The sequence below is a fragment of the Dasypus novemcinctus genome, chromosome 23 (assembly GCF_030445035.2).
Source record: "Dasypus novemcinctus isolate mDasNov1 chromosome 23, mDasNov1.1.hap2, whole genome shotgun sequence".
In the NCBI taxonomy this organism is placed as follows: Eukaryota; Metazoa; Chordata; class Mammalia; order Cingulata; family Dasypodidae; genus Dasypus; species Dasypus novemcinctus.
In genome coordinates, this window is record NC_080695.1 from 17,517,819 (window position 1) to 17,803,224 (window position 285,406).

A 285,406-nucleotide genomic window follows, 5' to 3' on the forward strand; every position below is an offset into this window, starting at 1 on the left:
GGGTTTAATTCATTCACATTCAATGATATTACTGTAAATGCACTATTTACTTCCTCCATTTTATTCTTTGGTTTTCATATGTCTTATATTTTTGTCTGTCCTTTTAATCTTTTGGTTATCCTTTCTGCTATTCTTTCTTCTATACTCCCTTCCAAGTCTGTCTCTCCTGTTTTTTTTCTTTCAGGTTCTAGGGCTTCCTTTAATATTTCCTGTAAATGTAGATTCTTTTTTGCAATTTCTCTTTTTTTTTAAAGATTTATTTATTTATTTTATTCCAAACCCCCCCCCCCATTGTCTGTTCTCTATGTCTATTTGCTGTGTCTTCTTCTTTGTCCGCTTCTGTTGTTGTCAGTGGCACGGGAATCTGTGTTTCTTTTTGTTGCATCATCTTGTTGTGTCAGCTCTCCGTGTGGGCGGCGCCATTCCTGGGCAGGCTGCACTTTCATGCTGGGCGGCTCTCCTTCCGGGGCGCACTTCTTGCACGTGGGGCTCCCCTACGCGGGGGACAACCCTGCGTGGCACGGCATTCCTTGTGCGCATCAGCACTGCACGTGGGCCAGCTACACACGGGTCAGGGAGGCCCGGGGTTTGAACCGCAGACCTCCCATGTGGTAGATGGACGCCTTAACCACTGGGCCAAGTCCGCTTCCCTGAAAACTCTCTTAATTTCTGTTTGTTTGTGAATATTTTATACTCATCTTCATATTTGAAGAGCAGGCAGGCAGTTTTTCTCTTTCAGTATCCTGAATTGTATCATAACACTGTCTTACCATCTCCATGGTTTCTGAAGAGAAACCTGTGCTAAATCTTATTGGATGTCCCTTGAACATGATGATTTACTTCTCATTTGCTACTCTGAGAATTTTCTCTTTATCTTTGACATTTGACATTCTGAGTAGTATGTGTTTTGGAGTAGGTTTATTCAGATTTATTCTGATTGGGTATGGTGCACTTCTTGGACATGTAAGCTCTTTTCTTTCATGAGAGTTGGGAAATTTTCAGCTATTATTTCCTCAAATACTCTTTCTGCCCCTTTTCCCTTCTCTTTTCCTTCTGGAACTCCCATGACACATATGTTGTTGCATTTTGTGTTGTCATTCAACTCTGAGCCCCTGCTCAATTTTTTTCCATTCTTTTCTGTTCAATTTTAACTCTTCTATCTTTGGTATCACTTATTCTTTCTTCTATCATTTCGAGTCTGCTGTAGTATGCCTCTAATGTGTTTTTTTTTTTTTTTAAGATTTATTTATTTTATTTCCCCCCCTCCCCTGGTTGTCTGTTCTCGGTGTCTATTTGCTGCGTCTTGTTTCTTTGTCCGCTTCTGTTGTCGTCAGCGGCACGGGAAGTGTGGGCGGCGCCATTCCTCGGCAGGCTGCACTTTCTTTCACGCTGGGCGGCTTTCCTCACGGGTGCACTCCTTGCGCGTGGGGCTCCCCCACGCGGGGGACACCCTGTGTGGCACGGCACTCCTTGTGTGCATCAGCACTGCGCATGGCCAGCTCCACACGGGTCAAGGAGGCCCGGGGTTTGAACCGCGGACCTCCCATATGGTAGACGGACGCCCTAACCACTGGGCCAAAGTCCGTTTCCCTCTATTGTGTTTTTTAAAACACATGTATTGAAGTATATCACTCATACATAAACATTAAGTGTACAGTAATAGTTGTGAACTTACGAAACAAAAATATATAACATCATACAGGACTCTCACACCTCACCCTATCACTATTACCTTGCATTATTGGTAAGCCTTTTTAACTATGATTAAAGAGCATTGTCAAAATATTACTATTAATCAAAATATTTTCCCCAACCCCCATTATTATTATTACTATTATTATTTTTATCCCCCCTTGAGGCTTTTTGCTTGGTGTCTGCTCTGTGTCCATTCACTGCACGTTCTTCTGCGTTTTTTGCTTGTCTCCCTTTTTTGTTGTGTCATCTTGCTGAGTTGGCTCTCCATGGCGCTTGTATGCCAGCGGCTCTCTGCAGCATGTGGGTGAGCCTGCCTTCACAAGGAGGCCCCAGGACGTGAACCCAGGGCTTCCCATGTGGTAGACGGGAGCCCAACTGATTGAGCCACAGCTACTCCCCCCCCTAATATTATTTTTATCTTTATATCATTTATATATGAACATACATAAACAATAAGTGTATAGTAAAAATTGAGAACTTACAAAGCAAACATCATAGAGGGGTCCCATACATCAACCCTCCATCAACACCTTGCATTGTCATGAGATGTTTGTTACAAATTATGAAAGAATATTGTCAAAATCTTGCTACTAATTATAGTCCTTATCTTATATTTGGTGTATTTTCCCCCCAACCTGCCCTATTATTATTTTAAAAATATATTTCTTATAACAGAAGTTGTAAACTTATGAAACAATCATGCACATGTGCAGAATTCCCAAACAACACCTCTCTATCAACACACCACACTGTAGTGGAACATTTGTTACAAGTAATATAATATCATCTGATTGTTACCACATCCACAGTGTACATTTGGCACACATTTTCATACTGCCCCATTATCAACACGGTATATCTTTGGCATAGATGCAAGAATATTATATTATTACTGCTAACTACAGTCCAAAGATACAACTCCACTTGTATCTTTCCCTTGCTTCTCCACATTTTCACCACCCTGCAATAGTGATGCACATTTGCTCTACCTAACAAAGGACACTCTTGCATCTGTACCATCAATCACAATTCTCATCCACCTTTTGGTTTACTGTGCTATTCTGTTTCTAGAATATTCTCTGGCATTCTGTTAATTGGCATTTACATACCTAGACTACCATTTTCAGCAACATCCCCATTTACAAACTAGCTGTTGCTATGTGTTACCATCCACTCTATACATTTCAACACTTTTACGTAAGACTAATTAAAACTAAAATTATTTAACATATATTAAACATCAGTAGTCTATCTCAGTCCTCCTCTTACCTCCTTTAAGAATCCACCACCTACCACCAGGTCTTGAAGCTATTTCCCTACCATTTCTTCTAGAAGCTTTATGGCTCTTGCTTTTATTTTTAGGTTTTTGGTCCATTTTGAGTTAATTTTTGGGTAAGGTGTGAAATAGAGGTACTTTTTCCTTCTTTTGGCTATGGGTATCTAGTTTTTTCAGCACCATTTTTTGAATGGACTGTTCTGCCCAAGCTGTGTGGGTTTGACAGGCTAGTCAAAAATCACTTGACCATACATGTGAGGGTCTGTTTCTGAACCATCAATTTGGTTCCACTGGTGTATGTGTCTTCTTTATGCCAATACCATGCTGTTTTAACTGCTATAGCAAGATAATATAATTTAAAGTCTAGAGAGGAGAGTTCACTTTTCCTTTTTAAGATATTTCTGGCTATTCAGGACCACTTACCCTTCCCAATAAATTTGATACTTGTGTTTTCAACAACAAAAAGTGCTGGTGGACTTTTTATTGGGATTGCATTGAATCTGTATATCAATTTGAGTAGAACTGACATCTTAATGATATTTAGTTTTCCAACCCATGAGCATGGAATGTTCTTCCAGTTATTTAGGCCTTTTAAAATTTCTTTTAACATCAAGTTGCAGTTCTGAATACAAGTGCTTTACATCAATGGTTAAGTTATTCCTGACTTTTTGAGTTTTATCTGTCATATTTTATTTTCACCACTCTTTTGACACTTTTAGTTACTTCAGTTGATATATTCTTCATTTCTGGACTCTCGTCTAGGCCTCTCCTTTATTTTCTTTTCAGGCTCTAGCACACCTTTTAGAATTTCCTAAAAATCTGGTCTCTTCGTTAGAAATTCTCTTAGTTTCTGTTTATCTGTGAATTATCTAAAACTCACCCTCATTTTTGAAAGACAATCTTGCTGGATATAAGATTCTTGGCTGGAAGTTTTTCTCTTGTAGTATCTTAAATATATCAGACCACTGTCTTCTTGCATTCATGGTTTCTGGTGAGAAATCAGCACTTTATCTTATTGGGTATCCCTTATATGTTATGCATTGCTTTTCTCCTGCTGTTCTCAGAATTCTCTGTCTTTGGCATTTGACATTCTGATTAGTATTTGTCTCAGAGTTGGTCTATTCAGATTTTTTCAGATGCGAGTACATTGTGCTTCTTGGACTTGGATACCTATGTCCTTCAATAGGGTTGGAAAATTTTCTACCATTATTTCTTCAAATATACCTTCTGCCCCTTTTCCCTTATCCTTCTGGGATAAGGGACATGTATGTTTGCATGACTTTTGCTGTCATTCAGTTCCCTGAAACCTTGTTCAATTTTTTTCCATTCTTTTCTTCATCTGTTCTTTTGTGTGTTCACTTTCAGAGGACATTTCTTCAAGCTCACCAATCCTTTCTTTCTGCCTCTTCAAATCTGCTATTAATTGATTCCAATGTTATTTTTAAAAAATTTCATTTATTGTGCTTTCATTCCCATAAGATCTGCTATTTTTCTATGTATTTCAAATTCTTCTTTGTGCTCATCCAATGTCTTCTCAATATCCTTAATCTCTCTAGCCATCTCATTGAATTTATTAAGGAGATTTGTTTGAACATCTGTGATTAGTTGTCTCAACTTCTTTATGTCATCTGGACGCTTATCTTGTTCCTTTAGCTGGGCCATAGCTTCCTGTTTCTTGGTGTGGATTTTTGTTGGTGTCTTGGCACCTGGCTTATTAGAGTATTTATTCTGGGTGCAGTTTTTCTCTTTAGTTTAGGACTTCCTGCAATTTCTCCCTTGCTGGTTTTACAGTAGGAACCAAGGATGTAGTTGGTGCTATAAACTGTGGAGGCTCAAGCTGGCTTCTTTGTCCCAGGGACCCATGAAGCTTCTCCCAGCTTTCTCCTTTGCTAGGGGTAGGGACAGAGTCACAGCTGTGTGGAATAATCCAAGCCTAGACTCTAGTTGCCCAGAGAGTCTGATGAAGCTTCACATCCCTTTCTCTCCTGCCTGGGGTGGGGATGGAGCTGCAGGTGTGGGCAGCAATCTATGCAGTGCAGGTCCAAGATGACCGCAGTTGTCCCAGTAGATTCCAATTACTCAGCCTGCGCCAGCCAAAGTTACATGCAGTTACCTGAGTAGGCTGGTGCAGGGCCCGCCAGCTTCTTCCCTGTGGGGCTGATGCCTAGGCTGGGGCTGCAGTCTGATCTGGGTGAAAGAAACCAGTTCCTACTGTCAGTGTGATTTTTGGTCAGCCTGGCTTCCCCTCCTGCTGGGAGTGGAGTGAAAACGGCGGCTACCAGCCTTTTTCTGACCTGGACAAATTCAAACTTTAGCTCTTCTTAGGGTTATAATCTAGCCAGCTGAATCCACTAATCAGTAGCTGACATTGGTGGCCAACCAACTCCTCCTCCCCTGTTTTTGGGAAATGGAGCTTCAAATTCCAGCCACAGAATAGCTCCTGGGGCAGCTTGTGCTGCCAAAGTAGGATGATCACCAGCCTCCATGGCTTGGCTGGTAATTTCCCAGAAAGGCTGGTGCAGGTCCCCCCAGCTTCCTACCTTTTGGAGGTGGGGTTGGGGCTTATGCTAGAGCTGCAATCTGATCTGGATGGAAAGAGGCCAGTCCCTACCAGCACTGTGATTTTCAGTCCACCTACCCTGCTTCCCCTCGTGCCAGATGTGGAGTTAAGATGGCAGCTACAAGTCTCTTTCTGGATTGGACAGGCTCAAACTTTAGCTGTTCTCAGGATTATACTTTAGCACACTGAATTTACTCATCAATGGCTGAAGTTGGTGCCCAATCATTCTTCCTCCCCCGTTTTTGAGAAGTGGAACTTTCAATTCCAGCCACAGAACAGCTCCCGAGGCAGCTAATGCCTCCAGCAGAGGATGCGCACTGGCCTCCGTGGTGTGGAGCGCTCTACTTACGAATCTTCTCAGCAGATGGGCAGTCTCCTCCTTCCATTCCTTCAAGGATGTTGCAGGATGCTCTTCTGGTCCCCTGGAGACCCCAAACAGGTGCTTCAGCTAGCCCCAGATAGCTCTGGGTGTTTACTAACTACCCTTTAGCAGGAGCTCTAGGAGTTCCTTATTCCACAGCCATCTTCTTCTAGTGTGTTTTTTATCTCACCTCTTGTGTCTTTCATTCCCATGAGCTCTGTTATTTTTCTGTTCACGATTTCAAATTCTTCTTTGTGCTTGCTCAATGTCTTTTTTTTTTTTTTTTAATTTATTTTTATTTATTTAATTCCCCTCCCCTCCCCCGGTTGTCTGTTTTCTGTCTTTTTGCTGCGTCTTGTTTCTCTGTCCGCTTCTGTTGTCATCAGCGGCACGGGAAGTGTGGGCGGCGCCATTCCTCGGCAGGCTGCTCCCTCCTTGGCGCTGGGCGGCTCTCCTAATGGGTGCACTCCTTGTGTGTGGGGCTCCCCTACGTGGGGGACACCCCTGTGTAGCACGGCACTCCTTGCACACATCAGCACTGCGCATGGGCCAGCTCCACACGGGTCAAGGAGGCCCGGGGCTTGAACCGCGGACCTCCCATGTGGTAGATGGACGCCCTAACCACTGGGCCAAAGTCTGTTTTCCCTCAATGTCTTCTTGATGTCATTTATCTCTTTAACCATATTGTCTTTCAACTCATTAATTTGATTTTGGAAATTTGTGCGCATCTCGCTTATTAGTTTTCTCAAAATCTGCTCCTGGGGCTTTGATATATTCCTTTTCTTGGGCCATGTCTGCCATTTTCTTAGTATGACTTGAAATTTTTTGCTGAATGTATAGGCATCTGATTAGGATGTAGTTTACTCAGATGCTCAATTTCTTTCTCTTTTTTTAAAGATTATTTATTTCTCTTCCCCCTGCCCCAGTTGTCTGTTTTCTGTGTCCATTCGCTGTGTGTTCTTCTGTGACCGCTTCCATCCTTATCAGTGGCACCGGGAATCTGTGTTTCTTTTTGTTGCATCATCTTGTTGTGTCAGCTCTCTGTGTGTGTGGGGCCATTCTTGGGCAGGCTGCACTTTCTTTCACGCTGGGCAGCTCTCCTTATGGGTGCACTCCTTGCACGTGGGGCTCCCCTACACAGGGGATACCCCTGCATGGCATGGCACTCCTTGCGTGCAACAGCACTGGTAATGGGCCAGTGCCACATGGGTCAAGGAGGCCTGGGGTTTGAACCACGGACCTTCCATGTGGTAGGCAGATTCCCTACCCATTGGGCCAAGTCCGTTTGCCTCAATTTCTTTCTTTTTTGTAGGATTTAGTGGGAGGAGGCTGTGTGTTACCACTGCTCTTTGATTCTTGGCTTGACCTGGATTGGTAGGATTGTCTTGCTGGTTGCTTAAAATTGGATACTGGACCCAGTAATTGGTTGTAGACTCATTTCCTAGGGCCTTGGGGAGGGAGGCTATAGAGGCTGGAAAAAGCCTCTCCTACTTCTCATGTTCTTGCATGCACTTCCTTGGTCTGCCAGCAGATGGTGCTCTTTGGCATCTCTTAGTTCAACGTCCAAGTCAGAGTGTATTTGTTACAACACAGACTGGATCAATGTGATAGTTTCCTGTCTGGAGGCTAGGATGAGAGGTAGACTCTTGGCCCCACCCCAGCGTCCTGAGTGGCAGCTGACATGTTAATAGGCCTCCCCCCCATTAACAGGAACTGCCCAGCACCCCATCCCCACCCCCACCCACAGTATGAGGTCCAAGCCCTTTAGCCTCGTGCTTGACTCTCCAAACTGGCCTTGTTCCCCTCACTGTGTGGCCACTGCAGCAAGTCCTCAAACCTCTTGCTCCTAGTGTCTTGAGGCCAGTCTGCCCCTGCTGCCACTGGATATGCCCACCCCGTCCCTGTCTCTGCTGGCTGAAATCCACCCTGGCCTGCAGGGCCAGCTCAATCTGCTCCTCCCTGGTCCTGTCTGTAGCTGATCTCTCTGTGAGCAGTGAAAGGCAGGAGCAGGCTTCTGCAGGGAAAAGAGCTCCGGGATGGCCGGTGTTCCCAGTGTGCTGTGGACCACTCCCACCTCCTCGGCCTAGCCTGTTCCCTTTGCAGATTGTGGGAAACTCCCTCAGGAGGTTCTTGGGTGGAACTGAGCACTGATCCGAGTGGCCTGCCAGGGTGGCCGCAAGGACCCCACAAAAGCAAATGTACCCCAAGCAGAGCTCGTATAGTGCTTTGCATAGAGTGCTATCATGAGGAAATGGCTCAGTAGTATATGATGATATGTCTGCAGCCACAGTTTTTATAGAAGTGAGAAACCAATTATCCAACAGTGGAATAAATTATAGGTAGTACACTCACTCCAAGGATTATTCAGCCATTCAAAGTGTGACATGACCATTAACTGATGAATGGATAAACAAAATGAGGTCCCATTCAGTTGTTCAGAATAAATGAATTTGGGATGAACCTTGAGGACATTTGCATTGAGTGAAATAAGCCAGACACAAAAGGACAGATATTGTATGGGCTCACCAATATGAACTAAATATGAATCAAAACTCATGAAGTTTACTATAGAGTATAGGTTACTAGGAGATAAAATGTGGGTTGAGAAGGGAGAGCTGATGCTGAAGGTACACAGAATGTTTAAGGGGGATTGTAAATAACAATGGGGAAATGGTTAGAATCACTCTAACACATTAAAGCAATGACGCTGATATAGAAACATGATTGTGGCTAAGAGGGGTAGCCTAGGAGATTAGTATCAATTGAAAGAAAGCTAGAGGATAATCTATGAATTGTTTAACAGTGATTTCAGTGGTGGATGATGATTATGCCTAATAATACAAATACAAGAATGTTCCTTTATTACAAGGTGTTAAGAATATGGAACCCTCCTACAAAGCTGTGTGTGTCTGTGGTTTCCTATCCTTGGACATGTACAAATTGGAGGCAAAGAGATGGGGACTTAGAGAGTCTAAGTCTAGAGTCAGCTTGCTCCCCGCAGGCTTATTATCATCCTATCCCACACAGAAAAAATAAAAATGGAGATACATAGGAAAATACAACTACTGTAAAATATGGACTATAGTTAAAAGTAATATCGTTGTGTTCTTTAAATTTCTCCCCCCCCCCCTTTTCTGCTCTCTGTCCATTTGCTGTGTGTTCTTCTGTGTCCACTTGTATTCTCATCAGGCGGCACTGGCGATCTGTGTCTCGTTTGTGTCATCTTGCTGTGTCAGCTCTCCATGTGTGGCACCACTCCTGGGCAGGCTGCCGTTTCGCGTGGGGTGGCTCTCCTTGTGCAGGGGCCACTCCTTGTATGGGGGGCGCCCTTACACGGGGGCATCTCTGCGTGGGCTGGCACTCCTTGCATGCAGCAGCACTGCGCATGGGCCAGCTCAGCACACGAGCCAGGAGGCCCTGGGTTTGAACCCTGGACCTCCTATATGGTAGGCAGATTCTCTATCTTTTGAGCCACATCTGCTTCCCCTATTGTTGTATTTTACAGCGATGGCAAAGAAGGTACTGTATCAATGCTAAGGGGCAATAATGGGGGGGGGAGTGTTAGGGGACATGGTTTCGGATAAATGAAAATATTCTGAAATGGACTGAGGTGATAAAGCACAACTCTATAAGCAAACTGTGAGAAACTAATTATATACTTTGGATGGACTGAACAAGGCAAGGGACTGTACAACACAGTGAACCCCAAAGTGAATGATGGTTAACAATACAATTATCAGAATGTTCTCTCATGAACTATAACAAATCTACAATACTAATACATGGTGTTAATAGGATGGTTTGTGGGAAAAACACACCAAATATAAGCTATGGGCTATAGAAAGCAGGAACATGATAATGATGATGATGATGTTCTTTCTCATTTGTAACAAATATGTCACAACAACATGGGGTAGTGGTGATGGAATCCTGCATGGGATGCATGGCTGTTTGCAAGTGTGGTAGCTTATCTCCAAAGCCAGCCCCCAGTGCAACCCTCCTGCTGTTCACACCCATGTGGTCTCCTCCCACAAAGCACCTGGCCTTGTGAGTGACCTGCTTTCATCCAGACAAGGTGGCAGAAGCGATGCGGCTTCTGCTTTGACACTTCTGGCCAAGTGGAGACAGAGGCCTGGAGCCTGTGTGGGGGAAGTCCAGCTGTCCCAACACCCCCAAACACGAGCCGCGGGAGCGAGCCATCTCATCCCGGCCCCGCCATGCCTCCAGATGACAGCAGCCCGGGCTGACGTCCCAGGGAGATGCAGAACCAGCCAGCCTAGCCCAGCCCACCCCCAGAATCGTGAGCTAGATCAGAACGGCTATTTTGTCTGAAGCAGCCATATCTGGGGGTAGCTTGTTATAGCGATGGACAACCAGAAGAGCAGGCTACAAACGGTACATGAAGCATAATCTCAATTTATGACATGAACGAAATTAAGAGGACAAATACTAAAATATCACCAGTGATTATTTTCCCTGCTTTATTTTTTAGCTACTTTTTAGGTTGTATACAATGAACATGTACCAACATGTCTTGATAAAATCCATTTCAGTTTTAGTGGATACACTTTAAAAAGTGTGTTAAAAAAAGGTATTGTGGACATGAGTTTCCATTTCCCGGGCACACCTTCACCCCCACCTGCCCTTTCACCCTACAATGGAAGACCACCACCTGTTGCCAGGAAATGCCTTCCCAGGTATAGAGCAATTTCTACTTCAGAGGAACCAAATCTCTTCTTTCTTCCCCACACCTCAATCCCACCAGTTAGGATAAAAACTAACAGGACAAAGCCCTCTCTTTAGGCCCCTGATAAAAATGCAAAACCACCTTTTTAGGATACACAGTGCTGTGTCCTCAGCCTCTACGGAAGCTGCCCTTTGGTTAACCCCCATGCCCGCCCCGTGCTCTCCTCAGTTCTTGTTATAGGTTGTCACCGTCACTGAGCATCAGATTTGGTTAGAAGAGGATGAAATTCAGAGGGGAACTGAAGTTGGGTCAAGGCAGCACCAGTGAAGACAGTGCTACTGGCTTAACCAGAAAATCCAACCCACAACGAGGGACAGAAAGCCGCATTAGCCACTGAGCAGTTCTCACCGCGAAGGTGAAAGGCTGCTGTAAGGACTCACGTCCCGGAGGCTGGGGCTGGCCCTTCTTTCAGTTTACACACCTGAGCGAAGCAAGGGTGCAGAAAAGAGGTGAATCTCTGATCCCATTTCAGAAATAAACATTTTAGACTTCTTTGAACCTTCTAAGGAAACCCTCATATTTCAGTCTAACAGAACTAACATCTCGTTCTGATTTGTAATGAAAACAGGTGACACTCCAAAGCCAGCTCTAATGGGGAAAAAGCTCATTTACAGAGGGGACCTTGAAAAGGAAAACCAAAGACTGCTTTTATTTGCACCAATAGACCAGCCCGTAATTTGGAAGGGATGATGATCCTAATTGAATAAACATCATTAAAGTAAATGAAAATACAAAGGTAGGTGAAACGGCTTTCCAGTGAAACGTAAATAAATAAACTGATTACTCTTTAACAGTACTCTCATTTCATGTTCTTGACAAACTCTTCTCCTTTCTTGATCGAGGCTTTCAGCTCAGGAATGGCAGCAGCTATCATCTTCTCTTCAAAAGGGGTGATTTTGCCGATGCCCAGATTCTTCTCTATGCCTTTTTTCTGAAGGAGAAGGAAGGTGGTGAAACATGACAGTGACGTTTTTGTGAGTTTGTTACAGAAAACCCACTGGTGGCTTCACCAGCTCTGCCTGCTCATCCACACGGGGGTTCTGGGAGCAGCGGCAGGAGCTCAGGCTTTACAGCCAGGCAGACCCGGGGGGAGCCCAGCTCTGTCTTGTTCTATATTTCAAGGGCACCTTGGACAACTTACTTCAATTTTGTTTTCTTTTTTTTTTGAGGTACCAGGGCCGGGGACTGAACCTGGCACCTTGTATGTGGGAAGCTAGTGCTCAACCACTGAGCTATGTTGGCTTCCCCAAATTGGTTTTTTCACTTGTTAGTTTGTTTTGTCTGTTTTTAGGGGGTACTGGGGATCGAACCTGGAACCTCACACATGGGAAGCAGGCGCTCAACCACTTGAGCTACATCTGCTCCCAGTTTATTTTCTTTAAAACAAATATGTTATTTACCTCACAGGAAGCTGTGAGAACACACAGAGGGCTCAGCAGCGGAGAGAACAGAGCAAGTACGCAATAATTAGCAGCACTTATTCTCCCTGACAAAGAGCATATTTCTGGGTCCTAGTCTTTTCTACAAGTTGGTAAAGGACTGAAAAGAGAAACATTTTAATATTCACTTGAATCACCTGGAATCAAAGTAGGTAAATGTCTGCTATCAACACAACAAAAAACAACAGATGTCTCATTGCCTCTGCCTTTACCTACCAAAACTGAGAACTGTTTCTGCTGCCACAGCAGCCTCCGATGCGGCTTGAATGCCACCTCCTCTGTACAGCCTGGGTCCCCCCTGCACACACCTACACGGACCTGGTTACTCAGATGGTTCCGTGCCTCTCTCAACTACACAGAGCCCCCCAGGCCTGGGGCCAGGTCTTATGGCTCACTGATCATCACTCCGTCTATGGGAAGGGCCTCTGGGTGACCCAGAGTCACAAAACTTTCTGGGAAAGAGTTAAACGCAAACACATGCTTGCTGGATTTCGACAGCTGCCCACACACAGAAAGGGCATTCTGGTCTGGCAGTCTGTGTGTGAGCATGACGGGTTTCTGTTCACTGAAGGCTTATGCTAAAACCTAGCCATATGACAGAGGCCCCAAGACAGGGGAAGCCCAGCAACACAATGAGATGGGCTCAGTTCTAGATGCTGCAGGTGAAAACCAGTGGGGAAGAAGGAATGTCTGAACTTTAAGGTATGACAGGCATCCAACATCTCAAGGCCTCCTCTGAAGAGGAATCTGACTTTGTAGTCCCTGATTCAGAACAAGAGAACTGGGTATCAGCTGGTGGAAAACGGCTTTCAGGCTTGGATAGGGAATGGACAGCTCTGAAGGAAGGAGCTTCCTCGGTACACACACTCGGGCAGACATTGGTGACCATGGTCAAATTCAGGTGCGCTGGAAGGATTGGACTTCACAGTTTGGCATCTCCCAGCTCTGACTTCTGTGAGGTGCATTCCTTCTTGAAAACCCAAGCACAAGCCCGGCAGTGACAAGCATTTAATAAACAAAGGAAACCTGAATTATGAGGAAATGGACAAAAAAGCTCCAGAATCTTAGATCCCTCCTCTTTCACGGTCAAGAGAACCAGCCTCCAGGATACATACCCCCAGCAGGATCGGCGTGGAGAAATAGGGACAGTCTGTTTCTTTTGACTCCACGAAGGAACATTCGATAACTCCTTCCTTTCCATTAATTGCGTCCACAAGGGAAAAGACGAACCGGGCGCCAGCATAGGCCATGGACAGGGTGGCAGAGCCTAGGAGGACACGGGCAGCTCAGCCAGGTTGGCAGCGCAACTGTAAAGCCTGGGTGAGGCCGAGCTGCTGCATGTGCAAGTTCTCCAACTTAAGTTAGGAATTTAGATCAGTATCCCTTAGTTTTAAGTTTTCACAAACAGCACTGAATCAGCTCTGCCAACCAAAAACCCACTCCCACTCCACAAAGCAAGCAGAGCTGCCTTCTTATCCAATGCTTGAGAGAGAAACACAGAAAATCATCCATTCCTTGCTGAGGCGGCGCCCAAGGACAAGCAGCCTCTCTACAACGCCGAACTCGGTTGTGGATTCAGCATCACTGCCCACACCCGGGACGGCCTCTAAGGACCTACCAGCTCCGGCTTTAGCCTTGACCACCTCCGTGCCGGCCTCCTGGATCCGCCCGATGAGGGTGGCCAGCTGGTCCTGGGGGAAGTCCACTTTGGGAGTGCACTGAAAGCAAAAGACACGGACAATCACCTGAGCAGATTCTGGCTTGGCTGTGAATTTACACTCTCCCCCACCACTTCCTCATCTGGGGCTTCTCCTCATTTGCTCCCAGGCGAATCCCTCCCAGCACCACTAACCTGGAAACCAAGACCATTTCTTTATAGAAAAACTAAAAAGACAGACTTTGTTCGGAGAGTTTCTGAATTCCCTACTCATTTTTAAAGAACTTCCTAAATTGTGAATTAATTTTAGACTTACAGGAAAGTTGTAGAAACAGTACAAAGACTGCCCTCCCCACTTTACCCTCATGTAAACGTCTTGCATAGCCACAGCGCAGTTACAGAGAAAAGGAAATGAACGTCAGGACAACGGCCTTAACTCAACTACAGGGCTCATTTTCCCACGACCGTCCTTTCCCCGCTCCAGGCTCCTGTCCAGACTCCTCCCGAAGCAGGCTGGAGCAAGTCCCGTCCTTCCTGACACTGCCGAGCCCCCGGCCCCCTGGGGAACACACGCACCTGAGAGATCAGGGGGATGATGGTCTTCCCAGCATGGCCACCAATGACGGGGACGCTCACACGCGCTGGATCCAAGCCCTGCTCACCAAGGCACGAGACTTGGTTAATTTTTAACAAGCTCTTTTGAGTATAATACAAGTTATATACACCTAAAGCATCAAATAGTGGAAAAACCCACAGAACTCGACACGGCTAAGTAAGAAGAGGCTCCGTCTAACCCCGCCCAGCACGGCCTGGCTGAGGGGTCGCACGGCAGACTGCACAGGGAGGTAATGAGGTCGGTGAGCAGCAAACTGCCTCCTTTTTGGGTCCCCCCATTGGCCCAAAGCCCTCCAGAACCAGAGGCTGAAGGCCTTCTCCCAGACCTCGTGCCAGCCCCTGTGCACAAACCCAGAGCCCTGTCTCCGAGGTGTTGGCAGCCCCTTCTCTGTTTCCTTGTCTTAGAGTGTGCAAATGGCCCTGGGACACCCAGAGGTGAGAAGACTGCCAACTCAAAACAGTGACAGGACAGAATGAACAAAAGCAGCAGCGCTTGCAGAAGAGGCAGATTCATTTGTTAAAGAACCAGAGGTACGATGCCTGCAGTTACATGTGAAACTGGTATTTCTTAAAACAGACACAAAAGGAAACCTGGGGAGTCATGAGAGAGAGGCGAGCAGCTCCCCAAATGCTGCTGCTTCCTTAAACCCCACAAGTGCTGAAGAGACCAGCCTGACATTAGGAGACCAAGCTTTACCCAGTAAGGGGAGAACCAGCCTCAAGTGGGGGCAACCACACAGGATCAAGTCAATGGAGCAGGGAGCCAAGGAGCTAAGAAATGTCAGTCCAGCCTACTTTACCAGGGCTTCCAGGCCAAGGCCCGAGCCGGCCACCAGGGACATGGGGCTGATCCGACGTAGCCCCTGCTTTTGAGAAGCCCGTCAAGTCCCAGCTTCTTTGGCAGGCAAAATCCCCTTTCCCCTCAGCTCAAACAGTGAAGCATCCAGACCAGGACAGTGCTAACAAAACTTTCTGGGACAATATAGTAGACACGTGTGGCTATCGAGAACTTGAAATGTGGCCAGTGCAACAGAGGACTTGGATTATGGATTTTGTTTTAATTAAATAGCCACGTGTGGCTTGTAGCTCCTGCACTGCAGCCCAGGAACAGGAGCTGGTGGGAATGGTGGGCCTTGGCTGCCGAGAGCACCTGAAGCTGCCCTCCAGCTTCAAGGTCATGTCCTCTGTAAAGCCTTTCCTCACGCCAAGACTCCACGTCTGCCACACTCTGTGCACACCTGTCCTGAACTGGCTGAATTAAACAGTTCCAGGTCTGTCTCCACTACACGGAGCCACCAAGGCCTGGGTTCAAGTGCTATGGATTTGAGTGATCCCAGCATCCGGAAGAGAGCCTGCAATTCCGGCCCTCAGATATATGTTCAGTCTGAATGAAAGCAGGGCTTTGTCTGAAATGTCAGAAGCCCAAGCAGTTCTATCTGGCTCACAGGGGAGGGAACTACTCACCCCCATCTCATGACTCCTCCCAGGTTTCCTTTTGAGTCCGTTTTAAGTGGGCCTTACCAGTAAGCCGAGTGTGTGACAGTCATCTACCCAGGTACACGGTCTGGCAGTCCAGAAAAAAACAGGCAACCCCAAAAGACCAGGCTACCTGAGGAAAGCTATGACATAACCCAAGAAACAACCAGAAACCAACGAGTGACAACGCTGGAAGCGCAGCACTGCAGGACTCCTGGAGCTCCTCTCCGCTCTCTGCTGGCTAATTTGGTCAGCCTTTGTCTAGTGACTAGCAGCTACTAGTCAGGGACAATGGAAAAGGAGACGGCCTGGGGGGAGCACAACCCAAGCCCAGGCACTCCACAACCAGGGAAGGCAAAGTGGGCGTGGCGGCGGCCTGAACCTGAGGCACCAGGGAGCGGCACAGGGCAGAGCCACGACAGAGGAGGCCTAGAGCGTCAACATGCAGGGCCCCGTAGGAGGGATTCCTTGAGAGAACCTGGAAGCTGCTGTCCACCAAGGGCAAGCTAGAACACTTTCAACTACCAAGTGACAAGTAGCCTGTAAGTGTCCTGGGGACTTCAATGCCTGTGAAAGCAAGGCTGGGGTGGGGGCGGGGGGACTGGAGAAGTTCAGAAAGGTAACCCAAGAGGTACCTGATGCAGCTCTTACCTTCAGCTCTGCAACAAAAGCATTGGCTCTGACAATGTCCAGGGTTGTCACACCAAAGATTTTATTGGGGTTGTATACTCCATGTTTCTTGTAAACTTCTGCTGTGATTGGGATGGTGGAGTTAACCTAGAAAATCCAAGAGACAGGCAGGATTTGCCCTGCATTCTGAGAACAGAGGCAGGCAACAAAAGGGAAAATATTTTTGCCAGTCTACTAACAAGTCCTAAGCGGCCAACTGTGAGCACTTTGTTTATAGGCAGGGCAGGCGCGGTCGTGGGGGTGGTCTCCCACCCCCCAAGTAAAGAGAGCCACACTGCATGGCAGCAAGCTTGCCCTCACGGCCCGGTGCCTCTAGAGTTCACAGGGCACCTCTGCTCTGCCGGTCTGCGGAGCTTGCGCCTGAGCGCAACCACAGCATGGAGGTTCAAAGCTCAGGTGGCCAGGGTCAAACCCCAGCTCTGTCACTCTGAGCCAGTTACCTCATCTCCTTAGCACTTGGCTTCTCTAGCAGGAAAAACAGGAGACACCTACCGCCCAAGGTTGAAGATTAAATGACTTAACATTTAGTAAGAATGTAATAAGAACAAAGCAAGGTTTATGGTAGGCACAAGTTAGCTCCCTTACAGAGAAGGAGCTGCTGTCAACTTTTACCTGGAAGAAGGGCACCTGGTTCAGGAAGGCAGGATCCTCTTCTCAGGGCACGAGCGAGATGCTAGGCATTTCCCAGTGACCCCGCTCCCCAGTCAACACTACTGTCCTGCACTTTCACCCAGGGCCATCCTTATCATGTCCGCACCAGGAAAAGACCAGAACCCAGATGTGACCAGGAGGCAGGAACAGAGAGGGCTGCCGTTAAAAGCAACCCAAGGCCCAGCTCAGGCAGGCTCAGGTCAGCGAGGAGCTAGCACTTGGGGTCTGAGCTGAGTGAGCAGAGCCTGGGGTGGCTGTGAATCTATGAGATTATGTGAGTAAATGTGGGCAGCAAGGGGACGACGGGGAATTGCAATCCCAAGAGGACCACAGAAGGAGTTGTTTCTGGCTTACCACGCCATGGCTGAAAGGAGCCTCAAGAATGGACTCACTTTCCAGGTGGGAAAACTAAGATACAGATGGGGGAAGCGATTTGCCTCATAAAGTTACAGCTAACTGGTGGAAGAACTAGATGAAACTTAGACATAAACAAAACACAAGTAAGGACCTTTTAGCTAGTCCAACGTGCCCCTTTTGGCCCATTCTCCCGACTGGCTCATTACCAGCACCTCAGCCTCGGCAGACCTGCCCGCAGAGGGGCCGCGTGAGGGCCAGGCCCTGTGGCACTCACTGGATTCGCAATGATGCAGACCATGGCTTCAGGGCAATGCTGGGCACAGGCCGCTGTCAGGGTGGCCACGATTGTGGCGTTGGTGTTGAACAGGTCATCCCGTGTCATGCCTGCAAACGATCCAGTTTGAGATGTTCACACACGACGAATTTCCAAATACGTGCCCAGTGCTGAGTGTTTGGTGTTACAGGACCAAGAGACATGAGCGGGACTGGGCCTGTTTTCAAGTAAATCTACCTTGCAAAGAAAACAATCCAGTACAACAAGTGCCAAATACAAGTTTGGGAGTAAGGTGGGGTGGGGCAAGAGATTCAGGGAAGGTGACACCTGAGAAGGACCACCAAGGCTTAGTAAGAATTCCCAAGGAGATGTCTGAAGAGTGGTGGGACTGGGCAAGGCAAAATGCAGCAGACACGTGAAGGGCTGTAAAATGCCAGGCCAATAAAGAGTTTTGATTTTTATCCCATGGGCAATGGGAAGCCTTTGAAATTTTTCTCCAGTACAGAGCTCTGACTAAATCTGTTTTAAAAGGAACACCACATCTCACCTGCCTCGCAGGGAGATGCTAGGACAGCTTTTAGGCACAAACCTGGTTTCCTCGGGACTCCTGCCGGGATAACCACCACGTCGCAGCCTTTCAAGCATTCTGGCAGCTGTTCTGGTCCGAGGTAGCCTATAAAAAAACAGCCCATTAGAGCAATTTCTCCTCTTGTCATCCAGAGGTGCTCCCACATCCGTGGGGACAAAGGCTGGGAGGGACTGCCCCTACCAGGGCTTGATGCCAGTCACAGGCCTCAAGGGGGCCAAAAGGCCCCACCTGCACCTGCAAAGGGCCTTCCTTTGGTTGATGACAACTGCCCCGCAAGGCTGACGGACTCTGGATGGCAGGACTGTTCTGTTCACTTTGCTTTCCTCCAACCTCCCCCTGCCCAGGCCCATCGAAGGATTAGTGCACCTCCAGGTCCGGAACCAGATTCTGTTTTCACAAAACCAAACCAAGTTATTTGTTTTCCTTTGTTCTACTCAATAGCACTCACAAGTCAATTACAACCTCCAACGAGGGCTATTAACTCTGCCTATTGATCACCCAGTATGAGCGTGTCTCCAGAAGACACACTGAAGGCCAAGAAAGAAAAAGCCCTATGCTGATAATTTTTGACTTTTTTTCCTATGGGAGCTTTCTGAAATGCAGATAAAACAGCTCAAAAGAAAATGAGCAAATTTAGAACTAAAGGAGGTGCATAGACACGACATGACAGCCAACCTCCAATTAGCAATAAGTCACGGAGTTTCACCTATCCAACAAGCATCCCCAAGCACTGCTGCTAGAGGAAGAAATCAGTGCCATCTTTCTGGATAGCAATTTGGTAACTATAGTAAAAGATTTAAAATATTCATACCTATTCATTCTACTTCTAGGACTTTTCTCAGAAAGAAGATGTAGAGGTGAAGACGTTTATCACAACTTATACAGCTTTAAAAGGATTTTAAAAGGATTTTTATATTTGCAAATAGGGAGAGTCTGACTTCTTCCTTTCCAATCTGGATGCCATTTATTTCCTTTTGTTTCATAATTGCTCTGGTAAGAACTTCGAGTACAATATTGAATAAAAGTAGTGAAAGTGGGCATCCTTGTCTTTTTCCCGATCTTAGAGGAAAAGCTTTCAGTTTTTCATCATCAAGCAGGTTATTAGCTGTCAGTTTTTCACATACGTCCTTTATCATATCGAGGAGGTTTCCCTCTATTCCTTGTGTTCTAGGGATGTGACATGGAGAAAGGTTCACATAAAATGAAGGCAAAATCAGCAGGGCTTCTAATTAGGAGCAGCTCCGGGATACCTCTATTTCCAAATAGCACAGATGCTGCCCTTTGGCGGAAGGGAAGGCTTCCCTAGCAAGGCCGTGCTCAGCAGAGGCTGGCGGAGGCGACCCTGGTGGTGGCGGTGGGGACTGGCACACGGTACTACGAAGGCGGCCGGCAGGATGCCAGTATTTATGACTGCCCCCAAATCCCTGCAGAAGGTCCCTGATAGTTCCCTCTTTCCCAGTCTCAAGACTTTTCAAATTAGAAAATAGAAAACAAAGAATGAAGGGTAGACCATGTTTTTGTGTGTGAAAAGACACTGCTGTTTAACTGAAACTTTACAGATGCTGCAAGTCTATGATGGTGAAATCATTTGTAAAATTTAATTCTAAAATTAACATGGGGGAAGCAGATGTGGCTCAGGTGACTGGTCTCCTGCCTACCACATGGGAGGTGACTGGTTTGGATCCCAGTGTCTCCTAAAGAAGACAGTGAGCTGGTGCGAGGGGCAGGCATGGCAAGCTGACACAAGAGACACAAAAAGAAGAAAAAAAACATAATGAGAGACACAACAAAAGCAGGGAGCAGAGGTTCCTGGTGCCTCCTAATGAAGACAGCGAGCTGACCCAACAAGAGATGTTGAGGAAAAGCAAAATGAGAAACAACAAGACAGGGAACAGAGGTCGCTCCAGCAATTAGGCCCCTCCCTCCCACCAGAGGTTCCAGGTTTGGCTCCTGGTGCCTCCTAAAGAAACAAGGAAGACAAACAGACAGAGCAAGTAAAAAACACAAGGGGGTGGGGAGAAATAAAATAAATCTTAAAAATAAAGCTAAATTAACACAGAAGCCCCAAGCCTCTCCACATCTGGTTTTATTTAAGCGGCTTACTCTAGAACGTGGATCCTGGTCTAGAGAAGAGGTGCGAAGCGCATAGGCCCCAAGTCCCAGTACCTTTCACAGTTGCTCTGGTCTCGATGTGGCTCAGGTCAGCGGCCACGCCGGGTGTGTGCGCGATGTCGTAGAGGGTCAGGCGGCTCACCAAGGGGCTGTTCTTCAGGAGGAGCGAGAGCGGCTGCCCGATTCCTCCCGAAGCCCCCAGCACGGCTACTTTAGCATTGTTCTAAAACGAGGCACAGAAAAGGGACTTGGCACCCAGGCCCACTGGGCTTCTTCTATGGCAGTAGTGCCAAAGGAAGAGGCCATCATTTTATTTCTGCCAGTCCAAAGGTCCAGTTTCATTCGAAAGTTTAGAGGCTTGCCTCAGGAAAGGCGGGGCAGTCATGCCTACAGATCTCCCCCAGGTGGACACCTTGTCACACCACTGACTGAAGCAAAACAACCGAGATGCTGCCGCTTCACCCACAAAGGCTGTCTTTACTCTGCCCTTTTCTGCCGGCTCAATGGGTCATCAGCAAGAGGCCTGCTGCGCCCTTTAAAAGGGGATGCCTATAGATTTTGTGATAGGGTCGCACTACAAGCCCTTCTGAAAGACAAAGAACCTGTGTGACTCAATCCAGCAAGTAGCCTGGTAACAGCTACCTTACCTCAAGATGCAGCTTTAAAAATGGTAAACGCCTACTAAGTGCCTGCTAATGGGCCAGTGGTTCTATCTGGGGTGGTGGGGGTAAGAGCCCTGCCAGCTCTGGAGGGGACAAGTAATCAGGTGCACTAGAAGGAGAGGGGATGCAATCAACTGCGGGCTTGGGGTGGGGAAGAGCCCACGAGGCAGGAAAAGGCTCTTTCATGACCACCATGGGAGTCAGATGCTAGTCTCAGGCTCCTTGGAGCAGGACAGGCAAGAGCTTTTGTGGGCTTGCCAGGTTCCCCAAGTGAACCTGACACCGACCAAAACTGGAGAGTCACCGCGCCCCACCAAGCCAGAAGGAGAAAGAACAGGCACCTTGGCCTAGCTAAAACGGGGCTGCAGCGTCGTGAGCTGAAGCCACGGGCCCCTGGCATGGGCACATAAAAAGACCACAGAGCCCCGGAACGTCTACAAGGCCAGAGCTGGAACTGATACCAGCTGGGCAGCCAAAAGTCTTGACTTAACCATTTCAGAGGAATGGCTACTAACTCGTCATCACCTAATCCTATTCGCTCCTTACTTTTCAACAGCTTTATTGAGACACATTTTATATGCTATACAGTTCACCCCTTTAAGGTGTACAATTCAATGTTTTTGTTTTTTTTTTAGCATAACTAGAGCTGTGCATCCATCACAATTTTAGAACATTTTCGTTACCCCAAAGAAACCCTGCAGCCCCCAGCATCGCCCTGTGTCGCCACCTGCAGGTGACCACTAACCTACTTTCTGTCTCTCCGAGCTGCCTACTGTGGACGTCCCACAGAAAGGGACTCCTGCACTGTGGCCTTTTGTGACCGGTTCCTTTCACTTAGCATAACGTTTGCAAGGCTCACCCACGCTGTGGCCTGCACTAGAACTCCATTCCTTTTTACAGCTGAATAATATCCCACTGTTTGGAAAGACCACTCAGTCGATGGCCATTTGGGTTGTTTCTGCTTTGGGGCTACGATAAGGAATGTTGCTGTGAACTTCGTGTCCCAGTGTCTGTGTGACACCTTTTCATTTCTCTGGGTCTATACCTGGGAGTGGAGTTGCTTGGTCATATGGTAATCTGTTTAACCTTTTACAGAGGAAGTGCCAGACTCTTTCTCAAAGTGGCTGCCTATTCATTCTTTCAGGCCCACTCACAATTGAACAGGGCTCACTTTCTACCTACTATGACCTAGACTGACTTGCTAGCACCAATGAAAAGATGTGCAAACTGAAAGACACTCAAACCAAATAATGGTATTTAGTATGATAAGTGCAAGAGAGACAGCTACTAGGAAGAGTAGCAGCAGAAAGGAAAAATAAACTTTTAGAATGGGTTTTGAAGGACAAATAGTTTATAGGTGGTTGGGGGTAGGGCAGGGCCTAATGAGAGAAAACAGTCCCAACAGTTCCCTATGACTCAGGCACTGTTGAATGCATAGGGAGGAAGGAAGAGAGCAGGGCCTGAGTTGAGGACCCAGCATTCTAGGGTTATTATTATTATTTTTAAAGTTGGTGCTTAAAGGTAGACCCTTGCTTTCCCAGAAAACTCAACTAGCCAGACCAACCCAGGATATGAGGGTTCTAGAAGTCTCACCTACATCGCTGTTAGGCAACTAACTCCCAAATTCCAGGGACTCCCAAGTTCCAATTCTGCTTTTCCAGTTCTGTCAGACACTCCCCTCGTCTCAGCACAATGGTCTCTACCCTCTCCACCCCTCCGTCCCTGCTCCCTAACAGCACCTGGGCTCTCCCAAATTCAAACCTTCAGAACCACCTTCTGCTTTTCCCTTCTCCCCTATCAGACATCCAAGCAAGACCCAAAGGAATAGGCCTCTCAAAGGCCTCTCCCGCCTCCCTGCTTCCCATTCCCGTCCCTAGGTTAGCTCATCAGCCCCACCTCCGAAACAGCCTTCCTAAAATTCAAAGCTTTACTCACTTCACTCCCTCTGCAGAGGCTCTGCAGGTCCACAACACACAGCCTGGCCCCTACACCCACAGGGCAGTGGTCCCCAAAGTGGAGAGCACGAGCCAATCACACTGGGGTGCAGGATGGAAATGGGAATGTTTTATTTTTATCCCACAAATAAAGAATTAAACTCTACCAATAAAACAGACCTAATGTGCACAGGTCCCGAATTTTAAGATGAACCCAACATGGCAGGGATATAGCTTCCCCACTTGTTGAGATAATATTATTGGTTGTGGATTACAAGCTGTCATCTATGTAGCTAATTTTTATAAAAACAATATTTAAGCAGTGGAATCTTACGATGCTTCGTAATGAGATGAAAATCTTCTGTACTACAGAGGTGAGTTCTCTCTCTCTCTCTAAGTGAGCTGTCTTCCAAATCTGCTCACCTTTTCTGCGTTGAGGAGTGGCTACGGTAGAGTAACTGCTTAGCAACTATTTTGGAAATGGATATATATATATACTTATACATATATATATATACTTCCCTCATTTACACTTTTGTTTTAAAGTGTAAATATGTTACATTTTGTTTTCAATTTCATTTCAATTTTTGTGTTTCACTTTTTATGTTAGCACTGTAGTACATACTGTAGAAATTAATATACTGGAAATGTGTACTCAAAACATTTTTATGATTAAGTATACAGGATCAAAAATCTTGAGACCGATGTTATTATTTGGCTCAAGGCATCTTTCTTTCTTTCTTTCTTTTTTAAATTTCTCTCCCCTTCCCCCCCCCCCAGTTGTCTGTTTTCTATTTTGCTGCGTGTTCTTCTCTGTCCGCTTCTGTTGTTGTCAATGGCACGAGAATCTGTGTTTCTTTTTTTGTTGTTGCGTCATCTTGTTGTGTCAGTTCTCCATGTGTGCGGCGCCATTCCTGGGCAGGCTGCACTTTCTTTCACTCTGGGCAACTTTCCTTATGGGGCGCAGTCCTTGTGCGTGGGGTTCCCCTACACGGGGGACACCCCTGGGTGGCAGGGCACTCCTTGCGCGCATCTGCCCTGCGCAAGGGCCAGCTCCACATGGGTAAAGGAGGCCCGGGATTTGTAACCGTAGACCTCACATGTGATAGATGGATGCCCTAACTACTGGGCCAAGTCCACTTCCCTCAAGGCATTTTTCTGACTTATATTCAACTCCCTTCTCAACGTCTCCTCTTGCATGTCTAAACAGGCACTTTAAACTCAGTATGTCCAAAACTGACTTCTTGATAGCCTCCTCTCTTCCAGCAGTCTTTCCCATCTAAGCAAATAGCTCCAACGCCCAAAACCTTGGGGTCCTCCGTGATTCCTTCATCTCTTACTCCTCACTCAACACCCATGAGCAAATCCTACATTCTGTTGGTTCTACTGTCAAAAATATCTAGAATTCAGCTGCTTCTTACCACTTCCACAGGTCCAACCCTTCCCCACCCCCAGCTAGTTGGTTAAAATGGGACTAAGATCAAGTCACTCCTCTACTCATAACTCTCCAATGGCCGCCCATCTCAGAGAAAAAGCCAGAGCCCTTTAAGCCTGCTCCTATCCTGACCCCTCTTCCCCTCTGCACTCCTTACTGCTTTCAAACATTCCAGGCAGGGGCCCCCTGCCCATAAGGTCTTCCCAGTTGCTGCCCTCCTGCCTGGAATAACTTGGTATGATTTGATCTCTGCTTCCTTTGGGGCTTTACTCAAATGTCACCTTCTGGGTGAGGCCTCCCCTGGTTGATGGAAAATGGCAGCCCTCCTCCCAACTCCTCTTCCCTGCTTTTTCACCTTTTGCATTTATCACTAAGACACTTAATAATGGGGGAGACAGACCGTAAGAGCTTAGTAAACTCCACAAGAGTTTTGTTGATTGTTGTATTTTCTGTTCCTGTTATGGTACAGTCTTTTCTGCCTTGCCTTGGACAATGCTCCTCCCCTGCTCCTCAGCATCAATCCTCACCACCTCCACCTGCCCCAAGTTTGCTCATTTCTGGCCCATCTCAAGTGTGACTTTTTTTTTTTTTTTTGGAAACAAATCAATTTTATTAATACATACTAATAAAGCATACAATTCATCCAAAGTGTACAATCAATGATGTTTGGTGGGAAAACGGACTTTGGCCCAGTGGTTAGGGCGTCCGTCTACCATATGGGAGGTCCGCGGTTCAAACCCCGGGCCTCCTTGACCCGTGTGGAGCTTGCCATGCGCAGTGCTGATGCGCGCAAGGAGTGCCGTGCCACGCAAGGGTGTCCCCCGCGTGGGGGAGCCCCACGCGCAAGGAGTGCGCCCATAAGGAGAGCCACCCAGCGTGAAAAAGAAAGAGCAGCCTGCCCAGGAATGGCGCCGCCCACACTTCCTGTGCCGCTGAGGACAACAGATGCGGACTAAGAAACAAGACGCAGCAAATAGACACCAAGAACAGAAAACCAGGGGAGGGGGGGGAAATTAAATAAATAAATCAATCTTAAAAAAAAAAATGATGTTTGGTATAATCACGTAGTTGTGCATTCATCACTTCAATCATTATTAGAGGATTTCATTATTTCAATAATAAACAAAAACAACCAAAAATTCCTCACCGCTCAGTCTCTGTTTCCCCTGCTGTACATAGATGCTATTGCTGGCTATTCTTGCACAATTATTTATTTATCAAGCAGTTTTATTGAGATATATTCACATACCATACAATCTACCTAAAGTGTATAATCAATGGCTTTTAGTACAATCGCAATGTTGTGGATTCATCACCACAAAAAATTTTATAATTATTTCATTATCAAGTGCTACCTCTCACTCGTCTTGGTATCCCCTGCAATACCTAGATATGTTCTCGGCAAGCAAGGATACCCAGTGTATTTATTTGCACATTTCCTTTTCAAACGAATAGAATAAACAGGAAACAGAACTGAAGGGCAAAAGCTAAATGCCAAGAACTTTGGAATCTCCTTCCATAATCACCTCCCTTTTGGGTGCAGGAATTCAGAGGCAAAACAGGAGTCTCCCGGGTTGTCAAAGGGCCTGGGCCTCTGTGCTTTTTTAGCTTTCAGGTGACTGATTCTGGACTCACCGCAGTCTGATACTCACTCTCCCAGAAGAAGATGGATAAAAATAGCTTTACTTTAAGTAGTTCCAGGCCAAGTCAGGAACTTTCACAACACCTGGGGCCAAGGCCCAGTCCTCCCACAGCAAGGAGCCTTTAAAAAGGCCCTTTGGCCCGTGAAGGGGAAGCAGAGTCTTCATAGAACGCAGGCTTGGTGATGCAAATGCCACTGACGGTTATCAGGAGAACTGAATTTTAATCCTCTGCTCAAATAATTTGTGCAACCTGAACGAGTCACCTACCCTCGAGGCCTCGATCTGTCCGTACTATGGAGTTGCTAACACACATTAATTGGCACAGAACCCACACGGATGTCACAAGGAGAATGGAATTAGTTATACCAAAGCACCGTGGAGAGCTGCAAGTCTCTTTCGGTTCCAGAACCCTAGCTGCTCAACCATGGAGTGCAGAAGAGCGGGCTCTCAGAACGAGCTCTACGAAGGGCCTGGAGCCAGGTCCTGGGGCTGGCCTGCCTCCCTCCCCCGCCCTTCCCGCCCCGTGACAGGCCAAGGACACCCCAACTTTGGGCCAGTGCCGGGCGGCCCCGCGATCCAAGCTGGCCCGGGCACCAGGGCTGCTCCCAAGCCAGGGGCACACGTGGCGCCCAGGCCGGGCCCTCCGCCCGCCCAGCACCGGGCCTTACCTGGGCCGAGGTGCTGAAGCCGCGGCGGAGAGCGGCGCCGACGGGCCGGGCGAGGGCGGAGAGCATGGCGGGGCGGGTGGGGCGCAGGCCTGCAACTAACCTACCAAGCGACGGGCAGTTGACTCCAACGACCTCCACCCAACCCTGGGTTTCAAGTCTCCGCAACCCGGAGCCTCGCGAGACTAGCCCGGCTTCCGGCCCCGCCCCGTCAACCAGATCTCGCGATATCACGGCCACTTCCTGGCAGACGCGGAGAAAGGCCGAGGGTTAGCGAGGTGGGCGCGGAACCTGTAGCAGGGGCCTATCGCCCCTTGGGTTTCGAGCGGCGGGTGGGGAGACGCGGTCGGAGTGGGAGGGCGAGTCCGCATCTGAGAGGTGGAAGAGGACGGGCTGTAGGCTTGAAGAGCCTTAGAGGAGCCGCTTTGCAGGTGGGGCCCAGGCGGATGACCCTGGAGACCCGAGCCCGAGCCCTTAGCCAAACCTATCCCTCCTGCCCCTGAGGCGGGCCTGGAGCTCTGAGCGCCGGAAAGGAAAGGCAGGGAGGGGAGAGGAGGTCTGGGCGTCCCGGGGGTGGCGGGGAGAATGTGGGCCCAGCCAACGAGCTCAGTCACGGACACCCACCCACCAGCCCACACGCACATGTCCCATCCCACCCGCCAGTGCCGTCATCCTTCACAGTGAAGGTGACACAGCTTCAGTGGTCAGAGATACTACTGCCGGGAGTGGCTAACCCTTAGCACCGGGCGCTGTTCTAGGAACTTTACAGGACAAGTCCTGTGTCACAGATGAGCAAACAGGTATAGAAGGTGAACCTGCCCAGTCTACTCCATTCCTCCTCGAGTCTGCCCAGTAATGCTGTGAACGTGCAGTGTTTCTGCTTTCCCAGTGAAGAAACTGTCTGAGGTTAAGTGGATTTGTTAAGCGTTTACCCAAACAAAATCAAGATATGGTTCCTGCTCACAAAGTTTTTCATTTAAGTGTATGAATTACATTATAAGCTTCATTTTATTCCTGTTTTCTGGACACACGGAGATGTCTCAGACATGGTTCTGGCCCTCAAGAGGTTCACAGTCAACTGGGGCACCTGGATGTACCCCAGGTTGTTGCTTTGATTAGATGAATATGCAAATCTATTGGGGTTGGGGGTGGCGTGGGGGGGATGTCTGAGTCTACCAGGGATAGTGGTTGGGGAAGCAGAAATGAAAATAACGTTTAGTCCAACTGCTAGAGAGCCTATCACTCACTGTAAGGGAGTTGATGTCAGGTGGCTGGCTCCCTCTTCCCTCCCTCTCTACTTCCCACTTGTTTATTGAGCCACTATGGGTGTGCCAGTCTAGTCTGGGTGCTGGGTATTCGAGTGTCAACAAGGTCCACACGTCTGCCTTCAGGAGCTCAGAGTCTAAAGGGGGAGACAAAATCAGTTTCAAGCAGCCTGATAAGGGACCTCATAGGGGAATTATGAAGTACTGTGGGTACACAGAGGACTCGCGTCCAACCCAGAATTATAGTGGGTCTGGGCCTTTGTGAGAGAGGATGCCCCCTGAGGGTGAATCATGCAGGAAAAACAGGAGTTAATCAGTGGAGCTCCAGAGGAGCTTGCAATTCCCTTGCCTGGGAATTGGAGAAAAGTGCACTAGTAGCTGGGCCTTTAACAATGTGTGGGAAGGTTTGAGAAAGGGGAAAGGAGGAGAAACAGACCAAAGAAAAACTTGGAGTTAGGAAAGCATAGGCCTGTGTTCAGGGGACAGTGAATAGGTCATTTTTGCTGGAGGAAAAGTAGTGTCCTTTACCTTATCACTATGTTTTTTGGTAATTATTTACCCCACTATTGCCATTGGAACTGAGAGCTCCTTGGAGCCATTTATTGTGTCTGATTCATCTCTGTCTCCTTGTCTAGTACGTGGCCCAGCTGAGAGTGGACCTCAGTGAATTTTGGGAGAGTCGAATGGTTTTAGTTGAAGTTGGAAAAAGCAGGTTGGAAAACCAGAGTGCAGGGCCTGTAAATGTTATAATTTGGGATGTGAGAGGCTATGGAAGGCTTTTATGACACCTCTAGAACTGTGTTTGAGGAAGATCAGACTTGTCTTGGCATGCTAAGAATTCCAGGGGGAAAAGGCGGAGGACAGGGAGATGAAAAGTCTATTATATCAGATGATAAAAGGCTGAATTATGGTGATGGTCAGAGAAATAGGGTGGTGCCAGTGAGGGAGCGGTTTCAAGGGAAGAATGGATGTTTGTGCCCATCTGGGTTTAAGGAGTGAATGAAAGGGGTGCAGAAAATCAGGCAAAAGTATGGGTATATAAAGAGGGAAGTCAGGGGTTAGGTGGAAGGAGGAAAAAAGTAAAACTTCTAAAGATTTATTTTATTTATTTCTCTCCCCCTCCCCCCTCCCCGCCCCGTTGTCTGCTCTCTGTGTCCATTTGCTGTTGTGTTCTTCTGCGTCTGCTTGCATTGTCAGGAGGCACTGGGAACCTGCATCTCTTTTTTGTTGCATCATGCTGTGTCAGCTCTTTGTGTGTATGGCGCCACTCCTGGGCAGGCTGTGCTTTTTTCATGTGGGGCAGCTCTCCTTAAGGGGCACACTTCTTGCGCATGGGGCTCCCCTATGTGGGGGACACTCCGGTGTGGCACGGCACTCCTCGCACGCGGCCCCACTGTGCATGGGCCAGCTTACCACACAGGTCAGGAGGCCCTGGGTATAGAACCCTGGACCTCCCATATGGTAGGCGGACGCTCTATCAGTTGAGCCACATCCGCTTCCTGTAAAACTGTTCTAGATGGTCTGAATTAGAAGTGCTGATGAGTTGTCCAGAAAGAAATATCAGTAGACGGTGATGAGTTATTCTGAGGGGGAAATTTGGTGTTAAAACTCAGGAGAGGGAGCAGATGTGTCGTAAACAGTTGAGTGCCTGCTTCCCACACGAGAGGTCCCAGGTTCTGTTCCCGGTGCCTCCTAAAAAAACAAACAAGCAACAACAAGCAAACAACAAGCAAGAAACCAACTCGGGAGCCCACATGGCAGTGGTTGAATGCCAGCTTCCCACTTATGAGGTCCCTGGTTCAATCCCTGGCCCCAAACAAATACACCCAAAACTCAGGAGAGAGGCCAGGGCTGAAGTTATTCCTATCGAGGGGCTAGTTGAGGCCACAAAGAGATGAACTAGAATCACAGACTGGGCCTTGATTCCCCCCCATCCTGTCCATTCATTCAGCCCTGGTCAGCATTTCCACTGACAGGGAACTCACTGCTGCCCAAGTCTTCTACTCAACCCAAAACAACTAGACTGTTAGAAAAGCCGTCCTCATAGTTGACACATGTTTGCTTCCCCTTAAATCCTGAGATTAGCAATAACAGTCTTAACAGCTCTGTGTATCAAGTACTAACTCCTACCAGGCACCCTGCTTGGGGTTTTGCAAGTGTCACTTAGGCTGTACAAGCAGGGTGCTATTATAGAGCAGCTCTATGTTTTCCTCCCTGCTGTTTCCTTATATCTTTGCCTGCCCTTGGATTATATCTTGTCACCACAGCAGCCTTGTTTCAGTAGCCTAAATGTCTGGTTCACAATAATAATCAAAACTCTGAACTTAGTTTTAAGTTAAAGCTTCTCCCCTTCCCCTCCTCAGGCCTGCTTTAGCTTCTTATTTGGGGAGGAAGTGTGGTTGTCATCTCTCTTTCTTCATCTTGCACCCCTCCACCCCACCCCCCACCCCAAGCTGACTGTGGCTTCAGAGCAATTGGGTGTTGGTAGAGGGGGTTGTAAGAGAGTAGAGGTAAGGGGCAGGAAAGGTCTGACCTGACCTTGCTTTGTCACCTAGCATCAGTGCTCTGAATTTGACGGGCTGTCTCTAGCAGTGTCTCTCCCATGCGGTGCTTTTGTGAGCTCTTTGCCTAGTCTCTTACCTCTCTTACCCTTGACCTAAGGGCTTGCTGCTGTCAGCTCCTTCTTCAGCTCCTGGTTTCTGGCAGTTCCCCCCTTACCCCAGGTGATCTCTTGGTCCATTGTCCCTCTAGGTGGCAAAGTTACTTTAAGATGGCTTCTATTTGGCCCTCTCGCCTGCCTGGACCACATCTGGTCTACAGGAAACACTTATGCATCCTTTGCCCCCCACCCCTCCAAATTCTGGGGTGCAGGCTATTTCAAATGCAGCTGCCTTTCCTTGCCCTGCTAGCTGGTAGCCAGCCACAGACTATTCCAGGCCTGGGCCCATCGCCGCCTCTGTGCCCACACAAGCTTCAGAGGGCACAGGCCAGCCTCTTCCAGGGGCTTGCTTTTAGTTCCATGAGTTGTTTCAAGAAAGCAGAAACCTGTGAAATTTTGAAATCAGAGAGAAAGATGCTAATGGAGGGGGAGAGCTTGGAGATGCTTTTAGGAAAGAGAGGTGTGCAGATTCGGCTGGAGAGGATGAGCTCAGTGGACGACTTATCCCTCTGAGATTGGGAGAATGCCCAGAAAGGCACCAACGGGGCAGCTATGGGGAGAGGGAAGAAGTCTTATACCTAGTGGCCTTGACCTTCCCAGGCAAGAAGTGGAAAGTGAATAGAGTTGCTCTTTCAGTCAGAAGAGGGTAAAGAAGGTTTGGATAACAGTCGTGGCCAATGGAAAAATGCTGGGCAAATGAGAAAGACAAGAAAGGGATTAGCTAGTGGCTGTGAGGGTCAAACTGAAGTTCTGCAAGGGCACACTTGCCCATGTGCCCAGTCCACATGGGGCTTTATCTTTATTGCCGTATAATTTACAATTTTATTGTCATATAAATTACAAGTAATTTGCAATAAAATACACAGATCTTAAATGCTAGTTAGATGGCTTTAACATTTTACAACCTTGTAACCACCATCTGAAACAAGATATAAAACATTCTCATCACTCCAGAAAGTTTGCTCATGCTCCTTTCCATCAGTCCCTTTCCAAAAGAGCTATTTTCTGATTTCTCTTGTCTTGGATTCTGTTTATATATTTATATTTTAGGTAATACTGAGGCTTCAACCCAGGACCTCATACATGGGAAGCAGACGCTGAACCACTTGAGCTACATCTGCTCCCCCATTGTGTGTGTGTGTGTATATATATATATATTTTTTAAAAATTAATTTATTGAAGTATATCACTCATACATAAACATACGTAAACAGTGCATAATAGTGTGAACTTAAAAACAAACACTTATAACATCATACAGGGCTCTCATAACTCACCCTACCACCAAAAATTTGCATTGTTGTTAAACCTTTTTAACTAATGATTAAAGAGCATTGTCAAAATATTACTACTAACCAAAGTATTTTCTGCAACCAACCCTATTATTATCTTTATATCATTTATGTATGACCATACATAAACAATTAAGTGTATAGTAAAAGTTGTGAACTTACAAAGCAAACATGCATAACATCATACGGGGGTCCCATACATCAACCCTCCACCAACACCTTGCATTGTCGTGAGATGTTTGTTACAAATTATGAAGGAATATTGTCAAAATCTTACTACTAATCATAGTCCTTATCTTGCATTTGGTGTGTCTTTCCCCTAACCCACCCTATTATTATCTTTAAAATATATTTTTTTATGATGGAAGTTGTAAACTTACAAAACAATCATACACACGTGGACAATTTCCAAACAACACCCCTCCATCAACACACCACACTGTGGTGGAAGATTTGCTACAGATAAGATAATATCATCTAATTGTTACCATGTCCAGTGTACATTTAGCTCACATTTTCCATACTACCTCATTATCAACATAGTACATCTTTCACATAGATGCAAGAATATTATATTATTACTGCTAACCACAGTCTATAGGTCACTCCAGCTATATTATTCCCATGCTTCTCCACATTCCCAACACCCTGCAGTAAGATGCGCATTTGGTCTAGCTCACAAAGGACACTCTTGCATCTATACCATCAACTACAATTCTCATCCACCTCTTGGTTTACTGTGCCATTCAGTTCCTAAATTATTCTTTAGCATTCTGTCAATTGGCATTTATATACCTAGACTACCATTTTCAGTCACATCCCATATATAAACTAGCTGGTACTCACTATGTGTTACCATTGACTCTATACATTTCCCTACTTTTATAGTAACTTCTACATACATTAAACATCAGTAGTCCATCTCAGTCCTCCTCTTATCTCCTTTAAGAATTCACTACCTACCACCAGGTCTAGAAGATATTTTCCAACAATTTCTTCTAGAAGTTTTATGGTTCTTTTATTTTCAGGTTTTTTATCCATTTTGAGTTAATTTTGGGTAAGGTGTGAGATAGGGGTCCTGTTTCCTTCTTTTGGCTATGGATATCCAATTCTTTCAGCGCCATTTGTTGAATGGATTGTTCTGCCCGAGCTGTGTGAGTTTGAGAAGCTAGTCAAAAATCACTTGACCATACATGTGAGCGTCTGTTTCTGAACCATCAATTTGGTTCCATTGGTCTATGTGTCTGTCTATGCCAGTACCATGCTGTTTTTACCACTATAGCTAGGTAATACGATTTAAAGTCTGGAGATGAGGGTTCACTTCTCTTTTTTATCATGTTTCTGGCTACTCAGGACCCCTTTTCCTTCCAAATATATTTGATGGTCAATTTTTCAATTTTTTAAAAAAGTTTTATTTTATTTATTTCTTTCCCCTTCCCCCCATTGTCTGCTCTGTGTCCATTCACTGTGTATTCGTCTGTGTCCGCTTGCATTGTCAGGTGGCACTGGGAAACTAACGTCTTTTTTTTTTGATGTTGTTGCGTCATCTTGCTGCATCAGCTTTCCGTGTGTGCAGCACCACTCACCACATCACAAGCTATGCACATCCACAGATACTGACCTACTCATCTATCTGACAGCGGGTTTACACCACAGTCATGGGCCTTAAGAGAGTTTTTGCTGTAAAAGGTGCACATATTATATACTAACCTACTTTCTTTTAACATGAAAATCACAGTTCAGTGATGTATTTCATTATTTATTTTTATTTATTCCCTCCCCCTGAGATGGCTCCCTCATCTCTCTGCTCATCTCCTTTAGGAGGTATCAGGAACCGAACCCAGGACCTCCCGTATGGAAGGTGATTGCCCAGCTGCTTCCACTCCCTGCTTGCACTTGAGCCATCCGCTGTGTTGCAGCATCTGCTTGTCTTCTTTAGGAGGCACTGGGAACTGAAACTGGGACCTCCCATGTGGGAAGCAGGTGCCCAATTGCTTGAGCCACGTCTGCTCCTCATTTTTTTTTTAAGATTTATTTTTTATTTATTTCTCTCTCCTTCCCTGCCCACCCCCTCCGAGTTGTCTGCTGTGTCCATTCACTGCGTGTTCTTCTGTGTCTGCCTGTATTCTTATCAGCAGCACCCGGAATCTATGCCTCTTCTTGTTGTGTCATCTTGGTGTGTCAGCTCTCCGTGTGTGTGGTGCCATTCCTGAGCAGGCTGCACTTTTTTTGTGCGGGGCAGCTCTCCTTACGGGGTGCCCTCCTTGCTCATGGGGCTCCCCTACATAGGGGACACCCCTGGGTGGCACGGCATTCCTTGTGCGCATCAGTACTGTGCATGGGCCAGCTCATCTCATGGGTCAGGAGGCCTTGGGTTTGAACCTTGGACTTCCCATGTGGTAGGCGGACGCCCTATCCATTGGGCCAAATCCACTTCCTTCCCCATGTATTTTAAATCTTTCAGGTTCCTGGAGCTAAAAGGAGGAATTAGAAAGGTGGTAATCATTCACCTTTGCTGGGAGTTGTATTTCTTTTCCTCTAGGTGCTCTTGGATATTGGAATACAAGGACTGAACATATATTTTGAAACTGAGTTGTATTTAGATAACTTTTGATTGTGGCCCATACCTGCTGGAAGTCAAAGGCTTGAAGTCTTTAAGATCTGTTCCAGCAGAACAGCTAGGAGGTGGTGGGCTGGCGACAGCAGAGCTCTAAAGAGCTGAGAGGCACTGATGGTGGCAGATCTGAATCTGCAGCAGTCTTCAGTCCTCTAGGCCAGCCAGTGGCCAGTGAAGTGAGAGCAAAATCAAGGTCAGAACTTGGTCAGAGCAAGGTTAGAGAAGCAGAAGGTGGAGCCCGAGTGCAATCAAGGAGCAGAGGAGGAAAAAGTGCTGGAGACAGAGTTGGAGGAGGTGAGACCAGACTGAGGGTGTTATAACCTTTTGGAGACAGTGTTAGTTCACCAGTTCACCAGCCCTTCCCTCCAAGAGCTGAGTTGCTCCATGGGTAGGTCTTGTCACTTTCCCAGGACCCCTTGGGTGTCCCTGAGGCCCTCGGTTACAGGCAACTGGGTCTAAGCCTCTGGCCCAGGCCTCAACTTCCTCCTTCCTCCTCCTTTCCTTAATTTATGTCAGTAGCACCTGATGCCTTCTGAGCTGAGAGATTTGTGGACCACTTCTGCAGCCTCCGTGGCTTTGGGGGTGCTGCGGCCTGGGACTCTGCCCACCAGCTTTGTTCAGGGCACAAAATGTCTCAGGCAGGCATCAAGGAATGATTATGGCCAAGTCCTATAACAACCTGACCCACAGCCTGACTGGAGGCTTCTGGGGCTTAGAGACTTCATTGATATCTGCTCTAGTCTTGGCTGGAGGCTCTCTGCATGGTACTTTCTGTCTACTTGACTTATAGCTCTCATAGGGTCCTGGACGAAGTTCAAAGGGGAAGATACGGTAGGATAAAGGAACTTGTCTTTCCTAAGCATCTGCTATTTGCCAGGCCCAGTGCTGGGCAGGTCACATCAGTCATCTCAACTGAACTTTCCTATAGCCTTTTCCAGTATGTACTATTGCCTTAGTTTACTGAGCCTACCCTACCTTCCCCTTTCAACAGACCGGAAAAAAAGAGACTTGGCAGAAATAATTAAGACAAATAAAACTCAGCAGAAACTATCTTCTGTAGAATTTGATATGATAAATATCTGATTAAGGAATCAAAACTTGATTATAAAATTCATTTGGATAAGACTTGATATTGGGAAAAATAACTGGCTAAACAAAACAGAAAATGAAAAAAAATGGGTGTCAGTTTACTGTGGAATAGAAAATCAATTAAGGAATTAAATTGGCTTAATGGAATTCGCTTTTGGCAAAAACTCATCAGTGTTAGTTTATATCTGATTTTAAGGTTTTTATGTTATAAGCACAATATCAGAATATTCTTAGGGACAAAATGGTGGAGCCAAGAAATCAGAAACTCCCCAGAGTTCAGAGTAGCACGATCAGGGGTGGTTACTGGTGCTCAGTCTTCAGCCCACTAAGGCCAGCAGCGCACCTGTCTCAGCTCACAGGGACGGGGTCCTTCCTCAGAACCAAGTTCTGGTTCAGGGACCGCTCCCACAGCTCCAACAGTTTACCTGCAGATGAGGTGCAGTTCTTGCTGGACCAGGGAGATTGTCACCTTTGGGAAGGAGGAGATCCCTGGGACTGAGCTCTTGACCCCAGGATGCCCTGAGGCAGCTTCACAAGAATTCCTTGGCTAGTCAAAGAGGAGATGGAGGTTGTAAAGGGGAAGGCAGATGGGAACTGAGGTTGGGCTGAGCCCTAGGCCAGATAGGTTAGGGGTCAGGTTTCAGGTTGGTTTGAAGAGGTTGTAGCACTAGGCACAAAAGCTATCCTCTCTCTCAGATACCTGTAAATACCCTGGGGAGAAGGCTTTCAGAGGCAAAGGGAGGTGTTTAGGAGTGATCTCTACATGAAAAAGGTGTGGCAGCGGATCAAAATGTCCCCATTAGTGAAGATCACATTGGTCACTAACATAATGTATTCATTCTCTAGGTGTCTATTAAGCACTCTTTGCTCCAGGTAAATCGTGGGCACTGAGTGAGGATACAGCAGTGAAGGAGGCTGGCCCAGCTGCCTGCCCCGATGGACCACACATTCCAGGGTGGAGGAGTTAGACAATAGGCAAGGGAATGAATGAGCAAGCTAATTTCTGGTAATGGTTAGTGCTGGAAAGATAAAGAAAAAGGTGATAAGATAGTGACAGGGTTGGGGAGGGGAGCTGACCCAGAATGATTCAAGGGAACATCCAGGCCCAGATCTGGGGTAACAGGGTGCCAGGCAAAGGCAAGGGCCCTAAAAGAGGAATGAGCTTGAAATGCTGGAAGAGCAGAAGGAGGATGCATGAGACTGTAGTGCAAGATGCAGGCAGTCCAGACCTCACAGGGGACCAGACCACCTAGAGGAGGTGGGACTTTGTTCTCAGGGCAATGGGAAGCCCTTGAGGCCCTCAGTCGGGATAGACATGCTCTTGCCCATATTTAAAAAGATCATGCTGGCTACCATTTCAAGTTTAGACTATAGGGAGAGAGCAGGAAGTCCACATCCCCAAGAGAGAGAGGATAGGATCTTGGACTCTGGATAGTAGCCCTGGAGATGGAGAGACCTAGATGGATTTGGAATATATGTAGGTGGTAGAGCTAATAGGTTGGATGTGGGGGTGAGGGAAGGAGGGAGCAAGGATTTGGGCTTGAGTGACTAGGTGGATAATGGTGCCATTTATTGAGATGGAAAAACTAAAAGATGAACAGATATTGGAGGTGTGGGCATGGGTAAATTAAAGGTTCTGTGTTGGACATGTTATTATAGAGATGCTCATCAGACATCTAAGTGGAATCTGGAGCTAGTAGAGAGGACAAGATGGAGGATAAAACTGGGTACTTGATATTTAAGTGACGTTTAGGAAAGCAGATGTTGCTCAAGCAATTGAGTTCCCATCTACCATATAGGAGGTCTGGGATTCGATAACCACGTCCTTCTGGTGAAGGCACGCTGGCCTGTGTGACAAGCTGACCCACATAGAATGCTGGCCTGCTCAGGGGTGCTGCCCCACACAGGAGTGCTGGACCACGCAGAGAGCTGGTGCAGCAAGATGACGCGACAAAAAGAGACACAAAGTAGAGACAATAAGAGACGCAGCAGACCAGGAAGCTGAGGTGACAGGAGAGAATGATCGCCTCTCTCCCACTCCAGAATGTCCCAGGATGGGTTCCCAGAGCCGCCTAATGAGAATACAAGGAGACACAGAAGAACACACAGCGAATGGACACAGAGCTCAGACAATGGAAGGAGGGGGGAGAAATAAGTAAATCTAAAAAAAAAAATAAGTGATATTTAAAGGATTAGATAAATCACATGGACTCTGGGTCCTAGAGTGGTGGCTCTCAACAGGGACGAGGTAGGGTGATTTTGCCCCCTACCCACCAGGAGTCACAGGACAATTTCTGGAGATGACATTGGTTGCTACAGTTGAGGAAGGGAGGAGTACCAGGGGACACTGCCAAATATCCTGCAATGCACAAGTCAGTCCCACAACAAAAAATTACCTGGCCTCCAAGTCAGTAGTGCTCTGGCTGGGAAATCCTGTCCCAGCTTGAGAGTGAAGATAGAGAAGAAATGAGAGGACTTAGCCCAGGAACATTCTTACATTAAGAGGTAGCGCCTCCAGCAAAGAAGGCTGGGCAGGAACAAATAGGAGGGAAATCTGGGGACTATGGTCTCATGGAAGTGAAGAGTGTCATGAAAGGAGGAATGATCAACTGGTGAAGACTGCTAAGAGGTGGAATCATTTGAGCACAGAGAGAAATGACTAATGGATTGGGCAGGATGAGTATTGTTGTGTCCCTCATAAAAAACAAATGTCTTGGTTTGGAAGGGGTTAGAGGGTCCAGGGGAGGTTTGTGCTGTAGCCAACCCTTACTGAGCATTTCCTTCCTGTGGATCCCACTTGAAGTTCTTTACGTTATAATTTCATTTATCCAAACACAACATGTAGGTATTAGTATCTTGTTTCACAGAAGTGGCAATACCATCATTGCTCCATTTTACAGATGTGGAAACTGAGCCACAGAGAAGGTAACTACTCCCCAGGGTCAGGTAGTGGATAGTAAGTGGCAGGGCTAGAGGTCTGACTCCAGATTCAGCATCCTCAACTGGATGGAGGCGAGGAAGTGGAAGTTGTAACTAAATACAACCCTTTTGAGAAATTTTGTTGTAAAGGACAACAGAGATGGGTATAAAAGGATGTTTGTGTGCTGATAGGAGTTATTCATGTAGCTGGAAGAATGGACGCTGTTGGAGGGGAAGCTGAGAGCTTAGAGAGTCCTGAGAAGGTGAGAGGGAGCCAGGGCCCAAGTCAAGGGGTCAGCCTTTCCTAGGAGCCATGCACTGGTAGCTCTGAACTGGAACCCAACTCTGATGAGCAGGATTGCCCCTAGACTCAACTTCTCCCCTCTTCTCCCACTGGAGACCCTGATCTGCTTCTTCTTGTAGTCCCCCTGCTAAAAGGTGGTCTTCCTACAGGAAGCTGCTGCACAAACCTAGCCCTTCCCCAGCAGCATCAGTGTCCATGGGGCAAAGGAGACAGATGTATCCAGGAACCAGGGTCCCAAGACCAAGGCCTGCAACCAGGAGCCAAAGAGCAGGCTGGATGGGGCGTCTGGTCAGTACCCTCAGGCTGGTTGGGGCATCTGGTCAATACCACAGGCTGAATGGGGCAATCCGGTTAATACCCTCAGGCAGGAAGGGGCAGTCTGGTTAATCCCACAGGCTGGATGGGTAGTTTGGTCAATACGCCCTTAAGTAATTCTTGACCCTTCACTGACTGTCATGACCCTTAAGGTCGCTCACAGGGAGACTTGAATCAGCCTCTCCAGAGTCTTCCCTCTTCACTCTCCCCTTAGCTTCTGGCTGTGAACATGCCATGCTCCTTTTGTGTGTGTATTTGTGTTTTTGCTCTTCTCCTCTCTCTTTTCACTTTTTATTGTAACATATATACAGCTATATGTACAGTTTCCCATTTTAACCACTTTCAAGTGTACAATTCAGTGGTTTTAATTACGCACAATATTGTGCTAGCATCACCAACATCCATTACACAAGCTTTTTCATCACCCAACCAGAAACTCTGTACCCATTAAGCAATGACTCCTCTTCCCCCTGGTAATCTCTAATTTACTATCTGTCTCTATGAATTTGCTTATTCTAGCTATTTTACATAGGCAAGATGATACATACATGTCTTTTTGCATGTCTGACTTAACAAAGTCTTCAGGGTTCATCCATATTGTCGTATGTTTCAGAACTACATTCCTTTTTACAGCTGAGTGACACTCCCTGTGTGTATGTACCACATGTTTAGTCATGCATCATTTGATGAACTTGAGTTGCTTCCACCTTTTGGCTATTGTGAATAATGCTACTATAAACGTTGTTGTTTGAGTCTGTGCTATCAATTCTTTTGGTTACATACCAGTAATTCTATGTTCAACTTTCTGAGGACCAGGTTCCTTTTAGCCCTCTTATGTGCTGAACTCTCTTATGCCATCCAGGGTCTCTTTGCTGGAAAGAAGGCTCTTACCTTCTTCTCCCTCTCTCCCTTCTCCACTGGGCTAAATCTTGCCTAACCTCCTGTCTCAGCATCCTGAGAGAGCCCTTATCTGATTTCCCCAACCAGATGAGGACTTCCTATAAACTGCACCCATAACAATGGGTGCTTGCTCTTTTAAAGTGCTCTTCCAGGGAGCCCATGAAGCTCAGTGCTTGAACACCAGCCTCCCATGCATGAGGTCTCCCAAGTTTAATCCCTGACCCCAGAACCACCAAAAATAAATAAATAAATAAATAAATAAATAAATAAATAAATAAATAAATAAATAAATGGAGTGCTCTTCCAACTTGTAATTTTTTGGTCCAATGTCTGTATTCCATGCTAGACTGGAAACTTCATGAGGGTAGCTCTTGTTTACCACTGTGATCTCCAATGCCTGGTATAGAGTAGGTGCTTCATTAATTATTTGACAAATGAACAAGTGGCTTGGTGACTATTTTATAGTCTCTGTGGTGTTTATATGACTCAAACATGCTGTGTTCAGTGTTTTATTCTCTTCTGCACACATTCATACAAATTTTTATCAGTCAAATAATTATCTTTCTTTGAAAGTCTGTAAAGAAAGCATTTAATTCAATATCCATCTTTGTGGCAGTTGATCTAAAACAGAAAGGAGTCCAGTAAGCTTGTGTATTCTTGATCCTTCCCAACAGGATGGCTGAATTGGTTTTGTGTGAACCAACAGAACTTTACAACATCTTGAATCAAGTCTCAAAACTATCCAGATTAGCTGAACCCAACTACCTCTGTTTATTGGGTAAGTGCTTTAAAAAAAATTTTAATGATGTTTGTTGTGGGCAGGGCCCTTCAAGCATTATTTTGGACTAATTAACAAACTTATTGAAGGAAACGAATGACTTTAGAAGACTGTTAGATTCACTAAGCACAGTTGAAAATGTCTGTAACATGACTTAGAAATCAGCCCAGATTAAGTCTAAAAGGGAAATTCCTGGAAGACTTGTGTTCTGAGTCCTCTTATTGTTTTTAGTGAAAGATTTTAAACATATGATAATAGAACAAACATAAAGTATTACTAGTAAACATCCATATACTCATCATTAAGATTTAACATAATAAAATGTAAAGTCCTCTTTTGTACCCAGTCCTGATCCCATTCTTTTCCCTCTCCAAAGATAGCTGCTTCAGGATTTTTAAACTTTACTACATTGCAAGTATCTCTAAGTACTATGTATGGCTTCAAAATTTACACAAAAAATACTATAATGTACAATCATTTATGCAAGTTGCTTTTTTTTTTTAATTTTTTTTGTGATTTTCCCCCAAGTCTACATGTGAAGATCTAGTAAATTTATTTTAACTGCCAGTAGGAATATGTATCCATTCTCAACTAGTTCTTCAGGATTATCTTGGCTATTCTTGGCCCTTGGCTTGTCCATATAAATTTTAGAATAAGTAGATGAATTTCCACACATTTTGAGATTTTGACTGGAATTGTATTGAAACCTGGGAGAATTGATATTGACATCTTTATAATATTGAGGCTTCTAATCCATGAACATAGTGTGTCTTCCATTTATTGTGATTTCTTTAATTTATCTATAAAATGACCTAGAGATCTTGCCACATATGTTTTCAGATTAATTCCTAGGTACTTGATAGTTTTTGATGCTATTATGTTACCTTTTTGTTTATCATTAGTATACAGAAAATATGGTTGATTTTATATATTGATTGTGTATGTAGTAACCTTTCTAAACTCTTTTTTTTAAAGATTAATTTATTTATTTCTCTCCCCTTCTCCCCTCACCCCAGTTGTCTGTTCTCTTTGTCTTTTTGCTGCGTGTTCTTTGTCCGCTTCTGTTGTTGTCAGCGGCATGGGAATCTGTATTCCTTTTTGTTGCATCATCTTGTATCAGCTCTCTGTGTGTGCGGCGCCATTCCTGGGCAGGCTGCACTTTCTTTTGCGCTGGGCGGCTCTCCTTGCGGGACACACTCCTTGTGCACGGGGCTCCCCTACGCGGGGACACCCCTGTGTGGCACGGCACTCCTTGCGCGCATCAGCACTGTGCATGGGCCAGCTCCACACAGGTCAAGGAGGCCCAGGGTTTGAACCATGGACCTCCCATGTGGTAGACGGACGCCCTAACCACTGGACCAAGTCTGCCACCTGTGTTTCTTTTTGTTGCATCATCTTGTTGTGTCAGCTCTCCATGGGTGCGATGCCGTTCCTGGGCAGGCTGCTCTTTCTTTTGCGCTGGGCGGCTCTCCTTACGGGGTGCACTCCTTGCGTGTAGGGCTCCCTTACGCGGGGGATACCCCTGTGTGGCACGGCACTTGTTGTGCGCATCAGCACTGCGTGTGGGCCAGCTCCACACGGGTCAAGGAGGCCTGGGGTTTGAACCGCAGACCTCCCATGTGGTAGATGGATGCCCTAAGCACGGGCCAAGTCCGCTTCCCTCTAAACTCTTTTTGTATATTACTTTGTATTTTCTATATTCAAATCATATAATCTGTAAATAATGGCAATATTATTACTTTCCAATTCTTATGCTTTTTCTTGCCTTATTGCAGTGGGGCGAAACTCTAGTATGTTATTGAACAGAAGTGGTGAGAGCGAGCCTCTTGTGTATTTTCAGATCTCAGAGGGAAGAATACCAACATTTTATCATTAAGCAGCATGGTAATTAAAAATATATAGTTTTATTTTATTATATTTTAAAAGATTTATTTATTTTTTATTTATTTCTCCCCGCCTCCCCCGCCGTGGTCTGCTCTCTGTGTCCGTTCACTGTGTGTTCTTCTGTGACTGCTTCTATCCTTATCAGTGGCACCAGGAATCTGTGTTTCTTTTTGTTGCATCATCTTGTTATGTCAGCTCTCCATGTGTGTGGCACCATTCTTGGGCAGGCTGCACTTTCTTTTGTGCTGGGTGGCTCTCCTTTCGGGGTGCACTCCTTGTGCATGGGGCTCCCCTACGCGGGAACACCCCTGGTGGCAGGGCACTCCTTGCGCGCATCAGCACTGCGCATGGGCCAGCTCCACACTGGTCAAGGAGGCCCGGGGTTTGAACCGCGGACCTCCCATTTGGTAGGCGGACGCCCTATCCATTGGGCCAAGTCCGCTTCCCAAAATATATAGTTTTTAAAAACTAGATATACTTTACCAATCAGATTAAGGAAATTCTCTTTCCTTCTATTCCTTGTTTGATATATATATTTATTTATTTATATTTACAAATGAATGTTGAATTTAATCTAATAAGGGGCAACCCCAGATGTCTCAAAAGTGGCTGCAGTCCATGCAGGTTTACTTCTGGTTTCCCCTTTGTCCCAAACCCTTGGTAGGTCCTGGACTTGGCTTTTTTTCCTCTAGCCCCTGAAGGCTGTGAATTGTGAAGCTCCCTTTCTCAGCCACCCTTTGGCATGAGCACTTACCCTCAGGACAAAAGAGTGACCTTGAGTGCCTTTTTTACGTTTCTATATTCTCCTCTCCTCCATTTTTGGCTTCATAATCCCTCACTATATCACTATATTGTAAGCCCCTTAATGCATTTAAGATTCTGGAAACATTTCATCCAACTTTCTGGTTGTCTATAGAGGGAGGATTGATCTGAGTCACTAGTTTCTGTATTTCTTAAGCTAATATCTTCTCCCATTCTTTGACTTGTCTTCTAACTTTGATTATGGTAATTTTTTGTTCCATTTCAAATTTGTTGACATAAAGTTCTTCATAGTTTTCTCCTATAATTTTAAATAATTTCCACCATATTTTAATAATGTCCCCCTTTTCATGCCTAATGTTTGTTTATGCCTTTTTCTTAATCAACTTTGCCAGAAGTTTTTTCCCATATAACTTTTTTCAAATTCAAAGCATTAGCTTTCAGTTTTGTTGATATCCTTTATTGATTTTTTTTCTATTTCATTAATTTTTATGCTTTATTAATTTTTTCTCTTTTCTGTGTTTATTTTTATAACTGTTTATGATGAACACGTTCATTCATTTTCATTGTATCTAATATTTCATTTTTCTAATGCATTTTGTTATAAATTTTCTGTAAAACATTTTTGCTGCATTCCCAAAGTAATTTTGATACATAGAGCTTTTTTTTTTTTTAAGGAGTATTCTAATTTTCTTTATTCCTTTCTGTTTCCTCTACTGATTTGGAAATCATACATTTTATGTTTATTGAATATTGTCTTCTTCCATTCTCTCTATTCCCTCCTTCTGGACCTTCTCATCTTACCTACCCATCATGCCTCTTGAGTTCTCATTTATGTTTTCCATCTCACCATCAACTGATGCTGCATTCTGAGTGACATCTCTTCCTTCCAGTTCTTGGTAATTGAATTCTTCGGTTTGTTTCATCTGTTAACTCTCTCATGGGAGTTATTTCCTCATAAGGTTTTTAATTTTTGTTTGTGAATTCAGTAGTGAGGAGTAGTGAAGGTATCCCCACAGAAGGATTTTGTGATTTTTCCTGACAAAGCCCCCAAATTTCAGTGGTCTGGAACCAGTTTCTGCAACAGAACAGGCCTCATTTCAGTTTCTTGTGGGTGATTTTTAAAATTTTTAAACTCTACTCGACTGTTGGATAGAAAATTTTTTAGGCCCTCTTTTCATAGGCTTAGGTTTTAGGATTTATTCACAAGGCTCAGTTCCTGTCCCATGTTTCTCCCAGTCTGAGGAGGTTCAAAAGCACTCCTTCTGTCTTAGTGTGGGCATTAGAACCTCAGCTTCCAAGTTCTGGAGTCTAAGTTCAAGTGTCTATTCCACAGGTCATTTAGTGTGAGCTCACACTAGCTTTGATTTCTATCTTTTTTTTGGAACTCAGAGAAAATTCCTGCTACATCAAGACACAAAATCTCAGTACCCCTTACGGGGATGTGTGGGTAAGGTAATGGCAGGGTAGGGGGACTTGTGCTGTGGGCAGCTAACTGCTAAGCAAATATATGTTGATGATGATACACGTATTCTCAGTAGTTTGGTCTATGTACTCTGTTGTAAATGCAATTATTAAATACTTTTCCTTTTCAGATGTTCGTAACAAACGGGAGTATGATGAAAGCCACGTGATCACAGCCCGTCGAGTGAAGCAGGTTTACTGGCAGAGTCAGGATGTGGGGCGGGCTGGCAATCTTCAGGAGGGTGGGAAAGAATGGGAGACTTTATCCGAGATCCAGGAGGCAGCACTGGCTATTGGGCACTGTGGGCAGCAGAGGCAGGACAGCTCCCTGTACAGCCACCACAGAGGCCTTCCACCCTTCTCACAGGTTCCTTCGTTGCCCCTGCCCCCAATCACAGTCAATGGCTTCATCCAACAAATATCAATTTAAGTCCTCCATGTGCCAGGCACCGTTCCAGGCTCTGGGGATACAACAGAATACAGGATGCCTTAGTTCACTGCCCCTGCCCTCATGGAGTTTCTATTTTAGACAGAGAACAGACAATAAACAATAGTGATATTTACTATTATTACAACCCAAAGATGGAAGCCCTTCCCTTCCTTTTTCTTCCCTTCCCTTCCCTTCCTTTCCCTGCGCACCTTCCTTTCCCCATCCCAAAAACTTTTTAAAAAGAAAGAACCATGAACGCAGTCATCACCCGCCCCCACTGCAGTGGGGCCCCAACTCCAGCCCTGCAGGGTATCTACTTGCTCCAGTCATTGCCAGGCCTGGCAGTCTTGGCTCAGGCTCCATCCCAAACCTCTACGTCCTTACCACATTCTCTGCCCTTGGCTCTGAGGTTCTCTTTTACTTCCCTGGTTTCTTCCCCATCTCTTTGGTCCAGCTTCATTTCTTCTTTCTACTGCCTAAGGGAAGCCCCTGGACTGTCCATAGTCTCCTTTAGGTCTATTAATAGACTTTCTTGCTCAGAGATTTCACCCAAGCAAACAGCTTCAACTATCCACATTCAATGAGCTGTTCAATTTTACTTCTAAAATTTCGTCTTGCAAAATTTCCCCTTCCCTATCCCCATTACCCACTGTGCTGATATGCACCCCATCTCTGACCTTTTTTTCACATATAACTTGGCAGGGAGCATGGGCCCCGGCTCAGGAATTTTTCCAGGATAAGCTTGCCATCCCTCTCCTCCCCCAGTCCGTCATTATCTCTTATTTTCTCCCTGGATTTTCACTTCTCTGGTTCTGTACTCTATTACTCATTTCAGGCCTTTGTCTTCACCAATGTATAGACCTCAGCCCCCAACTCAACTCTGAAATCTGTGTATACCTTTGATTCTGGTGGCACCCTGAGCTCTGAAGAAGGAACATTCTACCTGTGCCCCAGCCCATCAGAACCCCTCAGCCACACTGACTTTCTGCCATTTAATTGCAGGTCTCTGGGGACTCCAGCCCCAGCAGGATACAAAGCTTCTTGATGTTCAAGGCCTTCTCAGACCTCTTCCACTTCTCTCTCCAGCCTCATCTCTTGGCACGTTTCCACTCTCACTTGACACTAAACCCCACTGAACTACCATGTTTCCTTGCTAAGATGCACAAAGTTCCCCCATGTTTTAACCTCTCTGAAATAGGAATACATCCTACAATTGATTTGCACTTTTAATGTGATAGCATCTTTTTCCCCAAAATCTGATGTGGTAGACATCTGTTGTTTTTCTGTCCAGCATCCCCCTTTATGGAGGGGAGCTCTTCTTCCTGCTCAAATCATGGGATTCTAGTAGAGCCCCCTAAAATAGCTGAAAAGAGTCAATCAGAAATGGAATTAGGGAATGGCATCTCTTTCCAATCTGGTGGTGGAGTTTGGCAGCTGGGAGGCTGAGCATTGTCGGTGTCCAGGGGTCCAGCTTCATGAGGACCTGGTTCAGGTTGTCCTGGGGGCCATTTGCACCCCTGCCCTGCTTGAAGTATTGTTATAGAACAATAAATCCCTCCTTTTTTATGCTCTCCTGATTATCATATTGGTGATGCATCTTACAATCGATGGTGTCTTACAATCTAGGAAGTACTGTACCTCTGGTCCCCTGAACATACTGCCTTTGCTTCATGAACACAGGGATGCATCTCCCAGATGCTTCATGAACACAGGGATGCACCTCCCAGATGCTTATTATCATTGATTTAGTATAGCTGACAAAAATAAATGGATGGCAGCTGTACCTTTGCCTGAAACACTCTCCTGACCCTTGTCCATCTGGCAAATTTCCATTCAGTCTTCGAGTCTCATCTTAAATTCCTCTTGCTCCTTGCAGCCTTTTTGAGGCCTCCAGGCTGTCTCGGGCATCTCTGGTTTCTTTTTTTGTGATCTTTGTTTTCCAGAGCCCTGCACAGGGTAGGGGCAAAGCAGATACTCAGAGAATAGTTACTGAGTAAATAAATGAATGTCCAGCCCCATCTCCCTGCCCTCCCACCTGCCTCTGCCCCTCTGGGCTTCCCACACTTTACACTTTGCCCGTGCTCTTCCCCAAACCCAGAATTGCCCTTTTCCTTGCTATCACCCATTTAAATCTGCTCATCTCCCAAGTGCCCTCTAATTGGCATCTTCTTTTTTTTATTTAAGAAACTTACAAGATTTATTTATATCATATCCGTAAGAAAAAACAAACAAAAAGCTATACAGGGATATAAGGAATACAAAAAGACACACCTGAAATCTCAGGCCAGGGATCTCTATATATATATATTTAATAAATTATAAATATATTTTTCCTTTATCAAGATATTTGTTCATCAAAGAATTCCCCAAATATTTTATTCCTCTTCATTTTTCAGCAATTGTTCATTCACAGAGCAGACCACCATGTCATATCTTAAGTCCCAGGGCTCTCATACACTCCTTGTGGGCCTCAATTAGACGTCCACAGTGCTCTTCTCCTTTCTCGATGATACACGCATCGCACGCCTTCTTGGTTTCCGGGCAGGTGCCGCAGGGCTTCAGCGGCTTCTTCTCCTGCATCTTGGACGCGGCAGGGCTTGTGGCTACCAAACCTGGCATTTTATGGCCGAAAGCACCTACTAGCAGAAACGGCCTAAATTCCCCCTACCACGACGATGCAACGCCGATTTGCCCGCAATCACTTCCGGGAGTCAAACTCGGCATTTTCTTGAAGTCCCTCCTAATTCCTTGAGACAAATATGGTTTCTCACCTTTGAATCCCAGAGGACTTCCTTGGTCTCCACAGTCCTTGTCTTCCTCTTCCTGGTAGTAGGGGGTCTGCACTTGTCCTGTCGTCCTGGTGGATCCTCTAATGGGACCACTACATCTGCTAGACAAACTTGCAGGGACACAGGATTATCTGGTAGGGAGTGGTAGGTCCTAGGAGTCTGTGGGAGTGCTGTGCGGAGTCTCAGCTCTCAGAACTCTGGAATACTCTTCAGGGTCCCATACATGACTGGTGCCCTGACATCTCATCACCTCCTCAGCAGGAGGTACCTGGTAGCCCTGCCCTTGCCACCCACCATTTCAGCGACTCCACCTCTCCTTGCTTCTCCTACTCACTGACTCCTTTCTACCTCATAGCTTCTCTTTGCTCATTCACTCACTTAGCCATCTGTGTTGAATGCCTGCTAAAATGCCAGGCACAATTCTAGAAGCTTGGAATACATTTGTGAACCAAAAGGCTAAAAAGCCCTGCTCTCACAGATCTTACATATGAGCTGGCAGTCTACCTTGATAACATCTGTTTGCTCATGTCTTCTACTCGTCCCAGCCTTCTGCCTACACCCTCTTTATGGGGGCTTTTGGATTTGGCCCACACTGCCAATGACTCTCTCCTAGAGGGAGGATGTCAGTAGTTCGGGTGGCCACTGATGGTCTGACAATGCTCCCATCCCAGAGCCCCTGACCCACAGGTAGGCCGTGGGTCAGTGAAGAGATCAGCTAGTCTTTGGCCAGGCATTTACCTCTGGTCCAGTTAGCTCCTCAGAAGGGGATGTTGTTGTGGAAGATCTTTAGAGTTTAACAGACTCTCCAGTTTACTCTCTAAGTGCCTCCATGCCTCGTGAGAGCCCAGCCCTGACTCCAAGCTCTTCCAGGTGTTGGTGGGCAGGGACCATCTACTGAACTGAATCCACCCACCAACAGGCCTCTCTTGTGGTTTCCTTAGAAGGGGAGTGAATATCTTATCCCAGAATCTGTGGATCTGGAGTGTGTGAAATACTGTGTGGTGTATGATAGCAACACCAGCTCCCTGGAGGTGTTTTTTGAAGAAAAGGATGATGAGAAGTCTGACAAGGATAGGCAAGGTGAGTTTTAAAGATTTATTTATTTATTTATTTATTTCTCCACCCTTCCAACCCCCCCCCCCCCCGCCCCGGTTGTCTGTTCTCTGTGTCTGTTTGCTGTGTCTTCTTCTTTGTCCACTTCTGTTGTTGTCAGCGGCATAGGAATCTGTGTCTCTTTTTTTTTGCGTCATCTTATTGTGTCAGCTCTCCGTGTGAGTGGCACCATTCTTAGGCAGGCTGCACTTTCTTTCGCACTGGGCGGCTCTCCTTACGGGGTGCACTCCTTGCGCGTGGGGCTCCCCTACGTGGGGGACACCCCTGTGTGGCATGGCACTCTATGTGCGCATCAGCACTGCGCATGGGCCAGCTCCACACGGGTCAAGGAGGCCCGGGGTTTGAACTGCGGACCTCCCATGTGGTAGACAGATGCCCTAACCATGGGCCAAGTCCACTTCCCAAGGTGGGTTTTATAATAGCAAGAATAATAACTACCAGTTATTGACCCCTTACCAGGTGCCAGGTGGCATGCCAATTATGCTACCTGGGTCAATCCCTGTGATCTGCCAAACAACCCTATGAGGATGGTGATGTCAAGGACTATGAAGGGTCTGAGATTTTAGCGTCCTTCCTAACAAGTTAGGCTGCTCAGCTCTGTGGATGCTGGCAGAGACACGAGACCCCTGGGTCAGCGACAAAGGACTTTATTACTCAGAGCAGTCGAAGTTGCCAGAATGTCAGTGGTTTCCTGTACTGGGCCCCTAAGCCCCACTTCTCACTGGGTGGTGTGATGAGGGCCAGGTGACACCTGTACATGTGGTGGGGTTGCATTCTTGGAGAAGAACCCTGAGCCGAGGGAACCTGAGATTTTATAATGGGCAGAGAATCTGCCTGCCCTTGGCTCTGGAGGGAGAGACTCTTCTAAGGCTGTTAATTATACAAATATCCTTCAAAAGACAATCTGCAACCAAGGCAGCCAGCACCTCTGTTCACAGGACGTGTAGAAATGTGAGAGACTCATGGAGAACTGTCTCCTAACAGTTACCGGTACTCCGTTTTATAGGTGGGGAGAACTGGGGGCCGGCAGGTAACTCACCCAAGGCCCCACCCTTAGTCAATGAGTTGTCTATTGCTGTGTCACAGAATTGCCCCAGAACAGCTTAAAACAACACTTGTTATCTCACAGCTCCGGTGGGTCCAGGATTCAGGAGTGGCTTAGCTGGAGGCTGTGGCTCAGGGCCTCTCATGAGCCACAGTCAAGATGTCAGCAGAGGCCACTGCCATCCGGAGGCTCGATGGGGGCTGGATGACCTGCTTCCAGGGGTCTTGCTCACATGGCCGGTGTCAGGAGGCCTCAGGAGGTCTCAGTTCCTTGGCACATGGGCCTCTCCAGGGGGCTGCTTGAATGACCTCACAGCATGGCAGCTGGCTTCTCCCAGAACGCATGTCCAAGCGAGAGAGGGATGCCTTTTACAATCTAGTCCCAGAACATGCTGGGCCTTCTGCCACATTTGCCTTGGAAGCCTCTGGACACACTGGTGAGCATGGCCATGCCGTACCATCCCAGGCATCAGAAGGGAGGAGTTGCTGAGTGGAGCAGAGCTCTAGGGAGTGAGCTGCTTCAGGTTTTTTTTGTTTTGTTTTGTTTTTGTTTTAGGAGATACCGGGGATTGAACCTTCATATGAGTGAGGCAGGCACTCAACCACTGAGCTACATCTGCTCCTCCTCCACTTTTTTTTTTTAAAACAAACTGGCATCCCTAAATTATTATTATTTTTAGATTTATTTTATTCCCCTCCCCCCCATTTTTTCATGCTTACTGTCTGATGTCTGTGTCCATTCACTGTTTGTTCTTCTGTGTCTGCGTGTCTTCTCTTTAGGCAGCTCCAGGACCCAATCCTGAACCTTCTGAAGTGGGAATGAGGTGCTCAATCTCTTGTGCCACCTCAGCTCCCTGGTCTGCTGCATCTCTTATTGTCTCTCCTCCGTGTCTCTCTTTGTTGTGTCATCTTGCTGCGCCAGCACTCCTGCGTGGGCCAGCACTCCGCATGGGCCAGCTCACCCATGGGGGCCATCTTGCCTTCACCAGGAGGCCCTGGGAATCGAACCTAGGACCTTACATTTGGTAGACAGGAACCCAGTTGCTTGAGCCACATCTGTTTACCCTGTTCCACTTTTTGCAAGGAGGAGTTTCAAAGAATTTTTGACCCATTTTAAAATCCCCAGTAAGTTATGGGCCAGGATTCAAACCTAGGGGTTTGGGTCACCCGAGGCCTGGGTAGTGAGACCAGAGAGCAGAGCAGTGCAGTCACCAGCCCCAAGGCAGAAGCCTCAAATCAAAGTCACTTCTGGTTCTAGGCTCTTGCTCGTGTGATTGAGTCCCTGAGGCTCTGCTGAATGTGCCATTCAGGGCCAAGTTTGGGCTGATCTCGCCTTTACTTCTCAAGGCAGGGCTCTGTAGTTAATATGTATATAACTAATAAGAGTTTCACCACGGGTTGCCAGGGCGTTCACATCTATTGCCACCTGGTGGCGCCAAGTTGCCACCTCAAATGAAACCAGTCTTCCCAGTGGCTAGGAAATTGTCCCCTTCCCTAGGCCCATTCCTTCTGGCTCAGGTCTGCAATCCTATAATAGAAACCTGAGAAATGGTGGTCAACAAAGATACCTTTGTAAACCTTAATTTTTAAAACTGTCCCCACTGTGTTATGGAGCCCCCATTCTCACTCAATTGGAAACCACAACCACAAAGCAACTACAAACACAACAACAACAGTGACAACTAAAGCCACACATGCACGCAACTTTCCCACTAGAAGCAACTTGTTCTTCTTGTTTAAAATGTTAGTACCTTTCAAGGAAATGCAAGGTCTTTTGGATAAAAGACCATTTCAAGGTTCATCTCACCAACACCTTCTCCTTTCCACTAGCACCTGCCTCCCTCTCCCCTAAGGAAATCCGGGCAAAAGGCAGCACCTTTGGCGAGGTGTAGGTCTATGTGCAGCCCTGTCCTGCTGGCCTCTGGGTGAGGTGCAGCTCAGCTGGTGCTGACTTTGGCCATCGGTCTCTGACCTTGCCGTGCTTGCAGCTGACACGCCCGTGATGAGTGTTGTTCATGAGCACCTCTCCCCAACTTGGCAGAGCATGCAGACTGCTCATGGGGAACTCAGCCACGTGACCCCATGTGGGCTCTGGCAGGTGCTGCTGCTGCGCGGGACCCTGCCTCATCTTCCTTTACCCCCCCCCCCCCCACCTCTGCCATGGGCTCTCAGAACTCCTAGTGGGAATGGGGCACAAACTCTTTTCAGCCTCCCTCTTAGTGGATGTTTCCACTCCCTCTGCACCCACTAAAGCTGAGATTCAAAGTGTTGCAAAGGCTGGGTCTCTTCTTAGGAACTCAGGACATAGCTTCCCTTGTCTTTACCTCTGAGACTCTCTCCAAGCTGCTTTTAGCACCCAGAGGGCATTCTCTTTCTTGCATGAAAGAAATCCCCTGGTCTTAACTCCTTCCTGGCAGCAAGATGTACGACTGACTTCCAAACTGGGCTCTTGGTATGTGAAGAGAAGTTTCGGGAATTTGGGAATTCATTTTCCCTCTCTCAGCAAAGCCTGACTTTCAAGACTGTTGTCTGGCAAAGGATCCAAAGTAACTCATGCTCCCCTCTGAGCAGGAACTTCTTGCTCTGGGTGGTATCACATCTCCCCCTAAAAGAGTGGGTGCCCCAGTTCAAAGTGGGAGCACTTTGACTCATATCAATGGAGAATTTAGGATTCATGGGAATAAAAATGAATGAGTTGATGGGAAGCAGATGTGACTCAAGTGATTGGGCTTCTGTCTACTGTATGGGAGGTTCCAGGCGCCTGCACCCCCCCCCCCCCGGCGAAGGCAAGCTGGCCTGTGCTGTGGAGAGCTGACAGCCTGCACCTCTGCTGCAAATAGCTGCAGCCCACGCTGTGGAGAAGTGGTGCAGCATGATGATGCAACAAAGGGAGATGCAGAGGAGAGACAGAGCTGCAGCAGACCAGGGAGATGAGGTGGCTCAAGCAGTTGAGTGTGTCTCTCCCACTCTGGAGGTCCTGGGATTGGTTCCTACTGCTGGTGCCTCCTAAAGAGAGAGAGAAAAAAAGACAAGCAAACACAGAAAGAACACACAGCAAATGGACACAGAGAGCAGAGAGCGAGTGCAAACAATAATAGGGGGAGTTTTAAAAAATGAATGAGTTGGATGAGAATTGTGTGGTGTTGGATTAGGCAGGCAGGGCTCAACTCTCTCACACAAACAATGGAGAAAGAGCCAAAAGCTGTCTGAGGGACCTGCTTTGGGGGTCAGCAGACCAGGACAGTGCTTTACAACTCCCAGGAGGGTGAGGGACTGAGAGACAACCCAAAACACAAGTGTGAGTTACCAAACTCTGTGGCAGTCAGGAAGGGCTCCCTTCCCCGCCTCCCCACCCCCAAGGTATTAAGCTGGGGTAAAACCCCTGGCTCACTGCAGCTGACTGAAAGGGGAACAAAGATCTTCCTTCCTGCCGGCTGTTACAAGAGAAAAGGGAGGGGAAGTTGGGAGGCTTTTTTTCTGTGAATTTGGCCAGCAAAGTCTGCTTTGAATCTCGGCTCTGGCCAGACCAAAACACAGGAAAGGTACACTGGTGAGTGCCATCTGCTGGGCCATTTGGAAATTGCAGGGACAAAAACTACTTTTGGTTCTGTCTGTACCCTAACTCCTGGGAGAAAATCTTTGCCCCATTAGTGAGTCCCTGGCCCAGTTTTGATAACTTAAGCTGGACAATTTTAAAGACTTAGAATAAGTTGAACCAAATATCAAAGAAGACCTGTGAGGGAAAAAAAACCCAAAACAATAGGCAAGAGATAAATTGACCATAAGAGTAAATTCACCAACATATCAAGATGCCTAGACATCAGCAAAAAATTACAAGCCATCCTAGGAAACAGGAAGAGACAGCCCAGTCAAAGGAACAAACCAAATATTCTGAAGAGATACAGGATTTAAGACAATCAATGATAATCACACAACTCTCGTAAATCAATTTAAAGAATTAAAAGAAAATATGACTAAAGAGATTAAGGATATTAAGAAGACACTGGGTGAGCATAAAGAACAATTTGAAAGCCTGCAAAAAAAAGTAACAGACCTTATGGGGATGAAAGATATGATGGATGAGATTAAAAATATATTAGAGGCAAATAAAAGCAGATATGAATTGCTCAGAGACAGAATTAGTGACTTCAAAGACGGAACATCTGAACTGGAAAAGACAGGAGAACAGAAAGAGAAGAGAATGGAAAACGGGCAGAGAAAATATTTGGGGAAATAATGACCAAAAACTTCCCAACCCTTATAAAAGACATAAATAAAAATATCCAAGAAGGACAATGCATACCAAACAAATCTGAATAGACCAATCCCAAGACACCTACTATTCAGAATAACAAATATCAGAGATAAAGAGAGGATTCTGAAGGCAGTAAGAGGAAAGCAAAGCATCACATACAAGGGAACCTTGATAAGATTAAGTGCTGACCTCTCATCAGAAACCATGGAGGACAGAAGAAAGTGGTATAATGTATTTAAGGTACTGAAAGAGAAAAACTGCCAGTCAAAAATTCTGTGTCTGGCAAAGCTGTCCTTCAAAAATGAGGGTGAATTCAAAGTCTTCACAGACAAATGAAAAGTGATAGAATATGTTACCAAAAGACCAGAATTACAAGAGATACTAAAGGGAGTGCTGTAGTCTGAAAGGAAAAAACAAGGGTGAGAGACTTGGAGAAGAGTGTGGAAATGAAGAATATTAGAAAGGGTAAATTAAAGGGTAAAGAGACAGACAATAGTATGCTATGACAACATAAAGCCAAAAGACAAAATGGATGAAGTAAGTAATACTTTTACAGTAATAACATTGAATGTTAATGGTTTGAACTCTCCTATCAAAAGACATGGATTGATAGAATGGCTAAAAAATATGAGCCATCTATACGTTGTCTACAAGAGAATCATCTCAGATGTAAGGATACAACCAGCTTAAAAGTGCAAGGTTGGAAAATGTTATTCCATGTAAGCAGTAACCAAAAAGAACTGGAACAATGATACTACTAATAATGATATAGACAAAAATAGATTTTAAATGCAAAACTGTTAAAAGGGATGAAAAAGGTCATTGTATATTAATTAAAGGGGCAATTCACCAAGAAGAAATAACTATACTAAATATTTATGCGCCTAACCTGAGTGCCCCAAGATTTTTGAGGCAAAGTTGAAGGGAGAAATATATGTCTCTACAATAATAGTTGGAGACTTCACTACACCACTCTCAGTATTAGACAGAGGATGAGTAAAGAAACAGAGCTTGAATAATATGATAAATGAACTAGACCTAACAGACATCAATGAAGCATTGTACCCCAAAACATCAGGATATACATTCTTTTTAAGTGCTCATGGATCCTCCTCCAAGATAGACCATATGCTGGGTCATAAGACAAGTCTCAGTAAATTTAAAAAGGTTGAAATTATAGAGCATAATTTCCCTGATCATAACAGAATGAAGCTGGAATCAGTAATAGGTGGAAAGGGAAGCGGGCTTGGCCCAGTGGTTAGGGCTTCTGTCTACCACATAGGAGGTCCGCGGTTCAAACCCCGGGCCTCCTTGACCCGTGTGGAACTGGCCCATGTGCAGTGCTGATGCACGCAAGGAGTGCCATGCCATGCAGGGGTGTCCCCCACATAGGGGAGCCCCATGTGCAAGGAGTGCGCCCTGTAAGGAGAACTGCCCAGTGCGAAAGAAAGTGCAGTCTGCCTAAGAATGGCGCTGCACACACACAGAGCTGACACAACAAGATAACGCAACAAAAAGAAACACAGATTCCCATGCCGCTGACAACAACAGAAGCGGACAAAGAAGACGATGCAGCAAATAGACACAGAGAACAGGCAACCGGGGTGGGCGGGGGGCGGGAGGGAAGGAGAGAGAAATAAATAAATCTTTTAAAAAAAGGGTGGGAAAAGTCATAAGTATACGGAGATTAAACAACACACTCTTAAGTAATCAGAGGGTCAAAGAAGAAATTGCCACAGAATTTAACAAATAGCTTGAGATGAATGAAAATGAGAATACAACATACTGAAACCTATAGGACTGGGAAGTGGATGTGGCTCAAGCATTTGGGCTCCTGTCTACCATATAGGAGTTCTAGGGTTTGATACCCAGGGCTTCCTGGTGAATGCAAGCTGGCCTGTGTGATGAGCTGGCCCATACAGAGTGCTGGCCCATGCAGGAGTGCTGCACCATGCAGGAGAGCTGGCCCACGGAGAGCTGGCACAGCAAGATAATGCAACAAAAAGAGACACAGAGGAGAGATAATAAGAGACACAGCAGACCAGGGAGCTGAGGTGGTACAAGAGAACAATCACCTCTCTCCCACTCTGGAAGGCCCCAGGATCAATTCCTGGAGCCACCAAATGAGAATACAAGCACACACAGAAGAACACACAGCGAATGGACACAGAGAGCAGACAATGGAAGGAGGGGGGAGAAATAAATACAAATACAAAACAAAACAAAACAAACCCTATAGGACACTGCAAAGGTAGTGCTGACAGGAAAATTTATAGCCCTCAGTGCTTATATTAAAAAGAAAAAAGAGGAACAGATATGGCTCAAGCAGTTCAGTGCCCACCTCCCACATGGGAGGACCTGGGTTCAGTTCCCAGTGCCTCCTGAAAAAACAAAAAGCAAAACAAATGAAAAAACCAACTCAGGGAAGTTGATGTGGCTCAGTGGTTGAGTGCCAGCTTCCCACATATGAGGTCCCAGGTTCAATCCCCAGTCCCTGGTACCTAAAAAAAAAAAGGAAGAAAGAGCTAAATTTGAAGATCTAACTGCACATCTGGAGGAATTAGAAAAAGAACAGGTAACTAATCCCAAATCAAGCCAAAGGAAAGGAATAATAGAGATCAGAGCAGAAATAAATGAAATTGAGAACAAAAAAAAAAACAATAGAATCAACAGAATCTTTGAGAAGAGCAACAAAATCGACAAGCCCTTAGCTAGAAAAAGAAAGGAAGAAGACACAAATACATAAAATCAGAAATGAGAGGGGTTTCATTATCACTGAATCGGTAAAAATAAGAGAATAGTGTGAACAACTGTATGCCAAAAAATTAGACAATGCAGATGAGATGGACAAATTCCTAGAAACACACGAACCACCTACACTGACCCTAGAAGATATAGAAGACCTCAACAAACGAATCACGAGTGAAGAGATTGAAACAGTCATCAAAAACCTCCCAAAGATGAAAAGCCTAGGATCAGATGGCTTCACAGGTGAATTCTACCAGTCATTCAAAAACAATCTAATATCAATCTTGCCCAAGCGCTTCCAAAAAATTGAACAGGAAAGGATACTACCAGACACATTCTATGAAGCACCATTACCTTAACACTAAAACCAGATAAAAATACTGTGAAAAAAGAAAATTACAGGCCATTATCTCTTATGAATACAGATGCAAAAATCCTCAACAAAATACTTACAAACCAAATCCAAAAGCACATTAAAAGAATTAACAACACGATGAAGTGGGTTTTATCCCAGGTATGCAAAGGTGGTTCAACACAAGAAAATCAATCAGTGTCGTAAACTGCATTGATAAATTGAAGAAGAGAAATCACATGATCCTCTCGATTGATGGAGAAAAGGCTATTGACAAAATACAGCACACTTTCTTGATAAAAACACTCCAAAAGATAGGAATAGAAGGAAGCGTTCCCCATATGATAAAACCCTACAGCTAGCACTGTACTCAATGGTGAAAGCCTGAAAGCTTTCCCGCTGAGATGAGGAATAAGACAAGGATGCCAATTGTCACCATTGTTATTCAATATTGTGTTAGAAGTTCTAGCTAGAGCAGTTAGGCTAGATAAAGAAATAAAAGACATCTAAATAGGAAAGGAAGAAGTAAAACTTGCACTATTTGCTCATGATATGATCTTATATCTAGAAAACCATGAAAAATCCAGAGCAAAGCTACTAGAAGTAATAGATGAGTTCAGCAAAGTGGTGGTATACAAGATTAATATGTAAAACTCCATAGTGTTTCTATACACTACTGATGTGCAATCTGAGAAGGAAATCGGAAAAAAATTCCATTTATAATAGCAGCTAAAACAATCAAATATTTAGGAATAAACTTAATCAAGGACATGAAGGACCTGTATTCAGAAAATTACAAAATTCTGCTAAAAGAAACTGAAGAAGACTTAAATAAATGGAAGGACATTCCGTGTTCAAAGATTGGAAGACTAAATAAGTTGTCAATTCTACCCAAAATGATTTACAGATTCAATGCAATCCCAATAAAAATCCCAACAGCCTTTTTCGCAGAAATTGAAAAGCCCATAGTCAAATTTATTTGGAAGGGTAAAGGACCCTGAATAGCCAAAATTGTCTTAACAAAGAAGAATGAAGTTTGAGGGCTCTCACTTCCTGACTATAAACCATATTACTTAGCTAAAGTGGTAAAAACAGCATGGTACAGGCATAATGACAGATTGACTAATGAATTAAATTGAGAACTCAGAAATAGACCCTCATATTTACAGTCACGTGATTTTTGACAAGACTGTTAAGCCCACCCAGCTGGGCCAGAAGAGTTTTTTCAACAATGGTGCTGGGAGAACTGGATGTTGATATCCAAAAGAAAGAAAGACGATGCCTAGCTCACACCTTATACAAAAATTAACTCAAAATGGATCAAGGACCTAAATATAAAAGCAACAACCATGAAATTCCTAGAAGAAAATGTAGGAAAACATCTTCAACATCTTTTTGTTTTTACTTATTTTTATTTTTATTTTATTTTTAAAATTTATTTCTCCTTCCCTTCCCCTCCGCCTCCCCCCCGCCGTTGTCTGCTCTCTATATCCATTCACTGTGTGTTCTTCTGTGTCCACTTGCATTCTTGTCAGCGCCCCTGGGAATCTGTGTCTCTTTTTGTTGCATCATCTTGCTGCGTCAGCTTTTCGTGTATGCAGCACCACTCCTGGGCAGGCTGCGCTTTGCTTGCATGTGGTAGTTCTTCTTGTGGGGCGCACTCCTTGTGTGTGGGGCTCCCCTACGTGGGGGACACCCCTGTGTGGCAGGGCACTCCTTGCACATGTCAGCATTGCACGTGGGCCAGCTCACCACACGGGTCAGGAGAACCCTGGGTTTGAACCCTGGACCTCCCATGTGGTAGGTGGATGCTCTATCAGTTGAGCCAAATCTGCTTCCCCATCTTCAAGATCTTATGGTAGGTGGTAGTTTCTTAAACCTTAAACCCAAAGCCTGAGTAACAGAAGAAAAAATAGATAAATGGGACCTCCTCAAAATTCAACACTTTCGCACCTCAAAGGACTTTGTCAAAAGGGTGAAAAGGCACCAGATTCAATGGGAGAAAATATTTGGCAATCACATATCTGATAAGGGTTTAATATCCATGATATATAAATAAATCATACAACTCAACAATGAAAAGACAAACTATCTAATTAAAAAATGGGCAAAAGACTTGAAAAGACTATTGTCCAAAGAAACACAAATGGCAAAGAAACACATGAAAAAAATGTTCAACATCTTTAGGTATTAGGGAAATGCAAATCAAAAGTACAAAGAGATATCATTTCACACCTATTAGATTGGCCACTATTAAAAAATTGGAAAACTGACTGTAAATGTTGGAGAGGATGTGGAGAGATAGGAACACTTATATACTGCTGGTGGAGGACTATTTCACAGTTTCTAAAGAAGTTGAATATAGACTTGCCATGTGACTTGTCAAAACCATTGCTAAGTATATACCCAGAAGAACTGAGAGCAGTGACATGAATAGACATCTGCACACTCATGTTCATAGCAGCCTTATTCACATAGCCCAAAGTTGGAAACAACCCAGGTACACATCAACACATGAATGGATAAGCAAATTGTGGTGTATACACATGGAATATTATACAGCTGTAAGAAGAAATGAAGTTGTGAAGCTATGACAACATGGATGACATTTATGTTGAGTGAAGCAAGCCAGAAACAAAAGGAAAAGTACTATATGATTGCGCTACTATGAACTAAATATATTGTGTAAAATCATGGAATTAATAACTAGAATATAGGTCACCAGAAAATAGAACGAAGGTAGAGAACAGAAAGCTGAGGGTTAATCTGTGCAGAATTGGTTAAAAGGTAGTTAAATCTTTGGACATGAATGGAAATGGTGAGAGCACATCATTCTTTTTGTGACAAGCGGAGTTTTTATATAGGTATGACAGTGGTTGAAAGGGAATGTGTAAGGACATAAATGTTACTAGAGGGAAAGCTAAAAAAAAATGGGATTGTGTAGCATACTGAAACCTCATGGAAAATATGAATATGGTAGGTAAATATTGCATATATAAGACTTTACAAAAGATAAATGCAAAAATAGAAGGAAAGAGAATAGCAGCTATTTGTATGGTGGAGGAAGCATACAGAGATTGAGAGGTGATCAGTTTTATTTATTTGGTTGGTTTTTGTGTTATTTTTATTACTGGAATAATGGAAATGCTCTAAAAATGGTGGAGTGATGCACAACTATGTGATTATACTGAATGCCATTGATTGCACACTTTGAATGGGTTTATGCTTTATTATGTATATATTTATAATATAAAATATAAGTTATAATTTATGTATGTTTATTATTATGTATCAATAAAATTGATTTGTTAAAAAATGAGTTTTATTTTTCAAAAATATTAGCCCCATTACAGCCTGCCATTGGAAAACCTCTACTTTCTGGCAATAGATGGCCATTGTTATTGAGATACCTCTCTTCCTAGGAAAGTGGGAGTCTGGCCTCGCTGGAATCTGGTTGTCACTGGTGAGGTTTTCATCTCTTTTTGTTAGAGTCTCTAATGTCCCCTAGGGACACGGCCCGGCTTCCAGTACTGACTGCATCACCCCTGGGTGTGACAAAGCCTCTACTGGGTCTTGCGACATTGGTGGGGAGCAGCTGTGGGGCCTACTGGCAGTCGGAAGTATAGACTGGGCCTGGCTCCCAGTTCCCCTGGGCTCTCTGACCTGCCCGTTGTTACGCAGCCTCTTGCCTCTTGCTCAAGAGGGAAAAGGGCACTGTAAGACCCAGTGGCTGTACTCCCTGGCTCCTGAGCCATGTCCTGGGAGGGGTGCTTTGGCTCTTGTCCTGCTAGCTTCAGGTTCTGTCCCAGCCTGACCACAGACTCTGGGCTCTTCCTCCAAAAGCAGCCTTTCCAGACATGTTCTAGGCCACTGATGTCCTCAACAGGCCTAGCTAGAATTTGCCTTCTCTCCCTGAACAAAGGTTCAATATAAAAGTCAGAATCCAGGCCCTTTTCTTTATCCCTTTAGGTGGCTTATGGGCATCTACTATACAAATTTCTCTTTCTGAGTCAGATTCTGGCCTTGGAATATCTTGGCTTAGCTTTAATTATGCAAACTTCCTGTCATATATATCAAATTTGCTTGAGTCAGATAGTGATTCTACAGGTCAATTAAGGCATTTAAGATTAAATTGACATGTAAAAGATATAGGGTTAAAAAAAAAAAGATTAGGGAAGCGGATTTGGCTCAACTGATAGAGCGTCTGCCTACCACATGGGAGGTTCAGGGTTCAAATCCAGGGCCTCCTGACCCATGTGGTGAGCTAGCCCACGTGCAGTGCTGATGCGTGCAAGGAGTACTGTGCCACACAGGGGTATCCCCTGCATAGGGGAGCCCCACGTGCAAGGAGTGCGCCCCTCAAGGAGAGCCGCCCAGTGCAAAAAATGCGCAGGCTGCCCAGGAGTGGCACCGCACACATGGAGAGTTGATGCAGTAGGACGATGCAACAAAAAGAGACAGATTCCTGGTTTCACTGACAAGAATACAAGCAGACACAGAAGAACACACAGCGAATGGACACAGAGAGCAGACAATGGGGTGGGGGAAGGAGAGAAATTGAAAAAAAAAATGTGTGCACATTATTGAAAAAAAAAGATTAAATTGCCGTCAAAACCACAATGAAATCGGGATGGCCATAAAAAAAAGACATAATAACAAGTGTTGGCGAGGATGTGGAGAAATTGGAATGCTTATGCATGGCTGGCAGGAATGTAAAATGGTGCAGCCACTTTGGAAGACCTCTTAAAGGTTTTCAAAAGGTTACTTAAGACTCAGCAGTTCGACCCTAGGTATATACCCAAGAGAAATGAAAACATTTGACCACACAAAAACTTACTCATGCATGTTCATAGTATTTTTCATTATAGCCCCAAAGTTGAAACAACTCAGATGTTCAGCCATTGATGAATGGACAAGCAAAATGTGGTCTGTGCATATGATGGAATGTTATTCAGCCATAAAAAGGAATGAAGTACTGATACATGCTATGACATGAACCTCAAAAATGTTAGGCTAAGCTGAGGAAGCCAGTCACAAAAGGCCTCATAGTCTATCATGCCATTTATACGAAGCATCCAGAATAGACAAATCCATAGAGACAGATGGTAGACGAGTGGTTGTCTAGGACTGTGGGGTGGAGGTGGTGGTGGGTTGAGGGAAAATGACGAGTGACTGCTAATGTGTACAGGGTTTCTTTTTGGGGTGATGAAAATGTTCTAAAATTGACTGTGGTGATGGTTGCCCAACCTTGTGAATATCCTGAAAATCACTGAATTTGACACTTTAAATGGGTGAGTTGAATGACACATGAAGTAGATCTCAATAAAACTGTTATATATTCATTTAACACTCATCCCTATTGATATTTGCTTTGGCTTCCTAAATAATCATTTTTGAGAATAAGGTGGTCATCCACTCCCTGCTTTAGACAAAATGGCAGGCACAAGGGGACTTTCATCTCTTTGATCTCCACTCTTAGTGCCGGTACTTGGAACTGCCATTGAGTATGCCAGAGTCCTGTCCCGCTTCACACGCCACCCCGTCTATATCCTGCGAGGGGGCTACGAGTGCTTCTCGGCCCTGTACCACTTCTTCAGGACCCAGAAGATCATCTGGATGCCCCAGGTGAGGCGGAGCACTGGGGGGCTTGGTGGGTGGCCTGGGCCTGGGGGCCGAGAGGTGGGGAGAAGGAATAGGGGAAGGACACAGAGGATAAGGGAAAGACGGAGGAGGCTGAGGGGCCTGGGCTGGGGAAGTGAACTTGGGACAGCCAGGAGGCTCTGCTCAACATGATGACTTCATCGCTGTCCCACCTTCAGGCAAAAGCTGGTGTGGTTTAAGAGGTGGGGATCCATCAGGGGCCATCGGGGGCCTTCTGGATGGCGGGCCGTCCTGAAAGTCAAGGACATCATGACCCGAGGCTACCTCTCCACTCTTAGATTTCTCATCCCACAAACCCTGGCTTTACCCACGGGTTACACAGGAAGGTGAGATAAGAGTCCCTGCCCACGAAGAGTTCTTTGCCTAGGAGGGGAAGGGACTTAGCTTCTTGGAGCTGAATGAGAACCAGACGAGGACAAAGTGTGAGGAAAGACCTCAGCACAGGGTGCAGGAGGCAGGGGCTGGCCCCAGAGGGCCCTGTGTGTGCATCTGGTTTATCCGGGTGTTTCAACACAAGGGGGTCAGGCCCTGACTTGGTTGCAGTTTTTCCTAACAACTGCCTTCAGCTGTGCTCCCTCCCTCTTTTGACCTTGGTAAAGATTCCATACTTTTCTGGTTACTTTTGGTTCTGAAAAATTCAATCCAGTCATATTGGGACCCCATGTTAAACAAACAAATAGCAAAATAAGCAAATCTTTATAAGAAGATTGGGAAAATGTAAACATTAACTGGATATTTGATGATCTGAAGGAATTCTTGTTCTTTTTTTAGGTTGTGATGACATTATTATGGTTATGGTTTTTTTTTTATAAAATGAGTCCCTGTCTTTTAGAGATACATAATGAAATATTTATGGGTGAAATGGTATGATGCTTGGAGTATTCTTCAAAATAGTTTGGGGTGGGCCAGGGAGTCAGTGAGGGAAAGATGAAACAAATTTGGCCATGAGCTGATCATGTTTGAAGCTGGGTGATGGGTGCAGGGGTTTGCTATACTATTCTCTCTACTTTTGTATGTTTTTGAAATTTTCTATAATTTGAAAAACAGCAGGTGAAAACCATCAGTCCAGTATACGCCAGGCCAGTTTAAAATTCCAACCTCAGATTCAGTAAGCTTCCATTTAAATAGGTGTCCTGCTCTCCCTGTCCCTCTCTGTGTTCATCTGTTCAAACCCTTCCTCAGAATTCATTTTTTAGTAGCAAACAAGGACTGTGTAAGTAGTGTTTTTTTCTTTTTGTTTTTTGAGGTACTGGGGACTGGGGATTGAAACTAGGATCTCATATGTGGGAAGCCCGTGCTTGACCACTGAATCAATCACATCAGCTCCCCTGAGTTGGTTTTTTCATTTGTTTCCTTGCTGTTTTTTTTTTTTTTTTTTTAAGTAGGCACCAGGAACTGAACCTGGGGCCTCCAATGTGGGAAGCAGGTGCTCAACTGCTTGAGCCACATCCGCTCCCCAGTAGTTTTGTTTTGTTTTGTAAACACCTTAGTTTACATTCCGGTGGCCTCCAAGTGTGATGGAAGGGCTGACCCTCCGCACCCTGCCCTACCCCCAGCTGGACATTCCCTGGGTTTAGCTGTTCTGGACCACGGGGTGCTCACCTGCAGTCTCTGGGCGCCTTACCAGGGTTCAGTTGCGTCACTACCAGCCCTCCCTCTCCTCCTGCCAAGTGTTATTTGCCAGTGTCTGACAGCTTAAATCTCCATCGCCTTCACTGTCCTGGGACAGTCCTTCCAAGCTTGTTTGCTGAGTCACATTTCAGGAGACAAAGAAAAGCTCTTTCCTGGGGAATATTCTCATAGCAGCCTTTCTCCTTCCCCACCTCAGGAACTGGATGCCTTTCAGCCATACCCTGTTGAGATAACACCGGGCAAAATCTACTTGGGCAATTTCAGTCAAGCCTGCAACCCTAAGATTCAGAAAGATTTGAAAATCAAAGCACATGTCAATGTGTCCATGGAGGCAGGACCATTGTAAGTAAAGGAGATACCATTGGTTTGCTTTTTTGGATTAAGTATCATTTATTTATACAAGATTCCCAGTCATGCATGTGTGTCCTTATGGGAGCTTCAAGTTGAAAGGGCACTTTGATCAGTGAGGGTCAGCACTGGCCTGGCCTTGGCCTCCTCTGCCCGACTGAGACCTTATACTTGCCCTATAAATCAAGCTGGTAGTAATGCTTTCCTGGTATTTAACATCATGGTACAAAATATCCTGTTCCACCCTGCTTCGCCAGTCTCAGGCCCTCTGAGAAACTCCCCCCATACCTCCACTTTGCCCTGCGAGAGGCAGACACACACACACACACAGGCACACACTCACATCCATGATTGTTCAGTGACTGGGAAGCCCTGCACAGCCTTGCCCATCTACCTCTGTCTTCCCAACTGTGTTCAGTCATCACCAAGGCTCAGCACTGTAGACCCCTCCCCTTCTAGCTTCTGGGCAAAGCCGGGAAAGACTGAGCTCAGGGAGAATCTACGGAAATAATTCAAGAATTTGAATTTGGTAAGAGATCTAGGAACAAAAAATACCATATAAAAAATGGAAAATTTAGGTTTATTTATATAAAGCAACAATCAGCTGTTGGTCCAATGGGTATTTGTATGTACTACTTTTCTGTGAAAAGTATAAGACTGACACCTTTTATATTTAAGGGAAAAAAAGACCACATTGTATTAGCCCTTTTTCTAATACCTAGAATAAAATCAGGCAGATCTCAAATCTTCCAGCCTATAGTATTACAGAAACCAAGTTCACCAGTTGTCTAGTTCATGTCTTAAAGATGTCAGTTTTGCTGACTATGGCACTCTTAATCTTTAATTTCTAGTATCAGGGTGTTCTTAGTCAACACCACTACTAAAAATGGAAAGGAAGCAGCTTTAAATAAATTTGAAAACCTAGTCAAGCTAACAGCTAAAGGTTAATTATCCTTTGCCCATATTAGATGAATGCTGATCTGTCCACTGAAAGTGTAGAAGCTGACTCCCAAGTAGCAGCTAGCACACGGTAGACCCAGAGCTATAAGGAACCTGGGCTCTGTGGAGAAATGGTTGATTCCCAGGGCAGGTGGTTAGAACAGGGAAGTTATAAGATGAACTTATCTTGGGAAGTGGACTTGGCCCAGTGGTTAGGGTGTCCATCTACCACATGGGAGGTCTGTGGTTCAAACCCCGGGCCTCCTTGACCCATGTGGAGCTGGCCCATGTGCATGCGTGCAAGGAGTGCCATGCCACGCAGGGGTGTCCCTGTGTAGGGGAGCCCCACGCGCAAGGAGTGTGCCCCGTAAGGAGAGCTGCCCAGCACGAAATAAAGTTCAGCCTGCCCAGGAATGGCACCGCAACACACGGAGAGGTGACACAGCAAGATGATGCAACAGAAAGAAACACAGATTCCCGTGCCGCTGACAACAACAGAAGCGGACAAAGAAGACACACAGTGAATAGACACAGAGAACAGACAACTGGGGCGGGTTCGGGGGAGAGAAATAAATAAATAAATCTTAAAAAAAAAAAAGATGAACTTATCTTGTGCCTGACAAGTCAGGCAGCATTGGGAAAAAAGGAATCTTTGAGCTCTTACTGTGTAATAAATAGCAGAGGGGGCCTCTTCCTTACAACAGCATGAATGCTTTTCAATGTGGAGGGAGGGGTAGATTTAGAAAATTACCCTTTTGGAATCATTATAATAGATTCCATGATTCCTGCCTGACCATGGTGCTCCTGATAAGGAGCAGGGATTTGCATCACTACACAGTACAGAAGCAGGGCAACGCCGTGGCCAGGCAATCAAAATTAACATGACCAAAGAGCAGACTGACTGTATGCTGCTGAGAAGGCCTACCATCATCTCCATCAGATGCTGGCCACAAATACATAATCCAAATCTAACCATGAAGAAACATCAAACACAATTGGCCTGTACTTTTAAACAATGTCAAGGTCATGAAATACAGAAAAGGCTGAGGAACTGCTCCAAGTTAAAAGAAACTAGAGACATGACAAATAAATGCAAAGGGCCTGTACTCTGGAGGGATTAAAACGCTATCATTTTTCTTTTTGGAGTAATGTAATTGTTCTAAAATTTTTTGTGGTGATGAATGCACAAGGCTGATTATACTAAAGCCACTGATTGTACACTTTGGACAGATGGTATGGTATGTGACTCTATCTCAATAAAACAGCTTTTAGAAAAAAAAAGACTCCTAGGAACAAACCAAACAAGAAGGATACAGGGCCCATGTAATGAAAACTTCAAAATTTCAATGATGGAGATGTAAGAAACTATGAATAATGGGAAAAGCTTTTTTGGATAGGAAGCCTAATATTGTGACATGTCAGTTCTTCAGAATGAAAAAATTTCCCAATCAAAATGTGAATGGAATTTTTCATGTGTGTGGAATTACACAATTTGATATTATAGGTCATCTAACAGAAAGCAGAATGGTGGTTACCCTGGATATGGGGGGATGGAATGGGGAGTTATTGCCTAATGGGTATGAGTTTCTATATGGGATGATGAAAATGTTCTGGAAGTAGAGAGTGGTCAGTTACACAATATTGTTAATAATCTTAATGTCACAGAATTGTTCACTTAAAGTGGCTAAAATGATTTTTATGTTGTGCATATTATACCAAAATTTTTTAAAGTTTTGAAAAAATTTCACCTAGAAAACTAGTTTGTGATGAATGAGGACCAAGTGATTCAGGCCAAACTTCTAACAAGAACAATTAGAAAAGCAGGATCAAATATAAAATTTCTTCTTCTTTATGACTCAGAGAGCAGACAAAACAGTAAATACTTAGTAGGCCAGTATCTGGAAGAAGCAGGAGACTTAGAGTGGCGACATCAGAACTCGGGGCTATTTTTCCACTCAAGGTGTCTACTGATATGGAAGTGGCAACTAAAGGCTGATCAATTGAGCACAATTTTTTTTAAACAAATCAATTTTATTGGTACATATTAATAAAGCATACAATTCATTCAAAGTTGTACACTCATCATTTCAATCATTATTTAAGCATTTTCATTATTTAAATAATAAAAATAAACAAAAAACAGACTAACAAAATTCTTCACTTCTCAATCTCTCTGTGTTTCCCCTGGTGTATATAACTGCTATTTCTGGCTATTCTTGCACAGTTATTTATTCAGCAGTTTTACTGAGATATATTCACATACCATATGATCTATCCAAAGTGTATTATCAACGGCTTGAGTAAAATCACAATGTTGTGCATTCATAACCACAAAAAAATTTTAGAACCATTTCATTACTCCAAAAAGAAAAACTCTACACCCCTTAGCATGCCTTCCCCACCCCTACATAAGCACTAATCTAATTTCATCTTAATAAGTTGATTTACATTTACATTTTATATAAATGGAATCATATATGTTACACAATATATTTAATTCATAGTAGCACAATCATATCGTATTTGTCCTTTAATGGCTGGCTTTCTTCACTCAACATAATGTCTTCCAGGTTCATCCATGTTGTCATATGCTTTATAACTTTCATTTCTTTATTTTTTATTTAACAAACACCTCCTCCATCACCGTGAGATATCATTGCATTTGGTGAATACATCTCTGAGCACTGCTGCACCTCATGGTCAATGGTCCACACCATAGGCCACACTCTCCCACAGTCCACCCTGTGGGCCATGGGAGAACATACAATGTCTGGTAACTGTCCCTGCAGCACTACCCAGGACAATTCCAACCCTCGAAAATGCCCCCACATCACCTCTCTTCCTCCCACTCCCTACCCATAGCAGACACCATGGCCACTTTCTCCACACCAATGCCACATTGTCTTTGATTACTAATCACAGTAGTTCATGTATAGAATGTCAGTAAGTCCACTCTAATCCATACTCTATTCCTCCATCCTGTGTTCCTTAGAATAGTTGTGTCTACTCCACATCTATGTCAAGAGGGGGCTTAGATTCCATAGAGATGCTGGATGCAATTCTCCTGCTTTCAGTTGTAGGCACTCTTGGCTCCCTAGTGTGATGGTTCACCTTCTTCAACTCCATGTTAGTTGAGTGGGGTAAGTCCAATAAACCAGAGTGTAGGAGTTGCAAGTCTGTTGAGGCTCAGGCCTGGCTATCACATGGTCAGTCCAGAGCTTCAGGTCCCCTGGGTATACACTAAACCCCAGCACCAACTATAGATCCATTAAAAGAAACAGGAGAGGCTTGTGGACAAAGATCACATCTGAGTCCAGCTCCATCACACAGAAACACAAATTCCAAAGTAGGGCCAACTGACATGGCACTGACCTCCATCTGCCATGACCATAGAACCTGTGGGTCTCTGTAGCCCTCAGAAGAACCAATACCTGGGGTTGTATCTACTTTAGCTGTCTCTGGGACTCTGCTGAGGTATGCATAAAGGCAACCCCTCCAATAACCTCCCGACTCTTTTTGGAGACTCATAGCCATATAAACTCATTTGTCCTTTCCATTTCCCCCTTTTATTCAGGTCAAAAAAGCATTTTTAACTCCTGGTATTATATGTAGACTGAGATATTCTGCTGGTCTGAGTTGACCCTTTTATTCAAGGTCATTCTCCAGCCACATCATCAGCTGGTACTTGGTAGTAATCCCTCAGCGCCAGGGAGGCTCATCCCCGGGAGTCATGTCCCATGCTGGGGGGAAGGCAATGCATTTACATGCTGAGTTTAGCTTCGAGACTGGCCACATGTGAGCAACACGGAGGCTTTCAGGAGGTAACTCTTAGGCACCCTGCAGCTCTAGGCCTTGTTCTTATTTCAGGTGCACAGGCTTACAAGCATAGTCATTATTATCAAGGGCTCATTGTTGGACCTTCCTTCTTTTTTGGTCTTTACCATTGCACTTGGGGGTTGTTGCTGATCCTTTAGGGACTGTGATAGAGCTCCCCTTGCTAGGAACTCAGCACTCCCTTAGTTGTTGTTTTTAATTGTAACCATTATGAAAATATCCAAACATTTTTATGTACCCTGGATATATGCCCTGGAGAACTCCTTGCCAACCATGTGTGCCCTGTCAGTAACATCCCACACCAGTATTCCTCCCCTGCCATTGTTGAACCTTTCTGTGATCCAAAACTTCTTCAAATATGAAGCCCAATGTATTGCCAGGTTCCATTAATAGTAAAATGGAATATAGTGATGAGTTTAAAGGTTAGATATAGAATACTTACTAATTTAGAAAAATTAAGGTAAAAATAAATTGGGGTATCAAAAAATTTTTAAATGCAAAAGCTTTATTTTTGATGTTTTGCCTTCCATCACTGCAATAAGTGTTGCCCTGTGTGCAAATTGCCAAGGCAACTTCTTCCGTCTTTCCTCAGTGTCTACATCCTTTCTTTTTCTTTTCTTTTCTTTTTTCCCCTAATTATTAAGCTTACCTTCACAGAAGTTTTAGATCACAGTAATTCATATATACAATGTACAGTACTCCCACATATCCACCATAAAACCCTTTTCCCTTCCACAGCAATAATCTTTTTACATGTTCATACTATATTTACTGAAACTGATGTACAGATATTGAGACAATAGCTTTCAAACAAGGTAACATTTGGGTTTACATTGTGGTTTATATTTTAGACTATACAACTTCATTTCTTCTTACAGCACACTTTTTGATAGCCATACAAAACTATAGGTACAAAAACTAGAGGCCTAGGATCCTGGCAAATTGCCTATATTTTGGATTAGAACACTAAAGGGCTACATCTGAGAAGTAAGAGTAAATCAGAATATCACCAACCTTCATGGGGAGTGAAGCCCAGACACAAGTAATGTCAGCCTCATTTGTGGTGATCCTAGATTGCTAATGACCCTGTCTGCTAGACACAATCATAAATTATTTCTGAGGAAAAATAACATCCTAGGCCTCAAATTATTCCTACAATTTTATGTTTACAATATCTGGAACTCAATAATAAAAAATAATCAGTAATACAAAAAGATAAGCCAAAATGACCAAATAAACAAGAGAAACAACAGGGAATAGAAACAGATTCACAGGGGAATCTAGATAATGGAGTTATCAGACACAGGCTTTAACTTAACTATGATGGCTAGGTTCAAAGGCATAAAAGTGATGATTGAGAACCTTAGGATAGAACTGGAAACTACAAAGAAGTAGAATCAAGTGCAAATTGTAGAGCTGAATAATACAATAACCAAAATTAAGAAAACAATTAATGGATTTAATGTAGATGATACAGTTAAATAAAGAATTAGTGAACTGGAAGTTAGATCAGAAGAAACTATTCAAAATGAAGCAGAGGGGGGCAAATGATTATGTAATAAAGAATGCAAGAAATTTAGGAGCTACAGGGAGATGTCTATCATACACATAATTAGAGTCCTAGAAGGATAGGAGAGAAAGAATGGAGCAGCTATAATATGTGAAAAGGAAATGATAAAGTAGAGCAAGCCATAGAATGAAGAAGTGTTATGAACCCCAAGCAGAATAAATCTAAAGGAAATCACATCTGGACACACAGGAAGAGAGAACATCTTAAAATCAGCAAAGAAGAAAGACTACTTTTCAGAGGGCAACAATTTGACTGACAGCTGACTACTCAACAGAAATCATTGAAACTAGAAGAAAATGGAATGCATCTTTGTGGCTGGTAGCCTTTTCGTTGATCCCCACCTCTTGGTATTCATGCTGTGTAGTCCCCTCCCGTTTACTGTGGGCTGGGTTTATTGATGTCCTTCTGAATAATAGAATAAAAAGAAAGTGATGGGCTGTCACTTCTGAAATTAGTTTACAAAAGACTTGACTTCTGTCTTTTTTTTTTTGTATTTTTTAAAAAAATTATTTATTTCTCTCCCCTTCTCCCCTCCCCCCCAGTTGTCTGTTCTGTGTCTATTTGCTGTGTCTTCTTTGTCTGCTTCTGTTGTTGTCAGCGGCACGGGAATCTGTGTTTCTTTTTTTGTTGCGTTATCTTGTTGTGTCAGCTCTCCGTGTGGGCAGCGCCATTCTTAGGCGGGCTGCACTTTCTTTTGCACTGGGTGGCTCTCCTTACGGGGCACACTCCTTGCGTGTGGGGCTCCCCTTCGCAGGGACACCCGTGTGGCACGGCACTGCGCATGGGCCAGCTCCGCATGGGTCAAGGAGGCCCGGGGTTTGAACCACGGACCTCCCATGTGGTAGACGGACGCCCTAATCACTAGGCCAAGTCCACTTCCCAGTGTGACTTATGTCTTGCTTACTCTCTCTCACTCCCTTGCTCACCCTCTCTGAGGAAGCCACACAGCACTGAGAGGTCCACAGGGCAAGCAAATGGGAGAGGGCAAGCTAGTGAGGAATGGAGGACCTCAGTCTAACAGATTACAAGGAACTGAATCCTGCCAACAACCATGTGTCTGGAAGCATCTCCTCCATCAGTGAAGCCTTCAGATGAGACCAGGATGAGACCTGGCCAACAGCTGGACTATATCCTCATGAAAGATTCTGAGCCAGAGATTCTCAGCCACCTAGATTTCTGACCCATAGAAACTGAGAGATTATAAATGTTTGTTGTTTTAATTCATTAAATTTTTAGGATATTGTGGTATGTAGCAATAAATAACTAATACAGTCTTTTCTTTTCTTCTTCTCCCCTCCCACGCTCTGCTGTTTTTGCTGTCTGTGTCCATTCACTGTGTGATCTTCTATATCTATTTCTTTTTTTGTCTTCTTGTCGTTCTCCTCTAGGATTCACTGGGATTCAATCCTGGGGACCTCTGATGTGGAGAGACATTCCCTGTCAATTGTACCACCTCAGTTCCTGGTCTCTGCTGTGCTTCATTTTGACTCTCCCCTTCATCTCTCTTTCATTGTGTCATCATCTTGCTGCATGACTCACTTGCGCAGGCACTAGCTCACTGTGCAGGCTCCCGGCTCACTGCGTAGGCACTCACGTGGACACTTGGCTCACTGTGTGGGCACTCAGCTTGCCACATAGGCCCTTGGCTCGCCATGCTTTCTCTTCTTCTTTTTCACCAGGAGGTCCCAGGGATTAAACCCGGGTCCTCCCATATGGGAGGTGGAGGCCCTATCCCTTGAGCCACATCCACTTTCCCTAATGCAGTCTTAAAGTAATGAAAGATAATAACTGTCAACTCACACTTTTGTACCCAGAGAATATAACCTTAAAAATTATGTAAGAAGAACTTCCATTTCTAAAGTAACAGGGATCAGATTTACAATCCCACTTTAAATAACTAAAACACTAGACAAAACATCAAAAACAAGGGGTTTCAGAGAATGCCCAACAGACAGCACAGGACAGTAATTCCTGAGAGAAGGAAAAAAACAAAACAAAAAAAATCAAGGAGAACCTCATAATAGATCTAGCTTATTGCCTGGAGAGAGTTCACAGGTCGCAGCACAGGAAGGGGAACCCAAACAGATCCTGTCATTCAGTTAAGGAGGCAGAGTTGAGAATTCAGATGGGTCAAATTGGATAGACTTTGCAGGAGAAATCTGGTTGGAGAAGAAAGGCTTCACAAAAAGAAAGAATTCTGGACATCTGCGGAGAGCTTTCCTGTGTCTTTAGCTGAGTACTTATAAATGCATGCATGTACGGAAATTACTCAAGGTCAAAGAAAGAAGCAATAAAAAGGAATAGGCATTACAATCCCCAAAGCTTACACAGGAATGTGATTAGTTTATGTTTCAAGTCAGGGTGGAAAACCTTACAATGAAAGGACATCAAATAGAATACTAAGAAGGGTATTTTGGGAAGCAGATTTGGCCCAATGAACAGGGCGTCCACCTACCACATGGGAGGTCCAAGGTTCAAACCCAGGGCCTCCTGATCCATGTGATGAGTTGGCCCACGCACAGTGTGGATGCGCGCAAGGAGTGCCATGCCACGCAGAGGTGTCCCCCGCGTAGGGGAGCCCCATGTGCAAGGAGTGCACCCCGTAAGGAGAGCTGCCCCGTGCGAAAAAAGTGCAGCCTGCCCAGGAATGGCGCCGCACACACGGCGAGCTGATGCAGCAAGATGATGCAACAAAACGAGACACAGATTCCGGGTGCCACTGACACAAGTGGACACAGAAGAACATACAGTGAATGGATACAGAGAGCAGACAACTGGGGTGGGGGCGGGGAAGGGGAGAGAAATAAATAAAAAATCTTAAAAAAAAAGAGAAGGGTATTGCCTCATTAGTGAGGAAAAATTAACCCTAGAGGCTAAAAGTCTGCTATCTTCTAATAAAGCTTAAATGAAAGTCTCAAAAAGATCAACCTATTTCTATCTAACTTGAGTGCATCTCAGAACAAAGATCAAGAATATATTTAAAAATACAAAAATATACAAAACAAACAAAAATACTAAGCAGGTAACAGGGCAAACTTCTCAGTTTGACAATAAAAAATTACCAGGTATGCTACACATAGGGTTACCATATGACTTAGCAATTCCAGTCCCAAATATATACTCAAGAGACTTGATAACATACGTTCATTCAAAAAATGGTATATGAATATTCAAAGCAACATTATTCTTAATAGCCAAAAAGTGGTAATAACCCAAATGTCCATCAACTGATGACTGAATAAACAAAATGTGGTATATATATATATAATGGAATAGTATTAAGCATTAAAAAGTGCTGATATGTGCTACAACATGGATGAACCTCAAAAACATTATGCAGTCAGTATCCTGGTTGTGATATCATACTATAGCTTTGCGAATTGTTACCTCTGGGGAAAACCGGACAAAGTGTGCAAGGGATCTCTCTGTATTATTTCTTACAACTGCATATGGATCTACAATTACCTCAATACAAATTTTAATTAAAAATAAATAAAAGAAACTAGGAAATTCCATGAGCAATTTCATATCAATGAATTTGAAAGTTTTGACAATAAACAAAATTCCTTGAAAGAGTCAAACTAAAGTTCCTTTAATAAGAAATAAGATAATTTGAATACCCCGTATCTATGAGAAAAATTGATGGTTTTCCTGGTGGATTATGCCAAATGTTTAAGGAAGAAATGATACTAATTCTACGCAAACTCTTCCAGGAAATAAAAGAGGAATGAATCCTTCGCAATTCATTCCTTGAGGCCAGCACTACTCTGATATCCAAAACTGGCAAAGACTTTTCAAGAAAGGCAAACTACAGATCAGTTTCCTCATGAACATAGGTGCAAAAATTCTTAAAAAAATTTTAGAAAATTGAAGCCAAAAGTATGGAAAAAGTATAATACCACATGACTAAATATGTCTACTTAAGGAATGCAAGTTTGGTTTAACATTAGAGTATCAATTAATCATTGCAATTGACTATGCTAACCAGCTAAAAGTAAAATTATCCTCACAGTAGAAGCAGGAAAAAAGCATTTGGCAAAATCTAACCTCACATCCATTCATGATAAAAACTCTTAGCAAACTAGATGTAGAAGGGAACTTCCTCAACCTCATAAAAGGCATCTGTGAAGAAACATAAGCTAACAGCATTTTTAATGGTGAAATGCTGAATGCTTTTGTTGTAAAATGAGAATAAGGCAAATAAGTATGTTCTTACCCCTTCTCATCAACACTGGAGTGGGCATTCTGCCAGCATGAAGTAAAGCACGAAAAAGAAACAAAAGGCATGTGGACTGGAAAGGAAGAGGAGGAAATGACTTTGCTTTTTTTCAATTTGTTTTGTTTTTATGTTGCAAGGGGTTCAGTGTGGTGGTTAAAACCTGAAGTCTAGGGAAGCAGATGTGGCTCAAGCAGATTCTGAGTACCTGCCTACCTACCACATGGGAGGTCAGTTCCCAGTTCCTCCTAAAAAGAAGACAAGCAGACAGTGAATGCAAACAACAAGGGGGGTGGCGGAGAGAGAAATAAATGAATAAAATAAATCTTAAAAAAAACAACAAACCTGAGGTTTGCCACTTACCTGCTGTCCCATTGCTTTTTTTTTTTAATTTAAAAATTTTTAAAGATATTTAGATTACATAAATGTCACATAAAAAATAGAGGATTCTCACATGCCCTACTCCCCGCATCTCCCACGCTTCCCCACATTAACACATCCCTAATTAGTGTGGTGCATTCATTGCAATTGATGAACACACTTTGGAGCATTGCCATTAAGCATGGATTACAGTTTATATTGTAGTTTACACTCTCTCCTGCACAATTTTGTAAGTTATGACAAGATATGTAATGGCCTCTACCATTAGCTTGTTTTTCTTGTGGTTTATTGGAAAGTATGACACACCTTCAGAAAAGTACACAATACATGAAAGTACAGTTTGACAAATTAGTATAAGGAATCCCCTATATAACTACCACCTGATCAGAAGTAAAACTATCACAGATGACTTTATAGGCTATATATAAAATCCAAAGGAATTTCTAGAAACTACAAGAACTATTAAGTGGGTTTAGCAAGTTTGTAGGTTACAAGGTCAATATACAAAATTCAGTTGTATTTCTATGTACTAGCAATGAGCATTTGGAAACTGAAATTTAAAAATGGCTCATAGACCTAAATTTAAGAGCTAAAACTGTAAAATATTTAGAAGAAAATAAAGGAAAAATGTCTTAGTGACTTTGGGTTTGGCAAAGATTTATTTAACAGTGCACAAAAAACCTGAACTCTAAAAGAAAAAAAATTAATAAATTGTACTTTTGTTCTTCAAAAGACAGTTAGGAAAATGAAAAGGCAAGCCACAGGCTGGGAGAAAGTATTTTCAAGACATATGTGCAACAAAATACTTGTATCTAGAATATTTAATGAACTCATAACTCAATAATAAGGTCAACAATCCTTTTTTTTAAATGGGCAAAAGATGGACAGACGTCATCCAAGAAGATACATAGATGGCAAATAAGTATATGAAAAGATATACAACATCATTTGTTGTTAGGGAAATGCAAATTAAATCCATAATGAGAAACTGTTACATACCCATGAGGAAGACTGAACTTAAAAAGACTTGGAAGAATTGGAGCAACTGGAACTTACATACACTGATACAGTTATTTTGGAAAATAGTTTGGCAAGTTCTTAAAATATTAAACATATACTTAACCTACAAGTCAGCAATCCCACTCTAGGTATTTACCAAAAGGGAAATAAAAGCACATGTATACACAGAGACTTGTACATGTCTTTACAGCAGCTTTATTTATAACAGCTCCAAACTGGAAACGACCCAAATGCCCTTCTACAAGTGAATGGATAAACAAATTGTGGTATATCCACATAATGAAATAGGGCTGAACAATGCAATGATACATATAACACTTGGAAAAAATCTCAAATTCTGCTGAGCAAAGGAAGCCAGAAAAAATTATTCCATTTATATAAAATGATAGAAAATGCAGGGAAGTGGATTTGGCTCAACTGATAGTGTGTCCGCCTACCACATGGGAGGTCCAGGGTTCAAAACCAGGGCCTCCTGACCTGTGTGGAGCTGACCCACGCGCAGTGCTGATGTGCGCAAGGAGTCCCGTGCCACGCAGGGGTGTCTCCTGCATAGGGGAGCCCCACGTGCAAGGAGTGTGCCCAGTAAGGAGAGCTACCCAGGGCAAAAAAAGCGCAGCCCACCCAGGAGTGGTCCCACATACGCAGAGGGCTGACGCAGAAAGATGATGCAACAAACAGAGACACAGATTCCCGGTGCTGCTGACGAGAATGCAAGTAGACACAGAAGAACACAGCGAATGGACACAGAGCAGACAACTGGGGGGGGGGGGGGAGGGGGAGGGGAGGAAGGGAAGGGTGGAGAAGGGAAGAGAAATAAAAAATCTTAAAAAAAAAAAAGAAAATGCAAACTCATCTATATAGACAGAAAGCAGATCAGTGGCTTGTTTCAGGATGTGGTTTGGAGAGAGCAATGGGTTACAAAGGAAACTTTTATGGATGGACGTGTTATCTTGATTGTGACGATGCTTCCCCAGAAAATGCATCGAATTGTACACTTAATATGTGCCTGTTATTGAACATCAATGAAGGTGAAATATATATACACACACACTAAAAAAACTGAAAGGATTCAATACCAGCAGATCCACATTGAAGGAAATATTAAAGCATGTCCTCCAAGGCAAAGGAATGTGATCCCAGATGAAAGTGTGAGAAGAAAGGAAGAGCAATTAGAACGGTAAATATGAGAGCAAATATAAATCAATACTGACAGTTTAAATGGTATTGTCTGGCTTCCTATACTCAGCATAATTACTTTGAGATTTAACCATGGTATAGCATGTATCAATAGTTTGTTCCCTTTTATCCATTCACCCGTGGATGCACATTTGGGTTGTTTCTAGTTTTTGCTATTACAAATAAAGCTGCTGTGAACGTTTGTATACAAGTCTTTGTGTGAACATGTATTTCATTTCTTTTGGGTAAATACTTAGGAATGGATTGACTGGGTCCTCAATAAATGCAGTAAATGGCTTCTCTGGGTGGGATGCGGGGAAGCCCTGATTTGTATAATTTGCTGATTTCCCTGTGTAAATTCACCCCCCATGGCTGATAGCCAGCTACCAATGGTTTAGTGGGCATGCCGTTTTTCTGAAAACTTAACAATCAGCTCTCAAGAGGCAGGACACCCTGGCTCCAGCATACGTCTGGTTGCCAGGTAGGTGTATATTTAAATTGTAAAGAAACTGCCATCCCAAAGGTGTTGTACAATTCCACATTCTCACCAGCATTGTATGTGAGTTCCAGTTGCTCCACATTCTCACCAACATTTGGTGCGGCTGATCTTTTTAAATTTGAGCCATGCTAGTGGATATTATAGTACTAACTCATTGTGACTATAGTATAAATGATGCTCTCTTTTCATGTGCTGGTTTACCATTGGGATGCCTTCATTTGTTTTAAACAACTGTATCTGTATGGAGATACATTTCATATACCATACCCCTCACCTATTTAAAGTGTGCAGTTCAGTGACTGCTGGTATATTTACATCATTTTGCCAACTACCTCCACGATTAATTTTATTTTATTTTATTTTTTTTTTTAGTTCTAATTCTTTTTTTTTTTTTTAATTTTTTAATTTTTTATTGACTTTGTAATAATATTACATTAAAAATATATATGTGAGGTCCCATTCAACCCCACCCCCCCACCCCCCCTCTCCCCCCCCCCAACAACACTCGTTCCCATCATCATGACACATCCATTGGATTTGGTAAGTACATCTTTGGGCACCTCTGCACCTCATATACATTGGTTCACATCATGGCCCATACTCTCCTCTATTCCATCATGTAGGCCCTGTGAGGATTTACAATGTCCGGTGATTACCTCTGAAGCACCATCCAGGGCAGCTCCATGTCCCGAAGACGCCTCCACCTCTCATCTCTTCCTGCCTTTCCCCATACCCTTTGTCCATTATGTCCACTTTTCCCAATCCAATGCCACCTCTTCTATGTGGACACTGGATTGGTTTCCACGATTAATTTTAGAACATTTCATCACCCCCAAAAGAAAACCTGTACCCATCAGTAGTCACTCCCCATTTTCCCCCAACCTCCCCAGCCCCTAGCAACCACTAATCTCCTTTTGTCTCTATGGATTTGCCTCTTCTAGACATTTCATAGAAATGGAATCACAGTTGTTGTCCTTTGTGCCCGGCCCTTCCTCTCCTCAAAATGTTCTCTAGGCTCATCATGTTGTAGCATGGATCAGAACTTCTTGCCTTTTTTTAATGGCCAAATCATAGCCTACTGTGTGACTACATAACGAATTGTTTATCCATTCATCCGTTGAGGGACATTCGGGTGGTTTCTACCTTTTGACTATTCTGAATAATGCTGCTCTGAACATTCACATGTGAGTTTCTGTGTGGACACACGTTTTCATTGCTTTAGGAGAGGAATTGTCAGGTGATATGAGAACTCTTTTGTTTAACCTTCTGAGGAACTGCCAAACTGTTTTCCTGATGATGGATGAGGTAGTCATGGCTTGTTTCCTCACTTCCTTTAGGCTCAGTGTCATTTCCCTGATAATCTTATCTGAAATATCAACTCCAACACTCTCTCCCTCTTTTTTTTTTTTTTTTTGTTTCTCTCCCCTTCCTCCACCCCCCACTTGTCTGCTCTCTGTCCATTCACTGTGTGTTTTTCTGTGTCTGCTTGTATTCTTGTCAGCAGCACTGGGAAACTGTCTCTTTTTTTGTTGTTGTGTCATCTTGCTGCGTCAGCTCTCCGTGTGTGGTGCCACTCCTGGGCGGGCTGTGCTTTTTTTCACACGGGGTGGCTCTCCTTGCGTGGCATACTCTTTGCATGTAGGGCTCCCCTATGTAGGGGACACCCTTGCGTGGCACAGCACTCCTTGTGCGCATCAGCACTGTACGTGGGCCAGCTCACCACACGGGCCAGGAGGCCCTGGGTTTGAACCCTGGACCTCCTATGTGGTAGGCAGATGCTCTATCAGTTGAGCCAAATCTGCTTCCCTCTCTCTCTCTTAATGGCTGACTCCACATAGTATAGCATGCTCGTTCTCCAATGTCATTAGATAGTCTTTTCCATCCTTGTTTTGTTATCTGTACTGTATTCTGGGAAAGTACCAGATTTTGGTTAAATATAATGACATATTTATTGCGTGCTTACAATGGCCAAGCAGATTGTTAGATGCTGAATTTGCTACTTTGCTTAATCTACACAGCACGCCCATGGGGTAGGTGCTTTTTTCTGAGAGAGGTTCAGTTACTTGCCCATATTGCCCTGATGCTAGTCCAGAGTTCTTCTCTGGTCCTGTGGTTTTGGACAAGGGGCACCAAGATGGGGTTGTGCGTGCATGTGCCCAATTATTAATACCTGTGCTTTTCTTCTGTTTAGTTTCATTGGTGACTCCGACAAGCTCCTTCACATCCAGGTGGAAGATACCCTAGACGCCAATATTACTCCCTTTTTCCGCCATCTCTGCCACTTCATCGGTAAGGAGCAGCCTCTGACAAGGTAGCACCTGACCTGTGCTGGGGGGCAAAGGGACTGCTGCACCTGCCTATTTCTGATTGCATCTCCCAGGGCTCTGGAGCAAAATGGCAGGTCCCAGCCCATGCCCGGCCAAGTGCAGCCTCCCAAGAGCCCCTGGCAACATGGGCAGCCCAGGCGTTTACCATGGGGGCGTCAGGTGAGAGCCAGGTACTGGTCCTGGCTGGACTGCTGTGCCTTTCCGGGCTTCGTCAAGCCCCAAGCTCCCTGTGCCTGTTGGTCAGTCGTGAAACCAGTGTGTTCGCCATACTGAGTGTGCCAGCGTCCATGGTGGCCTGTTTTGGGCTGGGCTCCGGGACCCTGCAGCGAGTCACACCGCCCCTGCCCTCGTGCCTGGTGGGGGGTTGGGGCTGGAAGGAAGACTCCAAGGCCCTTCCAGTTCGGCCTTTCATGGTCCTAAACGTATGCACCTGCTTCCCCTCCAGCCACTCGCCATGGGCACTGGTGGTGCCCAGTGGTTCCTTAGCTTATCGAGGGTGAAGTTTTCCACATTCTCAGGCCTCAGTGCTGCCAACAGACAGCAAGATCCCAGGAGAGGGGGCCGAGTCACATGGAAACCCTACTCCATCACGGCCTGTCTGGTCCCAACACATGCCCCAGGCCAAGTACTGCAGGGGGGCTGGAGAACCACATTTGGGTCCAAATGTCCAGGGTCTGATGTGCGTCTGCCCAGGAGGTCACAGTATCACTTGACTGATGGAACCTTTGTAGGCGCTGAATCTGGGACTTGCCACGGGTGCCACCATGGGGTGACAGAGCCCCATGACACAAGAGACCACGCTCCCTGGCTCCACATCACCGTGCAGGCCTGGGCCAGTCCTTAATGACTCTGTGCCTCAGTTTCCTTTCCATGCAATGAGACAGATGGCCTTAATCAGCTGAGTCCTCCATCCTGACAGTCTGATTTGGCACTGGGTGTGTTTCAGTTCTCGGGGTTGCCAGAGCAGCCTGAGGAAGCCGGCTTGGGTCTCCTTCCCACACCTCCCTGTGTGGGCCTCAGCCTCAGGGCATCACTAAGTGTCACCGTCGCTGGCGTTTATGTGCCTGACACTGGGTGGTAGGAGGGTGTACTGTCGTCTTGTTTCACAGATGAGGGAACTGGGGCTGAGAGTAACTTGCATAAGTCCCACGAGCAACCTGCATCCAGTGGCAGGGCCTGTGCCCTCAACCACCTGCTGCACAGCCTCTGGACGCCCCAGGTACCCTTGGGGGACAGTACTCTCATCCTCTCATCCCAGGGACACATCTGGGAGGCTAGCTGGTGGCAGAGCTTTCTGGACTAGAAGCCTGGAAAAGGCAAAGAAAAGCCTTTGCACAGTGATGCTGACCACCCACGTGATTCCCTCCCACTGCCAGCGAGGTGTGAGGTCCCCTGTCCACCAGATGGAGACCGAGTCCTGGCGCTGCCCCGCGACGCGCCCGGGACACGGCGTGCTGGTTCTGAACCCGCTCTCGGCCCACACCCCAGAGGCCTGCCACCATGGGGGTGAGCACCACGCACCCCACCCACCCGCCCTCCCTTCCTTCCGCAGACGTTCACCTCGAGCTTGACTCCGTCATCCTGGTCTTTTCCAAACTGGGCATCAGTCGCAGCTGTGCTGCCCTCTTGGCCTACCTCATGCACCAGAATGGGCAGACCTTGAAGGTACATCGTCTGGGGCCAGGCTCGACCCACTGTCACCCCCAGGGACCGGGAGAAACAGGGCAGTGGCACTGCCTGGGGGTCCTTGGTGGGGAATGGCAAGGGAGGGGTCACTGAGGGCACCTCCAGATCTAGGGCTTTACCTGCCCACCACACCCAGGGCCGGTCCCAACGTTCCAGGTAAGGCCTGAGGCTGGGCCGCAGCCCGGCCCGCTGGGTCAGAAGCTGGGCAGAGCTGGGCACACAGAGCAGGCCCTCAGGCTGGCAGGGCTGCAGCCAGCAGCACTGCCTGTGTCCCCACGGCTGTCAGTCTGTGCATCAGCGTTTGGTCGAGGTCCTCAAGGGAGCTTGCCCCTGGGAGCTGCTTGGGTTCACAGAAGTGCAGCGCTGGCAGGCTCTCCGTGGGCATCCACTCCAAAGACCTTTTTTTTTAAAGGAAAATATCAACAAAGTAATTTACTTAAGATATTCCAAAACCTTTTTCACATTCAGAATCTAATGACTCATTTTTTGACTCAGAGTTACTTACACAATTCCCACACAATGTTTTTCTTATCAAGAAGTAGTGGGATTTGCTTTCCCTGCTCCCACGCAGTACCTGGGTCACTGGCACAGCCTGGCCTGGGGAGGCACTGTCTGTGCACGTGGGGGTCAGGCTACACCTGCCTGTTTCAGCTCAGCTTGGACCAACGGAGCCCAAGTGTCTGTGGCCCCAGCCTGGCTGAGTTGTACCCCACCCCTGCCCCATCCAAGGAAGGTGAGGGGTCAAGAAGTGAGTTGGGGAAAAGCTGCGAAGCTCTGGGGTCTGCCGGCACCCAGAGCTACCGATTAACTCTGCCCTGGGCTTCCAAAGCTTTGGTGCAAAAAGCTAAAAATCTGGCTCTCAAAGTTGTGGGATCCCAGAGGCAGCCAGACTTTAAGAAATCTATATCAGTGCCTTGAAACTGCTGGGAGCCACTTTGACCAAGATCTGCAGAGAAAAGAGACCTGTAATAGCTCTCGCTATCGTAGCTACTATCTGACGCTGAAGTGCTTTATTTTTTTTAAAAAGCCCCGCTCAACGCCCTTGCAGCCCTGGTATGTAATAGATACGCTACGCGATAGCCGTATAATAACGGGGCCCCATGGATGCAGAAGCCATGCTGGGACTCAAGGCCCGGGCCCCAGCCAGGCATTAACAAGGCAGTGACGTGGCAGAGAGCGCGCCGACCTTGCCATCTGCAGCCCTTTCTCAAGTGTGACCTGGAGCATGTCCCTTCACCGTTTTTTTTTTTTTAACTTTTAATTTGTTTTTCATAACTTTATTTCAAGTTCAAAAAAATAATATAACAAAAGAAGGCAACTCAACAAGTTCTGGAAACATTACTCCTAAAATCTTCCCAGGCACTTTTATCTTATCTATTAATAATTCCAGGGAAGTGGATGTGGCTCAACGGGTAGAGCATCCGCCTACCATATAGGAGGTCCAGGGTTCAAACCAGGACCTCCTGGCTCGTGTGGTGAGCTGGCCCATGTGCAGTGCTGCTGCACAAGCAGTGCTGGCCCATGTAGGGATGTCCCACGTAAGGGTGCCCCTGCGCGAGGGCTGCCCCACAGGAAAGCACAGCCTGCCCAGGAGTGGTGCCACATACATGGAGAGCTGATGCAGCAAGATGACAACAAAAAGAGACACAGATCCCCAGTGCTGCCTGATGAGAATACAAGCAGACAACGGGGAGTGGGGGAGAGATAAAAATAAATTTTAAAAATAAACAATCAATCAATCATATTACAGGGGAGTGGATGTACTTAAGCGATTGGGCTCCTGTTTACTGTATAGGAGGTCCAGGGTTTGATTCCTGGGACCTCCTGGTTAAGAAGGTGAGCTGACCCATGCGGAAGAGCTGGCACAATAAGATGATGCAACAAAAAAGAGACACAGAGGAGAGACAATGAGAGACACAACAAACCAGGGAGCTGAGGAGGCTCAAGAGATTGAGTGCCTGTCTGCCACTTTGGAAGCTCCCAGGATTGGTTCCTGGTGCCTCCTAAAGAGAAGATGAGAAGAGAGGAGAAGCAGACACAGAAGAGCACGCAGTGAAAGGACACAGTGAGCGCAAGAGGCCAAGGGGTGTGTGGGAGGATATAAATAAATAAATAAATCCTAAAAAAATCATATTACAAGCTACAGTTGTAAAAACAGCATGGTATTAGTATAAAGATAGACATATATACCAACAAAACTGAACTTTTTCAGAAACAGACCCTCACACCTAAGGTAAAGTGATTTAAAAAAAAAAAAGATTCCCCTTCCCCTCCCCTCCCCCGCCCTGCTGCTTTTGCTGCCTGTGTCCATTCGCTGGGTAATCTTCTGTACCTATTTCTTTTTATCTTCTCTTTTTCAGTTTTTCTTCTTTAGAATTCACCAGGATTTGATCCTGGGGACCTCTGGTGTGGAAAGAGGTTCCCTGTCAGCTGTGCCACCTCAGTTCCTGGTTTCTACTGCCCTTCATCTTGACTCTCCCCTCTGTCTCTCTTTTGTTGCATCATCATCTTGCTTTGTGACTCACTTGCATGGGCACTGGCTCACCACACGGGCACTGGCTTCCGTGCAGGCACACTTTCTCTTCTTTTTCACCAGAAGGCCCCAGGAATCAAACCCAGGTCCCCCCATATGGTAGGCAGAAGCCCGATCACTTGAACCACATCCGCTTCCCTGATTTTTTTTAGTCTTTATTTTTTAAAGAAGTTTTAGATTACAGAAAAGTTACATTGAAAATATAGAGATTCCCATATACCCCATCCCCTCTCCCTCTCACATTTTCTCCTATTAACATCTTACATTAGTGTGGGACATTTGCTACTATTGATGAACACATATTAAAGTATTGTTACTAACCATGGTCTATAGTTTACATTATGGTTTACACTTTGCACCATTTTATACAATTTTATAGGTTTTGACAAAATGTACAATGGCCTGTATCCATTATTGCAATATCATGCAGAACAATTCCAATACCTAAAAATGCCCCATGTTCTACCTATTCTATCCTCCCCCTTCTCTCAGAACCTCTGGTAACCACTATCTTTATATCAATGTTACAAGGAATCTTGATATTTTAAAGCAAATGAAGAATTTTCTATTAACAGAAAGTAACAGTTCTGTCAAATTTCACTTTTCTCCGTATAATATATATTCTTGCTTCCAAGCATTATTACTTTGCCTTTTATATTATACCAATTATTATTACTATTATTAATTTTTAAAAAATTTTATTAAAAAAAGATATTTAGATTACATAAATGTTACATAGAAAATATAGGGGGAAAAAAAAAGAAAATATAGGAGATTCAAAGATGTCTTCTAACTTTTTTTTTTTTTTTTGAGGTACTGGGGCCAGGGATTGAACCTGGGACCTTGTATGTGGGAAGTCGGCACTCAGCCACGGAGCCACATCCACTCCCCTGAGTTTTTTTAATGTTTTGCTTGTTTTTTCTTTTTAAGGAGGTACTGGGAAGCAGGCACTGAATCGCTTGAGCTACATCTGTTCTCCTAACATTAACTTTAAAAAAAAAATTTATTGAAGTGTATCACTCATACATAATCATATGTAAACAATAAATATATAGTAATAGTTGTGAACTTATAAAACAAACATATAATATCATACAGGACTCTCATACGTCATCTTACCACCAATACCTTGCATTGTTATGAAACATTTTTAACTAATGACTTAAGAGCATACTCAAAATATTACTACTAACCAAAGTATCTTACATTTGGTGTATTTTCCCACAATCCATCCTATTATTATTATTTTTATATCATTTATACATGAACATACATAAACAATAAGCGTATAGTAAAAGTTGTGAACTTACAAAACAAACACGCATAACATCATATGGGGGTCCTAGACATCAACCCACCACCAACAGCTTGCATTATTGTGAGACATTTGCTATAAATTATGAAAGATTGTCAAAATCTTACTACAAACTACAGTCCATATCTTACTTTTGTTGTATTTTTTCCCCAACCCACCCTATTATTTTTTAAAATATATTTTTATTACAGAAATTGTGAACTTACAGAACAGTTGTGCACATATGCAGAATTCCCATACAACACTCCTCTATCAACACATAACACCGTGGTGGACCATTTGTTACAGATTATGAGATAATATCAGAATATGACCACTAACCCATGGTCCATAGCATATATCTGGCACACTTTCTCCATACTCCAGTCCCTCATTATCGACACAGTACATCTTTGGCATAGATGCATGAATATTACAGTATTGCTGTTAACCACAGTCCATAGGTCACTCCAGTTGTAGTTTTTCCATGCTTCTCCACGTTCCCACTACCCTGCAATAGTGACCTACATCTGCTCTAGCTCACGAAGGACACTTTTTTTTTTAAAGGAGGTACTAGCACTTAATCTTATTGGGCGTCCCTTATATGTTATGCATTGCTTTTCTCTTGCTGCTCTCAAAATTCTGTCTTTGCTGTTTAACATGCTGATTAGTATGTCTCAGAGTTGGTCTATTTGGATTTATTTGGATGGGAGTACATTGTGTTTTTTGGACACAGAAATCTATGTCCTTCAAGAGGGTTCGGAATTTTCTACCATTATTTCTTCAAATATCCTTTCTGCCCCTGTTCCCTTCTCTTCTCCTTCTGGGACACCCATGACACATATGTTTGCATATCTCTTGCTTGTTGTGTAGTTCCCTGAGAACTTGTTCAACTTTTTCCATTCATTTCTTCATCTGTTCTTTTGTATGTTCATTTTCAGGGGCCACTTCTTCAAGCTTACAAATCCTTTCTTCTGCCTCCTCAAATCTGCTTTTATATGATTCCAGTGTATTTTTAAATTTCATTTATTGCACCTTTCATTCCCATAAGATCTGTTATTTTTCAATGTATGCTTTCAAATTCTTCTTTGTGCTCCCCCAGTGTCTTCTTAATATCCTTAATCTGTTTAGCCATCTCATTGAATTTATTAAGGAGATTTGTTTGAACATCTATGATTAGTTGTCTCAACTCCTTATGTTATCTCCAAGTTTATCTTGTTCCTTTAACTGGGCCATAGCTCCCTGTTTCTTGGTGTGGGTTATAATTTTTTGTTGGTGTTTTCACATCTGGCTTACTAGATGTATTTATTCTGGGTGCAGTTTCTCCCTTTAGTTTAGGACTTTCTTGCTCTTTCTCCCTCGCTGATTGTGTAGTAGGAACTCAGGATGTAGTTGGTGCTGTAAGCTGTGCAGGCTCAAGCTGCCCACGTTGCCCCAGAGACCGATAAGCTTCTCCCACCTTTCTCCTTTCCCAGGAGTAGGGACAGAGCCACAGCCATGTGTAATAATTCAACTTGTGCAGGCCTCAAATATAGTTGCCCACAGAGACAGATGAAGCTTCACTTTCTTTCTTCTCCTGCCCGGGGTGAGGATGGAGCTGCAGGTGTGGGCAGCAATTGTGCTGTGTGGGTCCAGAATGACCGCTGTTGCCCTGGTAGACTTCTGACTATTCAGCCTGTGCCAGCCAAATGTACCTGCAGAGAGGCTGGTGCAGGTTCCGCCAGCTTTCTTCTTGCCAGAGGTGAGGCTGAAGCCTAGCCTAGGATTGCAGTACAATCTGGATGGAAAGAAGCCGGTCCCTATTGTCACTGTGATTTTCAATCAGCCTGGCTTCCCCTCATGCCAGGGGCAGAGTCAAAAAGGCAGTTACTGGCCTCTTTCTGTCTTGGACAGGTTCAAACTTCAGCTCTTCTTAGGGTTATATTTTACCAGCCAAATTTACTAATCAGTAGCTCAAGTCAGTGGCCAACCATCTCTTCCTCCCATTTTTGGGAACTGGAATCTCCAACTCCAGCCACAAGTCTGCCTGCAGTGCCAGAGTAGGATGAGCTCCAGCCTCTGTGGTGTGGCCTGTATTTTCCCAAAAAGGCTGGCACAGATTCCCCCAGCTTCCTCCCTGCCAGAGATGGGCTTGGGGCTTAGGCTAGAGGTGGAGTCCAGTCTGGATGGGTAGAAGCTGGTCCCTACCAGCACTGTGATTTTCAGTCCATCTAGCTTCCCCTTACGCAGGGGGAAGAGTTAAAATGGCAGCTACCGGCCTCTTTCTGTCTTGGACAGGATCAAACTTAAGCTGTTTTTAGGATTATACTTTAGCCCACTGAATTTACTAATCAGTAGCTGACGTTGATGCCCAACTGTCTCTTCCTCCCATTTTTGGGAAATGGAGCTCCCAATTCCAGCCATGGAATTGCTGAGGCAGCTTGTGCCATCAGTGGAGGATGGGCACCAGCCTCCATGGCATAGAGTGCTCTACTCCCGAATCTTCTCTGCAGATGGACAGTCTCCTCCTTCCATTCTTTCAAGGATGTTGCAGGATGGTCTTCTGGTGTCCTGGAGCCCCCAAACTGGTGCTTTTGGTAGCTCTGGGTGACTACTAAGTGCCCTGTAGCATGAGCTCCTTACTCTGCTGCCATCTTACTGGTTGTCTAACATTAACTTTTAATTTTGAAATAATTTCAAACTTACAGGACAGTTGCAAAAATAATACAAACCACTATCAGAGAAATACCATGTACCCCTACTCTGCAGATCTACCTTTGTCCCTCCCTCCCTGCCTCCCTCCCCGCTTTCATCTAATTTATTTTTTGAACATTTGAGAGCAGGTTACACACATCATTCTCCTTAGACACATAAAACTATCATGTACATTTCCTACAAATAAGGATATTCATTTAATCACCTTAAGTGCAATTATTAAGTTCCAGAAATTTAATGTTGATATAAAGCTGACATTCTATATTCCAGTTTTTTTTCTTATGTCCCAGTAATGTCCTTTTGAGCCTCTTCTCCATTCTTAAATCCCATTCAGTATCATGTATTGCATTAATTGTCATTATCTCTTCAGTTTCTTTCTTTCTAATTGTGGAAACATATATGCAACATAAATCTTCCCATCCCAACCCCTCCGAGCATTCCAGTGAGTGGGATGAATCACGTTCATAATGTTGCAGTGCCCTCACTGCCATCCATTACTAGAAATTTCCCTTCACCCCAAACAGAAACCCTACACTTGTTCCGCATTAACTTCACCTGCCCCCCACCCCAGTAACCTGTATTCTTTCTGTCTCCACGAGTTTGCGTATTCTGTGATATTTTCTTTGTGGTTACCATGAGACTTAAAGTTAATATCCTAAATAACAATCTTGTTTGCTTTGATACCAATTTATCAATAGCATATAAAAACTATGTTCCTATACCTCTCCATCCCCCCACCTTTCTGTAGGTCTTTAATAAATTACATATTTATACATTGAGTCCAAAACCACTGATTTATCATTTCATTTTTTTTTTTAGGTACTGGGGCAGGGGATTGAACCCAGAACCTCATATGCAGGAAACCGTTGCTCACCCACTGAACCACATTGGCGCCCCTGAGTTGCTTTTTTCATTTGTTCGCTTGTTGTTTGTTTTTGTTTTTAGGAAGCACAGGGGACCAAACCCAGGACCTCCCATGTGGGAGGCAGGCACTCAACTGCTTGAGCCACATCTGCTCCCCATCATTACATTTTATATATTTGCCTTCTAGACCCTGTAGGAAGTAAAAAGAGGAATCACAAATTAAAAATGCAATATAGTCTCTTCACTGGGGATCTTTACTTTTCCATGTGGCTTCAGGCAATTTTCTTGCGTCGTTTTCTTTCCGCCTGCGGCTTTTCTTCCTATAGCATTTCTTGTAGGACTGGTCTAGTGGTGACAAAGTCCCTCAGCTTTTGTTTACCTGGGAATGTCTTAATTTGTCCTTCATTTTTTTTTTTTTAAAGATTTATTTATTTAATTCCCCCCTTCCCCAGTTGTCTGTTTTCTGTGTCTATTTGCTGCGTCTTGTTTCTTTGTCCGCTTCTGTTGTCCTCAGCGGCATGGGAAGTGTGGGCGGCACCATTCCTCAGCAGGCTGCACTTTCTTTTGCGCTGGGCCGTTCTCCTTACGGGTGCACTCCTTGCGCGTGGCGCTCCCCTACGCGGGGGACACCCCTGCGTGGCGCCGCACTCCTTGCGTGCATCAGCACTGTGCACGGGCCAGCTCCACACGGGTCAAGGAGGCCCGGGGTTTGAACCGCGGACCTCCCATGTGGTAGACGGACACCCTAACCACTGGGCCAAGTCCGTTTCCCCCTGTCCTTCATTTTTGAATGATAGTTTTACCAGATATAGAATTCTTGGTTGGCAACTTTTTAATTTCAGCACTTTAAATATATCTTAGCATTGTCTTCTTGCCTCCATTGTTTACAATAAGAAATCAGCACTTTATCTTTTTGAGGCTTCTTAAGTATGGGACATGGTGCTTCTCTCTTGCGGCTTTCAGAATTCTCTTTATCTTTGTCATGGGACAGTTGGATTATAACATGGCATGGTGTGGATCTATTTGGGTTTTTCCTGTTCAGAGTCCTTTGAGCATTTTGGATGTGTATATTCATGTCTTCCATCAAATTTGGGAAGTTTTCAGTCATTATTTCTTTGGATATTTCCTCTGCCTCTTTCTTCCCCTGGGACTCGCACAATGCATATATTGGTATGCTTGATGGTGTCCCACAGGTTCCTCAGGCCCTATGCACTTTTCTTCATTCTGTTCTTCTCAGACTGGATGATTTCTGTTGTCTTTTCTTCAATTTCACTGATTCTTCTGCCAGCTCAAACTTCTGCCAGCTGTTAAACATCTTAGTGGAATTTTAGTTTCTGTCAGTTTGCTCTTCAATGTGTTTGGTTTTTTCAGTTTCTGTCACTTTGCTCTTCAAAGTGTTGGATTCCCTTTTCATAATTTTCATCTTATTGATATTGTGTTCATCTATCATTTTCCTGATTACCTTTATTCTTTGTATATGTTTTCTTTTAGCTCTTTGAGCATATTTATTTTTTCAACTTTTTAAAATTAAAATTAATGATCACAAAAAACGTTACATTAAAAAACATAAGAGGCTCCCATATAACCCACTCCCAACCCCCATTTTTGTAAATTGTATTTTTTTGAAGATATATATATCTCAAAAAATGTTACATTAAAAAACAGAAGAGGTTCCTGTCTACTCGCCACCTCCCCACCCTACTCCTCCCACATCAACAACCTCCCCCATCATTGTGGCACACTCATGGCACTCGGTGAACATATTTTGGAGCACTGCTGCTCCACATGGATAATGGTTTACCCTGTAGTTCACACTCTCTCCCAGCACATTCAGTAGGTTATGGCGGGATATATAAAGTGCAGCATTTGACCCTGCAATATCATTTAGGACAACTCAAAGTCCCAAAAATGCCCTCACATCACATCTCTTCTTCCCTCTCCCTGCCCTCAGCAACTACTGTGGCCACTTTCTCCACACTTTGAGCATATTTAGTACCTTTTTTAAAAAAAGTCTTTTCTGGAATGTCCAGGTTTGATCCTCCTCATTGATGGTTTCTACTGCTTTAATCTCCTTTGCCTGGGACATGGCTTTCTGTTTCTTATGTTTTGTAATCTTTTGTTGAATCTGGACATTTTGATGTTTTAGAGTATTATCACTGGCATTTAGATTCTGAGCATCTGATCCTTAAGCTAGTGTGATGACAGAGCTTTCCTTGAATTTCAAGGGTTAACAACAATTAACAAACCAGAAGGAAAAAAAGAAAAACACTTTTCTCAGTCTTTGGATTGACCTGGAAGCCTTTCCTTTGGGGTTTATCCATATAATGAGTTTGTAGAATAGCTCCAGGCCAAAGTGTAGGGACTTCTTACCTTTTACCTTACTGCCATCAACCCTCTGACCCAGAAAAGCATGTCTTGACTACTCACCTGCAGCATTCTGTAGGAGAGTTCCATGAGCCACCTTCTACAGGCAGGGCATGTTCTGGGACAGCCAGTCCTTCAGGCCACCACCAGATAGACTGAGTCAGACATACATGCTCCCACTATGTGCATGAGGGTTACTCTGCTTCCTCTGGAATTGGGACCACAGATCCACACTAGTAGCACAGGGGTGAAGGGGTGGGTGAGGCGCCAGCCCTAGTGCCTCAAGACCCTTCTGCTTTTAAGTGGCCTTTTTCTTGATTCAGATGCTCACCCTTTACTGCAATCCTTTAGTTGTTTTCTGGAGCTTTGGAGAAAGTTGTTTCTGCCAGTTCTTGCTAGTTGTTCAAAGCTTCTGTGGGGGAACAGAGCCCTGACGTGCCTTCCTCTGCCCTCTGATTCGAGGTGGGCTCCTCTTTTTCTGTCTGCTCAGTAGGTGACCTGAGGCTGGCAGTGCCTGTCCTTCCTGCCTCATGGGTTTGCTGTGACAATCACAGCAGACACTTTGTGAGCTGGAAAGGGTGTGTATGGCGGGGGGGGGGGGGTGTCATTCTGACCTGGTCAGGACTTTGTATACCTTACTACTGTACAGCTCTGCCCCCAGAGCTGGTCCAGATGGTGACCACCTGGTCACCTTCTTTTATCTAATAATCCTTCCTGCACTTTGGGATGGACACCTGAAAAGAAGTAATCTCTGATTTTTTCTTCTTTGGAGAATTTGCCCACAGTTCTCTTCCCCCTTCCATGAACTCATCCGCAACAACGTGCTCCAAGCCAGGACATAATGCTTTCCTGCCCACAGGGGAGTGCATTTGTCCCAATCCTCAATGATTTCTGTCCCTATATTCAGGAGAGGTGCAGAGTGGCTTGCGCAAGGCAGAGCCAACTCCCAGGACTTCTAGCCCGATCAGATTAATGCCAGGCTGCTGTGGTTTCTGTGTCCAGCCCTTAAGCCATGTTGCTGGTCCCTAGGCAAGGGCTTCCTGTCCCTCCTGAACTGGGTAGAAAGGTCCTTGGACTCACCTTGACGGCTGCTTTCTCTCCCTGTGTTCACAGAAGTCCTGGATCTACCTCAAGAGGTGCAAAAACAACATGCGTCCGAATCGGGGCTTTGTGAAGCAGCTGCAGCTTTGGGAGAAGACTGTCATTGGAGACATTGTCACAGACATCTTGGATCCACTCTTCTGACCTTCTCCAAGGCCAGCGATGGATCCCAAAGACCTTCACCTGGGGGGCTTTTAGGTAGTGGGTGTGTAACCAGGTTGGCCTTGAAGGAGAAGGCTTTTGCCGCTTGACGCCTATGTCAGCCTCCTGCAGTGGTTCTTCCGGGTTCCTTGCTCACCCCACAAAATGCTGCATTCTGCTCAGGCTCACAGAGAACCCTCCCTGCTGGGCCTCAGGGGCCACATCCCGTCCTCCTGGGGCTGCCTCTGAAAGAGCATCTGGCTGCTGGAGCAGCTGCCCCCGCCCCTGCATGACATGAACCCTTCAGAGGCCTGGCTGAGGGGCGCTCCGGGGGGCCCCCTTACCTTGTGTTGGTTCACAGGGGCCCTCACCAGGAGGGTGTCACAATGCCCAGTCATGGGTGGAGACCCCCAGACCCAGAGATGCCGGGCCCAGCCTTGGCCCAGGCCCCAGCTCTATAGCTCTCCAGAGGCTTCTGGCTCAAGGCACATCGCTTCCCCGGCAGGCTGCACCCCCCCACACCCCAGTGATCTCCACTGCACACGTTGCTCATGTGATACAGACTTCACTTCCTTACTTCCTTGCTCCCCTTCACTTCTGCCTGGCTGTGTCTGCCAGAATCCCATTTCTCCCCTCCCCACACTCAGATTCCTAGAAATTCTCGCAGGGAACAGCCTGGGGGCCGGGCAAGGGCCCAAGAAGGTGGGGATTTAGGACGTCCTTCCCTCAAGTTCACCGAGCAAACCTAGAGAGGCAGTGGCCTGGGGGTGGGGAGGGGCCACCCGCGGAAGGAAGGGCAGCCTCTGAGGAGGGGTGGGGTTTTGCCAACCTGGGAAGGGGCCCAGCTGGAAATGAGCCTGAATGGCTACAGGGCAAAGGGCTCTGTGTGGTGAGGATCCTCCTGGCAGGCAGAGGGGAACACTGGAAAGTTCTAAGCAGGGACATGATGGGGACGGCCACGTGCTTGGGGAAGGACAGTCTGGTGGCTGCGTGAAGGGACAGGAGGAGGTGGGCCTGGGGACATGAAGATCCAAGGGAGGCAAAAGGCCCGGAGACCCTCCCGCAGAGGAAGTGTCCGCAGCAGCTCTCACCTCCCTGGGCCTTGCGGGCCTGCCAGGTGACGCGCCCGGCCCTGCTGGCGGCCGCGCTGGCACGGCGACCCGCGAGCACAGGTGACCCGCAGCCGCGCGCACAGGTGACCCGCAGCCGCGCGCCAGCCCGGGAAGCCCGCGGAGCCGCCCCGGGCGCACGTGGCCCCGCCCCGGCCCCGCCCCCGGCCCCGATTGGCGCCGGCGAGGGGCGGGGCCAGCGCCGCGGGGCCCCAGGCCCCCTTCCCATTGGTGGGCGCGGCGGGGCGAGCCCGGAAGCGGCCGGGGGCGGTGGCTGAGGTGGCGGAGGCGGAGGCGCCTCGGGCCCGCCGGGGTTGCGGCTCCGTCCTCGCGTCCGCTCCTCGGGCCCGCGGCCCCTCAGCCATGCACCCCCCGCCCCCGGGCCCGCTGGGCGACTGCCTGCGCGACTGGGAGGATCTGCAGCAGGACTTCCAGGGCACCCAGGTGAGCGCTGCGGCGGGCGCCCACCGACCTCCAGCCGCTTATCTCTGGCTCGGGGTCAAGGGTCGGGCAGCCCCGGCTCAGGAATCGGGGAGCTCGGGGTCAGGGGCCGGGCGCCCTGGCGTCGCTCCCGAGGGCGGGGAGGCCCCGGGTCCCCGTGTCGGCCGCTGGGCCCTCCTGGTGGCTTCAGGTGAGTGTCCGGCGGCGGCATCTTTCGTCCGCGTGGCCGCCGCGATCCCGGGGGGTGGGCGACCTCGGCCCTCCCCGGGGCGGCCCCCGGCCCCGGCCCTCCGCACGGCTGGTCCCCTCCTAAGACAGCGGCCGCCTGCCTTGGGCCAGCCGCTCAGCAGACGCGCGGCCATCGGCGGCGACCCCGCCTCGGGCAGCCGGGGCGAGTGCTGCGGAGCGGCTGCCTGGCAGCGCCCGGGCGGCGTGCGGTGGAGTGCCCGCAGTGAGTGGGAGGCGGGGCGCGCCAGGCCGAGGGACCAGCGCCCCTTTACAAGGGAGAGGGGGCTTGACAGGCCCATGTGGCCGCAGCAAAAGAGAGAGGGGAGAAGTGGGCGGGGCCAGAGCAGGCAGGGACCTCCTGGGCCAGGGTGGGCCTGCATCTCAGACCTGGGGGAGCCGTGGGAGGAATCGCCCGGCTTGGCTCCTCTGGGCCTCTGCGGCTGTTCTGAGGAGAGGCCAGGGAAGAGGAGGTGGCTGGCCTTGCCCAGGCAGGAGCTGGGTGGGGGGTGGGATGGTGGTGCATGCTAGGGTACAAGGGGGAGGCGACAATTAAGGCCTGAGTGGGTGGGGGTGGCCCCTCCTGGGCAGGAAGAAACAAGGCCGAGATGGGCCAGCTGGTGCCTTGGGTCAGCCTCTGCCCCCCTGGAATGGCCGCAGCCCCTGCCTGTATGCACGGAAACCCCTGGCCCTGCCCAGCCCGCTGCCATTCGTGCTGCCCTCCAGCCCCGAGGGACCTGGGCGCCCCGCCTGGCCCTCAGCCCCAGCCTGGCTTCCCTCACGCTGCCCCTTGCCCAGTCTCCAGGCTGCTCCTTCCCAGGGCTCACCCCCCAGGGCAAAGTGCTCTATGAAGACTTGGGCCAAAGGTGATGGGGATGTGGGGAGGGACTGGCCCTCTAGCAAGGAGGAGGTCTGGAGGCCTGCTGACCTTTAGCCCGGAGGAGGACATGGGGCGTGCTTGAGCAGAAGGCGTCTTGGATAAGCCCTGCTCCCTCTGAGCTTGCAGGCTGGGTGGGAGGACCTGAGGGGCCAATGGGTGGCTTCAGGCAGCCTGCTTGGTCCAGGAGGTGGACCTGTGGGTCTAGAATCCAGACCCATGATGGGACAGAGCGCCCCTGCCCAGGGATGGGGACAACTAAGAGGTGGGCTGAGAGGAAGAAAACCCTCAAGGCTCTTGCCTGTTGCGTGGGAGGGGTGCTGTGGGCGCCTTTGGGCTCGCAGAAAGAAACGCCTGCTCCCGCGTGCCTTGGGGAGAGGTCCAAGGGAGAGGTCCACTCCTTGGGGAGTGGGCCAGCACGGCAAGTTCTGCTTCCTTTCCTGCCGACACCCTCCCGAGCTGCTCTGGGAAGCTTGTGTCCCTCCCCTGCCCGGCAGGCACTGGCTCAGTGGCCCCCAACCAGCTTGAGCCTTCCCCCGTCCTGGTCCCCAGGAGACCCACCGGCTGTACCGCCTGAAGCTGGAGGAGCTGACCAAGCTGCAGAACAATTGTTCCAGCTCCATCACTCGGCAGAAGAAGCGGCTGCAGGAGCTGGCCCTCGTCTTGAAGAAGTTAGGACCGCCCTCTCCCCAACCTTGGGTGGGTGGGAGAGCCAGTGCTGACTCCTGGAGGGCCCCGGGCCTGGCTCTTTGTCTCTCCGGGCCTTGTTTGCCCTTCTGCCCAGTAGACGTGGGCCCTGAGAGCAGCAGGCCCAGCGCCCGGCTCTGACCCCGTGGCCCTGCCTGCAGATGCAGACACTCCCTCCCGGCAGGGAGCGAGGAGGCGGCACGGGAGCTCGAGAACCAGATCAAAGAGCGCCAGGGCCTCTTCTTCGACATGGAGGCCTATTTGCCCAAGAAGAACGGGTGAGCACCCCCTCACCCCCTGCCCCCCCCAGCTTAGTTCACTCCTGGGAGAAAGGCCTGAACCAGGTGCTTCCTCTTTCTGGCCAGTCAACAAATGTTCTCTTGACCCACTCTGGGCTGACAGGCACAGGCCTGACCTTGGGGGACAGCCTGAGTGACAGCGACAGTTGACTATGATGGGTGCCATGTGGAAAGTGCCGGCTGTGGCGGGAGCACAGCGAGGGGCACCTCATCCAGCCCGGGAGGTTGGAGGAAGCTTCCTGGGGCAGGTGATGCCTAAGCTGAGTCCTAGCGGACGAAGAGGACTTAGCCAGGCACATACTGGAAGGAAGGGAACAATGGGTTCCCTGCAAAGGCAGGAGCAGAGAGTTCCAAGTGCCAGAGCCCAGGGTGGCAGGTGGGAAGGTGGCACTGAGATGGAGGGGAGCCCGGCTGCAGAGCCCCTGCTTGGCCCAGTAGGTGGGGCAGTGCGAGGTCACATGTGCACGCAGAAAGCTCAGCTGCCCTTCCCATGGAGGGTGGACAGGGTGAGCACACAGCCCTCAGCTGAGCAAACGCATCAGCAGAGAGGCTCAGACGCTGCCCTGTGCAGGCAGCAAGGCAGCTGGGAGAGATGTGTCCCCAAAGGCAAGGGGTGGGAGTGGTCGCAGCCTCTGATCAGATGGGAGTTAAATGCTCCCAGGAAGGGGAAATGTATCCTGGGAATTGGGTGACCTGGAGAGAAGCATGCCATGGAATGGTGCTGGTAGAAGTTGATATTGGGGAGGAACAACGAGCTGAAGAGGTGGAGGTGGCAGCTCCCTTGGGAAGCTTGGCTGTGAACTGAAGGAGAGGAATCCAGAACTGGGGGCGCAAGGAGGGTTGAGGGGCGGCCTTGGCCGGGAGTGTGTGGTACTGTGTGTTGAGATAGGACAGACTCGGGCACAGCTCCCTGCTGCGGGAAGGGCCAAGAGGGGCAAGACCCACCCTCGGGGGCAGTGGGTGAGGGTGGGAACCCCCAGAGGGAAGGGGGGTGTTCTGAGTACAGGGCAGGGCTGGGCATGGCCACTTCTCTGGGCGGTGGGAGGCATTGCCAAGGGGAGGAGGCAGGGGGAGGTGGCAGTGGTCAGGCTGTGTGGGGAGCGGATGGGACAGATCTGGAGGACTGGGGAGCCCGGGGCAGCCTGCAGGCAGTGGAGGCTGGAGGCCGGAGGCCGACCCTGTGCGGGCTGGGGCCGGGGAGCTCAGGCTCTGGCCCCTCAAGGGTCCGGGTGTGCACCCAGCCCGGCTCCATAACCTCTTTTTTTTTTTTTAAATATATATTTATTTATTTCTCTCTCCTCCCGGCCCACCCCCCTGGTTGTCTGTTCTCTGTGTCTATTTGCTGCATCTTCTTCTTTGTCCGCTTCTGTTGTCGTCAGTGGCACAGGAATCTGTGTTTCTTTTTTTATTGTTGTTGCATCATCTTGTTGTGTCAGCTCTCCGTGTGTGCGGCGCCATTCCTGGGCAGGCTGCACTTCCTTTCGCGCTGGGCGGCTCTCCTTACAGGGCGCACTCCTTGTGCTTGGGGCTCCCCTACGGGGGGGACACCCCTGCATGGCAGGGCACTCCCTGCACGCATCAGTACTGCGCATGCGCCAGCTCCACACGGGTCAAGGAGGCCCGGGGTTTGAACCGCGGACCTCCCATGTGGTAGGCGGACGCCCTAACCACTGGGCCAAGTCCGCTGCCCTCCATAACCTCTGCAGCTGTGGGCGAGTCCCCTCGCCACTCAGCCTCAGCATCGGGCAGGCGGCCGTGTGCTGGGCAGTGAGTGCCCTGCTTACGAGGCCACTGTGGCTTTCCTCTTCTCTTGGGGTTTCTCTGGCAAAGGACAAGGCGAGCCTGGCTGGTGGGTGTGATGCAAGGGGCCTGGAAGTGAAGGGAGTTGGCAGCTCAGGGGCTGGAGGGGAAGAGGGCCTGGGGGCTACACTGGCCCAGGAACGGAGACCAGGGTCCCGAGGGGCGGGTTCTGCTGGTGGCAGAAGTGGGCTGCGAGGCGGGGTCTTCCAGGGGTCAGAGCTTCGGGGGGCAGCTGTTCTGGGTCGGGACGAGATCCGGGGTGTGGCTGTGGCTCGCCAGAGTGGTCTCAGGGCTGAAGGGGCTTCCACAAAGGCGCCGAGGTGGGGGAAGCTTGGGGAGGACGCAGAGAGGAAGGGGGAGATGGTTTACCGTGGCTGGGAGATGGCAGCGGGCAGGGAGAGAGGCTGGGCATCAGCAAGGTCATGGAGGAACCCTACGCCGAGGTCAGGGGGGAGGCGGAGGAGGACGGGAGTGGTGACCCAGAGCCTGGCTAGCACACGGGGGGCTCTGTGCCCACCCGGCTTGTCCCGCCCGGGCCTCCCCTCACCTGTCTCCCTGTCCCCCAGGTTGTACCTGAGCCTGGTGCTGGGCAACGTCAACGTGACCCTCCTGAGCAAACAGGCTAAGTAATTTGTCGTGGGCCGGCCCTCATCCCTGCTGACCCCAGCCCCAGCCACCACCCCCTCCTCGGGCCCTCAGCCCCCCCAGCCACCCCGTGCCTGTGTGCCTTCCAGGTTTGCCTACAAAGATGAGTATGAGAAGTTCAAGCTCTACCTCACCATCATCCTCATCCTCATCTCCTTCACCTGCCGTTTCCTCCTCAACTCCAGGTGGGTGGCCTGCCGCTGGGTGCCCCGGGGGCCCTCTGCAGGCCCTCTTGGCACCAACCCACTGTGCCCGCCCCCCAGGGTGACAGACGCTGCCTTCAACTTCCTGCTGGTCTGGTATTACTGCACCCTGACCATCAGGGAGAGCATCCTCATCAACAACGGCTCTCGGTGAGCGCGGGCGGTGGGGCCTGGGCCTCCCCTGGCTCCTTGGGGGGTGCCGAGCTCCCCCAGGAAATGGGAGCCCTCTGTGAGGTGGGAGCTGGGCTGGTGCCGCTGTCTTCCCCCGCGGCCCCCTTCCCCATCCTGGGGCTGAGGGCACGGCAGTGACACGGCCTCCCGCCCCAGGATCAAAGGCTGGTGGGTCTTCCATCACTACGTGTCCACGTTCCTGTCGGGCGTGATGCTGACCTGGTGAGTGGCCTGCGCCCTGGCTGCCGGGGGCCGGGACGGGGAGGGAGGCGGCTGCCCCCAGCTCCCCACACCTTCCTCTGCTTTCTCCTGTAGGCCCGATGGCCTCATGTACCAGAAGTTCCGGAACCAGTTCCTGTCCTTCTCCATGTACCAGAGTGAGTGTCTCCGATTCCCTTCTTGGCTGTGGACATGTGGGTAGGGGCAGGCGAGGCCGCCAGGCGCGCGCGCCCCTGACGCCCCCTGCCCCCCAGGCTTCGTGCAGTTCCTCCAGTACTACTACCAGAGCGGCTGCCTGTACCGCCTGCGGGCCTTGGGGGAGCGGCACACCATGGACCTCACTGTGGGTGAGTGGGGCTGAGCGCCCCCACCCTGGAGCGCCCCTTCCCTGCCCGGGTCTGGGCGCCTGTGTCCATCTCGGACCCGCTTGGTCCGTGCCCTGACCCTCTCTCCCCCGCAGAGGGCTTCCAGTCCTGGATGTGGCGCGGCCTCACCTTCCTGCTGCCCTTCCTTTTCTTTGGACAAGTAAGTTGTCCCCACGCGTCCCCATCCGTCCGTCCTTCTCCTGCTCTGGCTCCGGGTAAAGCCGGTGCCTCCTCCCCAGTTCTGGCAGCTCTTCAATGCGCTGACGCTGTTTAGCCTGGCCCAGGACCCTCAGTGTAAGGAGTGGCAGGTGAGCGGGGGTCCGAGAGGAGCCGGAGGCCCCAGCCCAGCCCAGCTCTGGCTAACCGGAGTCCTCCCGCAGGTGCTGATGTGCGGCCTGCCCTTCCTCCTCCTCTTCCTCGGCAACTTCTTTACTACCTTGCGGGTCGTGCACCAGAAGTTCCACAGCCAGTGGCACAGGAGCAAGAAAGACTGAAGCTGGGCGGCGCCGCCAGCAGCTCCCAGCCCCGAGGGGCGCCCGTGGTGGGCGGAGGGGTGGCGGTGCCTCCAGTCGAGGCCTTCTGCACTGCCCTGGGTGTTGTGGGCCCTGTGGGCCTGAGGGCTACCTGCAGAAGGACCTGGCCTGCAGGAGGCTGCGCCAGGGCCCCAATAAAGGAGAGAGGCTCCCGGTGGCGCGCACTGTGTGTTCTCCTGAGGCCCGCAGGCCTGGGCTGGCTCGACGCCAGCAGGGGCAGCGCAGGTGCCCTGGGCTCCCCCGGGGGCCCACAGAACCCACACTGCTGGCCTCCCTGGTCTGAGCTAAGTTGATCCAGGAAGAGGCCCCAGAGCTGCTCAAACAGTCTCAGGCAAATACAGAAAACAGAACTTTATTCCAAGGGCTAGAGATTATTTAAAATTATTTACACTCATTGAAAATCACACGGAGGGGCCAGGCCCCAGCTCACCGAGAACCCCTTGGTCCCAGCCATGGGGCCTGAGAAGTCCAAGTGCAGGCGGGGTCCCCCCTGGCCACGCGCCCTGGGCTGGGCTGCCTGGGGAAGGCCCTGCTGGGGCTGAGGGGGACGTGTCTGGGCCTGGAGGCGTGACCTGGGCCTGCCTCCTGTGGCCAGGCCAGGCCCCAGGCCCCCAAGAGCTGGTGGAGGGAAGTGAAGAAAGTGATTATGGGGGAAGCGAGTCTGTAGGGGGAAGGGCAGGGCAGGGGCCGGCAGCTCCTAGCTCCACACGTCCAGGGAGTAGCGTCCCTTGGTCATCAGCTTCTTGACGTAGTCCACGGCCTGGTCGTGCTCCATGGCCCCCAGCTCAGCCACGATGTCGTAGAAGGTGTTCTGCACGTCCCGTGCCATGTTCCGGGCATCCCTGGGGGCAGGAAGGAGGTGGGGCTGGGGCTGGGGCAGGGGCTACCCCCCAGGAGGCCGGGCGGGACCCTCCAGCGCTCTTTCACTCACCCACACACGTAGATGTGGGCGCCGCCCTCATGGATCAGCTCCCACAGGTGCTGCTTATCTCGCTTCAGTAAATGCTGCACGTAAACCTGAGGGGCGGGAGGGCAGCCCTTGGTGGAGTGCAGGGGGGCAGCCCGCGGGGAGGGGGGCAGGGGGCAGTCTGTGGGGGGGCCGGGCAGGGGGGCAGCCTGTGGAGGGGCCGGGCAGGGGGCAGCCCGCGGGGCGGGGGCGGTCACCGCGGCCACACCTTGTGGGCCTGCTCCCGCGAGAAGGCCACGTTGAGCTGGGTGAGGGCGCCGTCCTGGTGGAAGCGGGCCAGCTCCTCGCGGTACAGGTAGTCCTCGTCGGCGCGGCGGCAGCCGTAGTACAGCAGCGTCTCCCCCACCTCCTTGCCTGGGGCGGCAGCGCCGTGAGTGCGGGCCTGAGCGGGGCCCCCGCGCCGCCCGCCCGCCTGCCCCCTGCTCACCTTGCTGCCGCAGCCAGGCCCGCTCCTGGATGAAGCCTATGAAGGGGGCCACCCCGGTGCCGGGGCCCACCATGATGACGGGCGTGGCGGCCTTGAAGGGCAGGCGGAACTGGGACTTGCGCACGAACATGGGCACCAGGGCCCGGCGCCCGTTCTCCCCGGCGGGGTCCTTGGCCCGCAGCCAGCTGGTGGCCACGCCCTTGTTGACGCGACCAGACTTGGTCTCATACTCCACCGTCACGGCACAGATGTGCACGGAGTTGGGGTGCACCTGGTGGGGGGCAGCAGTGAGCCCGCAGCTGCGCCCCTTCCTGACCACCTCCCCCTCCTGGGGGGCCCAGCCCGCCACCCCTTCCTGGTGCCTAACCCTCCCCAGGGACCCTCGCGCAGCTTCCCGTTGGCCTCTGCTCCCGGCGGGGACGACTTAGCATCTATGACAGCCGGGCCAGCCTGAGGCCTCAGGTCTGGAAACGGAAGCCCCGTTAGGCTGAGGGGGCGCCCTCCCACCTTGGAGGACGAGGCGATGGAGTAGTAGCGGGCCTGGAGCCGAGGCAGCAGCTCGCACAGGTGGTCGATGGGGGGCCGCAGGGAGGGGTAGTCCTGCAGGATGGCCAGGATGTGCCTGCGGGCGTCCACCACCCAGCTCAGGTACAGCTCCTGCGCAGAGGCAGAGAACAGGGTGAGCACAGGCGGCGGCCCCGCCAGGCGGAGCCCAGGGCAGAGGCGCGCAGCCCGCGGCTCACCTTGCCCTCGCCCGAGGACGAGGCCATCTTGCGCAGGTGCTCCTGCTCGGTGGGCTCCGAGGCGTACTGGGCCAGCTCGTAGAGCACATTGGTGCGGGGCGGGTTGGTGATGTCCAGGTAGTAGGTGAGTGCCGTGCGGTAGGAGGTGGGGCAGGGGAACGGGTGCTTCTTGTTGGACTCCTCTGCGGGGTGGGGGGGGAAGGACTTGGGGTGAGGGGCCACCGCGGTGGGACGGGTGGGGGACGGAGCCTCAGGCCTGCTCGCCAGCTGCCAAGGGAGGCAGGGCCAGCTCTTTCTGGAGCTACCCTGGCCCTGGGCAAAGCCTCAGGCCAGACCTCCTCCAAGTCCCGCCTGCCCGAGGGCTGGGCCTGCTGGCACGGGGGCACCGGGCTCAGGACCCGGCTCAGGACCTGCAAGGCCCACGCTGGGGCGTCTGCCCAGCCCGGGAGGACCCAGTGCCAGCCCACCACTTAGGTGGTGAGTGTGGACAAGCCCCCGCTGGGCCTTTTCATTGCTGTGCTCACGGAAGCACTGAAGACTGCTGAGGGCCTGGGCCAGGCGAGGGCCTCTGTGTTCTGGGCTTTGGGTCTAGAGGTTGAGGAGTTTGACTTTTTATGAAAGTATCATGCCCTAAATGTACCAATCACATGTGTGTAGCTTGATGAATTCCTGCAAACAGCATCCTTGTGTTTGCAGCATTCTGGCCTTGCACGTCCTTGCACGGTGGGTGTGTGGGTGTGGGACATGGGCTCACCCGCGCCTCTGACCCATCCAATTCTCCTGGGGGGGGGGCGTGAGTGCCACGGCTCCCTGCAAGGGCCTCTGACGGCACAAAGGACATGCCCCTACACAGCGAGCTAGACGCACATGCGCACGCCCGCACACTTGCACACCCACATGCACTGGGCTTCTGCTGCTGGCCCGGCAGCATTTGATAAGAATCGGCCCTTTTGTGCCGTTCCTTCCTCTCTGGATTGTTGAGAAGGCACAGCTAAGGGTCACTGAAGACAAAGGCCAACAGGAGCAGGTGAGGGTGAGCTGGGCTGGAACTAGGTGCTCAGGGGGTGCTGGTGTCAGTGGACAAGGAGGGGGTGTGACGGCTCAGGCTGGGCAGCCCCGAAGGCCTGGGGAGGAGCCGGCATGTGTGTCAGTGCTTCCTGGCACTTGGAGCATCCGGGAGTGGCCTGGGAAGGGCCGGGAGGGGGTGGATCCAGCCCTGCACTCCACAGGGGAGGCCCTCAGAGCAGAGGGGCCAGCCGGGACGCACAGCAGTCAGGGCTCGTGCAGCCCGGCGGGAAACCCGGCTCTGGCCTCACAGTCTCCTCTTCCCAGGGGACGGAGGCTGGGGGCTAGCTCTGTCTCCCGGCATCGGGTGAGTCTTCGATGAGCACCCCTCCCTCCCTGGGGACTGGGACACGGGGTTGGGGGGCTCCATGGGAAATGGCCGGGCGCTCCCACTTCTTTCCCTTCCACCTGAGTTTGCTCCAGAACCCAAGACTGCAGTCTCGGGTGTAGGGGCCTCCCAGGGACCAGGGCTTCAGACCAAAGTAGCAGCTCTGTGTTCAGGCCTCACCAAGGGGTGCCCATCCCTCCTGGGCACCTGGGGCCCAGGCAGGGCAGGGAGGGTGGCCTTGATTCCAGGACTCACCATCGAGATTTTTCAGGGACATGACAACGTCCAAGTCAGCACCCAGGATCTCCCCAAGCTGGTTGACGAGGGCAGAGTCGTTGGCTGGGTAAACGGCCACGTGGTCGCCAGATTCGTACCTGGCAGGAGAAGTGACGCAGCGAGGCTCAGGACGGCTGCCTCTGCACCTGCATCAGGAGGCCAGGGTGCAGGGCAGGAGGTGGCGGCAGCCGGTACCTGATTTTGGAATCTGAGATGTCTAATTCCAGGTGCATGAGGTGCCGCTCGGTCCCCTGGTTGAGCTTCCGGTTGGTGGTCACTCCAGCCAAGAATGGATTCTTGGAGTCGAAGGGGCTGGGGGTGGGGGAGAGGAGCCCAGTGACTGGCTGGGTCTTGACGCAAACCTCCCCAGCCGCCATGGACCCTTTCAAGGTCAAAACATGGGAAATCCAAGAGTCGGCCTCGGGCCCTCGGGGCTTCTGCCACCCGAGTTACATAAGGGCTCCCCTGGGGCTCTCAACAGCCCTACTGCGTGGGCAGTCCCCACTGACAGATGTGGAAACTGAGGCTAGCCCCTAAAAACCTGCAACCCTCTACACTCCCCTCAGAGGTGGGCTGTGTGCACAGCGAGAGCAGGCCCTAGAAGACGGACCAATGGGGTGGGAGGTGCCTGGGACCCCCAAGGGGCTGTGGGGAACATGGCTCCCCGCCCCCACCCTCACAGGCATCGGGCTGTCCCATGAACAAGAAAGGCTTTTAAAACTCGGCAGAGCCCCTGACATGCCGGCTTCTTGTTCCAGCAGGGATTTAGCAGGACTGGCGGAAGCAGGGCTGCTGGTCTTGGGTCTGGCTGCCTCCAGCAGCCACCTGGCGGCACCCAGGGGTGGCAAGTCGGGGCCCAAGAGAGGAATAAACGCCAAGATAGATTTCAGAGGAATGTACTGTGACCAAAGATCACCCTGGACACAGAGCCGACTACGCTGTGTCCTCGTCCCGGGGCTGGTCAGTGTGCACCCCCTGCCCCAGGAGATTTACAAAGCAGGTGAGGTACACGCTGAGCAAACGCTGTCTCTCAAAGGCTGGCCCTGGACTGGAGAGCAGCCCCTGGGTGAAGGGTGGGGTCCCGAGGACCCTGTGCACAGGCTGTCCTGTCTTCTTGGGTAATGCCCTCCCGCTCTGGGTTTCAGGCCGGGGTTCTTTCTGGGCAGTGGAGACGAAAACGAGGTGTGTCCTGCGCCCGCCCACTCCTGGACAAGGAGAGGAGAGGGAGGCCCCCACGATGGGGTCCAGAGGGAAGGCCCTGTGGGGCTCGAGGGGAAGTGAGTGCCCCAGGCCCAGCCTGCTCACTGCCCGCCATTTGCCGGCCCCCTACTCACGGCTTCTGGTTCTCATAGCTCTTCAGACGGCCCATCTCGCCCGTGTACACCTTGGCCGTGTCGACGTCTGTGTGGAGCACGAGCTCATACTGGCGAATGCTGGAAGGGAGAGCAAGGGTGAGGCTGGGAGGCTGCGGGGTCAGAGCCAGAGAGAGGGAGAGAGGCGGCCTGCAGGGCGTCAGGTCAAAGGGGACTGCAGGCCGGGCCGAGGAACGCAGAAGGGTGGGGGTGCTGGAGAGAGCAAGGAGAGGGAGCTGCCTGCAGCCAGGGGCGGGAGAGAGCCAGCCGAGGCTGGGCAGGCCTGGGGCTCGGGCCGTGAAGGGAACTTAGAGGTGATTCTGTGAGAAGCTAAGGAAAGCCCCTCCCTGAGTCCTCACACTCAGGCAAAGCCCAGGCTCCTGAGGGCGCTTCCTAAGGCCACCCGCAGTCCGAGACTGAACGCTGGAGACCTCTCTCCCCGCCGGTCCCCTCTGCCCCCCCAACCAGGCCAGGTCTCCCCTTAGGATTGCCTCCCCAAGCTCCCTCCAATCCGCGGGGACACACTCACCTGGACTCCTCTCCAGTGGCTTCCACTCCAAAGTGCTCACACACTGCAGGCCAGAACTGCTCCCGCCATGTGATGAAATCCTCCTCCAAGCTGGGGAGAGGAGAGCGGGCCAGGCCCAGCTGAGCCAGGGCACGGCAGCCGGCCGCGCGAGGGGCTGGACCCAGACACCACAGCCCAGGCGCCAGGAGGGGGTGCAAGGCAGCTTGCCCCCACCCCCTCGCCACCCAAAGCTCCAGGGCTCCATTCATTGGGGTCCGCCCGCCGATCTCAAGGCAGGGCTGTGCTGACCATGGGAGGGACGTGCTCTCTGAGCTGGGCCCTGGGAGAGGAGGTGGGAGAGCCAAAACAGTCCTCTCGGCAGGGCTGTGGGAAGGAGGGATGTCCCCTTGCTTGCTGCTGGCGCATGTCCCCAAGTGCCAGCAAGGGGCTGGCAATGGCTTGTTCCACAGCCAGCTCCCTCAACCATGGCACCTAGGACACGTGCCAGGGTGGGGGCCTTCTGGGGAGGGGGAGCAGCGTACAGGCTGGGCCTGGGGCACTCACTTCCCGTCGTCGTCTCCCATTCCCAGCTCGAAGATCCGCTGGGCGCCCAGCTGCTCCAGCCGCTTGTCCACGTACTTGCCCATGGCGTTGAAGTGCTCGTAGGTCTTGTTCCCCAGGCCAAACACCTGTGTGGATGGAGGGCGGTCTGAGGCCTGGGACAGGGTGGGCTCCTCCCCGGCCTCAGCCCCACCCGGCCTGGACAGCCTGCACACCCCCGGCCTTTCGTGGCCAACAACTAATGCCCCTGAAGCAGACCAGGGCTGGGGGAGCGGGAGGAAACGCGCTCTTAGTCGCTGGGGTCCCAGGGCGGAGGGGGGCCCACCCGAGTGCCCTGCCAGGCCGGCAGCCGGGAGCCTCCCTGTCCCCACACCTCCGCCTGCCCTGGCTGACCGCGCAGGATAAGGAGCTGCAGGAGCAGGCTGCCAGGAGCCTGCTGGAGGTGACGGGTGACTCACCGCAAACTTGACCCCAGAGAGGTCCACGTCGGTCTCCTGGAGCCAGTCGTAGAAGTCCTGCGCGTTGTCGGTGGGGTCGCCCTCGCCGTAGGTGGCCATGCAGAAGACGGCCAGGGCGTTGTCGATCTCGGCCAGGCTGCTCAGGTCGGCCTGGTGGGACAAGGGCGGGAGCGTGTGGGGCGCGTGAGGGCGCCGTCAGCCCAGGCCTGCCCTGGCCCAGGGCTCGCAGCCAGGTCTGCTCCTGGAGCTGTGGGCGAGGGTGAGGGAGCCACCCGTGTCTGGAGGGTGCCGCGAGGGCGAGGAGGGCTTCTCAGGGGAAGCTGGCACGGGGACTGGGTTGGAGGGACAACGGAGGTTTGTTAGGTTTGAGCGGCGGGGGCTGCATTTCAAGGGGCAAGGGAGTGGCAGGCATGGGAGGGCAGTGGGCGAGGGCCTGGGCGCCGGCCCCCCGGAAACCTCATTTCACAGGATCCCCGAGGCCCAGCATGGCCTGGGCTCCCGCATATGGTAACTTTGGAAGCCCATGTCTGGAGATGGATGGTGGGTGCCTGTCACCAGGACCCTGACGGGCTTGTTTTGGGGTATGGAGTGGCAAGTGCAGGAGGCAGCTGCGCTCAGGTGAGAGCTGGTTCGGAGGGATGGTACGGCTTCCCTGCGGTTCCTTCACTGGGGGGAGGCGGGAAGGCAAGTCCCAGGGAACGTTCCCCCAGACCTTGCGCCCTGCTTCCCTCCCCACCCTCTGTACCACTGCCCCACCTGCAGCACGTGGCCAGGCTGCCCCGCCCCTGGCCTTCCTGACCCAGAAGCAGGCAAGTGGACTGTCGGAGGTTTCCTGCACTTTGGAGGGCCACTGCCAGGCGAGGGCAGGGGGTGCCCAGGCCCGGAGAAGGAGCAAGGCCAGCCTGCCCCCCACAGCCCTCAGAGCCGAGGTTGGGGGGCTGGCTGAGGCCAGGGCACAGCAGGGGCCAGGAAGTCAGGACTCAGTCTTGCCGAGCAGACAGGAGAGGAGGAGGGGCAGGCCTCCTGCAGCCCCAAACTGAGGTCTTTCCCCTAATTCCCGGGTTCTCTGGGCCCTCTCCATGCTGCACGCTTCCTGTGGCCTCTGCCCCCCTCCCTGCTCCTGTCAGGAAGGGCCTCCTTCCAAAGTGGGGGGCTCTCAGAGCCCATCCAGTCCATCGCCCTACAGGCTGACAGCAAAGGCTCAGACTCCAGGCATCTGCCTCTTCCATCTGGTGTGCACTGCATCCAGGGAGGAGGGCACAATGGCCCAGGGCTCCTTGCCTGAACTTCTGAGACCCTGAGCTCTTTCAGGTCCCACCCGATCCACTCATGCCCGTAAAGCCCTGCAGCCTGGAGAGTGCTGAGGGCTGAGCTCTGGGAGCAGAACCCAGGTGTGCACCTCCAGCCTCGCTGGGCCAGGGCCCAGGGGTTCTCACTGTCCCCAACTTGGGTACCGCCCGTCTGCAAGAAAGAATGAGAAGGGACGCCCCTCGCTGGGCGGCCCTGTGGCTAACTCGGGCCTTTAGGCTTCTCCCGTGATCCCGAGATGAAGGCCTGGATGAGCGGGTGGGGGGCGCAGAGCAGGCGTGGTGCTTACCAGGTCGTACTCCTCAGGGTCTGCTGCCATGCCCCGCATCCCGTAGCGGTGGGCGTCCTTGGACAGGCGGTTGGCAAATTCCTCAGCAGTCCCCGTCTGGGAGCCGTAGAAGACAATGATGTTCCTCCCCTAGGGAAAGCCAGACGGGGGTTCAGGCTGGAGCCCAGGAGCCCCGGCCACCACCTCCCGGGGCCGGGCAGGCCAGGTCGGCAGGGCCTCTCGGCACCCTCTTCTCGGCACCCTCCTCTCCCCTCTCCTGCTGCCTTCACCTCCTCCCTGCCTCCCTGCTGGGAGCAGCAGCTCCCGCCACCACCAGCCAGGGCCTGTGCGCGCTCGCTCACACGCAGCTGGGTCAGGATCGTGCTTCTGACACATTTTTACTCAAGTGGGAAATCCCAACAGAAAAATGGGCTGAAGATTTGAATAAAGAATTTACCAAAAAGAAACATACAAAATTCTGCTTAACTTCATTCATAAGAAAAATGCAAATTAAGACAGAGATACTTTTTTTTAAACCTAGAAAACTGGGAAAAATCCAGATGTCTGATAAGCCACTGCTGGAAAGCTTGTGGGAAGCAGGTTTCTGCCTCCATTGCTGATGAGAGTGTGCCCCAAAATAACCCCGAGGAGGGCAATTTGGCAGCCTCCCTCACAGTTACAGACGCATATACCTTGTGACCCGACAACTCCACTTCCGGGATTTTTTTGAACAGGCATGCCTGCACATGTGCCAAGGGGTCTACCCATCCGCAGCAGCACTGTGTCTAAGAGCAAACCATTACAAGTTCCCCAGGTGCTTGTCAACAGGGCAGTTAGACAAGTTAGGGGTTGGAGTTCTCTGTCTGGGTTTTGTATTATTTTCCCAACTGCCTTGTATGTTCGAAATAATTTAAAAACAAAACCACCAAAACCAAATTACACTACATCCAGATAGCCATATAATGGAATAACTATGCAGCTATAATAATGAGGATGGTGAATCCATATTGATGTGAAAAGATCTCCAAGACAAAGTAAGTTAAAAAAACATTGTAAAAAAGTAAAATAAAAAATAAAAAGATTAAACAAAAAAATAAAAAAACAAAAAAAATTAAATAAAAGGAAAACAGACAAAACAAAACAAAACAAAAACCATTGTCTTTAATGGTGTACTTAATACGCCACAGCCTGTGTTTTGAAAAGGGTGTAAAATAAGAATGTGTAATCTGTTTGTATTTGCACGTGCCTAAGGAAGCTCTAGCCGGGCGCGGATAGGATTACCGACGGCGGCTGTTCCTGGGAACTGGGCGATGGGCAGCAGGGACAGGGGGAGGCTTTTTACTGAATAGTCTGTTTGGGTTTTTAACCCTGGGAATGTAGTACCTATTCATAAAATTAAACACTTAATGAAGCAAAAACCAACCGAGAGAAAAATAGGAGCTGTGCCGTGATCACAGCTCCGTGAGGTTCGCAGCTGCCCGTGGGCAGCCTGGAACGGGAGGGAGGAGAGTGGATGGCCTTAGGAGTTCGAGGGAGTTTTTAGTCTTATAATTTGGTTTGCTCAAGAAGTAGGCATTCAAAAAGCCGAGGAAAATGTCAGCTGGGGGGCTCTGGCTAGACAAGAATGCCACCCAAGCTGGCCTCCACCCAGCTCCTGAGCCAGGGGACTCCTCGTGTCCAGCGAAGCTGGCCTTCCGTGGGACGTCCCCGCAGGGCCGCCAGGGCCAGGACTTGCTGAGAAGAGCAGAGCCAGGAAACTCACCGTCTTCTTCATCTTTTCCACGAAGCTGCTCTCTTTGATGGAGGAGGTCCTGGAAGACAAAAGTGCCCCATGGGTGTGGGAGCAGGTGCTCTGGCAGGACATCCAGGGCCCTTCTGCCTTGAACCTCCTCCTGCAGTCCCGGCCTCACACAGCCAACAGGACTCCCCTAAGTAGAGTTCTGACCATACCGCGCCTGGCTCCACTCAATCCACCGCTCGCCTCCACAAACCACTCAGATGCTGGTGTACACCGTACTCCCTACATGGTGACCCATGGAATTGTGATGGTGCTGGTGCCTCTAGCCAGAGCATTCTCACTCCACGCTCCACCCTGGACAGCCTGGGGCTCAGGTATCAGCTCTGCTGGAATATACGGCCACCTCCCGTTCCCCTGCACAGGGGCCAAGTCGAACTGTCCCCTCCTCCACATTGCCTGGCACTTGGTCCCGCCCTGAGCTGGTGTGGCCCCTCCAGGGCCCAGCCTGGCGCTGACCCGGTCGTCCGTCCACTCTCCAGTCCCAGTTGCCCGCTGTTCCCTTTTCTTCTCTCTTGCCCTTGCCCCAGGCCTGCAGTGCCATCTAAAAAAACCCCTGGGCCTCCCCTGGGATTCTCAGGGTGGACGAGGTTAAAAACCTGGTCTAAGACAGCCAGGTAGGAAAACAGTCAATTCTAGGATGTTCAAAATAGTCTGAATTCAGTGCTAAGTCTGAATATATGAACATTTAAATACCTTTGTTCCAATTAAAACTCCATCATTAAAGGAGTAAAAGACAAATCATCACATGGGAGAAATCTGCAACATACTTATATCTGACAAAGGATCTATATAGAGAACATAAGAAATTCCTACAAATCATTCAGAAAAAGACAGATAACTCAACAGAATAAAAATGTCAAAGACTTGAATAGGTACTTTCTTAAAGAAAATATCTAAATGGCAAAAAAAAAAAAAAAAAAAATTGAAAAGGTAGCAAATTAAAACCATGAGGTATATGCTATGTCTTTCCTCAGGCTGGAAAGTTTATTTGCAGGCTACATAGCTGAGCCTAAGTATATACGTAGCCATTCAAATGGTCATAACTAACAAGACAACATCATGTACAGGCGAAGAGGAACAGCGACCAGAATTCCTACCGCTGCTGGGGGGAGCGTAACAGCACGAGTATGTTCCAAGGCTGTTTGGCAGCCTGGAGGTGTGTGCCTAACAGAATGCATACAGACCTGGGCCCAGGACACAGAGTGGAGAACGGGCGCGGTCAGCTGGCAGGAACCAGCCCTGACGCCTTCAGCGGCAGAGTGGAGAAGCACACTGTGGCAAGTTCCTGCTGTGGGACAGCTCCATTGCAGAAACGAGGGAGAATGGCCTGTTACTGCACACGCTAACACAAACGAGCCTCACAAATGTGAAGCTGGGCGAAGGAGGCCAGATATGAGAGAGAACTGTAAGTACTGTATTCTGTAGGACTCTGTTACATCAAGTTCAAAGAGTAGCAACCTAATCTATGGGGACAAAGTCAGGACAGTGGTTACCCTTGGAGGGGGTGGGGTGGTGGGGAAGAGGAGGGAGACTTCTGGGGTGCTGGTAATAAGCTGGTGTTTTGATCAGGCGGAAAACACACGTCTGCTCACGTGGTGAGAGGATTGACTTACTCACCTATCTGCACACTTAGGGTGGACAGAGCCACTTTTCTGTAGATACTGTTCTTCAAGGAAAGGTTTATACTTACACTCTATCTATGGATACACGGTGTGGGCTTCCAAAGCCCCCTTTCTCCCACTACCACACCTCGCAGGTGGGCACAGGGGACAACAAGGCAGAGGGGTGAGAGGAGCCCTTGGGCAGGCAGCCGCAGAGCCATTCCTTGCCTGCCAACGCGCAGCGGAGTGGACTTAGGCCAGGAGTTCATCCTTCCCCAACTGGAAAGTGGAATAACAAGCGCCACTTCAGAGGATTTGCAAGGATCAGATAACGTGAAAGGATGTCAAGGACCCAAAGCACAGTGTGCGGCCCTGGCGGGCTCTCGGCCTCCTGCCCGCCACGTCGCCTGCCAGACAACAAGATGCCCATAGAGGCCCACACGTCCAAGTTCTAGGCACTGACCTCAGGTGCACGCACTGATATTGGGAACACAGGCCAGGGAAGAGGCTTGCAGAGGCTGTGGGAGGGGGCACATGGCTGCTGGGGCAGGGAAGCTGGGGCCTGTTACCTGGACCACTGTCTAGAAAAGGGGGAGGGCGTGCTCCTGAGTCTGTGCCCCTTGGGCATCTGGATTCCTCACTCAGTGGGGCGAGCATGGGCAGAGGAGGGCCAGGACAGGACCCTCCAAAATGCAGGGCCCGTGTCCCCAGATGCTGGGTCTAAGGGTGCTACCGCCCCAGGATCGCAGGCCTGAAACCTCACTGTCCCTGGATTCTTGCTCCCGGGTCTCCCCTGTACCTCTACATTTGCTGCACCACCACGTTCTTGCACCAGCTTAATTGATCTCAACTGATTCCCTCCTCCACAATGCCCTGCATCCTGCCACCAACCAACATTCCCCAATCCCATCCCTTCCCTATTCAAAACCTCCTATGGCAAGGAAGACACCAAAATGTTCACTGTTTATGTTGGGTAATGGGATTATGGATTTCTCCATTTTTTTAGAGTGAGCATTTGTCGCTTCTGTAGTCAGGGGAAAAATACCTATGTACGTGTATCTATATCTGTGTGTGCATATACACACACGCCTTCTCTGACTCCTCTGTTCTTAGCACCCAAAACCTAGCATCCTTTCTCATTCCACCTCCAGCGTCAGCCCTAATAAGGCCTCTGCTCCTCCTCACTGCAGTGCTGCCCAGAGCCCGGTCCAGCGGGACCAGTTAAAATGCCTGGCCCACTCGTCCTCACCCCAGGAAGTCCTTCTTCCTCCAAAGCCCAGACCAGTTACTACCCTGTCGCTGAGGTGCTCTTCTCCTGAACATCCCCAGAACCCTTCCGGGAACACCCCTCCCCTCCACGCTGTGTCAGAGGTGCCAAGCGGGGACCCCATCCCCGGGCCCACCTGCAGGCCGCGGCGGCGTCCGGGCAGCGCTGTTGGAGCTGCTGAGCCGAACCCCACAGAGCAGCCTGGGGCCCTCCACGCCTCTCCTGGGACCTGGTGTCTTCACCTTCTAGGTTAGCGCAGATGGGCCAGGTACAGGGGGAGGACTGAATCCACTTCGAGGACTACACTGCTGCCCTCGGAGAGATGGCTCCAGACACGCGGTGACCGGCGGCACTGACTGCCCGCTCTGCGCCGACACGGCAGGCCCTCCCACTTGGAAGAGCAGGTGCACAGCGATGCTCGGCACTGCGTGCCTTGGAACTGAGTCACGAGAACATACTACCTTCCAATCATAAATCAGATCTAAATTTAAAGTGACGGCATAAAAACAATCAACAACCTAGACAAATGTTTCTGATGGAGTGTTACGAGAAAAAAACAGGCACAAAACTAAATGCAATTTCTACTTATAAGAAATGTCCAGAATAGACAAATCCATAGAGACAGAAAGGAGGTTAGTAGGTACCAGGGGCTGGGAGGAGTGACTGCTACTGGGTTCAGGGTTACTTTTTAGGATGAGGAAACGATTCCAGAATTAGAGTGTGGCAATGGCTGCACAGCATTATGGAATGTACTAAATGCCAATTAATTGTACACTTTGTTTTATTTTATTTTTAGGAGGTACTGGGGATTGAACGCAGGACCTGGTACATGGGAAGCAGGCACTCAACCATTGAGCTACATACATTCCCCCAAGAGAGTTGTTTTTGTTTGTTCTTAGGAGATACCAGGGATCAAACCCAGGACCTTGTACATGGGAGGCAGGTGCTCAGCCATTTGAGCTACATCCTCTCCCCAAACTGTACACTTTAAATGATTAAAATGAATTTATGTTATGTGAATTTAACCTAACTTAAAAAAAAACAACAACAAAGTGCATTTAGTTGACACTTAAAGGGCTAGGTTTTAGCTTTGGGAAAATTCACATACATAGAACTCTTCCTTCTCAATTTCTCAACCACTGCCAATTCACTGTGTACAGACGTACCCCAGCAGAAACGAAAGTAGAAATGTAAAATGACAACGCAAGGCCAGGCAAAAAAAAAGCCCCCATTGTGCCATGAAGGTGATAAACACTTTTTTCCTCACACTCAAACACTTTTCGTGTGTAATGTATGACTGTGTCTCTAAATAACTGATCGCACTCTCTCATCATTCATCAAAAAGGGGCCTAAAGAGAAGTTCACCAGGGAAGCCGATGTGGCTCCAGCAACTGGGCTCCCACCTACCACACAGGAGGTCCAGGGTTCAATGCCCAGGGCTTCCTGGCGAGGGCGAGCTGGCCTGCGTGGTGAGTTGGCCCACGTGGAGTGCTGCCCTGCGCAGGAGTGCTGGCCCAGGCAGAGAGCTGGCACAGCAAGAGAGCAACAAAAAGAGACACAGAGGAGAGATAGTAAGAGATGCAGCAGACCAAGGGAGCTGAGGTGGCGCAAGAGAATGATCGCCTCTCTCCCACTCTAGAAGGTCCCAGGATCAGTTCCCAGAGATGCCTAATGAGAATACAAGCAAACAGAGGAACACACAGCGAATGGACACAGAGAGCAGACAATGGAGGGAGCGGGGAGAAATAAATCTTTTTAAAAAAAGAGAAGTACTCCAGTATTCTGAGGGAACACTAAAGGATTAAGATAATATGTGAGATGGTTTCCCTTTATTTCCCAAATCTGTGTGTTTTCACATTATTTTTATAATTAAAAATACATCTTATAGTTTACAAAAAGGAAGCTGATGTAGCTCAGTGGCTGGGCGCCATTTTCCTACATACAAGGTCCTGGGTTCAACCCCTGGCCCCAGTACCTCAAAAAAATAAAAATAAAATAATATAGTTTACAAAAAGGGGAGGGGACAACTCAAACATCCAAAAACTGGGGACAGGCTTAAACAGGTTAACAGCCGCACAATGCACACTGTTCACCTATAAAACAGGAGAATGTAGAAAATTATCTACTGACATGGAAAGATGTTCTTAATATGTTGTTAAGGGGACAAAGCAGGTTACAACCTAGTACGGTGACGTGATCCCACGTTGTTTAAAAGTTTCTTTTATCGGGAGGCTATCCATGAAGATGCTAAGAGTCGTACCTTCCTGGAGTGGAGGAATTGAGTCTTTCTGTTTTCTTCTTTTTTTGGGGGCTAATTTTGATTCCCAATTCCCCCCATCCCTTTTTTCCTATAATGATCATGTAACATGTTTGTAATAAGAAGATAAAAAAATTACTTTTAAGAAATAGTTGAGTGTGCATAGAGAGATTGCTTTTGATATTGATTCTAAAGGCCCCAGCAAGGACACTCAGAACAGCTAAGCCTGGTTACGAGACCCCCGAGAGGAGCCCTTCTAAAGAGGGGCAGGGGCCCGCTCCCGAGCCCCTCTCACACGAAGGCCCGGCCGCCTCCCAGCGCCCGCTTCCCAGCTCTCTCGGCTGCATTCCCCTGCTCGCCGTTTCCCTCTGCTCCCTCTGTGCCTGCGGACACCTTTTCTTCTGACCCTTGCCCAGGAATGTAAAATGTCCCCTGCAGGGCAACCTGCCGTGGCCCAAACGGAACAAACGGAAAGGTGACCTGTCACTGTCTTCAGGACGGCAGGCCCATCTCTTGAGGCTCTTTCCTCTGCATATTCTAATTGCTTAATTTGCGGCTTGACTTTAATCACTGGCGGGGAGGGGGCACCTGTGGACTCCTCTGTAATTAAGGCCACGCCTGGCACTCAATACATGGCGTTTTATCTGCTTTTGGGCAGTCGGTCCCAAGTCCTCTGACCCGCACGGCCTTTGGGGCTCCTCTACCCTCCGCTGAGAGGGCCCGACCTCAGCTGGAAGACCAACTCCTGGCTTTTCTCAAAGGACAGATGTTTCCATAGAAGCTACAGTGCAAAGAAGGCGCATCTGAAGCCTTGTGAAGGGACAAGAGGCAGGCCCCACTGCCCAGCGAGTGCCGGGCTGCTCTGCCCCCACGCCCAGGCGGCCTCCGCCTCCAAGGGGCCTCTCATCAGCCGGCTGTGAGGAGAACCACAGCAGAAAGGGGCGGCCACACGTCAGGAGAGGCTTGGCTTCACAGCCCGTTCTGCCACCAAACAGGCCTGGGACTGGACAAGCCACACCCTCGGTAGGCCGCTGGTTCCTCTGACCTAAGACCCCCGCCTGACCCCTGCAGCCTCTCTCGGTGCCTTGCGCAGCTCCCGGAACTTGGTGAACACTCAAGGAGAAAAGTGTGTCTCTGTGATTTCCAAGACACCGAGCCGCACAAGGTGGCATGTGGTCAGACCAAATGGCAGACGCAGCACAGGCCACCAGGCTCCCAGGAGCAAGCGCCAGTGGCTGAAGAAACCAGGAAAGGCTTCTTGGAAGAGCTGGGCTCTATTCTCAGAGAACAGGGCTCCCAGGAGACAAAGCCACGGAAACCAGGAAGCCAGGCTGCCAGGAGCCTAGGGATAAAGAGCATGCAGCCAGCAGGAAGCGCAGCGCGGGCAGACCAGGGCAGTGGGGAGAGGGTCTGGCTGGGTCCAGCCTCCTGCCACATTTGCACGAAGCGGCAACTCCAGGCCTGCTGGCTCTGGGCGAGGGGAGAGGAACCCTCCAGGCAGGTCTGGCTGGAACATGGGCAGATGGTCAAGGTGTGCTAGGCCCTCCCTCCACCAGGGGAGGGTTCTCCCAGGAAGGGTGAGCATGTCTCAAGTCCTAGCACCCAGCCCTTGTTAGCTTCAGTCCCAGAAGGAGAGGAAGATCCCTCCGCCCTCTCCCCCAGGCGCCAGGGATGACTTTCAGAGTCCAGCAGCAGTCCAGGAGGGGAGAGGGGAACCCAAGGAGACTGAGGAAGACCCTGTGCCTCTAGGTCACTGGCCACTAGGGAGGTGGACTTGCACTCAGAACCAGAGCCTCATGGGTGAAAGTCAGTGGATGGGCCCCCCCGTTTCCAGTCCAAGCCCCTTCCTTCAGAAGCAGGGAAAGCCACCTTGAGCATCTACTGCACGCCGTGACCGAAGGGGACTCCAGTGCTCACAGCCAGCCATGCCCCTGCTGGAGACGCTTTGGGGAAATCCCAAGGAAGGCCCCCCATTCCACTGGTCACCTCTACCCAGCACCCTCTTCCATGTCTCCAGGGTGTGTCCCTGCCCGGGAAGACATTCCCGCCCCACTCGAGTCTGGATGCCGGGCATCCCTGGCCCAAGGGGCATCAACAGTCTGGGCCAGGGACACGGGCTGGGACTGACCTTCTCAGGGAGGGCTCTTCCCGCAGAGATGAGTACGTGCACCCCATAGTTCTCACTCCCAACTCCAAGACTGGAGGAAAAAGGAAGGTCACAGCTCCCTCTCGGAAACCGGCAGGGGGCCAAGCTCTGCCCACCCCCCACTCAGTGCAGGCGGGGCCATGGCAGCCAGGGCCTCTGAGCTCAGAAAGGGCTGCTGGACGACCCACAGGCCTCTCGGAATCTCCGCGGAGCCCCGGCCTGCATCTGCCCCCACGAGCCTGCGAGCACTGCAACATCTGGCACTTCCAGCGGGAGGAATCGGGGCTGGAGACTGGAACCTCCCGTGATGCCCTGCGGTTTGGACACACACCCCTCCTCCTCCTGCATGGTCGAGGGAAGGAGAAAACCTTTCCAACCCCACTCGGGTCTCCTTGGTAACTGTTTATATCAGAGCCCTTTGCCCGTACCCTCCCCCCCGCCCATGTTTTAGAAAAAGGAGGAAGGCGTGTGGGCTGAGCGCAGCTCTTCTAGACACCAGCGAGCAGTTGTGCAGGTTGCTATGGTGGGGCTGTTTCTCCACGAAGAAAGCCTGCCCTGACCCCACGGCCAGTGCACCTCGGGGTCACACAAAATTAGATCGGGTCCCCGTTCTCCTCCACACAAAAGAATCATGGGCAGACGGAGCCTAAGACACAGCGGGGCAAGCGACAGCTCTTTCTAGCCCGTGGCACCTGGGAGCACACTTCTTGCCACAAAACAAACGCCTCTTAAGCTCCCAGTACGTGTCTGGAGGGACGCTTCCAGCTGTTGAGATGCTCTGCTTTAAGGAGCAGCCCTTCAAAGGCACCCAAGGGCAAAACGCCCACCAGCAAGCCTGGGTCTCCGGCCCAGCAGAGGCAGCAGCTGGCCCAGGCTGGAGCCCAGAGACTACGCGGCTCCAGCATGGAGTGCAAATGGTTCCAATTAGGGCTCTGTGCTCCTAAATTGGGAGCAGGAGTCTCTCTGGTTTGGGCTTCAGAAGTCAACTGCAGTCCACCATGCGGGGAAAACCAAAGGGAGGGTATATGAAAGTACTGAGTCACTTGGACAGAGATGAACCAGAATGTCCCGGGGGTGATTCATTTTTGTTTCCAGTCCCATGCAACACTGAGAAGGATTTCTGAAAACTGCAACCCAAATTAAATTTTCTGCACAGCGGAACTGATTTCTTCTGGGACTTTCCCTCACCCTCGGCCACGTATGGGGAAGTTGCTTGGAATGGCTGGAGGCTAGCGCCTGGCAACCACGTTCTCCAGGTCGGAGGATAACAGGCACCAGGGGTCAGCAAGAAAGGAGAAGAGCTGACATGGTCCCATGGTGGCGGGCAAAGCCGGGGGAAGGCTGGGTGGAACGGGAGGGCAGCCGGAGTCAGAGGCACTCTCTCAAAGGCGGAGGCCCTCCCGCACAGCTGGGTACTCTCTGCAGGCTGCCCCAGATTTCTCTCCCCTGGGCAGAGCAGTCTCACAGCCACCAGACAGAGGCGAGTAGAGTGAAAGACCTGCCTTTGATGAAAAAAGAAAGAGGTTTGCTGGAGTTTAAATAAACAAACAGCAGCTCTCTTTTGGATTGAATTGAGCGCCCCACAAAGACGTGTTCAGGCCCTAACTCCCAGCTGGCTGTGAACCATTTAGAAATAGGATCCCTGAAGGTCCTAGGAAGGTGAGGCCAAAGGGAAGCTGGGTGGGCTGTACTCCAGCGCGACTGGAGTCCTTCAAGCAGGGGAGACTGGACACGGTCACGAGGAGACGGCGGGGAGCCAGATCGCCATGGGACGGACGTGAAAACTGAGTGGTGGATGGCCAGCAAGCCACCACCAGCACGCCAGATGTCACAGGAAGTGAGATGCTGCTGACACCTTGACTTTGGACTTCAAAACTGTGAAACAATAAATTCCTGCTAAGTCAATTAGTCTGTGGTACTCTGTTACAGCAACACTGGCAGACCCAGGCAGCTCTCTGCCCGACAGGGCCCCTCTGCGGCCAAGACCAGGACTCCTGAAAACGCGGTGAGGGCAGCTGCATCCCGAGATGCTGGCCTTTGGCTAGTGACAGATCAGGGCCTGGTGAGAGGCCGCAGGTCAAAGACAAAAAAAGGGGGCGGGAACTATTTATTGTGGGCCTGTTGGATGCCAGCATATGCCAGCAGACTAGCCAAGGAGCTTGATTTTTTCTTTCATGTCATCCTCACCACCCTGTGAAGCAGGCAGGCATTTCTGCCCCCACTTTCCAGATAAGGAAAGCGAGGCTTAGGGGGTGGGGAGACTTGCTCAGCAAGGGCCTGAGGGGTAATCCAACTCCAGGCCTGGAGAGCCCAGAGCCAGCACCGGGGGCCTCGTGTCTGCTCCCACGCTGCATCTGCGTCTCCTCAGCCCAGGCCGGTCAAGGCCCAGCCCTGGGCGCACAGAAGGCCCGGGCCCCTCTGGAGTGGCCCTGGGCAGGGTGGAGGGTGCCTGCTCAGAGAGCACATCTCACAGCCCTTCCCCAGCAGCCTAGAGCCCTGTCACTTCAGGTGCTCTAAGGCCCCCACCCACATATCCTCCCACATGTACCGACGATTAATACACACGCAGATCAGGTTAGAGTAAGCAAGTCCACGCAGCCCGGATGAGCCGCCCCCTGCCCTGGGGTCTGTCATTCCAGCCCAGCCCGGGCAGCTTCCTGGCCTCCTTTCTGAGACCTCAGGACCACTTAGCGGGGACTCAGCAAGTCAGCAGGAGGCTAACGCCACCAGTTTTTCAGGTGAGAGAAAAGAGACTGAGGTCAGCAACATCCTCTGACAATAAGATGACCTGACTCTGCCATAGACAAAATGGCCCTGACCCTGAGGAGAAAGGATAAGACGCGTGGAGAGGCCAGCGACAGCAAGGGGAAGGGCGAAGGGGTGGGCCAAAGGGCAGATGCTGCAGGATTCCACTTACCTGAAAGAAGGAGAATACGCAAGAGACAGAAAGCAGAGGACCGCTGACGGGGCAGGGGCGAGGGGGCGTGGGAGAGTTACTGCATATCGGGTGCTGGGTGGAAAAGTTTCAGTGACAGATGGTGGTGATGGTAGCACAAGATTGTGAATATGATCAGCACCCCTGAGCCGTAAGCCGGGGGATGGCTGAGATGGGGAAGTTGATGTCACATACAGGTTACCATAATTAAAAACAAAAAGAGAGGCCACAGAGACAATGACGATTAAAGGCAACACAAGAGCCTAGGCTGGATCTAATAACGGAGGAGGAAAGGCCCAAAAGGATATTATATTGGGACATATGAAAAAAAATGGAATACAGACTGTATGCTTTATCGATGTTAAATCTGAACTTGACAATTGTACTTAACGTGGTTACATAGTGAATACTCTTGTTCTAAAGGAAATGGAAGTCACGGTAATGGAGCATTAGGCACGCAACCTACTCTCAAATGTTTAGAAAACAAACGATGGAGAGTTAGCGAGACAGAATGATTTTTAAAAATGTGGCAAAATGTTAAAAGTTGGTAACCCTGGGTATCTGGTAGGAGGTATATTGGAGTTCTCGGCATTATTTTTGTATTATATTTACAAGTTTCCTATAGGTTTTAAATTATTTCAAAATAATTAAAAAAAAAAAAGAGTAAAGGATTGGGAAAGTGAACTCCTGAACTGAAATCTCAGCTCTAACATATATTAACTATGCAACCCTGGGCAAGTTAACCTTTAAGTTAGCTTTGCCATTTATAAAATGGGTAAGAACAACCCTTTACTAGGCTGTGAGGATGGGAGAACTAGGTAAGCCACGTGCTGGCACCAAGTTCACCGTGTGGCCATTTGAAACCTCTGTGATTTGCCCTGCTCACCCTCCTCCCGCCCTCCCACTGCCACTCAGGCCCGTCACCCCACCCCGTCAGCCTCCTAGTGGACCTCCCTGCTTCCAGACCAGCTCCCTCCAATCCAACCTCCACACTGCTCTTCAAGGACACACTCTCAGGACCCTGCCCTCGTCCAGTCCTTCCCTCGTTCCCTGCTAGTTTTGGATAAAATCCACGCCGGAGGAGGACCCCCCAAGGCTGTCTGAATTCCGTTCCCTGACCTCCTCTCTCCTGCCACCCACTAACCCTGGTGACCTACACTTATGCTTGTAGAAGTCTATAAATATCCTCAGTTGATTTTCCAGCCATTTTTCACTGTCCCTTCTTCACGTCCACAGTGGCTTTCTTTCATGTGTTTTCCTCTTTGCAAAACTCATTTGTGTTTCTATTTTCACATTCAGTGGCGCCAAGGACCTCTCTGTAGAAAAAGCGACCCTGACCTGGAAGCGGCAAGGGCCATAACTCACTTTGCATCTGTCAGCACTCAAAAGATAAAAAAGGGCATCAGTGATGACCTGGAGCCTTGATGCCTGGTTTTCCTTGGCTTGCTGTCAAAAGCAAGCCCCAAAATAGAGGCCATTTAGGGAAATGAGCTCTTTTGTGGCTTTTCAAAAGCAATCCTCTGTGGAATGTAAGGAGCAAAATCCAGGACTGTGGGAACCTCTACGGGACAAATGATCTGGAATCTTCAACAAAAATACTGCAAGGGAAAAAAAAAGATGGAAGGGAAATGTATGAATTAAAAGAGACACACATTATGTTAGGTAGAAGAAACCAGCTTCATTTACACATTTTGAAAACACAAAACTACAAGGGACACAATAAGATCAGTGATTGCCAGAAGCTGAGGGTATGGGGAGAAGACGAACTGCAAAGGGGGACGGCGGAACTTTCTGGGGTGATGAAAATGTTCTGTATGTTGATTCTGATTCTGATTCCATAGCTGTAGACACCTGTCCAGACTCATCAGCCTGCTCACTGAGAAAAGGTGACTTTTCCTGCATGTAAATTATTCCTCAATATACCCAACCCCCCAGAAGAGCGAGACAGAGACTTCTGACATACGTGAACAGACTGCAGTGTATGGGTCTCGCTTGGATTCTGAATCACAAACAAAACGACTGATATCAAAACCAACTCATTTAGATCATTCAGGGAACGATGAACAAATGATGACCGGAAATCAGATGATATTGAAAAATTACTGCTGACGTGCAGGAGTGTGAGGATGGTACTGTGGTCATGATTTAAAAGGGGAGTCCTTGAATTTTAAAATTTCAGCTGAAATGATACGATTTCTGGGATTTGCTTTAAAGTAACGGCAGGGTGGGGGAAGACGACGAGGCTAGCCAGGAGTGGATGACGGAACCCAGGGGATGGACACACATGGCTCCACTCTTCTATGCTCTATGCTCTGGGGCTTGTTTTAAATAGTCTCCAAGAAAAAGCTTTGTTTTGTTTTTAAAGCACCCTCGGAAGCCAGGAGAGAAGCAGAGGTGCAGTGTGTGTGTGTGTTTGTGAGGATATCATAGAAACATGAGGACAGGGGAGCAGAAAAGCAGCAGCGGTTTGGGCTGGCTCAGGGGCCAACAGCAAGCTCTGTGGCCTCAGTGGGGGTGTAGGGCGTGGCACGTGGACAGCATGCCCCATCTGGACTGGAGGCTGCTGCTCGGACAGTCACTGTTGGCAGGCATCGCTGCTCTGGTTTTTTTTTGTTTTTGTTGTTTAGGAGGTACTGGGGATTGAACCCAGGACCTCATACATGGGAAGCAGGTGCTCAACCCCTCGCGCTACATCTGCGCCTCCAGATGCTCTGATTTTTTTTTTTTTCACAAGAAGCTATACCTCTGGGGCATTATGTGAAATCGCCAGACTTCTTAATGCTCTAATTAAAAACAGCAGGCCACAGTTTGCCCTAGAGGCAGCAAGCCAGACAGAGTTAGCACGCATTCATCCATCAGCCCCTCTCAGAGTACCATCACTCTCACAGGCTGTGAGCCAAGCCAGGGATCCAGACAGGACTGCGCCACCATCTCTGTACCACGGGAAACGGAAGCAAATGCCAGTCCACGCACAGCGCTGGACTACACGCATGAGCAGAGCGTCGCGGGGCAGGCGGGACTTCAAAGCTGCCCTGGCGCGGAAGGCTCTGTCCAGAGGCACAAGCTGAGCGATGTGGCTGGGTGGGTAGGAGAGGATATGAACGAGCCACTCCTGTTTTTTTGAAGAGAACTTGCTTGTGTCTGCTCCTTTTTAACAAGTCTTTAACTGCTATTATTACAGTTTAAAAGACTTCACCCGAGGGTGAAATCACACTCATGCACTGGAAGGCTCCTTATTATAAAGACATTAACTTTCTCCCAAATTAGTTTGTAGGGTCAGTGCAATTCCAATTAAAATCCCAGTTAAGTTTTTTTTTGGCCGGGGGGAGGGGTGGTGGTGGTGGTGGCGGTGCTTTTTTAGTGGAAACTGACAAGCTGACTCTAAAATTCAAATGGAAATGTCAAGGGCCAAAAAATGCCAAGGAAATCTTAAAAGAGAACAAAGCTGAAGGACTTAGACTTAGATATCAAGACGTGAGCTACTACAGAATCAGAGAAAACTGGAAAATGAGGTATTGATGAAAGGAGAGGAAATGCATCAACAGACCAGAAGAGAGACTAGAAACCTGCCCCTTCCCGACAGAGCCACCCGATTTACATCAACAGTGACCCTGAAATGCAGGGGGAGAAGAATCATCTTTTTTCAATAAATGGTACTGGCTCAATTGGATATTCACAAGGAAAAAAATGAATCTTGAACCCTACCCTCACACAATACACCAAAATCAACGGCAGGTAATCTGCAGCTCTAAGTATGAAAGCTAACACAATGAAGTTTTTAGAATTAAAAAAATGAACTTTGTCATGATCTTGGGATAAATAAATATTTCTCAAATGAGACACAAAAGTTTGATGGAGACAAAGGTTGACAAACAGGACTAAATTTAAATTCAGAACTTTTGATCATCAAAAGACACCATTAAGAGACTGAAAAGGCAAGCCACAGAAGAGAGAAGATAAAGGACTCATCTTTAAAGGACTCATAAGATAAAAAACTTGACAAATTAATAAGAAGGCAGAGAACCCGAAGGAAAAATGGGCAAGACTTGAACAGGAACTTCACCTCTTCCCCCTCCACCTTCCCCAACTCAGGCCTCATCATGTCCCACTGGACCCCTTCCTGGAATGGCCCCTTGACCTGTATCCCTGCCCCGCCTTCCTTCCAGCCCACCCTCCCCACCTGGCCCGCACAGCGCCATTTTGAAACGGGGATCTGATCCCATCGCTGCTCTACAGAACACAGGCCACACCCACCAGGGCCAGCTTGAACTGGGCTCCAACCTGCCTTTCCAGCTGCACTTCCCACACCCCCCACGTCACCCACCCTAAACACACGCCTCACGCATTCCAGGCTGGGGCTGGCCGTCTCACCTCTGCCTGGCTACGCCACCTCAGCCCATCAGAATCCTACTCTACTTTCAAGGCTCAGCTCAAACGTCACCTCCCCTCTAAAGCTGACCCCAACCCCAAGTCGGTTTCCATGACTTTCTCCTGCATTTCCTCAGTCCTTTTACATGGCACAGCACACTCCAGATGAATCCAGTCATGTGACTGCCCTTCCCATGGGACTTGAAGGTGGGGGCTCCATTTTATTGATCTTTCTGTCACAAGGGTCCGATATAACAAACTACATAAACTTTTAAGTTCAGTGGCTTTGGGCAAACTCCCCAATCACCGAAGCCTCAGTTTCCTTATCTGCACAATGGAATAATAACGTAAGAGTGGAGATAATGTTAATAATAAAGAGAAAATAGGGAAGCGGATATGGCTCAACGGATAGAGTGTCCACCTACCACATGGGAGGTCCAGGGTTCAAACCCAGGGCCTCCTGACCTGTGTGGGGAGCTGGCCCATGACTGGTGCTGATGCGCTCAAGGAGTATCATGCCATGCAGGGGTATCCCCCGCATAGGGGAGTCCCACGCACAAGGAGTGTGCCCCATAAGGAAAGCCGCCCAGCATGAAAAAAGTGCAGCCTGCCCAGGAATGGTGCCACATACACAGACAGCTGATGCAGCAAGATGATGCAACAAAAAGAGACACAGATTCCTGGTGCCGCCACAAGAATACAAGCAGACACAGAAGAACACACAGTGAATGGACAGAGAGAGCAGACAACTGGGGGGTGGGGGAAGGGGAGAGAAATAAATAAAAAATAGATCTTAAATAATAATAATAATAATAAAGAGACAATAGGGAGCTGATATAGCTCAAATGGATGAGTACCTGCTTCCCATGTATGAGATCCCAAGTTCAATCCCTGGTACCTCCTAAAAAAATAATAATAATAAAGAGAAAATAATAATACATAATATCTGAGGGCTTCTCATGAACCAGGAACCGGGCAGAATGCTTTACAATGGGTTATCTCACTTAATCTACAATTTACATTTGAGGACACTGACTCAGAAAAATTAAGTACCTTGGCCAATGTCACATGGCTAATATGTGACAAAGTCAGGATTCCAACCTCAGTCCCTCAATTTTAGGCCCAGGACTTAACCACTGCACTATGTTTCCCCTAACTAGATAGAGCAGGTGTTCATGAGATATCATGAGGGATGAGAAAAGGGTTATTCAATTAGAATATGACGATTTTGAGGCGGGAAATATAGTTTCAACATCCTGGCAAAAAACAAAATCGAAAACAAAAACCACTTGAATCAACAAAATAAAAGTGCTTAAGGATAGAACAGCTTCCCCAGTCTAGGAGTTTTACATCAAGTTCAGCTGGCAAAGCCAGCGAGGTGACTGTGAGAACAAAGGAGTCATGATCAAAGTGCCACCTCCCCGGGAGCACATCCCATCCTCACTCAGGGCCCCCGACGGGATCAAGGCCTGGACTCTGGGACCTGTACACTGGTCTCACCTCGAGTCCCACACTTTGTCAGCAAAACCCCGACCTGCCTCAGGAGCGCACCCAGCCAGAACAGGCTGGATTCCAGAGTCCTCGGGGCTGGAGGGTGAGGCTCTACCTTCAAGGACCTGCTCGGCACCACCTCCCACAGGAAGCCTGCCCGACCCCTCCACCAGAGGGAATTCCTTCTTTCGTAGAGCTCCGGGCACCTGCGTCCCTGTGTCCTGACCTGGCCCCCCTGCCGAACACGCTCTGCTACTGCAAAGAGGCCCTGACCAGATGACGCGAGTTAGCGCGTTTTCATAAACCATTTTTCAAAGTACCTTGCAACACCCTCTCTTCTCAGCTTCTCTAATGTAAATGCCACCTCTGTGGCCTTGAGACTGCCCAGCCCAGGGCTGGGCACAAATTAAATTCTACTCAAGCCCTCAATCCAGCTCCGAGTCCCAGGAGTTCATGAACATCATGTCGCTGGATTTGCAGGGGGAGCCCTGGAGAACGGGTTATGACCTCCATTTAGCAGATGAAGAAACTGAGGGGGAGGAAGGGTAGCGTCTCGCCCGGGGTTGGCGCAGCACTAGAGCGTAAGGCTGATGACGGTAGGGACCTCACCTATTTTCTTCACCGCTGTAGCTGCAAATCTTAGTAAAGAGCCTGGGATAGAACAGGGCCTCAGCGAATCTTTGCTGAATGAATAATGAAGAGAATAATGTTGAACCCGGGCTTTTAAAAATGTAAACTTACTGTCTGGTCAATGGTACCAGAATAGTATTGAGACTATCTGCCTCCATGTTTGAAGACTGTAACTTTTTTTAGGAGAAGAAATCATTATTCAAATTGGAGCAGGGAATGAAATGATTGGACGTGAAACTGAGAGCGTCTCCCGCCTGGCCAGGGAGTTCTAGCAGGAACAGGGCCCCCCCGTCCACCTCTGAGCCTGGCCACTCGCTGGCTCCAGGGAGGTGCCCGAGCAGGGCTCTACCCCTGCAACTCCCCCCTCCAACCTGACCAAAAGCTTTGGGAGTCTGATTCTGGAGTAAAACACAGCCAGCAGTAAACGTGAGAAGATGATTTTGGTTTCAGGACTCTAGTCTTGAGAATGGTTTAATTCCATGTGGTTTATGCAAATCAGCCTTGGGGAGACTTGGTGCAGTCACTCAGATGTACAATTCACCATCAATTCTTCACTCCACCTACCATCTGTACTATTCTTCTCATAATGTTCTTTAATTTACCTTTCTATTTACCTATTCTTAAAAGGAAGCTTTATGGGAGCTTAAAGAAATTCAATAAAATTAAAACAAAATAATATGAGTAAAATCAAGCTTGATACTGCCACTCCCACAGGCTCTGAGCGTAAGGTTACTTCTTCATTGAAAAAAGAAATTAGCAAGTGTGAATATAATAAAGGCATCCCACCACCACGCAAGATTCTGCTTGTCAGTAACCTGAGATAACTTTGTCAGTAAGCAAAGGAACATTGAAAAATGTATAACTGTCTTGCTATGTGGTTCTATGCAAAAGCACTGCTATGGGGGAGCGGATGTGGCTCAGGCCGTTTGCATTCGCCTCCCACGTGGGAGGTCCTGGGTTAGGTGTCCGGTGCCTCTGGAGCAAGGCAAGCAAACAATGAACAGCAGACAAGAGAACCATCTGGGAGAGGGGTGGGGAAAATTAAAATAAAGCAAAAATAAATAAATAAATCTTTAAAAAAACAAAAAAAGCATTGCTAAGACCCCATCTGTTTATGAAATGGAAAGGTCACTGGGCTTGGAGTAAAATAAAAATGGGGTCCCAGATCTCGCTTGCTCTGACATTTGGGGGCTGATGACCTGGTGCAGCTCCTCTAATGCCTCTGACCCAAAGGTTCTTTGTAAAATGGTGTCTTCTACTTTGAATGGTTGCTGTCAAGTTCACACAAGAAAACAGGTATAAAAGGCCTTTGGGAACTCTAAAGTGTTGGGTAAACGTAAGGGATTATGAAAGTAGATGTGAGGCATAATCCACCAAGAAGGCAAAACCCAGGACTCAATGCAAAATGCTGCAAAGAACCTGGCTCCTCTCCCCGCTGGCCCTCCCTTGCCTGTGGCCCGAGCCCAGGAACACAGCTTGGACCGATGAGGGAGGTGACGCCGAGGAGATGAGCAACCAAGGGGTACCGAGCAGCGGTACTTACGTTGGCTGAATTTTGGTGAACTCGGGGACTTCGTCTTTTTTCTTTCTAAAGAGGAACCAGTAGGTTAGGAGCCCCACAATGAGTGAGAATAGAACAACGTCCATCATGCTGAAAAGAGACACTTCTTCAGCCACCGCCTCAGACGCAGTGGCGCTGGTATCTGCGTTGGAGTCCGCCATGATAATCCCAAAACTGTGGAGAGAGAGAAACAACAGGCGTCAGCAGGGAGCGGCAGGCAGCATCTCAACGGCCACCAACTGCACCTGATAGCTTCAGCCTGGTCTTCAAGTCCAAGGGCTGCAGAAAACAGGAAGGTGCTGGTTCAGCAAGAATCAGCTGCAGCCTTGGTCCAGAGCTAACACAGCAAACAGCCCCCGTAGTATCAGGAGCAGCCCAGGGCATGGCTTGGGTTGTAAGTTATATACACAGCTTGGATGAGCCAGCACTGGGTCCACTGCAGACGGTACAGGCTCCCCGTACCATCGAGCATCCTCCAACCCCACAAGCACACAGCAGAGGGGCTGGTGCCACACGAGACTGGGGGCCGCTTCACAGCAAGCTCTTTTCCCAGCTGTGCAGGAAAGGGTTAGCTCAGCAGGCCTGCGTTGTCCTAAACTCTGCACATTCCCAAAGTCTTCAGGGCTGGCCCTCTACTTGCTCCTGGAGATAAGCTCTGAGCCAATGGAATATCCTCCTGCTAAGAGTGCCCCGTTGACCGAGCACTTGGGCCGTGTCAGTCAGTGTATGCTAATAAAGTGACTTACGGAGAAGGCTTAGTTTTTGTATCTCAGGGGCTCTGGACCACCTCTGGGAGCAGTGGAGACTGAGGAGCTAAGGTTAGTCACACAGGTACTCCACGCCTGTGTGAGTGACCTCCCAAAGAACTGGACACCACAGCCGATGTGAGCGTCCCTGCTTGGCAATGCTTTGTGGATGCTGTCACACCTCACTGTGGGAGAACTAAGCACTGTCCTGTAATTCCACTGGGAGGTGACAAATGGATGCTCACACCTGGTTTCTCTGGGACTCCACCCTATGTGCTTTCGTCCTGTGCTGATTTTAATCTGTATCCTTCTGCTGTAACAAACTGTAACCGCAAGTTTAACAGCTTTTCTGAGATCTGTGGGTCTTTTCAGTGAATCACTAGACCTGAGGATGATGCTGGGGATTCCCAACACACCAACTTAGTTTCCTTGAAAGACATTCAACTGGTCGGTCCTTCCACCACTGAACCCGGCAGGTCGGAAGACGTGCTGTGAGTCAGCGAAGGCCAGAGTGAAAGTTCCTGAAACCTTGGAAATGCACTTCCGTCACCTGCCCACAGACCAGGCTCGGCTCAGGAATCTGAATCATTCCTCTTTGCAATCAGGGCTGTTGCTAAGTGGGCTGCTTTCACCACAATCATGACTCTGAGACTCGTCAAGAAGGCTTGACAGAGCTCAGCAAACTTGAGCAACGTGAGATTGCTTCAGCTCTGCCTGCCATAGCTGCCACTGCCTCCAGAAACACGCACCTGGCCTGAGCACCCAGCGCCCTACAGCATGAGGACTTTTGGGCATCAGTCCTGAGACCGGACCTCAAGCCTGGTTCTGGAACTTGCCTGCTTATTAATCTGAGGTGCTTTGCTAATGGCTGAGCTCCTGAGTGTGGCAGAACGAATTATGTACCCGGCGGGGGGACGGACGGATGGGGGCAGGGACATGTTCTTTTTTTTTTTTTTTTAAAGATTTATTTATTTCTCTCCCCTTCCCCCCCCACCCTGGTTGTCTGTTCTGTGTCTATTTGCTGCGTCTTCTTTGTCCGCTTCTGTTGTTGTCAGCGGCATGGGAATCTGTGTTTCTTTTTGTTGCGTCATCTTGCTGTGTCAGCTCTTCGTGTGTGCGGTGCCATTCCCGGGCAGGCTGAACTTTCTTTCACACTGGGCTGTTCTCCTTAGGGGGCGCACTGCTTTCGCATGGGACTCCCCTACGCGGGGGGCACCCCTGCGTGGCAGGGCACTTCTTGCACGCATCAGCACTGTGCATGGGCCAGCTCCACACGGGTCAAGGAGGCCCGGGGTTTGAACCATGGACCTCCCATGTGGTAGACGGATGCCCTAACCACTGGGCCAAGTCCACCACGGACATGTTCTTAAAGTAAATCCCATTCCTGTGGGTGTGAACCCATTGTAAATAGGACCTTTGAAGATGCTATTTCTAGTTAAGGTGTGGCCACCTGAAGCAGGATGGGTCTTAATCCTATTTCTGGAAGACTTACTAAAGAAAAAAGTCATGGGGAGGACCGTGAAGCTGGAATTCAATGGAACCAGTAGAGAAAGGAAAGCCAAGGAACCCAAGGATTGCCGGCTGGCCAGAACGCTCCTGATCCCAGGAGGAAGCCAGCCCTCCCGCCTCTGAGGCCGTGATCCAGTAAATTCCTATTGTTCAAGCCAACCCAAGGGTGGTATTTGTCACAGCAGCCAGGAAACTAAGACTCTGAGATGATATCAATATACCCTCTTTAATATCCAGCATTAAAGGCAAATTTAATTCCTGAGCCCACAGAGGACGCTGTTTATATTTAAGCACTAGCATGTAAACGCATTTAATATTTATACAGTGTTGGTCAAGTTTTTCTATCCAACTGCCAGTGCCGACTGCCAAGCCGACAAGCCTTCTGCTGAGCTCTCACAAAACCCCACAGAGGGAGACCTGCTCTGATGGGTTCTGGAAGGACCTGTCCGACAGATCATGATGTAACAGATGGGGAGAGGACAAGTGGAGCCACCTGGGTGCTCCTGTCAGGATTAAAGGGCCGGCACAGGAAGGCCCCCAGCCCAGCCTCCATCCCACAGCAAGTGCCCAGGGAAGGCCAGGCCCTGTCCTGCCCCCTCCCATCTACCTCACCTCCCTTCTATCTCTGCTCCTCACAGCCAAGTGACTACTTCTTAACATACATGTAAGCTGACTGCACGACTCAGAAGAGAAAGCTCATTCCCTGCAGGTGTTTTCTAGAATGAGTGTTGTGGAGACAAAGGAAAATAGGCGCACTTGGCCACATTCACGCACATGCCTTCTTGCTAATAACATCCAGTTCAAGCCACCCAGACCACCGTGACAGACCCCATCCTGGCCACTGTCCACACAGTAGCAGAGGGATCCTCTTAAAAACAAGATTTGAGTATGTCACTCCCTTACCCCAAACCTTCAAATGGCTTCACACCACACTTAGTACAAAGTCTGAAATCCTTAGGTGGTCCATAAAGCCCTACATGGTCTGGGCCCTAGATCTGGTTCCCACCATGCTTCTAACTACTCTGCCCCTTCCTCACACCTCACCAGTCCTATCAGCCTTCTGCTGCTCCCCAAGTCTCCAGGTCTGCTCCTGCCTCAGGGCCTTTGCACATGCCGTTCCTCTGCCTAAACCCTCTTCCTCTAGTTGTTAATACAGTTTATTCCCTCACTTCATTCAGGTCTCTGCTCAGATGTCACTGTCTCAGAGATGTTAGTGACAATCACATCTAAAATGGCACAGGGCATAGAGATTATGGAATGGTTTTATAATCCGAAAAGAGCAATACAGCTATGTCACCACCACCCAGCTGGTGGTGATGGCTATGTCCATTGTTTTTCACTCTTGTGCTCTGTCTCTAATATTAGGACTTACTGCTTCTTTTCAGCATCTTAGGCCTCTCACCCTGAGTTTAGAGTCAGAAACCCACAAATTCTTGTACCACTGCAGAAACCAATAAGCAACACTGAGGAAATCGACAGATGATCCCACTGTGAATATGACTGACTCCCCGCAGCAGGGCAGGGGTGGGGCTCAGGCCTCCAGGGCCCCACCAGCGTGTGGGATCCTGCCCAGCTCAGACCTGGTGTCGACAACAGAACTGAGAAGATTCTCAGCAGCACTGACTCTGAAATGTACAGTAACTTCTAACAGACAGGAGCTACAGAGAACAGTGAAAAAGATCCTGGTGATGATTTTATCCCAGCCCTTGGTCTACAGGTATGTAGTGGCTTCCAGCAGCTCACTCAAGGAAACAGTAGCAAAACTAGAAAAGGGCCTGAGGTCTCCTGAGTGCCCGACTTCCCAGGGGAGGGCTGGATTCACCACCAATCTAAGTAGGAAGAATTAGTTGTACGTGTGTCTTTCTCCACTGTGTGCTGTGAGCTCCTTGAGCAAAAGAGCTGTATCTCATACACCCCTGTATCTGGCACATGGTGGGAAAGGAAGGACTGGCAGACTGGCAAGGAAGTCAACCTTGGAGGAAAATCCTGAAGCTTGTGCTCCTCACCCTATGATACACAGCAGCACCCCTGGGGCTGAAGCTCTGAACAAACTGTGAAGTTGCTGAAACGATGATTTGCAGGGTGAAGGAAACATAAATCCCCACTATCTTTCCAGGTTCCTTCTTAACTATTCTCCAGCTTGCATCTCAAGATTCCTACCAAAGTCCCATTTAGGAAATAGTTAAGTCTAAACAACCACTGAAAACCCAGCTTTGTAAAGATATAAGAATGCAGCATGATCTAATGTTGGAACTGTGATCCACTTCAAGCCAGCACTTCACATGGAATTTGAAAGATGTCCACTTTCCTTTGAAAATGAGGTACCTCTGTTAGTTTGTGGTGGTGCCATGAGGCACCTTGGCACCGTTTGGGAACCAAGATCCTATGGTATAAAATCACTGTCCTCTGCTGTGTGAAGCACTTTGATGGAGAAAGTTTTTGATATGCTGCCTGATGACTGGAAGCTGCTCTCCTCCGCTGTGGGTGACGGCGAAGGCAACTGGCGTCTGTCTGTCTGAGGTCCCTCAAGGCACTCCAATGAAACTTTGGGAGCCCCGAAAATCCTGGAAGGGTCTTGACCTGTGAGTCATTTATTCTTTCCGCTTTCAGCGGAGAGGAGGAACACATGACAATGCTGAGCTCACAGGACCAAGTGCAACATTTGCCAGCAATAGGAAGAAAGAAAGGAAATGACAAAACAGAAGAGAGCAGGCTCTTGCCACAGCCCTGCCACCAGATGCCTTACCATTAGCAGGCTCTGATTTCATCTATAAAATTAGGCACCAAAAAAGGGAGTATGCCACCCTTTCCCCCACCTCAAATTGAGAAGATATGATTTGAATTTTTATTACCAATTAGGTCTCTAAATAAGAGTTCTCATTTTTATTATAAAATTACAACATACACATAAAAAAAGGGCAAAACTATTTTAGTTTGGTGACAATTCTTCCTAAATTTTAACAGCTGGCCAGTTCCCACTGATGTTGTGGGATGTAGGGAAGCAGCTCTAGCCCAGGTGTCTGAGTCAGGAGGGGGCCCAGCACACTTGTAGAGCAGTGCAGACAAATCACTGGCCATTCAAAGCCAGGGAGCACTGATGACAGCTTGGAAACGAGGGTAGAACAAAATGGCCTTTCTCCATCTGACTGTTTACCACAAGGGAACATAAAGTCCTCCTCCAGGAAGTATTTGCAACTGCAAGACTGATCAACCAGTCCCAGCACTGACATCATAGTGAGCTAGTCACTTGCAACAGCAACAAGGAAGGAAGGATGGAGAAAGCAAGAATTTAGTGGCCCCTTCTGCACACAAATCACCCAGCAATAGTCATTGTCAACTCACAGCAGCTGAGACAAGGATCTAGTGTCTATCTCCCAGCTGCATGGGAACAGGGTCAGCGCAGGTTCACAAACCTCTGCTGAGGCTCAGTGGCTTTAAGATGGGGGAAAACCTTCCAGGAAACAAACCCTACTCTCGCCTGACAGCTTCACCTCCAGAGACTGAGAAGTGCCCAGAAGAGCAACTTGAACAGATTCTCCTACAGCTAGAGTGTCCATAAAATTTATCATCCAAGCCATGACATTTTTGGTGTGAATTTCCTTGGGTTACTACTGTTTGGGGTTCACTCAGCTTCTTGTATCTGCAAGTTTATGGCTTTTGCCAAATTTGGGAAATTTTCAGCCACTAGTTCTTTGAATAGTTTTTCAACTCCATCCTCTTTCTCCTCTCCTCCTGGGACTCTGATGGCATGAATGTTAGATCTTTTGTTAACAGTCCCACAAGTCCCTGGGTCTCTGTTCATTTTTTCGAATCTATTTCTTCTCTGTTATTCATATTGGGTAATTTCTACTGTTCAATCTTCAAGCTCACTGATTCTTTCCCCTGTCCTTTCCATTCTGTTATAAGCCCATCCACTGAGTTTTTTTATTTTGGCTATTGTATTTTTCAGTCCTAAAATTTGGTTCTTCTTTATGTCTTGTACATCTTGCATAATCCCAACATCTTTTTTTTTTTTAAGATTTATTTTTCTCCCCTTTCTCCCCCTCATCCCCCCCAACCCCCGTTGTCTGCTCTCTCTGTCCATTCACTGTATGTTCTTCTGTGACTGCTTCTATCCTTATCAGTGGCACCCGGAATCTGTATTTCTTTTTGTTGCACCATCTTGTTGTGTCAGCTATCCGTGTGCGTGGCGCTGTTCCTGGGCAGGCTGCACTTTCTTTCACGCTGGGTGGCTCTCCTTATGGGGCGCACTCCTTCTGCGCGGGGTTCCCCTACACGGGGGACCCCCCTGCGTTGCACGGCACTCCTTGTGTGCATCAGCACTGCACATGGGCCAGCTCCACACGGGTCAAGGAGGCTTGGAGTTTGAACCACAGACCTTCCATGTGGTAGGCGGATGCCCTATCCATTGGGCCAAGTCCACTTCCCCATCTTTTTTTTTTAAGGTTTATTTTTATTTTATTTTATCTCTCTCCCTCTCTCCCCTCTCCCAGTTGTCTGCTTTCTGTGTCCATCCACTGCGTGTTCTTCTGTGTCCACCTGCATTCTTGTCAGCAGCACTGGGAATCTGTGTCTCTTTTTGTTGAATCACCTTGCTGCATCAGCTCTCCGTGTGTGCGGCACCGCTCTTGGGCAGGCTGCACTTTTTTCATGCAGGGCAGCTCTCCTTAAGAGGCGCATTCCTTGTGCGTGGGGCCCCCCTATAGGGGACACCCCTACGTGCCACAGCACTCCTTGCACGCATCAGCACTGTGCGTGGGCGAGCTCACCACACGGGTCTGGAGGCCCTGGGTTTGAACCCTGGACCTCCCATATGGTAGATGGGCACTCTATCAGTTGAGCCAAATCTGCTTCCCCCAACATCATCTTGATGCTGGCATCTGTCAAACGTCTTTTCTCACTCAAGTTGAACTTTTCCTGGTTCTTGGTATGATAAGTTATTTTTATGTATCCTGGACATTTTGGGCACTATATTACAAGACTCTGAATCTTATTTAAGTCTTCTGTTTTAGCAGGTCTCCTTTGCCACCATGCTTGTGGGGGAAGGCAGGTGCCAACTCCTTAATGCAAAGTGGGAGTAGAGGTCCAGGTTCCTCATTTGCCTCTGTTGACACCCCAATGGGGGGTGGTGGTGCCTCATTACTGCTGGGCAGAGGCCCCAAAAGGCCTCTGTTAACACACTCTAGTTGGAAGGGGTAAGAGCACCTCTTTACTGCTTCCGATGTGGCTCCCTCCAACACCTGGTTTGTTATTGCCAGGTGGTAGCAAAAGTCCAGGATCTCTCAGTGGTCTCCAGTGATATGGTGAGGAGGAGAGAGATGAAAGACCTAGCTCCCCACTCAGCCTTTTCTGAAACGACCAAGGGGTGTGTGTGTGTATAGTTATTCCATGATGTTTGGCTGCAATGGCAATGTGGCGTTATTGTCTGAAAATTTTCTGTCTTTCTAAGTTACCCTTTTCCTGGTCCTGTTGTTAGAGTAGGAATTTTGTTTGTTTGTTTTTGTCTGCATATTGGCATTTTTAGGATGTTGATTCTCTAGCACTTGGTCCAGAATGCATGAGACACAAAATATATGTGTAAAAGGTCAAGAGCCTTTATGCCAATCTAAGGTCTTTGGGTCTAGGCAGCCAGTGATGACCAAGTGAGGGTGTGATGTGATTAGAACTATGCCAGGCAGGCAGATAGGAGACCCAAGTACAATGGTACCTGCCCCCACAAAGTCAACAGTCATGGAGCCTTGACCAAGGTATCCTGGAGAATATATTCAGAGCCAACATTCCACAAAAGATACCCAAATATTCCCAGGTCAGCTGCCTATACCCACATAACAGGACTAATATGTATGATTTGGAGACATGAGTTGCATTGTGTCTGATGTGAAAGAGGAAAGGGAGCCACTAAAGCAGGAAGCTGGACCAGTGAAAGCATGACTTGGCAAAAAGCAGGCAGAAGATGAGCTAGAATCACTCAGCACAAATGTAACTAACAAACCCCAAAGGGGCTGACCACTAGAACTGCAGCCGGTCTTACCCTGATTCTAATAGCATCTCTAGGCCTTGGCTGCCCTGTCCAAACTCCAAGTAGGGCAAACCTATGGCTACCCTAAATCCTTTGCAACATGCCCCAGGGCAGTCTGTGACTGTAATTTAGTAACACTAATTAAAGTTAACCCAGGGCAATTTATGGGCACAAAATACTTCACAGGAGTTCATACTAGCTCATCCTCCTGTCCACCCCTTTTGCCTTAATTTTGAATAAAAAAATGCAGAAAAGAGAAGCACAGAAAGGCCAAAGGATTGTCTTAGTTTATGGAAATTCTGGGCAGACCAGAATTTCAAGCACAGTTTTGAAGTCTGCTTCTTCCTCTAGTGCATCAGCAGGAATAAGGGGTGACAGTCTGGTAAGGACACCCAGAGACAATCATGTAACAATTCATATGGCACTTTTACAGCATTTACCTGTCACCACATGCCTGCAGCACAGAGGATGTACTCTCCTTTTACAGAAATGAAAATATAGGATAGGCTGAAGTCAACATGACCTCTCAAATGCTGATGTCCAGAGTTCATTAATAGAATTACAATTGGGCTCTACACTTAGCATCAAAGACAAGCTAGAACACAATCAGAAAGACTACCTTGGATGGAGCAATTCCCAAACATGTCACATGAGAAACAGTAAAGGAAATGGAGAGGTTTGCCCTCAAGACGAGATGATTCAGGGGCACCTGATCCCTTCTTTGGGTAGTCAGAAAACGGAAAGGAGAGAGAGGACCCAGAATTCAGAAGTAGGGCATGGTAATGGAGGACAGAGATTTATGCATTTTCAGAGATGTCTGAAAATAGAAAGAGCTATTGTGAGCTGTGGCTCCCCGTCAGAGCAGACGTGCCAATGACCACTTGACCACTGGCAGCAAAGGAGAGGGGGTTTGTGCCTTGGCTGGGTAATCTGGGCTTGAAGACAGAGAAAGTGCCGGCCACACCATGGGCCTGGGACACGGACACACCAAATCAATGCTCATTAAACCAAGCTGGCTAATTGGTAACAATGCCAGGGGGAAAACTCAAGGTTCTGGCTTGAGTTGATACTTAAATACTGATTCCTGGATCCTCTCCCACCCTGTGAAACACAAACACACACGTGCAGACACACACATACATATACAGAGTTCTAGTTCATGTTAAACAAGAGCTACAGAAAGAGAAGAAAGACAATGGATACAGGGAAACATAATCCATGATACATTCCAAGAACTCAAGAAAGACGTGGAGAAACTGGTACCTCTGAGAAAGGCAGGAAGGGAGAAGTACTAACTCTTTCAGTTCAAAAACTGCTCCCAAGAACAGTGTGTGAAACTAGAACCATAAAACAGCTAGAATAGGAAAATATCTTCAAGATATTCATATTGGCATTATTCACATTGCTAAAAGATGGAAACAACCTAAGTTTCTGTCAACCAATTAATGGATAAACAAGATGTGGTATATTCACATGATGGCATACTATTCAGCTGTAAGAAGAAATCAATTGGGGAAGCACAGGACAACATGGAGGAACCTTGAGGATATTATGTTGAGTGGGATAAGCCAGACACCAGGGGATGAATATTGTATGGTCTCACTGATATGAACTAACTACAGTGAGTAGACGTAGGGAGCTGGACTATGAAGTGTAGGTTGGTGAGAGATGGTAGGTGAGTTGAGAAGGGGAAAATGATGCTGGATGTACGCAGAAATTTTAATAAGGTCAAATGTAAATATGTGGTAATGGATGGACTTGATGGTGACACATTATAATGCATGTAACAAATACAGTTGACTTAGAGATGTGATCGTGGCTGAAACGAGTAGTCTAGGGAAGTTAATGTTAGTTGGAGGACAGCTGGAGGATAATATAGGGAATGTATAACAATGATTTTGGTGGTAGATGAGGATTGTGGTTAATAATATAAACACGAGAATGTTCTTCTAATATAGGGTATGAAAAATGTGATACGTGGGAAAAATGTAACTATTGTAATTTATAGACATACTTAACAACATTGTAATATTTCTGTAGCAAAAGCAAAGAAGGTCCTATATTAATGCTAAAGGCAAAATAAAAAGAATATGGGGGGAAGAGATGTGGCTCAAGTGCCTGGGCTCCTGCCTACCACATGGGAGGTCCCTGGTTTGGTTTCTGGTGCCTCCTAAAGAAGACCGCTGGCACAACGGACAGACAAGGCAAGCTGACACAACAAGATGATGCAACAAGAGACACAAGAAGAAAAACATAATGAGAGACACAACAAAGCAAGAAGTGGAGGAGGCTCAAGCAATTAGATGTCTCTTTCCCACATTGAAGGTCCTGGGTTTGGTTCCAGTGCCTCCTAAAGAAACAAGGAAGATGAACAGACACAGCAAGTGTAAACAATGTGGGGGTGGGGAGAAATAAATAAAAATAAAATAAATTTTGAAAAAAAGAATGTTTAAAAAAAAAGAATATGGGGTTTAGTTTTATGAGATATGAATATGTTTAAGCATTTCTTTTCTTCATTTTTTTTTCATTAATAAAGAGAGCTTGACCATGTCATTTAACTAATCTGTGTTCATATGGGTTTCTTTCTGAACTACAGGAACAACTGAGTTAGTTGGTTGTTGAAATTAGATGAGATAAAAGTACCCGGACAGAACTTTTCAGGAGTAATGCTACCATAACTTTTTGAGCTGCCTTTCTCTGTTTTGTTGTTTTTGTTTTTTTTAATTTTAAATATAGTTTGAAAAAAAAAAGTACAGTCTGTGCTGCACACCTAACTGGGCTTTAGTTTTAACAAGGAGATTCTTCTTTTTTAAAAAAAAATTAGAGCAGTTGTAGGTTTATAGAAAACTATGCTCAAGTACAGAGCTCCCATATACCCCCCTCACACACAGTCTTCCCTCTTATTAACATTTCGCATTAGTGTAGTATCTTTGTTACAACTCATGCTATTAACTTGAGCACACTGCTTACACTCTTGTACAGTTCTATGGGGGAGGGGGGGAGGTATGTGGTAACTTATATACAACCTAAAATACCCCTTTGTCCCTTTTTGAATATACAGTTCAGTGATGTTAACTACATACACAAAGTTGTTCCTCTATCTCCATCATCCATTGCCAAAACTTGTCCAATCACTCCCATCAGAAACTCCAGACCAATTAAACATTAACTCTCCCTTCCTCTCCCTGACTTGGCCCCTGGTAAGGTGACTTCATGTAAATGCTTATTCTGCTTATTTCATTTAAGTAAGATTATACAGTATTTGTTCCTTTGTGTCAGGCTTATTGCACTCAACATGATGTCTTCAATCCATTCGTTTTAGCATGCATCAGAACTTCATTCCTTTTTACGGCTGAGTAATTTTTTCACTGTATATCTATACCATATTTTGTTTACCTATTCATCTGCTGATGGACACTGAGATTGCGTCTACCCTTTGGCTATTGTAAACAATACCACTATGAACATCAGTGTGCAAATGTGTTAGAATCCCTATTTCAATTCTTTTGGGTATTTACTTAGGAGTAGGATTGTTGTGTCCCAAGGTAATTCTATACTTTCTGAGGAATCGCCATACTGCTTTCCATAACATTTTATTGGTACATGCTGCACCATTTTACATTCCCACCAGTGATGTACAAGAGTTTCTATTTCGACACATCCTCTCCAGCACTTGCTATTTTCCATTCTAGTGAGTGTGAGATGATATTTAAATGGCCTTTTTAAAATAAGTCAAGATCATGGAAGACAAAGATTAAGCAACTGTTTCATATCAAAGGAAAGTTAAGAGTGATTATAATGAAATGTGACCTGTTATCTTGCATGACATCAATGTTAATTTCCTGATGTTGATCATTATATTAAGGTGATATGAGAAAATGCCCTAGAGTTTTAGAAAACACATACTGAAGTACTTAGGGGTAAAGGAGCATACCTGCAAATTATTCTCAAGCAGTTTAGGAAAAATAATATGTAAACACACAGATATATGGGTGAAGGGGATTCAAGAATTCTTTGTACTGTTATTCCAGTGTAAGAATATCCAGCCATTTACTGGATATTTTCACTATTATAAATAATGCCATACTAAGCATGATTAATATCTTTGTAATATAAATCTTTGTGTATCTCTGATTATTTCTTCAAGATAGTGTTTCTGAATCTTAGAAAAGAAGGCTTTTTATTTTTTATTGGAGAAGGTGTCGGTTTACATAAAAATCATGCAAAAAATACAGAGTTCCCATATACCCCTTTCCTAATATTAACACCTTACATTTGTTACAATTGATGAAAATACCTTTTCAATTGCATTATTAACCATATTCCATGGCTTATGTTAGGGTTCACTGGGTTGTAAGGCCTATTAAAAAAATTTTTTTTAATTCTAGCAACATATATACAACCTAAAATTTCCTTTTACCCACATTAAAGTATATAATCCAGTGCTGTCAATTATGTTCACAACGATGTGCTCTGAAGCAAAGGGATTGGCTAGTTTTAACTGACGTGCAGTCAAATGATTTCCCACATTTCTCTGCAGTTTTCCCTCGGCAAAGCACGCTGCCGTCCTGGAGCGAGGGGAGTGACTCCACGGAGCACGAAGCTCACAAAGGCCTGGGAGGGGAAACAAGTAGTAGAACTCAAGGCAGGAATCAACAAGCTCCTGACACCTGTGCCCAGAAGGAAGGGCCGAGAGAGGAAACCAGAGCCAGAGGTGCGGACCAGGCGGGCCCTCTCAGGGATGGAGACTCCTCCCCGTAAATGACACTCTTTCTGACAAGTGGGACAGGTGTGCGGTAGGAGGTGCTGGCCTGGGGCCATAAACACACGCCAGCATGAGGACACTCAAAATCCACGTCTTAGATGTTCCATCTCCACCTGCCATGAGTTACTCATCACCTGCTCCTCAGTGCCCTGAGCCCTCCTCAGTGTGAGGGCTGGAGGGAAAGGCTGAAGGCAGGTGACATGGAAAAGTCCTGGAAAAGCGCATTTCAGTAATCATTACACATGACTTGTGCTTGAAAGCAACAGATCACATGTTAAAAGCTGCTTAAATAACAATAACATTTACTTACACACACACACCCCTGAATCTCAAAATCACTGAGCCTCTGTTTCTTCATCTATAAATTAGGATAATACTACCTACCTCATAGGCTTGTTGCCTGGATTACATACAGGAGATGTACCTGTATGTGATATTGCATAAAGGTGTGTTAACTGCCATTTTGGTTGGTGACTGGTATATGAGGTGTGCTCAAGCTAGGAGAATGTAGATAAATGGCAGAATATTTCAGCACAGCGAATGGACACAGAAAGCAGATAGCACGCAAAAAGCCACAAAGGGTGGGGGGGGGGGGGGTCAAGGATTAAAAAAAATCTTACTACTAATCATAGTTCTTATCTTATATTTGGTTTGTTTTCCCCCCAATCCACCCTATTATTATTTTTTAAATATATTTTTTATGACAAAAGTTGTAAACTTATAAAACAATCTTGCACATATGCAGAATTCCCAAACACCATCCCTTCATCAACACACCACACTGTGGTGAACATTTGATACAGATAAGAGTATCTGATTGTTACCATGTCCATAGTGTGCATTTGGCTCACATTTTCCATACTGTCTCATTATCAACACAGTACATCCTTCACATAGATGCAAGAATATTATATTATTACTGCTAATCACAGTCCATAGGTCACTCCAGCTGTATTTTCCCCATGCTCCTCCACATTCCCAACACCCTGCAGGAGTGATATACATTTGCTCTAGCTAACAAAAGACACTCTTGCATCTGTACCATCAACCACAATTCTCATCCACCTCTTAGTTTACTGTGCTATTCAGTTCCTAGAGTATTCTCTAGCATTCTGTCAACTGGCATTTACATACCTAGACTACCATTTTCAGCCACATCCCCATTTAAAAACTAGCTGTTACTCACTATGTGTTACCATCCACTCTATGTATTTCCACACTTTTACAGTAAAGCTAACTAAACTTCTACATACATTAAACATCAGTAGTCCATCTCAGTCCTCCACTAATTTCCTTTAAGAATCTACCACCTTCCACCAGGTCTTGAAGATATTTTCCTACAATTTCTTCTAGAAGTTTTATGGTCCTTGCTTTTATATTTAGGTTTTTGATCCATTTTGAGTTAATTTTTGGATAAGGTGTGAGACAGGGGTCCTCTTTCCTTCTTTCAGCTATGGATATCCAATTCTTTCAGCACCATTTGTTGAATGGAATGTTCTGCCCAAGCTGTGTGGGTTTGACAGGCTAATCAAAAATCACTTGACCATATTGTGAGGGTTTGTTTATAAACCACAAATTTGGTTCCATTGATATATGTGTCTGTCTTTATGCTAGTACTATGCTGTTTTACCACTATAGCTAGGTAATATGATTTAAAAGTCTGGAGATGAGGGTTCACTTTTCCTTTTTGTGATGTTTCTGGCTATTAAGGACCCCTTACCCTTCCAAATATATTTGATTGTGTTTTCAATTTTTAAAAAAATACTGGTGGAATTTTTATCAGGACTGCATTGAATCTGTATATCAATTAGAGTAGAAGTGACATCTTAATGATATTTAGTCTTCCAATCCATGAGCATGGAATGTTCTTCCAGTTATTTAGGTCTTTTTTTATTCCTTTTAACATTGAGTTGCAGTTTTCTGAATATAAGTGCTTTACATTTTATCTGTCATGTTTTTTTCTACCACTCTTTTGACACTTTTACTTTTATTGATAAAATCTTCATTTCTAGACTCTCTTTTAGGCCTCTCTCTCCTGTCTTTTCTTTTCAGGCTCTAACACACCCTTTAATATTTCCTGAAAATATGGTCTCTTGCTTAAATATTCTCTCAGTTTTTGTTTATCTGTGAATATTCTAATTTCACTCTCATTTTTGAAAGACAGTCTTGCTGGATATAAGTTTCTTGGCTGGAAGTTTTAAATGTATCAGACCACTGTCTTCTTGCCTCCATGGTTTCTGGTGAGAAATCAGCACTTAATTTTATTGGATATCCCTTATATGTTATGCATTGCTTTTCTCTTGCTATTCTCAGAATTCTCTTTGTCTTTGGCATTTGACTTTCTGATGAGTATGTGTCTTGGAGTTGGTCTATTTGGATATTTTTTGATGGGAGTACGTTGTGTTTCTTGGACATGGATACCTATGTCCTTCAATAGGGTTGGGAAATTTTCTACCATTGTTTCCTTTCAAATATTCCTTCTGCCCCTTTTCCCTTCTCTTCTCCTTCTGGGACATGACACATATGTTTGCACGCCTTTTGCTGTCATTTAGTTCCCTGAGACCTTGTTCAATTTTTTCCATTCTTTTCTTCATCTGCTCTTTTGTATGTTCACTTTCAGAGGACATTTCTTCAAGCTCACCAATCCTTTCTTCTGCCTCCTCAAATCTGCTATATGATTCCATTTTTTAAAAATTTCATTTATTGCACTTTTCATTCCCATAAAGTTTGTTGTTTTTCTATGTATGCTTTCAAATTCTTCTTTGTGCTCATCCAATGTCTTCTTAATATCCTTAATCTCTTTAGCCATCTCATTGAATTTATTAAAGGGATTTGTTTGAACATCTACGATTAGTTGTCTCAACTCCTTTACGTCATCTGGAGGCTTAGCTTGTTCCTTTAACTGGGCCATATCTTCCTGTTTCTTGGTGTGGATTGTAATTTTTTGTTGGTGTCTTGGGATCTGGATTACTAGAGTATTTATTCTGGGTGCAGTTTTTCTCTTTAGTGTAGGGCTTTCTTGCCTTTTCTCCTTTGCTGGTTGTAATATTAGAAGCCAAGGTTGTAATTGGTGCTATAAGCTGTGGAGGCTCAAGCTGCCCTCATTGTGCCAGGGACCCATGAAGGTTCTCCCAACTTTCTTCTTTGCCAGGGATAGGAACAGAGTCATAGCTGTGTGGAATAATCCAAGTTGTACAGGCCTAGACTGTAGTTGCCTAGAGACTGATGGAAGCTTCACACTCCTTTCTCCCCTGTCTGGGGCAGGGATGGAGCTGCAGGTGTGGGCAGCAATCTACGCAGTGTGAGTCCAAGATGACTGCAGTTGCCGTGGTAGACATCCAATTTTCAATGTGTGGCAGTCAAAGGTACCTGCAGTTACCTGGATAGGATGGTGCAGGGCCCATCAGCTTCCTCACTGCCAGAGGTGGGGTTGAAGCCTAGTCTAGGGCTATAGGCCAATCTGGGTGAAAGAAACCTGTTCCTACCATCACTGTGATTTTCAGTCAGCCGGACTTCCCCTCAGGCTGGGGGCGGAGTCAAAATGGCGGTCACCGGCCTCTTTCCGACCTGGACAGAGTCAACCCCAGCTGTTCCCAGGGTTATATCTTAGGCAGTTGAGTCTACCAATCAGTAGCTGAAACTGGCAGCCAACCATCTCCTCCTCTCCCTTTTTGGGAAATGGAGCTTCTAATTCCAGCCACAGAATAGCTCATTGGCCTCTGCGGCTTACCTGGTAATTTCCTGGAAAGGCTGGCACAGGTCCCCGCAGCTTCCTCCCTGCTGGAGGTGGGGCTGGGGCTTATGTTAGACCTGCAATTTGATCTGGATGGAAAGAAGCCTGTTCCTACCAGCACTGTGATTCTCAGTCTGCCCCACTTCCCCTCATGCTAGGCACAGAGTTAAGATGGTGGCTCCTGGCCTCTTTCTGACTTGGACAGGCTCAAACTTTAGCTGTTTTCAGGATTATATTTAGCACACTGAATTTACTCATTAGTAGCTGAAGTTGGTCCTCAATCATTTCTTCCTCCCCTGTTTTTGGGAAGTGGAGCTTTCAATTCCAGCCGCGGAACAGCTCCCAAGGCATCTTGTGCCTCCAGTGGAGGATGGGCACCGGCCTCCGGGGTGTGGAAAGCTCTACCTACGAGTCTTATCTGTGGATGGGCAGTCTCCTCCTTCCACTCCTTCAAGGATGTGGCAGGATGCTCTTCTGGCCTCCTGGAGCCCCCAAACAGGTGCTTCAGCTAGCTCCAGATAGCTCTGGGTATTTACTTAAACTGCCCTGTAGCAGGAGCTGACTCCAGGAGCACGTTACTCCACTGCCATCTTGCTGGTTGTCCCTGCTGGTTTTTAAGAACACATGGGCTGGGACTCAACTCCCAGCAAATCCCATGAGCCCCTCTGCCCCAATTTTCTACCATCAATAGACAATGTTTAGCTCAGTCTTTGCAAACTTTCGCTAGCTAGAACAGAAAAACCATGGTGCCTTTATCCAAACTCAGCTGTTTGGTGGATAAAAAGTACCCTGCACTTTTTCCAAACCATTTTAGTAGGAAAATGAGACAAAGTAAACAAACAAAAACCCACCTATCCTTTATTTATTCCTACACAAGAATGGTAGTATGCCAAATTTTCAAATGTCCCCATTTTAATGTCCCCTGATATAGGATGTGTTCTTCTGTGTCAGGCTCTTTACACTCACATTATGTTCTTAAAATTTATTTATTTTTACCTATAGCAGCTTATTTTTCTTGCTTTATTATTATAAAACTTTTAATATGGAGAGGTATATAAGAAGTATACAGAAAGTGCTATATATTTCTAATGTACAAACATATGACAAGTTATTTATCCATTCTACTCTTTTTTTTTCTTCAGTTAGGCCAGTAATTTATTAAGGAAGGGAGGGAAGAGAAAGGGGAGAAATAACAGACCATGGGTCTCAGGTAGAGAGGAAAAGGCTGAAAAGTGACAGAGGGCCGATTTACAGACTACCATTCCCCATTACAGATACAAATGCTCAGGTTTTATTTGCGTGTTGTTCCAGGTGGGGGGGGGGGGGGGCGGGGAGGGGAGAAGCAAAAGCAGGGGGCAAAAGGCAAGAGAGTATTCATTCTACCCTTGATGAACATTTGGGTTGTTTCCATGTTGGGGCTATTATGTAGTAATGCTGCCATAAACACTTTGTTCATGTCTTTGATCACACATGGATGAACTTCTGCAGGGTATTTATCTAGGAGTGTACTTGCTGAGTCAGAGATGTGTTGTGCTCAATTTCAGGAGATACTGCCAGTTTTACAAAATTTTACAAATTTAGTCTCCTACCAGGTCCGGTTGTTCTATATCCTCACCAACACTTAGTATTAAGTGATGTTTTAAAATTATATGTTTTTAAACTATATTTTAATAGAATTAATCATATTAAAATATAATTATATTAATTATAATTAATAAATTGTACAAACAATTTATGTTTTAAAAATTATATTTTAGCCCCTCTTGGTGGGTGCATAGCAATATCTTATTGTGGGTCGGTTTTTTTTTAGGTGAAATTCACACAACCATTTTAAAGTATACAATTCAGTGGTATTTAGTGCATTTACAACGTTGTGTAACCACCTCCTCTCAAGTTTCAAAACTGTTTGTATACCCCAGAATACCCTGTACTATTAAGTAATCACTCCCCATTCTCTTTTCCCCATTCCTTGGAAAACACTAATCTGCTTTCTGTCTCTATGATTTACCTATTCTAGACATTTCATATAAAAAGAATTATACAATATGTAACTTTTTGTGCCAGGCTGTTTTCACTTAATATAACATTTTCAAGGGTCATTCACTTTGTAGCCTGTATCAGAACTTCATTCCTTTCTACAGCTGAAAAATATTTCATTTTATATTACATAAAAGTTGTCAGGGAGCAGGTATAGCTCAATGCTTGTTTGCCTACTTCCCATGTAAGAGGTCCAGGGTTCAATCCTGGTACCTCAAAAAAAAGAAGTTGTTTTCCCTTCTGGGCTATTATGAATAATACTGCTATGAGCATTCATATACAACCTTTTGCTTGAATGCCTCTTTTCTCTAAACAAATAATTTTATTGATACATATTAATAAAGCATACAATTTACCCAAAGTACATAATCAACGGTACTTGGATAATCACATAGTTGTGCATTCATCGCTACAATCATTCATCGCTACAATACAAAATGAAAGAGCATTTTTATTATTTCAATAATAATACTATAAAACAAAAACAGACAAACAAAGATTCAACACCTCTCAATGTCTCTAGGCTTCCCCTGCTGTACATAGCTGCTATTTCTGGCTATTCTTGATTATTGATTGATTGATTGAAAAATAGATAATTTATTTTAAAGCAGTTTGAGATATATTCACATATCATATAATCTATCCAAAGTGTATAATCAATGGCTTTTAGTATAATCACAATGTTGTACATTCATGACCTCAAAAATTTTTAGATCAATTCCATTACTCCAAAAAACAAAAACTCCATACCCCTTCGGCATCACTTCTCAATCCATCTTTCCCCAGCCTTACATAGACACTAACCTAATTTCATCTTTGTAAATTGATTTATATTTACATTTTATATAAATTCTTTGTGATGGGTTTCCTTCACTTGTCATAATGTGTTCTTTATGTCTGATATTAACATTAGCACGCATTTGTTCAATTTCAAAGAAAAATAGTCTTAAATATGCAATATTACTCATAATCATATTTCACGTAAGTTTTACTATGCTATACAGTCCCATGTTACATTTTTTACCTTTCTTTTTAGCAATATCCATGACCTTGGACTTTCTCTTTTAACCCACACCCATAAAATAGCACAACTAGTCACAAACACTGTGTTGTGCATCCTCCTTTTCTATTTATTTTCAAAGATTAACACACACCCTTTTTACCAATTACACACAAGGTAACCCTCAGCTTTCCATTCTTTTTTTTTTTTAAAGATTTATTTTTTATTTATTTCTCTCCCCTTCCCCGCCCCCCCCGCAAGTTGTCTGCTCTCTGTGAATCTGTCTTTCTTTTTGTTGCATCATCTTGTTGTGTCAGCTCTCTGTGTGTTGGGCACCATTCTTGGGCAGGCTGCACTTTCTTTCATGCTGGGTGGCTCTCCTTATGGGGCGCACTCCGCGCATGGGGCTCCCCTACGCTGGAACACCCTGCATGGCAGGGCACTCCTTGTGCGTATCAGCACTGCGCATGGGCCAGCTCCACATGGGTCAAGGAGGCCCGGGGTTTGAACCGCGGACCTCCCATGTGGTAGGCGTACGCCCTATCCATTGGGCCAAGTCTGCGTCCTAGCTTTCCATTCTTAACCTCATTCCATTTTCTGGTGACCCATATCAATTTATTAACTCCATGAGATTACACAATATATTTAATTCATAATAGCTCAATGATACTGTATTTGTTCTTTTGTGTCTGGCTTGTTTCACTCAACATAATGTCCTTCAGGATCACCCATGTTGTCATATGCTTCACAACTTAACTTCTTCTTAGAGCTGCATAATATGCCATAGTGTGTATACACACAGTTTATCTATTCATCAGTTGATGGACACTTGGGTAGTTTCCATCTTCTGGCAATTATAAATAAGGCCACAATGAACATCAGTGTGCAGATGTCTATTTGTGTCACTGCTCTCAGTTCTTCTGGGTATATACTAAGTAGTGGTACTGCCGGGTCACGCAGCAAATTAATATTCAACTTCTTTAGCAACTGCCAAACGTCCTCCACAGTGGCTGTACCACTCTACATTCCCACCAACAGCTTGGAAAAGTGCTTTTATCTCTCCACCTCCTCTCCAACACCTGAAGTTTTCTTTTTAAATAGTGGCCATTCTAATAGGTGTGAAATGATATCTAGTAGTTTGGATTCCATTTCCCTAATTGCTAGGATGTTAAACAGTTTTTCAAGTATTTTCTTGCCATTTGTATCTCTTCTTTGGACAAATGTCTATTCAAGCATTTTGCCCATTTTTTAACCAGGTCATTTGTTTTTTTATTGAGTTGTAGCATTTCTTTATATATTACAGATATTAAACCCTTATCAGATATGTGATTGCCAAATATTTTCTCCCATTGAGTCGGCTGCCTTTTCACCCTTTATAAAGTCGTTTGAGGTACAAAACTGTTTTGTTTTGTTTTGTTTGAGGTGCCTGGGAATGAACTCAGGACTTTGTACGTGGGAAGCTGGCACTTGATCAATGAGCCATATAGGCTTCCCTGAGCTGTTGTTTTTTTCTCATTTGTTTTGCTTGTTGTTTGCTTTTGTTTTTTTCAGGAGGCATCAGGAACCAAGCCTGGGACCTCCCATGTGGAAGGCGGATGCTCAGTCACTTGAGCCACATCCATTCCTCTGAAAAAGTGTTTAATTTTGAGGAGGTCCCATTTATCTATTTAATTTTTTGTTGCTCGTGCTTTGGGTATAATATTCAAGAAACCACCACCTGCCACAAGATCTTTAAGATGTTTCCCTACATTTTCTTCTAGTAACTTTTTGTTTTTGTTTTTTTGAGGTACCAGGGCTGGGGATTGAACCCAGGACCTCATATGTGGGAAACCGGCGCTCAACCACTGAGCCACATCAACTTCCTTCCAGTAGTTTTATGGTTCTGGCTTTTTTTTTTTTTTTTTTTTTAAGATTTATTTATTTATTTATTTATTTAATTCCCCTCCCCCGGTTGTCTGTTTTCTGTGTCTTTTTGCTGCGTCTTGTTTCTTTGTCTGCTTCTGTTGTCGTCAGCGGCATGGGAAGTGTGGGCGGCGCCATTCCTCGGCAGGCTGCTCCCTCCTGCGCGCTGGGTGGCTCTCCTTACGGGTGCACTCCTTGCGCGTGGGGCTCCCCTACGCGGGGGACACCCTTGCGTGGCACAGCACTCCTTGCGCGCATCAGCACTGCGCATGGCCAGCTCCACACGGGTCAAGGAGGCCCGGGGCTTGAACCGCGGGCCTCCCATGTGGTAGACGGACGCCCTAACCACTGGGCCAAAGTCCGTTTCCAGTTCTGGCTTTTATATTTAGGTCTTTGATCCATTTTGAGTTGATTCTTGTATAGGGAGTGAGATACGGGTCCTCTTTCATTCTTTTAGTTATGGATATCCAGTTCTCTCCAGCACCATTTGTTGAAGACACTGTTTGGTCCTGTCAATACGGACTTGGTAGGTTTGTCAAAAACCAGTTGGCCGTAGAGGTTAGGATTTACATCTGGACTCTCTATTCCACTGATTGACGTGTCTATCTTTACGCCAGTACCATGCCGTTTTAACCACTATAGCTTTGTACTATGTTTCAAGGTCAGGCAGTGAAATTCCTCACACTTTGCTCTTCTTTTTTTAGAATACTTTTGGCTATTTGCAGTTTCCCTTTCAAATAAATTTGGTAATTGCCTTTTCTAATTCTGTAAAGTAAGCTGTTGAAATTTTGATTAGTACTGCATTGAATCTACAAATTAGTGTGGGTGAGATTGATATCTTCACAATATTTAGTCTTCCAATCAATGAACATGGAATATCTTTCCATTTGTTTAGGCCTTCATTGATTTCCTTTTTTTTTTAAGATTTATTCCCCCCACCCCCACCCCCATTGTTTGTGCTTACTGTGTGCTCTCTGTATCTGTTCATTGCCTTTTTCCGCCCCCATCTTCTCTTTAGGAGGCACCAGGAAACAAACCTGGGACCTCCCATGTGGGAAAGTAGCGCTCAATCACGTGAGTCACCTCAGCTTCCTGCTTTGTTGTGTCTCTCATTGTCTTTCCTCTTTGTGTCTCCTTGTTGTGTCATCTTGTTGCATGAGCTCACTACACCTGCCTGTCGTGCTAGCTCACTGTCTTTCTTATCTTCTCCAGGAGGCACTGGGAATTGAAGCCGGGACTCCCATGTGGTAGGTGGAAGCTCAATCGCTTGAACCATATCTGCTTCCCCACTGGTTTCTTTTAGCATTGTTTTGTAGTTTTCTGTATATAGGTCCTGTATTTCTCTGGTTAAATTGGTTCTTAGGTATCTGAGTCTTTTTATTGCTATTGCAAATGGAATTTTCCCCTGATTTCCTTCTCTGACTGTTCCATACAAGTGTAAAAAAACCTTATTAATTTTTGTGTTGATATCCTTTATCTCTTTAAATCATTAATTTGATTTTGAAAATTTGTAGAATCTTGTTGATTAGTTGTCTCAAATCCTGTGTCTCAACTACCAGGTCTTTGATATACTCTTTGCTTGGGCCAATTTTCCATTTTCTTAGTATGGCTTAAAATTTTTGCCTAGACATCTGATAATGATGGTGAGTTTACTCTGATGCTCAATTTCTCTCTCTTTTGTAGGGCTTTAGTGGCAGGAGCCTGTGTTATTGATGTTCTTTGATTCTTGTTCAACCTCTTCTAGGTCTTTAGGATTGTCCCTGTTCGTTGCTCAAATCTGGGCCCTGGACCCAGTAATAGGTTGCAGACCTACTTCGAAGGGCCTTGGGGAAGGAGGCTGTAAAGGCCAGGAAAAGCTCTTACTTTTAATTTCCTCACATGCACTCCCTCAGTCAGCCAGCGGAGGCGCTCTTTGAAAGGCCTCTCCTGTCAAAGCCTGGTGGGAATGTGTTCCCTGCAACACAGACCGGATCAGTATAATGGAGGATCCTGTCTGGAGGCTAACAGCCTGGCAAATCAAACTTTTTCAGAGACAGTTCTCCAACCTTTGCTGGCTAGCCTTCTTTTTTCTTGGGTAGGAAATAATTCCACTCCCCTCCGCGTCCTCAATGACCAGCCCTGGTTGGTAGGGAGGGTGTTTGAGCAGGTCAGATCTCTTTAGCCCCTTCAGCTGCCAGGGCACAAAATGGCACGGCCCCACCCAGCCTGGAAGGGCTGTGGGACACAACAGACCAAATTGGGGATCAAAGCTGAATTAGCCTTAGACTGTGTCTTTCTCTCTCTCGCCCTTTTCCTGGGGAGGTGGATCCCTGAGGCCCCCTTTGTCTGCAGCTTCAGGCCCCTCCCCCACCCTTTCAGCAGAATTCAAAGCAATTTGCTGGAACTGGGGGGGGGGGCACTGACAGCTGCAGTACAGTTTCTATTTAACTCTTCTTTTTTTTTAAGATTTATTTATTCCACCCCCCACACCCCACGCCCCGCTGTCTGCTCTCTGTGTCCATTTGCTGTGTGTTCTTCTTTGCTTGTATTCTCATTAGGTAGCTCCAGGAACCGATCTTGGGACCTTCCAGAGTGGGAGAGAGGCAATCATTCTCTTGTGCCACCTCAGTTCCTGTTTTGCTATGTCTCTTATTGTCTCTCCTCTGTGTCTCTTGTTGCGTCATCTTGCCGTGCCAGCTCTCCACATCGGCCGGCACTCCTGCATGGGGGATCACTCCTGCATGGGGCAGCATTTCTGCGCAGGGTGGCACCCCCACGTGGGCCGGCACTCTGTGTGGGCCAGCTCACCATGTGGGCCAACTTGCCTTCACCAGGAGGCCCTGGGCATTGAACCCTGGACTTCCTACATAGTAAATGGGAGGCCAACTGCTTGAGCCACATCCACTTCCCATCTACTTACCTTTTAAGGTCGAGTTTCTTTTCCTGTGCCCCTCTCACTTCTGGACGACGTACAGCCTTCCCCTAGCGTCCTATACCCTAGAGCTTTTTTTCCCCAGGCTGTTTGTGCCTGTCCTCTAGCTATTTTTTCAGGAGGAGAGAGTCCTGTGTCTTTCTAATCTGCCATCTTCCCAGAAGTCCTCAATAGCCTGAATGCCTCTTTTTAACTCTTTTGGGTATACACCTAAGAGTGGAATTGCCAGGTCTTATGGTAGTTGTATGTTTAACTTTTTGAGGAAGCACCAACTTATTTTCTACAGTGGCTGTATCATTTTACAGTCCCACCAGCAATGCACAAGGGTTCCAATTTCTCCACATTCTCACAGACACTTGTTATTTCCCTTTTTAAAAATAAAATAAAGGCCATCCTACTGTAGGTGAAGAGTCATCTCATTTTGCTTTTGATATGCCTTACCCTAATGTGTAATGATAGTGATGTTGAATATCTTTTTATGCGCCTGTTGGCCATTTGTATATTTCCTTTGGAGAAATGTCCATTCAAGTCCTTCGTCAATTTTTTTTTTTTAAAGATTTATTTATTTATTTAATTTCCCCCCCTCCCCTGGTTGTCTGTTCTTGGTGTCTATTTGCTGCGTCTTGTTTCTTTGTCCGCTTCTGTTGTCGTCAGCGGCACTGGAAGTGTGGGCGGCACCATTCCTAGGCAGGCTGCTCTTTCTTTTCACGCTGGGCGGCTTTCCTCACGGGTGCACTCCTTGCACGTGGGGCTCCCCCACGCGGGGGACACCCTTGCGTGGCACGGCACTCCTTGCACGCATCAGCACTGCGCATGGCCAGCTCCACACGGGTCAAGGAGGCCCGGGGTTTGAACCGCGGACCTCCCATATGGTAGACGGACGCCCTAACCACTGGGCCAAAGTCCGTTTCCCCCTTCGTCAATTTTTAAACCTTTTTGTTGTGTAAGAGTTCTTTATATATTCTGGATAGTAGACTCTTATCAGACATATGATTTGCAAATATTTTCCCCAACTCTGTGGGTTGTCTTTTCTCTTTCTTGATAATGTGCCTTGATGTGCAAGGGTTTTTAATTTTGATGAAGTCCAATTGAGCTATTTTTTTTCTTTGATTGCTTGTTTTTGGTATCATATTGAAGAACCCATTGTCAGATGAAGATTTAATCCTATGTTTTCTTCTAAAATTCCATACTTTTAGCTCTTACATTTAGGTCTTTGAGTTCATTTTTGTATATAGTGTGAGGTAAGGAGTCAGATTCATTCTTTGGCATGTGGCTAACCAGTTGTCCAGCACCATTTGTTGAAAAGACTATTTGGGAAGCGGATTTGGCCCAACAGATAGGTAGTCCGCCTACCACATGGGAGGTTCAAGGTTCATATCCAGGGCCTCCTGACCCGTGTGATGAGCTGGCCCATGCACAGTGCTGATGCGTGTAATGAGTGCCATGCCACGCAGGGGTGTCCCCCACGTAGGGGAGCCCCAGGCACAAGGAATGTGCCCCATAAGGAGAGTCCCCAGTGCGAAAAAAGCACAGCCTGCCCAGGGGTGACGTCACACACACTGAGAACTGATGCAACAAGATGAAATAACAAAAAGAAACACAGATTCTGGGTGCTGCTGAGAAGAATACAAGCAAGTGGACACAGAAGAACACACAGCAAATGAACACAGAGCAGACAACTGAGGGGGCAGGGAAGGGGAAAGAAATAAAAAAAAATAAAAATAAAAATAAAAGAAAGACTATTTTTTCCCCACTGAATGGCCTTGGTACCCTTGGCAAAAATCAATTAACTGTAGACATATGGGTTGATTTCTGGACTGTCAATTCTGTTCCATTGATCTATACTTCTACCCTTATGCCAAGACCACACTATTTTGATTACTATTTTATAATAGGTTTTGAAATTTGAAAGTATAAATCCTCCACCTTTGTCCTCTTGTTCAAGATTGTTTTTGCTATTCAGGATTCCCTTTAATTTGATATGAATTTTCCATTTCCATAAAAAAAGGCTGTTGGGATTTTGATAGAGATGGCAATGAATGTGCAGCTTGCTTTGGAGAGTATTGCCGCCTTAACAATATTAAGTCTTCCAACCCATGAATATGAAATGTCTTTCCATTTATTCAGGTCTTTCATTTCTTTCAACAGTGTTTTGTAGTGTTCTGTGTACAAGTCTTTCATTTCCCTGATTAGATTTAGTCCTAGTATTTTTTGTTGTTGCTGATGCTATTGTAAATGGAATTGTTTTCTTAATTTCCTTTTAGGACTGCCTATTACTAGTAGAGTAATATACACAAGTCCACACAGGTTTAAATAAATAATTGAATAAAGAAATGGGAGAGAGGACCACCTCTTTCTCATGGTAGAATTTCAATTAATAAAAGTAGAATAGAAAGGGAAATAGAGAACTGCTGTTAGGCAAATACCACAGTAGTTAACTGCTGCAGACGAGACCCACCAATGGACCTGCTAAAATTAGTAGGCAAAAGTCCTAGGAGAAACAGGATTTGCAAAGTCTCAGGGTCTCTGCCCCAAGATGCTTATTAACCACAAAGGGAAAAAATAGCAACTTTTCTGTGGAGAAACTTGGCAGACACCAATCTAATCAAGAGATCAGGGTAAACATCACTAGTAATAAGACATACTGATATCAGGAACCCCTGGCTATGATGCGCTGAGAACACAGCATTATTTTTGTGGTGTTCTTGCCACAAACGCATAAGCTCATGCCAATCATGATGAAACATGAGACAAATCCAAATTGAGGAACTTTCTACAAAATCACTGGCCAGTAGTCTTCAAAAGTATCAAGCTTACGAAAGACCAGGAAAAACTAAGGAGGTGTTAGAGATTCTGGAGGAGACTGAGGAGCCATGGCAGCTAAATGCAAGGTGGGATCTTGGATAGGGTCCTAGAACAGAAGCAGCACGCAGTGGAAAAGCTGGGAATCCAAATGAATTCATGGTATAGTATGGTAGGGTGAATTCTATACCCCAATAAAACACATGTTCTTAATTTTAGTCTGCTTTCCTGTGGGTCTAAACCCATTGTACACAGGACCTCCTATTTTAGCAATGTGTGGCCCAACTGAGTGAGCGTGGGTCTTACTTTGGATCCTGGAGGCCTCATAAGGAGAAGTCCGCAGGGAGAAGTCAGCAGGAAAATAGAAGAAAAAGGAGCAGATGTGGCCATGTAATGGGAGGCAGAAATAATGAATCTCAAAGAACCCCAAAGACAGCCAGCACTAGAACGCCATAGATCTTTGGGGAGAAAACAAGCCTTAATACCTTGATTTTGATTTTGGACTTCTAGCCTCAAAACTGTGAGCCAAGACACTCTCTAAGCCAAACTCAGCATGTAAATGCATTACCTTTCCCCCCAGCGTGGGACATGACTCCCGGGGATGAGCCTCTCTGGTGCCAAGGGATCACTACCAATCACCAGCTGGTGATGCAACTAGAAAAAGATCCTGAATAAAAGGGGGAAATGGTAAAGACGAATGAGTTTATATGGCTAAGACACTTCAAAAAGAGTCAGGAGGTCATTAGAGGAGTTGAGCTTACACACATCTCAGCAGGATCCCAGAGACAGCCAAGGTAGATACAACCCAGGTCCTGGTGCTCCTGAGGGCTATGGAGACACACAGGTTCTACGGTTATGGGAGATGGCTCTGGAATTCAGTGCCTTGTCAGTGGGCCCTACTTTGGAATTTGTGCTCCTGAATGTGATAGAGTTGGACTCAGATGTGACCTTTCTACACATGCCTCTTCTGTCACTTTTACTGAAACTGTGGTTGATGCTGGGGTTGGTGTATACTCAGGAGACTTGAATCTCTAGACTGGCCATGTGCCAGCTGGACTCTCAGCCTCAGCAGAGTTGCAACTCCTACTCTCCGGTTCGTTGGACTTACCCAGGTCAGCTAACAGGGAGGTGAAGATGGTCAACCACCACACCAGGGAACTGAGAGTGCCCACAACTACAAGCGGGAGAATCACATCTATAAGCAATATGGGATCTAAGGCCCCTCTCAATTTAGAGGTGGAGTGGACATCACCATCCCAGGGTCCACAGGATGGAGGAATAAAATATGGATTAGAGTGGACTTACTGGTATTTTACTATAGAACTATTGTGACTAGTAGTGGAAAAAACTGAAGCATTGATGTGGAGAAAGTGGCCACGGTAGTTGCTGAGGGCAGGGAGAGGGAAGAAGAGATGGGATATGGGGGCATTTTCGGGACTTGGTGTTGTCCTAAATGATATTGTAGGGACAGATGCTGAACATTATATATCCTGCCATAACCAACTGAATGGACTGGGGAGAATGTAAACTACAATGTAAACTATAATCCATGTGGTGCAGCAGTGCTCCAAAATGTATTCACCAAATGCAATGAATGTGCCACAATGATGAAAGAGATTGTTGATGTGGGAGGAGAGGGATCGGGTGGGGTGTGGGGTATATGGGAACCTCTTATACTTTTTAATGTAACATATTTTTGTGATCTATGTATCTTAAAAAAAAAAGACAATTTAAAAAAAGGGGGGGGGAGCGGACTTGGCCCAGTGGTTAGGGCATCCATCTACCACATGGGGGAAGGGGAGAGGGAGAGGGAGGGGGGAGAGGGAGAGGGAGGGGGAGAGGGAGGGGGAGGGGGAGGGGAGAGGGAGGGGGAGAGGGAGAAAGAATTGTGAGCCAATAAATTTCTGTTGTTCAAGCCAACCCACTGTGAGGTATATGTCATAGCGGCCTGGCAAAGTAAGACATACAGTTAATAGTAATGTACCAAGGTTAATTTCTTGGTTTTGATCTTTTCTGGTTGTTGTTGTTATATAAGATGTTGGTTAAAATAAGGCAAAGGGAGTACAGGACCTCTGTACTATTTTTTGCAACTCTTTTGTAAGTCTAAAATTATTTCAAAATGAAAAATTTAAAAAGAGAATGTGTGATTCTGAACAGGATCCTGGAACAGAAGAAAAAAAGGGGGGGACATAATGGGAAAAAACTAGTGAGATCCTCACAAGGGACACAGTTTAGTTCAGGCCTGCCGGCCAAGCTTGCAACTACTTTGTAAATGAAGTTTTACTGGCAGACAGCCAGGCTCATTCATTTACATCTTGTCTCTGGCTGTCTTCCTGCTAAAACAAGAATTGAGCAGTTGAGGCAGAGATCAGATGGCCACAAAACCTAAAATATATATTCTCTGGCCCTTTACAGAAAAAGCTTGCCAGCCCCTGGTTTATATAATAATATTATACCAGCATTAATTTCCTGTTCTTAAAAATTATCTGACGATTTTATAAGATGTTAACATTAGGGGAGGCGGGATAAGAGATATAAAGAAACTGTACCATTTTGCAACTTTTCTGTAAGTCTAAAATTGGTTAAAAATTAAAAATTTAGGAAAAAAACACAGAAACTCAGCAGCATCCTTACTGCAAGGCCATCCTATTGGCTCCCCTGGACATACCTTACATAATCCTGCCCGTTTCTGCTTCACTGTGCTCCCTCCCCCAAATGTTCTTTCCCTTCTGTCGCAGCCATCAGAGCTCTATCTGCAAAGCTCCAGGAAAGCTCCCCCCCACCCCCCACCCCCCAGTGACTTCAGCTCACACCAATTACAGCTTTTAACAGTCCCTGCCTCTGGTTACAGTCTGTTGCTTCCATATCTACTTCTCTTGCCCAAGTACAGGCTCCTTGCTCCTCTGGGGCAAGAGTTATGTCTTATTCATCTTGGTACCTCAAGCAAGTGCTACATAAGTGTCTGATGGCCTAGATGGCTCAAAAACCCCAAGGAACAAGGGTTAATGCCTCTGACTTTGGAAAAACAAGCCTCTAGGATTGCAGAACCAAGAAAGCCTGCGAGGTCATCCACAGCACTGTTTCCTGCCTGCTTACCAAGCAGGGGCCAAGCACGCCAAGCGGAATGAACGCACATTCACTCCACACCGCTACGCGACAGTATCGGGTCAGGCATGCCACACCAGTTCTTTCTTCTGACTCCTGTCATAAACCTGCTTCGATAAATACTATTTCACCCATTTTACAGGCTCGGATTCCAAGATGTAAGCCAACTCTCTAAGGTCCCACTATCAGTAACTCATGGAGGGAGACAGGACTTTGCGAGACCGGCTCTGGCCACTTCCTGTTGCAATCCTATTGCTTGCTACCCACAGACAAGGAAGGGGGTGCCATAGGCCTGGCTCATGAGGTCCCAGGAGGCTCTCATGTTGGCTATGGTCACCCCAGGTTCAGCCGGCAGTAGGGCAGCAAGGCCCAGGGAGCCCCATCAGGCACCCTGGCGGCAGCTCCAGCCACGCAGCGGGTCTCAGGCAGTGCTTTGCTCGGCCCGACAAGCAGCTTCGCGCCAGCTCTTGCCACAAGCCGACTGGACGCAGTAACGCTGATGACAGACGGGGCTGCCCTCTTCCCTAGATAGGCCAGATTTTTTCACAGGGTCAGGCCTGACTGCCTCGAGCTGAGGCCTTGAGGACATAGTTTTGAGCCCCAGCTTTGCTTGTAATTCACGCTGCCATCAGGCCACTGCCACATGTTAGAGAATGGTCATGTAGGTGTTCTGTGCCTGTGTATTCAGACCATGCTTTTACAGTCTAGAATCCGCGGGACTGTTAAAAACTCACAACATGAACAAATGAGTAATAATTAGACTACCTTTGCTCTGTCACAAAGGAGTGCCTGTGGTGTCTATAAAAGCATCCACGGTTATTACACCCAACACAAGATTGCCCATCGGCACTAAACCATTATTGGAGTCGAGCTTTTTATGGCCCCGACCATGTTCTCTTCTTTGGTGCTGGCCTGGCACTCTAATCCTGTTACTCGGGGCACATCAGTTCCTCAGATGATGCTCCATCTGGTAGGCACTGCCCAGAGTTGCAGTGTGGTTGCAGTGAACCAAGGGGACAGGCTTGTGTGGTGGGAACCCCTGCTCCATGGCATCTGCTGGGACTCCCTGTTAGGAAGGCACCTGCCACAGCACCCAGTACACCCTGCAGGCCAGGAGGACACTTCTCCAGGCCGCAGCGTCTGGAAAGCCATCCTTCCTAGAGCACCTGCCCCCCTCCCTGAGACAAAGTCCATGGTAGGGAGGGTGACTCTCCTGGACACCTGAGCTTCCGCAGGTGACTCAGTAGTTCAGGTAGTTTTCTTATGACTCCACTCTCTCAAGGTACAACTTCTAGGCTGGAGCAACAGGGAAGAGATGGCTGGAAGACCCAGCCCAGTTCTTCAACACTTCAGTCCAGTAGTGACATACATCACTTCCCTGCACAGTCCCTTAGCTGAAACGATCTTCAAGAGGGCTAGGAAATGTGGGGGAGCACGCAGGTATTAAGTGAGCAGGAAATGTTCCTGCCACAGCTGTACATGCCTCACTGAAGATGAAGGGGAGTCAGTGGCAGAACTTGTGAGAGCTGTTACTCCGGAACTCATGACCTAGAAACCTGTTATTGTTGTTTTTTAGGATGTATGGGGATTGAACCTGGGATCACATAAATGAAAATGGTGCACTCAACCACTGAGCTCATGTGCTTCTTTCTTTTTCAATTCTGTAGTTTTTAGTAAACTCATACAGTGTGTAACCATCACCACTAACTAATTCCGGAACATGTTCATCACCCAGAAAGAAACCCCGTACCTAATTCCTGATTTGTTAACTAAGGAACAAAGTAAATTGTTTTAGAATGTCTTCCCCTCTTTGCTTGGACATAAGGAAACGCTGAACCCAATCTGTAGAGCCTCTGGCAGCTCAATACTATCCTGATCCATAGGTTCTCTCCCTCTATCATTTTCTTTTTAGCTTAACTCCTCATATAGTTACTTTTTCTAAGTAAATACTAATTATAATAATAGTGGATACATGGACTCATAATATGATATCCTACTATTTCATTTAATCTTTTTTTCTTTAAGTTTTATTATTTTTTATTTATTTCTCTTCCCTCCCCACCCCCCGTTGTCTGCTCTCTGTGTCCATTCGCTGTGTGTTCTTCTGTGACCGCTTCTATCCTTATTAGCGGCATCCGGAATCTGTGTTTCTTTTTGTTGCATCATCATGTGTCAGTTCTCCATGTGTGCAGCACCATTCTCGGGCAGGCTGCACTTTCTTTCGTGCCAGGTAGCTCTCCTTACGGGGCGCACTCCTTGCACATGGGGCTCCCCTATGCAGGGGACACCCCTGTGTGGCAGGGCATTCCTTGCATGCATCAGCACTGCACATGGGCCAGCTCCACACGGGTCAAGGAGGCCCGGGGTTTGAACCATGGACCTCCCATGTGATAGGCAGACGCCCTATTCATTGGGCCAAGTCCACTTCCCCATCGTTTAATCTTTACAACAACCTTCTGAGGTAATGGAGTTGTCATCACCATAGAAGTTAAAGCACCTCGTCCACAGTACTAGACCAATATCCTTCAGAATTATAGATGAAAAATCCTCCACAAAATACTAGCAAACCACACCCAACAGCACATTAAAAGAATTATGCACCATGAACAAGTGGGATTTATCCCAGGTATGCAAAGGTGGGTCAACATAAGAAAATCAGTTCATGCACTGCATGGACAGAACAGAGTAAAGTCAGGGAACCGATTAAGTGGGAGAACCAGGATTTGAACCCAGTCTAACCGGCACCATCCATTTGCAGGCCCTTCAAAGCTTTTCTAGAACAAGGCAGTTATTATAGAGGCTGCTTCATTTAACGACCTGAGTTCATTTTGCAGTTAACATGGTGGCCACTGACAATGTTGCTCAACACTCAAAGATCCCTGGGGACAGCCAAGGGCACAGCAGAGGCTGGGTCTTGGCCCTGTGCCCCTCGTGTGCAGCAGGACCAGCACAACATGGGTGCTTGCTGTATGTCCGCTGAGTGCCTGAATGACCAGATCTCCCAGACCAGAGCCATCTCCCACACTTGTGGTCCTATACTGGCCCTGCAGCCAAACACTTGCAGGAGGATGTACAGAACCAGTGTTGCTTTCTGAGAACTCTTGGCTCTGCCTAAAGGTCACCTGTTATCCATTAAGAGGCTGGAAGTCAAGCTAGACTTTCCAAATTTCACGGCAAAATGGAGGAACCCACACTGGGGATCTAAGAACCCCAGGACTTAGATCCTGGACTGCCTCCTCCTGTCACAAGCAAAGGGTCTCTCCCTACTCCCTACCCCAGATTCCCAAGCTTTACCTCGGCCTGTATAAAATACAGCCCTCTGATTCTATTTCCTAGCTCCCTCCCCCAAAGATCTGGCCTTACAGTATTGCAACTGAGCCTGAAGCTCTCTGCTCTCACCCAAACGGGTGACAGAAAAGGCTACCATGGACAACACTTCTCCATTTTTTAGAGAATTCCCTCCACCCTGGCCTCGGCCATCACTGTCTTGTCGGTCATGCCCCACACAGGTGTAGTCCAAGTACCTCAAACAGGGCCTGGTACATGCGACGTGCTCTACACACACTTGCTGAATGAATTAATGCAGAGGTTTACTCAACATATTTGACAAAAGCCTGGGAAAACTGCTATTCGTGATAAACTGAACTGTTTCCTTCTTTTAATAAATAATGGTTGCTATGCAATCCCATCCTTCTTTGCCCTGACCTACAAAACATGGAGCAGAGTTTTGTCTCAACCACAAGAGCATCTCTGGATTGTTTTTTGGGCATGATTACTTGCCTCCCAAGGTCCTTCTCTCTATCAACTGGCTCTCGACTTTTAATTTTTCCTGTTGTTTTTGGTTTTGCTGGAGAGAGCGTAGACCTTGAAACTCAACAAACTTAGAAACCAGTGAGGCTTGAAAGAACACGGGCTTTGGAGGCAGACAAGCTTTGTTTCAAATCCCAGATATGCCACTACCCGCCACAGGACCTAGGGGACCACCAGGTGACCCCAGGAGCATTAGTCATGGCTCAGCCTCAGTCCACCAACCATCCTCACAGCATTATGCCTATTACATGAGATACAAAACACCTATCACAGGATCAGACGTATGATAGGCAAGCAAATGTTAGACCTCTTATTTCCTTTTAGAATTTAAAAAAATTTATTCATGCTTTTTTTTGGCATTGCATCCAGGTAGAAGATCTAGAAAAACTTATAATACTATGTAGGGCAGGGAGGGGGGTACCCAAGTTCTTTCTCTTCCTCAATTATAAAAAGATTACTTGAATTAATTTGTGAATAAACAGTCAATTGCAGAAGGAGCTTGAAACATTCAAAATTTCAGAGCTAAATGGAAAACCAAAATCCAACTAAAAGTTCATATTGTACCTGTATTAGTCAGAGTTCTCTAGGGAAACAGAATCGACAGGAGATATCTGAGATTTTATAAAATTTTCTCACATGACTGTGGGGATGCACAAGTCCAAATTCCACAGGCAGGCTGCAAACCAGGAGCTCCAAGGAAGGTCCTTGATGAGTTCCCAGGAGATGTAGGTTGTCTGAAGTCAAGCTGGAAAATTCTCTCTGAATTCTGAAATCCCTTCCCCTTTTAAGGCATTCAACTGATTGGATAAAACGTCACTTAGTGCTGACGGCAGTCTTCTTGATTGATTGTAGATGTAATCGGTCATCTATGCAACAAACTCACTGATGACTAAAGCCCATAAATGCCCTTGTATTACAATTAGCCCAGTGCTTGCTTCACCAAACAACTGGGCACAATTACCTGGCCAAGTCGACACATTAGCCTAATCTTTGAATAATCTTCAAAAATACAGATCAGATCCAATTTTGACATCTCGGTTCAGTCAACAGGCAGAATAAACAGCAGTAAACTTGGAAGAAAAAGCCATTTTCACTCATTCATTTATTCATCCATTCAACCATTTAATATTTTTTTCAACCATTTGTTATTTACTGAGTGCTTTCCTTACACCTTGCACCATTCTGTGCAATGAACTTACATTCATGTAAATGACCAAGAAGTAACCTGTTCTCACAGAATTCACATTCTAGTCCAAATATACTGCCATCAAGGATAAGTAGAATTAGACTCCTTTCATTTAAGCCAAGTCGATGGAGAAGAAATAAAACTCAAAACAAGATGGTGAGAGCCACTGTAAATTCTTAAGCAAAGGAAGGGTGATACAAGTAGGGCTTGAAGATGGATCTTGCAATGGTACCATGGATAGATCTTGGGGAGCGATGGGGAGGAGGAAGGAGGAAGAAATATGGACTCAGAGAGGCCAACCTGGGGACCAGCGCAACCGGAAATGACAAGGGGCTGCAATAAAACCACCAGAGTGGGAAGAAATTGAAAGACTGAAATCTGACAGGACTTGGTGGTGGTAGAAGACCTGGGATGAAGAAGAGGAAAAAGGGAAAGGAGTCTCGTGCCGGGGAGCTTAAGGGGCCAGCAAGATGGCAAGGCCACTGATAAGGACAGAGACCTTGTCAGTGGGGGGCATCAGATAGGTGGTGATAAATGGCCTTTTGGAGTTTGCAAATCACTTTACATAACTGTCTCCAAGTCCATGTATTACCGTGTAGTTTCATAAGCAATCACAAGGGTTCGGAAACCCTTAGCCAAACCCATAAACGCTCTACTCCACAAGACCACAAATCCCTGACAGCAAACTTTCCAGCAAGTGGACTGTGTAGCAACCTACCCCACCCCTGAAAGAATCCAGGCACAATTGGCTAACAGTCTCCTGTGTATTCAAGAACCACTATCCCTGTTTGCAGAGTTGAAAGCAGACCTCGGATGACCTACAGATACGGAGTCACCGCATCTACATTCAGGGAAGGTGACCAGGAGTTCACGTGTTCCTAAACAGCTCTAAAAACCTTTGTACAGACCCAACGCAATGATGAGATACAGTTGCAAGGATCGAAGCATCACAAGATCACGGCACTCTACAGGCACTTGCATAAGCACCAGAGCGAGGGGTGATGTGGAAGGCTGAGGTCCGCAAGCAGGGTGGATAATGGGCAGGGCCACAGGAAAAAGTACCGAAGATAAAACCAGGGGAGATAAAAAAAGGACTGAACACATTTCATAAATTTCAGCTAGAAGTAAGTTACGTAAGCCCCATATTAGAGGACACACCCCACAGTATCTACCCCCTTCTTTGGTATCATAACTAGCTGGACAGAAGCCAACCTCTTCTAGTCCACTGTCCTATTACCAGACAGCTCCTGAAGAATTCCCTTCTCTGGGAACATTCTACAGCTGACAGCACCACATTTTGACCCCTCCTTATATTCTAGTTTAGCCTCAAAACAGATGATTCTCTGGGAAGTATGTGTGCGATCATCTCGGCTATGTACAGACAGCTGTACAAAGGAGATCAGAATGACTCACCCTTCCAGCATTCCAATTAAAGGGCAATTCTTAGTGCAAACCATGCTCTCCTCCCCACTCCAGTAACCTCTGTAGAAGTGAAATTAAATCTACCACATCAGCAGTTTCCTCACAAGCCACTCAGAGCAAGGAGCAGGTCCTCCAGGTGCTCGGTTCACAACATATCCAAGCATGAGTCAAGCTGCCACGCCAACCAGCATCAGGCATAACAGCGGCTGGTGAGTCTGGCTCCATTGGATCCAATCAACAGGAACTACTGACCTGCAAAGACCCATGTTTTGCCCCATGGGACACCTCTGCCACCCTCCCCCCACCTCCCATACTAATCCCAACAGGTACACAACTTATATAAATGCCTCACCTGGGGAAAGGCTGGATAAGAAAAACACTTTTAAGATGTAGAGCTCTACAACAATATGATTACAAATTGAGAATAATAAAACTCCCAAGGGATTGTTAATTCACCCATGCAGAAGGACATGTGGCAGTTAGAAAGGCTGAATACCCAAAACAAGAAAACACTGCTCTGTGCTAGTCATATTTAAAAGACTTTCTGTACTTAGCAAGGCTCACCGGACCATTTCCCAAAAAGCCCCCCTTTGCTGCTCAGCCTCATGCACCCTCTATCCTCCACATCCCAGAGGTAGTATGTCTTTGCGGACTCCACAAACTCCTATCCATCCTCCACGACCCAACCCAAATGTCACCTCTTCTGTGGAGCCTGGCCTGACTCCTCCCCATATAGGTATCCCCTCTAGAATGTTCCCCAGCACTCTCTCAGAGCAGCACATGCCAGGCTGGGCAAAAATGTGACTTGTGTGCATTATCTCAAGAATGAACTCAGCACACTCTTCCCATCACTGCTTATTTTTATGCTTGCTTCCCTCACCATCAGAGTTCTCAAGTGCCTGAATCAGACCTTAAACATAGAAGCATATACCCTGAGGGCCAAATATGTGTTTTTTAAGTGTCATTCCACAGGGATCCAAATGCTGCCAAGATGAAGTGGAGGGATGATAACTGCAGAAAGATAAAACACCTCCTGAGCTGTTCCAGGAGGCAGGTGGAGCAAGGATTCTTTCCCCACTTTACAGATGAAAACACTAAGGCTCGGCATGGGCCAGTGGCCTGTATAAACTGGTAAGCTCCCCTGTCCAGGTGCTTTTCCCCACCTGCCTAGTGTATCTCAACTTCTATTAAATGCCAGATAACAGAACCGCACAGGAAAGCAGCCTGTTTTAAAAGAGTAATAATAAAGAACTGGCATCCTCTGTCTCTCTGTAAGCTACTCTTTTCATACATGTTTCTTACACTGTAAGAAAACCTACAGTGAGACATACAAGCCAGCTGTGGCTTTACATGTACCTTGTGGTACGGGGGGTGAGAAACAATTGTATTATGAGGCAATTATTTGTCTTAGGAGAATTCCCCTACCCCAAAAATACAATCCTCTACAGTCAGAAAATGAGCTAACGCAGCACAAAAGGGCGAGCGTGGGCTTTGGGAGTAGTACGATCTGGGCGAGGGTCCTCGCTGCACCCTCCGCCACGGGGCCCTGGGCAAGTGACTCCTTCTCTGAACAGTTCCCCCAGCTGGGAAATGGTCATGGATGGAACACCAACTTGTGGGGTCATTAGAAGGGTGTGTGTGTACACAGACACATACAGGTAGATAGGTAGGTAGATAGCTATAGGTAAACTTAGCAGAGAGTCGACCATAAAAGCATCTCTACCATTAGCGGCCAGTCTTCCTAACGGGCCTTGGAACTCTGAAATTAAAAGTGATGAGGCTCTGTCAGTGAGAAAATAGCACACCACCCCTTTGGAGGGGAGTTAGGCAATATCTGTGGATATTTAAAATCACATCATTTACATACACACACACTCCTCTGTATTAGTTATCTTCATAGCAGGTACTACCAACTGACAAGCCATCTGTGTTGCTAACCTCCCTGATTAGAAGATCAGGTCCACGAGGGCAGAAAGACATCTGCTTTAGTCACTGCCATACCTGACACCTGAACTAGTGCCTGGTCCATAGCAGGTAATCACTATCTGTTCAATGAATACATTTTGAATACTCATATGCATTTTGAATACTCATATGAATACTCATTTGAATACTCTACTACTTCTAAGAATTCATTATGTAAAAACATTTGTCCAAGCATACAAAGTAAAGTAGAAAACCTCATTGCAGCTAAGTTCATAATAGCAAAAAGCTGGGAATGACCCAAAATTTCCTCAATGATACTGGTTGCTGTACCACTCTGCAATTTTTAAAAAGAATGAGGTTTAAAAAAAGAAAGAGGTAGATCTTTACATAGTGAAGCAGAAAGACATAATGGCTATGTTAAGTAATAAAAAAAGCAAGCCTCAGTATGAATATCATCTTAGATGTGTTCAAGTTTAAAAATTGAAACAATAAATATAAATAATCAATATTTAAATAATAAATGTTGCTATAAGAAAGAAAAACCTTTGGAGGATATACACTACATACCACTAATGGCGATTTTGTCTCAGGTTAAGATTACAAAGGACTTAGTCTATAGTGCACATTTCTGTAATCGTTTGTTTTTTTTTTTTAAAGATTTATTTATTTATTTCTCTCCCCTCCCCTACACCCCAGATGTCTGTTCTCTATTTGCTGTGTGTTCTTCTTTGTCCGCTTCTGTTGTTGTCAGCGACATGGGAATCTGTGTTTCTTTTTGTTGCATCATCTTGTTGTGTCAGCTCTCCGTGTGTGCGGTGCCATTCCTGGGCAGGCTGAACTTTCTTTAACGCTGGGCAGCTCTCTTTATGGGGCACACTCCTTGCGCGTGGGGCTCCCCTACGTGGGGGCACCCCTGCATGGCATGGCACTCCTTGCGCGCATCAGCACTGCACATGGGCCAGCTCCACACGGGTCAAGGAGGCCCAGGGTTTGAACCGCGGACCCCCCTATGTGGTAGACGGACGCCCTAACCTCTGGGCCAAGTCCGCTTCCCTGTAATCATTTATTAATAGTTTTTCTTAATACATTGGTAAACAGAAAAAAATACTTCCTCAAAAAGAAAATAGTTATTTCTCCATTTCACTTTCTTCTCATTTTAAAATTTAAATGAATCTGACATATAATAAAATGTCAAATCCCCAAGCACTAAGCTGATGCCCACAGCACAGGTCTGGGGTAGCTGGCCAAAAAAACAGTGCTAGAGGCAGAGTCTGAATTCAGGGTTCACTGCCTCCCAGCCCAGTGCTCTGCTCTTTCCTGAAGCAGGAGAAAGCTGCTGCTGATCTCTTTGGAACCACCTCTTTGGAGCCTTAATTCCATAACGCTTGCATCAGAAAAAAGCTAAATTCTTATGAACTGTTTCATAAGTTTAACAAGTAAATGTGCTAGATTTCCCAAGTAGTTCTGATTTCAAATATTCTATCTCTGAAGTATACATGCATTTAGCGAAATTGGATCCTCATTTTCAATGGCTTAAGAGAAGCTCAACCCAGGGTCAATGGCAAGACCTAACATCTCAGGTTTGTCAGACAACAGACCCACCACCCCGCCTTGACTGTGTACAAACTCAAACTACCCAAGAGTGTTCCCTATCTCTCACACATTGGCTGCAGTAGATGCTGCTGTTTACAGATGCCGAAGTACAGCTCTTGGTTAGTTTCATTTCAAACCCATCTACAATTTTTTCAAGGGCTAAAGGTGAAGAATTTTGGAGAGCTGTTATGACCACTCCGAAGTTTTCAACAACACAACACAACTGAAAGCTGAGAGTCCAGGGTCTGAAATGCAGGCCCATTTGGGACACTTTAGACAACAATTAAGCTGCCTGCCCAAGGAAACAATTTTCCACATCAGATGGTCTGAAAGTCATGAGAAGCTCAAGTTGGCCAGTCTTTCGACAGGAAAATAAGAGGGACACAGAAAAAGAAAGCGGATGCCTTCTGAGTTCATTGTTTGACTAAGTGGGCCTCTTTGGACTGTTTTCCTAACCAAGTCAACCCCACAACCTCTCAAAGGGGATTTGTGTAGGTAGAACTTGGGAGTGGTTAATGAACCAATGCCTTTTCCAAGAACAAGAGAGAATGAGGAATTACAGGAGTGTACAGTGAGGACACTGAATCCCAGGGAGGCTAGATAAGCTCTTAGCTTACAAGGGGGCAGCCAACACCTGTTCTCAGTGTCACTCTCAAAGACCCTCTCTTTAGATCCTCAGAATCTCAACCTTTTTGGGGCAGCAGGGTGGGCTGTATTACTACCTGGGCTACAGAGGAGGAAACAGAGGGTCAAGGAGCCAAGATTGAAATCTAGGAACCCCCACTCCAGTCCAGTCTTCCTTTGTGCAAGCACAGTTCCCTAGGTGGGAGGGTAGACGGCAGCTTTATGGGGCTATGAGAAGAGGCAGCCATTCTCACAGAAATGGCTCCAAACTCCTCAGCATTGGTCATCAACTTACACGAGGGTGACTTACCTGGAGAACGGAAAAACAAAAAGCCCCGCCACCCAGGAGATCTCGACCTCTTACCCAAATATTCCCACTAGCTAAGGGAGCCACGGCGACTGCCCTGGGAAGCCGGGTCAGAGTGCGTCACCGCAGCCGCCCAGGCACCTGCCTGCGAGGGTCACTGCCCCTCCTCCAGGACAGGCCGGACTGGCTGGGTGTCCCTGCGCCCTCGACCTGAGCCCACCTGATGCTGCAGGGTCAGATTCGGGCTCCACTGGCATTCATCGAGCGCCTCCTACATGACAGTTACCCCCCAATAATTTGCTGCCTCACGAGGCCCATCGTTCAGACGGGAAAACCGAGGTTCGGAACGGAAAAGTGGCTAAGCCCGAGGGTGGTGGCGCAGGGTCTGGAGCCCGACCCCTTTGCCGCCGAGACCCGATCCTTGGCCGGACGGCCTACCGGATGCCCTCGGCCTCGGCGGTGGAAACGAGGACCCTCCAGCCGCCCCAAGGAGCCAGAGTGAGCGGAAGGGCCACCGAGGAAGGGTCGGGGTGGGAGACTCGCCTTTCGCGCGAACCCCCAAGGCGGCGACCCGGCCCGAGAGCCCATCCTCAGTGCTGAGGGCCCGAGTGACCGAGGCGGACGGAATGAAGCGCCCGGCTCGGGAGCCCCGGCGTCCCCCCGGCGCCTCGACCTCGCCAACCCCACGCCCGCCGTCGCGCACACTCACCTCGAGCGGTCAGCACGGCTCTCCCCGGCACCTGAGCAGGACGCAGGCCCGCACTACTGAGGCGCTACCACCGCCCGCGGGGGTGGGGGCGTGGCCGCCAGGGGCCGCCTCTCCGCCCAATGCGACCTCACGCGCTCCCGAAGCCCGGCCTCTTCTTCCCCCCCCCTGCGAATCGGTGTTCTTGGTCCGGCCCGGTCCGGCCACGCCCCTTTCGCGTCGGAGTCAAGCACGTCCTCCCCCGGCTGGTGGAAGTCGGCGCGGCGGCGGCCCCGCCCGCCCCAGGACGCGCTGCTGCCCCGGCGGGAGCTCACCCGCTGGCCGTGCGCGCGGCCGCTTCCCCTCGGCGATTTTCAGTTCCCTCGCCTGAAAACGACGAGGCCGGGTGCCCGGAGGGTGCCGGACCCCTCCAGCCTGACCGCTTGCAATGCTGGTCTGATGCAATGGATGTGTCATGATGATGGGAGAGAGTGTTGCTGTGGGGGAAGTGGGGGGTGGGGGCGGTGGGGTTGAATGGGACTTCATATTTTTTGAATGTAATATTCTTAAAAAAATGAATTAAAAAAACACAACAGATAGTGGGTGATGATGGCACAACATTGTGAATGTAATTAATATCACTTAATTGTTTGCTTAAAAATATTAAAATGGCAAGTTTTGTTATATATATATCTTACCAAAATAAATTTTTTTAATGGAAAAAAAAAATGCTGGTCTGATTGAAGGAGCTGGGGGCGAGGCTGGAGGCCGGGGGGCCGGGGCGAGGGGGAGAGGACACCTGAGTTTCCAGAACCTGGCTGCTTTGGTGGGGATGGGAATGCCGCCCCGGCTCTGGTTTCTACGTTAGAGGGTTGTGAGGATTCCGTGACAGAAGCCATGTGCGATAGCAGACGCTCTAGAAATGTAAAGCAGTGCCATTCTTGTCATTATTCCAGGCTCCCGCGGCGATTTCTCTGTGGAACAGAGAGGGCAGCTCACTTTTCTGAGGCCACTCTGCATCTGTAAAATCGGCACCAGCCAACTGACGGCCAAATACTTCGAAAACCAGCCAACTGACGGCCAAATACTTTGAAAATAGAGCCCTACATAAAGAGGGGCTCGTTGCCGTGGCCTCAGCGTTAGGCTTCTTGGGGCCAGGGACCAGCCTCTATAACAGGTTTGATGAATGCAGGAGCCCCAGGGCAGGCTCGCGGTGCCCATTAAGGGACTGAACATATAACTTCTCTACTAGGAGAACCCTGCAATTCAGTCGCCCAGATTTCTGGTACCTGGTCCCACCTTTTCCGTGCCCTGTTGGACTACTTTCCTGAATGGCCGACTGCTGCTTCAAACTTCGGCTCTGAGTCCTTGCAACCCCTGTGCCTACTCCCTCTTCTGTGAGCCAGAACTCTGGGTCCTTTTGCTCTGCTAATAATAATATCAGTGAGTCAGGAAAAAAGGCCTCTTCTTCTGCCTTCTCCTGTCAAGCCAGTAATTGAGTCATGTGATTGGAGTCTATCTCCAGGATGTGCCCTTCTCATCTATCAAGCTACCTCTGCCCTAGTTTGGCCCACCTAGTTTCACTTTTCACTTGGATGTCTCAGAAGCTTCCTGTCTGTGCACGCCACCCTCAGTACCTCCTACACCCAGGAATCTTCTCTAACTCATAGACTGCCCTGACACTGTCCTACCTTCCTGCCCCATTACCACCCCAAACATCCCCTCACTAACTAGCTGGGGCAAAATTGTACAATGGAAGCACACCTTACGTCTTACACTAACTTAAATTTAAATTAACATCTAAGAGGACTTTCTGAATATGGCACCTACCCCAGCAGCCATAGATGAAAAGATTTGAGAATTCAGCCCTACACAAAAACTAAAACTGGCTGTCTGACTAAAACTTACAGGTAAAGTCAAAGGATAAATGACAACAAGGAGCAAAGATTTGCAACTCATCATAGCCAAAGGACCAATTTCCCTAATAAAGAGCCCCTACTCATTAATAAGGAAAAAGAGCACAAATAACAAATAGCAAAAGATATGAATCATCAGTACACACAAAAAGAAATACAAGTGGCTCTTAACCACAGGAAAACGTTCACATATAAATGCAAATGAAAACTTCATTGAGATATCATTTTTCACCTATAGCAAAATCAAGACACTTGATGACACACTGTTGGTAGAACTGTGGGGAAATAGGCACCATCGTTCACTGTTGCTATATCTATATATGGATACCACCCAGCTATAAAAAGGAGACAAACAAGGAAGCTCTGATTAGCTGGTGAGCTAATCAGAATGATGTCTGAGATAAATTGGTAAAGAGCAGAATGCAAGGTGCAAAGTAGCAGGTGAGGCAGGCTAGTTTAGGGAATGGGAAGACGAATCTAAAATCTGGCAGAAAAACCTGGCAGTGAAACGAGTGGCCATGGAACCCCACCTGGAAACTGCCTGAGGGAAAGACCCCACCAGAAGGCTGCTGGAAGAACCCTGCGAGAATCCTCCATTTGGAATGAGATTTCATCCAGGGTCAAGAAAAAGCCACTTGACCTTATCACTGGCCCCCCTGGGCAACCAATGAGTGGCGTAACCAATCAAAACAGCAAACATCTGGGACTGCACCCGTAAACATTAGCAACCCACTAAATCTCTCTCTCTCTGCCTGGAGCAACCCACAGCTACACCTGGGGACCCATAATCTGTTATTTTCTCCAGTTTCTATTCTCTTCTCCCATTTCCTTAATAAATTACTGGCCTAACTAAACCGGCATGTTCTTAAATTCTTTTATGTAACATAGTTGAGAACCTAGAGGAATCTGGCTGCAATAGGTAGAGGGTGCAACAAATGGTGTTTTCAAAACGTATCTGGGTTGGAGGAAGTGAGGAGAGAATATGCGTACTGTTAATACTTACTTGTTTGTATATGTGTGAAATATCCGTGTAAGTTAAAAAAAAAAAAAAATGGGAACATTAGTTGTCTCTGGAGAGAACTGGGGAGTATCAAGACCAAAGATGAGGGAGGTGGATTTGGCTCAACTGACAGAGGGTCCGCCTACCACATGGGAGGTCCAGGGTTCAAACTCACGGCCTCCTGACCCTTGTGGTGAGTGGCCCACGCGCAGTGCTGATGCGCTCAAGGAGTGCCCTGCCATGCACGTGTGTCCCCCGCATGGGGGAGCCCCACGCACAAGGAGCGTGCCCGGTAAGGAGAGCCGCCCAGCGTGAAAAAAGTGCAGCCTGCCCAGGAATGGTGCTGCACACACACAGAGCTGATGCAGCAAGATGACACAACAAAAGGAGACACGGATTCCGGGTGCCACTGAGAAGAATGCAAGTGGACACAGAAGAACACACAGGGAATGGACACAGAGATCAGACAACGGGGGGGGGGGGGGGGAACGGATAAATAAATTTTAAAATCTTAGAAAAAGACCAAAGGTGAAAGAAAACTTCACTGCACACCCTCTATCTTCCAAATTTCGTAATTTATGTTTTACCCATTCTTAGTTGAGTACCTAAATACTTTTTTAACACCCAAACAGTCTTGTCACTGGCCAAAGAACCAACTCCTTTATTGGATCCCAATACTTAAAGAATAGTGACTCTTAATTGTGTTTTTTAAAAAATCAGAATCATGGGAAGTGGACTTGGCCCAGTGGTTAGGGCGTCCATCTACCACATGGGAGGTCCGTGGTTCAAATCCCTGGGCTTCCTTGACCCGTGTGGAGCTGACCCATGAGCACTGCTAATGCGCGCAAGGAGTGCCCTGCCACGCCAGGTGTCCCCCGCATAGGGGAGCCCCACGCACAACAACAGAAACGGACAAAGAACACGCAGCGAATAGACACAGAGAACAGACAACTGGGGGAGGGGGGAAAGAAATAAATCTTTTTTAAAAAAAAATCAGAATCATGCCTGTGCAGGATTATAAACAGTTTCCTGCCAACTGTCCTCCTTTTTTCCTCACTTTCACTGCCCAGAAAGAATAACTCCTTTTCCTGTTTAGCACTTTTTTTCTTGAGGTGCTGGCGGCTAGAGATTGAACCCAGAACCTCGTATATGGGAAGCCGCTGCTCAACCACTGAGCCACATTGGCTCCCCTGATTGGTTTTCTCATTTGTTTTGCTTGTTGTTTCTGTTTTAGGAGGCAGCAAACACAAACCCAGGACCTCCCATGTGGGAAGCGGGCGCTCAACTGCTTGAGCCACATCTCGCTCCCTAGCATTTCATTCTGATCCTTATCTCCAGGCTGATGGACAATGCTCCTGGCGGTGGTAGTTGTCCTGTACCTGATATTTTCGACCTTTTCTGTAGAGCTGCTAGCTTATGAGTGAGGTCACTCAAACTACAGCCTGCTCTCCTGCCCCTGCCTTTCCAACATTATTTCTTATACAAAACTCCTTTCATTTAAATAGCAGCCTTGGGCCTTTATTTCCTGGTCCCATCCCTGCAGGAAATACCCCTCAACACTGTGAGGTGAGGCTTTCAGCATCCTCTACACTTGGCTCTCCCCTGCCTCCCGTCTCTACCTCCCAAGTACATCCACTGAAACTTTTTTTTATCAAGCGTGATAGTATTTTCATTCTAAACACAAAATATTTGCTTTGGCTGTAGATTAGGCCTAAAAGACAAGTCACCCAGCAATGTTGACATTGTTGAGATGTGGGACCCAGTTGTGTACACAGCAGAGCCTGTGATGCCCATGGCCTCAGGGCCCTTTCCAGATAGCTTGTCCTCTTCTTGGAACTGCAAATTGCCCAGGTTTTTTTTTTTTACTTTTTTTTTTTTCGGTTGTATTTAAAAGAGATAGAGCCTCAATCTCTTCAAGGATTTGGTGCTATAAAGCTTTTCCCTAAGACCTTCTCCTCCTTCTCTTGCCCAGTCCAGATTTGCTGCTGTCCAGGATAGAGGCTGAATTCCTATCTGGGTGTCCATTCCCAGCGCAGGTGCACAATCAGTTTGTGGACTAAGTGGCTCTCCTTAGCTGGAATTCAAGGGCATTCAAAATCTAGCCCCTTTTTTTTCCCCTTAAAGATTATTTATTTCTACTCCCCTCATCCCCCAATGTTTGTGCTCGCTGCCTGCTCTCTGTGTCCATTAGTTGTGCACTCTCTCTGTTTTCTCGTCTTTTCTCTAGGAGGCACCGGGAACCAAACCTGGGACCTCCCATGTGGTAGGCAGGCGTCCAAATGCTTGAGCCGCATCCACTTCCACCAACCTATCTTTCCAGCTTGAACTTCTGAACTCCCCTCGACAAACTCCACCTTCCAGCAAAACTGGGCAGGCCCTTGGATACGCTGTGCATTTGTATTCCTCTGAGCCACGAGGAAGGTTGTTCTTCTGCGTATTTATCTGTCTATGTCCACCCAAGGCTGTGGTCCCTCTAGGGCACCCGCATGTTAGCAGCCCTCTCAATTAATCTCCCTCCACAAGTCCTGCCAAATGCAGGATGAACCCACAGAGAATCCAGGAAGGACAGGGTAGAGTTAAGGAGCTTGGGCTTGGGTGAAAGGGAGCAGGAGTCAGAGAAGCAGTCATGGGATGGGCCAGAGCAGCAAAGCCCGGGTTTGGGGCAGAGGGAGGTGGAGGGCAGGGCTGCCACCAGCCCTGGTCCTTGCAGGGTGAGGACTCTGTGGCCTGTCCAGGACCCTGCTTTTTTTTTTCAGGCTCTCTCCACTGAACAGAATGGAAGAAGAGGTTTGTCCAGGTGTAGGTACAGGAGTGGATGCATTCAGCGCACCTCAGGAAGGGCTGAACTGAACTGCTAAGGGGAGATGGGAGGCCACCAGGATGGGGGGCCTTTCCCTGCTGCAGGCAGTCTGGCCCCACAGCCCCCCTGCCAAAGGCTCTCCTGAGAAGGTGAGCAACCTGAGAACAGAGGCTGGGGGACTGGAAGCTGGCCCCAAAGCAAAGCATCTTCTTCCAGGAAAAAGCTTTCAAGGATGAGGCATCCCACAAAGCCAAGTGTACCTTGTATCGGTGCCTTTTGAAGAAGTGACCCCCTCAAAGCCTTCGGAGCCCAAAGTTCTGAGCACTTGCTGTATCTTCCCACTTGCTATGGGATGGGGGGGTGGAAGGAGGAGCTGACTATCATGGATTGAACTTCAACCAGATCCCAAACACTGTGCTAAAAATTCTGCTTCTTGATGCAAATCTTCTAAAAGTATACACGATGATCCCCATTTGACAGGTGAGTAAACAGGGAGGCACAGAGAGGTGGAGAGATTCGTCCTAAGGGTCCACAATTGGTAAGGGCAAAGCCAAGATTTGAACCCAGGTGTCAGTGCCCTACCCCCAAAGGAGCCTCTCTTTCCAAGCAAGTAGGGAAGCCCCTAACAGTGGGGGTTAGGGGAATTATTCTTGGGGCCCCTGACTGGAATGCTGGGGCCGGGTGTAAAGTTCTTCAACTGTGTGCAAAATGCCCAGCCCCAGCACGTGCTCAGGAAAGGTTTGTGAAGTGTGCCCAAACCCTTCCCACCGCTCTCCAACCCTGGCAGGGCCTCCTTCCCCAGTAGGTAGGGGCTCCCCAGCCCACGGCCCAGCCCTGAGGCAGGGGCTGTTCAGCTCTCACTTGGGAGGGCTACCATTCCTCGCACGGGGGCAGGACCCCCCACTCCCACCCCAGGCAGCCCCTTCTGGCTGACAGTACCAGCCCCCAGCTCTTGGGGGTCCCCCGGCCCAGTGGCCTGACTCCTCCCTGCTCCCTCCGACTCAGGCATCGTCTCCTCCTCAGGTCAGCAGGGGCTTGCAGAATCCCTGGGGTCAGGCTGTATAAGCCTCTGCCTCGGTCAGGGCCTCCCTCCGAGCATGTCCAGAAGGGACTGATCCATCCCCTCAGGAAAAGAAGGAGATGAGGATCCCAGAGGAGCTCGGCTCTCAGAGAAATTAGGTTGACGTTGCCCACGGCCCTGGAGGGGTACGGTTGACAGATTGATGGGAGCCTTCTCCCTCTGGCTCTCGGACACAGTGATCGCAGCACTGCCACAGGCCCTCGGATCCCTTTGAGTTAAGCTTTGCCTTGGCTGGTTCCCTTGGGAGGGTTCCCTGAGAGTTCAGAGTAGGTGAATTTGAAAGTCTTCCTGCGGGGAACAGATTTGGCTCAACTGATAGAGCATCCGCCTATCACATGGGAGGTCCAGGGTTCAAACCCAGGGCCTCCTGACCTATGTGATGAACTGGCCATGCACAGTGCTGATGTGCACAAGGAGTGCTGTGCCACGCAGGGGTGTCCCCCAAGTAGGGGAGACCCAAGCGCAAGGAGTGTGCCCCAAGCAGAGCCGCCCAGCGCGAAAAAAGCACAGCCTGCCCAGGAGTGGCGCTGCGCACACGGAGAGCTGACACAGCAAGATGATGCAACAAAAGGAGACACAGATTCCCGGTACCCCTGACAAGCATGCAAGCAGACACGGAAGAACACACAGCGAATGGACACAGAGAGCAGACAACGGGGGGAAGGGGAGAGAAATAAATAAAAAATAAATCTTTAAAAAAAAAAGAAAGTCTTCCTGGACCCACAGGGCTCTGAGGACCCTGAGTTAGGGATGAGGCCATCCCAGAAGTACAGAATCTCTGTCTGGAGATCAAGGACCAAATTTCGTTGCGCTATCCAGATGTGTGGCCTTGGGCAAGTCCCTTTATTTGCCTCCCTGGATAAGAAATCAATTTCCTTATCACAAAATGGGGGGTAAGGATTCTGTCCCTTCTCAGCGCTGTTCTGAGGCCCGTGAAGGTCAAAGGATGAAGGTGTGAACTCTGTGCAGGTGTAAGGCAGGTACCCAGAGGAGGCTTTACTGTCAAAGAGGAGAGAGGAGTCTGAAGACTCCCGGCCCTGACATCCAAGGCCCTGGCCAAACCTTGTGCCTGACAGCGAGCCTGGGAGGGCCTTGAACTTCTTAAAACTCTGTGTTGAGCTCTTGGTCTCACTCCCTTTTGACAGATGAGGAAACTGAGGCAGGGAAATGGAGCAGCTCCATCTGAGGGATGCACTCCAGAACCTGTTCTTTCTCTGAAATTGGGATGCTTCTCTGCCCAAATCTCTTTTGCAAGGAGCCCCAGATATCCCAGCTCTGCTCTCGGGCAGCCGGCTGTGCCCTCCTCCACGCCTCCTGCTTGAGAGGCGGGTCCTTACAAAAGAGAGCAGAGGCCCTGGCCGCGGGGCTCACGAAGGCAGGTGTGTGGCCCTGACGGTTTGGGGTGAGCTGGCCAGCCAGCCGGACAGGGCAGCGGTGGATATGCCTTCTGTAGACAGTGTTTTGGGGCCTCGATAAATCCCCGTGGCTCCCAGGGAACAGCTAAGAGGAGAGCACCGGGATAGCCAGGGCACTGGGCCCAGAAGTCCCTGAGCCCTGGGGACTCTCCCAGCAGTGGGCCAGCCTGTCTCCAAGGGCGTTCGATGCACCTTGTCCAAACTGCCAGTCCCTAAGGCATCCCTAAGCCCCTGGATCTGAATCTCCAGGGGCAAGGCAGAAGCTGGAAGTTTAAATAAGCGCCATTCTTATTCACACTCAAATTTGAGAAACATATTAGGTTGACTGGGCCAGAACTGGGGGTGGGGGTGGGGTGTCCAAAGGATGACTGGGATGGATCCGAAAATGAGAACAGATGAAGAGAGAAAGGGTGCAGTGAAGATGTGACCAGCCAGGCAGACTAAGGTATAAAAAAATAGTGTGATACAAGTACATTTTAAAAAAAGATAATCATAAAAAATGTGGGGGAAAAAAAGTCATATGATGGATCTTCTGATGTACTCAACATAAAACGCACCACCAACCACCTTTTCTTTCTCCCTTGGAACTCAGTATTTACATCCTCTAATAGCGTTCATCTCTGGTAATTTCCAAAAGCATCTCACTTAATTATCTTGTATTTTTTCACGAAGTATTCATTTCAATTGTTTCATCATACCAACATTCCATCAATAAAGTATGGTATAATATCAAAAACATGTCCATATCCCCAGGCTTCCTGCCTGCCTCCCTGCTGCCCCCACTCCCCGAGGTCCTAACCCTGCGCAAAGTTCACCCATTCCAAAGAGACAGCCCTGGCCTGAAGGCACACGTGTGGCCTTTGGCAACAGCAGCCCAGCTGGCGTGTGACCGCCGATGTGTCCTGTGGGCACCGGGAGCCTTGTAGCACCGCCCGAAGCGGGGTTTGGGTGAGGATTAAACGGGTTAACACGCGTAAAATCGCCGGGTCGGTCAGTGTTCCCAGGCCCGTGGTTCCTGCCCTCTTTCCTCCCTCCCGTCCTCCCACCCCTTCCTCCCCTTTGTTCCTCTCCCGGTTACGTAACCCAAGTTCCAGCTCCCTGGCTTTGCTCACCAGAGCGGGGGCGAGCTTCTGCGGAACGGGGAGGGCACCCCGGCCACACCAGGCCCTCCCTTCTCGTCCACGTGCTGCTGCTCCAGGACCTTTGTTTTCTCTCCCCGGTATTGCCAGGAGCCCCGTGCCAGCGTTCCTCACATCCACAAGCTGCCAGCTGTTGCCATGGCGACCAGTGGCAAGCGCCTCGGTGGCGCCTGCTTGGCTTTCATCACCTGTTTGGGTCAAGCAGCACTTCCTGAGAGCAGGGGCTTTGTGCCGGGGCTGAGCAGTCCCTTGGCAGAAGTGGGAGGGATCCAAGCCAGTCCCTGGCCTGGAGGGGCTGCGGGTCTCCTGGCCAACTCACATTCCAGCACCTTCTAGTTCAGTGGTTCTCAAAGTGCATTCCCCGAGCCAGCAGCACCAGCCTCACCTGGGGACTCGTTAGCAGTGCCAACTTTCAGGGCACTCCCCAGACCGACTGACTCAGAAACTCTGGGGGTACGGCCCCACAGTCTCCAGGTGATGACGACGCAGGCTACAGTTTGAGGACCACAGGTCTGCATACAGCCTCCCGCAATCCCAGAGGACGGCTGCCATTGTTCCCATTGTACAGATGAGGAAACTGAGGCCCAGAAAGCCGGAAAGGACCCTCCGGAAACCCTCTCTCTCGCCTGCTCTGGCGTGCAGGCTCACTGACAGTTTATCAGGCAGTTGATCTCTCAGATCCCTCCCAGTGCCAGATTCCGCTTCTGTACCCCCTGTGACGCCAAGCAAATACAGTTCTTCCTAGGCCCCTGGAGGCAGCTTGCACTGCATCCAGCGGGGTCCCAGGCTGAGCCGACACTGAAATGAGGCTTTCCCAGCTCATCCTGCTCGTCTCAGCACAGCGTGCAGGGGGAGACCAGGGCCTCCCGGCAGAGCAGCGCAGACCTGGCAGTGGCCGCAGGACAAGCACGCCCCATGAGAGCCGCCCGCCTCCTGCAGGCCAGTGCTGGGGAGGCAGGCACAGACCAGGCCAGAGCCAGAGCTGCCGAGCTGACACAATGCTCCCCAAGCCAAGGCCATCGCAGGCCTCCAAGCCGCTTCCTGCCCACCCACCCCCAGCCCTGCGGCCCTCTCTCCTTTGCTCACTGGCCTCCCTGCCGGGCGAGTCTCCTTCAGTGCTTCTGTCCCCAAAGACTCTCAAGGTCCCAACTTACATAACCTCTGCCTGAACCCTCCTCCCCCCGTTTGGAAGCCCCTTTTCGGTCTGGAATGGCTTCCAGCTTCTTTCTGCCTACATCCCTTGACTGCGCCCCTTTACAGGCAGCCCCCTCACCTCGGAAATCTCGGAAAGTGTCTCTTCGAATGAGCTGAAATGCATGTCTGTGCCATTTCCACCTTTCCCAATATGAGTTCGTCTAATTAGTCCCCATTTGATGGAGATGATGGGATTATTTTTAAAATATGATGTGGAGTAAGAGTATCTATGCTCTCCATTTCCCCGGAATCTATTCACTTACCTTTCCTGATAAACAAGTGGAACATTCCAGCTCATTTTTCTCTAGGATAGTAGGAACAGGCCTGGGGAAGGAGGAGGGAGTGGCAGCAGGAAAGAGAGGAGAGGGCAAGGCAGCGGGCTCGTGGCCCCACGTCCATGCCACTTACTCCCCGAGAGACCCTGGCAGCACTGGAGCAGGCTTTGGGGGGCCCAGTGCATAGTGGGGGCCTCCTCAAGGAAGAGAATAAAGTATTATAAGTACGATTCTCCCACACTTGTTTCATTTCTTTTATACTAAAAGGATTATACACCATGACCAAGTAGGATTTATTTCAGGAACGAACTTGTTTCATTTTGTTAAAGTCACAGGTCGGTGGGTTTCATTGACACTCACATTGTTTTCAGTTATCACGGGGTCACTTCCTTGGAAGAGGCTCCAGCCAATAGGGATCCTGGAGCTGAAGAGATTTCCACGCCTCTCTGGGCCTCAGTGTCCTCATCTCTAAAATGGGCACGAGCCTCCCAGGGTTGGCTCAAAGAGCGGAGGAGGGGAACGTGATGATAGTTTCTGAGTTTTAACGATGAATTCTCGGGGTCTGGGTGCAGGGACACAGGGGAGGGCACCCTATTTTCTTGTCCTGTGGGTGGAAGAGCTAAGCAACGGCTTGGGGAGGGCCTTGACTCCAGGCCCAGAGGACGAGCTGCCTATGAAAAGAGTAGAAGAGCTCCTGTCGCCAATCACTATTTTCAGGTTTCAAAATTATTTTTCACAAGACCCTTTCCAGAGCGGCCCTCTGAGGGCCTTTGCCCGTATTTGGCTTCGGAGAGACTTTGCCTCTGGGAGGTGGTTCTCGGGGGCGTGTGAGGAACCCTCTGCTTTTGAGGAGACATGTCCCACAGGGAAGGAAACCCGATCAGCCTCTCGCCCAGACCTTCTGGGAAGATTACAGGATTATTTCAATTATTTGGCAGTGATGGCCCTGTCACGTTCACCAATAGAAAAAGGTGATGCTGTGGCTCATGAAAGAAAAAGTGGGCCTGGCCTTATTTCCCAGAACATGTTTTTCAAGAAGGATTAGTATTTCATCTGAGAAGGAAGGAGCCATGTGGGGTCAGTCCCAGCCTCAGGGTGTCTGGCCTGCCTGCCATTGCCAACAATTGCCCGCAGCCTCGTTTTAAGAGTGTGTCTCCTCCGCTGAGGTCCTCCCCGTCCCCTTTGTAAAGGGTCTCCCCGTCTCGGGGCTTAAGCCCAGTGCCTTGGGGTCCCCAGTTCCTGATGGCTGCTAGTGACCACTCCATGGAGATTCCAGGGTCCGGTCTCCTGGGCTGCAGACGGTGGCCGGAACCATCTCCAGTCTCGCCCCCACCCCTTCCCAGGGCGTCCGGAGCAGTGGCTTCTAAACTTCCAGGGCAAGAGGCCAGGAAGCGGCCTGCGTTTCCACGAGTTCCTCTGGTGCGGCCCCCGCAGGTGGTCCGGGAAGCACAGGGCTGGAGAGATCTGGCGTGGTTCTCCAGGGACACAGCCCTCCCCCGCTGCAGCTGGGCTGTCAGCCCGTCCAGGCCTGCTGGATTTGTACAGCCACCCCCGGCCTTGACAGGGCCAGCCTCCATGCCTCTCCAGCTGGGCTGCCTTGGGCACGCCACCCCTCTTCCCTCAAGCCACCCCCAGCTCCGCCCACCACCTCACGAGGCCTTGGAAAATATCCCAAAGTCACCAGTTCTTTGCTTGGGGCTCAGGGCTGGAAATTGGAAATGGCTGCAGGATGGAATTAGGGTGAGGGCGGGAGGGGTGGAGGAGAGATGAGCCAGGGCACTGACACCTGGGCCCACCCGCGTGCCCAAATCAGAGAACGTCAGCATGGGGTGGGCCTTAAAGACTCGCACATCCCACCTCCTGATTGGACAGGTGAGAAAACTCAGTCCAGAGAGGTTGACGCTCTTGCTCAAGGTCACACAGCAAATCAGGGATAGAGCTGGGGCTAGAGTCCTCCGTTCAGCGTCCCTGTCGAGGCTTTTTCCACTATACCACCCTGACCTGGGCACAGGTAGGGGGATCGGACCCAAACTAGCAACTTCCCCCTTCCCTGGCCATCTGCCCCCACCCCCAGACCAGGACAGGAGTGAGAGCATGGCAGAGCCGGGCCAGCAGCTTGGCCTCCTCCCCAGACCTCAGGGCTGCCACCCTCCCCTCCCCGCCGGTACCTGCAGCCTGGCCTCTGCCCTCCTGAACCCAGCTTCCCTCAGAGGGGCAGGAAGACAGCTGCCCTCAGGCGCCCAGCCTCTGGCCCTCCGCCCCGCCACCTTGCCTGTGCTGAGGAGGCACCCACCTGGGCAGCTGGAGGTGCGGGCACCCCAGGCAGGGCCGAGCAGCTGGGCCAGGTCCTAAGCTGAGGGCCGAACTGGCTTTCCAGGGCTGGAGGCCTGCTGTGGCTATTTATGGGACAGAGAGGCGTGGCCCCAGGGATTAGGGGTGTAGCCCGTCATGGTATTTGCACCTGAGAAGTGCCCCCACCCCGAGTCCCCTGCTGGGCACCGAAGGTGGCAGCTGAGGCCAGAGCTGGTTCCAGAGCCGCGCCCGCCCTGGCCAGGGCCCTCCGCCCTCCGCCCTCCAGAGGGAGCGCTGAAACCTGCCCAGGCAGGCTCTGGCTCCCGTGGAGCTGGGCCCAGGGGACTGAGGCTCATTGGGACCCTTCAGTCCTCTCGGGGAGCCAGACCCCCACACCAGGAGCAGACAGACCGGACTGTGGCCACCTCCCTGGGACCTTAAGCAACTTATACCACTTCTGAGCCTCAGTTTCTTCATGGTGGAAATAAAATAGCAAAAATCCCACTTCGTAGGACTGACGCAGAACCTGGCACGCAGGAGGCCTTCAATAACTGAATGAATGAGTGAGTGAGTGAATGAATGAACAGAAAGGTAGCCAGGGTGGTGAGGGGTCTGGAAACCCATGAGAGTGGTGGGCGGGGGGGTGCCGCGGAGGCAGGAGGAGGCCAGGCATGGGGCCCGGTCTGTGCAGGCTGGGGAGCCACTGAAGGCTTTATGCAAGTTTACATTCAGAGCAGGGGGTCTGGGGGTTCAGGAGAAAGATGACGAGAGTGAGAGAGGCATTCCTGAGCCTCAGGGGCCAAGGGAGAGAGTGACAGCAAAAGGAGGAGAGAAAGACGCGGGCCAGGTTCCCTAAGCTTTGGAGAGGCTGACAGATGGCTAGCAAGCCTCCAAGATGGCGCCCCACAATCCTGGCTCCTGACTGGTCTGTGAGACCGCCAGCATTGGGCAGAAGGGAGGAGACGTGACTTAAACACGACGTCATAAAGAACATAGTCTCTCTCTCTGTTAGCTCACTGGCTCTGGGAAAAGCCAGCTGCCATATTGTGAGGAAGCTCAAGGGGCCTTACGGGAGGCCCCTGTGGGGTGAAACTGAGGCCAGCAAGGAGCGAGTTCTCCCACCGAGAGCACGTGAGCGAGCCATCCTGGGAGGGGGTCCTCCGGCCCCAGTCAAGCCTTCAGATGCCCCAGCTGACACCTTGACTGCGACCTCATCAGAGATCCGAGCCAGAACCACCCAGCTAAGCCGCTCCGTAATTGCTGCAGACACAATGAGATAGCACATGTTTGCTGTTAGGGGTAGGTATGGGGGTAATCTGTTATATAACAACAGGTAATTAATCCAGGGACCTAGGCCACCAATATCTGACTCTCCCACCTATCCTTTCTAGGGTGAGGGTTGATAATGCTCTAACTCCAGCTCTCAGTGGGGCCACGGCTTGGCTGAGCATGGGCTGCGCACACAGCTGGGATGTCCAGATGGACGGATAGCTGAGGCACAGAGGCTGCAGAATCCAGCCACAGAGCCTGTGCCGACTGGACTGCTCCAGCCTCCCAGCCACCTGCTGACCTGACGCTCCCACGTGGACCTCCCCAGCTGCAGCACAGGGTAGGGGAACGGAGATGGCCATCGGCTGTGACCCCAGGGAAGTTTCCGCAGCCAGGCAGTTTGAGGATTAAAGGTTGCCCTAGAATTTATGGTGATCTAACAAGGACAGCGTGGGGCAGGGCTGACATTGCTGGGATGGCCTTCTTTTTGTTTTTTGTTTTCCTCATCATTTCAAGGGGCTGCCATGGCACCAGTCATCATAAATGTGTTCAAGACAATAAAGTGAGGAAGGTAAAAGTTTTCCGACTGTATTAGTCAGCCAAAGGGGTGTGATGCAAAATACCAGAAATTGGTTGGTTGTTATAAAGGGTATTTATTTGGGGTAGGAGCTTACAGATACCAGACCATAAAGCATAAGTTACTTCCCTCACCAAAATCTGTTTTCACGTGTTGGAGCAAAATGGCTGCAGATGTCTGCGAGGGTTTAGGCTTCCTGGGTTCCTCTGGGCTCAGCTCCTCTGTTTCCTCCACAAGGTCAGCTGTAGACTATCAGGTGAATGGTTCTGTCTCTTTCCCCGGGGCGCCAACGTAAGACTTCAGCATCAAACTCCAACATCAAAACTCCAACATTAAGAACCCTCAACTCTGTCCTTCGTCATGCCTTTTATCTGTGAGTTCCCACCCACCAAGTGGCCTCAAAGCCCTAATGACGTGGCCCATTCAAAGCCCTAATCATAACTCAATCACGCCCAGGTAGAGACCAGATTACAAACATAATCCAGTATCTATTTTTGGAATTCATAATCATATCAAACTGCTACACCAACCTTCCCTCCACCCAGCAGATTTCTGCTCATATCTCATTGGGCAGAATGGGTCACATGGTGGTCACCTCTAACTGCAAAGCAGGCTGTAAAACTAGACCAATCCCAGTCCATTGCTGGGATGGGAACACTGCTACCCCAAAGAAAATCAGGGTTTTCAGCAAATGAGAAGGGAGTGGCTATTGGGCAGGACCAGGTGTGTCTGCCATGTGCTCCAACGAAGGTGTGTACTTTGTGCTATGGGAACACCGAGGATGTAGCAGCACCCTCTACCGGGGTGGTAGTCAGGAAAGGTTTCCTGGAGGAGGTGGCTTTGGCGCTGAGGCTTGATGGATACCTGGGCATTTTCCAGGAGGTGAAGTGGCAAGGGACCTACAGGCTGGAAGGCCAGCCCAAACGAGCCACGGCAGGCGTATTGGCTGCGGCCAGGGGCCATGGTGGCGGGGGCTATCAATGAGGATGGATCACGGAGGGCCTTGGGGGCCACGTGAAGGAGTTCGTGCACGACCCTGAGAGCATTTTCCTTCTCGGTCATTTCCTCAACTTCTCAGCAGCCTTCTGCGTCTTTGCCAGCCCACCTCTCCTGACCTCGTGGCATCCACCCTCTGGCTGTCCGCTGGCCTCTAGCTCTGCTCCTGCTCGGGGTCCTTTCTGATTCCAGCTCCTCTACCTGCCGGGCCAGGCCGGGCTCCCCTGTTCGTGGAGCAGCCTGTGTGCCCCTCTCCTCCATGCCACTCAGCACAGGTGGTAATTAGACATGCATTTTGCGACTCTTTGATGACCCTCTCCTTGCCGGCCCATAAGTAGGTGTGTGCACCCCAATATCCTTCGGTGAGCACAGCATCTGGCACAAAGAAGGCCCTTCTGAAACATGTTTTGAATGCATTAGTGAACGAAGGGCAATGAGTTTGGGGGTGCCATTGAAGGGCAGTGAGCTGGGAAGAACCTGGGGCCTGTCCCCTTGTGTTCTAGTCCCTCTGCTGGCTACTGATCAGTGGGGACAGGAAGGGTGGGTGGGCGACCAGACAGGGTGCCGTTCAGACCCTCAGCTCTGTCCCCAGAGCGGGTGGGGCCCCGCGAGGAACTAGCTGGCTTCCTCTTCACAAGGAGAGGATGAGGGCTCCCAGCCATGCCCACCTTGGCCAAGTGGGGGCCAAGGAGGCCGAGAGACGAATGCTCTGTCCTTGAGGGGTGCCCTGGCTGTGTGCACAGCTCGCTGGCCGCTCCGTCGGCCCGGGGCAGGGTCCCCGCTCCAACCACTGGCAGGAATAGCCTCAGAGACTCAGTGATCCCAGGAAAGTGGGGACCAGGACCAGGAGGAGGTGGCATCTCACAGCTTCACTCACCCCCTAGCAGGGATCCAGACCCCGGGGGGCAGTGAGGTCTGCCGATACCCCCGCCCTGCTCCTCTGCCCACCTCAGAGAAGCACAGCCCTCGAAGGGTGGGGCTCGGGGGCAGAGGGTCCTGAGGGAGGAGGGGAAGCCAGCTGGCTCCAGGGAGCGGTTGGGACAGATGGGACCAGGCAAGGCTAGTATTTTCTGTTTCGGAGAAGTGCCCATTATATAGATGAGGACCAGCGACACTGTCATCTGCCCAAATCCTGCCCCAAATTCAGAGAGTTAGTGGCCTTCTAGGCTCCAGAGCAGCAGTTCTAGAAATTTAATATCTATGCCATTTGCCAGGGGAATCTTGTTAGTAGGTGGGTTCTGATTTCTAGGTCTGTGAACCGCCCAAGTTTATCCATTTCTCCCCAGGCGAGTCAGATGCTGCTGGTCCAGGGACCACACTTTGAGAACCAAGATCTAGACGAGACTCCACAGGGGTTCGTAAGGGATTCAAACAGGGGAGAAATCACTGAGGGCTGTTGACCGTGAGTGATCAGAGAAGGCTTCCTGGAGGAAGGGGTGAAGCTCCAGCCCTACAGGTAGGGCAGGATAAGGGGAGGGACCGGATGCCATTCACAAGGGGAAACACTCACGCAGCTGTCAGGAGGCACGGAGGAAGCATTTGAATAGGGGCCAGCGAAAATGGGAGCAAGGCAGGGGGAGGGGGAGCTCTGAGACCTTGAACATCAGGCAGAGGCCTTGGGAGGGTGGGGAGCCAGATCCCAGATGCAAGCTGATTGGCACCACTAGCCGGGTGAGCCTGGGGAAGCCACTTTCTCCCTCTGGGTCCCCAGTTACTCATCTTTGGAATGGGAATACTATAATAACATTTACATCAGGGTGCTGCTGAAATCTGCCCATCTCCACAAACGCATGGGGGGGGGTTGATATTTTGGGAGAAGGGCCAGCTGCTGGGTGGGGGCGGGCATGCCCTCATCTTGGACCCTGCAGCACAGCTGACACCGGGGAGGGCAAAGGGTGCTCTTTCTGGGGCAGGGGGCCCCACCGAGGTCATCTCCCCTGTGTGTGTTACGGGGTGGGATGCTGGGCAGGGGGTGGGGTGGGGGTGGAGTGTGGACTGGCAGCCCCATCTCTTCGTGGCGGTCAGGCCCCCAGCCCCCTCCATGAGGGGAGCAGCAGTTTCTCAGGGGCCCTGGGCTCAGCGACGCTTTGCCCTCCACGTCTCTCCCGACACCAGGGACTGAGAGTGGCAGAATGCCAGGCCCGGGAGGACCCTCGGTGCCTCAGGTCCGGCCCTCCAAATAACCCTCCCCTGCCCACCGCAGGGACAGGGTCCTCACTCACCATCTCCCGAGGCCACCCACTCATTTTGCAGGGGCATAAACAGGCTGGGAGGCCCAGACCCTGGCCCACGGTCAGTCACACAGGAAGGGCTTCTCCTGACCCCCATGCCTCCCCGGCCAGTGCCCACTCCCCCTGGGGCGGGCAGCACCAGCCCATGCTCAGCCATCCCAGGCCCCACCTCCTCCTCCTCCGGGCAGAAGGCAGCGGGGCGAGGCCTGTTACCTGCCCCCCCCCCAGCAGGCCTTCACTTACACACTCCACGTGCATAGCAGCACCTCACAGATGTCATCACACACCATGTGCGCACACACCTCACCTCCCTCTCTCTCTCTCTCACACACACACACAGAGGCAGACCTATCCCTGATAACTGCAGTGCCCAGGGCAAGAGTTTGAATGGAGGACATCACCTCATATCATAAAATATTTAAAAGTTACAAATCAGGAGCGGGTGTAGTTCGGTGGTTGAGCACCTGCTGCCCATGCGTGAGGTCCCAGGTTCAATTCCTGATACCTCCTTAAAAAAAAAAAACCCAGTTAAAAAAAGTCACAAATCAAACTAACATCTTTTAGCAAACTGTTAAAAAGACAACTATGCTTTCACAATAAACCAGAAGGCCGAGTTCCCGTTAATACCTCTCTAAACTGAGGCAGGGTTCCGTGAGGGGTGAGGAGGGCAACCCTAGGGGCAAAGGGGCACTATGGGAGGGGGGGAAGGGAAGGGATGGGCGAGGGAGGGGCTCCCGCAGAGGAGGGGGCTTAGTGACAAAGATGGAGGTGCTCAATACCTGGACCTGGGAATACACACACACGGACACACAGACACACGCTCCAGGAAGCCCCCACACGGCTAAGCCCATCCCAGCAGAGGGATTTCCTCCGCCTGCTTCTCCAAGCCCCGCCCACAGCCGCTGGTGGTGGGCGGAGCTGCTGGTGGTGGGCGGAGCCGCTGGTGGCGGATGGAGCAGGGTGGAGCAGGGCAGAGCCGGGCAGGTGGGCTGCAGACCCTGTCCCTACTGCCAAGACACCTCCCCAAGCTGCCCTTTGCTCCTTCCTAAAGTGGGGTGAGAGTCCCTGCCTCCCAGATTGAGTTCACACTCAGAGAGCGCCCTGCAGGGGGAGAAGGAAGCCAGGTGGCACCCCTCCGCCTCTCTCACCCCACTCAGGACTTTGCCTTTAAGGGTGGTGAAGGGGGGAGGGCGGGCAGGCTTCCTAAGTCTGAAGAGGACTTGAAACTCTTACCTGATCTGTGCAGGCCCGGAGTCTCCACCCCGCCCCACCCCTGCAACCCAACTCCCCACCAGACCTTGGTTCTCAGGAAAGTAGAAATTGGAACCTTCCCCAGGCGTGGAAGCCACGGGAGGCCCTGGACGCTGCTGGGTGGGAGGCCCTGCTTCTTCCATCAGGACTGGGATTGCAGCATGAGGGCTTGAGGCTAGATCTGGGGGGGACAGTTCCACATCAGACCCTCCCCACCCCCAGGGCTGGCTGGGATACCAAGAGAGACAGAGTCCTAGTGACGGGAGGGGCCAGGGCAGCCTTGCCTGCGGGAGCAAAGGAAAGGGTGGTGGGAGCTTGGCCTTGGCTTCCCTATGCAAGCTCAGGAAAGGCTCCTTTCCTCCCAGGGTCTCGCCGGGCCTTTGGGCACAGCCTCAGTGTCCCCAGGCCAAGCCCACGGAAGGGCCTTTCCACTGAGAAATCATCCCCGCGGGCAGCAGCCCTGTGCTGTCACCTCTGCAGGGACGCGCTGTCACTCGTCCCCTGCTCCACGTGGCGCACACACGGCCATGCACCAGCCCTCAACACCCCCAGATTTCACACTCGTCCGCACACTCAATGACTGCCCCATCCATCCCGCACCTCCGTGCTCCAGAGAAGGAAGACTGCAAGGGAGTCGCTGCTATTGGGACCTGCCACCCCCGCCCCAGGAGAGATCTGCCCCCTCCCTCCTCCGTCCTCAGCCCCCAGGTAGGAAGAAGGGTCACCAGATAAGCGGGAATTGACACCTGCCGTCCAGGCCTGCAGTCTTCCCTTACAGGATGGGGTGGGACATGGGCTCAGGGGTTGTGGCCAGGACCCACCGTCAAGGTGGCAGAGGGTTTCCCCTTGGCAGAGCTGTAGGGGAGTCACTCTGCCAGCCCAAATCAAGGGTCCACGTCCTTGGGTCAAATCCATGACCACCCTAGAAGGAGGGTTCCATGGGAGGGCAGAGACGGGGTGGGGTGGGGGCAGCTGGCTCCAATCTTCCATGGGGCGGGGGAGCCCCACCGTCATCGACAGGTCCCCTTTCTGCATCCCCGGAGCCTTGAGAGTTAACAGAAGAGGAGCCGCACCTGGGAGCCGGGAACAACACCCAGCAGGAGGCTCAAGGGTTTTAGGTTCCTGGCTCTGCTGACCACAGGAATGCTCCCAGCCAGGTGTGAGCAGAGGAGAAGGCCCATCACGGGGCAGGCCGCGAGACCTGGGCGCGCCAGGCTGCAGGGTACCTGCCGTGATCGCCCTCCTCTAGCCACGGAGCCCCGGATGTTGGGGATGGCCCTGGGTGGGGCAGGGGGCGATCTCAGGCCTGGCTCTGTCACTGGGTGAGTTTGTACCGCTCCCTTCCCTGGGTCCGGTTCCACGTGTAGTCAGATAAGGAGGGAAGCGTTCCAATGTCCCTGTTCCCTCACGGTCAAGTCCAAACTCCTTCAGGGCCCTTGGGGCCCTGGGCCCTGGCGACTGCTCCACTTTCATGGCCCTGCCCTCCGCCTGCCCTTCTGCACCCCACCTGCTTGTCCAGCCAGTCCTTAGCACATGCTGTTCTTGTTCCCGGCAATGCCCTTCACATTCCACCCTGGGGAAGCCCTGATCATCGTCCTTCAAAGCCAAGTTCAGGGCCTGTCTCTCCGGGACACCTTCCCTGGGTCGTCGCAGAGCTGGCTGCTCTCCTGGGCTCCCCTGGGTGGACACAGAGTCTCTCCTGGAGCTGGTGCCTCCAAGGATCATACGTGGGGTCCTGTGTCTCATGAGATAAGGCCCAGGGGGAGGCGGGTGCTCAGTCACTATTTGATGAAGGAGCCAGTGAGTGAATGAGTGAGTGGAAGGCTGAGGAGGGCATAGCCAGGGCTCAGGCGCCCGGCGTCTGTGAGTTCCATTTGGGGCCAGGTGGCCAGACAGGCTGGGCTCAGAGCACCACGCCCGGGCTGTGGGTGTGGCAGGGCCTCCCAAGCGCAGGCTGCCCTTGTGCCGATACCGAGGGCCACCACCATCCATTGAGCACCCACCGTGTATACCACCCTATGCCACTCTGTTCTGTTCCATGGACGTGCTGAGCCCTTTCCCCCCTGCCCCACTGCTCTTTCTCTCCTGTCCTCTGCCCCCCCCCCCCAGATTACTCTTGGCCCTGATCCTCCCATGGCTGGCTCCTCAGGTTCCTTCAGGGCTCAGCAAAAATGCCACCTCCTCCAGGAGGCCTTCCCTGATCATCCAATCTAGCGCCCCCTCTCCCCGCCTCACCACCCTGTCTTAATGCTCTGCACTGCACTTACCAGAGCTCATGTTTTTCTCATTTATTTGTCTGTTCGCTAGTTGTCCTTGTCCCCATGCCCCCATCACTGAGTCCTCGAAGGCAGGCATCTGCTGTCTTGCCTGCTGTTGCATCCCAGCACCGGGATGGGGCTTGCACATCGTGGGTGCCCAGTTGATATCTGATGATGAGGGGACGCCAGGCTTTGGGGAGGCAGCGACAGGCCGGGCAGCTCCTGCCCTCAGAGAGCTTGCAGGCCAGCAGACAGAGCTGGACGGGACTGCCGGAAAGGATCTAATTCACCTTTCGTCCCCCTCAAAAGCTGCCTTTTTTTTTTTTTGAGAAAGTAGTAAGGATTTTATTGTCAATACAAGTAAGAAAAACAAGCACAACAGAAGGTACAAACAAATTAATTGTTCTGATCATCCTAGACTCCAGGATCTCTCTCTATGGGAAGGTCAGCTCCTTATATAGACAAGACAGTATCCAAAACATGAAACAGCAGGTATGCGAGGCAGGACTCAAGACAATGATTGACCATGTTACATTGGAAAGAAATAAAAAGGCAGTTTCCCTCTTTCCTCCCCTCAGTAAGGTATGTATGTGTATAAAAGTATGAGGCTTGGAAAGTGGATTTGGCTCAATGGATAGGGCACCTGCCTACCACATGAGAGGTTCAGGGTTCAAACCCAGGGCTCCTGACCCGTGTGGTGAGCTGGCCCACGCGCAGTGCTGATGTGCGCAAGGAGTGCCATGCCATGCAGGGGTGTCCCCGGCGTAGGGGAGCCCCACACGCAAGGAGTGTGCCCTGTAAGGAGAGCCGCCCAGCACGAAAGAAAGTGCAGCCTGCCCGGGAATGGCGCCACACACACGGAGAGCTGACACAACAAGATGACGCAGCAAAAAGAAACACAGATTCCCGGTGCCAGAAATGGTCACAGAAGAACACGCAGTGAATGGACACAGAGAGCAGACAATGGGCAGGGGTGGGGAAGGGGAGAGAAATAAAAAATAAATCTTTAAAAAATAAATAAAGTGCAAGAAAGGATCTGCAAGGGCTAGTGTTTGCTCTGTGACACATCAAAGGGAAACACCCTCCAATGGCACCCCCCCCTCCCAAAAGGCACTGCATGAAGCACTGGCTGCTGCTTTCAGCCCTTTTCCCCCTCACTCTCATGCTCACGGACCACCCTAAAAGGAGGCCTTGTTATTTTTTTCTATAGGTGAGGAAACGGGAGCTCAGTGAGGCTGGGCCACTTGCCCCCAGGTCAAGCACTAGAAAGAAGCATCTTTTACCCCCCCCTTCTCTTTCATACTTATAATCTCCCTCCTTTAGGCAGACATAAATCTCCTCTTCATAGATGAGGATCTGAGGGTCAGAGAAGTCAACAGATTACCCGTGGCCTGGTGGCCTCAGCAGCTGCCTGCAGCCTGGGAGGCCTCCCTGTGGCTTCTGAGCAGCCACCTCTCCTGGACCTCAGCAGGCAGGATTCCAGTCTGTTCCCCGAGGCACTCAGCAGGGTTTTCTCCCACTTCTCCTGGTCATCAGGGGTTCCCGAGTCTCAGACCTGGGGGCTGCGGGGGAGGGGTGCTGAAGTCCTCTGTTATATTCTCCCTGGTCTGCTGGCTAGCTCACCTCTTCCCAAAGCCTCAGGCCATCTCTGCTGGTGGCCTGACCTCAAAATCAAACCGCATCCACCCCCATGCCTGCTCCCCAATCCCAGACCTCCTCTTTACCCCCAGCTGGACACTCACCCACCATCATTGTTCTGTGAGAAGGACTGCTGCTACCAAGGTCAAATTCATGTCTTCCAAAGATTCCAGGAGCACCACTGAGCGAGCCCAGACTCCTCTGCGGTGCAGCCTCTCCGTGGAAGGGGAAGTCGAGCCTGGCTGCCGGCCTCGTCCACGTGGACCAGTGCTGGCTCCCGGGGATGCGGCTTCCCCTTCTGGGCATTGAGGCAGCTGCTCTGGAATTGGGAGACGTCAGGGAAACATTTCATGGAAAATGTATACCTGCGGCCAGGCCTTAAAGGAGGATGGGAGTGGGGGGAGAGGGGTGAGGCAGGCGGAGAACAGGCCGCAGGCGGGAAAGGGGTGGGGTGGGAGGGGGACTTGCACGCAGGGCCTGGAGGGGGGCCTGTGGGATTGAGCTTGGGCTCTACCCCGGGAGGTTCTGAGCAGGCCGGTGACATGCTGAATGCAGTGATTTGGGGCAATGACGCTGCCTTGGAAGGGCCCTTGGAAGGGCCGCGGGACCGCTGGTGCCAGGAGGCTGATGCACGGCCAGGGGAGGGGCTGAAACCGGGGCCCTGGGGAAGGGCCTTCCCAGCTGCACGCTGTGCTGCAGCCCAAGCAGCGGGTCCCCTGATGTGGCCACCCTGCCGAGGTGCTGAGTGGGGCCACCTGCTGCTCGCTTTCCCCATCTCCCTGATCCGCTTCTCCGGGGCAAGGCCCGGCCTCTGCCGAGGGTGCACGTGGCGGGTCCCTGGGGGGTGGGCAGGGGCAGGGCTGGGGCTGCGGGGAGAGCATTTCTCCTGCGCTCCCAGTGTCTCCCCTGAAATCTCCCTGCCCGGGGGTGGGTGGAAGTGGGGGAGGCCGGGCCCTGCCATCGGAACTCAGGGCAGGAGTGGGGTCCCCGGGGGGATGGAGGGATGGGGTCCAGGCTGCTCTCCTCTCCCCAGGAGATCCCGGCTGAGGTCGGGCTGGGCAGGCACGTCCTGCCTCCAGGGCCTGGCCCAGCCTCAAGGAAGAGGTCCGACCTGCTCTCACCCAAGCTCCCCGTCTCTCCCCAGGGTCTCCAGCCATTGTGGAAGGCTTTGGGGTGCTCCCACACACCAATGCCACCTCTCTTGGCAGGAGAGGGCCTCAGCGTGGCCGACCAGCGGGCCTGGTGGGCACTGGGACCCAGACTCTACGCCCAGATCCTGGCATCAGCCCACCTGAAGGGGCTCAGCCCCGGGGGCTTAGAGCCCTGGCCCGGGCTCCTGGTGGTCCCAGTTGCCAACCAGTTGACTGCTCTGCCCGACTCTGCACCAGTTCTGCCCAATCTGTGACCTTGGCCAAGGAGCTTGCCCTCTTTGGGCCTTAGGGAAGTGACGTGGTCCAAGGGCAGGGCTGGGCAGGCAAGCCTTTGGAGACCTTCCTGGGGGCTCTTAGCCAAGGGGGGCGGGGCAGGAGCGCTAAGCCCAAAAGAGGACCACGGAGCAAGGTCCCGGGCTGGCTGTGATCTGGAGACAGCGTGGAGGTCCCCCAGGAGCCACGCCGCAGCACCAGGCTGCGCACTGCTCGTGCAGCTGCGAGTCATCCAGTCATCCCAATACAGCAGAGTTCTGGCAGGAGGGAGGCCAGGCAGGGCACCCTGTGGGCTTGGAGTCCAGCACCCGATCCCAAGGCCAGCTCTCCCCCCACCCCATTCCATGCTTGCTCGAACCTCATCCTGCAGGCATTGCCCTCCCACATCCTACTGGGTTGAGAGTGGAACAGGCACCTTCCGGGGGCGCTGCAGGGGAGGAGATGGGACTTGACGTGGGAGAACTTGTGCCTACACCGTCATCTCTGCCGCAAACTCGGGGTGACCCTGAGAGAGTCACTCTGTGCCCTGGACTTCCTGTTTCTTCCTTTCCATCCTCACTGCAGGCACCTCGGGTCGGGCTGCAGCTGGGGACGTCACAGCCTGCCGCTTCCCAGGCGCCCTCCCCGCCTCCGCGCACGCTCCCCTCCCTGAGCACCGCTGGCTCCCCCTTGCTGCCTTACTCACGCTGTTCCTGCCTGGTTGGCTCTGGGTTCGGCCTCATCCCCCAGGAAGTCTCTCCCCTGACTCCCCCCCAGCCTGGCTCCCACTGCACTTCAGCGTGCGTCCTCCCCTCTCTCCATCTGCAAGGGTTCTTGACAAGGGGTCCATGAGCTTGAATTGAAATTCAAAAAATCATTATTCTTGTGGGGACCCATTGGCACGGGTGTGATCTATTTATTAAACAATAAACAGTATAGTGTGGACTTAGTAAGGGGTCCATGGTTTTCAACTCACTGGCAAAGGGGTTCATGGAACAAAAAAGGTTAAGAACCCCTGATCTAGTGTTTCTTCCTTGCTGAGCTCTGGTGCATCCAAGGCAGGGGCTGGGTCTCTTACACCTTCATGCCCCCAGCTCACACAGTGTTCGCTAAGTGAAAGAATGAATGAACACACAGGTGAGTGAAGGAATGACACCTCACAGGGTTGAACATCCATGTCTCTGCCCTTTTTTGTTTTGTTTCTCTCATTGTAGTGATCTGCAAATCTGATTGCCCCACTGGACTGTGACTTCCCTGCAGCTCAGGGACTAGCCTCTATGCTCCTGAACCCCCAGAGCAGGTGGCTCTGGCAGAGGTTTGGAGAGGCTGCAATAGCAAGAGTGTATCTTCCGGGAAGTGGATGTGGCTTAAACCATAGGGCCTCTGCCTACTTTATGGGAGGACCCGGTTCCATCCCTGGCGCCTCCTGGTGAAAAAGAAGAGAAAGGGTGCCTGTGTGGTGAGCTGGTGCCCGCGTGGTGAGCCCAGTGCCCACGTGGTGAGCCAAGTGCCTGCATGGCAAGCCAGTGCCTGTGGTGAGCTGCATACCCATGCAGTGAGCCAGTGCCCACGCAAGTGAGTCACGCAGCAAGATGATAACGCGTCAAGAGAGACAAAGGGGAGAAGCACAGCAGAGACCAGGAACTGAGGTGGTGCAACTGACAGGGAACCTCTCTCCACATCAGAGGTCCCAAAGATCAAATTCCAGTGAGGGGAGAAAGACGAGAAGACACAAAGAGAAATAGATACAGAAGATCACATAGCACATGGATACCAACAGCAAAAACGGCAGGGTTGGGGAGGGGGGAGAAAAAAAAGTATCTTTCTACTGCCTAGTGCTGGCAAAGTGGTGAAACTGGATAAAGTCTGGAAGCTTCTCTGGGTGCAGTGGGTTCTGCGTTGCCCAGGGATGGGAGGAGATTTCTGGGTTTCTGGCAGGCAGGGAATTATGCCTCTCCCTGTGTTGAACGTGCTGTACTCTGCTCTTCATTCTCCCAACCTAAGAGCTTTGGGCCAGAGGACACAGCTCGTGCCTTCCTTCTCTCCTCTCTCCATCCCAAGCCCTTCTTTCCATGGAAGGGTTTGTGGTTGGCATCTGCTCCCCAGCTGCCCGGCTCTCCAGCGCAGGCTGGGCAGCGGCCTCCCCTGAGCTCCTGAGAAGCGATGCTTCACTCCGTCGCAGTTTTCGGCCCGCTGAATTTACCATTTCAGTTCTTCCTGGGTCCTTTTCCCCCACTAGACCAAGTTCCCTCAAGGCAGGTTCCCCCATTCATTGTCTTCAGCGGATGGACATACAGCAGTGAGCAAGAGAGGAGGTCCCTGGGCTCACGGAGCTCACCTCCATCTCAGCCCACGGCTTGACACCGACTCAAAGGTTTGTGGACAAACAAATGGGCAAGGGGTTTGAGACCCTCTCCAGCTTCTGTAAAACGCGAGGGTGAGAGATGGTCCCACTTGGAGGGCTCAAAGCTGCCTGCCGTGCGCCTGCAGCCCGTCTCAGAGGCAGCTGTGGCAGGGGCCCGAGCAGGCTGCTCTGCTGGACCCATCCTGCCTCCCAACCCCAGCAGTAAAACCAGGGGTGGGGGAGACCACTGGACTCAGTGACCTCAGAGGACCCTCTCAGCTCTGCTCCTCTGGGACCTGCGAGGAGGCCCCATGGCCTCTGTAGTACCAGCCGGAGTCCAGGTAGGGACATGACCCTGCCAGAGGACCAGTGTCCCTCGACACTTCTGGGCACAGGCTGGGGGCTGGAGCAGAGAAAATGTTAAGAAACACACACTAGCCTGTGCTGAGTGACACCATGGAAAAGGCAGAGTGAGGGCCTGAAGTCAGAAAGCCGGGCCTTGCCAGACTCCCTCTGTGACCTCAGAGAAACCCCATTTGTAATCTGGGCACCCACCCCCTTGGCTGGTGGACCCGCCTTCACAAGCCAGTTCCAGTGTCACCATCCCTTATATCCACAGCTCTGTTGCTACCCTGCCCTCGGCAGACCGGGGTAGGGCAGGGAGCGGTTTGTGGTTTTTATCCAGTTTTGAATCTAACAAAAAGCCAGTTCGGTGAGGGCAGTAGCCCCTGGAATAAGACCACGGATTGTGTCCGGGGAAGTGCCGGGCAACCTGGAAGAGGCTTTACTGCTGTGAACCCACCGTCGGGAGCCGAGCCCAGGGCTGGCTGAAGTGCTCGCTCAGGGGCTGGCTGGCCACCTGTTCACGCTCAGTCATGGTCCCCCGTCCTCGGCACGTCCTGCTCCTTCTCGAGCATGGGCTCACCCCCCCCAAACCCCATTTCCTGGGCTCACATGCCAACGGCTCGTGTCTAGATCTGGCCAATGAGAGCCACTGACGGTACATCAGAGGACAGGCGGCTTCTTCTTGCTCTTGCTCCGGACGTCACTTCTGCTGGCACATGTCACTTCTTGAGAGTCAGTCCTGCCAGGCAGCCCCTCCAGTCGTGGCCCCCAGCTCCCGAACTGTGGGATCAGCCCTCTCCCCAGGGGAGGTAGCGGCTTCCTGCTGTTGCCCGCCTCTGGGTTGCCTACCCTTCCCATTTGCCCTTTCAGCACCCCCAGCCCCTTGACAACTCCTCCCACTAAATCCCTACTACTGCCCCGCCCCCCCCAGGGCCGGCTGTCCTGCCTGGGCCCTGGCTCATGTACCTCTTTTCGTCCCCATCACACCAAATGTGGCCTCTGCCTGAATCTCAGTGCTCTCTTTTTGCCCCAGACACCAAATGAATCAAACACCACAGGCAGATGGAGGTTGTTTCTTTATACAAAGGTAGTCAACACCACGGACCCACCGGCATGCTGCCGCCGTCCACACCGGCCGTCTCCCCGTTGCTGGGGCAGGGCAGGGAGTCAGGTGGGGGCTGGCTGCAGGGGAGAAACCTGACAATACACGACACAAGCCTGGGGACTGCCAAGCACACCAGCTGGGAGCTCCCGAAGGGCAGACACAGGCACATGGACACGACAGCACCGAGCACTGCACACGATGACAGGAAGAAAGGCAGAGCCGGAGACGGCCACTGGCGGCCATCGACAACCAGCGGGCTCCGGGCGGCAGCACAGCGGGTGTGCGGGGCTTGGGACCTGGAGCCAGAACCCCAGCTGTGCCACTCAAGAGCTACGGCCTTTATGTCACCACATCATGCTCTGCTTTCTTCATCTGTAAACAGGGGGTGATAAACTGTACCTCACAAAGTTGTCATAAGGATAATGAGATGAAAACAGGGTAATAGATATCAAAGGACTCAGCACAGAGCCTGGCACATCGAGGTGTTCGGTATATATATATTCTTGTCGGGAAAGTCTGAGCTCAGAGAAGACCTTCAGAGGCCGCGATGTGAGACAACTTCCCTGGGAATCCTCTCTCAAGGGATCGGGACCCTTGAGCACTCCTTGGTGCCGGCAGCCCCTGGAGATCCCAGGGCCCCGGAATACACTGAGCCAGGGCAGCTGAGGGGGGTGGGGGGCTGGCCCCCCAGGGAGGAGCCTGCAGAAGCCGAGGAGTTAGGGGCTGAACCAAAATGGTTCTGCACATAACACAGGCCAGAGGCAGGCTGGTACGGAGGCAGCGTGGGCATGTGCCCAGGAGCAGAGGTCGGCCAGGGGGCCACCTTCTGGCCATTGGTGTGCTGCATCTGGGTGACAGGGTGGCCTGGAGACAGGTGAGGATGGCAGCTCTGCGTGGGGTAGGAGCCGGGCACAGGATTCAGCCTGGAAGGGAGCGAGAGAGGACATGGTCATTTGGCTGGAAAGGCCAGGGCGTGCGTAGCACCAGCTGTCATTCCACATGGGAGAAGCTGGGGGTGGCTGTGCTGTGTCACAGGACCAGGTGCTCTTGACGTTTTCTGTGACTAGCTCTAAGAACCAAGGGGGAGAAAGGTTCATCTCAGAAACAGTGTCCAGAGAGGGAGGGGCCCACTCATGGTCATCCAGCAAGTCAGCAGTAACGGGGTGCTGGCCTGCAACCAAGGCCACTTGGCAGGGTAGCCTGCTCATGGCAGTTCATCAACCAGGAGAGAAGGGGACAGCAGGCCGTGCCTTTGTGGCCAGCTCAGCCATCTCTCCAAAGGGAATGGCTCCCCCTCTGAGGGAGGGAGGACGGTAAGGGAGTAGCACATGGCTTGGTTCCAGGCCTTGTCTGGCATGAGATTTTTTTTTGCCCGTGGCTTAGACAAACACTTAAAAGGGCAGTCTACCTCTGTGGCACTGACACAAAGCTGGGAAGTACAACAAATATTCAGGAACAAAGATTCACAGCTGAATTCCTGGCTGGCAGGCACCACCATGACAGATGTGATGAGCTGTCTGTGCTGGGGCTAAAAGCTGCCCCCCTCCATGTGGCTAGGACTAGGAATGGAGAGAGATTCTAAAGGCTTTGGTTCTCTGAGTTCTGAATACGGAGAGCCAATGGCATGGTACTGATGTCTGTGCAGACGGGGTGACAGGTATCTGTAGATGTGTCAATTAACACCTGACTCACAAATCAGCTGCTTAAACACAGGTACAGGCCACCTAAAGCACCATTTCAAACGGAATTTTAAAAAGCATGGACGAGGTTCTGGGTTCAATCCCCAGTATCTCCTTAAAACAACAACAACAACAACAAAAAGCAGAGAGGCTTTGGCTGACCAGAAGCTCAACAAAGTCTCCAGGGAGACAAAGCTGCCCAGGCGGCCATCCGTCTCTCAGCTGCCAAAATAAACACAGGTGCTGGATACTGCTTGTGACCCAATGTCAGGTCCTGTCGGAAACATGATGTTCTGTTCTGGTTCCTGCAACCAATGTTGGGCATGAGGCCACAGGAGGCATGTGTAAGGGCCCAGAAGGGCGGCCATCTCCGCCACCAAGATCTGCCCGCACTGGGGAGGCAGGATCATTCCTGCACCAGGTACCACCTTATGGGGAGGCCGATTTCAAGTCAGGGCAGAAGAACGTTCTGGCAGGGCTGCCAGGGAGAGGGAGCTCCCAGCCACGGGGGTGGGACATAAGTCCCACCAGCAGCTGTAGTGGAGGGACTCCTTCGCACGGCGGGAGCTGGCACCCCTCAGCCCCAACATTCTGTGAGAACAATTAAATGCCACACAGCCACACCTTGTTCTCAATTTAAACAGTCCCCTCCACATTTAGATCCCGGGATTGAGATGCCAGAAGCAAAATGCATGACATTTGTGTTTTGGTTTGTCTCAGTTCCCCTTCCTGCCTTCCAAAGTAAAATGGCCAGAGGGTCCTGCGCTGGTGAAGGCTGGGAGTGCCTGCCTCCTAGAGGCAATTGCAAGGAGCAGCTTCCAATTCAAACAAATTCCGGATCCTGGCCAGTGTGGAGGGAAAAAGCTGCTCAACAACTGGCAGAGGGCAGAAAAGGGCCACTGACAAAAGCATGCTGACCTCACAGGACGTTTGTTCTTCCGTAGGGACTGCGGAGGGAAAGAACAACTCCTAGGTGGGGAAGCCCCGGCCTGGACAAAACACAGTAAAGACCACAATGGGCAGGTGATGTGGAACAGGGGAGGGGGGCCAAGGACCTGGAAACAGGAGGCCTGGGCTAGACTGGGCTCTTCCACTGATTCTTTGTCACCTGGAGAGAGACACTGTCCTCTTTAAAATGAAGGCGTGAGGCTACACGAGCTCTAGCAGCTTGCCTAGCACTTTCTGTCCTTGAGTTAATGAGCCTGGACTGGAAGACAATAAACTTCACCTTATCTTCTGGGTGGCCAAGAGAAACTCTACCTCCTAAGTCCCGGGGGCTGCGCCACTTCCTAAGCAATTTAGTCAGCGGTGTGGACTGTTGCGCTTCTCAATAGTGCTACGTGCCAAAGCCCAATCCGACTGAAGCGGCACTTGTCAGCGGTGAGGAGCGGTTATTACGCTGGAGAGGCTCCCCCTTCCGACAGTGTGCCCAGGAGTCCTTCAAGATTACACTCAAGGTCCTCAAATGCCCTTCCCTGCCCATTCCTGCTTGGTCCCTACGTCATCGTGGCTGGGCAGAATCCAGAGTGTTCAGAAGACCTTTACGTGTAGATTATCAAAGACCCTGGGCCCAGAGCTGCACACACCCTACTTCTTCATTCCTCACAGCACTGGGCCAGCCACACCCTCTACAGGCCCTGGAATTGCTCTAAGAGCAAGACCAAGAGTTCTGTAACTTACTTGCGACTCTGGGCTGCCCTCCTCTCTGCTGAAGATCCTGAGATGTACTTGAACACCGATATCCTCCTCATCAGGCTGAAGGGGAACTTCTGATCGAGCTTCAGTGCCACCCGCTCTGAGAGGTCGATGGAATAGCAGTAAGTGAGGCCATCTGAGGTCACATATTAAGTCAAACTGGAGGCATCTAAAGAGAGGCAGGCTGAACCCTAACTGCAGAATTCAGGTTCCACACTTATTCTGTAGAAGCAGTAGTACTCATTCTACCAAAACACTGGCTGACTCAGGGGAAACCTAGAGTGCAAGTTTCTATCTACTTTACACCAGAGGAAAGGACATGGACGAGAAAAAGGCGAGGGCAGATGGGTGTCAGTCTTCACCTACCCCTATACCAACCTGTCCCTTCTCTTGAGCCCTTCCTACACAGAGGCACAGACCAGCACACACCATGTAAAAACCATGTTCCTTGCAGCCCATGCGGTGGAGTGGGGGCTGAAGCAGGAGACTGTCCCCATACCCTCCCTGGGTCTGACACCTTCTTGTACTTCTGTCCCAATTACAATGTACCCAGCTCCAGGGGAGTCAAGTGAGCTCACCTGGGCCTCTTTGGCAGTGCTTCCCCCACCCAGTCACCATCCCCAGCGACTTGATGGCATCTTGGTCACATGATGCCAGCTCACCACTGCCTAGGCAGCCACAAAGATTCTGCCTTTATCCATCCTTTCAGTAAATATTTAATGGGCATCTATTGTATGCCAGAGACTAAGGTATAAGTAACAAGCACCAAACAAGGAATAAGTAAGAGGTGATGAGTAAAAGTGGAGTGGAGTGGAAAGCCATGCTGGGGCCCTGGGCTCACCTGGGAGATCCAGGAAGGCTTTCGGAGGAAATGGTGTGCATCATGAGTAGCAATAACAAGATGAGGCTAGTGGGCAAGGGACAGTCATTCTCTGAGGTAGATTCTTACTGGAATGCCACTGGCATTTGAGTAATTCAGTGCTGGGCTGGACTGTCTCAGTAATTACAGGACGTTTAGCATCCATGATCACTGCGCTGTAGTAACCAGAGACACTCCAGCATATTTCTAAATGCCTTCTGAGGGGCAGGGCAGGGCAGTAAATTTCCAGATACTGATTCCAGGTTGAACACCAGTGCTAGGGAAGTCAAAAGTTGCCATGGCTGAGGACTCCAGAATGATCTCAAGAATCCATTTCTCTTCTGACTCATGAAGTAACTAATACCAGATAAGTCCTTCATCTGTAAACCAGGGCAAAATAGATGAAACAATTGTTTTCAGACTTCAGACAACAAACTACAGGTCTGTGATCCCTAAGAGAAGGAAAACAAATGAAGGAGCTCCCAAGATTATGTTGCCTTTTTGACTGAAGGCTCTTTCCAAACTGCAGCACAGGAAAGAAGACTCCAAGGAGAGTATAGCAAATCTTACTGAGATGGAGAGACAGAGACCAACACTGGGAGAAGATGAAGTGGTTGGGATTTACAGGATAAAGCAATGGAGAGTAGGGAGCTGCTCAAAAAAGGAGCTCAAGGGAAACGGACTTTGGCCCAGTGGTTAGGGCGTCTGTCTACCATATGGGAGGTCCGCGGTTCAAACCCCGGGCCTCCTCAACCCGTGTGGAGCTGGCCATGCGCAGTGCTGATGCGCGCAAGGAGTGCCCTGCCACGCAGGGGGGAGCCCCCACGCGCAAGGAGTGCGCCCGTGAGGAAAGCCGCCCAGCGTGAAAAAGAAAGAGCAGCCTGCCCAGGAATGGCGCCGCCCACACTTCCCGTGCCGCTGACGACAACAGAAGCGGACAAAGAAACAAGATGCAGCAAATAGACACCAAGAAAAGACAACCAGGGGAGGGGGGAAATTAAATAAATAAAATAAATCTTTAAAAAAAAAAAAAAAAAAAAAAAAAAAGGAGCTCCAGAAACCTACACAGGGGGTCCCTGAGTCTTTAGCTGAAAACTAAGGTGAATGGGCACAGGTTGAGACTCCTTAAGCCCAGGCAGAGAACAGTTACCAGAGACCCAACAAATACCAGGGAGCTGTGAGCTGAACAATGACTGGAGCTCACCCAGGGGAGCATGCTTGAGTTTCAGCCAGCCAGAGCAGAAAGACCTCAAATGAACACCAGAGCATTCAGAAGAGACCTCCACAAAGGCCAAGCTTTGAGTAAGGATAATCGAGTCACTGAATAAATCCTAGACCCCCCAAACAGAGCTTGAAAACAGACTTCAAAATTGGAAATTGAACCCCTACCTCACACCACATAAAAAAAATTAACTCAAAATGGAGCAAAGATCCATCTGTAATGGCTAAAACCATAAAAACTCTTACAAGAAAACATAGGGGAAACTCTTTAGGACCTTGTATTAGGCAATGGATTCTTAAGATAAGATGCATAATACATGAATAACAAAAGAAAAAAATAGGTAAATTGGACATCAAAATAAAAATTTGGACATATAATAACAGGAGTTTAAAATGCTGTTTAACCTAATGTAAGGGGGAAATGGAAAGGAGAAATGAGTTTATATGGCTATGAGTCTCTAAAAAAGAGTCTGGAGGTTGTCAGAAGGATTGCCGTTATGCACACCTGAGCAGAGTCTCAGAGACAGATAAAGTAGCTACAACCCCAGGTATTGGTTCTTTTGAGGGCTAAAGAGACCCACAGGTTCTATGGTCATGGCAGATGGGGTTCACTGCCATGTCAGCTGGCCCTTCTTTGGAGCTGGTGTTTCTGCGTGATGGAGCTGGACACAGATGGGATCTCTTTTCACAAGACTTTCATGCTACTTTACTGGAATTGTAGTTGGTGTTAGGGTTTAAGATATATCTAGGGGATTTGAATCTCTGGACTGACAATATGATAGCCAGGCCCTGAGCCTCAACAGACTTCAACTCCTACACTCTGATTTATTGGACTTACTCCACTCAGCTAACATGGAGTTGAAGAATGTCAACCACCACACCATGGAGTCTAGAGTGCCTACAACTGAAAGCAGGAGGATTGCATCCAGTATCCATGTGGAATCTAAGTCTCCTCTTGACATAGATGTACAATGGACACAACCAATCCAAGGTCCACAGAGAAAATGTGGCATTGGTGTGGGAAAAGTGGCCATGGTGGCTGCTGGGTGCGGGGAATGGGAGGAAGAGATGAGATGTGGAGGCGTTTTCGGGACTTGGAGTTGTCCTGGGTGGTGCTTCAGGGACAATTACCAGACACTGTAGATCCTCCCAGGGCCCACTGGATGGAACGTGGGAGAGTATGGGCTATGATGAGGACCACTGACCATGAGGTGCAGCAATGCCCAGAGATATACTTACCAAATGCAATGGATGTGTCATGATGATGGGAGTGTTGCTGTGGGGGGAGTGGGGGTGGGTGGGGGCAGTGGGGTTGAATGGGAACTCATATTTTTTGAATGTAATATTTTTTAAAAATGAATAAAAAAATTAAAAATAAATAAAAATAAAAATTTGGGAGTGGAGGAAGGATAGCGGGAATGAGCAGTGAGTGATTGCTAAGGGGTATGGAGTTTTTCTTTTTGGATTAATGACCTTGTTCTAAAATTTTTTGTGGTGATGAATGCACAACACTGTGATTATATTAAAAGCCACTGATTGTAATAAATAAACTAAAATTAAAAATTTTTGTGCATCAAAGGACACTATCAAGAGAGAAAAGACAACCTATAGAATAGGAGAAAATATCTGGAAATCATTATTTCTGATAAGGTTTTAATATCCAGAATATATAAAGAACTCCTACAACTCAACAACAAAAAGACAACCCAATTAAAAAGTGGGCAAAGGATTTGAATAGACATTTTCCAAAGAAGACATACAAATGACCAGTAAGCACATGAAAAGATGCTCACTGTCATTAGCTACTAGGGGTATGAAAATTAAACCCACAATGAGATACCACTTTATATCCACTGGATGGCTATTTAAAAACAAAAAATGAAAATAACAAGTGTTGGTGAGAATATGGAGAGATTATAGCCCTAGGAGATTGCTGGTAGTAACATATGAAGGTGCAGTTGCTGAAGTTTCCTCAGTTTGGCAGTTCCTTAAAAAGTTAAACACAGACTTACCGTATGGCCTGGCAATTCCACTCTGAGGTATATTCCCAAAAGAACTGAAAATAGGGACTCAAACAGGTACTTGTATACCAATATTCATAGTAGCATTATTCACAATTAGCCAAAAGGTGGAAGCCACCCAAGTGTCCACTGACAGATGAATGGATGAAAAAATATACATACAATGGAATATTACTCAGCCATAAAAATTAATGAAGTTCTGATAAGTGTTACAACATGGATAAACCCTGAAGATGTCATGTTGAGTGAAATAAGAGACACAAAAGAACAACATTGTATGATTCATTTTATATGAAATATCAAGAGATATGAGGATATCAGGGGTTGGGCAGAGGGGAGAATGGGAAGTTATTGCTTAATAAGTAGAGTTTCAGTTTGAGGTGATGAAAAAGTTTTGTAAATAGTAGTGATGTTTGCACAGCACTGTGAATGTAATTAATGCCACTATGAATTGCACACTGAAAATGGTTAAAGTTACTAATTGTACATTATATATATATATTTTACCACAATTTAAAAAAAGTCATGCCTGTGCCTCTATTAAGACAAATATTAATAGTGAATATAAAATTAAATTCCTCCCTTGGCATATAGCCTCATCTGTAAAATAAGAATAATAGCATCTCATAGAGTTGGTTGTGAGGAGCAGAGGAAATGTGATATATAAAGCACATGGCAAGCTCTATGTAAGGGCTTATTATTTGGGGAGAAAAATTGGGAAATAAAAAGTTTAAAGAAAGAAAGAAAAATGACTTGCAGTCACATACACAAGTTTCAAGCTGATGTGCAAGTAAATTAACAAAACTCAATGCTCTTGAAAGAAAACAACAAAATCAGCACTCAAGAACATAGCATTCATAGTATTCAGAATAAAATTTAAAACTACCAGACCTGGAAAGAAGCAAGAAAACAAGATTCATAACCAGGAAGAAAATTTGTCAATAGAAGCAGATGGAGAAATGACAGAGATGATGGTATTAGCAGAGAAGAATTTTAAAACAGCTATTATAAATACATTCAAGTACTTAGAGGAAATATACATAATGAAGGAACAGATAAGGGATTTCAATACAGAAATGAAAACTAAAAAAATAAGTAAACGAAACCTCTCACACTGAAATATACAACCGTGAAATGAAAAATACTGGACGGTTTAACAGATTAGACACCGTAAATGAAAAGATCACTGAACTTTCAGAGAAGGTAACAGAAACTATCCAAATTGAGGTGCAGAAAGAAAAAAAGCTTTAAAAAATGAACAGAGCTTCAGTGACCTGTGGAACAGCAAGCAGTTTAACATATGTATAACTGGAGTTAGGAGAGCCTAGGACAAGAAAAGATACCTGAAGAAATAATGATCATAAATTTTTAAGATATGATGAAAACCCTAAATTCACAGATCCAAGAAGAACAACGAACTCCAAGCATAAGCACAAAGAAAGCCATTCCAAAAGCACATCATGCTCAAATAGCTGAAAACCAACGATAAAGGAAAAAATCTTGAAAGAAGTCAGAGAAAAACAACACATTACATAGAAAGGTACAATGAGATTGGTTGCTGACACAATGTAAGCCAGAAGACAATGCAATTACACCTTCTGAAAGGGGAACCTAGGGAGATTAGAGAAGGCTAGAAGTCTATATTTAGTGAAATAAAGGCATTTTCAGACGAACAAAAACTGAAACAATTTGTCACCAACAGACATGCTATACAAGAAATGTTAAATGAAGTTCTTTAGGCTAAAGGAAAATTACATTGGCTAGAAACACGGATCTATATAGAGGAAGGAAGAGAACTGCAAGGGGCAAATTTGTGGGTAAATATCTGGTCATTTTAAAATTAAAACAAAAATCAACTGTTTAAACCAAAAGTAATAACACATTCTGAGTTTATAACCTAAATAGAAGTGAAATGTATAACAACAATAAAAAATATAGCAAGAAGGAAAATGGAAATGTACTGCTGTTAGATTCTTACATTATATGTGAAGTGGTATATTATTTGAATGCAGTTTGTGATAAGCTAAAAATGTATGCTGTAAACCCTAGAGCAACTATACACAAAAATATAATAAGGAGCTATACGTAATAAGGAAGCAGAGGAGATAAGATTAAACATTAAGAAATAATCAAAGTCAGGAAAAGAGGGAAAAAAGTAACAAAGAACATTTAGGACAGACGGAAACCAAAGAGAAAGTGGCAGACCTAAAGCCAACAATATCAGTAATTACACTACATATAAATGGGCTAAATACAGCATTTAAAAGGCAGAGATTGTCAGATGGGAGAAACAATAAATGCTACCTACAAAAAACACTAAATAGGGAAACGGACTTGGCCCAGTGGTTAGGGCGTCCGTCTACCACATGGGAGGTCCGCGGTTCAAACCCCAGGCCTCCTTGACCCGTGTGAAGCTGGCCCATGCGCAGTGCTGATGCGCGCAAGGAGTGCCTCGCCACGCAGGGTGTCCCCCGCGTAAGGGACCCCCACGCACAAGGAATGCACCCCATAAGGAGAGCCGCCCAGCGCGAAAGAAAGTGCAGCCTGCCCAGGAATGGCGCCGCCCACACTTCCCGTGCCGCTGACGACAACAGAAGCGGACAAAGAAACAAGATGCAGCAAATAGACACAGAGAACAGACAACCAGGGGAGGGGGGGAATTAAATAAATAAATAAATAAATCTTTAAAAAAAAAACAACACTAAATATAGACACAGATGTGTTAAAAATAAAAGAATGGAAAAAGATATGCCATATAAACACTAATTATAATAAATCTGGAATAATTATATTACCAGACAATAGAGATTTCAGGGTAGAGTATTACCAGAGATAGAGGATCAATTCATAATGATAAAAGGGTCAATTCATCAAAATGACACAACAATCTTGAAAGTGAATACACCTAATAACACTTTACATAGAAAGCTTCAAAATATATGAAGCAAAAACTGACAGAACTGAAAGGAAAACAGACAAATCTACAATTTTAGTTGAAAAGTTCAACACTTCTCTCTCAGTAATTGACAGAACAAACATAAGGATATAGAAGACTTGAACAACATCAACACCTTGACCTAACTGTCGTATGCTGGGCCAGAGAAACAATTTAATAGGACTGAAATCTTAAAAGAGTGTTCTCTCATCACAATAAATTAAATTATAAATCAGTAACAAAAAAAGAAATCTAGGGGGAGCGGATGCAGCTCAAGTGCTTGAGTGTCTGCTTCCCATGTATGAGGTCCTGGGTTCATTCCTGGGTACCTCCTAAAAACAAAAAGCAAGCAAACAAACAAACAAAAACAAACTCAACAAATGAGATATAACAGTTCCCAACATAAAAGGTCCTGGGTTCAATCCCTAGTCCCAGTACCTCAAAAAAATAAAAAAATAAAATCTGGAGAAAGTATCAAATATTTGGAAATTAAGAAACTTCTAAATAACCCTTGGATCAAAGAAGAGATTGCAAGGAAAATTAGAAAATATTTTTAACTGAGTTATAATGAAAATACAACATATCAAAATTTGTGGGATGCAGCTGAAGTAGTACTTACAGGGGAGTTAAGAGCTGCTTTAAGTATTTATTTCAGAAAATAAAGGTTTAAACCAAAGAAATTGGAGTGGGTGTAATTCTGTGGTTGAGTGCATTTGCAAGTATAAGGTCCTGGGTTCATTACCTGATACCTCAAAAAAAAAAAAAAGAAAAAAAGAAAAAAAAGAAAGAACCAATGAAATTAAAATTGAAAAATAGGGAGCAAATGTGGCTTAAGCAGTTGAGCCCCTGCTTCCCTCATGTGAGGTCACAGGTTTGGTTCCCAGTGCCTCCTAAAAACAAAAAAACAAACAAGCACACAAATGAAAAAACCAACACAAGGGAGCTGATGTGGCTCAGTAGTTGAGCACTGGCTTCTCATATACGAGGTCCCAGGTTCAATTCTCAGTTCTGGTGCCTCAAAAAAAAAGAAAAAATTGAAAAATAAAAGCTATGTCATCACCTGTATTTATATACAACCTACCCTTATTAGCTCACAGAATCACAAACTGGAAGAGATTTTCAGAATGCTTCTCATCCAAACGCCAACATTACCAATTCTGATGTTTAAAAAGTAATCTACTTTGTAATTTAGAAGTCTTTTCCCCCCAATTGCCAGAATATTTATACGAAGGCTATATAAGGCTGGGCCCAAGTTTGACCACCTATATGGTAAGAGCCTGTCATTTCTGCATTTTTTTTCTGAGAAATAAACGAAATCAAACAAAAACAAGAACAGCAACAATGAAACACAAAACAAACCTGTCCTTTCATGGAACAACATCTCTAGCTTATAGGCATCTCAGATTCTTTCAATGACAACTCAGTTTAAGTAGTCAAAAGTAGGTTTCAATTTCAGTTTACAAGGGAAAAAAATCAATCAGAAATATTTCACTAATTGGTAGTACTAAATTGGCATGGAGAGAGAGTTATGTGGCTAAGTCCCAGATGAGGAAATTTGGTCCAGAGAGGAGAGGTGACTTGCCCAACATTTTCAAAGCTGAAGCTAGAACCCAGTTCACCTACACCTGAGCCCAGGACTCTATCTCCTTGATACCCCACACCCTCCAAAAGCTGGTGCACCCTTTGGCATGCTATCATGCTACAGTTATCTTCTAGGAAGGATACACGTTATCCCAATTGCAAGTCCACAGACATTACTGAGGAAAGAGGTCTGGGGAATGAGCCAAGAGGCACCCAGCAGGAGCCACGGCACCAGCACTGAGGGCACGACCACGCCAAACACCAGCGCCCGTCTCATCCGGGAGCGGACAGAGCTGACCCCCAGCATGGCAAAAGCCACTGGGGTGAAACCTCTGGCATCCTCCACCTCCCCCAGCTTCGACAGTGTTGTCACGGTCTCAAACGACAGGAAGATGATAGCAGAGAAGACGGCGAAGATCAAGGTGAAGAAGCAATGGCGGACGGTGCCCACGCTTCTCTCAAAATTGCCAGCAAAGCGCCAGATGATGATAGCACCGCAGAGCAGGGAGACTGGATTCTCATAGACAAAGATGTAGGTCACCAGCCTGTAAACTGAAGAGGGAGCAGGGTTAGAGACCTGCCAGAGGGTTGCTCCAAGGAGGGAAAGCCAGGTTACAACCCACATAGGAAGGGGGCATAGCCCCTGTGGTAGAGCACGGAGAGCCAGTGGAAATCAGTCAGGACCCAAGAGAAGCAGAGGGAGGCAATGATGAAGGAATCAAGACTTAAAAATTAAAAAGCCAAGGCGTGAACATCTAATACCTGCTCTTTCCCCGACCTGGGGAGAGTCTTGCCAGTGACTGACTGGCTTCCGGGTGGGTAAAAAAGAACACTTTTTTAGCACGGGGTGGTTTTTAAATTTGTAATGTGCTTTATAATCCTTTTTTAGGTTTTAATACTGACGTACCTCACAGGGCAGTTTGAGGGTTAATTAATTGTAACAGCTTCAGGGTAGATTGAGTGGGTGAGTCACTTAACACTCTGTGTGCCAGTCTCCTCGGCTGTAATCCTGACCTCTCCTTCCATAGTGGCTGTTCAGAGGAAGAAAAAAGGGATGAAGAATTACTTTGTACCTCTAAGGATTACAAAACTACCATTAATGATATAGACATGGAAATCAGGCATCTTCCTTGAAAGTGCTTATCTGATCTTACAGGTAGATCGATGGTTTATGCACAATGAGAGGCAAATAACCCTACTTTTATTATTCTAAAAGCTGTTATTTCTTCCTTTTACATCTCTGCAGGCCAAAACACTAAACCGAAGGAAATAGATTGGTACACTGGCAGTGATATGGGGCTTGGGAGGCTACAGACTAAATTTGGAGTGGCGTCTAGGCTCCACTGTACCCCGGCTGCCTGAGCTCAGTCAAGTCACAGACCCTTTAGGCTTCAGAGCCCTCACTGTAAAGTAACAGGGTTAGACTTGAGGTCCTCAAAGCCCCTTGTGGATGTCATACTCACATGCCCATGAAACCCACACCAAGGGAAACTGTGAGCCAAAGCAAAAAAGGGTGTTCTGTTTAGGATGGAGTTTTGCATTCATCTACAAGTAGGTGCTATGTGTTTCTAGGGTGAGGGAGCAGGGAGGCAGGCTGTGGGCCATATGCCTCGGTCAGGTGTTCTGTTATTTGAAGAGTACTTCATTATGTGCTGAGTACTTCCACACCTGAAATCCCAAATTTAAATGTGAAAATATTCCAGAAGCAATTCTCTATGACTTGGGTAGGACTTAGGATACCCTAAGACTCCAGTTCCAAAACATCACACAATTAAAAGAAAAATGTGGGTCCCTCTCTGGGCCATATGACTTGAAATCTCTGTCAGTCTCTGAACTGAGTCTCGGTCCCCTCATTTAAATAATGGCCAATAATAAAGTTTCTGGCCTGGGATTGTTGAGGAGTAAATGAGATTAACGCAGGTGAGAATGCTTTGCAAAATGGAAAGAACTATACAACTCTCCATTTTTCTCCCTGCAAAACAATGGAGATGAGAGACCAGGAATGTCTTTTAGGAACAGATGATCCAAGTTTATATTTAAATTTTCTTTATACTTAAATTTTGGTCTGCAAAATTTCTCTCCCCTAAGAGAAAACACGGAAGGCTGGAGACGCGCCCCTCCCCCCACCCCCCTGAGCTGGGGATTGGAGACAAAATAAGGTAAAAAATCAAGAAGCAGAAGCAATCCCGAGCCCCAAGGGGACAGGAAGCTTATAGGGATAGCAACACACAAGTTCAAGTGTCTTGATGAGGGGTGGGAGAAAAATGACATTTTTTTGCGTGGGGGTAGGCCTAAGGCAGAATTAGGTGCGTATGTGAAAAGGAAAAATGCTCATCCTCGGAGATTGAGCGTAGATGAATGAGACCGGTTTGTTAGAGGCTGGAGATAGGACCTCGATCAGGCGGGTCGTGGCAGGGAAGGGGACAAATTGAAGGGTTGGGTGGGATTACAGTGATGAGGCTGGGGGCTCCGAAAAGACAAAGATGTGCATGGCGGGGACCAAGAGACTGGTCCTCGGGGAGGGGAGCATGGCGATGCGGCCGGAGACAGAGGGAGGCTGGAGGTGAGGACTGACGGGGCGAGACCCGCGAGGCCGCAGCCCACCGACGGGCGAAGTCGGAGGAGAGGGACCTGGCCGCCCCGCCCCTGCTCACCTTGCCAGTTGCGCAGGGCCTCGGACCGCAGCGAGAGGCCCGAGGGCGCCAGCGGCGGCTGCAGCAGGAACAGGCGGGGCCCGGACACCAGCAGCGAGAGCAGCGCGGTGAAGAAGGTGGCGGATGGTACCTCGGGGCACAAGCACCAGCTCCGATACCCGGGCCCCGAGGCCGCCGCGGCTGCCATGGTCCCAGCGCCTCGCCTGCGCACCGTCTTGTCTTCGGCTCCTTCCGCCAGCCTGCGGCTGTCTCCCCTGGCAACAGCGGAGGAGACGGCCGGAAGCTCCGCCTCCCTAGACCCCGCCCCGTCCAGAGCTGCCCAATCCGGTCGCGCCGACTAGCTTTCGCGCTCCCCGGTGCGCGAGGAGCGGGACTGTCGGCCTCCTGGCTGCTGGCGGCTGCATCTGTGGATCCGGGTTCGAGTCCTAGGTCGGGACAATGTTAGGGGCTCGAGGCTTCCAGCCTGGAGTTTTGAGTTCATCATCCCCCGCTCTAGATACCTAATGATTATTGCGTCTTACGGTCTACAGAGCGCTTTCACACACTCCCCACCCCATCTGTGCTCATCCCATTTTGCCAGTGAGGAAACTGAGGGAGCTCTTTGGGTAATTAACGGCAAAGACAGAATTAGAACCCAGGTGTTCCCGTTATTGGCTGGAACTGGCCAAGAATTCAGCCCGGGCAGCCTTTGGTGGCTGGATCGGAGAGGAAGGGGCAGAAGAGTCTGGAGGGATTCTGCTGCAGGGACTGAACTACTAGGCTGTAATAATCTTGACAGTTTGAAAAAGCACTTTTGTCAGAGAACAGCAGCTAATGTTTACGGTAAACGACTGGGATATCGTTTCCGTTTACAGGCGCTCCAGAAGGTGAGATAACTTGCCCAGGTCACAAGTAGAAAGTGGTAGGCCTAGGATTTGAGTCCACGTTTGCTGTGTCCCGATTTCCTGCCCTTTCCACAATTCCTCTCTGAAGTCCTGCCTACCACCTCTACGTAAATGTGACTTGAGGCCATTCAGACTCCTGGAAAATAAGCAAATGTTTCGTTCGGTGCCGATTAGTCTCTATTTGCCCCTGAGACCCATCCTCAGCCCTTCTCTGCCCTGCTTTCTGCCTCTGAAGGCTGAAGCTTTACTGGCCCCATTGCCCAGGTGCTCTTGCCCTCTGGCTTCCAGTTGGGTTTGGCCAATGGGAAGCTTGAGTAGGACACTTGAAGGTAGGAGAAAACGAGGTCATTAGTTACCACCTCACCCAGCTCGCTGTGGTCCTGGCAGCCTCTGTATTCCTCTAAGGTCCCAGCTCCTGTCAGGCAGACCCTTTTCCACACCTTCAGCTCTTATTGTGGTCTGTAAGACCATTTCTTCTTACTCCTGCAGACTAGGGGTGCTAACAGCCCCTAATGGTAAGGACCTTGAACATCTTTTCATGTGTGCATTGGCCATTCAAATATCTTCTTTGGAAAATGTCTATTTAAGGCCTTTGCCCATTTTTTAAAAGAAGATATCACGGATTAAACCCAAGATCTCATAGATGCGAAGTAGGTGTTCAACCACTGAGTTACACCCTCTCCCCCCCTTGCCCACTTTAAGTTGGATTGTTTGTTTTTTGTTGTTGGTTATCATTGTTGAGTTGTTCTTTTTAAACCTTTATTAAATATGATTTCCAAACATTTTCTCCCATTCCGCAAGTTTTCTTATCACTTTCTTGATAATGTCCTTTGATGCACAAATGTTTTGAATTTTGATGAAGTCTAGTTTATTTTTTCTTTTGTTGCTCATGTTTTTGGGGTCATATCTAAGAATCAATTGCCTAATACAAGGTCCTAAAGATTTCCCCCTATGTTTCTCTGAAAAGTTTTATGGTTTTTGCGGTTATGTTTAGGTTGTTGACCTATTTTCAGATAATTTTTTTTCTTCCTTGCCCCTGCCCTGCTGTTTTTTTGCTGTGTCCATTCGCTGTATGGTCTTCTGTATCTATTTCTCTTTTTTTGGTCTTCTATTCTCATCTTCCTCCTCTAGGATTCAACAGGATTCGATCTTAGGGACCCCTAATGTGGAGAGAGGTTCCCTGTCAATTGTGCCTCCTCAGTTTCTGGTCTCTGCTGCACTTCACCTTGACTCTACTCTTTGTCTATCTTTCGTTGCGTCATCATCTTGCTGCATGACTCCCTTGCATGGGCACTGGCTCTCCACGTGGGCACTGGCTTGCCATACAGGCACTTGCACGGGCACTTGGCTCACCGTGCAGGCACTCAACTCACCACATGGGCACTCGTGCGGGCACTCATCTCACCGCACAGGCACTTTGCTCGCCATGTGGGCACTGGCTTGCCACACAGGCATGCTTTCTCTTCTTTTTCACCAGGAGGCCCCAGGGATCAAACCCCAGTTCTCCCACATGGTAGGCGGAGGCCCTATCACTTGAGTCACATCCACCTCCCCAGGTAATTTTTGTATATAGTGTAAGGTAGGGGGTCCACAATCATGCTTCTGCATGTGGATGTCCCAAATATTTTTTCAATCAGTTCCTTTTTGTTCCTATGACCACACTCCAGTTCCAGCCATTATTGGTTTGCTTAGATGGTCAGAAGAGCCTTTTCACTGGACCACCACTTTTAGGCTTGTCCCCAACCGCTTAATGCATCTTCCAGCCCTGCAGACAGATGGAACCACCAGACACTCATTAGCTTACCTCATCTCAGTGGCTCCTCACCTTGGATAACTCAGGGTTTTGTATGTGATGTTCCAGACCTCTATGATCTGCCCCTTGCCTCTCTGTCCAGCTTTTTCTTTTGCCACTTGTTCCTTTCACTTCATACTTCAGCAACACCAGACTGCTTGTTGTTCCCTCACTCCTTTGTCTCTGCTCCTGCCATCAGTTCTGCTATCGCTTTTGTCTGGAATTCCATCTGCCTCCTGAATGAATGACTAATAAGAATCATGATAGCAATAATGACTAACACTTATATAACCATATTATGTGTCAAATGCACATGGTACATTAAATGAGTACATTTACTTATTTAATGCTCACAATAACCCCATGAGGCTGGTCCTATTATTATCCCCATTTACAGATGAAGAAGTTGAGGCACAGAGAGCTAAGCAACCTACTGCACTCATATTGGACAATGACCCTTCCAGGAGTCTTTTCTGGCTTCCTCCTACTCCTACCATTACCTGGCTCAGGTGCTTATCCCTGGATCCCCATCATGCCCAGTGCTGAATGTCATAGCTCTTCTTACATTATACCGTAATTGTTTATTTGCTGCCCTGGATTGTGAGCTCATCTGGGGCAGAAATGGTGTCTGATTTATCCCTGCATGTGTATCTGCCATCCCAGCACAGAGCCTAGCACACATTGGACTCTCAGAAAATGTTCAGTGCAAAGTGTTGAACCCTGATACCTGGGGGATTTGACCTACTTCTTTCTTTCTTCTCCAGAAGCTCAAGGGTCTCAGGTAATCAGGACTGCTGTAGCATCCAGCCACTGGAGAGTTTCAAGATGCCCCTTTAGGAGGAGACCTGCTGGGGTCTTCCCACCAAGGTGGGCATGCTCAGTCAGCCCACCTGCTCTCAGACAAGCAGCATTTTCTGTGTTTACTGCGCAGAGGTTTTAGGCTCCAAGGGTTTGAAATGCAGTGGACATCATTTCCTTTGAGATCTTGGAGAAGCAGCTGGTGGGTGGGAGCTCAGGCTTGAAGTCAGAAAAAAAAAAAAAAAGGCAGGCTCGCTCTTGTCCTGGCTCAGCCACTCACTGGTTGAGTGATCTTGGGTAAGAAAGTGTCAGTCTCCTTCTCTGTGTTAGAAAGAAAGCTGCACCCGTAAGAGAACAAAAGCTCACTCGATTGTGGAGGAGAAAAGAATTTTATTAATGGTCTTGCAAGAACAGGTGTGCCCCCAAACAGGAAACACTGACATTTATACCCTGACCCTAATACATGCAGGTCCCTCCCCTGTTCCCCATTGATTGGGGACTTCAGGGGTTACAGTCTATCGGAGAGGTCTAATTAACCTACACGGGCTCCTGCTCTGAGTTGCAGCTCCCTGTTCCCTACATACCCTCCTGGCACTGCTTTTCAAATTCAGCGTTGCTTCTCACCATTGGCCCTGCTCCCGCTTTGGCCCTGCCCTCACTTTGGCCCCGCCCTCGCTTTGGCACCACTATTCAAATTCTTGGTGCTGGGAAGCAGATTTGGCTCAACTGATAGCACGTCTGCCTACCACATGGGAGGTGCAGGGTTCAAACCCAGGGCCTCCTGGCCCATGTGGTGAGCTGGCCCATGCACAGTGCTGATGTGCACAAGGAATGCCCTGCCACACAGGGGTGTCCCCTGCATAGGGGAGCCCCACGCACAAGGAGTGCACCCTGTAAGGAGCGCCACCCCTTGTGAAAAAAGCACAGCCCTCCTAGGAGTAGCGCTGCACACATGGAGAGCTGACGCAGCAAGATGATGCAACAAAAAGAGACACAGATTCCCAGTGCTCCTGACAAGAATCCAAGCAGACACAGAAGAACACACAGTGAAAGGACACAGAGAGAAGACAATGGGGGAAGGGGAGAGAAATAAATAAATCCTTAAAAAAACAACCAAATTCTTGGTGTCAAAGTGGTCAGAACCCCTTTCCCTCCCTCCTCCAACTGCAGAGCTGGTTTTGGCTTTACCTTTATGTGAAAATTAAACCCTTTCCTTACATCTGTAAAATGGGACTATAAGACTTCCCTTGCAAAGTTGTGCTGAGTAAAACAGATGAGGGGACTGAGAATCAGAGGGGTTAAAGGAGCTGAGGAGATCAATGAGGGAGGATTTAAACCTGGGTAGCTAGACTCCAAGGTCATGCTGTTTCTACCCTTACATACTACCTCTGTCATGGTAGTATGTAAGTCCTGATTTATGAGTCTGTCTCCCCTCCTACACTGTGAACTTTTTGAGGGATGGGGTCATGCCAGGGTTGTCTTTATGCCTGACAGGAACTTGTACATAGGAGGTCTTCAGGAGATGCCTCTGGAAGGGATGAAGGAATGAGTGGCTTTTGAATCCTTTGGCTTAAGGTCACAGGTGTCCTTCCTCAGAATAATGCTTTTATTTTTTGAAGTATGGGGGATGGGGGTAGGGATTGAACCTGGGACCTTGTATGTGGAAAGCTGGTGCTCAACCACTGAGCCACCTTGGCTTCACTGAGTTGTTGCTATTTTTGTTTGTTTTGCTTGTTGTTTGTTTTTGTTTTTTCAGGAGGCACCAGAAACTGAACCTGGGACCTCCCATGTGGGCAGGCTGGTATTCAACCACTTGAGACACATCCTCTCCCAGAATAATGCTTTTAAATATATAAATAAAATACAATGAATTACAAGAGAAACCAATTATATTGAAATCTAGTTACTGAAATATTTAAAAACCAAAGTTGTGATACAGTAGTGTATTAGTCAGCCAAAGGGGTGCTGAAGCAAAATATCAGAAATTGGTTGGTTTTTAGAAAGGGCATTTATTTGGGGTAGGAGATTACAGATACCAGGCCGTAAAGCACAAGTTACTTCCCTCACCAAAGTCTATTTTCACATGTTGGAGCAAGATGGCTGCTGACGTCTGCCAGGGTTCAGGCTTCCTGGGTTCCTCGCTTCCAGGGTCTTGCTTCTCTCTGGGTTCACGGTTCTTCTCTTCTTGAGGCTTGCTTCTGTCTCTTCTGTGAGCTTACTTCCCAGGACTCCAGCTTAAGGCTTCAGCCTCAAACTCTGACATCAAAAACCCCAACATCAAAACCCCTCAACTCTGTCCTTTGCCATGTCTTTTATCTGTGAGTCTCCACCCACCAAGGGTTGGGGACTCAATGCCCTAATGACGTGGCCCAGTCAAAGCCCTAATCATAACTTAATCATGCCCAGGAACAGACCAGATTACAAACATAATCCAATATCTATTTTTGGAATTCATAACCATATCAAACAGCTACAAGTACTATATGTGCTTCTTTATTAAGAAAATATATAAAGTGGTATGGTAATGATCATCATTTTGAAGTCATCATGCAGCTAAATGATGTTTTCTGCCACAACTGGAACATGATATGAAAATATCTGTGATTTCTATTGGTGAAAGTTTATAGGTTCTGCTAAAAGTGCTGTGTTTTGTTGCCCACAATCACCATTGATGGAAATGCTGACGTTCAGTTAGAGGTTAGAGGAAATAAAAATATAATTTTTTTCCCCATGAAGTTCATGGGTTTCTGATTCACAGGCCTGAGGTTCTTTCCTTTGTGTGTGTGTGTTTATTACTCAAATGTAACTATGCAACTTCCCAGATATAAACAATAGACATATTTAAACTAATATTGCATAAGAACAATTGCACATGATGCAGCCGTGGGCATAAAAAAGAATTAAGGTTTTCCTCAACAGGAAGCAAAATATGAATCAGGAATATGGCAGAGCAGCTAAAAATCAGCACATGAGAACTTAAGCTGCTGTAACACAAGTCTGGAGCCTGGAAAGAGCCACTCACTTCTGTGCCTGTCAGGCCACTCCAGGAATTCTGGGTCTATTTTTAGGCACACAGCCTCAGAAAGGCTGTAGACTTTGCAGATGTGGTTAATTGTAAGACCTTGAGATGGGAAGATCTTCCTGGATTATCTGCGTGAGTCCAACGTAACCAGAAGGGTCCTTCTAAGAGGCAGATGGGAGGGTGAGAGGGAGAGAAGACAATGAGATGAAAGAAGCAGAGGACCGAGTGCTGCGCTTTGAAGATGGAGGAAGGAGGCCATGAGCCAAAGGATGCAGGCAGCCTCCGGAAGCTGGAAAACGCCAGGACCCAGTTTCTCCCTTAGCGCCCCCAGAAGGAATGCAGCCCTGTCACCATCTCACTGTTAGCCTGTAAGATCCATTTTGGACTTCTGACCTCAGAACAATAAAATAACAAATGTGTGTTGTTTCAAGCCCCTGACTGTGGTCAGCAGCAGTGGGAGACGAATACCTCCCTCCCTCACTATGTTGCTCTCCTTTCTGTTTTCCAACCAAGCCAAGGCCTTCCCATTCCAGGGCTTTTGCACGTGCTGCTCTCGGCCTGGAACTTTCTTCTCTCTGCTCTTAGCGGGGTGGCCTCCTTAGGCACCAGGTCTCCAGCTCAGGTGCTGCTCCCTCAGAAGGCTCTTCCCAGGCCACCCGCCAGTTTGCTCCTCATCGGCCTTCCCTGTCACAGCTTTCAGGGCACTCGCCACAGTCTCAAATCATCTTGCCTGTGTGTGTCTTCACTTGTCTGGGTTTCTGCTGCTCTCACTGGACTAGAAGCTCCTTGAGGGCAGTCCCTAGCACCTAGAACAGTGCCTGGCACATAGTAGGTGCTCAGAAATGCTTGTTAATTCCTCCTCTGCACAGCTGGTGTCTTTGGTGTGGGGTAGAAAAGGCTGTGGTGGGTGGGAGGGCTTGAGGGAGACCAGGTGTCTCTCTGCACAGCTGAAACAGCTCTGAGACTAATTCCAACCCGCCCACCGTGCCGACCACGGGGAACGACGACAGCGACAGCGCTCTGCAGAGGCTGGGGGCCGGGTGGGGACATCCATGGGTGTCCCTGGGTGGGGGACAACAGGTCCCTCCAGACCCCCAAGCGGTCCCAGCCTGGCGGCCCAAGTCTCACTGAGCTCCTTGTCAGCCGGTGCTTCCCTTCTCTTTCCTCCTCATCCCGGATCACAGCGCGAGGAGGGCTGGGGAGCCCCGCGGGCAGCGATGCAAAGTGACCCCGGTCGCCAATTCCGGACTCAAGCGCCACTCAGCCTCTCTCGAGCGGCCAAGCCGCGTCCTCCCGCCCCCTGGTGGACGGCGCGACGCAGGCGCCCTCCCGCCCGGCGGGGATCCCGCGGGTGCCACAGCGCCCCCTGGCGGCGGCGGGCTGCCTGCGCGCGGCTCTAGTCCCGGAAGCGGAACGCCGAGTTAGCGCCAAACACCTGCATGGCGCCCCTACAAATAACGCGGCCGCCGCGCTCCCCGCAGGCCCCGCCGAGCACACGTCCGCCCCGCGAGGAACCCCGCAGGCCCCGCAGGGCCCGGCGGCCCGGTTTCTCCGGGGATCCTCTTGCAGGTCCCCACCGTTCGGCTCCAGTGGGGCCTGGGGAGTTGGGTGGGCAGGAGCGCAGGATGGGTGGGAGGCTCCGGGGGCTGACGCTGGGATGGCGCTCTTCTGAGCCACAGGGCGTGAGGGAACAAGCCCTCTCAAGCACGGCTGAGGGGCCTGGAAGTCGGCACCGTTTTTATAGAAGGGAAACCTGGCAATATCTATCGCAATGACAAAAGCATCTTCCATCTTCCATCTAGTAATTCCATTTCCAGGAATTCAGTCAACAGATACACTTGCGTACATGGGCAATGTCTCAACGGAACAAGCTATTCATTGCCACGTTGAGTGATTAGTAAGAACTAGAAAGAAACGACTCAGAGGTTCACGGATGCAGGAATGATTAATAAATTATGATACATTTCTCCAAAGGAATACTCTGCAGTCATCGATAAAAAACAAAAGCGAACAAATGAAGAAGAAAGGAAGGTATGTATTGATATGGAAGGGCGTGGAATGGTATCTAAGATGTATTGGTAAGTGAGAGAAGCAAGGTTCATAGCCATGGATATCGTATGCTGCTATAAATATAAAAAGGTGGGGGAAATAAAATGCTTTCTCTGCATAAGGTATAAGTTAAGTGACATTGGTGGCTTCCAGGGAGAGGAACTGCGTGACTGAGGATTAGGCCAGGGAGGGTATACTCTTCTGTAAATTTTTTTTGTGCCTTTTGAATATTGAACCATGGGTAAATCCTGCTATTCAAGAAAGTAAATACAATTAATAAAATGTTTTTACTCCATTATTTTTTACACAGTCATCTGTAACTTTCATTCAGTAGAGTGCATTAATCTTAAGTATAATTGGTGAACTTTCACTTATTTACATTCTCCATGTAATCACCACCCAGATCATGACAAAGTATGTTCAGCATCTCTCAAGATCCCTTCCACCTCCTTCTCATTTTACACTCCCCCCCATCTCTGGTCTGACTGCTGTTACCATGGATTCATTTTGCCTGTTCTTGAGTTTTATAAAGTTGGAATCATATAATATGCTTTGGGGTCTGGCAACTTTCACTCAACTTATTATCTAGGACCTCCATCCATGTTGTTACAAGTAGCAGCAGTTTGTTTCATTATTATTGCCGTGTGTAGTATTTCATTGGATGGTGTATTAGTCAGCCACAGAGATGCTGATGCAAAGTATCAGAACTCTGCTGGCTTTTATAAAGGGTAATTATTTGGGGTAAAGGCCCTAAAGGGTCCAACTCAAGGTACCATAAGTGGTACTTTCTCACCCAAAGTCATCTGCCACGTGTTGACACAAGATGGCGGGCAATGTCTGCGAGGGTTCAGCCTTCCTTCTTGCTCTTAGGGCTCTGTGGTCCCAGCTTCTTCTGATCTCAGCTGTAGACTGGCATCAGGCTCGTCTTTCTCCCCAGGGCTCGCTTCTTTCCATGTTCAGCTGCTCTGGTCTCTTCACAAGGTCAGCTGTAGATTATCAGGCTCATCTCTGTTCCCGAGGCTTCTGCCATGTCTAATGAGCTGTCTCTCTTCCTCTGTATTCTTCTCTGTATATCTACTTCCATGTGAGAGTCTGTTTTACCAGCCCATCAAGGAGGCTGGGACTCAATGCTGAATCACATTCTAATGACATTGTTCAATCAAAGCCCTAATCTTGATTTAGTAAAGTACAAGTGAATCCTCTGAATCTAATACAATCAAAGGGATATCACACCCAGAGGAACAGACCAGTTTACAAACATAGTCAATCTATCTTTTCGGAATTCATAAATAATATCAAACTGCCACAGATAACTGTATCACAATTTATCCTTTTTCCTATTGATGAACATTTGGGTTGTTCTCGTTTTTATTTTTGGCTATTATAAATAAAGTTTCTATGCACTTTCTTTATGTATGTACTCGTTTCTCTTAGACATATACCTAGGAATTGGGTTATAGGACAGTTATATCAGGTGGATGCTGTGATGCACTGGCCAAGTCACCCTTTAGAAAAGAAGGACTTACTTTCCCAGCTGCTGGGCATCCTACCAGCAGAAGCCCTCATCTGTTGGCTCCTTAGAGGAGATTGCCTCCACTAAAGAGAGCCGCCTCACCAACATGTCCCTTTCCTGGGTGGCCCAATTAAATGACTGATAGACTTGGGGGCATAAAGACTGACTCCCTCATCCCAATTGTACCAACGCTGAAGAACCATCCCAAATTCAAAACTCCCTGTGGGGTTGGCTGCGACATGCCCTGAGAATGCACCCCAATTTTTCTCTCCATCCAATCCCTTCTCTTCTCTTTCAGAGATTCTGATCCCAAGAGCATACCCCCCCACACTAGACCAAATCTGCATGCTGATCTCCTACCCAGAATGTACTTCCCAAAGAATCCAACCTGTAAAGCGTAAGTTTGTTAGTAAAAGCTCCCAAACAGTTTTTCAAAGAGTTTCATTTGCTCTACATCTTCATCAATTTGGGTGCATAGTGATATTTTATTTTGGTTTTAATTTGCATTGCCATGATGACTAATGATGGTGAAATGTGAATACAAATAAAAGTGAAATTAAAAAAAACACTCTTAGCATGTGGTGTGTGTTGGGGGGGGAAGAGTGAAAATATTAGTAGATGGCGTAGTAATCCTGGAGAGAGATGATGATGGCTGGATGAGGTAAGGAGCAGTGGAGGTGGAAGAGGAGGGTGGTTTGGGGATATAATTTGGAGGTGGATCCCGTGAGATGGCTGGTGGAGTGGGGGTGGGGAGCAGCAGAAAGGGAGAAATCAAGGACTCCTACGTGGATGGTGGTGCCCCTTGAAGACCTGGGGAAAACCAGGGGGAGAACAACATCGACCCCTGGGCTTTTCATCTTCAGGACGTTTTGATGACTGTTTCAATCTCTTCGCTTGTGATTGGTTTGTTGAGGTCTTCTATTTCTTCTAGGTGGGTTGCTTATATGTTTCTAGAAATTTGTCCATCTCGTCTACATTATCTAGTTTTTTGGCGTCCAGTTGTTCATAGTATCCTCTTATGATCTCTCTTATTTCTGTGGGGTCAGTGGTGATGTCCCCCCCTCTCATTTCCTCGCATTTTATTTATTTGCTTATTCTCTTTTTCTTTGTCAGTGTAGCTAAGGGTTTATTGATTTTGTTAATCTTCTCAAAGAACCAACTTTTGGTTTTGTTGATTCTATTATTTTTTGTTCTCAATTTCAGTTATTTCTAGTCTGATGTTTGCTATTTCTTTCCTTCGGTTTGGTTTGGGGTTAGTTTGCTGTTTGTTTTCTTTTTATAGTTCTCCAGGTATGCAGTTAGAGCTTCAATTTTAACTCTTTCTTCTTTTTTAATGTAAGCATTGAGGGCTATAAATTTTCCTTGCAGCACTGCCTTTGTGGTGTCCCATATTGTCCCATGTTGTGTTCTCATTTTTATTCATCTCAAGATACTTACTGAATTCTCTTGCAATTTCTTTAGAAAAGGCAAGTTTATAGAAATGGTAAGTGAACCCATGGTTGCTGAGGGCTGGGAGTAGGATTGAGGGCTCATTGCAAATAAGCATAGGGGGATTTTGGGGGTGATAAAAATGTTCTTTTTTTTTTTTTTTTTTGATAAAAATGTTCTAAAACCAGATTGCAATGATGGTTACATAGCTCAAGCAAATTACTAAAAATCATCGAACTATATGCATACAGTTGGTGAAATCTATAGTGTGTAAATTATTTTATACCTCAATAAAGCTGTTTTTAAAAAAAATGATTCTGGTACTTTGAAAGGACTGGGAGGAGCCTGGTTTTGGTGGAAATTGAGGTGGCCGAGGGCTCGGCCTATAAAGAGCCTCAAATGCCAGGCTGAAGGTTTGCATTTACGGTGTGAGGTCGGGGGAGACAACAGGAATTCTAAGTCCCAAATTTCCTGGGATAGTACTCAGGCCAAATAGAATACTCTATTGTCCCCGTAAGTATATGTGAACTGGTCAGTGAATTAAGTCCCCATTTTTAATTAATGAAATATATTCAGGTAATCTTATTTACCTTCTGATTCACTTTCCTACAAGTAGAATCTTTGCTTTCAAAAATTATGCAAATAAGGAGTGGATGTAGCTCAAGTGGTTGAGCATCTGTTTCCCATGTACAGGGTCCCAGGTTCAATACCCAGTACCTCAAAAAAAAAAAAAAAAATAGGAGATTGCCTCTTCTTCCTCTCACATATAATAATATGTAGTTGTCTCTTACACCATGCAACACAGAGCTTTGCCCATAAAAATGTATATTTTTTAAAAACTACAATGACATACCACTACCATTAAAAAAAGAAAATAAAAACAAAACCAATCAACAGACAATATCAAGTGGTGGTTATGAAGTGGAGTGACCAGAACTTTCAGACATTGCTGCTATGAATACAAAATGCTCTAGCCAGTTTGGAAAACAGCTAAGCAGTTTCTTACAAAGTTACCACATAACTCAGCAACCCTGCACCTAGGTATTTACCCAGGAGAAATGAAAAGCTTATGTTCTTGCAAAAACCTGCTTGAGAATGTTTATAGCAGTTTTATTCATAATAGCCCCAAATCATAAACTCTTCAAATGTCCTTCAACTAGTGAATAGATAAACACACTGTGCTATAGTCATACAATGGAATACTACTCAACAATAAAAAACAATAAAAAATATGTTGATACAACATAGATGAATCACAAATGCATTGTAATGAGTGAAAAAAGCCAGTCTTAAAAGCCTACATGAGGATGTAAACAAATTGATTCTAAAGTTTACATGAAAAGGCAAAATACCCAGAATAACCAACACAATACTGAAGAAAAGCAACAGTTAGAGAACTGACAGTAACTGACGTTTAAGACTTAAGTTACAGTAACCAAGACAGCCTGGTTTTGGCTAAAGAATATAGACAGGTTGATCAATGGAATAGAAATGAGAGCCCAGAAATAGACCTGCACAAATGTAGGAAGGATAATTTCTTCAACAAAGTGGTGCTAGCGCAATTAGACATCCATACACAGGTACACAGACACACACACACACAAATTGAATTTAGACACAGTCCTTAAACCTTTCACACAAATTAACTCAAAATAGAATTTATATCTAAATGTAAAACACAAAACTAAAAACCTTCTAGAGAATAACAAAGGAGAAAATCTAGATGACTTTGGATTTGGCGATGAATTTTTAGATAAAACACCAAAAGCATGAATCATAGAAGAAAAAATTGACAAGCAGAACTTTATTGAAACTTAAAATTTCTGTTCTACAAAAGTCACTATTTTTTAAAAAGATTTATTTACTTGTTTCTCCCCACCCCCTCGTTGTTTTGCACTTGCTGTCTGCTTTCTGTGCCCATTTGCTGTGTGTTCTGTGTCTGCTTGTCTTTTCTTTAGGCAGCATTGGAAACTGATCCTGGGACCTTCTGGAGTAGGATGAGGTGCTCAATCTCTTATTGTTTCTCCTCTGTGTCCCTTTTTGTTATGTCATGTTGCTGCTCCAGCTCTCCACACAGGCCAGCGCTCCACACAGACCTGCACTCTGTGCAGGCCAGCAGTCCTGTGTGGGTCAGCACTCCACTTGGGCCAGCTCACCATGCAGGCCAGCTTGCCTTCACCAGGAGGCCTTGGGAATTGAACCCTGGACCTCCTATATGATAGATGGGAGTCCAATTGCTTGAGCCACGTCCACTTTCCCAAATGACACTATTAAATGAATGAAGAAACAAGTGTCAAAATGGGGGGAAAACTGGGAAAACATATCTCATAAAGGACTTGTGTCCAAACATACAAAAAAAAAAAAAATCAACTATAAGAACCAATTTAAAAATGGGCAAAAGATCTGAATAGACACCTCACCAAAGAAAATATATAGATGACAAGTAAGCATATGAAGAGATGCTCAACATCATCTTTCATTAGAGAACTGCAAATTACAATAACGAGATGCTACTACAAACCTTTTGGAATGGCTAAAATAAATAAAACTGATAATATTAAATACTGGTGATGTGAAACAAAAGGAATGTGCATTGCTGGTGGGAATACAAAATAGCAAATTACTTTGGAAGATATTTTGGCAATTTCTTACAAAGCTAAATATACTCTTACCATATGACCCAGCAATCATACTCCTAGGTATTTACCCAATTGAATTGAAAACGTATGTCCACACAAAAACCTGCATGTGAATGCTTATAGCAGCTTTATTCATAATCATCCCAAACCTGAAGCAAACAAAATGCTCTTTAACAGGCAAATGAATAAACAAACTGTGGCACATACAGTGGGATATTATTCAGCAATAAAAAAGAAGTGATTTATCAAACCCCAGAAAGACATGGAGGAAACTTAAATACATATTGGTAAGTGAAAGAAGTCAGTCTGAAAGGCTATGGGATGGTTCCAACTAGATGAAATTTTGGAAAAGGCAAAACTATGGAGACAGTAAAAAGATCCGTGATTGCCAGGGATCAGGGGAAGGGAAGTAGGATGAATAGGTGAAGCACAGGGGATTTTTAGGGGAGATGAAACTATTCTGCATAGAACTGTAATGGTAGATATGTGTCATTATGCATTTGTCAAAAGTCATAGACCTGTACAACAACAATGAAACTGAATGTGAAGGCGATGGACTAGAGTTAATAATAACGTATCAATATTGATTCATTAATTGTAACAAAATGCAAGATGTTAATAATAGGGAGAAATGAGTGTGTGGAGTTGGGGTAGATGGGTGGGCATATGGAACTCTATGTACTATCTGCTCAACAGTTCTGTAACTCTAAAACTGTACTAAAAATAAAGGTTTTTTAAATTTAAAAAAAGGCTACATAGCATAGATTCCATTTATAGGACATTCCAGAAAAAGCAAAAACATAGGGAGAGAAACAGATCGATGGTGCCCTGGGTTAGGGGTGGGAGGTGATTTACTACAAAGGGACATAATGAAGGAGTTTTTTGGAGTGATGGATCTGTTCTTTATGCCTATGGAGGTTACATTACTTTGCATTTGTCAAAATTCAGAAATGAGCATCAGCAAAAATGGCAGAGTAAGGATGTCTGAAAATTCATCCATTTTATTTTTAAAAAAGGAAAAAACAGGCAAAATTGGTCAGAATCATTTTTTCTGAGCTCTAGAAATGAATCAAAGGCTTGAAGCAACCTTGGAAGCATTTATGCAAGAAAGCTGGCTGAATATCAGTAAGAACAGTGAACTCTGAAAATAACAGCTGGCATTCCAGGTTTTAGAGGGAGCAGAATGAACCTCTTTCCAAAGAATAGTCATTATTTGACCTTTGTGTTATTCACTGAAAGACCCCACTTGAAAGACTTACCTTTATTCAACCCCAATCAAACTTACCCAATGCTAAATGCTTCTCTCCACAGGAGCATTTGTCAAATGTTTTAACAGCTCAGTTGCCTGAAACAATAGATAACAGTTAGGATAAACACTAGACCAACCAAAAAGCTTAAAAGGCAAAGCTGGGGAATGAGATGTCCATAGGGGCTCTTGGGAATGCAGCTCTTGGGTACACATGTGTGTATGGCTGTATGTAAGCTAAAGAAAGATCTTAGAGGGTTCCATGGCCTTACTTCTGGTTCACCTTGAGGCTCTGAACAGAGCCTTAAAAGTAAAAAAGCAGAATAGAAAAACTCCTGGTTGAGAAGTGTTGAAGGCATGCCCCAAAATGTACACAAAGCCCCTCAGTAGAGACGTGGAGATTTATTGGTTCCAGGTGTTTAAGGAAATTGCAGTCTAATCCTTAGCTGACCACTAAGTTAACTGAGCAAGACTTCAGGCACACATATGACAAAGAATACAGACTACAGAATTAACAAGAAAAGTCACTAAGCAACTAATGACTGCTACAATGGGCACAAGAACAACAATAACCCCCCCCCCCACCTCCCCCACCCACAAAAAAATAAAAAGCCTGCAGAGAAGGGAGAATCTGATTTCCAGAGTGGTCACATTATCACATTATATTACTTAGAATGTTAGTTTTCAGCAAAAAAGTTATGATATATACAAAGTAACAAGAAAATATAGCCAAAGACAATAGAAAAAAACTGTCCCTGAATTAGGACTTCCTAGATGAAGACTTTAAATCAGCTATTTTAAACATGTTCAAAGGGCTAAAGGAAACCCTGACTGAAAAACTAAAGAAGAGCATGAGAATGATATCCCACCAAATAGAGAACATAATAAAGAGAAAGAAATTATAAAAGGGAATGAATAGAAACTCTGGAGTTGAAATGTACAATAACTGATATGAAAAATTTTAGTAGGAGGGCCCAATAACAGGTTTGAGCAGGCATAAGAAAGAATCAGCAAACTTGGAGAGAAGTTAATAGTCTGAACAACCAAAAGAAAAAAAAAAGAGTGTTAAAAAATGAACATAGACCCAGAGACTTGTGGAACACCATCGAGGATACCAACATTCACATAATGGGGATTCCAGAAATAGAGAAAGGAGCAGAAAGAATATTTGAAGAAATGTAGTAGTTTGTCAAAGAGGTGCTAATACAAAGTACCAGGAATGTGTTGGCTTTTATGAAGGATATTTATTTGGGTTAAAAGTTTACAGTTCCAAGGACATGGAAAGTCTAACTCAAGGTCCCATAAGAGGTTCTTTCCCACCAGAGTCAGTGGCCACGAGTTGAAGTAAGATGTGGGCGATCTCTGCCTGGTCTCTCCTTCCCCTCCAGGCTTGAACTCCATGGGACCAGGCTCTTGAGGCTTCAAGCTTAAATAATCCTGGAGTCCTCTCTCGCCTGGCATAGGGCTTCTTTCTTTCTGGGCCTTCTGCATCAGTCTTGGCTCTTCTGCTCTCTTACTGATTTCATCTGTAAGTTATCAGACAAAATGTCTCATCTCCCCAGAGTGGCAGCTGTTTGCACCTGCTCCTTTCTGTCACGTGGCAGGATCAAAAAAAAAAAAAAGAGAGAAAGTAAGACATTTCCAGATAAAAGCTGAAGGAATTCATTACTAGTAGACATGTCTTACAAGAAATCCTGAAGGGAGTCCTTTGAGCTGAAATGAAATGACACTAGACAATAACTCTAATCCACACAAAGAAATAACACTGGTAAAGTCAGTATTAATTTTGGTTTGTAACTCCTCTTTCTTTTTCCTATATGATTTAAAAGGTAAATGCATAAAATAATAATTATTTTATAAATCTATATTGATGGGCACACAATGTATTGAGATATTATTTTTGATGTAACAACGTAAGGCGGAATGGAGCTATTTAGGAGCAAAGCTTTTGTATTTTTTAAAAAATATTTATTTTATTTATTTCTCTACCCTTCCCCTGCACCCTGCTGTCTGCTCTCTGTGTCCATTCGCTGTGTGTTCTCCTGTGACTGCTTCTATCCTTATCAGTGGCACCAGGAATCTGTGTTTCTTTTTGTTGCATCATCTTGCTGTGTCAGCTCTCCATGTGTGTGGCGCCATTCTTGGGTAGGCTGCACTTTCTTTCGCGCTTGGCGGCTTTCCTCATGGAGTACACTCCTTGCATATGTGGCTCCCCTACGCGGGGGACACCCCTGTGTGGCACAGCACTCCTTGAGCACATCAGCAGTGAGCATTGGCCAGCTCCACACGGGCCAAGGAGGCCCGGGGTTTGAACCGCAGACCTCCCATGTGGTAGGTGGATGCCCTATACATTGGGCCAAGTCCGCTTCCCTAAGTTGTTATTAATTCAAACTAGACTGTTATAAATTAACATGTTAATTATAATCCCAAGGGTAAGGACCAAGAAAATAAAAAGTATATAGTAAAAGAAATGAGAAGGGAATCTAAATGGAACACTAAAAAATTTCTAACAAAAAGAAGGCAATAGTGCAACATTGAGAATGCCTTAAATGCCACTGAATTGTATTATTTTAAATGATTACGTGAATTTGTTATGTGACTTTCACCTATAAAAAAGTTTTTTTTAAAGAGTGAATTTTACTGTTTGTAAATTTAAAAGTAAATTTTTAATATAAGAGATTTCAAGTTTCCTGTACTTAAATCATCTTTGTAACCACAACCCTGAGACAGCCTCGTAGACTGCCTTATGCTTAGTAGTTGCTTATTAAGATAAATGATAATTAAATAAAAATTCATTGCTCTGGGCAAGAATTAGCACCTTTAGGGCAAATACTCTTCCATTCCATGGGTCAGAGTTGACAAGAGGTTGCTATTTATGGGATTGACAAGATTTCACTAATAGTGAGAACACGGTGACTTGGAGAGTCACTTTCTGAGATGCTGCCAGCCACCAATGTAGGTCAATGTGCCCTGTGCCTTCCAGAGAAAAAAATCTCAGTCTGGCTGGACCGATTGTCTTCCAACCACAACTTCTGCACATTCTGACCCAACTTCCTCTGCCTCTTGCCCAGAGCTTCTACACACTCATACACACACAGACCTACACTGGATTGTGACATTGCAAGAAATAACCTTTCACTGGGGTAAGCCACTGAGATTGGGGATTTATCTTTCCCATCAAGGCCCTCGAGTAATCAGGGGGCACACACAATCAAAATGGAGTGCTAAGACAGTCCAGAGATTCAAGTCTCCTGGGTATACTCCAACCCCAGCACCAACCACAGGTTCAGTAAAAGTGACGGAAGAAGCATGTGTAGAGAGGTCACAACTGAGTCCCACTCCATCACACTCAGGAGTGCAAATTCCAAAGTAGGGCCCACTGGCAAGGCCCTGACCTCCAGAGCCATCTGTCATGACCGTAGCACCTGGGTGTCTGGAGTTGTATCCACCTTGACTGTCTCTGAAGTCCTGCTGAGATGTGCATAAGCGTGACCCCTCTGATGACCTCCTGGGCTCTGAGCCTCAGCAGAGTTTCAACAGTTGGTTGGACTTATCCAGGTCAGCTAACAGGGAGGTGAGGATGGTCAACCACCACACCAGGGAACTGAGAGAGTCTACAGCTGCAAACAGGAGAATTCCATCCATCTGTCATGTGGGATCTAAGCCCCCTCTCGATTTAGAGGTGGAGTGGACCTTGCCATCCCAGGGTCTTCAGGATGGAGGAATAAAATATGAATTAGAGTGGACTTACTGGTATTCCACTACAGAAATATTGTGACTCTAGCAATGGAAGAAATTATATTATTAATGTGGAGACAGTGGCCACAGGAGTGGCTGAAGGCAGGGAGAGGGAAAAAGAAATATTGGGATATTTTGGGGACTTGGAGTTGTCCTCAATGATATTGTAGGGACAGACACAGGATACTATATATCCTGCCATAACCTACTGAATGGACTGGGGGAGAGTATAAAGTACAATATAAACTATAATCCATGCTGTGTAGCAATACTCCAAAATGCACTCATCAACTGCAATGACTGTGCCACACTCATTCATTGTTGATGTGGGAAATGTGGGGGGTGTGGGGAATGGGGTATAGGGGAACGTCTTATATTTTTTAATGCAATGTTTTGTGTGATCCATTTATCTTTTTTTTAAAAAAGATAATAAAATTTAAAAAATTAAATGAAAAAAAAATGGAGTGCTTGAGGGCAACTTAAAGGGACTCTCGGGATGGCGCAGTACCTTAGGGCTCGGAATGGTGAGAGTCATTACCATCTCCTGGGCCTGAAGAAGCCATGGGAGAGAGTGGTCAATGGAACTCAAGAGAATAGCCATAGCTGTGGAGGGATCAGCCAACTCTCTTCCTGCTCTCTAATCTCGTGTGGCATCTCCCATTGGTCAAACCCAACCTGAAGCCAAAGGGCAAGAGAGACTGCTAATGCAGTGCCTCCAGGTCAGCCTGCTCCACAGGGAAGGGTAGAGAAGGATGGAGCGTGTATCTGGAGAAGCAAACAGGAAATATCCAGTCCACCCTGTGATTGCAGCTATGGCTACTTACCCTAACGTACACCACAGCTAAAAGTCAGCCTCTTTTCCAAGAGTTTATTCCCTAGAGTTTGTGAGGGAGTTGGGGGGTAGGGATTCATCAGCTTTAGAATCAGAGTACCTGGATTTAAGAGGATAATAAGATTTACTTCCCAAATCTCTCATGAGGAACAAGCAGGTAAATAATTTGCTGCATACTTGAAGGTGGTTTAAATGTGTAAGGAATGGGTTAAGTTTAATTTTCACATAAAGGTGAGCTGGTTCTGCAGTTAGAAGAGGGAGGGAAAGGGGTTCTAGTGGCTTTGCCACCAAGAATTTGAAAAGTGGCACCAAAGTGAGGGCAGGGCCAATGGTGAGACGCTAGAGCAGCACCAATAGTGAAAGTGGCACAGAATTTGAAAAGCAAGGCCAGGAGAGAAAGCAGCTCCGGGAGTGGGACACTCAGCAGGACCAGGAAAGTTAGTTAGGCCTCTGGATAGGCTGTAATCCCTGAAGTACCCAATCAATGGGGAACGGGGGGGGGGCCTGCATATTAGGTTTAGGGTATAAATGTCAGTGTTTCTTGCTGTTTGGCGTGTCCACCATTTTATCCAGGTAGTACTCCCATGTTTGCAAGATGGTTAATGAAATTCTTTTCTCCTCCACAGTAGGGTGAGCTTTTGTTTTCTTACAGGTGCAGCTTTCTTTCTAACAAATGGAAAATGTTCCATTGTATATATGTTACCACAGTAAAGTTGTTTAAAAAAGATAATGTATTGTAATTATTCTCCATCTTGCGCACTCCTCCCCCGAGATACGTCAATCCTGACATTTACATTTCCAAGGACTAAATTCCTACGTGAATTCCTTTGGCCTCCATCATCCCCCTTGGTTTCCTAAGTGGCCTCCCTCCCTCCTGTTCCCTCCTGCAGGATACAGACTAAGAGCCAAGGAGAGGCGGAGTTAGAGCAGGACTTTGCCACTCACTAGCTGTGGGTCTTCTACTGGCTTAATCCTCTTAGCTCCAATGTTCTCAGCTGTCGAATGGGCTTCCCTAAAAAAATTAGCAGTAATAAAGTTAAGACGTCTGGCAAAACAATTGATCAATAAATTACAGCTGCTGTTACTAACCTCCACTGGTAGGACTACCAGTCTTCCCAGAGAACAGATCTGGGCTCAAGCTCCTCCCTGCCTGGAAGGTTAGTCCAAATTCCTCACCGTTGGAAAGGAAGTTTGGATTGGAGGGAGAAACTTGAGGGAGAAGCCATTGTATTGAAGATGGTACACGTATCAAGATTAGCTGGAGGAATGAAAGGACAGCGTGAGTAAACAAAGGGGAAATTATACAAGTCGACATTGTTCTTGTGGCCAGAGGATTCAGGCCGTGGAGAAAGAAGCAAGATAAGAAGAGAAAGTGAGTCAGAACGGTACGGTTTTGCGTTTTTTTGTTTTGTTTTTCCTTACAAAAGCGAGGAAAGTCAAGAACCCAGAGAATCTGACAAAATGGCGCCACCGGCTCTGCGAACGCGTCGTCGGGTTGCCCTGGCAACAGACTCCGCCCCCGCCAATGGTACTACGTCGCGACAAGAAAGACAAAAAAGACGCAGGACGCAAGTAAATCACAGCGTTTGCGTGGTCCGTGAGCTCCGCCCTGGGGGAAGATCGCGGCGAGCTCGGGGCGGGGTTTGTGCCGCGGGCCTGCAGCTGGCGCCGCACACCCCCTCCCGCGGCGCTGCTGCTGGTGCCACAGCCTGGGCCGGCACCTCCCGGGGGCCTCGCCTCGGCCGTCTGCAGGCTCTCCCGGGCCTGCATGGGTCGGCCTGGGACCGGCTTGATCGCGTCAGCCAGGAGCGACAGTCCCTCCTTTGGGCGGGGGAGCGGGACAGGAGCAACACCACGGTGACGTTCACGCCCCCTCGTGGGGGCCCGAGGCGCCTTTAGAGGCAGGCAGCGTGGTGGTGGGAGCAGCACGAGCCTCTCAGCTCTGCCGCTCCGTGGTCGTGTTTCAGGCACACTGCTGGCCCCTGCGCCGCTGAAATAGGCCTGAGTGTCCTTGTTCAGAGCCCGCTAGTCTGGAGTATTCCGTAGTTTCCGGAAGGGCCTCTGGGTCAGTCAGGGTTCTCCAGAGAAACAGAGCCTGTGTGTGTGTCCGTGTCCGGGATTGATGGATTTTAAGGAACTGGATTATGCACTTGTGGGGTTGGCAAGTCTGAAATTTGTTGGGCAGACCTGCCAGTCTAGTAGGAGCTGATGTTGCAGTTTTAAGGCAGAATTTCTTTTTCTCTGGGAAACCTCACTTTTTGCTCTCAAGGCCTTCAGCTGATTGGATGAGGCCCACTCACACCCAGAGGGGCACCTCCTTCAAGTCAGTTGATTGTAATCACACCTACAAAATATTTTCACAGCAACATTAGACTAGCCTTGGGCCAAACCACTGGGCAGTATGGCCAGCCCAGCTAACACAGAAAATTAACCATCTGGGGGCAGGGAATTCCACCACCACAAATGCTGTTTAACACAAAAGATTTTTATGAAATCCAGATCCATGTAGACACATAGAAAATGTTCCTCAAATCTGAATCTTTATGCCAGTTATCTCACATTCCTCTCCACACCCTGCTCTCAGCTGGGACTTGAACAAGTTATTCATTCTCTCCCACCTGCAGTTCCCTCATCTGAAAGTCACCTGCCTCACCTGCCCTTTGCCTGCTCCCGGTGCTTCTTCCCACGTGGAGGGAGCTTATCAGCATTGCACTCCTGGGCTTGCTCTGCTAATTCACTCTGCTCCAGGGAAATTGGAGTAACTTACTTGCCTGGAAAGTTTGCTCCCTGGCCCTTGCTCTTACTCTCTGCTCACGAGCCGGCCTGCCCACCTGGAGTGTATTTCTGTTCCTCTAAGAGCAGTTTCCCTTGACAGGCCCACCCCGCACTGCCATGCCTGGGCAGGTAAGGTGTTCGATTCTGGGCTTCCGTATTAGCAATTCCATTTGACTTTCATCCCAAGCTACTGCCCTCCAGCCTCTTTTGTATTCGTGATAAAGGTTCATTTTGGTTCTCCATATGTTGGCTCATTTTGTCTTGTGTCTCAGGTAATTCAGAACTCAGGTAAGGAAGAAGGGTCCTGTTGATTGGGCCCTGCGGTAGATTGTATTATTGTTCCAAATACTCCTCTTCCCTGTGAGGAGGTTATTACTCCTCACCTCACCCCCAAACACAGTAAAAACAGGTCAGGCCTTGTCCTGTGGCCAGTGAACCATGCGAGTGGAAGTGATAAGTGCCGCTTCCCAGAAGCAGCCCTGAGAGCCTCACATGCTTCCACCATGGCCTCCGCCATGAGCCAAGTTTATCCCAGACAGCTGCTGCTCCTTCACTCTGGAGCATAGCCAAAGCTGACACGAGAATAAATGTCAAGTGGGTAAGAAGTAAACCTTTGCATTTGTAAGCCAGTGGGTTTTTGTGCGTTGTTATTTAAGCTTAATAGCAGATGCTGACCTGTACAGAAGTTGGTTCCTGGAAGTATGAAAATCCCAAATATGTGGCATAGGCTTTGGGCCAGGAGGAGGTTGTGAAAATGGCAGCCCCATGTTATGCAATGGTGAAAACTTGTCAGAACCATCACCTGCGATAACTTGGCTAGAAGACAATTTAGCTAATGAAGTAAAGAAATGGGGAAATGAAGTTTTGGTAGCATGAGTTGGTTTATATTGAAAAGGGGCTAATAAAGAATTGACCTATTTGAAAGAAGAATTTAAATCCAGGTGTATTAGGACTTATGAATTTAAAAGATGATTCTCATTTCTAAAACAAACGATAAACCGAGAAGTCCTTTGTGAGAGAATGGTTTTTAATACTCAGCTTTATGGTAATAAATCAAGAGGGTAGATGTCACCTCTTTGTTAAAACCTCTGAATCAATTAACATGGGACCCAGAAAATCCTTTCAGTAGAATAAAATGGAAGATCCTTTCAGTAGGATAAAATGGCATAGAAACAAATGAGACTAAGAATGTGGCTTTCCTGAAAAGATGTAAAAGTTCAAGGAACAGGCAAGTAAGTCTAGAGAGGCAGGCCTCAAACATTGTGGCAAGTAGTACTCAGAGCTGACCAGAACCAAATATTTATGGAGGCCAACCAAGTTTTTGAGAGTTGTACCACCAAAAGAACCATTAGCCTGGACCAAAAGAAATTGTGACTGTTTCATTCAGTACTTGAAATGATCCTTAGGCCCGCCAACATTTGACAGTCAGGAAGCAAGCTGCGCAGCCTCTGTGGAGAACGTATCCTCCAACGTTCCCTTCAGATACGGCCATTGAGTATAAAGGCGTCAATAGAACCTCCTGGAGGGTGGATGTAAGAGCCATGGGGAGCAATGGACTCAGAAGCCACTTCCACGGACAGAATCGAGATCTGATGAAGGAATTTTCCCCAATCCCAGGTAGGAAGCTTTAGCAATCTAGGCCTCGGAAATTTAGAAAACTGTTATAGCCCAGTGGCTGCTGTGCCTTATCCTAGTTTGCCAGGGCTGCTGTGACAAATACCACATGCTCATTGGCTTAAAAACAAGAATTTATTGTTCCATGGTTGCAGAGGCTGGAAATGCAAAATCAAGGCATTGCCAAGGCCATGCTCTCCCCTGAAGGCTGCAGTGTCCTGGTGCTGGCTTGCCACATTCCTGGGCTCCGTAGCTTGCATCTCTGCCTCCTGCCATGCCTTTTTTTTTTTCCTTAACCCCACCCCCCCGCTGTTGTCTGCTCTCTGTGTCCATTCGCTGTGTATTTTCCTGTGGCTGTTGTATTCTCATTAGGTTGCTCCAGGAAAGGTGACCACCTCAGCTCCCTAGTTCGCTGTGTCTCATATTGTCTCTTCTCTGTGTCTCTCTTTCGTTATGTCATCTTGCTGTGTCAGCTCTCCATGGGGGCTGCATCACTCCTGGGCAGTCTGCCCTCCTGCACGGGGAACCCCTGTGTGGGGCGACACTCCTTGCACGTGGCAGCACTCCATGTGGGCCAGCTTGCCACACAGGCCAGGAGGCCCTGGGTATCAAACCCTGGACTGCCTATATTGTTGGCAGAAGCTCTATCCGTTGAGCCATATCCCCTCCCTCATGTGGTTATCTTTATCTCCATTTGTGTGCGCTGCCAGTTTCCACTGACTCCCAGCTTCTTCCTGTGGTTTCTTCTTTTATAAGGCCTCCAGTAACATGGCTTAAGGCCCACCCTGATTCAGTCTGATCACACAAGTGGGATTTAGAAGATCCTGTTCAACATTGTAGATCTCCCATGGCCCACTGGATGGAACGTGGGAGAGTGTGGGCTATGATGTGGGCCATTGACCATGAGGTGCAGCAATGCCCAGAAATGTACTTACCAAATGCAATGGATGTGTCATGATGATGGGGGAGAGTGTTGCTGTGGGTGGAGTGGTGGGGTGGGGGCGGTGGGGGGTGAATGGGGACCTCATATTTTTTGAATGTAATATTTTTTAAAAATGAATTAAAAAAAAAAAAGAAGAAGATCCTATTCACAAATGAGTCCACAGCTGAACTGATAGCACATCTTCCAAGGTCCTATTTACAAATAGGTTCACGCCTACAGGAACAGATCAAGATGAACAACATGGCTTTTGTTGGGACGCATTCTTCAAGCTACTTACCTTCCACCCTTCCACTATCTAGCAGGACCATTGACTCTGGTTAGCCTTTTCTGTGCACCCTTGTATGTTTTTGTGTCCCAAGGAGCCACAACTAATCTGAAATGGAGACTTAGCCTAAGACCCTGGGCTTGGAGCCTGAGGCCATGACTGAGTGGGGTTTGGGGTGTTTTGCTGTATTTTTGTATGATGGGAATGAGACAAAGGGTTGACCAAGGTTGGGAGGGCTGTGATCATTTGCGTTATTGTCCCAAGTTTTAGTGAGAGGAGGAGCAGTCCTGCCCGCTGCCCTATTGTGGTGCCCCTACCTGTGAGGCTTGACCACGTGCCTTGTTCTGACCAATGAAATGTGGATGGAAGTGGTGAATGCACTTCCCAGCAGAAGCCTTCACGGCCGACGGATGCAGGGTTGCATCACCACTCTTCTCTTCCTCTTCTATGAGTGTAGTGTATCGAGACAGGGGTGGCCTGTCTTCCTTGGATCCAGGAAGAGAGAAAGTAGAGAGCAGAGCCCAAACTGATCCATGAGGAGCATGTAAAAAATCCACGACTTCGTAAGTCACTTGTACTTGGGGTATTTTGTTACCACAGCATAACTTAGCGAAAGCTGACAAATGCAGTCTCCATTGAGGACTCCCCCTCCAACAATAGGGTTGTTGTAAACAGTTCATGAGGTGATGGACGTAATGCACCCAGCACAGTGCCTGGCACATAGCAGGTGATTAGTAAATGAGAGCTACAGGATTAAGATGATGAGGCCCAAAATGTTCTGCTTTGGATTATAGCTATTTTTAAAACATTGGAACAGTTGTAGGTTTACAGAAAAATCGTGCAGATAGTACAGAGTTCGCATACACCATCCCTCCACACAGTTTTCCCCATTATTGTAACCTTTAGGTTACAAATGATGCAACAATATTATATTTATACTATTAACAATTGTCCATAGTTTACGTTAGGGTTTACTTTTTGCATTGTGCAGTTCCATGGGTTTTTTTTTAGGCAAAGATTTGTATATAAAGTGAAAGTAGTACTTGAGTCCACTTTGCTCAAAGATTTTTGTAACCATAATATTCTAAGTTTAACTTCATCCTACATTTTAAAAAATCCATCAGTATATCCAAAGTATTTTCAAGCCTGCCTTCTTCACCCCAAAGAGCTACTGAATATTACCCAGAAGGATTTTGTCATAAGTAATTGATTTACAAAACTTGATTTACAAAATTCTTTCCCAAAGAAAAGTTCAAAAGGTTCAAACAACATTACAAAAATCTGCCATCTTTCACTCATCATTCCTATAGTTAATTGAATGCCTCTGGCTTGCCCAAATGTTATTATGAAACCACACTGTGTAAAATGCAGCTATTAGATTTATAAAGAAGTTAAACTCATATTTATTTACTAGCAATGTTAAACATTACAAAAAAACATTCAAGTGACAATTATAGTGCAAGCCCTTATACGACAATGAAAACGTATTGAACTACTGAGGCTAAGTTATACAAAATCGTACCACTTTAATCAAGGCTTTAAGTTTACATTTGGGCACCCCAAAGTGATTGTAACATCAGGCTGGTCGATTGAAATACGGTGGCTCTTTGGCCCAGTGGTTAGGGCATCCGTCTACCACATGGGAGGTCCGCGGTTCAAACCCCGGGCCTCCTTGACCCGTGTGCAGCTGGCCATGCGCAGTGCTGATGCGCGCAAGGAGTGCCGTGCCACGCAAGGGTGTCCCCCGCGTGGGGGAGCCCCACGCGCAAGGAGTGCGCCCGTGAGGAAAGCCGCCCAGCGTGAAAAGAAAGAGCAGCCTGCCCAGGAATGGCGCCGCCCACACTTCCCGTGCCACTGACGACAACAGAAGCGGACAAAGAAACAAGACGCAGCAAATAGACACAGAGAACAGACAACCAGGGGAGGGGGGGGAATTAAATAAAATAAATCTTTAAAAAAAAAAAAAAAAAAGAAATACGGTGGCTCCCTGTTGGCTAGACACATAGTTTTTACACCCGCATGTTAATACCTAAAAAGCAGCAAGGCATCCTGAAATAAAACAACAATAGTTACTGTAACTTGGGCCTTCCTTGTGACAAATCACACGTGATTAAAGTTTCTTCCCACATCCACAGCTCTAGTCCACCTTTCACATCTCAACCAAAACATTACATATGTGAAACAATTGGTAAAGGCAAAAAGACTACAGCTGTGGATTTGGTATTGCAAGCACTTTTGCATGAGTGAGCCAGGCATTCACGGTGGGAATCTACAGCTGCAGAAGCCTGAAAATTATTTACAAAAATTAAAACATTAAAAAAGTCTTTGAAAAGACATACTTCTTGTTGGAGAGCCCCATCATACTCATAACTATAAACATTGTTCCCTGTATAAACAAAAGAGGAAACCCATAATAGGAGATTTGAAAAGTCTGGACATTTCCTTCCCAGCAGATATTCTAGGCAATGTCTTCCATTTGTTCAGGTCTTCATTGATTTCCTTTAGCATTGTTTTGTCGTTTTCTGCATATAGGCCCTGTACTTCTTGGGTTAAATTAATTCCTAGGTATTTGAGTCTTTTTGTTGCTATTGTAAATGGAACTTCTCCCCTAATTTCTTCCTCAGATTGTTCAGTACTAGTTACAAAAACAACACTGATTTCTGCTTGTTGATATCATATGCTGCCATTCTGCTGAACTCATTTATTAGCTCAAGTACCTTTGCTGTGGATACTTCTAATTCGAACGGTTGTAGGTTTACAGGGTCATGCCATCTGCAACTAGTGAGAGTTTTGCTTCCTCTTTTCCTATTTGGATGCCTTTAAATTTGTTTTTTCTTGTCTAATTGCCCTAGGTGGAGCTTCTAGCGTGATATTTAATATATGGTGACCGTGGGCATCCTTGCCTTGCTCTTGGTCTCAGAGGGAAAGTTTTCAACCTTTCCTCATTGAGTACGATGTTGACTGTGGGTTTTTCATAGATGCCTTTTATCATATTGAGGAATTTTCCTTCTATTCCTAACTTTTGAAGTGTTTTTTTCAAAAAGGATGCTGGATTTTGGCGAATGCTTTTCTGCACCAACTGAGATGATCATGTGGATTTTTTCCCCCTTCAATTTGTTAATGTGGTTGTTAGAGGTTTGCAATAATTAACAAGCTGTACCTCAGTTTCCCCTGATATGCACTGGGAAAAAGGTAAACCCCCTCCCCAGTGTGGCACTTTCCCACAGGTTAAACAAAGGAACCCTGAAGAGACAGGAGTAAAGGGAGATAGAGATCTTCACCATCTGCCTATCAGAGGGAGATGGAGATCTTTATTACCAGAGGGAGACTGAGACGCAAACGTCACTATTTACAAACCCTTTAGAATCCCACAGATCAAAAGAAACGTTTGGTCCTGCAGCATTCTAAGAAGCCATATACTCCCTCACCCCCCCACTACCTCACTTGACCCCTCAACCCCCCTCCCAGTGACTATCATTTCCCCACCTAGGAAAGTTCCATATAAATTCAAGTCCCCCCCTTCCAGGAGGGGGCTGAAGTCTGTTCTTCAGACCCCCTCCATTGGGAGAGCTTCTCAATAAATAAATTCTTTGCTTATGGTCAGTCAGTCTCCGTGTCCCAATAAGAGCAGTATTTTCTTCAACAGTGGTAAATTACATTGATTGATTTTCTTATATTGAACCAACCTTGCATACCAGGAATAAATTTCACTTGGTTGTGATGTATAAGTCTTTTGATATGCTATTTGATTCAATTTGCCAGTGTTTTGTTGAGAATTTTTGCCTCCATGTTCATTAGAGAGATTGGTCTATAATTTTCTTTAGTATCTTCATCTGGTTTTGGAATTAGGGTGATGTTGGCTTCATAAAATATGTTGGGTAATTTTCCCTCTTCAATTTTTTGGAAGAGTTTAAACAAGATTGGTGTTAATTCTTTTCAAAATGCTTGGTAGAATTCACCTGTGAAACCATCTGGTCCTGGGCTTTTCTTTGCTGGGAGATTTTTGATGACAGATTCAATCTCTTTAAATGTGATTGGTTTGTTAAGTTCTTGTGTTTCTTGTACCATCAGTGTAGGTTGTTTGTGCATTTCTAGAAATTTGTCCATTTCATCTAGGTTGTCAAGTTTGTTGGCACACAGTTTCTCATAATATCCTCTTTTATTTTTTATTTCTCTCCCCTTCTCCTGCCCCTTGTCTGCTCTCTGTGTCCATTCACTGTGTGTTCTTCTGTGTCCGCTTGCATTCTTGTCAGGTGGCAACAGAATCTGTGTCTCTTTTTATTGCATCGTCGTGCTGCATCAGTTCTCCACGTGTGCGGCACCTCTCCTGGGTGGGCTGCACATTTTTTGCATAGGGCAGCTCTCCTTGTGGGGTGCATTCCTTGCACTTGGGGCACCCCTGCATGGCATGGCACTCCTTGCATGCAGCAGCACTGTGCATGGGCCAGTTCACCACATGGGCCAGGAGGCCCTGGGTACCAAATCCTGGACCTCCTATATGGTAGGTAGACACTCTATCAGTTGAGCCACATCCGCTTCCCTCATAATATCCTCTTTTTTAAAAAAAGATTTATTTTTTATTTATTTCTCTCCCCTTCCCCCCGAGTTGTCTGCTCTCTGTGTCCATTTGGTGTGTGTTCTTCTGCATCCGCTTACATTCCTGTCAGCGGCACCTGGAATCTGTGTCTCTTTTTGTTTCATCATCTTGCTGCGTCAGTTCTGTGTGTGTGTGGCACCACTCCTGGGCAGGCTGCGCTTTCTTTGCGCTGGGCGGCTCTCCTTAAGGCGAGTTCCTTGCACATGGGGCTCCCCTATGCAGGGGATATCCCTGAGTGGCAGGGTACTCCTTGCGTGCATCAGCACTGTGAGTGGGCCAGCTCATCACATGGGTCAGGAGGCCCTGTGTTTGAACCTTGGACCCCCCCATGTGGTAGGCGGATGCCCTATCTGTTGGGCCACATCTGCTTCCTATAATATCCTCTTGTGATCATTTTTATTTCAGTGGGGTCAGTTATAACTTCTCCCCTTTCATTTCTGATTTTATTTATTTGCCTCTTCTTTCTTTTTTTCTTTGTTAGTCTTCTTCTAGGGGTTTGTTGATTTTATTGATCTTCTCAAAGAACCAGGTTTTGGTTTTGTTGATTTTCTCTACGGTTTTGTTGTTGTTGTTGTTGTTCTCAATTTCATTTATTTCTTCTCTAATCTTTATTATTTCTTTCCTTTTGCTTGCTTTCGGGTTGGTTTGCTGTTCTTTTTCTAGTTTCTCTAGTTTTTCAGTTAACTCTTTTGAGTTTAGCTCTTTCTCCTCTTTTAATATGGCTTTTAGGGCTATAAATTTCCTTCTCAAGACTGCCTTCACTGTATCCCATAAGTTTTGATAAGTCGTGTTCTCATTTTCATTTATCTTAATATATTTACTGATTTCACTTGCAATTTCTTCTTTGACCCATTGATTTTTTAGGAGTGTGTTATTTAGCCTTTGCACATTTGTGAATTTATATACTTTTTTCCTGTCTATTATTGATTTCTAGTTTCATTCCATTATCATCTGAGAAGGCATTGTATAATTTCAGTATTTTTGTATGTATTAAGAGCTGCATTGTGCCCTAACATGTGGTCTATCCTGGAGAAAGATCCATGGGCACTTGAGAAGAATGTATAGCCCACTGAGTTTGGATGCAGGGTTCTGTATATGTCTGTTAGGTCTAACTTGTTTATCATATTGTTCAAGTTCTCTGTTTCCTTGTTGATCTTCTGTCTAGTTGTTTTAGCTAATGATGTGAGTGGGGTGTTGAAGTTTCCAATGATTATTGTAGAGATGTCTGCTTCTTGCTTCAGTTTTGCCAGAATTTGTCTCGTGTATTTTGGGGCACCCTGGTTAGGTGCACAGATATTAATATCTTCCTGGTGGGTTGTCCCTTTTATTAATATAAAATGGCCTTCTGTATCTCTTACAACTTTTTTTGCATTTAAAGTCTGTTTTGTCCAATATTTGTATAGCTACCCTGCTCTTTTTTGGTTACTGTTTGTGTGGAGTATCTTTTTCCAATCTTTCACTTTCAGCTATTTCGTACCCCTGGATCTAAGGTCAGTTTTTTTGTAAGCAGCATATGGATGACTCATGTTTTTTCTTCACTCTGTCAGCCTGTATCTTTTGATTGGGGAGTTTAATCCATTCAAATTCAATGATATTACTGTACATGCATTATTTACTTCCATTTTATTCTTTGGTTTTCATATGTCATATCATTTTTTTGTCTGTCTTTTTACTCTTGGTTATCCTTTCTGCTATTCTTTCTTCTGTATTCTCCTCCAGGCCTCTCTCTCCTGTGTTTTTCTTTCAGGTACTAAGGCTTCCTTTAATATTTCCTGCAAAGATGGATTTTCTGTGAACTCTCTTAATTTCTGTTTGTTTGTGAATATTTTCAATGCCTGGTCAGAGTGTGTTTGTTGCAAGACAGATGGGATCATTGTGATAGACCCTCCTGTCTGGAGGCCATGCGATTCAAACGTTCTCCGTGACAGTTCTCCAGCCTTCTCTGGTAGCCCCTCCCTTTTCCCAGGTTGGAAATATTTCCACTTCCCTCTGAGTCCTCAACAATAAGTCCCTGTTAGTACAGGAGGAGACTGGGGGGTCATATATCTGGTAGCCCCTGGCAAACAATGGTGCAGCCCCACCTGGCCTGGAAGGGCTCCTGGGACACCCCAGTCCAAATTTGTGGGTCAGAAGCTGAGTCAGCCTTAGGCCGTGTCCCTCTGCCCTTTCCCGGGGTGGTAGATCCCTGGAGCCCCCTTTGTCTGTAGCCACCGGCCCAGAGCCTTGAGGATTCTAAAGTGCCTTTGGTGTGTGGGAGCGTGCCGGCAGCAGCTGCCACTGGTCTCAACTCACAGTTTTGCTGCTGTGATTCCCCGCCTTTGTCCCTCTCTCGTCTGGGGGGTGTCCTACCTTCCCCTGGTGTCCTAAATCCTAGATTTTTTTCCAGGCTGTGTCAGCCTCTCTTCTAGCTATTTTTCTGGAGGAGAAGAGAGTCTCGCATCTTTCTAGTCCTCCATCTTCCTGGAAGTCTAAAGGCAATGTATTTAAGCTAAGACATTTTACTGAAAGAACTATCATATTTTAAAGACTGCACGGTTTTTCTTTCAAAAAAACAACACTATATAGCTGTGTAAATTTAAAAAAAGAGCTTGATTTGTACAATATAATGATGATAACCTTGAATTTCTTTTTATTTATTTTATTTTTTATGTGTTTTGTTTTTTTCTCTCTTTATTGAATTTCTTTTTAAAAATTACAATAAGCTACAAGTGTGAAAGAAGTGAGTTATTTGGAGTAATCAATATAGGAGCTCTTTGGATTTTCTTTTTTTTTTAGACGTATTTTATTTATTTATTTCTGCCCACCCCGCCATTGTTTGCACTCACTGTCTGCTCTCTGTGTCTGTTTGTTATGTGCTTGTCGTCTTTTTTTTAGGAGGCACTGAAAACCAAACCTGGAACCTCCCATGTGGTAGGCAGGCACCCAACTGCTTGAGCCACATCTACTTCCTTGAGCCACATCAGCTTCCGTGGACTTTGTTTTATTAAACTAAAATAAGTGGTGCTTTTAGGATTTACATTATTGTATTCTTTAGTACAGAGTCTTTGGGGCATGTTAAAGAATACAGTCTACCATTTTCATACATGTACAATATTGATGGGTGAAGAATGTCTCTCAACCAGTAATACTGGACATAGCCTCTGGTTTTACCAGCTGCATACCCTAGTCCTATTACATAAGTGAAAATCCCTCTTGTGATACCGGGAAGTGATTAGAATGTGCAAGTGATGTAGTAGCTTTCATCCTCCTCTTAAAAGGTACCATCACGGGAAGGTCCATTTAAGATGCTGGTAGATATAATGAAGTTGGAATCCTGGCACTGCTGAAGCGGGCAACAGTTCATCAGTCCTGGCTCAGAGCGCCAATGCATTTAGTATATTAAAGCAGCCGACAGGATATCTTTTTGTGCGCCTTCCCAGGCACTCTAGTTTTTCTGCTAATTTGCCATACTAGGTCATAAAAGAGTTCATGAACATTAACTTCTTATTTTGCAGAAGATTCTAAGAATGCACAGCTGTTCCACTGTCGTGCTAGATTTTGACTTTGTTCCTTTCCTACAACCTTTACATCTTCCAAGTCACACTTATTCCCAACTGGAATCATTGGAACATTATCAGTATCCTTTACTGGAAGAATCTGTTCTCTCAGATCTTGTAAATCATTCAATGTAGACTGTGCTGTGCGGGAGTAAACTAATGCAAAACCTTGTCCATTTTTCATGTACAAATCCCTCATTGCTGTAAACTGTTCTGTTCCCACAGTGTCCAAGATTTCAAGCACGCACTGTTGTGCATCTACTTCAACTTGCTTTCTGTAAGAATCTTCCAGGGAAGGATGTTTTTCAACAAGAATTCCTTGAAGAAACTGCATGGTCAGAGATGAATTCCAATGCCTCTTTTTTTTTTTTTTTTTTTACAATCTCTTTATTATTTTTTTAAAATGTTATATTCAAAAAATATAAGAGGTTCCCATATACCCCCACTCCCCTCACCCCACTCCTCCCGCATCAACAACCTCTTTCATCATTGTGGCACATTCATTGCATTTGGTGAATATGTCTTGGAGCACTGCCACACCGCATGGATTAGAGTTTACATTGTAGTTTACACTCTCCCCAGTCCATTCAGTGGGTTATGGCAGGATATATAATGTCCAGCATCTGTCCCTGCAATATCATTTAAGACAGCTCCAAGTCCCCAAAATGCCCCCACATCACACCTCTTTTTCCCTCTCCCTGCCCTCAGCAATCCAATGCCTCTTGAGCCAAGAATGACGAGCTTATACTCAGGCATGGTGCAAAGTTGTCAAAACGTAGCAGCTCTGGTACTTTCACCGAGTCTGTGCAGCCGCCTTCTCCCCCACCTTGCACTCCCCCGGGTCGCTGCTCCCTGTGTCACAGCTGTGCCGCTGCCACTCTGGCAGGTTACATGCCTGACTCTAGGTGAGGTTTCTCCATGTTTTGTATTTTTTAAGATTTATATATTTCTCTCCCCCCCCCGCCCATTGTCTGCTCTCTGTGTCCATTCGCTGTGTGTTCTTCTGTGTCCGCTTGTATTCCCATCAGGTGGCACTGGGGATCTGTGTCTCTTTTTGTCGTGTCAGCGGTCCGTATGTGTGGCACCACTCCTGGAAGGGCTGTAGTTTTGCACGGGGCAGCTCTCCTTGCGCAGGAGCCACTCCTTGCATGGGGGCACCCTTACGTGGGGGCGTCCCTGAGTGGGCCAGTTCTCCTTGTACGCAGCAGCCCTGCGCGTGGGCCGGCTCACCACAAGAGCCAGGAAGCCCTGGGTTTGAACCCTGGACCTCCTATAGGGTAGGCGGATGCTCTATCTGTTGAATCACACCCACTTCCCTTTTTTTGTTTTTGATTCTGGTAACATATATATCTAAAATTTTCCATTTTATCCACTTTCAGATAAACAATTCAGTGGTGTAATTACATTCCCAATGCTGTGCCACCATCACCCCCATCCATCACAAACACTCTTCTGTCACCCCAGACAGAAACTCTGCACCAATCGAGCATGAACTCCCCATCCCCCACTCCCACCCAGCCCCTGGGAATCTGTATTCTAGTTTCTGACTTTGTAAATTTGCATATTCTAATTATTTAACATGTGAGAGACCATACAATATTTGTCCTTTTGCGTCTGCCTTATTTCACTCAACGCGATGTCTTGGTATTGTCATTATTTATGTATAACATTAACTCACAAAGTATTAAGAAATCCCTTTCAAAACAAAGTCCTTTATTAAAAAATGCAAACTCCTTGAGAAGTTGGCCAGTAACAGCTTCTTACTGCTGCTGCAATAAACTACTGCAGATTTAGTGCCTTAAAACAGCACAGATTAATCATCTTACAGCTCTGGAGGTCAGAAGTCCAAGCTGGGTCTTACGGGGCTAAGATCAGGGTGTCGGCAGGGCTGGCTCCTTCTGCAGCTTCTGAGGGGGGCACCCGTGCCCTCACCTTTCCTGGCTTCTAGAGGCTGTCCTCAATCCTTGCTCACGATCGCCTTCCCAGCAAGCAGCTGTGACACTCCAACAGCTGCTTCCAGCGCCACAGCAGTACATCTTCTTTGACACCCCTGCCTCCCTCTTTCACTTCTAAGGACCCTGTGGATGGCACTGGGCCCATCAGGATAATCCAGGATAATCTCTCCATCTCAAGAGCTTCTGTCACATCTGCAAATCCCCTTTTGCCTTATAAAGTAACATGTCCACAGGTCCTAGGGATTAGGGTGTGGACAGCTTTGAGGGGCCAGGATCCCGCCTACCACTAAGTCCTGTGCTTGAATCATCTAAGCATTCCCCAAAAGTCTAGAACAGTGCCTGGGCTTACTAGGTGCTCAGTAAAAGTAAATGGTAGCCGAGGGAGATGGCTGTGGCTCAATCAGATGAGCTCCCATCTACTATATGGGAGGCCCTGGATTCGCGTCCCGGGGCCGCCTTGTGAAGGCGGGCTCGGCCCACACACCACAGAGCACCGCCCAGCCTGCAGACAGCCGCAGAGCGCCGACTCAGCAAGGTGATGCAATAAAGAAGGGAGACAAGCGAGAACACGGAAGAGCACACAGCGAATGAATACAGAGAGCAGGCAGCAAGCAAGCTGCAAGGGGGGAGGGGAATAAAAATAAATAAATGCAGACAGAAGAATGCACAGCGAATGGTCACAGAGCAGACAGCACATACATGAAAAAAAAAAGCTGCAAAAAGGGGGGAGCGGATAAAATAAAAATTTTTTTAAATTCTTAAAAAAAAAAAAAGTACATGGTAGTTGAATAAAAAAATTCTCTTCCTCGGGCAGATACGAGCAGCTTTAGGGCAAACACTTTTCCACTCCCACTCCATGGCCCGATGCTGACAAGAGGTTCCCACTTCTGGGGACTGCCTGGCCTTCACTGGCAGTGAGGACATGCTGACTTGGAGAGTCGCTTTCTGAGATGCTCCCAGCCTCCACCAAGGTCAACGTACCCTACGCCTTTCTGAGAATTCTCAGTCTGTCTTGATGACTGTTCTCCAACCACAACTTCTTCTATACATTCTGATCCAACTTCCTCTGCCTGCTCTCCAGCTGCAGCCCCGTTCTAGACACACACACACACACACACACACACCACCCCCCCCACCCCCCCATCCCTTGACAACTCCTCAGAACCAAAACCTCAGCCCTGCTGACAGCCCAATTTTAGATTTACCTTTCTGGTTAAGGAGTTGAGATTTCATTTTCACCGCTAGAACCTATCTTTAGGTCACGGGAAGTCTAGAGCTTTAGCCCAAGTTACAGGCATAATTATCAAGATATGCAAAGGCTGCCTCTACCAGGAGGTGCAAACACCCACCTCTGACAAACATGGCCAAGGATGGGCAGGTGGGCACAGCCTGTTCTTTGGAACCACTCAAATTAGTCTCTTGGGGAGCAGGTGTGGCTCAAGAGGTTAAACACCTGCTTCCCACATGGGAGTTCCCAGGTTCGGTTCCCGGTGCCTCCTAAAAATAAAACAAATGAAAACACCAACTCGGGGGAGCTGATGTGGCTAGGTGGTTGAGCACCGGCTTCCCACATACAAGGGCCCAGGTTCAATTTCCTAAAAACCTCCTAAAAATAAATAAATAAATTAGTGACTTCCCTTTCGGCATGGTGGCTATTCAGGTATTTAAAGATGGCAATTCTGACCCCTGATGTCTTCCCTTCTTCAGATTAAATATCCCCCATGTTTTTCATGTCTCTTCCAAAGAGGAAGAAAGAGGTAAGCATTTCATAAAATGTAAAGTGTCGCATAACTGCAGTCATGTTGCATGGATTCAAAAGCCTTTCCCCATCCAGATCCTCTCTGCTCTGAACACGATGCACTTTGTTAATAGCCTTCACACAAAACGGAACCCAAATTATCAGCAAAGCTTCACAGGCAGAAGCATTCATCACGGTGTTATTTGTAATGGCAGAAGAAAAAAAAATCCTAAACCTATCTCCAATATTAGGAAACTGATTGTGTTTATGGTTCAGTATGATATAGTCAGGCACATTATTATACTGCCACTTAAAATTATGTTTACCAGGAAGCAGATGTGGCTCAAGCAGTGGGGTGCCTGCCTACCACATGGGAGGTCCTGGGTTCGGTTCCCGGTGCCTCCTAAAAAGAAGATGAGCACAAACCACAAGGGGAGAGGGGAGAAATAAATAAAATAAATCTTTAAAAAATAACAATACAATTATGTTTACCAAACCAAGAGAAATGAAAACATATGCAAACCTTATATACAAATGTTCATAGCAGCCTTATTCCTAATAGTAAAAAACAACCCAAGTGCCCATCAACTAATGAATGGATAAGCAAAATGCAGCTATGACCATACAGAATATTATTGGATAATAAAAAGGAATAAATACTGATAGACGCTACAACACAGATGAACTTGAAAACCTTGTGTGATGTGAAAGAAGCCAGTCACCAAAGGTCACATATTGTAAGGTTCCATGTCTATGGAATGCCCAGAACAGGCAAATCCACAGAGACAAAATCTTCTAGTGTTTGCTAGGGGCTAGGGGTGAGGGAATATGGAATGATTGGTAATGGATACAGGGTTTCTTTTTGGGGTGAAATGTTCTAAAATTGATTGTGGTGATGATTGCACAATTTTATGACAAAAAAAAAAGCCATTGAAACCACTTTCAAGGGGTGAATTGGATGGCGTGTGAATGACAGCTCAATAAAGCTGCTTGAAAATATGTTCACCAAAGAATTTCTAATGACGTGGGAAAATGTTCATGCTATTACATTGGGTGAAATTAGCAGGATCTAAAACTTTATAGACAGCATAAGCTCTAGTACATACATTTAAAAAGATATGTCTAGAAGTCTGGAAGGCGAGCAGCCAAGGGGTAAACAGGAGTTGCTTCTGGAGAGTGGGATTCCAAAAGTGATTTTTATGGGTGACTTTAAACTTGGATGGCATTTCCCTCTGATGGGGGCATCCAGAAGCAAGCAGCCCACCCAGGGCAGCCTCGCCGCTTACTCTCAACATTGCCCACATCCACGCAGCTTCGGTCCCTCATAGCCGTGGCAGGAGCCTCATCACATCGTCGGTTCCCCTTGTCTGCAGTCAGCTGAGGTTCTGAGCTGCCTTTAGGCTGCAGTTCAACCACCAGTTCTTAGTCTATCGCAGGAGTTCTTAACCAGCATCTGTGGAAAGATTTCAGGGGGTCCGTGAGCTTGCACTGAAAGTTTAAAAAAACATTCTTGTGGGGATGTGTTGGTGTGTGTGTGATATATTTATTAAATAATACACAGAATAGTATGGACTTAGTATGATTTTCATTTTCATTTTTATTTTTTTCACAGTTGAATAAAAATATATTTCTCAATTAAATGTACTGGATACACAAATTTTTTTTTGAATCATACGATACGTTACACAATATATTTGGTTCCTAGTGACGCAATCGTGCAGTGTTTGTCCTTTTGTGTCTGGCTTGCTTTGTTCAACATAGTATCCTCCAGCTTCATCCATATTGTCATATACTTTATGACTTCATTTCTTCTTACAGCTGCATAATATTCCATCGTGTGAATATACCATGATTTTAATTATGGGAAAGCTGTGAAACATAATTTTGAATAATCCTAAAATTTAACTTGAAGACGTGCCGATGTTGAGTGTCATAAAACTATCTGCCACTCCATTCTGAGAAGGGGTCCTTGGTTTTCACCTGACTGGCAAAGGGCTCCATGGAACAAAAAAGGTTAAGAACCCCTGGTCAATCGGGTTCACTGGCTTAGATTTAGGCCTTTGATAAATCCCCGGCAAAAGTCATCTTTGCTAAACCCATTCCCATTTTAGCTGCCAAGATCCACTGGGATCCAGATTCCATTGTCCTGCAGAGCTGCTTGCCTGCCAAGGACATGTTATTTTCAGGCCAGTGCAGTGGGCGTCCCCGAGGAGTCCACCCAGAACAGCCAACTGTGGACTGGAAGAGGCGTGGGCATAGAGGGCCTGCTTTGGGCTCTGCAATGGCCCCGAAGCGGACCACGATGAGGTCCCAGCCCTCCTGGAACTTGCAGCCTGGTGGGAGGGCCAGAAGCCTGGGTGCTTCCTTCTTACCACTCGTGCTCTGCCTGGGCCACAGCCTCGGGCCAGGGGCATGTCACCTCCACTACCTGAACCCTCTGGATGACCAAGACAGCCTTCAAGTTTGCCTCCACTTGACCAAGCCTTGGACAGCTTTCTTCCTACCTTATCTCCCTGACCTTTGTCTCTCCCCTGGCCCTAACATTATGCAGGGACCCAACCAGGGAGTCCCTTAGCTCCCTCTCCCTCGGCCCTTATGGGATCCAGGTGGCCTAATCACAGCCAAAGCAAGCCCTCAAGCCCCACAGCCCCAAACTGCAAGCTCTGTAAACCTCCCACCCATCTCATTGACCACCCCCCAACATCCTTCAGTACCTCTTCCTAGCCCGCCCCAGCCACCTTCTCATGATTCTGTGGGTTAGGGGTGTCGTTCTAGAGCCCTGGCCTGGGCTCGCTCATGTAGCTGCCCTCACCTGGTAGGGCAGAGCTCACCTGGGCCTCCTGGGCCTTGAACAGGTTGGGTTTCTCCAGGAAGGAGGCTACAGCACGCTTCTTCCCATGGTGACACCCGCTTTCCAAGAGGGCAAGCTCCAACGTGCAAACTCTTATCTTATCAAGTCTCTCTCTGCATTATATTTGCTTGTGTCCCATTGGTCAAAGCAAGCTCTGTACCCAAGTCAGAGGCAATGTCATTGCAGGACATTAATAATGTTAACATCTACCCCAGGAGCTTTCTAACACGGCCACTTATTAGTCTTTTTCCAATCCTTCTAATACCTGAACCATGTTACTCTTTATTTTAATAGAGTTTCTTTCCTATCTGCTCTGGACCTCACCTTTAAAGAAAAAAAACTTTTTTTTTTTTATTAGAGAATTTGTAAGTTTACAGTAAAATCCTGCAGAAAATACAGGAAGAAGCAGCCAGTTCTCATCTGGGGTTGACTGGTCCACCTGCCCCCACGTGCCCCTCTAGCCTGCTCTGGAGTGCCAGTCCCTCGCTCAGCAGATGTCCCCCTTTGGCCTCTGAACAACTGGGATGATGACGAGAACCTTGGGTCAGTGCCGGCAATGTCCCCACTGGACTCTCCGGCCAGCAGGAAGACAAGGTGCACAGGGACCCTCCTCCAGACAGGACTTGATGGAGACCCAGGGCCCAGAGACCACCACCACCGCTTCTGCCTTCCTGTGCCACCCATTTTCTTTGGCTTTTGTCCCCCTTGCCTCCTTCCCTTCTTCCCTCTCTCCTCTCTTCCCTGCTTGACCCCGGCACACAGGGCAAAGGAGGGTTGGCAAAAGCTAAAACAGTGGAGCAGGGAGCTTGATGTCCAGCTCGGCATGCAGCTCAGGGTGTGTGCCGCGGGGCTCGCTGGTCCATGCCTCCAGGCCACTGCAGGCTGCTGCTGTGGCCAAACTGCATGTGGCGCTGGCTTTCCGGGGCTGGCTAGTGCCTGTTTCTCCAGATCCCACTGCAGGTAGGATTCCAGAGTCACCTGCTCCTCAACGGCCTCATTCGTGGCCTCCCGGGTTGTCGTCTACTTCATGTTTCCAGCCTCTGCTGTTCAGTCCACACACCGAGGTTTGCATGGCATTGTTCATTGGGACTGCTCTGCAAAGCCCAGCATGAATGACGCAGGCCTGGCCCCACTGGCCTTGCTGGAAGTCACCACTGAATTGTTGTGGGTTTGTCCGTGTTTTGGTGGCTCCCACAGAATATCAGTGGGCTCGGGGCCGCTTTGGCACACCTCCTTGGGCTGGCGGGGCACCTGCGCCGTGGCCTGCATCCCGATGCCGTTGCCATGGCAGCTGCTTTCCTGTTTCGGTTGATGTCGGTGGTGGAGTCCTCGGTGACATAATTGGAGAAGTGGTTGGCAGCCTTCATCAGAGAGTTGTACCAGCTCAGCCACCTCCGGGTTTCCATGTACCTGGCCAGCTACGGCCCGGAGGGGGCAGCTCCCTCATCCGCTTGACACGAAGCCTCTCGTGTCTCGCAGGCAGGGCCTCTTGCCGCCGGCGCTCCCCTGCTCGACAGCGGCAGGGCGCGTGGTCTCAGCAGGCAGGCACTGTCGCCGCGCACCGCCTCCTCACGCCCCGCCCGAGCAGCTGCGCCCAGGACCGCAGCCCTGCGCGGGGTGGTGCCGGGTGAGGCAGCTGGTTTGGGGGCTTTCTCTCCTCTTTATGCCGGAATCCACCTGCCTCCCAGCCTCTTTCCTTCTCCATCCATCCCCAGCTCTGCCCCTTGACCTTGGGGACCGTGGGCAGCTTCCGTGGCCTGGCTAAGGTCCTGCTCCTACTTTCCCTCGGACTCTTCCGAGTCCTGGACTATTCGGGTAACCCCCTCCCCAGCCAATGTGCATTGCCCCGTGGGACCGTCAGCGCAGCCCCCTCACAGAGGCAGCCGGCTGGGTGCCAACCCCGGGCACAGGCTGTGGGGCTCCGTCCTCCTGTCCAGTGCTGTCGTCGGTGTCTCCAATGAAGAGAGAAGGCCTGATTTTCAGTGTGCACCCCAAATCTGGAGTGTGGGGGAGCAGAGGATGGAGCCATAGACATTCAGCATCCTGACAGGCAGAGGCCCACATTTAAGGAGATGGGATATCTGGCCCCCAGGCCACAAAGCCGTGCCAGGGAAAGGAGAGGCTGGGCAAGCAGAGCAACCTGCGAGGAAAGAGGAAGCTCTGTGCGGGCTAATAATCTGTGACTTTCCAGGAAGCTGATGGCTCTCTGGTTGCATTAATGAAGATCTAGTATTCAGCAGGAAGGAGGTGAGAGTCTTGTTTTTTTGCCTGTCGGGTCACACATGGACTGTAGGGTTAGGTTTTTGAAGTTACATGCTGTGGGGGGACATAGACAAATTAGAGCAGTAGTTCTCAGCTCTAGCTACACATTGGAATTATCTGGGAGCTTTCAAAACTCATGATGTTCAGGCCACACTCCAGACCAGCCAAAGAGAATCTCTGGGAGAGGAACACAGGCATCATACTTTTAATACAATTTCTCCTTCTCCTTCTCCTTTTCCTTCTTCTCCTTCTCCTCCTCCTCTTTCTTCTTTTTAAAAATAATTTTAGACCTATAGAAGAGTTGCATAAATAGCACAGGGAGATCCCAGCTTCCCCTTATGTTAATAACTTCTTACACAATCACAGAAATTAAGATTGGTATAATGCAATTAACTGGACCACAGACCTTATCTGACCTTCACCATTTTTTCCACTGATGAATGGTTTCTACTCCTAATCCAGGATCCCACATTGCATTTAGTTGCCACTTCTTTGTCTCCTTCAATCAGCGACAGCTCCTTAGTCTTTCCTGGTCTGTCCTTGTTAGAGGTTTGCAATAATTAACAAGCTGTAGCTCTGTTTCCCCATTCCCCATAAGCCTAAGGGCACCGCACTTCCCCACAGGTGAAACAAAGAAACCACGTAGAGACATAGAGACGGGAGTAAAGGAAAATGGAGACCTTTCCTACCTGCATACCTAGGGAGATAAAATCCCTACAGATCAAAGAAACATCTCCCCCTGCAGCATGCCAAGAAACCATAACTCCCTAACCCGCTATTTTCTAGTCACTGCCAGGGAAAGTTTTCACCTCTAGGGCTTCCTATTGGCCCCTGCCCCTCACTCTGCCCCTCAGCCCCCTCCCACCAACTATCATGTCCCATCCTAGGAAAGTGTGTATAAATTCAAATAATCCCCCCCTTCCAGGAGTGGGCTGAAGTCTCTTCAGACCCCCACCATGGTGGTGGGGGGGCTGAGGTCTGTTCTTCAGACCCCCTCTGTTGGGAGAGCGTCCCGATAAATTCTTTCTCTGCCTGTGGTCATATCAGTCTCCATGTCCCAGTGGCACTGTTTTTCTCCGACAGTCCTGATCTTGATACTTTTGAAGATTAGTGGCCAGTTATTTTGTAGAACTTCCTCAGTCCGGGTTCTTCTGGTGTTTTCTCCTGACTTGATGGAGTTTATGCACTTTCGGTGAGAAAACCACAGGCGGGGAGTTGTGTGTGTGTGCATCGTCGGAGAGCGCTCATGACGTTGATGTAACTTATTTCCGGTACCGTGTACCTTGAGCGTTGGGGGACGGGGGGGGTCTGCCAACTTTCTCCACTGTAAGTTTACTATTTTTCCCTTCTCACTTAAAATCTTGGAATAGAGGCTTGGAAACCATGCAAACATCCTGTTTCTCCCCGAACTTTCTCAGGCTTCAGTGTTTTTCAAAGCTCCCGGGATGATTCCAAGTGTATGGCCAAGGGCGAGAAACGCTGACCTAGAGCTAGTAGGGCGTGGAGAAGCGGCCATATGAGAACTGGCAGAGCCCGGAGAAGATAAGACAGTGGGGAATGTGTCGGAAAATATTGAAGGGTTGTCACATGAGAATGTTTGCTTGTCTGAGACCTTAACGAGTACAATCTGGAGAAATTAGGGCTTCAAACCTGCCAGCAGTTTCCCGGATCCCAGGAGGGGTTGGTTTGAATTCACAGTTCTTTTGGATGACCGTTCTTTTCTGTTAGGGAATCAGTAAGATTCTAACTATACACGTGTTAGAGCGACACCCACCCGTGGTTCTCCTGGGAAACTGGGAAGTCCCCTCTAACTGATGAGGGGTGAAGCTTATGAGGAGTGGCTGCTGCGTTTGGAAAGGGGAATTACTGTTGCTGATCGCCTCCAACTCGAAGGGGAGCGTTTCCTGTCTCTGAAGTCCCTGTGCAGGGCCCCAGGGACACCCCCGGGAATGGTCACACGGGGCTCAGGGTGTCTGTCTTGCTTACGGGTTTTTTGAGAGTTTGGGAAACCCCTTTCGGTGATTAGCACAGGGCAGGCACCGTCAGTGACAGATCTTAGTACTTGGGAGGGAGACTTTCAGCTTTGGGCCAAAGCTGAGAGTACCTAGACCCTGCTCTTTGAGCAGAACCACAGGCAATGGGACACAAGGCTGGGGTACGGGACAGCTGCGGCAGGCTGGCCTTTTCTGCTCAGATGACGCTTCCCAGAGCCCAGGCCACCTCGCAACGCTTCGATGAACGTCTGCTTTGTCCGAGGCGCCTCCGTGTATTGGGCCACAGGGAATAGTGGCAGGCCGAGAGCTATCGAGGTACATTTCCAGGAAGCCACAGCTGGTTCGGGGCAGAGCTGACACTAAGAAATCAAATCCCTCCTGATTCAGCAGTGAAGAACTGTGCTTTATCAGGTGGGTGAGGGCTGTGCTTCCCCTGAAAAGAGGACAGATTTCACTGTAAGCGTCCTGGAAAAGGGCCAGTCCCCCGGCAGAAAATGAAACCTTGAGGGGTGGGCGGGGGAGGCCTCTGGCCCAGGGAACGTGGGGCCTCCTCGCTTGCCAGGCCCCAAGGCTGCTGCACCAGCAGTGCCCCCCAGGGAACCGGCTCCTGCCGCGAGGGCTGAAGCGGAGAGTTAGGTAGATGGGACACTGGAAGGGATCCTGCAGGCAGGACCCGAGCCCCTTCCACGACTCGGCCGGGAGCATCTGGACCGGGCATCGGCAAACTGCAGGCCGCCTGCCGGGTCCACGCGGCAGCCCATTTCCATACAGCCCGCAGAGCTGAGAGGGGTTTTTGCAATTTTGAAGCATTCTTCAAAACAAACCCAAAATAAAAACAACAAAACCCATCAAACCAGCAAACAAAAATATGTTTTAGAGATCAGCTGTGGCCTGCAAAAACAAAAATATTATTGATTTAGCCCTTTACAAAAAGTGAGCTGAGCCCTGCTCTGAATTATTACCCTTCAATGTTCAGAAGACTTTCGTCGTATCTTACAGGCTGACCTTTGTGCTGTGGGGACTGAAGGGATGGTTTACAGTGGAAAAGAAAGATGGGGCGTGGCCATCTCAGAAGAGACAGGTGTGATCAGGAGGCCAGAGGGAAAGAAGTGGAGAAGCTCCCCCTGAGCCCACGAGAAGAACCCCCTGGGAACACGTGGAAACAACGGCTGGCTGAAGTGCCGGGAGCTAAGGGCACAGCGGGCTCAAGTAAATCTCACTTGGGGGATGTGATGAAATGACTTGACTTGATCCAGGAAGGCCTAGACTTACCATTTTTATGGACAGCAGATCACAATTGCTCAACAGGGAATCCAAGCTGATAAGTGCAGCATTTGATGAACAAGGGCTCAGAGCACAGTGCTTGGCTGGTCTTACAAAGTTGAGTATGCCCCCCAGGCTTTGGTGATGTGCGCAGGGTGTAGTCCTGGAAATGAGGACGCCTTTTTAATGGCAGGGGTCCCTTGTTCATTACAGAAATACATCTTAAATGCCAGAATATAGGAAGAGCTCAACCATAATGCTTTCTTCCATTTTCCCAAAAAGACCTATAAGAAAGGTTCTTGTCAACTTGAATATATAAACTTGTAGCTTTGCAGGTGAAATAATGCTGTGCCTACTTCTACCTCAGAATGCTGTGGCCTTGGTTAGGGAACATAATACCCTGCTTTACCATTTCCACTCCCATCCGTAAAATAAGTGCAGTTGTTTTTTAAAGGGTTATTTTGTACAACATGATTAATTATAAAAGAAGTGATTTGTAAAAAACTTAATATTTTATTGGAAGGGACATGAGTGTCAATTTGTCCTACAAAATCTGCAAAAGAAGCTAGCCACAGCATACGATTTTGCCGTAATTCATTAAAAACTCTATTTTCTAAAGGTATGATTATTTTTTGGGGGGGTCTTTGCCCAATAATTGCCGAAATCTTTTTCGTCCTTTACCACCTAATAAGCTAATTTTATCAGTGTAAATCATTAACTTCTTTTGATCTTTATTAGGTAAATAAATCCATTTTACTATACCATGACTTTGCCATGTAATTCCAGTGGGTGAATAAAGTGTGCAAAGAATTATTAACACTGCTTCCTTATTCGGGTCTATATGCAACAACACAGCTTTTTGTAACTTTTCTTCTACATTGGCTAATTCTTTTTCTGCTTCAGTTAACTTTTGTGGACTATCTAAATTACTTTCACCTTTTCATGTATCAAATAAATGCTGTTAAAGCATAATTGGGAATTCCTAGTATTGGCCGAATCCAAATAGTATCTCCTAACGTTTTTTGAAAATCATTCAGAGTATTCAATTGATCCCTTCTAATCTGAATTTTAAGAGGTTGTATTTGAGATTATTCTACTTTGTATCCTAAATACTGAACAGGAGTGGACTTTGGAATTTTATCTTATGCTATAATCAATCCATACTCTTTTAAAGTAATCACACTTTTTTGGTATACTGTTTGTAGCTGTTCAGAAGTTGAACCAGCAAATAAAATATCATCCATATAATGGATGCATCGGAAAACATCTTTCTTATTTTCTGCAAAGGTTGATTAACAAAATGCTGGCACAATGTGGGACTGTTCATTTATTTTGTTTATTGACTTAGCTATAGGTTCAGATTTTAAATCACATGTTATACACAATAATTAATTTAGAAATATTGAGTTTCCCACTCTCTGGTTTCATGGCACTATTTCATTCAAATCACCACCGGACCCTTTGACACCAACGTCTTTATCATCACCAGAGTCCTCTTCTTAAATAAAACTCTGTACTGTGGAACATTTTGTACATAGATACAAGTAGCGAGAACAGTGTAATGAAGCCCCAAGTGCTCACTGCCCGTTTCATAACTAGCAACTCCTGGCCGGTCTTGTTTCCACTAGACCCTACTCACATCCACCTTCCCATACTATTTTGAAGCAAATGCCAGGCAAAGTGTCGTGACATCTGTAAATAACTCAGGATGAGTCAGAGTCCTTGTTGAACCAGTTCATCATTTGCCGACACGGGACGTCCTCATCCTCAGTGCCTTCCCCCCCAGGCCTGGGAAGACTGGGGCGAGCATCTGAGGTCAGCGTCACCCTAGACACTGTGGGCTCCTTCCTCTGGGTGTGGCTTTTGTCCCCTTGCTGTGGTCGTTGGCTGGAGTCAGTGGCTGAGCAGCCTCATGCAGGTGGGCTCAGGTTTCAGGTTCTGGACGGCTCCTGAGCTCAGGGAAATGCAGGTCCCCGGAAGGCTAAGCCACTTTCTGGGGTTCCACCCTGAGGTTCGAGGGTGAAGGCCGAGTTACTCAGCCTTCTGTGCCTCCTTTGTGCTCGTATCACTCTGGAAGAGCTCATGGAGATAAGAGGTGAGATCAGACAGGCCGTGGGGATCATCGGGCTCCAAGCATGTCGTCATCACAGTGCCACCTTTTTCTTTTTTTTTACAGTGGAAAATTTCAAACTTCTCAAAAGTAGAGAGAATATGTAATGAACATCATGCACCCACGACCCAGCTTCATAATGGTCATTATTCCAATGTTTATTTCATGATTCTTCTATCCCCCCCCCTCCTCTGGTATTATTTTAAAGTAAATCCCAGGCGACATATCATTTCACCCATAAATAGTTTGGTTTATTTCTCTAATAAGGCTTTAAAAATGGCAATAAAGGGAAGCGGGTGTAGCTTAGTGGTTGAGTGCCTGCTTCCCACGAAAGGGGTCCCGGGTTCAATCTAAAAATAAATAAATAAACGGTTGTTGCATAAACTGAAAAAAAATCACAATACAAGAGATGATTTCAATAGCCTAATAGATGGAATAAAAAAAAATGTTATTTTTAAAATGGCACTATAACCACAATATCATTTATTATACCCATCAAAATGAACAATACTTCTTTAGTATCACCTAATACATAATCTGTGTTCAATTTCCCCTTGTGGCTCAAAAATGTTTTTTTACTCTTGGTTTGTTCCACTTGGTTTGTCCACTTGGTTTTTCCCCTTGGTACCTCTGGTTGCAATGTCTACTACGTCTCCCCACTCCCCCTCTAAATATTTAATTTTCGTGTAGTTACACATAGTCTATGAAATAATACATTGATTAAGAATACTGCTTTCCAACTACTCCACCATAAAAAGGAGTGACGTTTGGATCCATGCTACAGCACAGGTGAACCTGAGAACGCTATGTTAAGTGAAAGAAGCCACACTCAAAAGGACAACTATTAGAGGATTGCACTTATATGAAATATCTAGAATTAGCAAATTCAGAGAGCAGAAAATAGATTCAAGGAGGCCAGGAGTCGGGGTTGGGGCTCGCGGGGAAGGATTGTTTAAGGAGTGTGGCGTCTCTGTCGAGGCTGATGAAGGCGTTTGGTGACGGACGGTGGTGCGGGCGAGCATAATTAACAGCACTGAAATATAAGCCTGACTGTGGTTAGCAGGGGAAACGTTAGGGTGCATGTGTGGTAACAGAGTAAAAATAAACAATAGTGGAGCGGGTGGAGCTCGGGGGTTGAGTACCTGCCTCGCATGCGGGGGGTCCCGAGTTCAATTCCTGGTACTTTCTAAAATAAATAAAGAAATAAACAATTAAAAAATCCATGAAACCACACGACATGAACAGTGAACCCTAAGTTAACCATGGACCGTAGTTAATAGTACAAGTGTAAAAATGTGCTCTCGTCAATTGTAACAAATGTTCCACACCGATGCAAGATGTCGATAATAGGGTGGTATATAGGACTATTCTAAAATGTTCTGATATAAGTTGCGTATTAAATTAATTTTGTTGTTTTTTGTCAAGTTAACTTTTTATTTTATTATACTTTTATTTGGTGAATAATATAGTACATTTTGGGCCCCTCCAAAGATGTCTTTCATGTGCTGAAGTCAATTCTACAATATTTACCATTACAGCCAATGCATGGAGAAAGCAATGGAAGCGAATGCACACCCTGCTCAGGGGCAGGCAGCAGGCTGACTCCTGCCACAGCCGGCTCTCCAAGCGTGGGCTGCCCAGCACTCACTTTCTCTCGGGACCCCAGAAGCATAAGATTCCCAGTTATTCCAACTGACCTCCTGAGGGTAGGGTCAAGGAAGGGGCAGAAGGTGTCTCTGCAGACCCCGACCCATGTGCCTTGGGGCAGCCTCGGAAAGGGACTGGCTCTCTGCAGACACGGCTCCCTTAGGGCCTCGGTGAGCAGGGCTCCAGCCTAAGGGTTTTTTCTGTCTTAGGGAAGGAAATCCAGCTGTGCATTTCCTTCAGGAGCAATGCCCTTTCACTTCTCCTTTAACGACGTCCTCGGCCACCAGATTTTTGTGGATCAGCAGAATCGGGTTCTTCTTGGGCCTCCAAGCTGGAGCTGTTTCTCCAAGGCGAATGCTGAGTACCAGCCTCCAGGCAGGCTAGGAAACCTGTCCCGGCCGGGTCTCCTCCTCCTCGACTTCCTAGGGTGGAGCCTCCCCAGCCAGGACCCCCAGATGACCCGTGTGCACAGGCTCAGAGCCCGAGCCTCGGCCCGTACCCACCTGCTCTGGGCGAGCCTCAGGTGAGTAAACAGCTTCAACCTCCCTCTCAGCAGCCCCCTCTCCCTTCCTGTGTCTCCTAGAAATCAAGGACCCTGAGCCTGCTAAGACCTTAACCTGGGACCCGGGCACCCAGCTACGCCAGCAGCTCATCTTCCCACCTCCACGTTCAGTGACTTCAGGCTGGGGACCCAAAGTCAACCATGATGGGAATATTTACACCATGGAAATCAGCAGACACCACAGACCAGAGCCCACTGGGAAACAGTTACCAGAGCATCACTGGCCCCGCCTTACTGGTCTGTCAACCAGGACCTGCCCGGCTGTTTGCTGTTACCAATTGGCCTTTGTGTCAGCCTCTGCCGTGTGGAGTCCCCAACCCCCCCTCCTCAGCAGGTCATCAGCTGGGCGCCAGGGGCCAGAGCCGGCCAGGTGCTGGCAGCTGGGAGTCAGACCAGCATGCCCTGAACGGGGCAAAGCATGGATAGCTTCTGCTGCAGATGAAACACGCGCATACACACCTGGTTTACTTTAACAGCTGTCTGTTTATTCCAATGCGTATTAGAAAAAATATCACTAGTACAATGAACCTGTGATTTCCTGGATATTTTTGGATTATAGTAAGAAAATAAGTTAATTTAAAGCCAATTAAAAAAAAAGTTAAGGGGGAATGGATGTGGCTTAGCGGCAAGTGCCTGCTTCCCATGCATGAGGACCCAGGTTCAATCCCCGGTGACTCCTCAAAAAAAAAAACCCAAAGAGGAAAAAAAAAAGTTAAAGCATCCAGATGTGGCTCAAGTGATTGAGTTCCTGCCTACCACATGGAAGGTCCTGGGTTCGGTTCCTGGTGCCTTCTGGAGAAGACAAGCAATCCAGCAAGCTGGTGTGATAGGCAGGGTAGGCAAGCTGACTCAACAAGATGACACAACAAGGAGACACAAAGAGGAAAGACAATGAGAGACAAAACAAGGCAGGGACTTGAGGTGGCTCAAGCGATTGAGCGCCTCTCGCCCACACAGGAGGTCCCAGATTCAGTCCCAGGTTTCACTCCTGGCACCTCCTAAAGAGATGAGAAGACACAGAAGGCAGACAGTGAATGCTCACAGAGAGCAGACAGCAAGCGCAAACAACAAGGGGTGGGAAATAAATAAAATAAAAACAATAAGTGTATAATGGACTGAGTGCTGGGTAGAAATGGTCAACATGATTAAAGTAATAAGGTGTGTTTTGTCCTAAAGTAGGATGGCTAATTTTCATAAACTCTTGGAACTTAGATGCATGAAGCAAGTTGTAGAAGGTATTGTGGTAATTTTAAGTAAGGAAATGTGTTCTGTGAAGGTAAAATTTGTCTTAAAATAATATAATTATAGTCTATATGGTTATAAATAATTATAAAAAGTTTAATGAAGCATTGGTTAAATTAAGATATTTAAATGACTAATTCCAAAAAGTCATTATTAAATAAAAACTGAATTGATAATAATAATAATAAAAAGTAATTTTATAACAGGAAAACTTGGCAGCAGCCAGCCTCCCTTGCCAACTTGCTTCTAGGGGACTGTTTCTAGTATTGCATGCTGCTTAGTATTTAAAGTGAAGAAAAGTTTATTATTTTAACAAGCTTGTTTAGTGTTAATGGCAATTATATGTTGTAAGAAGTTCGTCTGGTAACTTAGTATGTAAGGTATATAGAACGTGTTTTTATTATTAAAGAAACAAGAGATGATTTTGTCCTACAATAAAATGATTGATTTTTGGGAAAGAGTAGAGTGTGGAACAAAACTTAGGTGAATATTAAAGTGTAGAAGGTTCGTAGAAAAGAAATTTTTATGATTAAAGTTAAATAAAATTTGATGGGTCTATCTATAAAATTTTAAAAGGTTTAGTATCAAGTAGTATACTAATGCAAAGTTTAAAATTTTGTTCTTTCTCAAAGTCTCTCAAGTCATTAATCTGTTTTGGTAAAAGTTTTTATCCTCAATAATCAGTATGCAAAGAAAGTCTGTTTTATCAAAATAGCTTCTTGTGCTTTAACCTCATCATTTCCTCAGTGTTCCAAGAAGGAAAATCTTCTCTTTTAAAGGAACATAACGGTCAAACCTGCTTTCTCAAAATTAAATCCTAAAAAGTAGCCTTTTATTTCAAACTAATTATAAGAGACTTGTTCTTTTACCTTGAAAGAAAAATTAAAGTAATAGTTAATTTCATTTAATATGTTATAAGTCTAATAGAAAATGTTTAAAAGTATTATAAAATTAACAAGTTTTTTTCCTTTAACCCTCTGTTAATTACAGTTGTATGAGTAAAAGGTTCCTATGACTGCTTAAGAGTGTATAAAGTTACCAATATTTCAGCATAATATTAAAGAGAAGTACAATGTGGTTAATTATGGTTTTAATTATTATAAAAGAGTATGTGTCACAGAAACAACCTCTTATCATAGATTAAAGTAACAACACTGTAGTATGCCGCTATCCCAAACACTGTTAGTTTGTTGCAGGAAGTTAATGCCCAGCTATGTTGCTATCACTTTGTTTTAAAACTTGCTAAAACTTTCTTTAGTATCTTCTTAGACAAGTCAAGCCAGCTGCATTCCTCTATCTGTAAAAAACCCAACAGTGGACTTTTGCAGTGCTTTTCAGGGCTATGTGCAGAGCCCAACCATCTTGTAACAGAACAATTAACTCAAAAACATATTGAGCCTTCTAATAGTTCATGGAATTCTCCTGTGCTTGTTATTAAGAAAAAATCAGGGAATTGAAGACTGTTAACTGATCTAAGAGCTATTAACAAGATCATGAGCCCTATGGGATCTTTGCAACCTGGGGTTCCACAACCATCCATGATTCCAAAAGATTGGCACATAATTATTATTGATTTAAAGAATGCTTTTTTCACAATTCCTTTGCATCCTGCTGACAAAGAAAAATTTGCTTGTTCAGTACCTGCTCTTAATAATCAGGCACCTATGCAAAGATATCAATGGTATGTATTACCGCAAAGTATGATGAATAGTCCTACCATGTGTCAGCTGTTTGTGCACCAGCCTTTAGAAGCATTAAGAGCAAAATTTCCAAAAGCAATGATTATTCATTATATGGATGATATATTGTTTGCTCATGCTTCAAATGACAAACTACAACAGTTATTTAAGTATGCTGAACAAATTCTTCCTGAGTATGGCTTGCAAATATCCCCTGAGAAAATTCAAAGGAATGCACCATATTGTTATTTAGACATGAAATTGGCTAATGGACGTATTACACCACAAAAGGTGCAAATACGCCGAGACAAGTTAAATACTTTAAATGATTTCCAAAAACTACCAGGAGATATTAATTGGATTCGACCAACATTAGGAATCCCTAATTATATGTTAACTCGTTTATTTCAAACATTAACAGGAGATTCTGATTTGTCTAGCCCTAGAACCTTGTCTAAAGAGGCTGAAAAAGAATTGGTGTTGATAGAGGATCGAATCTCTCAAGGGCAATTAACACAAATAGACCCTGATAAAGCTGTTGATTTAATTATTTTCTCAACCCCTCAATCTCCTACGGCCTTATTTTGGCAAGAAGGTATATTGGAATGGGTTTTTTTTTTTTTTACCTAATAATAAACAAAAGAGATTGCAAACGTATCTCCAAAAAATTATTTCCATACTAGCAAAAGGCTGTGTGAAGTTGTTACAATTAAAGGGGTCTGATCCAGATAGAATTATTTGTAGTCTTTCTCATGAAGAAATTCAGCATTTGTATGTAACTAATCCTCAATGGCAAATTGCTATCAGTGATTTTCAAGGTATTATTGATAATCATTATCCTACTTCTAAATTATTGACATTTTTACAAAGAACCACTTGGATTTTACCAAAAACTGTGAAAACTGTTCCTATTGAAAATGCATGTACAGTATTTACTGATGATAGTAGTAATGGAAAAGCAGCATACGTTACTTCTCAAAAAGAACAGGTTTGGCAGACTCCTTATTCGTCTGCTCAATGCACAGAGCTTTCAGCCATCATTAAGGTTTTACAAACGTTTCAGAAACCCTTGAATATTGTCTCTGACTTCGGAATACATGTGTTTAACTGTAGGTCATGTTGAAACAGCTCATATTTTTACTACTGGTAAATTGTCTCAACTTTTTGCCGACCTTCAAGCCCTCATTAGGCAAAGAGATCAGCCCATATATATTACTCATATCCGGTCTCATTCTTCCCTTCCTGGTCCTCTAGCTACCCAAAATGCAAGAGCTGATTTATTAGTAGGATGTTTGCAAGATGCCAATAAATATCATGCATTGACTCATATTAATACTAAGGGACTTAGACATAAATTTCCTCAATTAACAAAACATCAAGCTCAAGAAATTATTCTCACCTGTCCCACTGTGGACCCTTAACTACAGTGCCTTTTCAGGCTGGGACTAATTCCAGAGACCTGGCTCCTAATCAACTGTGGCAGATGGATGTTACTCACATACCATCATTTGGTAAATGATGATATGTCCATGTCTGCATTGATACTTACTCTCATTTTTTGTGGGCTACTGCACAAAGTGGTGAACGTTTTTATCATGTTCGCTCCCATTTATGGTCTGCTTTTGCTGTAATGGGATGCCCCTTGAAAATTAAAACTGATAATGGTCCTTCTTACACCAGTAAGTCTTTTGCTTCTTTTGGTTCTACGTATGCTATAGAACATATTATTGGTGCTCCTTATAATCCTACAGGTCAAGCCATAGTTGAACGCAGCCATCATACCCTAAAAACTATGCTTTTAAAACAAAAAGGGGGAGATGATGGTATTATAACACCAAAAGATCAATTAGCAAAAGTTTTATTTACTTTAAATTTTCTTAATGTTTATAATTCATTGACACCTGTGGAATGTCACTTTGGAAAATGTCAAACATCTACAGTGGGCATTAGAAATAAAGACCAACCAATATTCTGGAAAGATATTTTAAGTAATGAATAGAAAAAAGGCAGGATTAAAGTATGGGGGCAAGGCTATGCTCTTGTCATTTCAGAAAATGGAGAACAAATTTGGCTACCTGCGAAGAGGATTAAACCTCGGAATGAAGAGATGCGTCTCCTACAACTTCTGATAATGGTGATTGTAAGTAATGAGGAAGCTGCCGGTAATTACACTTATTGGGCCTATATACCTAACCCCCCATTACTTAGAGTGTTAACCTGGAAAGATCTATTCTTTCCTATATATCTGAATAAAACCCATATATTCCCTGGACCAATTGATGATTGGTTACCAATTAAACCCCATGAGGAAGGACAAAGAATCTATAATCTTGTATTACCATCTGATTATCGACTCTTATGCATTGGTAACCATCCTTCCTGTATGTATGTTAAAAATCGGACCATAATTATCTTCAAAAATAATAATACTCAGTCTATTGTGACTTTATTTCCCTCTGACAATTTTATTATGACCCAAAATCCTTCTTATGATTGTCTGCAAAAAGAAATTAGGGATAAAGAAGGATGGCAAGAGTGCCATATGGGAAGAGGATCTGTCATTTTTAATGATTCGTATGGAATAGTGTGGGAGAGTGCCCCAATGGGGAGTCCCTCTCCATATAATGGCAGATTTATTTGGTATGGTCTAAATAGTAAAGGACAACAAAAAATAATTTTTACTAAAAATAATGGTGTTTGGAAATATAAAGGGAAATGGATCCCTTTTCCATGGTGTAACATTACATCTATACATAAACAGAAGAATTTGTGGAAAGTTTTTCTAGGAATAGCTCCTACTATAGAATAGATTGGGAATAATAGTAAGAATGGTCAATATCTGCATTTAGATCAAATTCATCATTTTCAATCGTGTGTAAGAGATCCTTATGTGTTTGTGGTCAGAAAATTAACCATAACTGAGAATGCTCTATTTTATAAAAGTGGGGCCTTGCATACTTGTTTGTCTGAGAACATTTTACAGAATGGAGATTTCATTACAATGGCTCGAAGGTGGTGGGGAGTGTCGATCCCAGTGCAACTGAACCGAATTTGGCAATCGTCACCTGAAAGTCAACTGCTGTTCCATATGGCTCAAGAAATCCTGAAGTTTTCAAAGCGATTTGTGTGACTGATAATAGCTGGCATATTAGGACTGATTGGTGTCATTGCAGTTGCTACTACAGCTACAGTGGCCTTGCATGAGACAGTGCAGACTTAACAATACGTGCATGATTGGCATAAGAATGCTAGTGACTTATGGCATAGTCAAGAATATATTGATGGAGAATTAAACAGTAGAGTTAATGATTTAGAATTAGCAGTTTTTCTTCTTGGAGATCAAGTATATAACTTAAAACTACTTAGGGGATTGAAATGTGATTGAAATGAAAGTAACTTTTGTATTACTCCACTTGCTTATAATAATTCTATGTTTGACTGGGAAAAGATTAAAAATCATTTGATAGATCATAAAGGTAATATGTCATTACAAATAGAAGAATTACAGAAAAAGATATTAGAAATGTCTCATAATCAGATTTATGTAGTTGAAGATAAGGATATCTTTAATGATTTGATTTCTCATTTCAATAAGTTTAATCCAGTAAATTGGTGGAAGTCTCATCATTTTTTATCAGCATTAGGAATAGGACTTTGTGTGTTAATCTTGTTGCTCATTGTTGTTCCTTGCCTGGGACTAGAAGTATGCCGAAGACTGCACCATGTTAATGCAATGGGACAAGCTAATAATTTGGTACTTGCAAAAAACCTGATATAGTTCCCCATGGTCACAGCACTTGCCTAGTGGCCAATGACGGGTAAGACTCTCAGAGGAGGGCAACCTAAGACAGGCACAGCCACCCTGACTAAAACAAAAAGGGGGAAATGTGGGAAACAAAGGCATGTTGTTTCCATAATAGCATGTTACCTCCTTAACCACTGAGTCATGCTGTCCTTGGAGATAAATGTGCAGATCACAAATCTATCAGGGAGATGTAACATTCTGGTGGAACAAGGACTTGCTAGAACGGAACAACCTGAGCAACAAGATTAATGAGTATATTGTTTCAATAATATAATAGAACATTATGGGGAAATGGAAAGGAGAAATGAGTTTATATGGCTATGAGTCTCTAAAAAAGAGTCTGGAAGTTGTCAGAAGGATTGCCCTTATGCACACCTGAGCAAAGTCTCAGAGACAGATAAAGTAGCTACAACCCCAGGTATTGGTTCTTTTGAGGGCTAAAGAGACCCACAGGTTCTATGGTCATGGCAGATGGGGTTCACTGCCATGTCAGTTGGCCCTTCTTTGGAGCTGGTGTTTCTGTGTGATGGAGGTGGATTCAGATGTGATCTCTTTTCACAAGACTTTCATGCTACTTTACTGGAATTGTAGTTGGTGCTGGGGTTTAAGATATATCTAGGGGATTTGAATCTCTGGACTGACAATATGATAGCCAGGTCCTGAACCTCAAAAGACTTCAGCTCCTACACTCTGATTTATTGGACTTACCCCACTCAGCTAACATGGAGGTGAAGAAGGTCAACCACCACACCATGGAGCCTAGAGTGCCTACAACTGAAAGCAGGAGGATTTCATCCAGTATCCATGTGGAATCTAAGCCCCCTCTTGACATAGATGTGCAATGGACACAACCAATCCAAGGTCCACAGAGAAAATGTGGCATTGGTGTGGGAAAAGTGGCCATGGTGGCTGCTGGGTGCGGGGAATGGGAGGAAGAGATGAGATGTGGAGGCGTTTTCGGGACTTGGAGTTGTCCTGGGTGGTGCTTCAGGGACAATTACCGGACATTGTAGATCCTCCCAGGGCCCACTGGATGGAATGTGGGAGAGTATGGGCTATGATGTGGACCATTGACCATAAGGTGCAGCGATGCCCAGAGATGTACTTACCAAATGCAATGGATGTGTCATGATGATGGGAGAGAGTATTGCTGTGGGGGGAGTGGGGGGGTGGGGGCAGTGGGGTTGAATGGGAACTCATATATTTTGAATGTAATATTTTTAAAAAATGAATTAAAAAAAAAAGAACATTATGAGCTTTGGTAGCTATCTAATTCACTGTGTTAGTAAGAATGAGGTAATGGTAATAGTTATCTAGAATAGTTCCTGCTTCTCACGACCTATTGGGGTATATAAGCAAGCCCCTGAGACTAATACATTTGTCTGGTGAGCTTGAAAAATCAATACTCTCAGATCCCCTAATCCCAATCTCTCTTTATCTTTTATTCCTGATACCCTTTGAGTCTGTGACTCTGACAGGACAGCGTGGCCCACCACACATGTCCTATAAACTGAAAGTGGCCTCCTTGGAATTCTACTTCTCGACTCCTTGGGCCATCAACACTTAGGAGGCATCGGTTACACTTAGATGGACAAAGGGCTCTCCTAGGCCCCTTTGGCCAGCAGTCATCTCAGGTCACCCATCCAGGCTGGGCCAGCTGGATAGCAGTACCTTCAAGTTCAGCTGCCACCTGTATCTTCCCATTCCTGTTCAGGTTGAGCTCTTGAAGGGCCTTCCCTCAGGAGACCAAAGGGCAGGGCATACCATAGTTGCCACCTGTCCTCCCACCCCCACCCCACCTGGGGCACAGCCCTTCCAGGACTGAACTTGAGCAGGCTGGGCTGCTGGGGTGTGTGGGAAGTACACACTGACAATGGGCTCCCTCTGATCTTCTGTTGGTGACCGCCACCCCACCCCCGTGCACCTGCCCCTATCAAGGTCAGACCGTTGCCATAAAGCCAGCTTATGAAAAGACCTCATGAACCTTGGGCTCCTGAACTTCAAGCAAAACAAGGAGGCTCCCTTCTCTCCCCTGGAGGCCCCTCCTCCCCTCCCGCCTTCTCTACCACCCCAGATCTAAGAAGTAAGGGAAAAACATTTCTGTGCTGCGTGCTGAGGCTGTCACTTTGTCACCTCCAGGTAAGTGGCTCCCAGGACAGTCCCCAGGATGCTGGGACTGTGTGCGTTGGACAGCAAAGGGAAGGGAATAGTGCAGGTAGAGGTGCCACCTCCAATCTGCTCTCCTAAATCCTTTCCGCTGGTGCTCCCCACCTTGGCACCCGTCCAGCCTCCCAGCACCCTCCTGCCATCTCCCCTGCTTCAAACCCCAGGGAAGACTCTCTTTGCCCATCTTCAGCCGTCTTCAGTTAGAAAGCTGGGGCAGGAATCCAGCAGGAATCTGATGAGTTGGAGCATAGTGAGAGTTACAAAGAAGAGAAGGATTTGAGAGCCCCGAGGAAGTGGGCTCAACGTGGTAGAATTGGCACCACGCAACAGCTAGCACCCACATGGTACCAGGGCAAGGGGTGGGTTCTTTGGTGGGAAGACGGAGAACCAGCAGCACTGCATCACAGCTTTGGGGTCTTTGGCAAACCATTTAACCTCGCAGAACTTCAGTTTCCTCACTGGCAAAAAGTTTGAGGATCAACTAAGAGTTCAGAGGAGGCAAGTGAGGCTGGAGTGGACTGGTGACATTTCAGAGTCACAGAACACAGACCTGAAGAGCTGAGCCCCACTGCGGCATGGGAGGCCCCCACAGACCTAGAAAGTGGGCTTTCTCACCCCACCTTACAGGGGAAGGAGCCGAGCTGCAGAGAAGTTCATCAAGGCTTTGCTTGGGGGTCAGCTAATAAGCAAGTGGAAGGGGCGGGGCTCGAACCCAGGACACCTGTCCATGTCTTCAGCTCCCTTCTCTGATAGTGAGAAAGCTGTCCTTATTTTCAGAGGCCTAGAAGCCAGCCAGCCTCTTGGGCAGAGAGCGAATGACTTTAATTGCCTTCCTGTGGTGCAGGTTTTGATATAAGAAGGAACAGAGAGAATAAGAGGGCGCTGGGGCTTGAAGATGGCCACCGGGGAAGAAAAAGGAGAAGCTGAGGCCCCTAAGGCGGCGGCTGTCTCAGGACGCCTCCAGGAAACCCACAGAAGATTCCTTTTCTGCCCCAGATGCCTGGGGAAACCCCAGTGCTCCCCTTGCCTGTGCCCTGCTGGGTGCCAATTCCAAAGTCATTTCATTTCAGTGGCTTTTTTTAAAGGAATATGCATTTTATTTTATTTTTTAGATTTTTAAATTTTTTTATTTATTTCTCTCCCACCCCCACCCCCACCCCCCGTTGCGTTCTTCTGTGTCTGCTTGCGTTCTTGTCCGGCAGCACCAGGAATCTGTGTCTCTTTTTGTTGTGTCATCTTGCTGCATCAGCTCTCTGTGTATGTGGCGCCACTCCTGGGCAGGCTGTGCTTTTTTCATGTAGGGTGGCTCTCCTTGCGGGGTGCACTCTTTGCACATGGGGCACGCCTACATGGGGGCACCCCTGCGTGGCACAGCACTCCTTGTGTACGGCAGCACTACGTGTGGGCTGGGTTTGAACCCTGGACCTCCCATATGGTAGGCGGACACTCTATCAGTTGAGTCAAATCCACTTCCCCCGCAGTGTTTTTTAATACATCACCATGTTGCACAACCATCACCACTATTTAATTCCAGGATATTTCCATCACACTCAAAAGCAATGCTGTGCCTTTCAATTTCCCGTTTTTCTTTCCCCTGGGAACCACCAATGTACTTTCTGTCTCTATGGGTTTGCCTATTCTGTGTTCTGGAATATGTACAATATACTTTTTGTGTCTGGCTTCTTTCTCTTAGCATGATGTTTTTAAGGTTCATCCAAGTTGCAGCAGGTGTCAGCTTCATCTCATTTTATGGCTAAATAATACTCCATTGTATGCATATACCACGATTTGTTTGTTCGAGTCTATTGACAAATAGACAAATAGACTCTGTCTATAGAGTACTTGGGTTGTCTCTACCTTTTGACTATTTTGAATAATGCTGCTATGAACAGTGTACACATTTTTATATGACTGTATGTTTTCAGTTCTCCTGAGTATATCCCTTAGAGTTGAATTGCTAGGTCATGTGGTAAGTCTATCTCTAACTTTCTGAAGCACTGCCAATCTGCTTTCCAAAGTGGCTGCACTATTTTACATTCCCAACAGCAGCGGATGAAGGTGCTTATTTCTATACATCTTCACCAACGCTGGTTATTTTCCTTTTGTAAAAAAAAAATTGTAGGGAAGCGGAGGTGGCTCAAGCAATTGAGTGCCTGCTTCCCACATGGGAGGTCCCAGGTTCAGTCCCCAGTGCCTCCTAAAAATGAGAACAAACAACAAGTAAACAAATGAAAACATCAACTCAGGGGAGCAGATGTGGCTCAGTGCTTGAGCACCGGCTTTCCACATATGATGACCCAGGTTCAATCCCTGGCACCAGTACCTAAAAATAAATAAATAAATAACAGTCATCGTAGTGGGTGTGAAGTGGTATCTCATTGTGTGTGTGTGTTTTTAAGATTTATTTATTTATTTATTTATTTCTCTCCCCTTCCCACCTTCCCAGGTGTCTGCTCTCTGGGTCCATTTGCTGTGTGTTCTTCTGTGTCTGCTTGTGTTAGCAGCACTGGGAATTTGTGTCTCTTTTTCTTGTGTCATCTTGCTGTGTCAGCTCTCCGTGTGTGCGGCCCCACTCCTGGGCAGGCTGAACTATTTTTGCACAGGGCAGCTCCCCTTACGGGACACACTCCTTGTGTGTGGGCCTCCCCTATGCAGGGGACACCCCTGTGTGGCACGACACTCCTTGTGCGTGTCAGCACTGCATGTTGGCCAGCTCATCACACGGGTGTGGTAGGCGGATGCTCTATCAGTTGAGCCAAATCTGCTTCCCTCATTGTGGTTTTGATTTGCCTTTCCTTAATGGCTAACAATGCTAAATGTTTTTTGTGTGTGAGACTGTTGACCATTTGCGTATCTCCTTTGGAGAAATATCTAGTCAAGTCTTTTGTCCATTTTTTAAATGGTTTGTCTTTTTATTGTTGTGTTTTAAGGGTTTCTTATATATTCTGGGTGCTAGAGCCTTATTAGACATATGATTTGCTAGTGTTTCTCCCATTTTTTTGGTTGTCTTTCACTTTCTTTACAGTCTTTTCATTCACAAAGGTTCTTAATTTTGACGAAGTTCAACTTGTCTAATTATTATTTTGTTGCCCATGCTTTTGGTGTGATATTTAAGAAACCATTGCCTAATTGAAGATCAAGAAGATTTACGTATAAGTTTTCTTTTAAGAGTTTTATCGTTTTTAGCTCTTCCATTTAGGTTTTTGGTCCATTTTTGAGTTAACGATTGTAAATGTTGTGAGGTAGGGATATAAATTCATTCTTTTGCAAGTGGCTATCCAGTTGTCCCAGCACCATATGTCAAAAAGACAAGTCCTTCTCCCACTGAATGATCTTGGCACCGTTGTGAAAAATCAATTGATCATACATGTATGGGCTTATTTCTGGACTCTAACTTCTATTCCATTGCTCTATAGGTTTATGCTACTGCAAGCTTTGTGATAAGTTTTGAAATCAACAAAGTCCAAGTCCTCCAACTTTGTTTTTCTTTTTCAAGATTGTTTTGGCATTAAGGTCCCTTGCATTTCCTTATGAATTTTAGGATCAGCTTGCTCATTTTCCCTCTCTTAATCTTTCTATCCTTTACCACTCCTCTCAATTGCCCCCATTTTTCTAGCACCCTTTATGTGGTTCTGGCTTAGGCTGCAAACTGGAGGTGAAGTTAGGGGCTATATGACCTTGAACAGGTTACTGCACCACTTTATGCCATGAGACTAGTCATAGCTACTGTGTAGGATCATCCTTGTAAAGATTAAAGGTGATCATACATTAAACCTCATGGAAGAGCCTTCTGTGGTTTGTTCAGTCAACTCATCAGCTTGTCAGCAGGCTGTAGTAACAATAACAGCTGTAAGAATGGCCATGAATTTGGGTAAGGAAGCCCGGCAATGCCAGACAAGGTCCTCAAGAACCCAGGAGGCAGATATTGGTGATTCTCCCCATTTTACAGTCGAGGACACAAAGGCATGGAGGAGTTGAATGACCTTGGTCACGCAGCTAGGCAAGAGCTGAGCTAAGACTTGAACCTGGCAGGTGACTCTCAACTTGAGAGGGCGGTCCTGGGGGCCATGGCTACTGGCCAGGCTTTTCAAGGTTTAAGTGGGTTCTGGACTGACTTCCAAGAAATGAGTCTTAGGAATCTGTAGATTTTTCTTACCCAGAGCCTGGAATGCAGGCTGGGGTGGGGACTGGGATCCTGGGGGGACTCCTCAGATTCTGTATCTCCATCTCCGCCAGGCTCTTCAGGCAGATTTGGCAAGAGAAGCAGCACCACATTGAATTCTCCCTTGCTCCTGCCCCCAGCCCCTTCTCACCACACCTGCCAGGACACCCCATCAAATCCACTAATGCACAGGTCCGGCCTCATTTACTCTGTACCCCAAAACCATGAATTGTCCCACCACCCGCCAGATCAAGGATGAGCTCCACTAGCGGGAGACATCAATGACCCTCAAAATCACAAGGACCTCAGCTCAAATGCCAGCCCCATCCTGCCTTCCCTAAGCCTCGGTTACCTTGTGGAGAAGATGGGAATAATGAATGGAGATGAGGGCTCTAAAGTGCTCAGCAATTTCGTACAGCTCCTGGTACTCTCCCTGCTCCATCTGGTCCCCTCCTTCCCATCCATCCTAACATCACAGTCCTCTGCCTGGGCTCTGTTTTTGGACTAATCAGGGCTGCCAAGTCCAAGTCTCCCTTTCTGAGACAGGTCTGCAGGTATTTGAAGTCATTTCTTGTCCAAGCCCACAGCCCACTTCTTCCAACTGCTTTTCATGGGCACATGTCTTTGAGTCCCCTGGCCACATTGACTACTGTCTGCTGGCCCTGCTTCATGCCACTGTTGGGTTCTGGTCTCCACCATTGGAGACCAGGGTAGATTTTTCTTACCCAGGGCCTGGGTGGAACCCACCCCAGGAGAGGGCCAGGCCAGCCCCCCTGCTGCAGTTCCTCGAGGCCAGGCCCACTGCTCACTGCTCGCCCGCCAGGCACAGCTTGCTCCCCAACCCTCCTGCCCTGTACCCGGAAGCCCCCAGCCCTGTCCTCCCCCTCCTCTGGGCCCTGCTCCCTTGATGTATGGAACGCAGGAGGACAAAGGGACCTCGGCCAGATTTCCCAGACTTCGGATACTCTTGGGCCATTGTCATAACTTTTGTCATCTCTGCATACCATCTGTTCTGTTATTCTTAACTTTTTTGGTCAACTCATATATTTTACTTTAGAAAAACCTTGCTTCACTACCGTCAGTGTAAAATCTCTCATCAAAGAGAGTAACCGCAATAAGACACATTGAAATTGAAATGGAAAATGACTATTCTTGGGTCACCGGTGGTGGCGTGGATACCACACTTGGGGAAACGCACATCTGGCTTAGGTCCTCACTTCTTGATGGAGAAACTGAGGCCAAGAGAGGGCCGCTAAGGCTGCTGGGGGGGTCTGTCCTGGAGCCTGGCACTGGTCTGAGCCGCCTCTCCCCCTTCTCTCCTCTCCTCCTTCCACCTCCCTTTCCCACACTTGTTCTCCTGAACCCATTGCATCCTTCTTCTCGCCCTTCCCCCGTCCATTCTGCTTTGCTGGATCCTCGTCCTCCCGCTCTTTCTTTCCACAGTTCCTCTGGACCTTGGCTTGCCCCTTCAAGAGGGCAGGGAGCAGGGGCCCCTTCGGGAGCAGGAACAGTGGGTTGTAGCTTTGGCTTTGTGAGGGAGGGTAGTTGCTTAGCCTTTCAGTTTTTCCCTTTTAAATTGGTGTTTGCACGTGAGAGAGGGCGTGTTTTCATTGTGTCCAGGTCCTTGCCTCGCAGAGTCTGATTGGAAACTCTTTAATGGAACCACTGAACCAGCCCCTGTAGAAACACAGCCCCTGTGTTTCCCACAGGGAGACCTTTTTTTTTCTCTTTATTTATTTTTTTAATGCTACATTAAAAAAATATGAGGTCCCCATATACCTCCCACCCCCCTCACCCCACTCTTCCACCCGTAACAACAACCTCCTCCATCATCATGAGACATTCATTGCATTTGGTGAATACATCTCTGAGCACCGCTGCACCTCATGGTCAATGGTCCACACCATAGGCCACACTCTCCCACAGTCCACACAGTGGGCCATGAGAGGACATACAATGTCTGGTAACTGTCCCTGCAGCACCACCCAGGAAAACTCCAACCCCCGAAAATGCCCCCACATCACATCTCTTCCTCCCACTCCCTACCCGCAACAGACACCATGGCAACTTTCTCCACACCAATGCCACATTTTCTTTGATTACTAATCACAATAGTTCATGAATAGAATATCAGTAAGTCCACTCTAGTCCATTCTCTATTCCTCCATCCTGTGGACCCTAGAATGGCCGTGTCCACTCCACTTCTATATCAAGAGGGGGCTTAGATTCCACATGGATGCTGGATGCAATTCTCCTGCTTTCAGTTGTAGGCAGTCTTGGATCTCTGGTGTGGTGGTTGACCTTCTTCACCTCCATGTTAGCTGAGTGGGGTAAGTCCAATAAACCAGAGTGTAGGAGTTGCAAGTCTGTTGAGGCCCAGGGCCTGGCTATCACATGGTCAGTCCAGAGATTCAGGTCCCCTGGGTATACATTAAACCCCAGCACCAATTACAGCTCCGGTAAAAGTAATAGGAGAAGCTTGTAGACAAAGATCACATCTGAGTCCAGCTCCATCACACAGAAACACAAACTCCAAAGGAGGGCCAACTGACATGGCACTGAACTCCACCTGCCATGACCATAGAACCTGTTGGTCTCTGCAGCCTTCAGAAAAACCAATATCTGGGGTTGCATCTACTTTTATCTGTCTCTGGGACTCTGCTCAGGTGTGCATAAGGGCAACCCCTCTGATAACCTCCCGGCTCTTTTTGGAGATTCATAGCCATATAAACTCATTTGTCCTTTCCATTTCCCCCTTTTAATCAGGTCAAAACGCATTTTTAACTCCTGGTATTACATGTAGACTGAGATATTCTGCTGGTCCAAGTTGACCCTTTTATTCAAGGTCATTTTCTAGTTATATCATCAGCTGGTACTTGTTAGTAATTCCTCAGCACCAGGGAGGCTCATCCCTGGGCGTCATGTCCCACGCTGGGGGGAAGGCAACACATTTACATGCTGAGTTTGGCTTCGAGACTGGCCACATTTGAGCAACATGGAGGCTCTCAGGAGGTAACTCTTAGGCACCCTGCAGCTCTAGGCCTTGTTCTTATTTCAGGTGCACAGGTTCACAAGCATAGTCATTAGTATCAAGGGCTCATTGTTGGACCTTCCTTTTTTTTTGGTCTTTGCTGTTGCACTTGGGGGATTGTTGCTGTTCCTTTAGGGACTGTGATAGAGCTCCACAGGGAGACTTTTGAAATCTCTTTTTCATCCAGAACTATATTCACCCACCTACTGTCATTACTTGAATTCACTGCCTGAATTAGGAGGCCTGATAAAAATGCTAAACGTTTAGTACCACAGAAATGATTTATTTTCCCTCCAGTCCACCATTAGTGACACAAACCCTATTTTTATTGTTAACTGTGAGCTAATCTCTGATGTCACATGATGTCAGTCTGATGCGACACTTCCTTACTGAATGAACGGCCACTGCACTGACTCTGCACGGCTTAGCCACGTGACTTGGAATGCAAAATAGGGATGTACTGGCTGTACATGTTTCTATATCATACGGTACCTTTATATGTGCACTTGAGGTTCTGATTAGAGAAAGATCTGTAAAGCGCTCATTTTCTATATGAAAGCACTCATTTTCTATTTGAAAAACAAATTTAAAAAAAAGAGAGTGGGTGTTAAGAAGTGGGGGGCCTGGAAAAGCCCCTAATGGGTGTTACTAATCTAGGGTGAAGTGCCCCACCCTAAACCTCCCACCCCATGACCTTCTGCCACCCACTCATGTTGCAACATGCCGCGCGCCATCCCCAGCTCAGCACTGTCCTCGCTCTTGTCCTGCAGGCTGCCTCTGCCGGGGAGTCCTCACTTCTCCAAATTCCTTTTCCCGCCTCACCCCACTCCCAGTGTCCATCGAGTCCCAAAACCCAGGCAAACAACAGGCCATCCCCTCTGCATGCAGCAGAGGTTGGAATGGGTATGATAAATGCAAGCAGGGAAGTCCCGTGTGGGGAATTTTCTCGAGGATTAATCCTCCCAATTCCCCTGCCAGGTGAGGTCTGTTAGTGTGGACAGATTGATCATGGGAGGGAGGGCATGAGGGCAGGGTGGAGAGCTGGGCTCGGGGTGCAGTGCTTTTCACTCGGTAAAGAAGGGCGCTGAGGACACCAGCCACCCTGGCTCTCCCCACGTTGCTCTCACCCTCACCCGAGGACCTGCCCTTCCGCTCCCCTGGGTGACCCCCAATCGAGCTGGGCGGGAACCATGCACGTGTCCCTGTTCCAGAGGAAACCGACTTGGAGTTCATCCATCATTCATTCCACTGGCCATGGGGCAGGTGACCTGCTCAGGACGCTGGACCCAGGTGTTCACGGCCAAGGTGGGGCGGGAGCAGCATCTGGGGGGCTGCGTTCCCGGGGCCCCGGAAGGCCAAGAGCAGGGAGGCAGGAGGGGCCAGGGCTTTCATGGGAAGTGGAGAGGACAGTGCCGCGGGGAGGGGTTGGGAAGGGAAGCCGCAGAGAAGGGAGCGTCTCAAAGCCCATTCCCCGGGCTGGGACCCTGTGGGGCTGGAATGGGGGAGGTGGGCGCCGTGGCCCCCTGTCTGACAAAGTCCCCCCAGTCCCTTACGCATAAACTGCACATCTTGACTTACAAGGCCCCGGGAGGGAGCTCGGAGTTGGCACTGCCCGGGCCCTCGGACCCCATCCTCCCGCCCCGCGCCCGACTTTCCTCCAGCAGAAGTGGCTGGTTCTTCCTACTCTGCCCCCACCCGCCCCCACCTCATCTCAGGGCAGGGTCCCCGAAGTAGGCTCTGAGATGGCAATTCATGGGCAGGTGAGCGATGAGAAGTGCTCCCAGGGGAGACTGGCAGGGGGTGGAGGGGTGCGGGAAAGCAGGCCGGGCAGGGAGGGGGCCAAAGCCCCCCTTCATGGAGGGTAACTGGCTCGAGCCTGTTGGGGAAACTCAGGAAGCAGGGTGGGGCACGGGGGGCCTGTGTATCCCTCCAGCAGGCCGAGGGCTGTCCCGGGAGGGTGTGAATTTCCAGGCACTTGCACCTGCCTGGAACCTGCAGATGAAGTGGGCTCTGACCGCTGGAGGGTGGCCGCCATCTGGGGGACTGGCTGTGGGGCGAGCCAGGCCTCAAGAACAAGGGTGGCTGAGCAGGGCAAAGGCACCCGAAAGGACAGGGAGCGGAGGTGGCATCTGCCAGCACCTGCGCTAGTTTATTATGCACACCTGACCGCACACCTGTCTCCCTCTGGAAGCCTCCCAGCAGCTGGCACGTAGCGCATGTCTAGTGCATTTGGAAACTAAACGAATGAATGGAAGGAAGGAAATGGGAACGACTTTACCCATTTCCAGCTGAGAAAACTGAGGCTCAGAGAGGTAAGGGACTTAACCGGGATGCACAGACACTGAGCGACACAACCAGGACCCCAGGCAGACTTGCGACCACGTACCTGATGCTTTTTGCACTTCGCCCAGGTAGGGCAGTGCCCTCCTCGCCAGCCTTTTCTTAGAGGCTCAAAATAACCCCTGACTCAGCCGGGCAACAACTTCCCCTTTCCAGGCCTCAGAGGCCCTCTAGGATTTTCGAGGAAGCCCAAAGAGGAGAGGGGAGGGGAGCACAGCGACACCTGTTTCCTCCCCGCTGCCCCTATAAAGAGCACAGGGAGCTCGGGGAGCTCTGCCTGGAGCCCGCCTCCCGTCCCCAGCCCCACTTCTGCGCCACCTCTGCCTCCTGAGCCGCTTGCCTCTCTGCCCTCTCCAGGACATGGCAGGCCCCGTGACCGTCGCCACCGGCCTCCTGCTCCTGGCCCTCTGGGCCTGCCACCTCGTCCCCGCAGGTGAGGCCCTGCCGCCCTGGCCCGGGGCTCTCGGGTTCTGGGGCTTGGCTGGGGTGGGGGTGGGGGTATGACCACCAGCCCGGCTGCCGGGGACGGCGGCCAGGGGCTGGAGGAGCTCAGTGCAGGGCCCGGGCTGGGAGACCCAGGACCCAGAGCTTCTCTCCCCATCTTTTAGACTCTGTGGTCATCCCCTCTTCCTGCTGCATGTCCTTCGTTTCCAAGAAAATTCCCGAGGGCCGAGTTGCAAGCTACCAGCTGGCCAATGGAAGCGTCTGCCCGAAGGCAGGGGTGATGTAAGTACTGCTTCTTCTCTAAGTACCTCTAGGAGAGGGCCGGCAACATGCGCCTCCAGGGTCACTGAGGAGTCAAGACAGGACTCAGCTCTGTGCATCCCTGGGGAAGCCACTTCACCTTTCTGAGCCTCAGCTTCCTCACCCATAAAGCTAGCAAGAGCATGCAGGCTCAATGATCATTTTTTTAGACCCAAATACAAATGAGGCACTATGTGAAGTCTATTATCTTAACCAACCCTCTCGCAATGCTATGATGTGAGTATAATTAAACCCCCCATTTTCCAGAGGGTAACTGAGGCTCAGAAAGATGACTTGGTCAAGGTCACCCAGATAGCCAGGTCTCCCGACCCCAAATAACCCCGGAGCTGCCTCTCACACTAAGGCGGCATCAGTGAACTTGCTGTGTAAACTGGCTGGCAGTAGAAATGGAAGAGAACGACTCTGCCCCCAGCTCGGGGCTGGCTGGGAAGAAGGCCTCCCCCGTCTCCCTCCCAGAGCACGTGGCCCGGAGGCATCTGCCTTTTGGCGTGGGGGGTTTCATTGCATTGTCTACTCTCCTCTCCTCCCTCTGGGTAGAAATTTTCTCTCTCCCTTTGACTCCAGCTTCCAGCTTTGTCTAAAGGCAGGGTGGGGGTCTCCCAGATCTGCCAGGGGAGGTCACCCAGCCGAGCTCTGCATCCTCCCCACCCCGCATTCTTCCTCCCAACGTGGAAACAGAGATACAGACACCCAAATAGAAGCCCTGCGCCGCCCACCCACCCCGAACTTGCTAGAAGCCCGGGCAGGGGTGAGGAGGCCGTATGAGACCGTCCAAGTCCCTGCCAGACTTCAGCTACGCCCCTGTCATTCTGCCCGGCAGCTTCGTCACCAAGAAAGGCCAGAAGTTCTGCGGCGACCCCAAGCAGCCGTGGGTCCAGAGGTTCGTGAAGAGCCTGCATGCCAAGCAGAAGAAGCTCCCTGCTG

At 47.6% G+C, this 285,406-nt stretch overlaps 6 protein-coding genes, 2 long non-coding RNA genes, 1 other non-coding gene and 2 pseudogenes across 14 annotated transcripts in view; 4 read left to right on the top strand and 7 right to left on the bottom strand.

Annotated features, from left to right (window-relative positions):
* The first annotated feature begins 8,778 nt into the window (after positions 1-8,778).
* Positions 8,779-8,919, top strand: LOC111766351 (small nucleolar RNA SNORA38; annotated as a pseudogene).
* Positions 8,920-10,349: 1,430 nt separating this feature from the next.
* On the bottom strand, positions 10,350-27,452 carry MDH2 (malate dehydrogenase 2). Its single transcript, XM_004448273.4, has 9 exons — positions 26,842-27,452; positions 20,554-20,722; positions 18,388-18,471; positions 17,799-17,908; positions 16,478-16,603; positions 14,312-14,389; positions 13,697-13,796; positions 13,194-13,345; positions 10,350-11,570 (listed from the first exon to the last, which is right to left on the bottom strand). Exons 1-9 carry the CDS (start codon positions 26,905-26,907, stop codon positions 11,439-11,441), a joined length of 1,017 nt encoding a protein of 338 aa, XP_004448330.1. The 5' UTR covers positions 26,908-27,452; the 3' UTR covers positions 10,350-11,438.
* On the bottom strand, positions 20,911-21,044 carry LOC111766350 (small nucleolar RNA SNORA21). The gene has a single exon (XR_002798425.1). It is a non-coding gene; the product is annotated as a small nucleolar RNA SNORA21 (small nucleolar RNA).
* On the top strand, positions 27,032-94,210 carry STYXL1 (serine/threonine/tyrosine interacting like 1). Of its 3 annotated transcripts, none has more exons than XM_004448272.4 (9): positions 27,032-27,116; positions 40,873-40,976; positions 45,215-45,276; positions 49,244-49,382; positions 63,294-63,439; positions 65,304-65,449; positions 81,282-81,379; positions 82,970-83,082; positions 93,966-94,210. In XM_004448272.4, exons 2-9 carry the CDS (start codon positions 40,874-40,876, stop codon positions 94,095-94,097), a joined length of 939 nt encoding a protein of 312 aa, XP_004448329.1. In that variant the 5' UTR covers positions 27,032-27,116; position 40,873; the 3' UTR covers positions 94,098-94,210. The 3 variants fall into 3 exon arrangements, with proteins under 3 accessions (XP_004448329.1, XP_004448328.1, XP_023447170.1); XM_004448271.4 differs by having other exon boundaries at positions 27,083-27,269; XM_023591402.3 differs by lacking the exon at positions 82,970-83,082 and having other exon boundaries at positions 27,083-27,269.
* Positions 94,211-95,476: 1,266 nt separating this feature from the next.
* On the top strand, positions 95,477-101,829 carry TMEM120A (transmembrane protein 120A). Its single transcript, XM_004448303.3, has 12 exons — positions 95,477-95,647; positions 97,299-97,417; positions 97,595-97,711; positions 100,099-100,158; positions 100,267-100,362; positions 100,441-100,530; positions 100,708-100,773; positions 100,867-100,928; positions 101,025-101,117; positions 101,231-101,295; positions 101,375-101,443; positions 101,516-101,829. Exons 1-12 carry the CDS (start codon positions 95,567-95,569, stop codon positions 101,627-101,629), a joined length of 1,032 nt encoding a protein of 343 aa, XP_004448360.2. The 5' UTR covers positions 95,477-95,566; the 3' UTR covers positions 101,630-101,829.
* A 175-nt stretch (positions 101,830-102,004) lies between these two features.
* Positions 102,005-185,259, bottom strand: POR (cytochrome p450 oxidoreductase). 3 transcript variants are annotated; one of them, XM_058285917.2, is made up of 16 exons: positions 185,179-185,259; positions 129,966-130,157; positions 111,692-111,740; positions 109,951-110,079; positions 108,354-108,503; positions 107,899-108,023; positions 107,356-107,445; positions 106,809-106,907; positions 105,670-105,786; positions 105,454-105,572; positions 103,806-103,987; positions 103,570-103,719; positions 103,063-103,333; positions 102,844-102,989; positions 102,600-102,685; positions 102,005-102,510 (listed from the first exon to the last, which is right to left on the bottom strand). In XM_058285917.2, the coding sequence occupies exons 2-16, from the start codon at positions 130,142-130,144 to the stop codon at positions 102,366-102,368; spliced, it is 2,037 nt and encodes a 678-aa protein (XP_058141900.1). In that variant the 5' UTR covers positions 130,145-130,157; positions 185,179-185,259; the 3' UTR covers positions 102,005-102,365. The 3 variants fall into 3 exon arrangements, with proteins under 3 accessions (XP_058141900.1, XP_071067277.1, XP_058141899.1); XM_071211176.1 differs by lacking the exon at positions 185,179-185,259 and adding an exon at positions 181,390-182,287; XM_058285916.2 differs by lacking the exon at positions 185,179-185,259 and adding an exon at positions 172,090-172,266.
* An 8,814-nt stretch (positions 185,260-194,073) lies between these two features.
* Positions 194,074-200,243, bottom strand: LOC139437406 (uncharacterized). The gene is made up of 2 exons (XR_011647181.1): positions 195,502-200,243; positions 194,074-195,321 (listed from the first exon to the last, which is right to left on the bottom strand). It is a non-coding gene; the product is annotated as an uncharacterized lncRNA (long non-coding RNA).
* Positions 200,244-200,552: 309 nt separating this feature from the next.
* Positions 200,553-215,518, bottom strand: RHBDD2 (rhomboid domain containing 2). Its single transcript, XM_058285918.2, has 4 exons — positions 215,240-215,518; positions 212,730-213,137; positions 203,954-204,104; positions 200,553-201,517 (listed from the first exon to the last, which is right to left on the bottom strand). The coding sequence occupies exons 1-4, from the start codon at positions 215,424-215,426 to the stop codon at positions 201,172-201,174; spliced, it is 1,092 nt and encodes a 363-aa protein (XP_058141901.1). The 5' UTR covers positions 215,427-215,518; the 3' UTR covers positions 200,553-201,171.
* A 13,039-nt stretch (positions 215,519-228,557) lies between these two features.
* On the bottom strand, positions 228,558-236,685 carry LOC131275482 (uncharacterized). Of its 2 annotated transcripts, XR_009182939.2 has the most exons (5): positions 236,270-236,685; positions 236,126-236,192; positions 231,931-232,200; positions 230,650-230,709; positions 228,558-228,992 (listed from the first exon to the last, which is right to left on the bottom strand). It is a non-coding gene; the product is annotated as an uncharacterized lncRNA (long non-coding RNA). The 2 variants fall into 2 exon arrangements; XR_009182938.2 differs by lacking the exons at positions 228,558-228,992; positions 230,650-230,709 and having other exon boundaries at positions 231,389-232,200; positions 236,270-236,684.
* A 12,067-nt stretch (positions 236,686-248,752) lies between these two features.
* Positions 248,753-249,666, bottom strand: LOC101431477 (ras-related protein Rap-1b-like protein; annotated as a pseudogene).
* Positions 249,667-274,095: 24,429 nt separating this feature from the next.
* The window catches only part of CCL24 (C-C motif chemokine ligand 24), a 12,278-nt gene continuing 967 nt past the window's right edge, over positions 274,096-285,406 (top strand). The window contains exons 1-4 of the mRNA XM_004452117.4: positions 274,096-274,157; positions 284,075-284,150; positions 284,326-284,443; positions 285,303-285,406. The exon at positions 285,303-285,406 is cut by the window's right edge and continues 967 nt beyond it. Coding sequence (XP_004452174.1) covers positions 284,078-284,150; positions 284,326-284,443; positions 285,303-285,406 — 295 coding nt within the window. The 5' untranslated portion in view covers positions 274,096-274,157; positions 284,075-284,077. The remainder of the gene's footprint in view (positions 274,158-284,074; positions 284,151-284,325; positions 284,444-285,302) is intronic.

Bases quoted from the DNA above. Each gene is read 5' to 3' on its own strand.
- STYXL1 (XM_004448272.4), top strand. From the start codon at position 40,874: ATGGCTGAATTGGTTTTGTGTGAACCAACAGAACTTTACAACATCTTG. The intron at 49,383-63,293 runs GTGAGTTTTAAA...CTCCACTCTTAG, and splicing joins GTCTGACAAGGATAGGCAAG to TGCCGGTACTTGGAACTGCC. The intron at 83,083-93,965 runs GTACATCGTCTG...CTGTGTTCACAG, and splicing joins AGAATGGGCAGACCTTGAAG to AAGTCCTGGATCTACCTCAA.
- MDH2 (XM_004448273.4), bottom strand. From the start codon at position 26,907: ATGCTCTCCGCCCTCGCCCGGCCCGTCGGCGCCGCTCTCCGCCGCGGC. The intron at 13,797-14,311 runs GTGCGTGTGTTC...TTTTGCTTTCAG, and splicing joins TCATCCCCCTGATCTCTCAG to TGCACTCCCAAAGTGGACTT. The intron at 13,346-13,696 runs GTAGGTCCTTAG...GTGTCCTCCTAG, and splicing joins CAAGGCTAAAGCCGGAGCTG to GCTCTGCCACCCTGTCCATG.
- TMEM120A (XM_004448303.3), top strand. From the start codon at position 95,567: ATGCACCCCCCGCCCCCGGGCCCGCTGGGCGACTGCCTGCGCGACTGG. The intron at 100,363-100,440 runs GTGGGTGGCCTG...CCCGCCCCCCAG, and splicing joins CGTTTCCTCCTCAACTCCAG to GGTGACAGACGCTGCCTTCA. The intron at 101,444-101,515 runs GTGAGCGGGGGT...GTCCTCCCGCAG, and splicing joins CTCAGTGTAAGGAGTGGCAG to GTGCTGATGTGCGGCCTGCC.
- POR (XM_058285917.2), bottom strand. From the start codon at position 130,144: ATGGCGGACTCCAACGCAGATACCAGCGCCACTGCGTCTGAGGCGGTG. The intron at 111,741-129,965 runs GTAAGTACCGCT...TTTGTCTTCCAG, and splicing joins TTCACCAAAATTCAGCCAAC to GACCTCCTCCATCAAAGAGA. The intron at 110,080-111,691 runs GTGAGTTTCCTG...GGCTTTCCCTAG, and splicing joins TGGAAAAGATGAAGAAGACG to GGGAGGAACATCATTGTCTT.
- RHBDD2 (XM_058285918.2), bottom strand. From the start codon at position 215,426: ATGGCAGCCGCGGCGGCCTCGGGGCCCGGGTATCGGAGCTGGTGCTTG. The intron at 204,105-212,729 runs GTATCCTTCCTA...ATGTGACCTCAG, and splicing joins ACTTGCAATTGGGATAACGT to ATGGCCTCACTTACTGCTAT. The intron at 201,518-203,953 runs GTAAGTTACAGA...GCTCCCTTCCAG, and splicing joins AGGGCAGCCCAGAGTCGCAA to GCTGAATCCTGTGCCCGGCT.